The sequence below is a fragment of the Polypterus senegalus genome, chromosome 14 (assembly GCF_016835505.1).
Source record: "Polypterus senegalus isolate Bchr_013 chromosome 14, ASM1683550v1, whole genome shotgun sequence".
In the NCBI taxonomy this organism is placed as follows: Eukaryota; Metazoa; Chordata; class Cladistia; order Polypteriformes; family Polypteridae; genus Polypterus; species Polypterus senegalus.
The window spans coordinates 139,959,028-140,247,385 of record NC_053167.1 but is presented as its reverse complement, the minus strand read 5'-3'; the positions used below and the strand labels follow the sequence as shown (position 1 = coordinate 140,247,385).

At 43.2% G+C, this 288,358-nt stretch overlaps 4 protein-coding genes across 7 annotated transcripts in view; all 4 read right to left on the bottom strand.

Annotated features, from left to right (window-relative positions):
• Positions 1 to 11,350, bottom strand: part of LOC120514765 (cytochrome P450 2J2-like) — a 68,979-nt gene extending 57,629 nt beyond the window's left edge. Inside the window, exon 1 of one of the 2 annotated variants that reach the window (XM_039735305.1) lies at positions 11,111 to 11,350. In XM_039735305.1, the coding sequence (XP_039591239.1) occupies positions 11,111 to 11,302 (192 nt within the window). In that variant the 5' untranslated portion in view covers positions 11,303 to 11,350. The remainder of the gene's footprint in view (positions 1 to 11,110) is intronic. The other variant, XM_039735304.1, reaches the window with a different exon arrangement.
• A 16,358-nt stretch (positions 11,351 to 27,708) lies between these two features.
• On the bottom strand, positions 27,709 to 77,492 carry LOC120514588 (cytochrome P450 2J2-like). The gene is made up of 9 exons (XM_039735057.1): positions 76,988 to 77,492; positions 62,666 to 62,831; positions 57,119 to 57,268; positions 55,466 to 55,626; positions 53,554 to 53,730; positions 44,989 to 45,130; positions 37,312 to 37,499; positions 33,419 to 33,560; positions 27,709 to 28,234 (listed from the first exon to the last, which is right to left on the bottom strand). The coding sequence occupies exons 1-9, from the start codon at positions 77,177 to 77,179 to the stop codon at positions 28,047 to 28,049; spliced, it is 1,506 nt and encodes a 501-aa protein (XP_039590991.1). The 5' UTR covers positions 77,180 to 77,492; the 3' UTR covers positions 27,709 to 28,046.
• Positions 77,493 to 136,614: 59,122 nt separating this feature from the next.
• Positions 136,615 to 199,057, bottom strand: LOC120514607 (cytochrome P450 2J2-like). 3 transcript variants are annotated; one of them, XM_039735084.1, is made up of 10 exons: positions 198,866 to 199,057; positions 185,676 to 185,913; positions 176,557 to 176,719; positions 170,997 to 171,146; positions 169,538 to 169,698; positions 167,159 to 167,335; positions 164,636 to 164,774; positions 153,778 to 153,965; positions 147,321 to 147,462; positions 136,615 to 137,194 (listed from the first exon to the last, which is right to left on the bottom strand). In XM_039735084.1, exons 2-10 carry the CDS (start codon positions 185,874 to 185,876, stop codon positions 137,019 to 137,021), a joined length of 1,497 nt encoding a protein of 498 aa, XP_039591018.1. In that variant the 5' UTR covers positions 185,877 to 185,913; positions 198,866 to 199,057; the 3' UTR covers positions 136,615 to 137,018. The 3 variants fall into 3 exon arrangements, with proteins under 3 accessions (XP_039591018.1, XP_039591017.1, XP_039591019.1); XM_039735083.1 differs by lacking the exon at positions 198,866 to 199,057 and adding an exon at positions 198,624 to 198,827; XM_039735085.1 differs by lacking the exons at positions 185,676 to 185,913; positions 198,866 to 199,057 and adding an exon at positions 198,624 to 198,825.
• Positions 199,058 to 217,392: 18,335 nt separating this feature from the next.
• LOC120514748 (uncharacterized protein C1orf87) lies at positions 217,393 to 285,563 on the bottom strand. The gene is made up of 12 exons (XM_039735275.1): positions 285,489 to 285,563; positions 281,992 to 282,113; positions 258,178 to 258,313; positions 257,976 to 258,095; positions 257,367 to 257,621; positions 253,410 to 253,546; positions 252,868 to 253,006; positions 249,347 to 249,444; positions 246,559 to 246,635; positions 234,198 to 234,235; positions 229,103 to 229,289; positions 217,393 to 217,789 (listed from the first exon to the last, which is right to left on the bottom strand). The coding sequence occupies exons 2-12, from the start codon at positions 282,096 to 282,098 to the stop codon at positions 217,629 to 217,631; spliced, it is 1,455 nt and encodes a 484-aa protein (XP_039591209.1). The 5' UTR covers positions 282,099 to 282,113; positions 285,489 to 285,563; the 3' UTR covers positions 217,393 to 217,628.
• Positions 285,564 to 288,358: the final 2,795 nt, after the last annotated feature.

Sequence of the window (288,358 nt, the reverse complement as noted above, 5' to 3'; positions counted from 1 at the left end):
GGGGTCTGAGGTGGCCGCCAGGGGGATCTTCAGCCCCAACCGGGAGTGCAACCAGAAACAGGTGACCAAGCATGGGTGGGCCAAACAAGGAACCTGTAACCACCACTCAAATCCCAGAGTCGGGAGGAAGGAGGATAAAGCTGTGGAGGAGTGGTGAAGAAAGAGAGAAGAGTGTTTTTGACTTCAGTGTTTAGTGCTTGGGACTGTGTTGTGGCTGGGAGGATTACGGGGAAGACGTTCCCTCCAGCTGAAGAAAAATAAAACTCTTTTTATTTTATACGTGCCTCCCGTGTCAAGTCTGTGCTGGGTCGAGCGCAATATAGCACCTTTCTTATGAGATATATATATATAGATATATATATATATATATACTGTATATATACTGCTCAAAAGAATTAAAGGAACACTTTTTAATCAGAGTATAGCATAAAGTCAATGAAACTTCTGGGATGTTAATCTGGTCAGTTAAGTAGCAGAGGGGGTTGTTCATCAGTTTCAGCTGCTGTGGTGTTAATGAAATTAACAACAGATGCACTAGAGGGGCAACAATGAGATGACCCCCAAAACAGGAATGGTTTAACAGGTGGAGGCCACTGACATTTTTCCCTGCTCATCTTTTCTGACTGTTTCTTCACTAGTTTTGCATTTGGCTACAGTCAGTGTCACTACTGGTACCATGAGGCGATACCTGGACCCTACAGAGGTTGCACAGGTAGTCCAACTTCTCCAGGATGGCACATCAATACGTGTCATTGCCAGAAGGTTTGCTGTGTCTCCCTGCACAGTCTCAAGGGCATGGAGGAGATTCTAGGAGACAAGCAGTTACTCTTGGAGAGCTGGAGAGGGCCATAGAAGGTCCATAACCTATCAGCAGGACCAGTATCTGCTCCTTTGGGCAAGGAGGAACAGGATGAGCACTGGTAGAGCCCTACAAAATGACCTCCAGCAGGTCACTGGTGTGAATGTCTCTGACCAAACAATCAGAAAGACTTCATGAGGGTGACCCAAGGGCCCCATGTCCACTAATGTGCCCTGAGCTCACTGCCCAGCAGCATGCAGCTCGATTGGCATTCGCCATAGAATACCAGAATTGGCAGATGCACCACTGGTGCCCTGTGCTTTTTACAGATGAGAGCAGGTTCACTCTGAGCACGTGACAGAAGAGGAAGGGTCTGGAGAAGCCATGGAGAACATTATGCTGCCTGTAACATCATTCAGCATGAGCAGTTTGGTGGTGGGTTAATGATTTTCTGGGGAGGCATATCCATGGAGGGTCACACAGACCGCTACAGGCTTGACAAAGGCACCTTGGCTGCCATTAGGTATCAGGATGAAATCCTTGGACCCATTGTCAGACCCTATGCTGGTACAGTGGCTCCTGGTGCACGACAATTCCTGGCCTCATGTGGTGAGAGTATGTAGGCAGTTCCTGGAGGATGAAGGAATTGATACCATTGACTGGCCACCACACTTTCCTGACCTAAATCCAATAGAACACCTCAGGGACATTATGTTTTGGTCCATCCAATGCCACCAGGTTGCACCTCAGACTGTCCAGGAGCTCAGTGATGCCCTGGTCCAGATCTGGGAGGAGATCCCCCACAACACCATCTGTCATCTCATTAGAAGCATGCACCGATGTTGTCAGGCATGTATACAAGAACACAGGGGCCATACAAAGTGCTGCGTACAATTTGGAGTTGCTGCAATTCAATTTGGGCAAAATGGACCAGCCTGCCACATGATTTTTCACTCTGATTTTTGGGCGTCTTTGAATTCAGGGCTCTGTAGGTTGATCATTTTCATTTCCATCAAACGATGTGGCATCCTTTCGTTCCTAACACATTACCCAGTCTATATCAGTATAGATATCAGGAGGATTTCTTTTTCCCATTGAGATCTGATGTGTTTTCAAAGTGTTCCTTTAATTTTTTTGAACAGTTTTATATATATATATATATATATATATATATATATATATATATATATATATATATATATATATATATATATATATATATATATATATATATATATATATATATAGGCACATGTAGAATGGCAACCTGACTGAGATTGAACAAGGATTCTTAACGGGAGGCCAGTACAACAGAAGGACAGGGGGAGATGAGCATGGTTAAATATTTTCCTCCCCAGTATGCTAGGTGGTGGCCTCTTTGGGTTAGAATTCCCATCCATACGCCCGCAGAGCATGCTGGGAGCTGTAGTCCCGTGAGGCAGCCCTGTTGGGTTCTGTGGGGATGGCCAGGGGGAGCTGCTGGGATTCACATTCCCTACTTTGTGGGGCTTACTATTGACCCGGAAGTACTTCCATTGGTTTGTGCCCTAGCACCAAAAGTACTCCTGGGTGCAAGATAAAAGAGACCACTCAACCTCATCCAGGCGAGTTGGAGTCGGGTGTAGAGTACGGACAAAGCTTGCTTGGTCAGTGCAGAGGAGAAGACAGAGAAAGAAAGAGAGAAGAATTATTTGGTTTGTGCCACTTTTGGTGCCTTTGTACAAGGAGTTCTTGTTTAAAAACCTTTTTATTTATATTGGATTTGTGTATATGAGGTTATGTCTGGGGTTTAGAGTGTGCTGGAATTCCCCCCTAGTGGTCAAAGTATATATATATATAGTCCATTGTGTGTGCATGGAAGACAGCTTAAGGGCTTTGGTGATAGTGATGCTGGACAAAGGGTTGTCGCTGTGCTAATATCGTTTCTTCTTCTTCCTCCGCAGAACAGAAGATTGACAACCACTCTGTCACTGACGTCACTTCCGTTGTCTGTCCACTTAGACCCGCCCCTTTGTACCTCATGACCTTTTAACCCAGGAAATGGCCATTTTGTTCCCAGTTTGAGATTGAAGTCTGGTCTGAAAAGATGTCTCCGCAGTTACTGCTTGCCTTTTTGTGCCGTGTTTAATCCAGTTTACGTGATCACCAAGGTTGCCCAAACTCCTTATCTTTGTTTGTTGTATCTTTTGCAATATACGGGGAGATTCACTCGAAAGAGGCCCCGGATATTCTGTTGTAACTCCCATTAGAAATAAACAATCTGACCCAGAAAAATACGCTCTATACCTTGACGTATGTGTAATCGATTGCATTACATGCGATGCTGGAAGTGGTTTCCGTTTTCTGCCAGACACATTTTGACGTGATGCTCCATGTTCCTGAACGTATTGTCAAGCGTCTCGGTATGGGACAGCAGCAAGTTCTCGTTGGATGTTTTCCTTCAAATCTTCCACAGTGCGAGGCTTCTTCCGATACGCGTTTCCTTTGAGCAGACACCAAAGGAAGAAGTTTGGTGGTGTCAGACCCGGTGACCGGGGTGGCCAAAGTCCCTTTGAAATGACCCTGTTGCCCAGAGAAGGTCTCAATTTCTGCCATGCTCCTTGCCGATGTGTGACATCTTGCTCCATTTTGCTGGAAGTATCCTTTGGTTAACTCACGATCATCCAGGTGATTCACAAACTGTTCAAAAATGTCCAGGTACACATCAGTGATCATGGTGGCGTCAAAGAAAATGGGGCCTAGGATGCGCACCCAAGACATCTCGCACCATACACCGACTTAGTGATCATGGAGCGTTTTTTGGTGAGTGGCCTATATACGGGTGTTTTGCGAGTTAACATAACCCAACAACTGGAACCACGCCTCAGCCGAGAACCATGTGATGTCCAATATTCCCTCATTGTCCCTCACAAATGCCTGGAACCAGTGACAGCATCTGACTCTTTTCTCCATATCACTTACTTTGAGCTCCTGAACGACGGCTACACAATAATCATGGAATTGTACTATGCCTACCTTGTCACTCCGACGCAGGGGCATCCCGGGTTGTTCGAAGCTCCATATATTGAGGAGCACATTGCACGTTGTTTCATTCAGATTGCTTCGTCCTAGCGAGAGTTATTACAGAATATTCAGGGCCTCTTTCGAGTGAATCTCCCTGTATATACAGTTAGCTCCATAAATATTTGGACAGAGACATCTTTTTTCTAATTTTGGTTACCACAATGAATTTGAAATGAAACAACTCCGATGCAGTTGAAGTGCAGACTTTCAGCTTTAATTCAGTGGGTTGAACAAAATGATTGCATAAAAATGTGAGGCAAATAAAGCATTTTTTGAAGACAATCCCTTCATTTCAGGGGCTTCAAAGTAACTGGACAATTGACTCAAAGGCTATTTCATGGTCAGGTGTGTTCAAGTCCGTCGTTATGTCTTATCGATTAAGCAGATAAAAGGCCTGGAGTTGATTTTAGTTGTGGTGCTTGCATGTGGAAGATTTTGCTGTGAACAGACAACATGCGGACAAAGGAGCTCTCCATGCAGGTGATAGAAGCCATCCTTAAGCTGCGAAAACTGAAGAAACCCATCGGAGAAATTGCTACAATGTTATGAGTGGCAAAACCTACAGTTTGGTACATCGTGAGAAAGAAAGCAAGCACTGGTGAAGTCAGCAACGCAAAAAGACCTGGACGTCCACGGAAGACAACAGTGGTGGATGATCGCAGAATCATTTCCATGGTGAAGAGAAACCCCTTCACAACAGCCACCAAGTGAACAACACTCTCCAGGGCTTGGTCGTATCGATATCCAAGTCTACCATAAAGAGAAGACTGCATGACAGTAAATACAGAGGGTGCACTGCAAGGTGAGAGCCATCCATAAGCCTCAAGAATAGAAAGGCTAGATTGGACTTTGCTAAAGAACATCTAAAAAAGCCAGCAGAGTTCTGGACAAACAGATGAAACCAAGATCAACCTCCACCAGAATGATAGCAAGAAAAGAGGATGGAGAAGGCGTGGAACAGCTCATTATCCAAAGGATAGCACATCATCTGTAAAACACGGTGGAGTCGGGCAGTGTGATGGCTGCCAGTGGCACTGGGACACTCGTGTTTATTGATGATGTGACACAGGACAGAAGCAGCCGAATGAATTCTGAGGTGTTCAGAGACATACTGTCTGCTCAAATCCAGCTAAATGAAGTCACATTGATTGGGCGGCGGGCGTTTTGGACAATGACCCAAAACATACAGCCAAAGCAACCCAGGAGTTTATTAAAGCAAAGAAGTGGACAATTCTTGAATGGCCAAGTCAGTCACCTGATCTTAACCCAACTGAGCAGGCATTTCACTTGTTGAAGACTAAACTTCGGACAGAAAGGCCCACAAACAAACAGCAACTGAAAGTAAAGGCCTGGCAGAGCATTAAAAAGGAGGAAACCCAGCATCTGGTGATGTCCAGGAGTTCAAGACTTCAGGCTGGCATTGCCAGCAAAGGGTTTTCAACCAAGTATTAGAAATGAACATTTTTTTCCAGTTATTTGATTTGTCCAATTACTTTTGAGCCCCTGAAATTAAAGGAATTGTGTTCAAAAAATGTTTTAGTTGCCTCACATTTTTATGCAATCGTTTTGTTCACCCCACTGAATTAAAGCTGAAAGTCTGCACTTCAACAGCATCTGAGTTGTTTCATTTCAAATTCATTGTGGTGATGTACAGAACCGAAATTAGAAAAGAGTTGTCTGTCCAAATATTTATGGATCTAACTGTATACAGTATATTAACAGACACATGAGTATATACAGGTATATGCAGTCTGTGCCCTTAACCTGCAATTGCTGAGCACTTTGAGTAGTGAGAAAAGCGCTATATAAATGCAAATAATAATAATAATATTAATAAATATAAAGCTACACGTCTCCGAAAACTTAAGTAACAATATTTTTCACTAATGGATTGGTCTCATAGCCATAAGGATGGGAAAAATCCAAAATCCCAGGAAGTTAAATCCAATAAAAGCAATGTTTTATATTTAATAGTCAAAAAGAGTGACCTTACAATAATAATAATAATAATAATAATAATAATAATAAATTTTATTTTTATAGCACTTTCTTAGTGCCAGTCTGTAGTAGATACACAACAGAGAAGTCCAAATGCAAGTCAGCAATATTGTACTCTCTATTTCAGGTTCTGCCTGCATGCTTTTCATTTTCTTTCTTCAATCCATTTTTATGGAACTGTGGTGTCCTGGATAAGCCCAGGCTAATTGTCACCTGTAGTTGGGTCTCGACATGTCAGTCAAGTGTAAGTGTCATAAAGATGAAGTGTGGAGGGTAGACATTGTCCAATCCAGGGGCCTCATGTATAACGCCGTGCGTAGAACTCGCACTATAACATGGCGTAAGCACAAAAGCCGAAATGTGCTTACGCACAGAAAAATCCAGATGCAGGAATCTGTGCGTACTCCAACTTCCACGTCCTTCCGCTACATAAATCCCGATCAGCGTGAAAACTACGCTTCGTGCAACGCTTTATGTAACGCCCCTACTCCTCCCAGAATTACGCCTCTTTGAATATGCAAATGAATATAAATCGCCCTTAAGAGCAGCCTTCTGTGAAAAGACAATGGGAAAAGCACGGAGAAAATATAAGAATTTCAGCGAATACCAAGTGGAGGCAAAGGAAAAACATACTATTTGTTCAAATAAACCGTGATATAATCAACAAAAGGAAGTTGATCGAGTGACATAGCGTGTTGGAGAAACTTGAAAGCTCACATTCACAAATCGCACAGTGCGGAAATAAAAATGAAGTCACATATCAAAGTCGCCGTGAAAAGCCGAGTTGTAAGCCCACTGTCTGAGTGTCATATGAAAGTTTATTAGGGTACAGAGAAAAAGGCACACGGTGGGGAAAAAGCACGAAATGTCAACTTCAATCTCGACATTTCCACTTTACTCACGTAGTTTATTTTGTCATTTAGTAGAACATCATAAACTTCATCTTAAAATCGTTTAATTAACCAGTTTCTCAAATCACATCGTAATTAAAGTAGCACGTTAAATGCTTTGTTTTGTATTTGATCTTCTATGTGCTCTGTGTGTGTGAATCACTACTTGCTTCTTAAACCGGCTCTCTTCCTCCAACTGGACACAGAGTCCATGACATTTGTGACATTACAGCTCTCTGAATAACTAAAATACTGAGATGTATACGTGATGTCATTTTCATGATGATAGGAGCTAAAGCACGTTATTAAACATGAGTTTCACTTCGATGAAATAATTTATTGCAGCAGTACTCAGGGGCGGCTCTAGGCTTGTGGTGGCACTGGGCAGAGGAAGAATCGGTGGCTCCTTCGCCCGCCAATCTCAGTAAAGTAGCTTATGCACGGCGGATGGCCACGTCCGTTGCAGACACTGCATAGCCGCCTCGTGCTCAAGACACAAGCATTTAACGTTTTTTCGAAATTTGTCGCTGCGTTTTTAGCTGTGTTGTTATTTTCTCTTTCTGTTTTATATTCAATATATATTGGCGTGGCTGTCACTGCAATCCTTGCTTTTCTTTCCCCAAGTAACCGATCGCCATACAATCAGCTCTGTAATAGACGTTAAGCCATCTGTAAGCTTAGAGCTGATTCTTCAAAGCGTTTAAGGAACATTGAAATATCTTTGTAGTACATGTTTAATTATCCTATCCATCTATCCTTCCAGTGTTGTGCCAACACCAGCAAGAATACAGCGCGAGGCAGGAACAATCTGTGAACGGAGTGCCAGTGACTCGCTATAGCACTGCGGCACCACGTCTTCACATGTTAAATTATTAACAATATAGATTATTTAAATGAAGTTAAACTTTTATCTGTATAATAAACATATTTTGCTGCATTTCATCTTAAAAATGATATCGTCATCATATGTAAATACGCGCTTTATAAAGTGGCTCAGGTTGTGAGATATTATAACTATAGTGCAAGTTTACAGTGAGGTGATTGTACTTATAAGTCCTAACAGTTCTACAAGGAGCAGTGATTGAGTGCATTTAAAGTTCTTGGGATGAAACTGTTTGTGAACCGCGAGGTCCGTACAGGAAAGGCTTTAAAACATTTTGCAGTGGCTGAGACAGCGTGTCCTTAAAGCTGTATACCGATAATTCTCTTTCCGATCAGCTGCTGCTGTGATTCACACTCAGATACAGTGATATAAATACTCTGAGTCGTGCAGTGAGAGTAATATGGAAAAAGATGATCCGCTGTGGCAACTCCTAACGGGAGCAGCTGAAAGAAGAAGAAGAAGAAGAAGAAGGAGCAGTGAGAGTAACAACGCTAAAGCAGTTCTGGTATTTGGAATACTATGGCTGTTCCCTGGACCATTATATTGTTACGAGTTAATTACAATCAGATGCGTTACACTAATAAACAATATGCGGTTAGTTTCAGTGTATTTATAAACCACACAGGAACAGTAGCACTGCTTTGACGCTGGGTGCCGCCAGTCTGCAAAACCGAGCGGAGAACTTGCGTACAACAAGGTATGAGGTACCGTGGAAAAGTGCATGGATTTACGGCAAGTGTAGGTTTTATACATCGCGATTTGAACGTGGAAAAGTTCTGACGTAACATTTCTGTGAGTACGCACCGTTTATACATGAGGCCCCTGGTGTTCCCATTCCTTGGATTGTTTTTTAAATGAGACTGTAGATGCAGTGGCAATTGACATGGTGAGATGTAGGTGACATTTTTGTTTCAACCCATAAGCACTCACAGCATTTAAAATGTACAACTCTAACAGTTGTGCTTGAAAGTTTGTGAACCCTTTAGAATTTTCTGTATTTCTGCATAAATATGACCTAAAACATCATCAGATTTTCACTCAAGTCCTAAAAGTAGATAAACAGAAACCAGTTAAACAAATGAGACAAAAATATTATTTATTTATTGAGGAAAATGATCGAATATAACATATTTGTGAGTGGCAAAAATATGTGAACCTCTAGGATTAGCAGTTAGTTTGAAGGTGAAATTCGAGTCCGGTGTTTTCAGTCAATGGGATGCCAATCAGGTGTGGGTGGGCACCCTGTGTTATTTCAAGACCAGGATCTATCAAAGTCTGCTCTTCACCACACATTTGTGGAAGTGTATCATGGCACAAACAAAGGAGATTTCTGAGGACCTCACAAAAAGAGTTGTTGATGCTCATCAGGCTGGAAAAGGTTACCAAACCATCTCTAAAGAGTTTGGACTCCACCAATCCACAGTCAGACAGATTGGGTACAAATGGAGGAAATTCAAGACCACTGTTACCCTCCCCAGGAGTGGTCGTGGACAAACCAGAAGGCTATTGGAAGAATGTTCTGTGGACGGATGAGACCAAAATAGAACTTTTAGGTTTAAATGAAAAGCGTTATGTTTGGAGAAAGGAAAACACTGCACTCCAGCATAAGGACCTTATCCCATCTGTGAAACATGGTGGTGGTAGTATCAGGGTTTGGGCCTCTTCTGCTGCATCTGGGCCAGGACAGCTTGTCTTCATTGATGGAACAATGAATTCTGTATTGGAGAATTCTAATGGAAAATGTCAGGACATCTGTCCATGAACTGAATCTCAAGAGAAGGTGGGTCATGTAGCAAGACAACGACCCTAAGCACACAAGTCGTTCTACCAAAGAATGGTTAAAGAAGAATAAAGTGAATGTTTTGAAATGGCCAAGTCAAAGTCCTGACCTTAATCCAATCAAAATGTTGTGAAGGACCTGAAGTGAGCAGTTCATGTGAGCAAACCCACCACCATCCCAGAGTTGAAGCTGTTCTGTACGGAGGAATGGGCGAAAATTCATCCAAGCCGGTGTGCAGGAATGATCAGAAGTTACCGGAAACGTTTAGTAAGGGGGGTCACAGCAGATACTGAAAGCAAAGGGTCACATACTTTTGCCAGTCACAAATATGTAATATTCAATCATTTTCCTTAATAAATAAATGACCACGTATAATATTTTTGTCTCATTTGTTTAACTTGTTTCTCTTTATTTCCTTTTAGGAATTGAGTGAAGATCTGATGATGTTTTAGGTCGTATTTATGCAGAAATACAGAAAATTCTAAAGGGCTCACAAACTTTCAAGCACAACTGTAAATGGCTCTTTACTGGGTTGCATAGTTCTTCATTAAAGCTTCATAAGGAGCCATTTCACTCCATGAAGAGATAAAATCAGTCCTTCATTTACATTTATTCACTTAGTAGACATTTCTATCCAAAAATGACAAACAATAGGGGTCACTTAACATCTGGACTTGTAGCCAATACAGTATATGAATAAGACAGAAAACTTCAATGTGAAGTGGGGAACGAAAGAAGATTAAACAAATTAAAAAAAAAAAAAAACTTATCCTGCATCATTGTATGCCACAGCAGAGCTCACCAGTGTTTTATAACATCCATCCATTTTTTTAACCCGCTTATCCAGATGGCAGAGTGGTGGGGATGCTGGTGTCTAAGGCAGTGAGGACTGGGGCACAAGGCAGGGACAGCCTCTAGATGTGGTGCCAGTCCACCATACCATCGATTCATAGTTATGGATCTAAATAAATAACACTTCTTTCTGAAACCTTCATGTGGATGCTCCTTCAGAGAACCAAAAACGGTTCCACTGTGGCACTGCTTTGCCGTACAGGTGACAATCAGCCAGTGCTTATCCATGACACGCTGTGATTCCACAAAAATGAATGGAAGAAAGAAAAAGAAAACCATGCAGGCAGAGCCTGAAAGTACAATACTGTGCGTGTCATCTTCTCTGTTCTGCAACTACCACAGACTGGCACTAAGAATGTGCTATACAAATAAATATTTAATAATAATAATAATAATAATCCATCCATCTATCATCCAACCCGCTATATCCTAACTACGGGGTCACGGGGTCTGCTGGAGCCAATCCCAGCCAACACAGGGCGCAAGCCAGGAAACAAACTCCGGGCAGGGCGCCAGCCCACCATAGTGTGCGCACACACACACCAAGCACACACTAGGGACAATTTAGGATCGCCAATGCACCGAACCTGCATGTCTTTAGACTGTGGGAGGAAACCGGAGCACCCGGAGAAAACCCACGCAGACACGGAAAGAACATGCAAACTCCACGCAGGGAGGACCCAGGAAGCGACCCCCGGGCAGGGTGTCAGCTCACGGCAGAATATTATTATTATTATTATTATTATTATTATTATTATTGACTTTTGGTTGTATGTGTCGTCTTTATTTCTAAGTGTCGGAGTCGGTAGCCGGAGGAAGAAGAAGAGTCGGGAGTTCGGACTTACCTTTGCCATGTACTGGTGCGGCTGATCAGAAGTCATACTGAACAAGTCGCCCACAAACGGCACCCAAATAGGACTCGGCGGGAAGTTTTTGCCATCCCTGTTCTTCAGGTAATCGGACACAAGCAACAGCACCACGATGAAGATGAGGGCGCTCCAGGCATCCAGCTGCTCCCACAGCCACCAGACCAACATTGCGGACTGAATTTCGCTCCGCCCGCCTGTCAGGCTGCCTTTAACTTGACGCTGACGGACTTCGTGCAGCCCATCTGGGGCGGGTACTGCGTGTGACGTCACTCATGCACGAGCCCAGTAGTAGCAGGGGTGGAGAACAACTGGAGGCTCCTGATCTGGAATGACATCTGATAACATTTCTCGAAACACGCGGCAGCCGGGCTCTGTCTGCTCGGTCAAATCCTGACCGCTGGCGAGATTATAATTCACCGAACTTCGCGAACTTCCCGACCAGGGCTTCACTCCTGGGCCCCACATTAAGAAAAGATGATGAACGAAGTTGTGTGTCAGAGAGAACTTGAAATAACTGAAGCCGAGTTATCCGTTACACGTTCCCTAAGCCAGTGTCGGGAGTACCGCGGGCACAAATCCGCAAATTGTTTATTCCAAGCAGCGTGAAGTTACAGACACCTGCGTCTCGTCAGTCTGATCGTTCAAGTCTATTAATACCGAAGACAAACCGGGAAACACACAGCCTTGCTAGAAGCCCCATAAAAGGCAGCTTCACGACTACGGGTGGACTACTCACCACAGAATAGCATCTGGGGCAGATGCAACTGCTGTAATGGAACAGCAAAGTTCAACGAAAAAACATAATAATAATCATTAAAAAAACAAGATTCTCATCGTAATAGTGACAATATCCTGGCCGTGTTCAATCAGTGGGTAGATTTCACTTGGAACAATTGCTTTGTCACACAGTGCCAGGTAATCTTGAATAAATTTTTACTTTAGACAAATGCATATATTGTAATGGATGAGCTCCCTTCCCTGACCTGGCCAAAAGTCTCAGGTGGCAAATGTGAAGAAAGAGTGGCAGGGTGTCCCCTGCCTTAGTCAGGATGGTGGCAGCAGATGCCAGTGCAGAAGTAGGCATGCTGACATCCTGGCACGGTTGGACCAAAGAACATTATCCAGGTGGGAGTCCAGTGTGGCACAAGGACAAGGAGAGACAACCTGTCAGGACTACAGGCTCCCCCAAGGTGCTAGATGGCAGCATCCTTGAGGAACCTCCATCCATCCATCCATCTATTATCCAACCCGCTATATCCTAAAATTGTGCCAATATTTCCCCTGCAGCTTGCTACGCTTATCTCTTGACAATTGGAGGGTACTTAATTCCAAAGGTCAGTCAGTCATTTCCCAACTCGCTATATCCTAACACAGTGTCACGGGGGTCTGCTGGAGCCAATCCCAGCCAACACAGGGCGCAAGGCAGGAAACAAACCCTGGGCAGGGTGCCAGCCCACCACAAACTTGGGGAACCTGTAGTGCTCTTTATCAGCCCGACTGGGTTCCATGGGGGCCACCTTACTTTTTGGGGCTTCCTGTTGATCCAGAATTGCTTCCAATGGGCTAGGAAAGAGATTGAAGATTTATTTTGACTACAAGAAATTTTTTCAAGGTATTTGTACATTAAAATATTTACTTGCCTAATTAAAAAGATTTACTTGTGTGAATCCGAGAGACACGCAGTGGGCCGAGGGGAAGGGGTGTGAACTATGATTCTTAGCATGATGAGAGAAGTCGCAAAATCAACTGGAATATTCAAGCAAATAACAGAAAAAAAAAAACCCAATCTAAATCCGTTAAGTACTTCTCTCATTTGCTAACTAAACAGAGGTAAGGAGTGCCACCCGAGGCTGGCGCATGAGTGAGGAGGACCCTGGGCCCTGTCTGTATGTCTGTCTGCTTTTCACAAGAGAACTACTTAACGGATTTAAATTGTTTTTTTTCTATTATTTGCTTGAACATTCCAGTTGATTTCGCGACTTCTCTCATCGCACTAAGTATTACAGTTCAGTTGCAGCACCGATTTATTTGTGTGACTCCGAGAGAAAGGCTTCTCGCCGAGGGGAAGGGATTCAGAACCTCAGGAGTAGAGAGCCGAGTGGGGTCTACCACACTCACGCCTTTGTTCAAGTCGCTCTACCTCTCGCCACCTTGCCTTCGCTTAGCTAGCGATACCTGCTTATTCAGCAGACATTATCATCTACAGATTGTTAAAGAGTGATGTTTTGACATTTTTGAGATCAGAGATACGTGTCTTTTAGAGGGTAGCTGCTCATTTTCAGAGATATCACAGCCACGTGCTCTTCTCCCCACATGGGGGACTCTCTCCTGTCAGAGCTGAACACAAAAATAGATACAGTGCCAATGTTTGAAGTTGGAGCGTACCCACCTTCCGCTTGGCCAGAGATACCTTGCCAACTTTTAACATTTTTGGCAAAGAGATCGCCCCTGATAGCAAAACCAAAAATATTATATATCAAGAGGCACTTGGATATGAAGTCTATCAATATAAATTCTTCTCAATACAAATTATTACTGTACATTTAAAAATCTGTTGTTTTTATTGATTTCACTATTACTCAGGCAGAGCTGTGGGGGATAGCTAGTATGTATGTATGTATGTATATACTGTTATATATATATATATATATATATATATATATATATATATATATATATATATATATATATATATATATATATACATACCGTTTTTACTCGTGTACCATGCGCCCTCGTGTAAGACACGCAGCCTAATTTTTACAAAGAAAATCGTGAAAATCATTTTGCCCCGTGTACGACACGCATTGTGATTGTATAGGAAGCGTTTAGAGAGAGAGAGAGAGCGAGCGAGCCCAAGAAGAAGAAGTAAACATTAAAGAATTACATTTCCTCGTGTATGATGTGCACCTGATTTTCTAATGTAAATATTTGGAAAAAAATGTGCGTGTGGTACACACGAAAATACGGCATATATATATATATATATATATATATATATATATATATATATATATGTATATATATATATAGGCCTACATTGTAAACATGAATAGACTCGACTCACTTAAAAAGGTTTGGGGCAGCCACCCGTATATTATTCCTGGCTGCAAAAGACTTTTATATGTACAGAGATGTTCTCAGTGCGGAGTCCAAAACAGAGTTGTTGAGGGTTTGTAAAGATGGCAGCTTTATGGGATCAGACAGGAAGTGACGTAAGGGAACTGGAAGTGATGTTTTTCGGATGTCAGTTTGTTTACCGGAAGTGATATTCTTCTGGGTACCGGAACAGGAAGTGACGTCCTCCATTCTGAATCAGACAGGTTTTTCCGAGGCTGGTCTGCAGAGATAACAGTCCCTGGCCTGGCATGGAATTGCCTTTGCTTGGTCCTTACAACCACACATATTAGCACGTGTGTGACAATATGTATATATTCTAAGGGATGGCCAGGACACCCAGGCGAGAATAAAGAGAAGAAGAGAGACTGTTGGTGATAAGGCATTGTGGTGTGTTGTTTAAAATAAAAGTTGTGTTTTAGGACATTTGGTGTCTGTCTGTCTGTGTCCGGGGGTTGTCTTTCCACTTTATATATATATATATACATATATATATAATAGCAAAATACTCTCGCTTCGCAGCGAAAAAGTAGTGTGTTAAAGAAGTTATGAAAAAGAAAAGGAAACATTTTAAAAATAACGTGACATGATTGTCAATGTAATTGTTTTGTCATTGTCATGAGTGTTGCTGGCATATATATATACACACACACACACACACACACAGACACACACATATAAACATATCTACATATACACATATATACACACACATATACATATATACATATACACATACATACATAATACATAATACACAATGTTTCCTTTTCTGAGAAGCTGAGAAGCTTTGATGCATGTGCTCCATAACGCGTTAAAAAATAATGCATTTAATCACACTTTGCATTACAAGCAAAGGGGAGCTTTTGTCAATGCATGATTTCCTGGTACACCGATTACTTTGATCAGTGCACCCCTATTCATTTTACCCTCGCACCCCCTTGGTTTGAGAAGAAGTATGAAAAAATATGACGTTAACACAGAAAAACAGATCACCAATTGAAGCTTTATGAATAATCGATTCGCCATCAATAATTGTTTTGGTAAAGCCATACTCAGTGTAATCCTCCTTCCATTTTATAATTTTTCCGCCAATAGCCATGATTAAATGAACGGTAAATAAAGTAAGAGCGAAGCGAGGGTGACTTATTTAGGCAGGAATATATATGACAGCAACACTCATGACAATGTCAATCATGTTACGTTATTATTAAAATGTTTCCTTTTCTTTTTCATTACTTCTTTAACACACTACTTCTCTGCTGCGAGACGCGGGTATTTTGCTATATATATAATATATGAATGACCTCCAAAGAGCGCTGAGACTTTTGATATCGTGAACGTGTCTGCAAAAACTGGGGTCTCCTGCCCTGCAAAAGTCGAGCAGCCTTTGAGACGCTGACTGCGCTTCTGCCTTAAGTCAAAGTGAGCACTTTTAATTTTTTTCATCCTCCCCCTGAGCCCAGACAAGTGCAAACACGGGACCCCTTTTCTACACATTAACAAACTAATATTAAGGCGCTTCGCACTTTCTTTTGCACGACGATTATGAGGTTGTCAACTCGGATTATGAAGACACGCATAGGAGTGGAGGACTGACAGTGCCATCACAGCCGATTAATGGCAGGGACGTCTCACCAGTCTACACAAGACCCACCGCGACTGTCCCCAAAAGGCGATCATAACATCAGCGAACACATCTCTCTATACTATATAAAAGAAAAAGGCAACTTTCCTTTCTTTACACCTTTTTTCCTTTTATCCCAAACCAAAGCCTTTCTCTCTTAACACTGCAGAGGACACAAAACTAATTTTCTTTAATTGCTGGTAATGCCGGTAAGGCACATTACCAGAGGCAGAAATTTGGACGTTCACATAGAAAATGTAATTTCTATACCACAGCCATCGTGTAGTGCCTTTCAAAAGGGATCAACTACCGAGAGATGATCCATATACATTTTAGCTGCTGTTAGTACTACTTACCTGTTGTGTTACACAGTCTTTAAAATGTAGTTTACCCGCAACCACTCCAGTAGTGCTCAATGTACCTGTGCTTCTTAAAACGTTAATGTTTTACTGTTTAATAACTTATAGACTATATTGTATTATTTTTCCCTTCCACTCAGTGACCAAAGCTATACACACACATATAGACACATACATATATATACACATATATACTGTATACCTGTGTGTATGTTTGTATGTATGTGTATATATATATATACACACACACACATCTATCTACATTATACATACATACTCACACACATACACATATATATATAATTTGTGTGTGTGTATGTATGTATGTGTTTGTATATATGATGTAGATAAGTATGTATATATATATGTGTGTATATGTAGATATGTATATATGTATGTACAGTATATATATATATATATATATATATATATATATATATGTAGACTCAAACCCATTATGACAGCAGCAATCCAAGCTGTGAGAAAACAGTAAAAGGAGGCGTGTCAGGCGTCGTGGTACATTTTCTGATGCAGCAAAAGCGAAAACAACTTCGGCGCTGCCACCAAATACACAAAACAATTACTTTGACAATCATGTTACATTATTTTTAAAATGTTTCCTTTTCTTTTTCATAACTTCTTTAACACACGACATCGCTGCGAAGCGCGGGTATTTTGCTATATATATATATATATGACAGCAACACTCATAACAGTGACAAAACAATTACATTGACAATCATGTTACGTTATTTTCAAAATGTTTCCTTTTGTTTCTCTTTCCTTCTTTAACACACTACTTCTACACTGCGAAGCGCGGGTATTTTGCTATATATATATATAGATATAGATATAGATATAGATATAGATATAGATATGAGAACAACACTCATATCAGTGACAAAACAATTACATTAACAATCATGTTACGTTATTTTTAAAATTTTTCCTTTTCTTTTCATAACTTTTTAACACACTACTTCTCCTCTGAAGCGGGTATTCTGCTAGTATATATATATATATATATATATATATATATATATCTACATATATATACTCTATATAGTAAAATCCCCGTGCTTCGCAGCAACAAAGTACTGCTTTTAAATTTTTATTAAGAAGAAAAGTAAAACCTTTTAAAACTGAGGGAAAATATACCAATAACGCTCTGTTAAGGATCTCTTTGTATAGCACATTGTCAGTTCAGCACTCCGGTTGTAATATGATCAAGCTGTGCGCTGAGCTTACTTTTGAGAATGCAACGTATAGTTGTCCAGGAGAAAAGCAATGTTGCCTCAAATCAATGGCAACCTTTTGTAGGGTCTATCCCTGAGACTTATTACTTGCCATCGCGAAGCAGAGTCTTACTGGAAATTGGAGGCATTTGAATTGAAATGGGAGATCAGAGGGTATAACGGGGATGCGAGGAATACATTCAGTGTGGAAAAACTGTAGAGACAGCGTGTGTTTTAACTTGTGGATTTTTCTGTGAGTATTTGGTGGCAGCTTGATGAAGTTGCTTCCCCAAGGCCACGTTAGCTGTGGAGCTCTACTCGGAGCATATTCTTTTCCTACCTTGTCAATTGTGTAATGCGTTTTTTGAACAGGCTTGATGCATGGAAGTGATCACTCATACTGCGTTCAGTCAGTTCACGTGAGCTGCTCTCTTGTGTGATGTTGCGATGTCCACGGCTTTATTTAATGTTAGCCAAGACCGGCACTTAAAAGTTTCTCGCTACAGCAATTTTAACTCTGTTACAAAGTGATCCAAAGTCTCGTTTATACCTTGTGTCTTCTCATTAAACTTGTATCTCGTGAATAAAGTATTCTTCAAAGGCATGACAAACGGCAGCTGAGTGTGTCTATAAACTTAATATAAACTTACGGTTTACACCGTGCTTTGTTTCCGCAGTAGCTGCACTTATGAATAAGCTTGTATGTGTTTATTCTTCAGCGCTGTTTGGAGCTCTTCCTTGTTTTCTACGTACTGCGTTCACAGTCAGTTCACGTGATTACGTGGGCGGCGTGATGATGTAACACACAACTCCGCCCCCCACGGCCATCGAGCTAAAGTCCATTACAGTATATGGATAAAAGTAGGTTCCAGTTATGACAATTATGCGTAGAATTTCGAAATGAAACCTGCCTAACTTTTGTAAGTAAGCTGTAAGGAATGAGCCTGCCAAATTTCAGCCTTCTACCTACATGGGAGGTTGGAGAATTAGTGATGAGTCAGTGAGTCAGTCAGTCAGTCAGTGAGTGAGTCAGTCAGTCAGTCAATGAGGGCTTTGCCTTTTATTAGTATATATATATATATATATATATATATATATATATATATAGTATATTGTGGTGAGCAGCTGGGGGTGGTACCCAGCTGGGACGCCCGGAAGGACCGGAAGAGGGATTATGCCTCCTCTGGACCACGAGAGGTCAGACGCCCTGGTTGGTATGGGGACCACAGGAACAGAGCATGGAAGTTCAATCCTATAGGGGCCCGTGGTCACTGCCAGGGGGTGCCCAGATGCCTGAAAAGCCCTGGCCGTCAGCACTTCCGCCACACCCGGAGGTGCTGGCGGAAGGATTACCAGGGACACCGGAGTGTTCCGGGTGCTCAGCCGGCACTGCCGCCACACCAGGAAGTGTAAATAATATTGCATGTACTGTGCATTGAAACTGCTGCACTGAATAAGCTCACGCCTTCTGTAACAGCGGCAGCGTGTATTCAAACCCGATTTAATGCTGTTCGTTTTCAAATAATATTGCATGTACTGTATTATTTTAGAATAAAAACATACATTTGATTTCAGTCAGTCTGTAACAGCCAGTATGATAATTGTAAAGGTTAGGTTTTTTTTTTTAATTCAGTTTCATTCTCTCAGTGGCGTTCACGATCAACCATCTGACAGCGTCACATAAAGACGCGTTATAGCTCGAATGTTATTTATGTAGGGAAAAAAGTACAGTGGCAGGTGCTCATTCAGTGTGATAGGAACCATAGCAAAGAGAGGTGTGTGCACTGCAACAAGTACACATGTCGTAACTGTAGGAAGGACGGTCCTTGGGTGTGTGGGAACTGATAATATTTGAATGTGACGATTTTATATAGCATGGATCGGAAATCAGCAGTTCTTAGCATTGCACCATGCACGCTATCGTGTCAACCGCCTACTGTAACTTGCTTTCTTATTTCTTCAGTTATAGGATTGTATAAAAGTGCACTTGTTTTGTTCCACTTGTACACCAACATATGTTCCTGTGTTTGAGCGACATGGGCATGCTCAAAAAATAGACGTGTGATGCAACGAAAAGTGCACGCAGGCACTTCAGTTCGCAAGCACTGGTACGAGAATGCAGTCGCATGTACACTGCAGAGCTATAGTGCGTCTTTATGTGAAAACAGCAGTGCCAGATGGGGATTTGTAGGGAAGGATCCTGAACGCGACTGAGAGAATAAAAAGTGAAAAAAAAAAAAAAAACAAAGCTAACCTTTACAAGTATCATAAATTACACCGGCTGTTACAGACAAATCAAATGTATGTTTTTATTCTAAAATAGTAGGAATAAGAGTAGCTCACTTCTCAAAACGGAGTCGTGCGAGATCAAACTCGTGACCTTTTGATTACCAGTCAGCAGCTGATACTGTTATGCCACCAAGGCAGTTGTAGTAAGTGAGTGTCAATGTGGCATGCTAAGGCGTTTTGTTTTTCCTGCAGTTACAGTGCATCCGGAAAGTATTCACAGTGCTTCATCACTTTTTCCACATTTTGTTATGTTACAGCCTTATTCCAAAATACACACAACACCCCATAATGACAACGTGAAAAAAGTTTACTTGAGGTTTTTGCAAGTTTATTAAAAATAAAAAAACTGAGAAATCCCAAGTACATAAGTATTCACAGCCTTTGCTCAATACTTTGTCGATGCACCTTTGGCAGCAATTCCAGCCTCAAGTCTTTCTGAATATGATGCCACAAGCTTGGCACACCTATCCTTGGCCAGTTTGGCCCATTCCTCTTTGCAGCACCTCTCAAGCTCCATCAGGTTGGATGGGAAGCGTCGGTGCACAGCCATTTTAAGATCTCTCCAGAGATGTTCAATCGGATTCAAGTCTGGCTCTGCTCTGGCTGGCCACTCAAAGACATTCACAGCGTTGTCCTGAAGCCACTCCTTTGATATCTTGGCTGTGTCCTTAGGGTCGTTGTCCTGCTGAAAGATGAACCGTCGCCCCAGTTTGAGGTCAAGAGCGCTCTGGAGCAGGTTTTCATCCAGGATGTCTCTGTACATTGCTGCAGTCATCTTTCCCTTTATCCTGACTAGTCTCCCAGTTCCTGATGCTGCCACCACCATGCGTCACTGTAGGGATGGTATTGGCCTGGTGATGAGCGGTGCCTGGTTTCCTCCAAACGTGATGCCTGGCATTCACACCAAAGAGTTCAATCTTTGTCTCATCAGACCAGAGAATTTTGTTTCTCATGGTCTGAGGGTCCTTCAGGTGCCTTTTGGCAAACTCCAGGCAGGCTGCCATGTGCCTTTTACTAAGGAGTGGCTTCTGTCTGGTCACTCTACCATACAGGCCTGATTGGTGGATTGCTGCAGAGATGGTTGTCCTTCTGGAAGGTTCTCCTCTCTCCACAGAAGACCTCTGGAGCTCTGACAGAGTGATCATCAGGTTCTTGGTCACCTCCCTCAGTAAGGCCCTTCTCCCCCGATCGCTCAGTTTAGATGGCCGGCCAGCTCTAGGAAGAGTCCTGGTGGTTTTGAACTTCTTCCACTTACGGATGATGGAGGCCACTGTGATCATTGGGCCCTTCAAAGCAGCAGAAATGTTTCTATAACCTTCGCCAGATTTGTGCTTCGAGACAATCCTGTCTCGGAGGTCTACAGACAATTCGTTTGACTTCATGCTTGGTTTGTGTTCTGACATGAACTGTCAACTGTGGGACCTTCTATAGACAGGTGTGTGCCTTTCCAAATCATGTCCAGTCAACTGAATTTACCACAGGTGGACTCCAATTAAACATCTCAAGGATGATCAGGGGAAACAGGATGGACCTGAGCTCAATTTGGAGCTTCATGGCAAAGGCTGTGAATACTTATGTACATGTGCTTTCTCAATTTTTTTAATTTTTAATAAATTTGGAAAAACCTCAAGTAAAATTTTTTCACGTTGTCATTATGGGGTGTTGTGTGTAGAATTCTGAGGAAAAAAATGAATTTAATCCATTTTGGAATAAGGCTGTAACATAAAAAAATGTGGAAAAAGTGATGCGTTGTGAATACTTTCCAGATGCACTGTACTATATATTTTTGAATAAAAGCGCATTTGTTCTGTTATATTTGTACCTTCTGTGAAAGTGTTTCCTTGATATTTGGACTTCAGGCTTTATACATTATATAGTTTATGCTTGCATTTTGTCATTTACTACTAGAATATGAAAAACATTTCTGTTTTAACAATGTGCTGACACAGATTACTGTAATAACGGAACACACATGAAATGCGTGTGTTCCAAATAACGATCTATTATTTCCACTCTAAAACTCCACTTCAGTCCCAGATATAATCAATCAAGGCATGAGCTGGGAGAAGTGCATGCATGTTCTAAGTCGGTGGGGGGATGGAATAGCCGGCTTCTTGCACCTTGTCTTTATCTGCACATTTAGAAGACAAAAGATGCTGGCTGAGAGGTGCGAACAGTTTTAAGAAGCAATTTAAGGGGGTTCCGATCTACAAGTTTTTTTGTAGGCTCAAGTAATTCTAGTGTTAATGTGGGAAGTGACAACTCTGTGATGGCAAAAGTGGTGTGCTGGGCTAGCAACGTCACTTCAAGGAAGGGCCACCAAATGGAAAAACTCACTTAAAGGGCAGAGTCAGTCACATCATAGTGCAGGAGACAATTAAAACAAAACTGAGTGCCACTGCACATCCCCTCTATGTGACACACCAACCCTGAGGACTTTCAGTCAATGAATAATTCAGCAGAAGTGTGTCAAGAAACACGACTTGGGGACCTTTATACCAACAGCAACAGCAATACCCCTGTAAGGTACATCACTGGGACTGGGACTGCCAAAGCAGAATCTTTTCCTTCTTTTTCAATATTCTTCCTTTTTAGTGTATATGTGTTTATTTATTTATTTAAAGAGCTTCTGTAAAAAGTCAAATTTAACTTTTGGAAGAAGGGGATAACTCAATCTTTTAAGACTCACAATATATTTTTGGCATACCCTGACTAGAGCTGCTGACTAGCTGTGAACTCTGCATCTTTATTTTTTAGTAAAATACAAGTACAGTGGTACCTCAGTATACGTCCTTAATCCGTTCCAGATCCTTGGACTTACACCAAACAGGACGTATACCAAACAAATTTTTCCCATAAGAAATAAAGGTAAAATGACGAATCCGTTCCCATGAAAAAAAAATCCTATTGTTACTGGCATATTATACATTGATGGGGTTGTATAAAATAATTTAAACAATGCTTAATACTAAAATACATAAATACAAAAGCAATTTGGATGAAATAAATGCAAATTTAACCTCACTTTACTTTTTAATAACGTCTTTAATTTCACAAATATAGATACCGTCATTCTCGGCATACGGTATGCAGCAGCCAAGTCCCGGATACGCATGCCACTTCATACTTTTCAACAATCAATTCAAATTTATGCGAAAAAACATAAAATCATGTGAAAATTCACGTAGAGTTATAGCACGGGTTGTTCACTGAATGCTAGCAACTGGCGTACTGATGCTCGTGGGCAGTCGTGGCTTTGTCTCGAGAGAGGTCAACAAGGGTAGCACGCGGTGTTCGAGCATGCGAGTCGTATTCCAAACAAAGTCGTATATCAAGCTACATTTTTCGCGTCCAAACAAGACGCATACCAAGCTGGACTTATTCCAAAGCGGACGTATACCGAGGTACCACTGTAATATGGTATTTATAAACTGTTAATAATGCTCACCTATTCTCTTTCCCTTTTCTGTATTCTCATGTGGCACTGGATGCCACTGCTCTCCTGCCAAGTTCTTTGTTTGCCTATGGAAAAGCCACCTCAGATAAAGGAGCACTGGAATATTCCGGTAGAATGTTTTTTTTTTTTGTCTGGTTGGCCAGCCCAGCACTGACTCAGAAGTAGAATGGCCCGTAGGGGGCAGGTGGCTTGCTGGTCTGCGTTGATCTGTGCTGCGTCTGCAATCATTCAGGCCATGACCTCTGAAAAAAGAATTCTGTTTTATCTAGAAAAGTAACTTTATGCAAGGTATCTTGTTCAATAAAACTTTATATTTGTACTCAGGAATTGTGTCTGTGAAGTTGTGTTTTTGGTTTGGATGCTGCAATGTCCCCTAACAGCCATAGGATGTATATTCATGTCAGGTCAGGTCGGGGAGCATGCACTGGTACAGCACGTTGCCATACCCACCACATGACGAAACAGCTCAGGATTCTGATTGGGAATCCCCCGGGCAGACATGCGGTCCAGTCCCACCCTCCACAGATGACCATCTATCTACTGCAGCCAGATGTTATGTAGGCATCCCCTTGGCCTGTTCCAGCCACTCGGGTCCTCGAAAATGAGAGTCCTGTGAGGTGGATCACCCTTGAGGACATCATATAGCTGTAATGGCGTAACTGACACTCCCTCACAATGCAGGTAATGTGCCTCATTTAGGACACAAAGTCAAACTAATGGTACCCAAGGATTCTCCAGTGCAGTCTTTGTCTCAGGTCCCTGGATGGCGTCCATGTCTCACAAACTGAAGGCACCAGGACTCTAAAGACTCAAACCTTCGTCCTGTTACAGAGATTTCGGGAGAGCCACACACCACTTACTAGCGACCTCATGACCCCTAATGCTCTCCCAGTCTATTTACTGACTTCATAGGAAGGGTCACTAGAGACATGAATGTCACTGTCGAGGTAAATAAACCTCTCAACGACGAGGTCGACACTCTCTCCGCAGACAGACACACTGCTGATGGCCGTGCCCAAGAGGTCACTAACGGCCTGGCTCTTGGTTTTTATCAGGACCCTCGCAAGCCCAGACACTCAGTCTATCGAGACCCCCAATCAGAGCCTCCTTTAACTCCACGAAGATCACAGCATCGTCGGTAAAGTCGAGTTGAGTGAATCTTTCTTCACCAACAGATACCCCACAGCCGCTGGACCCCACAACTCTGCCCGCCATCAAGTAAATGCAAGGACTGAAGAAAGAAAGGAGCAGAACACACAATCTGATGAACTGCAGCATCAACTGGGAAAAACGCACAGGTTCTGCCTCCATTCTGCAGGGCACTCACTTTACCAGTGTACAGGCCGGCCATGATACCCAGCAAGTTTGGGGAGATCCCATGAAGTGTCAGGATATCCCATAGGGCAGCTTGATCAACTGAATTGAAGGCTTTATGAAAATCGGCAAAGGCTACAAAGAAACTCTGCCGATATTCGCGTTTGCACTCCATGAGAACCCTCAGTGCCAGGATGTGGTGGATGGTAGACTTCTTAGGCGTAAAACCAGACTGCTCTGGTCACTGGTTGGGTGAGCAGGTGATCACAAATCTTATTGAGGATGACACTAGCAATAATCTTACAAGCCACCAAGAGCAGTGCTATCCCCCTGTAGATGCCGCAATCCAGGTGATCACCCTTCCCTTTCCAGATAAGGATGACAAATCCTGTTTTCCAGTCAGTTGGGATGATGCCCATCTCCCAAATGGAAGCAAAGTTTGCTTGCAATGCCAGGAGGACAGCCTTACCACCAGCCTGGAGAAGTTCACCCAGGATACCACAGATCCCTGCAGCCTTCCCTACCCTCAGCTGATTTACCACCTGTGCCATCTCAGTCAGATGGGGGGGTTCACAGCTAATTGGTGGGTCAGGCTCAAGTATCATGGACCCAGAGACCAGAGGATCAGCTTTAAACAGCTACTCAGAGTAGCCAGCCCAGCGGGTCACAACTGCAGTGTCACCCGTAAGGACTGTGTCATCACAGTCATCACAGAGTGCTGCATTTGACACCATTGATCATAATATTCTTAGAAATCGCCTTAGTCAATGGGTGGGCCTCTCTGGCAGTGTCTTAAATTGGTTTGAATCCTACCTGGCAGGGAGAAAATTCTTTGTGAGTTGTGGTAATTACAACTCGAAGACACATGATATCCAATATGGTGTTCCACAAGGCTCTATCCTGGGTCCGCTGTTATTCTCAATCTACATGCTTCCGTTAGGTCAGATTATCTCAGGTTACAACGTGAACTACCACAGCTATGCTGATGACACACAGCTGTACTTATCAATAGCACCTGATGACTCCGACTCTCTCGATTCACTAACACAATGTCTTACTGGTATTTCTGAATGGATGAATGGTAATTTTCTCAAACTAAATAAAGAGAAAACTGAAATTTTGGTAATTGGCAATAATGGATTCAGCGAGGTTATCAGAAATAAACTTAATGCACTAGGATTAAAAGTTAAGACGGAAGTAAAAAATTTAGGGGTAACCGTTGACTGCAATCTGAATTTTAAATCGCATATTCATCAGACCACTAGGACAGCATTTTTTCACTTAAGAAACATAGCTAAAGTTAGACCTCTTATATCATTGAAAGATGCTGAGAAATTAATTCACGCGTTTGTTTTCAGTCAACTAGATTACTGTAACGCACTCCTCTCAGGACTACCCAAAAAAGACATAAATCATTTGCAACGAGTGCAGAATGGAGCTGCTAGAATCCTAACTAGGAAAAGAAAATCTGAGCACATCTCTCCAGTTTTGATGTCACTACACTGGTTACCTGTGTCATTCAGAATTGACTTTAAAATACTGCTTATGGTTTATAAAGCCTTAAATAATCTCGCTCCATCTTATATATCGGAATGCCTGACACGTTATATTCCAAATCGTAACCTTAGATCTTCAAATGAGTGTCTCCTTATAATTCCAAAAGCTAAACTTAAAAGAAGTGGTGAGGCGGGCAGGCGGTCTTCTGCTGTTATGCACCCAAAATCTGGAATAGCCTGCCAATAGGAATTCGCCAGGCAAATACAGTAGAGCACTTTAAAACACTGCTGAAAACACATTACTTTAACATGGCCTTTTTATAACTTCACTTTAACTTAATCCTGATACTCTGTATGTTCAATTCATCATAATAACTATTCATGGTGGCTCTAAAATCGTACTGACCCCAACTCTCTCTTCTGTTTCTTTTTCCGGTTTCTTTGTGGTGGCGGCCTGCGCCACCACCACCTACTCAAAGCATCCTGATGCACCAACATTGATGGACTGAAAGCCAGAAGTCTACGTGACCATCATCATCAGGTCCTTCGATGAAAACGCTAAATACAAAGAGGACTGTTTGATTTATGTTAAGTAGATTGCCCAGAGGGGACTGGGCGGTCTCTTGGTCTGGAACCCCTACAGATTTTATTTTTTTCTCCAGCCTTTGGAGTTTTTTTGTTTTTTCTGTCCACCCTGGCCATCGGACCTTACTTATTCTATGTGTGGCAGTAGGGGGCAGTAGTGCACCCTCGAACCCTGAGGTACAACTCCGGAGACCAGGTAATAGTCCAAGAATCTTTTATTTTCTTCCAGTGCACCAAGCACCTTCCACACTCCTCACAAATCTCTTCCAACACACACAATAACCTCTCCTCCTCGCCCAGACACTTTGCTCCTCTCCCACCCAGCACAGCTCAGTGTCTGGACTGAGGCACCGTCCTTTTATAGGCCCCGACCCGGAGGTGTTCCTGTCCCAGCAGTCTGTTATTCCTTCCGGGTCAGGGCAATCAGTCTATTACTTCAACCCGGGAGCACGCCATACCTTCCTGTCACGTGACCGTGATGTACTCCCGGGTCATAAGGCACAACAGAGCCCATAAGTCCCCCCACAGCGACTCCTGGTGGCGCCCAAGGTATCCAGCAGGGCTGTGTATAAACACCACAGAGTCCATAAGGCCCTGCTGGACCTCGGGGCACGATCCCGCTGTCGGGAGAGCTCCTCCTGTCGGCCTGGGGGTGCGGACCGGCCTCGGAAGCCGGCAGTCTTCCACATATGTTAATTAATGTTGACTTATGTTTATCTTTTATTGTGTGTTCTATTTCTCTATTCATTTTGTAAAGCACTTTGAGCTACATTTTTTTTGTATGAATATGTGCTATATAAATAAATGTTGATTGATTGATTGACATGCCATGACTGAAACTCTCTGAAAATCTGATTTTGGATTTTATACATAACTGCATTGTTTGATTTTAGAGATTGTTTGGGTGCAAGAGAGTAAAACTGTCCAAGGAGGGTGGCATGTGGTGCCAAACAGTATAACTATGCCATCTAAACTTGGCACAATGACAGCTGACTGATTGGGGCAGAAAAGAAAACGAAGTCCAGGACTGTGCTTATAAAATGTATTGGTGATGTCCGGTAAAATCCATTTTTTTGGAGAGAAAACCCTAAAGCATCAAATTTGTTTGTGATTTATTCAGTTTATATTGGTGAAAACAAATGTTTTAATCATATAAATATTTTCTTTTAACAATTTGAAGTGTTAAACTCACTGCAATTCAGCCATTTGCATCTCCTTTATTACAATAAAAGAACAATAGCTTTTTATTTTTGGGTAAGTAATTTAGGAGCAATAATGCCAGAAACTCCTTAGCACATAAGGGGTTAATATAAAATTAATATACATAAACATTGATCTAAATGGCATATATAAGAATATTTAAAAATGAAGAGAAACAGACTTAAGTGAAAAATTTCAAAAGGTTACAGAAAAGCAACAAGAGAAAGCCAACATCAAGCAGTCTGACCACGAGGGATGGCACAGATTTTGTGTGGCACAGGGGCACGCGTGAAGCCAGTGATGGCATCCAACGTCAGGCTTGTCCCTTCAGGGACACAGAAGGTGAACCTTTTCATGAGGCACGTGAAGAACAGGAAGAGCTCAATTCTTGCCAGTGGTTCTCCCAAACAGGGCCGCTTTCCTGACAAACAAAAACAAAAGAAGTTAAATCAGGAAGAGTGAAGTTAGTCTTTATAGGTTCCAACTGTAATTCAGAGGTGGGAAGAGTAAGTCTTTATGTGCACCTGGGGACCACCTTGCGGGCTCTAGTGAGGTTGTATCCAGCAGGGGGCACACACTCTGTGGGAGTCAAAAGTGGTGTGGCGCAATGTTGGAGGCTTTGCCTGACTCCTTGACTTCTGACATCCGCTCCCCATAAGGGTGTGTACACCTGATGAGCCCCAATTAGGGCGTAACACGTGTCATGTACCCTTTGTATTGCTTGGCAGAGACTATATAACACAGATAGTCAGTGCAGTGGCTTGGTCACGTCCATCACATGGATCATGGTCTTCTTTTAGATTTGGAACCAATAGGAAAAAAATATGAGCTTATATCCTCAATACTAATATATTTATATTGGCTGCCAGTGTCCTTTCAAAATAGCTCTTCTTGTATATAAGGCTTTAAACAATCCTGCCCCTGCCCACATCTCCGAATGTCTGTTTTCTTACCTACCAAATCTCAATCTTAGATCTGCAAATTATTGCAAGAACAAAGCCTAAAAGAAGTGGCGAGGCCGCTTTCTGTTCTTATGCACCTTAAAGTTGGAATAATTTACCAATAGAAATATGACAGGCTGTGGAACATTTTAAAAAACTTCTAAAAACAAACCCTTTTTTTTTAATTTGTCTTCCCCGTAATTATATCACAATATAGTGATCTGAAAGATAATTGGCTCTTTGATGTGTTAATAAGTACCCAGCATTAATTCATTGCTTTTTAAATGTTTTTTACCTCCCATTCTGTGTGGTGGCGCTATGTGTCACCCACACCCGCCCAAAGTCACCTGGGATACTGGAGGAAAGGAGGAGGTCTTGGAAACCTTTATTGAAACCTGTAAAATCTGTACCCGCTGGAGGGCGGGCAACCAGCTGGCAGAGGTCATGATTACCATCAGGCCTAAGTATTTGATTTGCTCATTTCTGTCTTCTTACTGAGGCCCACCAGAGGTTTATTTCTCTGCTATGATCCATCGTTGGAGTTTTTGGTTTTCCTCTCCTCCGTGTCAGCTGGTCAAACAATCACATTCAGGAAGTAAGAACGTCATCGACATCCTAAGTCAACGGGAACCGCTGTGGAGTGTTTTATTTGCTTTTGTATCTTTTCATTAACTTTAAAAACATCAACCTGTTTGTACTAAATGGGTTGCCCAGGTGAAATGTAGATATGTATTATGTATATTTATTTTTAAATATATTAATTAGATCTGGTTGTTCTATTGTCAAACTTAAATGTATAAATGTATAAATATTTGAATTAGAAAAACATTTTCTAATAAAAGTGAAGGTTTAGCAGTTAAATTCTGCTTAACAATACCTGGATGATTTTATATTTAGAATCCTTACATTAATTACTAATGGGTAATTAATTATTTAATTAATATTAATTAATTTAATTATTAATGGGTCACTGCTTTTTGCAGATGATGTTGTCCTGTTTGCTTCATCAGGCTGTGATCTTCAGCTCTCTCTGGATCGGTTCGCAGCTGAGTGTGAAGCGGCTGGGATGAGAATCAGCACCTCCAAATCCGAGAGCATGGTCCTCAGCCGGAAAAGGGTGGAGTGCCCTCTCAAGGTTGGGGAGTGAGATCCTGACAAAAGTGGAGGAGTTCAAGTATCTCGGGGTCTTGTTCACGAGTGAGGGAAGAATGGAGCGTGAGATCGACAGGTGGATCGGTGCGGCATCCGCAGTGATGCGGGCTCTGCATCGGTCTGTCGTGGTGAAAAAGGAGCTGAGCCGTAAGGCAAATCACTCAATTTACCAGTCGATCTACGCTCCTACCCTCACCTATGGTCATGAGCTATGGGTAGTGACCGAAAGAACGAGATCGCGAATACAAGCGGCTGAAATGAGTTTCCTCTGCAGGGTGCCTGGGCTTTCCCTTAAAGATAAGGTGAGAAGCTCAGTCATCCGGGAGGGGCTCAGAGTAGAGCATCGAGAGGAGTCAGATGAGGTGGATCGGGCATCTGATCAGGATGCCTCCTGGACGCCTCCCTGGTGAGGTGTTCCGGGCACGTCCAACCGGGAGGAGGCCCCGGGGAAGACCCAGGACACGCTGGAGGGACTATGTCTCCCGGCTGGCCTGGGAGCTTGGGATTCTCCCGGAAGAGCTGGAAGAAGTGGCCGGGGAAAGGGAAGTCTGGGCCTCTCTGCTTAAGCTGCTGCCCCCGCGACTCGACCTCGGATAAGCGGAAGAGGATGGATGGATGGATGGATGGACATTAATTAAAAATGCTCATAGTATTAATTAATGATAATAATTCAAGTAAATGTGGTATATCTTTGTTTTTGTTGATTCATCTGTGGAAAGCACCTTGAGTTGCATGTAAATTTATGATAAGGTGCTAAATAAATGTACTTATTATTATTATTATTACTACTAGGGGGCTCTGTCCCCTGCTTGCTTCGCTTGCCAAACCCCAGGCCTGCGCTACACACTAGCCGTTTTGCAGATCTGCTGCTTGCGTATAGGGATGTGGATGTACAATGATTGTTTTTTTCATGGGAATTGTTACATATGTATAATAGAACTAACTGTTTTACATTACAGTAAGTAATTAACCATATTAAAAAATAGTAAAACGTAATAAATTGAAAGAAAAGTATGTTTCATGTTGCATTAGAGTTACTCGTTGCGTTGTACGTTTTCGCTCTGTTTGGCTTTGAAATTAACACGCAAATACTTTGTAAACTTCCACTTTTACTGTCAAACTTCTGTAAAAACAATTTTTTTTAATTAACATTTTGTCAATATCGCTTTGAATTGTGATCCCCTGTTTGGACTTACATCGTGACAACACAATGTATAACTGCCCATAAGTGAATATCATTTCTTTCTCTCTAATATATAAACCGACTTTTTTGAATGTTTGTCCCTGTGATTTCTTAATTGTCATAGCAAAAACTATTCTCACGGGAAACTGTAAACGTTTTAATACGAATGGCATATCAAGATCTCCTTTGGTGTCTCGTTATCTGAGGAAGATGTACTCCATTACCTTTCTTGTCACCTGTTAAAATTTGACATGTCAGAATTGTTTGACAGCGTAGTCTATTAATACGCATTTAACCAATTTGCCGTGTAACCGATCAAGTAAGCATCAATTTGGGAACAAGTGTGACAGGACAAGGGGACAAAATGATTCCTCACAAGTGAAGCGCACACAAACAACACAAATGAGTCGCACTAGTTACAAGAACCAATTAAAACTGTTAAAAACTAATAATAATAATTCTTTACATCTATATAGTGCTTTTTATAGTGAGCCGGGAGACACTTCATCTACCACTAATGTGTAGCACCCAAATGGATGATTCAGTGGCAGCCATTTTTACACCAATATTCTCACCACATATTAGCTGTTAGGTGGTGAAGTGGTGAGATAGTTAGCCAGTTAGAGACAGGGGATGATTTAGGGGGCCAGAATGACAATACAAAGCAATTTATTTTTTGTATAGCCCAAAATCATACAGGAAGTGTCGCAAACACTTTAGATCTGTTTGTGGCTGGAAGTGAAATGACTGCCACAACCCTCCGCTGGGCTCTGCTCTTCATGGCTCAAAACCCACAAATACAGGGTGAGTGTAATTTCAAATGTCCCATGATCCTTCACTTCAGATTGTCCTCTTTAGATTGGGAGGTCTGAGTCTCCCTCATTTATGGGTGACGATCCTTGACTTATGTACTACTTGTGGAAGAGCAGAGTGAGTGACGCTTCAACGAGTACTTCCAGTGTAAGCGTGGTAGCCATTAGTGAGCACTTCTGGGTCCGGCAGAAGCTCCCCCAACACACCAACAGTACAATACAATTTATTTATACAATTTATACAATTTATTTTTGTGTAGCCCAAAATCACACAAGGAGTGCAGCGATGGGCTTTAACAGACCCTGCCTTTTGACAGCACCCCCAAGCCTTGACTCTCTAAGAAGGCAAGGAAAAACTCCAAAAAAAAAAACCCTGTAGGGAATAAAAATGGAAGAAACCTCGAGAAAGGAAGTTCACAGAGAGACCTCTTCCTAGGTTGATTGGGCGTGCGGTGGGTGTCAAAAAGAAGGGGGTCAATACAACACAATACACAAAACAGAACACAAGTCATCCTCAATACAATATAATAGTGCGATAGAAATATTACAAATACAGAGCACAGTAAATGATATCCCATAATACGATTTGGATTTGTTCAGAGAGTCCTGGAGACCTCAGCCATCAAGCTGCCTCCCCCTATTAGCCATTCCACAGCTGAGTCAGTGCTGGGCCAGCCAATCTGATGAAAGGACCCCTCTACCCAACGTTTCCTGCGATCCTCCATCAGATGTGACCTGGCCATGGAGGCCAATTTAGCATGGATATTGGGATACACCCTTCTTTTAGGACCACAGAGAGTCAGAACCTCGGTTTTATATCTCATCCAATGGATGGCACCATTTTTACATCACAGTGTCCCCGTCACTGCAATGGGGCATTGGGATGCACATTCAGAGCACAGGGTAAGCTCCCCCTGCTGGTCTCACCAGAACCTCTTCCAGCAGCAACCCAAGCTTTTCCCGGATGGTCTACCATCCAAGTACTGGTTGGGGCAGAAAAGGCTTAGCTTGAGGTGGATAACCTGTTCTGAAGTGCAGGTGGTGTGACAAATAGAAATGTACCAAAAATTCGCCAAACAAGAGGGACTCCCAAAATTTCTTAAACATGTTGAGGAAGTCAGTTTCGAGTGGAGGGTGGGCAGCTCATTCCATCAGTCTAGAAGCTACACATGAAGAGTCTGGAATGAGATTTGATGCTACACAGGGGTGGCATCACCACTGAGAAGGAACACAGGACCTCACACACGTCTCAGTGTTTATGGGTGCTGGCATTCATCAGGAAAAACATAAGATTAGTGACAACAATATGTTAATCCCAAGAAAAATCAAAAATATAAATAAAGAATCATACAATTGACACTGTACAGGAGCAAGGCTTATATTAGTCAGTAAGACACTAAACATGCAAGAAGAGCTGTATAATTCAGGAGAAGGAGACATTGGTTAATCTTATTTGAAAAAAAAATAATGGAAGCTCCATATCCATCTAACAATTGCAAAAATAAAATTCTCCTTACCAGCAGAGAAAGGCATAAAGGCTTCCCTTCGCCGGAACGTCCCATCCGGGGTGAGAAAGTGTCCAGGATTAAACGTGTCGGGGGTCTCCCACTCATCCTTGTCATTGAGAACTGAGCTCAGATTAATGAGAACGGCCGTCTCCTGAAGACAAAAACAGCAGTCACTTACCATACCACAACCAAGAAAGGTGTAAGGAAGAGGGTGACACAGATTTACGAAAAATATCTTAGATAAAGTTGGACGCTAGAATTGTTGTTTTAAAAATTCTTCTCCTAAATCCATCAAATAGGAAACAAAAGATCAAAAAGCTACATATCACTAGGTGCTCCTTTGTAGACTACCGAGGTGGCACTCCGTGTCCAGCAATGAGAATGTGTTGTTTACAGAAATGCAGTTCACAGTTTGAACCTTTGGTAATTATGGTGGAAGTATTTAAAGAAGAGAAATGTGGTACAATGGAAATAATAGAATTAACTTGCTTTAAAATGCAACATTCATTCCCAATATACCTTGTAGTATAATCATTTATACATTGTCATACACGGGTGTTTAGGAGACAACAAAAGGGCTTGAATGAATGTAATTCCACGCTGGGCCAGGGGGTGGCGAGGAAATCTTCTCGGGAAATCCCGCCTGTTTCTGGGGCAGCCAACGATGTCACTTCCGGTTCCGTACCTGATGACATCACTTCCCTTACTGGCCTTTAAAATCACCATCTTGCTTTTAGGATATCAGTTCTGTTTTGGATTCAGTTGTGTGAACATGTCTGTTCATAATTGGCATTTTTGCAGCCAGGAAACATTATACGGGTGGCTGCCCCAAACCTTTGTAATGTTTTTGTGACAACATACAGAAATGGCCAAAGTGGAGCCACTGAGTCAGAGTGATCATCAGCTCCTCAGTGGGGAGGGGTCACTAACAATTGAAGTTTCATTTCAGCTGTAACCTCCCAGGGATCATGAGCCCATTTGTTAAAAACAATTGGTGGCGAGGATGAGATGCAGCCTCACACTGAGTCACTTGCTGTAATGCTAGCTTAGGTGGGGATCCAGCCAAAATATGGGTTGGCAGTACATGGACCCCTGTGGCTGAGTGAATCGACAACCGGGGTACAACCTGAAGGGGGGGTCAATTCACTTGAAATTATAAATTTGAAGAATTAAATTTGGGTAAGAAATGTCAAGCGAAAAGTGTAGCAAGCTGTAAGGGAAATAATGCTTGTAGTTGAAATTTTACGCAAGTTGGACTTAAGGGTCCAAAGGATAAGAAAAAAAAAAGTGGAGATGAAGAAATGCTAGCAATTTGGTAGCATTACAGAATAAACGTTTTTCTGTAGAGACCTGGCAAAAATTCTGGCATGTGACATCCATTATAATGATGAATTGCTGAACTGAGTTACCCACCAGAGAAACACAGGATTTAATAAAGTTGGCGGGAAGCTGCGGGGTGGAGGCTAAGGAAGATAGACCCTTACTCAGTATATGGATGTTTAAAAGCTTGCTTGAATTGAGAAAATTTTGGTTTAAAAGTATGCAGCGGAAACACGCAAAGCAAATTACGGGAAAAGAGGATAATGTGAGCCACTGAAAAGTGTTGCTGATCTTTTAGTAAGCCATTCCTAAAGACTTTGCTTCAGTTCAACGATTAATGAATAGGAATGGCTGAGCTTCACGCACTACATGTGCTGTTTTGAAAGTTCTTCTCCTACATCCATCAAATGGGAAACAACTGACAGAGGTGGGAGAAATCTGAACTAGAGAGACGTCCATTGTCAGGCCTTTTGTGGAACAACTCTTCAGCTTCCCAGCAGGCCTAGCAGCCAGTGAGCCCAGGAACAATGAGGACATGTAAGTATGAGTGTATACAGCATTCATTTTATTATTTTATTAGATTTTATTATTTTATTAGATCACCTTTGGAATTAGGGCGGCATGGTGGTGAAATGGTAGCGCTGCTGCCTCACAGTTAGGAGACATGGGTTCGCTTCCTGGATCTTCCCTGCGTGGAGTTTGCATGTCCTCCCAATGCTCCGGTTTCCTCCCACAGTCCAAAGACATACAGGTTAGGTTCATTGGTGGTCCTAAATTGTCCCTGGTGTATGTGTGTCCTGCAGAGGGCTGGCACCCTGCCTGGGATTTGTTCCTGCCTTGCAACCTATGCTGGCTTGGATTGGCTCCAGCAGACCCCCATGACCCTGTGTTAGGATATTAGGATCTTGCTGGTGCAGATCCCTAGCCTCAGAGACAACACTCAATTTTGATTTTTCGTTACTCAGCTTTGCTGCAGTTCAACAGTTAATGGACAGGTATGGCTGGGCTCTATGCACTAGACATGCTGTTTTAAAAATTCTTCTTCTACATCCATCAAACATGAAGAAATTAACAGAAATGGTTGCTTCTGAACTAGAGAGACTTCTACTGTCAGGCCACACCACCTGCGCTTCAGAAGAAGCACCTGAAGCTAATGAGTTGGGAAATGACTGACTGACCTTTGGAATTAAGTAGCCTCCAATTGTCAAGAGATTAAGCGTAGCAAGCTGCAGGGGAAATATTGGCACAATTTTATGCAAGTTGGATTTGAAGGTTCAAAGGATAAGAAAAAAAAAGTGGGGAGTTAAAGGTTAGTAATTTGGCAACACAACAAGTGAACATTAAACATTTTGTTATAAAGAATAGGCTAAAACTCTGGCGTGTGATATCCATCATAATACCAATATGTTAGCTGAACTGAGATTCCCACTAGAGATCTTTTAGTTAGCCGTTCCTGATGGCTTTGCCGTATCCACAATACAGAGAACCACCCAGATTGGGACCCAAGTGCTGCCGTGCAACAGATGACACCTCAACACCAAGCTGGCACAGTGTGAGTTTTTTTTACAGTGGCTGGAGTGCCAATCCTGCCACCATTGCCCAAATTGTCCATGCAAGTTGGAGGACCTGCGTGCAGGGCTGGATGCAGAGTAACATCATACCCAGGATGGAGCAATGGCAGGTTAAGGGCCTTGCTCAGCGCCTCAATGGAGTAGAGTCACTTCTACCGTTTATGGGATTCAAACCGGCAAACTTCCAATTGCTGGTGCAGATCCCTAGCCTCAGAGCCAACACTCTGCTTTGATTTTTCGCTACTCAGCTTTGCTACAGTTCAACAGTTGATGGACAGGTATGGCTGGGCTCTATGCACTAGACATGCTGTTTTAAAAATTCTTCTTCTACATCCATCAAATATGTAGAACCTAACAGAAATGGTTGATTCTGAGCTAGAGAGACTTCTACGATCAGGCCACACCACCTGCACTTCAGAAGAGGTCATCCACCTGAAGCTAAGCACGTTCAGGCCTGGGCAGCACTTGGATCGGAGACCATTTAGGAAAAGCTAGGGTTGTTGTAGGAAGAGGTGTTGGTGAGACCAGCAGGTGTCGCTTACCCTACAGTTTGTGTGTGGATCCCTGTGCCCTCAATGCAGTGCCAGGAATAGTGCGTTGACCTTTGGATGAGACATAAAACCAAAGTTCTGACTCTCTGTAGTTATTAAAGATCCCTACAGTAGGGTGTATCCTGGTGTCCTGGCTAAATTGCCCGCCATGACCTACTAATTATGGCCCCCTAATCATCCCCTGCCTCTAATTGATTATCTCTCTCATTCACTACCTTATCACCTAACAGCTCATGTGTGGTAAGCCTACTGACGCAAACATGGCTGCCATTTCATCATCCAGGTGGATGCTTCACATTGGCGTCTCCCCACTCACTAATTAAAGCACGTTGAGTAGTGAGAAAAGCACCATATAAATGAGAATTATTATTTATGGAGCAGCAGCCGATGAGTCCAGGAATGCTGAGGAAACATATGTATGAGTGTACACAACGTTCACTGAATTATTTTATTAGGTCACCTTTGGAATTAAGTAGCCTCCAACTGTCATGTCCTCCGTGGTCATCTTCACAAGGTTGACGGGAACAATGTTGGCTTTCCTCTGGACCTCATGGACGACTGCCTCAGTGTACGGCAGGTTGATTTTGTCCTCCATCGACGGCAGACGGGTTTGTCCCAATACATTGTCAATCTCGGCTTGGACCTTCTCTGGTATAAAAGAGAACCGAGAGCAACATATCAAAGGGTGATCATCTGTAGACTGGCAGGTGGTACTCATCCAGTCAGGCAGAAAAGGTGAGTGCGATATCATTTATACATTCATCCTTCTTTTAATAGTTGGAATGGAAGGACATGAAGGAGGCTTTGGGCACAAAGCAGAAAAAAGCCCTGAATGAGGTGTACATCCATACCGCCATTGTCATAGTTCTGTTTCATTTCAAACTACTTTGTTAAAGAAATCTGCATTTATGTGGACTCATTAATGAATCAAGGCTGATTTAGACATCTGCGTCATCCTACGGCGTAGCCTGATGCGCACCTCCTCAAAGATGTGACATTGCGTAGTTTCAACGTGAACTCAATGACTCTGATTGGCCAGCTCAGTAGCTATGCATTGTGAGTGCCACATGGGATCGACAGGCATCCCTTCCGAGAGAGTGGAAGATTCCTTACCCGGACAGGAGGCTACAACTGGATGGATAGGCGTCCCGACCGAGAAAGAGAAAGGGGACTTACACGGGCCAAGTGGATGGACGGACATCCCTGTCAACAGAGGAGATGATTTCTTACTTGGATGGGAAGCCCCAAGCAAATGGACAGGCACCCCCGACCAGGAACATGTGTAACACCTTCCTAAAAGTGACGTTTTGGGGTGGCAAGTGGGGCGACCACCCCAGGCCCGCTCCTAAGGGGCTACTACTTTTGAGGTCTGCATGTCCTGTTCGAGCAGATTTGTCAAGTTACAATATATTGTCCAGTATAGATCCACCATGTCTCCAGGCAGGCTTTGCGGTCTGGCGATACTACCTACAGAAAAAGACACTGCAGATCCAGATTAGACTCTGAAGATGTCATCAACGACTTTTGCAATCGGAAGGCAAGAAAGTGGATTTTTGTCTCTGAACCTGGAAACCGGTAAAAGATATCATGATGATACGTTAATTTCACACTTCCTGCTGAAACACTGAAACCCACATTTTATTTGTAGGCCATAAACATGCCTGAATATTAATGCACAAAAACATGATAACCGGCTGACATGACAGCAACGTCAGTTATGACGATGACATCCTGCATATGGTGACTCGAGAAGAGGCCCTGCCAATTTCCGTATGACACCGCATCGCATTTCGCGCTGTCGTGGTATTGTCATGTATTGCACATTTTTAATAGATTATATCATTATATTTTAATAAAGTCTGTGTGTTATCTTGCAAAAAGTTAGCTGAATACTGTAATGAGGAAATCTGGTGTATGTTAGCATTATTTTTATTAAATTTGCACTCAAGTTTATACAGTTTACACATACCAGTAACAGTGTTTGACATAACCAGCCCCGCGTGGGGTTGGTCAGCCCTAGGCCACCGCACACCCCTAAGGCCACCTCTGCACCTTCCCTGGCTGGGATAGAAGAAGAAGATAGGGAAGGACTGTCTGGAGCCTTGATATCGGCACAAATTTGGGAACCAGCAGGGAATGCTAGGAGTTGTAGTCCGGCAGTGCAGTCCGTGCACCGTGGGTGCCATAAGAGGGCGCTGCAGGGAGATGTACTCCCTATTATATGGGCCTTCCATGTAACCCAGAAGCCCTTCCAATGGGCAGCAGCCCTGGCACCGGAAATACTCCTGGGTCCTCAATAAAAAGGTCCACACTCCCTTGTCCAGGTGAGTTATAGCTGGGAGGAAAGGAGCGAAACACTTGACTGGAGAAGAGCAGTGCAGTGGTGAAAGGAGAGGCTTTGAGGAGAGAAAGCTTGAGCTTTTGTGCTTATACTAAGGTATCTTTGTAATAAACATCCATTTATTTGAACCCGGGACTGAGTTTGTGTGGTTGTGTTTGGGGCTCACTGGTGCCCAGTGTCCATCACAGCATTTTATAAAACGTGTTTTAATTTGTCTTCCGCTATTCTGAAGTAAACATGGAAGAGATTTAGAAAAGATTTGTCAAGCATGTGAGAAAATATACACATTCAAATGAAACCTCATCACAACACTCCAAAGACAATCAGATGGAAGTTTCCATTTATGGCATGAAATATCGGCTACCGTTGGTTTAGATGTCAGCAAATGTATGAAAAAGTGGAAAAATGTGATGATCAAATGCATTTGCCTATGGAAGAAAACGTGTAGCAAGAGTAGCGGTGGTCCTGAAGGGCCAACACCGCCTGCCACTTCTCCTGCATGCTTCCTTTCCATAAAGCCAGGTATCAGTGCAGAGCAGAATATTTAAGTTAGCATGATATTAATAAATGTTGCCAACTATAAAATGAATTGACCAATTAAAAACTGTCGGCTAATTTTCTTTGTTCTCTAAAGTCAACAAATTTCAAATAAATCCGTCAAAGCTTTTTTGGGATTTTGGGCTATTACGTTTTCCTTGGAGGGTTCATTTAATCCAAAATATTGAAATTTTTGAAGTGTCTTTACTAAGCAAATGCCTACTGACACTGATGTGCCATCCTGCCAGTTTTCAGCATTGTTAACTAAACAGGAAACAGTGAGTGAGTGAGTGAGTTACTCAGCTTTGTATTATATACTGTATACTATCACGCATGTACGCCACAGGATCACCTTCCAGGCTCACCTCAGGTTACAACGTGAGCTACCACAGCTATGCTGATGACACACAGCTGTACTTATCAATAGCACCTGATGACCCCGACTCTCTCGATTCACTAACACAAAGTCTGACTTGTATCTCAGAATGGATGAATAGTAACTTTCTCAAGTTAAATAAAGAAAACTGAAATCTTAGTGATTAGCAATAATGGATACAATGAGGCTATTAGAAATAAACTGGATACATTAGGATTAAAAGTCAAGACAGAGGTAAAAAATTTAGGGGTAATTGTTGACTGTAATCTGAATTTTAAATCGCATATTCATCAGACCACTAGGACAGCATTTTTTCACTTAAGAAACATAAGTAAAGTTAGACCTCTTATATCATTGAAAGATGCTGAGAAATTAGTTCACGCTTTTGTTTTCAGTCGACTAGATTACTGTAATGCACTCCTCTCAGGACTACCCAAAAAAGACATAAATCATTTGTAACGAGTGCAGAATGGAGCTGCTAGAATCCTAACTGGGAAAAGAAAATCCGAGCACATCTCTCGAGTTTTGATGTCACTACACTGGTTACCTGTGTCATTCAGGATTGACTTTAAAATTCTGCTTATGGTTTATAAAGCCTTAAATAATCTGCTCCATCTTATATATCGGAATGTCTGACTTCTTATATTCCAAATCGTAACCTCAGATCCTCAAATGAGTGTCTCCTTAGAATTCCAAGAACAAAACTTAAAAGAAGTGGTGAGGGGGCGGCCTTCTGCTGCTATGCACCTCAAATCTGAAATAGCCTGCCAATAGGAATTCACCAGGCTGATACAGTGGAACAGTTTAAAACACTGCTGAAAACATATTTTTGTAACATGGCCTTTTTATAACTTTAATTTAACTTAATCCTGATACTCTGTATGTTCAATTCATCATAATAACTATTCATGGTGGCTCTAAAATCCGTACTGACCAGTACTCTCTTTTCTGTTTCTTTTTCCAGTTTCTTTGTGGTGGCGGCCTACGCCACCTCCACCTACTCAAAGCTTCATGATGCTCCAACAATGATGGACTAAAAGCCAGAAGTCTACGTGACCATCATCATCAAGCCCTTCCGTGAGAATCCTAAATCCAAAGAGGACTGTTTCATTTATGTTAGGTAGAATGCCCAGAGGGGACTGGGTGGTCTCATGGTCTGGAATCCCTGCAGATTTTATTTTTTCTCCAGCTGTCTGGAGTTTTTTTGTTTTTTCTGTCCACCCTGGCCATTGAACCTTACTCTTATTCGATGTTAATTAATGTTGATTTATTTTGTTTTCTTATTGTGTCTTTTATTTTTCTATTATTTATTATGCAAAGCACTTTGAGCTACTGCTTGTATGAAAATGTGCTATAGAAATAAATGTTGTTGTTGTTGTTGTATCACACTTCCTGGTATAATATATAGATATAGATTTATGTATTTTGTATTGTTCTTGCATGTTTTTGTGTTTTGCGGGCATAACTCTCAAGAGATAGGACCATCTTTACATCACAGCTGAAGGACCATCATCGACTGATATATCCAGGCTGACTGCTGAATCCCAAGGAGGTTCATAGAGCTTGTCGCTATTCCTTGTTGATTTTGACTTCTAAGTTCTGCTTTTCTTTTTACTGAATTTTTGTTGTCATTCTGTTTTCTGCTCTTGGGTTACAATTTAGATTGGTTTCCTCTGGATTGCCTTTTTAGACAAATCCTTTTATGCCTTTCATTTTTCTGCCCTTTTCCTTATTTTTGTTTATTATTGATACACATCTTTTAGTAATCTTGTTCTTCTCAAGCTAAAAGTTTTTAAGGTTTCGCCCTCCCTGGAAGGGAATTCTTGTCATTTTTTTCTATATATTCTTGGTATATTTTGTGTCCTGAGCTTCACTTTAGGCCTGGGTAGGCCAAGTCCTGCTGGTTGCCTGACTCATTTTTTGGAGGCCTCATCTGTTTTTGCTCTTTTGTGGTATCAGATCCAACGACACAAATAGCAAAATGTAGACATGTTGGTACTGTATAGGCAGGTGAGTACCAAACCATTTTGAGCCCTGGTTAGTGGGCAAAGAAGGGGACCAGAAGCCAAAAGATCTCATGAAAAACTCACAACATAATCAAAATTTTGCCCAAAACTCCAAGTCCGAAGTCTGTAAGAGTCACGACTCAGCCAGAGATCCTCCCCGGGCTGGGCTTCCAATTCATGTTTTATGTCACCCTGGTTCTTTTGCATGTTTTTTGGTGTTTACTTGTCATTGCTTGTATTTAAGTTTTAATACCTCATATTTTGTGGAAGGACCCCCACCAATCACAGACTAGAACTGCCCTTATTGGGTGCACACATGAGATACGAGTAACGTTAGAAGACTTGTTCAAATGACAATTACAGTTTCAACTTGAGAGTTATTTTTCCCTTCAATTCCGTGTCCTTTACAAGGTGGGATCACAAATACTGTGAATGTTTGAATAAAAAAAGAGACACATGAATCCCTGTGATTGTCATAAGTTGCACTGTCGTGGCTGCCTCGATGTCCTGAATTGATTCAAAAAAATTTACCTTTCATGGTCATTTTGACTTTAAGGAAGAGTTACACGGTACCAAATCTGGTGAAAAACATGAATAAGGACACACCGTAATGCTTTTATTTGACAGAAAAGCGATGTGTGACGTGGAGCGTTGTCATGATGGAAGATGAAACCGTTTGCCCATTTCTCGAGTCGTTTTTCTACACACATTGCTTCTTGAACACTCTAGTAAGCCCTCATAATATACAGAGTTCACCATAGTATTCCTCGCTTGCCTCAGCTTGCACGATTCCATCAAGGTCAAAAAACACCATCAACACTACTCTGATGTTGAATCTTGATTGACGTGTTTTTTTCTCGCACATGGAGAATCGGGTGATTTCCATTGAGAACTCTAAACTTTGGTTTCAGGATCACAACCATAGTTGAAAGCTGTCACCCATTGTTACTAAGGTTCGACCCGCTGCTTTCCCGTATTGAAGATCCCTGCCTTTCCGTTGGATGACGCTCGGTAGCAGTATTCACCGCATTTTTTTGATCACGCCACATATTTGTATATTTATTGAATTTGAGTAGAACTCTTAATTATTGCGGCACAGTCTAGTAATACTCACCATCTGGATTTGCACTTCTGGCTTCTTTGCGTTGTTTCGTGTAGTCCATTTCTGCATTTGCGATCTGGGGGCAAAGGGAGGGCTTAGAGTTCAAGCTGGCATTTCACATGCCAGTATGGCAGTGATGCCTGTGTAAGCACCTGAATCTTATATATAAACGTCTATGCTTGGAAGTGTGTGTGTCTGCCTGTCCAGCCCAGAAGTGTGAGGTGGAGTCGGGGTAAGGGCTAGCGAGGCCAGCACGTCGAAAAACGAAACCTCCGAAGAAAGACAAAGTCTCTTAGCTGCTAATACAGAAGCAAGGCGAGCATATCGGCAATACGGTATCCTTACTAATACACAAGCGAGGAGAGCACGTCTGCAAAACAAAACTTCTGAAGAAAGACAGTCGCTTACCGTTATTTCACAAGCATGTCGGCAAAACGAATCCCCTAGGAGAGAGACGCCCAAAGTAGTTCCTTTCCATTACCTGACATCTCTACATTTCAGTTTATTTTCTGATGATTTCAATAGGTCTAGGACCCCGGGCTTTTTACAGCATGGGCTTACACACCTAGTATTGAATAATATGTGATATGTGCTTTGTAAATATCCTCCTTTATTTATTTATTTGTTTGTTTTGTTATTTTGTGGGAGCACCCATAAGCGGAATAGTATGTGATATATTCTATGTAAATGTCCTCAATGAGTAAATCAAACTTTTGTGTACTGGTGTGCTGGAGTGGCAAGGCCATAGTTTTGAGAACTCAGCAAGGAAAAACCCTCAGGGTCTTTCATAACTGTGAAATTTGGTGGCAGAAGTGGGATTGGCCAGTCATAAGAAAACCTAGAACAGGAGGTCTCCAGTCACAACAGGTCCTGAAGGAGCGGCATGGGAGAAATGAATCCATAATTAAGGACTCGATTTCATCCGCTATGTGGCAGATGGCCAGAGCCCTTGCCCAGCTGGGACACCTAGAGCATGGAAGGACTTGGGGAGAGTGTATTTTTGAGAACGTTTCTCCCATGGACCGACAGAGGGCAGCCCCATTGGCTTGCAGCGGGACCACGGGTCATGAGAATGGAAGCTCAACCCTGTTGGTGGCCATGACCACCACCAGGGGGCACACGGACATTTACAGGGCCTTATTTGGCCGCATTTCCACCACACTCAGAAGTATGGCCAGAAGAAGCTCGTTAGGCACCTGGAGTCCTTCCAGGTGCCCTATTAAAAGGGGCCAGTCCCACCATTCTTTGGCCAGAGTCGGGAGGAAGAGGACAAAGCCTGAGGAGTGGAGGTGGATGGACTGGTGACAGAGAAGGGACTGTGTTGGACCCTGAGCCTTGTGACTTGGTGCTGATGTATGTTCACAAAACTAAATAAATGTGTGCTGGGTGCAAAACCTGTCTCCTGCCTGTCTATGTCTGGGATGGCTTCACTGCTACTTGTTTATCTTTGTTATTAGAATGCATATCGGTTTATTCTTATATACTATTTTTGCTATCTTATTTATTCATTGACATTTGTATCTATTTCTAAGCTGCTTTTCTTTTCTTGCAAGTTCTCCTTTGGCATCCTGTCTAGCACTTTGAGCCTTGTATGAAAATGCACGATAGAAATAAATGTTGCTGTTGTCGTTGAAGCATCACTCACTCTGCTTTTCCTCCAGAAGGAAATACTGTAAGTCAAGAATCGTCACCTATAAATGAGGAAATTCAAAACTCCCAATCTAAAGAGGACATTTGAAAGTGACGGATTATGGGACATTTGACGTTACACTCACCCTGTATTTGTGGGTTTTGAGCCATGAAGAGCAGAGCCCAGCGAAGGGTCGTGGCAGTCGTTTCACTTCCAGCCACAAACAGGTCTAAAGTGTTTGAGCACAGAGCCTCTTCGGTGAATCCGGCATCAGTGTCATTTTTGCGCTGAAGGAAACATGAAATGTGCATTGTTAGTGTCACATGAAGCAGTGCTGGCATTTTTAATAGAATCATGCAAACAGTGCGTAATGTATTGGTGGAACTGCAAGTTATGCATGCAGTACTTCCCTGTGGTTATGTAAATTAAATAACTAAATTTGTTAAAAAAGGAACGTCAGTCTGTCAATAAAGCAACGTTCGGGGTGAGAACCATCATAGGGCAATATATTCAGTTTAGATTACCCTTTATGATAGAGGGTTCTTCACTCTACATAATAACATGAGTGTAATACACGTTTTATTTATTCAAGCAAAAGCAATGCTGTCTTGTGGTGCAGCAATCTAACATCAGATCATCAATTTCTTATTAAAAAAGTTTTATTAGATTAGTCAGACAGAACTTTATTTGTCCTCAGGGGGAAATGAGACTTTTTAAAGAAGCTCTTAAATAGATAGATAGATAGATAGATAGATAGATAGATAGATAGATAGATAGATAGATAGATAGATAGATAGATAGATAGATAGATGTGAAAGGCACAGCTCCAGGTTTTCATTCTAACCCTTTTCCTAATCAGTGACCTGTTTTCACTGCTAATTCACATTTTAATAGCCCTGTTAGAAGCATTCAGTCCTCTGAATTGATTCGTTTCCTCATTAAAATGACAGCCAAATCGAAATGAGACATGAAACGAGCCAACAGATGACCAGCTAAACTTGGGCTTCAAACTCCATCCAGTTTCTTAATGAGAAGCCAATTCTAGCTGTTAATTAAACTCATTATTTAATTTCATGGCCTGTTGTTGCCCTCGTTTTGCCACAGCTGACATTTCCAAAACTGTTGATTTTCTGTTTTTCATAAGAACATCATCGAAGTGTTTTGGTGAGTTGAGAGATCAACCTTAATGAGACCTTCTCCTTTCTTTATTTTCAGATATTGTGTGATGTGGTGGCTTGTTTTGTGTCTCATTATTGTTTGACTTTGAATTAAGGAAAAAGAAACAACTAAAGGGCCTGAGTCAAGTTAATTAAAAGAAGTAATTAGCAGCAGAAACTGGTCACTAATTAACAAGATGGTTAGAATGAAAACCTGCAGCCACTGCGGCCCTTCAGGACTAGAGTTTGACACCCCTGTGATAGATAGATAGATAGATAGATAGATAGATAGATAGATAGATAGATGGTGGCCAAAATAAAGACCCTCCAGGAGGCGCTCTTTTGGTGCATATTTCAGTGTGCACCTTGGGGGTCTTTTTGCTATCAGGAAGTTCAATGCTGCCTCCTGATGCCCATAACCAACTGCTGATACTCTTTAAATCCATTTTGTAATTTCTGTGCAACATACATTATTGATTGATTGATTGATTGTATTATTTGTCTTATGAATCCACATTCTTGGTATGTTTCTGCTGCATCTGCCTAAATTCCCCATGGGATTATTACTGTTAATCTAATCTAATCACTTCTGCTTTTCATATTCATTTATTTATCGATCTATTTATTTATTTCTGATTTCTGCTTTGTTTAGTTCCTGAATAAATAGCTTTCCCTTTCCCCTAATCATTTTCTATTTACTCAAATACTGTAACATCGGAAAGAGTATTCCACATGCCTGGATGCAAATGACATCTCCTTTCATGTTTCTTCAACATGAGAATATTGTGCTTCTTGTCCCAGCATCTTGTAGTCTTCTAACTTTGACAGCCGTGATGTCGAGCTTCACGGTACAATATCACCTCCCCTCTCCATAGTCAACAATAGTGAGCTGTAAAGCTGTGAAAACGTTTGCGTTTCCGAGATGTGTTAGAACCTGGCACTTGACGTGGAGTGCCGTATCCAGCAGAGAGCGTTAACTCCCTTGGAATGAGTTCTTTTCTAATTGCGGCGAGTTACATAAACCGAAACTGTACAGATATAATATCAAAGTGATACAGCGGTAAGAAATCACATAGGAGAAATAACTTAGCTTTGTTTAATGACAGCTTACACTGCATAACAGACAAAGGAAGCCAATGGCAAGAACCCAGTTCGCGAGTGTACAGTGTACCATTTTTGCCATTGCAGTGGAAGGATTTTCAGCACCGTATGACGTTATCTCCCATCCGTATGCCAGCTTCAAAGGTGTGCCGGGCAATGTTCCAAGGCTTTATACTCTTTCTTCACGTGCAGACCCCCACTTAGGTGAATCATGAAATTCCAAACAAGGCAAAAAAGGATAGAGTTTCATGCTGAGTTTGATAGACAAATCTAGTATACAATGGCCATCAGTCTAACTGTCCAGTTGTCTCTATCTGTTGTGAGATATGGCCGGCCATTAATCCCGGCCAATACCCCCAGGTCGCCAGATGGAGCCCTCCTTGCAGCATAGAGGTGCCCCGAGTGCCAGCAGGGAATTATGGACAGTTGGATTATAACGTACAGCCCTGCTGGATACCAAGGGGGCCTCCAGGAGTCGCTGCAGGGAGGTCCAGGGATTTTTATTTCCTGTATAGCCCGGAAGTATTTCCAAGTCACGGGAACAGAAGAAATGATATACTTCCGGGCTGAAGAAAAAGAGAAGTTTCTACCTGACCCGGAAGTGCTGGATAATCACATGGACTGAGGGCTCAGAAACACTTCCGGGTCGAGGACTATAAAGGGCTGTGGGAGATCCCAGACAGACGAGCTGAGTTGGGAGGCAGGGTGGCTAAGCGTCTGGGAGTGGAGGATTGGATTATTGTTTATATTGAGTATTTGGGAGTGGAGGGTGCTTTGAGCACTTTATTATTATAATAAGTAATTATTGGTCTTTTTATCTGGTGTCTGACGTGGTGTCTGAGGGTTCAAGGGAGCGAGAAAGCCCTAATCTGTCACACTGTCTTGTCCTCTAATGCTTGCCTAGCAGTTCTTATATGGTGTGGCGAGTGGCTGGGGCTGCTACCCAGTCGGGATGCCCAGGAGGACCGGAGAAGGCCTTGCACCTCCTCCAGACCACGAGGGGGTGACCGCCCTGGTTGCTTTGGGGACCACGGGTAGAGAGCTTGGAAGCTCAACCCTGTAGGGGCCCATGGTCACCGTCAGGGGGTGCCCCAATGCCTAGAGAGTCTCAGTACTTTAACACCAGCTTTATTCAGCTTGAAACAGCAACAGCTGTTATTTATTGTACCGGGATCTTTATAATGTTCCTTGTATGACCCATTGATGACAGGCGCTTATAGCATGTCTGCGATCTTTTTGGATGCGCTTATACGGCGAACTGCTACAGCGCTGGGAGACTGCGATTGCCTTGGGACGCTTTTCCACGTGTTGTCCCGTTGGGTGGAATCCCACAAAAATTATGTATTTTACTTTATATTTTGTATTAATCATTTTTATATGAATAGTTTTGGGTTGTGGAATGAATCATCTGAGTTTCCATTATTTCTTATGGGGAAATTTGCTTTGATATATGAGTGCTTTGGATTGCGAGCATGTTTCCAGAACGAATTATGCTCGCAAACCGAGGTTCCACTGTAAATTGGAGTTGTTTTTTCTTTTTGTGTTCATTCTGGACAACTGACCTTATCACTGGACAGTCATTTAGAGACTTAAAAAAGACAGTTCTGTATTTCTCTTAAGTATACATCTATCTTATATTAGTGTGCATTATTTATTTTATATACTACTAGCTGTCACCCGCGGCTCTGCCCACGTATTAGTGAAACAGGAGAGCGAGGAGACTCCCTAATTGTGATGTCACACTTCCCCTTCCCCTCGGCTCCTGTCTCAGATTAACGCGAATATATCGCTCCTGCAAGCAAACTGCGATTCTTAGCGCAATAAGAGAAGTCACAAAATCAACCAGAATGTTCAAGCAAATTATAAAAAAAAAAACCTGACCTAAATCCGTTAAGTAGTTCTCTCATTCGCTAACTAAATGGAGGTAAGGTACACGCCCCAAGGCTTACACGTGTGAGGAGAGCCCCGCCCCCTTCCACCAGGCTCACTGCATGTCTTTCGGATTCGCGCAAATAAATCGGTGGCGCAAGAAAACTATGATGCTTAAAGTAATAAGAGAAGTCGCAAAATCAACCGGATTGTATAAGCAAATTATAGAAAAAAAAAAACGATCTAAATCCTTTAAGTTGTTCTCTTGTTCGCTAATTAAATGAAGGTAAGGCTCAAAATACTCAAGTGCACACGTTATTCATAATTTAATTTTTTTTGGTTTGTTATGAACTTCCCAAAAAGAGTTGATCCCTGTAAATAGTTAATAGTATATGAACAATATAATCTGTTGTAGTACGGGCGTTAATTAGCATCACACCTCATAACCTGCATACACCACGTGTTTGGCTGTAACATCAGAAGCGTGGTGGACGCTGTAAGGGTAGGTTGTGGTTTCTGTTTCTTTCTTGATTCTTTTATTTCATTTTATTGATTATTTAATAGGCAGAGGGGAGAAGACATTAATGTGACGCTCTGTCTATTTCTTTACTTTTGTTTTGAAAAGATTTTGGGAACAGGAAAAATAAAACAAAGGGGAAAGAACGGAGGGGGGTAAGCAGGAATTCTGAGAGGGGACGGACTGGGCGGCTATACAGCCAAAAGGAACGCAGACTCGGACACGGACACAGCACTGGGCTTTTATCATATAGATATATATATATTGTAATGGACAGCCGGGTCCCATGCCTGGTCGGGACGACCCTGCTGTATATGGTCCGGGGGAGCAGCCATGGACTTCTCAGTACCTCCCCCAGGACGCTTGGAACCCTTAACTAAGCAGGTGAACGGGCAGGAGTTTCCAACCTGCTTCCACTCCTGCAAAGGTCGAGCCAAAGGGAGTCGAGTGTGCTACAACTGCGGCAACTGTGGCCACATCTGGCCTGGCGGTGTTGTCCTGTGAGGACGTCCAAGTGGCAGTGACATCGGGGCTACACCCCCAGACCATTTGCTTATATTTCCACAGGGCAGAACTGTAGTGCTGAGGACACCAACTCCCCATTATGGAGAAGACCAGCCCTCGCGGGACGGGCCGCTGAGTCCCACGAGACCCATCTGGAAGAGGGGTGGTGTAATGGACAGCCGGGTCCCATGCCCGGTTTGAACGACCCTGCTGTATATGGTCCATGGGAGCAGCCAAGGACTTCTCAGTATCTCCCCCGGGACGCTTGGTGGCAGCCTCCCTGGTTGATGATGCCTCAGTTTCCCACAGGGTTTCATGGGAAATGGAGTTCTCCCCAACCCTGTGGGACCCAGGATGGCCGCCAGGGAACGAGACAGAGATAAGTAAGCCCAGCTGGTTTAATCATCAGGCCCACACGGGAGTGCAATTGGGAACAGGTGAACAAGCAACAGGAGCACTCCCGGGAGGGCCATAAAGGAGCCAGCAACCACCACTCTGGGCCAGAATCGGGAGGAAGAGGACGAGGTTTCCTGAGAGGAGGAGTGGTGATGCCAGCGGAAGGATTGCTGTGTGTAAAGTAAGGTGCTTTGGGACTGTGTTATAGCTGTGGGGTTCACGATGAAGACGTGCCCCAAAGGGGAAGGGTGTTTGAACTGTTTAAGTGTTTGGGACTGTGTTGGGCCTGTGGGACACGGGGAAAACATGCGCCCACGGGTGAAGAGAAAATAAAAAAGTTCTGTTTAATTTACACGTGCCTCAGTGTGAATCTGTGCCGGGTCTGGTGCTTTATATAGCGCCTTATTCACATATATATATATATATATATATATATATATATATATATATATATATATATATATATATATATATATATATATATATATATTGTCAGGGATGCCAGGGGCCATGACCCGGCCGGGACGTCATGAGGGACCGGATGTGGGTCTGTGCCCACCCTGAATCACGTGGGGGTTGCCTTCCGGGTTGCTCTGGGGGCCACAGGTCGAGGGCATGGAAGCCCTGCCCTGTAGGGGCCCGTGGTCACCGCCAGGAGGCGCCCCAATGCCTTGGGGACCTGTTACCTCAGCACTTCCGCCACACCAGGAAGTGCTGGGGGGAAGATTTTGGATCTTACCGGAGAGCTGCGGGAGGACAGCGGCACTTCCATGCGCTGGGGCGTGGCTAGAGGAGAATGCCGGGAACACCTGGTGCTCATCCGGGTACTGAATAAAAGGGGCCGTCTCCATTCATTGAGGCTGGAGTCGGGAGGACAAAGCTCAGGAGAGCTGTGGAGGCGGCCCGAAGAGAAAGGCATTGTGGCCAGGACTGTGATTGGGGTAATTGTGCACGTGACTGGGGTCTGAGTGACCAATGAACTGGGGTCTTTGTGACCATATCATTTGTATATATTGAAAATAAAACGTGTTTGTGGGTGACATGAATGTGTCTGCCTGCCTGTGTCCGGGTCAACTTCCACAATATATATATATTGTAGTATATATATATATATATATATATATATATATATATATATATATATATATATATATATATATATATAGAGAGAGAGAGAGAGAGAGAGAGAGAGAGAGAGAGAGAGAGAGAGAGAGAGAGAGATATTTAGACATTGTTATTACTTCATTTTAATTTGTTTTTTTCTTTTTACATGTAACTTCCGTACCTCTTTGAGATTTCATAAAGTTCTTTGAACTACATCGTTTGTGTGAAAACATATAGAAATAAATGTTGTTATAAATGAGAAGAACGGTTTGCACCCCAGCCTGACCAACACAGCCCTAAGAACCAATCCTTATCCCAAAGTTACAGATCCAGCTTGCCGACTTCCCTTACCACTGTTGTTCTAACATGCCAGAGGCTGTTCACCTTAGAGATCTGCCACATTTATGGGTACGCCGTGAGATTGACACGCTCTCCCCCAGGTTTTTTCAGGGGTCGGCGAGAGCTCTTCAGATACCACCGGAAGCACATCGTTTTGCAAGGCGCTGACAACCTCAGTCGGGATTAACCCATTCTAGGGCAGCCCCTGGCCTTCAACGAGAAAAGAGAACTCCCCCCGGGGCTTTCTGCTTTCCGCCCTGCAGAGATAACCGGATTCAACAGAACGGACAAATGGCGTCAGACATCTCACATCCAGACCACAGCCTCTTTGAACTTCTCCCATCTGCCAGGCCAAATCGAACAGATTTAAGAACAGCTTCTGTCCGTACGCTTTCAGGCTTATAAATTGTTTCCCCTGACCCCCTATGGACCCCCCCATCTCCAATATCTTATGAATGATGCTTGACTCCATATTTATTTCAATATTTCTTGCACTGCCTCGCATTTTGTATGCATGTCTTTACATTCCTTGTCTTGTCTTGTAAGTGCATGTCTGTCATACTATAGGAATCGGATTCCTTTTATGCGAGCAGACTTGCCAATAAATGTGATTTTCATCCCGATTCTATATCGTAAAATTTCTCTTTTGCCTGGATGCTCCGTTTGGCGCTCTTATTTTTTTTTTTCTGTTCATTTTTCTCGTTGTTTCTCATTCGTGCACAACACCACACTGGGCAGGTAAGCCTCGTGTTAAATGATGATCTACAGATCTGCTGTGTTGCTGCCATTTTCCATCCTGCTCTTTATTTGTGATCTTTGTGGAATGAGAGCATTGCAAGAGATACATTTCACCAATCATTGAATTTGCCCGAGGTACAAGTGACAGAAGATGGACCTTTTCCATTTCCCTGAGGTGGGTGTCAATAAAATTATGAGGGGACGTTGGGTTCAGGTCCTTCTTATGGTTTCTGATTTCTTCTCTCTGAAAATCTTGAACTTTTCCATAGCTTGAGAAAAGCTCATTGGGACCCCCTGGTACCAGACTCGACAGAATGGACAAATGGAGTCAGGCGTCTCACATCCAGGCCAGAACCTCTTTGAACTTCTCCCATCAAATGAGCAGATATGAGAGCAGCTTCCTTCTGTAGGCCATCTAGCTTAGAAATGGTCAATTTGGCTGTCATGTTTAGTCCCCCCTTCCCGCCCCCTTTCCCATATCTTGCAATATTTTGGACATATAACTAAAGCTTGACTGAGTATTTCTTTTGGTATTTCTTGTACGGCCTTGCACTTTGCCTGCATGTCTTTCTCTTGTATTGTTCTGAGACGCGTGCTCATCAGTTGTGTGCACGTTTGTCACGTAACCCTTGGGGACTCAACAAAAACAAAAACAGAGTCAGATGCTTTGTAGGTGAGCAGACTTGGCCAATAAATCTGATGCTCATTCCGATTCTATATCGTAAACTTTCTCTTTGCCCGTATCCCCCGCTTGTCCCCCTTATTCATTTATTTCTGTTCATTTATCTCACCGTTTCCCATTCACGTCCAACACCACGCTGGGCAGAGGTAGCACTGGCAGCTAAGCCTCGTGTTAAATGATGACCACCAGATCTGCTGTGTTGCTGCCATTCCACAGCTTGCTCCTTTTGCGATGAGAGTATTGTAAGATGTACATTTCACCAATTTCTGAACATGGCTGAGAAACAAGTGACAGAAAACTGACCTTCTCAATTTCCATGAGGTAGGCGTCAATGTAATCACGAGGGCATGTCGGGTCCAAGTCCTTCTTATGGTTTCTGATTTCTTCTCTCAGAAAATCCTGAATTTTCCCATAGTTTGAGAAAAGCTCATTGTGACCCCCTGGTAAGTACCTCATGAGCCCAGGAAATGCATTGTAAGCCTAAAAGGAAAAAAAGAGGAGATGTTATTTCTTATGGGGTCGCTTTAAAAGACTTTAAACAAGCGAGATTACAGACGGACTTATTTTAATAAATGGGTGTTTCACTTTGCTACTTATACAATAAAAGTGAATGATAACTAAAAAGCTGAATGATGATCTACAAAGAGCAATGAGCGAAACAGACACGTCTCAATTCACATTCACTTTGGTCGGAACTGACACTAAAGTCTGTTCAAGTCAAGTAAGTCAAGTTGGGAGGCATGCACTGGTACAGAGCGTTGCCGCACCCACTACACGACAAAACAACTCGGGATCCCGGTTGGCAATCCCCCAGGCTGACAAGCGGTCCAGTCCCACCCTCCGGAAATGACCCTCCATCTGCCACAGCCAGGTGTTACATGAGTGACCCCTTGGCCTGGTCCAACCACTCGGGTCTCCAACAATGAGGATCTTACGAGCCGGATCACCCTCGGGGAAACGCTCCACATGGCCGTATCTGACGCTCCCTCGCAATGCAGGCAATGTGCCTCATTCGGGACTCCGTGAGCAACACAATGTCAAACCAATGGTACCAAAAGATTCACCGAAGAGACGCAGTGCCAAAGAAGTCCAGTCTTCATCTCAGATCACTGGATGGCGTCCATGTCTCACAAACATATAGCAAGATAGGAAGCACCAGGACACTAAAGACTTGGGCCTTCATCTCTTTTGCAGAGATATCGAGAGCGCCACACACCCCTTTCCAGTGACCTCATAACCCCCCCATGCTCTCCCAATCTGTCTACTGACTTCACAGGAAGAGTCACCAGAGTCATGAATGTCACGACCAAGGTAAGTAAACCTCTCAGTGACGAGGTCGACACTCTCTCTGCAAACAGACACACTGCTGATGGCCGTGCCCAAGAGGTCATTAAAGGCCTGGCTGTTGGTTTTTGTCAGGACACTCCCAAGCCCAGACACTCGAGAACCCCGATAAGAGCCTCCATTGACTCCGTGAAGATCACAGCATCGTCAGCAAAGTCAAGATTCATGAATTTTTCTTCACCAACAGATGCCCTACAGCCGCTGAACCCCACGACCCTGCCCAACACCCAGTCCATTCCAGCATTGAACAGAGTAGGGAGCAAGAACACTTGCAAGAAAATGCTAAACTCACTGAAGAATGTTTTGGGGTGTTTATAAGGCATACTAAACTGCCAACAGCATTTATTTAAAAACGTAATGATAAGCAGACGGATGTAGAATTAATGCGTCAAAACGCAACCAGACAGAAGCAGCCATAGGGGTGTGCGGGGCCGTTACATCAAACGCGGTTACCAGTTTGTGTGGACTGTATAAACTTGTGCGTGAATTTAATAAAGATAATGTTAAAACACGCCAGATTTTCTTATTATAGTATTCAGGTAAATTTCTGCAAGATAACACAAAGACTTTATCAAAATATAACCGGAGAATATAACTTCACAAATCTGCTCGAACGAGACACGCAGACCTCAAAAACGTGCTTGGGTGCGGGACTTGGGACGGTCGCCCCACTTGCCACCCCCAAATGCTGCTCTTGCATCCAGAGGGGAGTTAAATGCCTTTCAGCTGAAATGAATAGCACAAATGACACACATTTCGCAAAATTTCTTTTGTGAAGCAAAACAAAGAGTTTGGCTGGGAATACAATTTTGAGCTCGTCACTATCTATACTGCATCCATGAAATTCTTCAGACGTGTAATGTTCTCTTACCCAAGCCCACCAACTTCCTTCCAAATAAATGCCCCTGTTCATCAGATGTTGCAGCTCTCGGTATTGGCTGTTGCTGTACTCAAATCGGCGACCGAGCATGATCGAGCAGACGATGTTGGAGACAGCATTGTTAATTGTAAAATGAGGATTAAATGGCTGACCTGAGAAATGAAAGAGAATAAAGCATAACAATGGTCAGTATCTGCTTCTCATGAACACCCTCCTAAATGTCGCGACTCTACAGTAGGCATCAATGACGTGCAGTGAGGTTAATGGCTGGTGGCTCCTTCAGAGTGACATTTACAAATATATGAACCCCAAAGAGTCGCTTATTCACTAATCAACTGGCAGAGTGCACATTGACTACTGGTTATGTTTCATATCTCATCAGCATTCTTTACACACACAGACAGGTAAGGCGCATATTTGGCTAAGAAAGAACGTTACGTTTATAGCTGCGAGAGGAAGTGGAGAGAGCGCATTTGCTCCTCACCCTCCATGTGTTCTAAATTTGCCGTTGTAATTCAACGATTCACAATCATTCAATACAAATAAAAATATAGAGTTGTGTACAAAAAAAAACGGAATACCATGTTGACCTTAATTGAAATATTTAGTTGTTTTTTAAAAGCTTTTAATTCTGATGCTTCAATCAGTTTTAATATAGAGTGTTCACCAAAAGGATAACAAGAAAAGCAAAAAAATATTTTATTTAAGTTCAAAATTTTGTTTTTAAATATTGGATTGTTTTTTTTTTCTTAGTCTGATCCCATTTTTTTGTAAAATTGAAAACCATTTATGGTCGTACCTTTATTTGTAAATGAAGTCCATGCTCCTATCCTTCTCCACGAAAATCTCTGTCACTTTCTTGTAAAAGTCCACCTTATTTTGCTTTAGTTTTAAAAATCTTAATCTTCCATTTTGGCAATCAGTCGGAACACTTGACTTTCTGATATCGCTAACTTATTGGTACCTCTGTGTAGAAGAACAGCAGCAACGAGCACCTGTTGGGCTCACACGCGGCCCCTTCAGGGTCGGCACAGTACTGTCTGCCTCACCTTGTGCCTTTTCACTGCGGCTTTATATCCAATCAGCAAGACTAAATATGTCACACACATTCATTAAAGATATTAGCCAGACTGTGGAAAGTCAGGGTGTATAATAAACGTGTCTGCAAATATTATATTGGCGACATACGGAGAGACAGCAACAGGCATGTGCCAATTGCAGACATCAGCCCAGCGTGTGAGAGAGAGTGCAGTCCAAGGTGAGGTGAGGCTTGTGTGACTATAAAAATGATCTACATTTTTGGAATCATACAGAAAACAAATTTTTATTACAAACCACTGGACACATTATATTTTATGTTATCACTATTAGTATTTCTACTTTTCATGATGAGCCTCACCTGCCTCCCCTGAACGCACGTTCCTTGTAGGCATGCAGTAGCAGTTCAGTTTTAGGGTATCTTCATTAACGTTTCAGACTACTTTACATCAGGGATTCAGCCATGCAACTTGTTGTTAATAAAAAGCCATGGCTTTAAAAATTATGGTAACATTGCTTTCCATATAATAACAAATCTAAAAATCTGGAAGCTGTGTGCCTACTCCTCCATCTCAAAGTAGCTCAAAGGGCTTTGAGATTACTCACCTCTCTCCTCCTCAAAGGCTTCTACAAAGAACTTGGCCTCCTCCATGATGATGGACTCTAAGCTCTTCTTTCCAACTCCAAAGTTTCTCAGTGTGGTCAAAGCGAACCTCTTGTGCTCTTTCCAGGTGTACCCATTACTTAATGCCACGCCTACATGGGGGGCAAATGCATGTTAGAGCCAAGAGAAAGTGGAGTCTGTTTGGGTGACAGGGACACATAGGAGGAAGAGGAGGAAAACGTCAGACATTCAATCTGTGGACATCACGTCACTAAACGACACGTACTGAGTACAAGAGAAAACCGAAATCCTGTTTTGAAAGATTGTAAAGTGTTTTCAGAACTGGTGTGAAAACTAGAGGGCACTGTCGCTCCTCTAACCCAATGGACAGACACTGATGACAGGAGTTAAAAGCACCCAGAATTTATTCATTTGTTTTAAATTCTTCACAGTGCTCGCCAGTCACCACAATCACAGGTTAACAGGCAATAAAGCACCGCAAACCACACAAATGTCTGCTTTCTTATTCTTTTCTACTCTGCACCTCTCAACAAGCGTTGTCCAGCTCCTCCTGACTCTGGCTCCCCCACTGGGTGTAAGGCGGTCCTTTTTATACTGGCCCACCTGGAAGCACTTCCATACTTTCATTCATGTGGTTGCCAGTACTTCCGGGTTAGGCAAAAAGCTTGTTTCATATACTGTAAGGTTTCCACAGCTCCCCCTGGCAGTACCTGCGATACCCAACAGGGCAGAGATAAAGAACTCCAGGTGCCCTGTGACAATCTAGCATGCCATCTAGCATCATGGGTGGAGGCAGTGTCTTAAATTAGCTGCCTTCCCCCATCTTTCTACTCTGTGGACATCCTGGCCGTCCCTTACACTGGCTTACTCTAACAAGGGCTCTGTGACCGAGTGTCACCAAATGGTAATTTCGCAAAATGATGTACGTCCTTAGCACTTAGGTCTTGCAGACGCCATAAAGCACACAGGGGGGTGAGCTTCCTCCACTGTGAATGGTCTGTCACAATTTTCGTAGCATCATTCAACCCACATCAATGGCACCAAAGTCTTCTTGGCGGGTCACTCTTTAAGCTTTAATGGGTCGTCCCTGTTATCTCTTCTAGTTTTTGGCAACCATTACATCACAGGGTGGGGTAACTGATGGTTGGGTAAGTGAAAGACAAGGCCAGCCAAATACATCTGGGTGACTGGTCAGCGTTTCGGTGAGCCTCACTCAGCTGCCAGACCTCATCACTAGTGGCTCAATCATGGTAGGCGATACTGAGGGTTCTTCACAAACAAGGCATCGAAGCTTTTGGTTATCCTCCACCTTTGACCAGCATTGAACAGTTTGATCTTCATTATCATATCACAACACATTTTTTGGAAAACCCCGATGGTTTGACTTCTTCACCTGCAGACGTCTTCGTTGGAGCCTTCATTCAATGTAATGGTGCTACTGAGGTACATAAACTGGGTGGCCTCATTGAGCTCCCCATGTCCCACAATGATCCAGAGTTTGGTGGTACGGGTTCACCTGCACAACTTTGGTCTTCTTGTTGCTAATCTGGAATCCAATTTTCTGCATCACGAATTCCAACTTGGTGGTTATGTTTTTTAGTGTAGGTTGCGTTTAGGGCATGAACACGATGTAAACTGAAAAATTCTGATCGGTGAAGCTGGCATGGCCCGTCCACTGAAGCCCACTCTCTTTAGATCACTCGTCATCCACCACAGGGAAAAGTCCATTGCAAGAAAGAAGAAGAATGGCACCCCAAGGTGCACCACTGTCAGACACTGATGTTGATGGTAAATTCTTCCATGAACCCATCTTACCACTGGATGAAGGAGGGCAAATTGTGGTAGAGGCTCCAGAACACGTCAAAGTACAAGTAGGAATGACGTAGTGGCACGGGATTGACCACCTGAGTCACGATGGATGCTGTCGAATGTTTTTGTGAAATCAATGAACTTAATTAGCACCAGCCAACTGATAAAGGACAGATTACCCAAAAGTACCAGTACCCTAAGGGTCAGACTACCGTAGACCTGAAACTGTAAAGGGAAGACCATGAAAGGAAGAACATGGAAATGAACAGACAACTGAAAGGGCAGACTACTGAGGTGCAGAAATGGCAAATGACTGGTTGATAAATGGCAATAATTACAATAATGTGAGGCAAGAAGACCCCCAAAGAGCACATTGGTAAAGAAGTGACATTCCAAAGGTCACACTGCTACAAAACTGATATCCTGAAAGAAAAAACTATTGAAAAAACAGATTGTTAAAAGGGGAAAACTTCAAAATGTCAGAATCCAAAAGGATAAAATTACCAAGCAATGACGGCCCAGGAGGCAGATGACCACACAGCCGACAACGCAAAGGGCAGACTGTCTAGCGGGGGTGATATCGTAAAAGAGCTGACTATTAAAGAACTGACATCTTATATGAGACATCCACGAGACACGCGATATCTAAAATACCAAAATCCTAAAGGGGACACTAAAAATAAAGCTGATATGCCTAAATGACTACTAATGACTACGTCTCACATCATTGAAACCTTTGAGAGGCTGGTCCTGGACTATACGAGTTCTCTTGAGGTAGACCACCTGGACCCACTGCAGTTTGCCTAACAGACAAAGGTTGGAGTGGAGGATGCAATTATCTGTCTGCTCCACCAGGCTGGACAAAGCTGGCCACACTGTGAGGATTCGGTTTTTTGATTTCTCCAGTGCTTTCAACATCATCCACACATCGCCACTAAGGTGGTAAACTCAGAGATATGCAGGTGATTGTAGTGTCCTGATAATGAACTACCTGTCAGGTAGACCAGCATCTGTGAGACTCAATGACTGTGTGAACAACACAGGAGCACCACAAGGAACAGGCCTGTCTCCTTCTATCTTCACTGTGCACAACTCAGACTCTAAATATAACAGGAGGTCACGTCACCTGCAGAAGTTCTCAGGTGATTCTCCACTTATGTAGGGTATTGATAAGGGGGGATGAGACAGAGGAGAGGAGTCAGGGGGAGAACTTGGAGGATTGACTGTGAAAACCAAAGGAACTGCTTATTGAGTTTCACTACACCAAGCAACCTTTACAGCAGAATTTTGAACCACATACTATAAGTACTTGGGTGTCCACATCAATGACAGGTTGGACTGCTCTTGTAATACAGAGGACCTACAGTGGTGTGAAAAACTATTTGCCCCCTTCCTGATTTCTTATTCTTTTGCATGTTTGTCACACAAAATGTTTCTGATCATCAAACACATTTAACCATTAGTCAAATATAACACAAGTAAACACAAAATGCAGCTTTTAAATGATGGTTTTGATTATTTAGTGAGAAAAAAAAATCCAAACCTACATGGCCCTGTGTGAAAAAGTAATTGCCCCCTGAACCTAATAACTGGTTGGGCCACCCTTAGCAGCAATAACTGCAATCAAGCGTTTGCGATAACTTGCAATGAGTCTTTTACAGCGCTCTGGAGGAATTTTGGCCCACTCATCTTTGCAGAATTGTTGTAATTCAGCTTTACTTGAGGGTTTTCTAGCATGAACCGCCTTTTTAAGGTCATGCCATAGCATCTCAATTGGATTCAGGTCAGGACTTTGACTAGGCCACTCCAAAGTCTTCATTTTGTTTTTCTTCAGCCATTCAGAGGTGGATTTGCTGGTGTGTTTTGGGTCATTGTCCTGTTGCAGCACCCAAGATCGCTTCAGCTTGAGTTGACGAACAGATGGCCGGACATTCTCCTTCAGGATTTTTTGGTAGACAGTAGAATTCATGGTTCCATCTATCACAGCAAGCCTTCCAGGTCCTTAAGCAGCAAAACAACCCCAGACCATCACACTACCACCACCATATTTTACTGTTGGTATGATGTTCTTTTTCTGAAATGCTGTGTTCCTTTTACGCCAGATGTAACGGGACATTTGCCTTCCAAAAAGTTCAACTTTTGTCTCATCAGTTCACAAGGTATTTTCCCAAAAGTCTTGGCAATCATTGAGATGTTTCTTAGCAAAATTGAGACGAGCCCTAATGTTCTTTTGCTTAACAGTGGTTTGTGTCTTGGAAATCTGCCATGCAGGCCGTTTTTGCCCACTCTTTCTTATGGTGGAGTCGTGAACACTGACCTTAATTGAGGCAAGTGAGGCCTGCAGTTCTTTAGACGTTGTCCTGGGGTCTTTGTGACCTCTCGGATGAGTCGTCTCTCGCTCTTGGGGTAATTTTGGTCTGCCGGCCACTCCTGGAAAGGTTCACCACTGTTCCATGTTTTTGCCATTTGTGGATAATGGCTCTCACTGTGGTTCGCTGGAGTCCCAAAGCTTTAGAAATGGCTTTATAACCTTTACCAGACTGATAGATCTCAATTACTTCTGTTCTCATTTGTTCCTAAATTTCTTTGGATCTTGGCATGATGTCGAGCTTTTGAGGTGCTTTTGGTCTACTTCTCTGTGTCAGGCAGCTCCTATTAAAGTGATCTCTTGATTGAAACAGGTGTGGCAGTAATCAGGCCTGGGGGTGACTACGGAAATTGAACTCAGGTGTGATACACCACAGTTAGGTGATTTTTGAACTAGGGGGCAATTACTTTTTCACACAGGGCCATGTAGGTTTGGATTTTTTTTCTCCCAAAATAATAAAAACCATAATTTAAAAACAGCATTTTGTGTTTACTTGTGTTACATTTGACTAATGGTTAAATGTGTTTGATGATCAGAAACATTTTGTGTGACAAACATGCAAAAGAATAAGAAATCAGGAAGGGGGCAAATAGTTTTTCACACCACTGTATATACAGTAAGAAGGGGGCAAAGTAGGTACTTTTTCCTTATGAGACTGTGTTCCTTTAATGTGGGAAGTGACATCCTTCACATCTTCTACAACCAGTGTGGTGTGTTGAGCTGGACTATATACTTCAGGAGAGGACCACCAAATCAACAAGCTAATTAACAGGACAGGCTCAGTTATGGGACACACTCTGGACCCCCTGGAGGTCGTAGTGGAGGAAAACAAAACCGAGTGCCATTATGAACCATGCTGCAGATCCTCTTTCTGACACACAAATGCTGAGGATTTTCAGCCAACAAATTTTTCAGCAGAAGTGTGCCAGGAAAAACAATGGGGTCTCCTCTATCTATCTATCTATCTATCTATCTATCTATCTATCTATCTATCTATCATATAGTGCCTTTCATATCTATCTATCTATCTATCTATTTATCATATAGTGCCTTTCATATCTATCTATCTATCTGTTATATAGCACTTTTCACTTCTATCTTTTCAAACCTACTGAGTAAATTGTTCAAGATGTTGACTCCAGTGGTGGGCTTTACTGTTTGTATTAGGTTTATGCTTCATAGTCCATTATACAAGCAAACTTACAAGGTGTTCTCCACTGGCAAGCTTGGAAATATCTATCAGCATCTAGAGTTCTACTTACACATTACTAATAAAATTTAAAAAGTAATCAAGTGACATAGGTGTATATATACTGGATATAAATAGATATTTATATATATAGATGATTACCAGTTTGTTTGTAGTAGATCCTGTCATAAATAGCAGGTTGTGGCCGGCCAGTCAAGGCATATCCTTGCGTCAGCAGAGCCTCTTTGGCCAACTTGTACCCGTTGACAATCACACATTTACTTCCTCCAAGTCGCAGACTGTAGATATCTCCATACTTTTCTGTAAGCTGAATAGAAATCAAAGGTAAACTCTTCGCTTACACACTATTCTGTTGCTTTCTGTATTTACTGTGTATTTCTATATATATAGGAGTACAATTCCCAGCCAGTCTGCCCTGAGGATGTCCCACCAGTGCGATGCTGCCGCCATGTGTGTGGTGGAATGGAGGGATGGGATGAATATGACTTTGGACAGCAGTCACCCCCTGTCCTTCCATTGTGGCATCCCATTCTAGCCAGAAACCCACCTCCATTCTGGCCAGGACACCTGAACATCCAACATGGCACTCACAATATATATTAACATGTCATGAATAAGCACTAGCTGATTGTCACCTGTTGCGGGTGACATATGCCAGGGTTTCAACATGTCAGCCAACTGCAAGTCTCAGACTGAGGGTAGTCATTGCACATACCTTGATTTCCCATTCCCATTGGTCAATTTTAAGATAGAACAAAACATGCAGTCATGATGAGTTTGTTAACAACTTATTATTATCTGTAGAATCCTCAGGTTAGCCACGTCAATAGTCTTGGTTGTGTAGTTTCCGGTCTGGGTAAAGGAGTCGGCCATTACAACTGACGATGGTATTTCGATTGGCAGAATGTTGGCGCGCAACTCTTTACGGCTCACCCAGTCTCTCTCAGCGAGTTCCTGCACTGCTATCATTCTATATGGATGGAAATGAAGGTCCTCATGTAGAATCCTCCTCAAAGATGTGTTGGAAATGCCAAAGGCAGAAGTGCACTGAACATCTAGGAGACTACAAAATGGATGCCCTTACAGCTTGAATGTTTTCAGGCATTCGTGCAGTCCAAGGACAGCCTGGAAATTTTCTGTTCAATGTTATACCCGTCTGTCTAAATTTAGCCACCCACTGAAGAATTGTTTTCCGATTTGGGACGTCACCATTAGGAGGAATGCTGAGGTGCATTCGGAAGGCGGGTTGCATAGTGATGATGGATTCGTTGTTTTTGAAGAACGCTTCAACCGCGAAAGTTCAGTGCGCACCAGACCAAGGCATGCGGCCGACTGAAAACTACAAGGGATCACATCACTACCACACACAATGACTTTGAGTAATGTGGTACTTAATTTTGGCTCACCCTGGTATATTCTGAAGGATCCCCAAACCTTAATATACTTGGAAAGACTGTTAAACACTTATAATAAAAGATTTTTCTCCAAGTGCCACCAATTTTGTCGGGGTGTGGAAGTCAATTTATGATACTTTCACCCCTTGCATCTGTTATGGTGTGAAATGTTGCACACAAGTTGATAAATATTTTGTATGTCTTTATTTGTAACTTAGACAAATCAATGCAATATTAGTATTTCATTTGTGAGAAGCATTCATGTTTACCCACTAGGACTAAGTCAGGACAGTGAATTTTAGGAAAGGATTGGGGGAACTGCCTCAAACAAGTTTGGCCAATATTTCTCTTCTTGAGTCTCTCAGTCAACCCCCACAGGAAAGCCAGACTGCCTAACTGCCAAGCTTTACCTTAACACATGGTTTGCAGGGCAGGTGTGAAGGTATTCCGTCCCCCCATTGGTCTGAAGTATGGCTGTTTGGAACTGTCTTGTATCAGAAGCCTTTAAGTACTGTGATGCCCTATTGGCTCTAGGGGTTGGACAGAACATCTAAAAATTTGCTTGATTTGCCTTGCCCTCTATCTCTTACCAAACTGATGAAAGACCATCTCACACACCATGAACTGAAAAGGACAACACAACACAATGAAGAGCACAACTCGGCAGCCATATTGAGACTGGCATGCGGCCTGCTCTGAAGAAAGCTGACTACAAATGAGGCCTTAACGAGAGACATGTTAAGTAACTAACAAGTCTGTGTGCCGCCTGAAACTACACATCAGCATTTATCAGGCTGTATGGTTGGTAATATTCAAATGTACTTTGCATATTGTTAGTATTTATGAATATTATCAATAATAAATTGTTTAAAGTGTAACTTAACTCCTGCTTGTCTTTTACTACTCCTAATTGTCTGAGATTATAAATGTAGAAGGAAAGGTGGGGAGAAGTTATCTTCTCATATAATATGCTACCCTGGCTGTTCGATTGTTTGTCCAGGATTTTAAATCATCTGTAGCTCGCAAACCGTTTCACCTATTGACTTGAAATTTGGTACACATATACTATGTGACCTCTACTATCCGCTTTCTGGGTGATGATATTTATTACTCTTTTAATTTTTATTTTATTGTAGAATCAACTCTCGGCAGCGCGGAGCAGGGCTGCTGTGCAGCGCATGCGTATGGGCGCCGTTCTCATTCCCTACCACCTTCGCGGTCACTTCCTCTACCTCTTCATGTCTTTAATCATTCTTGAGGCAGATTATGGCGCTTAAGTGAAAAATTAAGAAAAACGTACTAAGTAATTGCAACACAAAAACTAACTTAATCAGTTTTAACGTGAAAAGATGCCGACGAAAGAAGAGAAGCAGTGGGCCGCTAGGGTGGAGAAAGGAAGAGCTGCTCAAGAAACAACAAGCGCATTAACCTCTGAGCAAACGAATGCTGAAAGTACAGAGAAAAAGGATGAAAACTACAAGTCAAGTGTATTCACTGCACGATATCGTGCAGTTTTCCGTTACTGGTATACTATAATATGTGGGGTACAGCCCGGACACAGACAGGTAGACATGATGTTGATCACCACACACACGTTTATTTACAATTATTATATACAATAAGTGCACAACCCAGTGCCTCAGCACCAATCACCCCTTAAGTCCTGGCCTCACAGTCAATGCCTTTCACTTCTCTGGTCCACCTCCACTCCTCTCCTCCGAGCTCTGTCCTCTTCCACCCAACTCCTGCCATCAAATGGAGGGAGGCGGCCCCTTTTATGCAAGCCCGGATGGGCTCCAGGCGCTTCCCGACACTCCTCTGCGGACATTCCCCTGTGTGGCGGAAGTGCCGGCAGTGCACCTGGAAGCACTCTGGGTGTCCCCAGTCTTCTTCACCCCAGCACTTCCGGGTGTGGCGGAAGTGCTGAAGTCCAGGACTCCAAAGGCATAGGGGCGACCCCTGGCGGTGACCATAGGCCCCTACAGGGTGGAGCTTCAAAGCTCTGTACCCGTGGCCCCCAAAGGTACCAGGGTGGTCGCCCCCACATAGTCTGGGGGAGGTTCAAGCCCTCCTCCAGTCCTCCTGGGCGTCCCCGGCTGGGTTGCCTCCCCAGCCGTCTCTGACAAATACCTTATAAACAGTGGTAAGTCTGTGAGATTTGAGGCATTTTGACAAAGGCTACGTATTATTAATGGAAAAGGGGAAAGGAGAGTAAAATATTACTCTACCAAGATAAAACAGCATCTTTTTCATTCTTTCAAATTAGAGCAAAGTAATTCATGTTAAGATTACATGAAAAATGCAATCAACCAGCTTATGTGGTAATAAAAGAAACTGCCACACACTTAACCAAACTTTTGTGTTCTGTACATTTGTTAAGTCAAACCTGTCTGCAATTTTCAGTCATGTAGTGAAAAAAGGTGAAGTTGGATTTTTCTGTCTCACTCCACGCTGTCCGCGGCCGCAGAGAGCTTAAACAACTCGGCACATCCACATAAAAACGACAAGGGGAGAGCGAGCTTTCTTGAAGGCTTTAACCGGATGTACCTCGTTGTAAACTGAAATATATACAAAAGAAACAACCAAAAACAATAAAGAATGATTTACAAAGCAATACATAGCAGAGAGTATACAGTGGTGTGAAAAACTATTTGCCCCCTTCCTGATTTCTTATTCTTTTGCATGTTTGCCACACAAAATGTTTCTGATCATCAAACACATTTAACCATTAGTCAAATATAACACAAGTAAACACAAAATGCAGTTTTTAAATGATGGTTTTTATTATTTGGGGAGAAAAACAATCCAAACCTACATGGCCCTGTGTGAAAAAGTAATTGCCCCCTGAACCTAATAACTGGTTGGGCCACCCTTAGCAGCAATAACTGCAATCAAGTGTTTGCGATAACTTGCAATGAGTCTTTTACTGCGCTCTGGAGGAATTTTGGCCCACTCATCTTTGCAGAATTGTTGTAATTCAGCTTTATTTGAGGGTTTTCTAGCATGAAGCGCCTTTTTAAGGTCATGCCATAGCATCTCAATTGGATTCAGGTCAGGACTTTGACTAGGCCACTCCAAAGTCTTCATTTTGTTTTTCTTCAGCCATTCAGAGGTGGATTTGCTGGTGTGTTTTGGGTCATTGTCCTGTTGCAGCACTCAAGATCACTTCAGCTTGAGTTGACGAACAGATGGCCGGACATTCTCCTTCAGGATTTTTTGGTAGACAGTAGAATTCATGGTTCCATCTATCACAGCAAGCCTTCCAGGTCCTGAAGCAGCAAAACAACCCCAGACCATCACACTACCACCACCATATTTTACTGTTGGTATGATGTTCTTTTTCTGAAATGCTGTGTTCCTTTTACGCCAGATGTAACGGGACATTTGCCTTCAAAAAAGTTCAACTTTTGTCTCATCAGTCCACAAGGTATTTTCCCAAAAGTCTTGGCAATCATTGAGATGTTTCTTAGCAAAATTGAGACGAGCCCTAATGTTCTTTTTGCTTAACAGTGGTTTGCGTCTTGGAAATCTGCCATGCAGGCCGTTTTGCCCAGTCTCTTTCTTATGGTGGAGTCGTGAACACTGACCTTAATTGAGTCAAGTGAGGCCTGCAGTTCTTTAGATGGTGTCCTGGGGTCTTTTGTGACCTCTCGGATGAGTCGTCTCTGCGCTCTTGGGGTAATTTTGGTCGGCCGGCCACTCCTGGGAAGGTTCACCACTGTTCCATGTTTTTGCCATTTGTGGATAATGGCTCTCACTGTGGTTCGCTGGAGTCCCAAAGCTTTAGAAATGGCTTTATAACCTTTACCAGACTGATAGATCTCAATTACTTCTGTTCTCATTTGTTCCTGAATTTCTTTGGATCTTGGCATGATGTCTAGCTTTTGAGGTGCTTTTGGTCTACTTCTCTGTGTCAGGCAGCTCCTATTGAAGTGATTTCTTGATTGAAACAGGTGTGGCAGTAATCAGGAAATTGAACTCAGGTGTGATACACCACAGTTAGGTTATTTTTGAACAAGGGGGCAATTACTTTTTCACACAGGGCCATGTAGGTTTGGATTTTTTTTCTCCCTAAATAATAAAAACCATCATTTAAAAACTGCATTTTGTGTTTACTTGTGTTATATTTGACTAATGGTTAAATGTGTTTGATGATCAGAAACATTTTGTGTGACAAACACGCAAAAGAATAAGAAATCAGGAAGGGGGCAAATAGTTTTTCACACCACTGTACATTAAACAATGAAGCTCTAAAAGACACTTACAAGGCGAGTGATTTCCACAGTTGGATCGAGACAAAGAGAAGCACTAGACAGAGGTTCAAATTGATGCAGACCACAACTAACCAGACCCAGGGGTTTATATACCTTAAAGGTACGCTTTGGACGTGACTGAAACAAGAGATTAAGAGGTGCCTACATGCGACACATGGGGTGTATTGTATTCAAATGTTTATTATGAGACCTACATGCTTTACGTGAGTTTCATAGACATTTATGGCACCACTGTGAGTGTGGGTCATGACTGACAGGTGTGTTAATAAATGACAAGATGAAGAGGGAGCACAGCTCAACAAGTTAACAAGATGTGGGGCAGAACATGGATTACGATTTAAGAAAAATACGCATCCTCACCAAAAATAAAAGTATGCAATTTAAGTTTAATGAACGGAACTCGATTAGTTTAACTCTACACAAAGAAATTCACTTCAATTCCCTAACGTTCTCCTGATAGAAAGTTTTATTTTTTATGGCAGGTCGTGCGGTGTGGTGGTTAAGACTTTTTACACTTCAAACAGACAGAAGAGCGCATCGCAGTCAAGTGAACAGCATTGGGGCTTAAGCCAGGCAAAAAGACGATACACAGGACATGAGGACTTTCTCCATCAGACCCACCGAGAGCTAGCTAATAAGTAAACACCCTGAAAATATTTACACTGCCTGCTATCAGATTCAGCATTTTGCCCATGGCCAAGAGAAGACATAGTCCAGCGAAAATGATTTTGATTAGTGTTTGAAGGGCACTAAAATATACTCAACAGCGACCAAACCACGCATTATGTTTAAATCCCCCAGACGAAATGGACAGACCCTGCAGGTAATATTAGGCTGTCAATATTTTTTAAACAGTCGTGGCCAAAAGTTTTGAGAGTGATACAAATATTAATTTTCACAAAGCTTGCTGCTTCAGTGTTTTTAAATCTCTGTCAGATGTTTCTCTGGTATACTGAAATAGAATTATAAGCAGGCTTTTATTGACAATGATATGACATTTTTGCAAAGACTCAATATTTTTTCACTTTGTTCAAACTGTTCTTTATTCAGCCTCCAGTTAATCCAAAATGCTGCTGCAAGAATTATTACAAGAACAAGAAAATACGAACACATAACTCCAGTTCTTAAATCCTTACACTGGCTCCCGGTTAAGTTTAGGGCAGATTTCAAAATCCTCCTTTTAACATATAAAGCATTAAATGGCGGAGGTCCGGTTTACTGGTCTGAACTTATCATGACTTACAAACCAGAGCGCACATTAAGATCTCAAGATGCCGGTCTGCTTCTGATTCCAAGGATTAATAAAATAACAGTGGGGGTTGAGCTTTTAGTTACAGGACCCCCTAAACTGTGGAGTGGTCTGCCTGCTACTATAAGAGATGCCCCTTCGATCACAGCTTTCAAATCCCGGCTGAAGACTCACCACTTCAGTTTAGGACACCCTGACTAGAGCTGCTGATTAACTGTGCAGACTGCATCTCTGTTGTTAGTCATTAGCACTAAAACATCAGTAACAAGATAGTTCTAATTTGTTAGTGACCCTCACCTATTCTGTTTCACTTCTCGGTTCTCAAATGTGGCACTTGGTGCCATTGCCCACCTGCCTGGACCTGGGTATCCATTAGAACAGGCCATTCAGCCCAACAAAGCTTGCCAGTCCTATCCACTTATTTCTTCTTAAAAAACATCAAGTTGAATTTTGAAAGTCCCTGAAGTCTTTCTGTCCTCAACACTACTTGGTCTCTTATTACAAGTGTCTATCGTTCTTTGTGTAAAGAAAAACTTCCTAATGTTTGTGTTAACTTTACCCTTAATAAGTTTCCAACGGTGTTCCCGTGTTCTTGATGAGCTCATTTTAAAATACAAGTCTCGATCCACTGTACTAATTCCTTCATAATTTTAAACACTTCAATCATGTCACCTCTTAATCTTCTTTTGCTTAAACTGTAAAGGCTCAGCTCTTTTAATCTTTCCTCATAATTCAACCCCTGTAGACCTGGAATCAGCCTAGTCGCTCTTCTCTGGACCTTTTCTAGTGCTGCTCTGTCCTTTTTGTAGCCTGGAGACCAAAACTGCACACAGTACTCAAGATGAGGCCTCACCAGTGCATTATAAAGGTTGAGCATAACCTCCTTGGACTTGTACTCCACAGATCGTGCTATATAACCTAACATTCTGTTAGCCTTCTTGATGGTAAGTTGATAGCTTAGAGTCCACTATGACTCCTAAATCCTTCTCATAAGGTGTACTCTCGATTTTCCGACCGCCCATTGTGTATTCAAACCTAATATTTTTACTTCCTATGTGTAATACTTTACATTTACTGACATTAAATTTCATCTGCCACAAATCTGCCCAAGCCTGTATGCTATCCAAGTCCTTCTGTAATGATATAACGGATTCCAAATTATCTGCTAATCCACCTATCTTGGTATCATCTGCAAACTTAACCAGCTTGTTACTTATATTCCTATCTAAATCATTTATATATATTAAAAATAGCAGCGGCCCTAGCACTGACCCCTGTGGAACACCACTCTTAACATCGCCAGTTCTGATGAGGTTCCTCGCACCATCACCCTCTGCTTCCTGTGTCTGAGCCAATTCTGCACCCATCTAAAAACATCACCCTGAACTCCCACTTCTTTTAACTTGATGCCCAACCTCTCATGTGGCACCTTATCAAATGCTTTCTGAAAGTCCAGATAAATAATATCATAAGCTCCACTTTGATCGTATCCTTTTGTTGCCTCCTCATAGAATTCCAACATGTTAGTAAAACACGACCTCCCTCTTCTGAACCCATGCTGACTGTTCAGAATAACTCCTGTCCTTGTCATGTGTTGCTCAATCTTATCCTTAATAATTCCTTCCATTAATTTTCCTGTGATGCTTGTTAAGCTTACTGGCCTATAGTTGCTTGGATCTGCCCTGTCACCCTTTTTATATAATGGGATGATATTTGCCATTTTCCAGTCCTTTGGAATCTCTCCAGTGCACAGTGACTTCCTAAAAATATGTGTCAAGGGTTTATATATGTACTCACTAGCCTCCTTAAGAACACGAGGATAAATATTATCTGGGCCTGGTGATTTGTTTGATTTCATCTTATTTAATCTGAGCAGCACTTCTCCCTCTACAATTTCCAAATCCCTCAGTACCTCCTTAGTAGTTGTTTACCTCTGGCAGGTTATCCACTTGCTCACTTGTAAACACCTCAGAAAAATGTAAGTTTAGGGCATCTGCTATTTCATTGTCTGTATCTTTTAATTCCCTTTACTATTCCTGATGAACTTGACCTCCTCCTTAACTGTTCTTTTACTACTAAAATACTGAAAGAATCTCTTGGGGTCTTCTTTCGCCTTATCTGCTATATTCCTCTCCAACTGTCTTTTAGCCTCTCTGATATCCTTCTTAATGGTTGCCCTCATGTTCTCATACGCCACGGTTCTCTTTGCAGTCATTAGTCTTATATGCCTTATACAGCAGTTTTTCCTTTGCAACTTCTTTTTAAATCTTTATTAATCCATCGTGGAGTTTTTTAGTTTCCTATTACTTCCAAATTTAGGTATGTATCTGTCCTGCATTACATGTTTTTAAACCTGTTCCACTGCTCCTCGACTGTCTCCACATTTAAAAGCTTATCCCAGTCTATCCTACTTAGACTTTGTGCATCTGCTCAAAATTAGCCCTACTAAAGTTCAACTTAACAATTTTAGTCTTTGCATCTGTACTCTTACAAAATACTGAGAATTGTATTACATTATGGTCACTTGACCCTAGTGGTTCAATCACCTCTACACCCTCAATTCTATCCTGATTATTACAGAATACTAAATCCAGACAGGCTTCACCCCTTGTTGGTGCTTTAACATGCTGTGTTAAAAACAGTCGCTGATTACTTCTAAAACTCCTGCTCTTGTGCTCCTCCATCTGTAAGGTTATCCCAGTTAATATTTGGATAATTAAAGTCCCCATGACTATAATATCCCCTGTAAACTTGCCTTTTGATATTACTAAAAGATGTGTGTTGAAATTACTGTCTGAATTGGGTGGTCTATAACACACTCCTAAAATGAGACCTTTTCCCTAATATTTTCCAGGCGAAGCCACATGTCCTCACTAAGATGGGGCTCATCATCCAACTGAAGATGACTTACATTTAATTCCTGTTTGGCATAAACAGCAACCCCACCTCCTTTTCTGTTCTGTCTATCCTTCCTGAAAAATGTGTATCCCTCTATGTTACACTCATCCCCATCTTTGTTATTTAGCCAGGTTTCCGTTATTGCTATAATATCATAATTGTGCTCTGCTACATACAACTCCAACTCACTTACCTTATTTTTGATACTTCTAGCATTAAGGCAAGCTATTTTTAATGTGTTAATCCTTCTATCTTTACGTGTTTGCTTAAAATTTACATTACTATGCATTTTTATTTCTACACCATTGTTTGTTCTTCCATGTATAGATCTAAATCTGGCCTGTCCTAAACTCCCTGCCCCATTCCCCAGTTTAAACAATCCTCGACTAGCCTACACATACGCCTCCCCAATACATTGGTGCCCCTCCGGTTCAGATGTAACCCGTCACGGGAACAGGTCCCATCTGTTCCAAAAGGAGTCCCAATGCCCCATAAACCTATACCCTTCTACCCTGCACCAAGATTTGAGCCAGCGTTAAGCCTTCTAATCTCCTCAATCTTACCTGGACTGGCGTGGCACAGGCAGAACTTCGGAGAAGACTACCTTGTCAGTTCTGCTCCTCAGCTTGGTACCTAACTCTTTGAATTTGGATCGCAGAACTGACAGACTACCCTTATGTATGTCATTTGTTCCAACGTGGACAATGACAACTGGATCCACCCCGCTCTGGCCAAGAGCCTATCCACCCTTCCAGGAGGTCTCCCACCTGTGCTCCCGGAAGGCAACACACCGTGCGAGACTCTCTCTCTCTGGAGCACACCTGCGCTTCAATCCCCCTAATGATTGAGTCCCCAACTATCACTACCTCTCTCTTTTTGGGAACTGGTTTTGAGGTGGCCCGTTGGGGCTCCTCAACCCTGCCTACCACCTCAGAATTATCAGAGTCACCGTCCAGCTCCGCCAGGACATGATAACGGTTAGACACTTCTAATTCTGGGGTTGATGCCGGACAGTGTGCACCCTTTACCTTACGCCTTGTGACCGTGACCCACCTATTCCTACCTGTCTGGTCTGGAATCTCCTCCCGCACCACCTTAGGGGTGCACACTATCTCTAAAGGACACCTGGGCCAAGTCCGCCAATTCTCTATTACAACGCAGGTCAGCCAACTCCTCCTCCAGTTCAGCGACCCTGAGCTCGAGGTGCTGGATCAGCCGGCACCTCTTGCAGATGTAGCCCTCATAGACAACTGGCTCTTCCAAACCATCATCTAAAAAGTCCAACATCCAACAGGACTTGCATTGCACTGGCCTCATTATTAAAATTTGACTTGGGATTACTAAACTGCCTTAACTATATATTTTTTTTTCTTAAAATTAAATTTCTTCTTCTTTCAGCTGCTCCTTAACTTAAATGGTAACACTAAGATCTGCTACAGATATTTTACACCTTTTCCCCTTAAGCTCCTGTACTGTTCTCCCTCTCAGCTGCCTGCTATTTGCCTTTCTATGAGGTTAACTTTACTTTTCTCTGTCTCTTCTCCTAACTTTGCACTCCTTCACTCGCACTGTTTGTATTCCCCCGTATTAATGAACCAATACGCTGTCGCCCACATAACTGTTCTAACTCTGGACCGCTAAGGACTGTTTAATCTAAAACAAACAAATCAATAAAACTTTAGGGCGGCATGGTGGCGCAGTGGGTAGCGCTGCTGCCTCTCAGTTAGGAGACCTGGGTTCGCTTCCCGGGTCCTCCCTGCGTGGAGTTTGCATGTTCTCCCCGTGTCTGCGTGGGTTTCCTCCCACAGTCCAAAGACATGCCGGTTAGGTGGATTGGCGATTCTAAATTGGCCCTGGTGTGTGCTTGGTTTGTGTGTGTCCTGTGGTGGGTTGGCACCTTGCCCAGGATTGGTTCCTGCCTTGTGCCCCGTGTTGGCTGGGATTGGCTCCAGCAGACCCCCGTGACCCTGTGTTTGGATTCAGTGGGTTGGAAGACGGATGGATAAAACTTTACTACCTTATTTGCTCCGACTGCTCCTTGTGCCTGATCGGCGTCTTAACGCAGGCCGCTTACCTGCCCACTGCTGAGCCTTCAACTTTTACTGCTTTGAAGTCCGCCGCGGTCTTTTTTTCTCTTCCTTTAAACTAAGGACTCGCAGTTACGACGACGCAGTTATTTACTTACAAATGCCGATATCAGTTACTGCTGCTTTCTACCCTGCCTCCTCAATACTAATTCAAATACAGATAACAAGAACAGGTACAAGGGCAAAAAACTTATGCAAGCGCACCTCCAAACACCCAGCTACTTTTACTTTTGTGCGGGCGAAAAAAAAAGCAAAAAAAACCTTCTAAAGGGAAAAAAAACTTTAAAAATTCCCACACGGTTCCTTAGCGGCAACCAAAATCCAAGTTCCATCCATCCATCCATTTTCTAACCCGCTGAATCCGAACACAGGGTCACGGGGGTCTGCTGGAGCCAATCCCAGCCAACACAGGGCACAAGGCAGGAACCAATCCTGGGCAGGGTGCCAACCCACCACAGGACACACACAAACACACCCACACACCACTAGGGCCAATTTAGAATCGCCAATCCACCCAACCTGCATGTCTCTGGATTGTGGGAGGAAACCGGAGCGCCCGGAGGAAACCCACACAGACACGGGGAGAACATGCAAACTCCAAGCACGGAGGACCCGGGAAGCGAACCCAGGTCTCCTAACTGCGAGTCAGCAGCGCTACCACTGCGCCACCGTGCCGCCCAAAAACCAAGTTTTTAATGTATATATATTTTTTAGATCTGGTGGTTGCATCCAGTCCAAAGATCCATCCATCCATCCATTATCCAACCCGCTATATCCTAACTACAGGATCACGGGGGTCTGCTGGAGCCAATCCCAGCCGACACAGGGTGCAAGGCAGGAAACAACAACAACATTTATTTCTATAGCACATTTTCATACAAACAGTAGCTCAAAGTGCTTTACATAATAAAGAATAGAAGAATAAAAGACACAGAAAGAAAATAAAATAAGTCAACATTAATTAACATAGAATAGGAGTAAGGTCCGATGGCCAGGGTGGACAGAAAAAAAAAAAACTCCAGACGGCTGGAGAAAACATTAAAATCTGCTGGGATTCCAGACCAAGAGACCACCCAGTCCCCTCTGGACATTCTACCTAACATAAATGAAACAGTCCTCTTTGGATTTAGGGTTCTCACGGAAGGACTTGTTGATGATGATGGTCACATAGACTTCTGGCTTTTAGTTCATCAATGCTGGAGCATCAGGATGCTTTGAGTAGGTGGTGGTGGCGCAGGCCGCCACCACAAAGAAACCGGAAAAAGAAACAGAAGAGAGAGTAGGGGTCAAACAAACAAACAAACAAACAAACCCCAGGCAGGGTGCCAGCCCACCGCAGCCAATCCAAAGAGTGTTTCGAAAATAAGTTTAATTTAAATGATTACAGCGCATTCTCAGTGAAGCACTATGACTTCTAAAACGCTTCAAGCGCTCACACCGGGCCTGACCAGGCCCCGTGCAGCAAAAAGATGACTTTTCCCTTGAAAACATTACGAAAACTCGACTTATTGCTTCTTGGACCCGACAGCAGCGGCAAGCAGCAATAGATCACCACACTGAATACATTAAATGTCTGATATTCCTACTCTCTACAAATTTAGAATCTTTAGATTTATACTTGATATCACTTTTATAATGAAATGCATCAAAGTATGTATGTTACGTTTTACAGATAAATCGTTAATTTCGTTTAAATACTGTTAATAATTACACACACGGGGGTGACACGGTGGCGCCGCTGTCTCGCAGGGAGTCACGTCGCTGGTATTCTCTGCCTGGCGTTTGCACAGTCCAAAGACGTGTAAGTTAAGACAGTGCCCCCGGGGTGTGTGTGTGTGCCCTACAGTGGGCTGGTGTCCTGCTTGGGGTTTGTTCCTGCCTTGCACCCTGTGCTGGCTGGGATTGGCTCCTGTGACCCAGTGTTAGGATATAGCGGGTTGGTTAATGACTGACTGACATTTGTAATGTAAGCTTTAATTGTGTTTACACTAAAGTTTTTTTTTATAATCCCATATTTTTTTTTCTGCTTTTTGCTATCTTGTGTACAGGAGGTGTTGCATGTGAAAGGAGGAAATTGTAGACAAAAAATGTGTGGAAAAAAATTACAATGTTGCATAAAAGACTTTCATAAAGCTTGTTGTGGTCATAATGTTTGCTTATATGAGTGCTGGTCAATTAATGAATGCCAAAAACAATATTTAATAGTAACATAAAATGTAAAAGCATATAGCGGCTGAAGGGCGGGCTTCTGTCGGCAAGTGCTCTCCTGCCACCCGAGAACCGACTAGCCGGCCGCCACTAATGGGCCGCCAGGGGGCCACTCAAAATCCGATGTGCAAAATTCCAGCGGACATGGACCACTGATTTGGCCGCTAGCAGCCCACTTAGTGGCCCGCTGGTCCTTCGCTATGAGGGTAAATAAAAGTTGTTTCCGGAACCTTCACAAAGATGGCTCATTAGAGATCCAAATTCAGTTTCTCTGTAGCATCGTCCCGAATATCCACTTTTGGTCCTAACTGTCTGCCGTCTTTATTTTTTTGGAGTTCGGAGTTCAGACTCACCTTTGACATGTTGACATGCGGCTCATCTGAAGTCATACTGAACAAGTCGCCCACAAACGGCACCCAAAAAGGACTCGGTGGGAAGTTTTTGCCATCCCTGTGCTTCAGATAATCGGACACAAGCAACAGCACCACGATGAAGATGATGGCGCTCCGGGTGTCCAACTGTTCCCACAGCCACAAGATCGACATTGCGGACTGAAATGCGCACCGCTCGGCTGTCTGACTGCGTTTAACTAGAAGAGGACGGACTTTGTGCTGCAGACCTAGAATGTGACGTCATGTTAATCTGGGGCCCAGTAGTAGGTGGGGTGGAGAAAACCGTGGGGCTCCTGAAAAGGCGTAACATGATTTCAGTCCGGGCTCTGTCTGCTCGGGCAAATCCTGACCGCTAATTAGATTACAAGTAACCGAACTGCGCGGCGTCCCGTCCAGGGCTTCACACGCGCGCTCTACATTCAGGCAAGATCATGAAGCAGCGCGTATGTCAGAGAGCAGCAAATAAGTGAAGTCGACTTATCCGTTACAAGGCCATTAAGCCAGTGTCGCGAGTGCCGCGGGCACAAAGCCACAGTTTGTTTATTCGCCGCAGCGCGGAGCTCCAGACACATGCGTCTCTCCAGTCTAATCGGCCAATGATTAATACCGAAGACGGATCGTAAAACAAGGAGGAGGAGGAGGTTGCGAGCATGCGCACCCACCACACGACGAGCCTCCTCAATTGGGACCCGAACGCACCTCAGCAGCACACTGAACATTGTGAGGTTTTTTTTTTTAACAATGACAGGAGTGCCAATCCTGCCGCCGACCCCTGAGTGTTCCCTGCAAGATGGAGGACCTGCAGAACAAGCAACATTGCTAAAGCCTCTTAAAAGGCAGCTTCACGACTGTTGGTGGTCTGCTCAACCCCGAACAGTATTTAGAGCAGATGCAACTGCTGACACGGCATATGCCAGAGTCAGCCCCCACAAAAAAAAAAGTAATTTTGAATTACTTTTCACTTTGCATGAGTGAAATACGTTTTAAAAATGCGTTATTTGTTTACTCAAGTGTCCTTTATTAAAACTATTAGATTTAGGCTTAAAAACATATAAAAATAGGAAGAAATCAGAAATAAACTTCAAAATATCTGATATAAAAAAGGCACTTCACTGCACTGTGTGCTCCCTCGTTGTAAGAAAGGCTCCTGTGCCTGGGACTGGGAGGTCTCATAGTCTGGAATCCCTGCAGATTTTTTTTTTTTTTCTCCAGCCTTCTGGGGTTTTTTTGTTTGTTTGTTTGTTTTTTCTGTCCACCCTGGCCATCGGACCTTACTCTTATTCTATGTTAATGTTGACTTATTTAGTTTTCTTACTGTGTCTTTTATTCTTCTATTCTTTATTATGTAAAGCACTTTGAGCTACTGTTTGTATGAAAATGTGCTATAGAAATAAATGTTGTTGTTGTTGAAGGCGCTGAAGCGTGATCACGTGTTAACCGTGGAGTGTGCAGGGAGCATGTGCGTTTGTGAGATGTGCCTCGTGAAAGCGGGAACTACAGGAGCCACTAGAGAAAGTTTACGTTTGTGCGTTGTTGACAAAATGTAAGTTCTTATGTACATAGTTAGAAGTTAAGTGTTAAAAGTTAGAGAGAAAACTGTTCTGAAATAGTAGTTAGGTTAATATTTTACGTTACCACATTGAAATTGTAATTGCAAACGCCTTACGTTGAAAGTGTGAAGCTATAGTGCCACCTATTGGACATCTGTGTATAGCATAGTGAGATAACACGTACACTCACCTAAAAGATTATTAGGAACAGCTGTTCAATTTCTCATTAATGCAATTATCTAATCAACCAATCACACGGCAGTTGCTTCAATGCATTTAGGGGTGTGGTCCTGGTCAAGACAATCTCCTGAACTCCAAACTGAATGTCAGAATGGCAAAGAAAGGTGATTTAAGCAATTCTGAGCGTGGCATGGTTGTTGGTGCAGACGGGCCGGTCTGAGTATTTCACAATCTGCTCAGTTACTGGGATTTTCACGCACAACCATTTCTAGGGTTTACAAAGAATGGTGTGAAAAGGGAAAAACATCCAGTATGCGGCAGTCCTGTGGGCGAAAATACCTTGTTGATGCTAGAGGTCAGAGGAGAATGAATGGGCCGACTGATTCAAGCTGATAGAAGAGCAACTTTGACTGAAATAACCACTCGTTACAACCGAGGTATGCAGCAAAGCATTTGTGAAGCCACAACACGCACAACCTTGAGGCGGATGGGCTACAACAGCAGAAGACCCCACCGGGTACCACTCATCTCCACTACAAATAGGAAACAGAGGCTACAATTTGCACGAGCTCACCAAAATTGGACAGTTGAAGAGTGGAAAAATGTTGCCTGGTCTGATGAGTCTCGATTTCTGTTGAGACATTCAAATGGCGTAAACAGAATGAGAACATGGATCCATCATGCCTTGTTACCACTGTGCAAGCTGGTGGTGGGGGTGTAATGGTGTGGGGGATGTTTTCTTGGCACACTTTAGGCCAATAGGGCATTGTTTAAATGCCACGGGCTACCTGAGCATGTCCATCCCTTCATGACCACCATGTACCCATCCTCTGATGGCTACTTCCAGCAGGATAATGCACCATGTCACAAAGCTCGAATCATTTCAAATTGGTTTCTTGAACATGCCAATGAGTTCACGGTACTAAAATGGCCCCCACAGTCACCAGATCTCAACCCAGTAGAGCATCTTTGGGATGTGGTGGAACGGGAGCTTCGTGCCCTGGATGTGCATCCCACAAATCTCCATCAACTGCACGATGCTATCCTATCAATATGGGCCAACATTTCTAAAGAATGCTTTCAGCACCTTGTTGAATCAATGCCACGTAGAATTAAGGCAGTTCTGAAGGCGAAAGGGGGTCAAACACCGTATTAGTATGGTGGTCCTAATAATCCTTCAGGTGAGTGTATATACTGTATGTACTAAATGTCTTATTTTGTTGTTTGCCTGGTAGAACCACACATACACCTGCTCACCTACCTGTCCAGTTGTTCTACTTCATGTGACATTTTGGCATCTCAACATTAAAGCGATGTTCCTGAAATGGTTGGATTAGTTCCTGTGTTCTAACCCGACGCACCACCGTGACTACAGCGTATTGCAAGTCTGCCTTCTCAAAATTTCTTCACAACACTCATCGAGAGCCTTTCCTTCATAAAGAATCCTTTTATTGCGTGAAGGGCTCCTTGAAAATGAAGTTGTCTGTTTCGAGTTTTGAAAAAGCAACTGATAATGTGGAGAAAGCAGAAATCTTTATAAGGTGGTCGGCAGGATGCTAAGATTAACAAAACCTGAGCCCGGCCGCCGTTTCAGTATGTATTGAGGGTCAAGGGCAGACTGGCCATTAGGGCATTTAGGCAATGCCCGGTGCATGGGCTGCGGACTCTGGTCTGGTCATGGGCCGGCCATTTCATGAAATAAATGTTATGTACTGGTTACTGTCAGTCATTCTCCAACCTGTTATATCATAACACAGGGTCACGGGGGCCTGCTGGAGCCAATCCCAGCCAGCACAGGGTGCAAGGCAGGAACAAATCCCACTGGTTACTCTTTGACATTACAATTAATGTCATTACAATTCTAAACTACAAAACATTATCTATCCGGTACTGCGATTTATATAGTCATATATATAATATTCCGTATTACAACATCAAGTTGTTTTAGAGGGTGGCACGGTGGGGCAGTGGGTAGCACTGCTGCCTTGCAGTTAGGAGACCCGGGTTCGCTTCCTGGGCCCTCTCTGCGTGGGTTTCCTCCCACAGTCCAAAGACATGCAGGTTAGGTGCATTGGTGATTCTAAAATTGTCCCAACAATGATGGATGGATTAAAAGGCAGAAGTCTACGTGACCATCATCATCATCATCAAGCCCTTCCGTGAGAGTCCTAAATCCAAAGAGGACTGTTTCATTTATGTTAGGTAGAATGCCCAGAGGGGACTGGTCAGGCGGTCTCATGGTCTGGAATCCCTACAGATTTTATTTTTTTCTCCAGCCATCTGGAGTTTTTGTTTTTTCTGTCCCCCCTGGCCATTGAACCTTACTCTTATTTGATGTTAATGTTGATTTATTTTGTTTTCTTATTGTGTCTTTCATTTTTCTATTCTTTAATATGTAAAGCACTTTGAGCTACTGTTTGTATGAAAATGTGCTATAGAAATAAATGTTGTTGTTGTTGTTGTTGTCCCGTGTGTGTGTGTGTGCCCTGTGGTGGGCTGGCGCCCTGCCCAGGGTTTGTTTCCTGCCTTGCACCCTGCGTTGGCTGGGATTGGCTCCAGAACACCCCCGTGACCCTGTGGTTTGGATGTAGCGGGTTGGATAATGGAATTAATGGAAGTTGTTTTAGTTGTCAGTACACAACGTTGCAGTGAAAAATTTTGTCAAAACTGCCTTTTGCCGATTTCTGTTTCGATACCACTACATTTCGGTTAGCATTTTGTTTTATCTCATATCTAGTATTTCAATTCTTAATTAGTTTAGATTATGTATTATGCATGTTATTGTTCTCTGGTCATCGACGTGAGCGATAATTAGTTTAGTGCAGATTTTCAAAATCCTCCTTTTAACATATAAAGCATTAAATGGCCGAGGTCCGGCTTACTTGTCTGAACTTATCATGACTTACAAACCTGAGCGCACATTAAGATCTCAAGATGCCGTTCTGCTTAGGATTGCAAGGATTAATAAAATAACAGTAGGAGGTCGAGCTTTTAGTTACAGTGGAGTGGTCTGCCTGCTGCTATAAGAGATGCCCCTTGAGTCTCAGGTTAAAGACTCACGACTTCAGTTTAGCACACCCTGACTAGAGCTGCTGATCAACTGTACAGACTGCATCTCTGTTGTCAGTCATTAGCACTAAAACATAAGTAACATGATAGTTAGAATTGGATACTCACCCTCACCTATTCTGTTTCTCTTCTCGGTACTCAAATGTGGCACTTGGTGCCCACTGCCCACCTGCCAAGTTGCTGTGCCTGCCTAAGGTAAAGTCATCCCTGATGGAGGATCACAGGAATCATCGGGTAGAGGGGTCCTTTCATCGGATTAGCTGGCCTAGCACTGTTTCAGCCATGGAATGGACAATTGGGGGAGGCAGCTTGATGGCTGAGGTCTCCAGGACTCTAAACAAATCCAAATCATATTATGGGATGTCATCTACTGTTAAATTCTGCTATGTACTTCTAAACCTTTTATTTTTATGCTGTATTGAGGATTTGTTCTGTTCTGTGTATTGTATTGTATTGTTTTGACCCCCCTCTTTCTTTTGACACCCACTACACGCCCAACCTACCTGGAAAGGGGTCTCTCTTTGAACTGCCATTCCCGAGGTTTCTTCCATTTCTGGGGGGAGTTGTTCCTTGTCTTCTTAGAGAGTTGAGGCAGGGCCTGTTAAAGCCCATTGCAGCACCCCTTGTGTGATTTTGGGCGACACAAAAATAAATTGTATTGTTTTGTATAATTAGTGGTTTGCAGCTGTGATTATTAGTATGATGAAATAAAGTTTTAAAGCTCAGGATAGGAATTTTTCATATTAGGACGGAACATTTGAAGAGCTGAGTTGCAAAATCAGCTAAGTACAGGAGACAACTTTTTGTGAAAAGGAGAAAAATTATTTTTAAGTATTTGAAATGATATTTTTAAAATTCTTTTTGCAGAATGTTGGTTGTTACATTACTGAAGGTCAATTGCTGGACATCTCAGAAATCTGAATATTTTACATTTTTGTAAAAAATAGAAAAAAAACATACTTAGCAGGTTTTGACGCTAAATCAATGCTATTCCATAAACCTATAAGTAGAAACTTTCATCAAAAGTGCTCTGGATCTTGAAATATTTTTATTATATAACAAAAGAAATTCAGAGCTTTTAGTCTCTAAACTATTTAGCTAAAAAGTAATGCTAAAAGTCATGACTTCCTGTTAAGCATTGTTGAAGTAGTAAATTATGATCTAGAATGTCAATATTCTACATCGTCTTCATCATATATTTCAGTATCGCTGTCTGCCATTGGTTTAGTGTTTTTGTTGGCTGTTCCAATGATTGGGAGGTAGAACTCTTTAACGTTTTCTGATTGCGGATTGTCCATATTGACTCCCACTTTGCTAAGCAACATTTCGACATCCTTTGCTTTTACTGGATTAACACAACAATTCAGTGGAGTAGGTCAGCTGACATATTTTTTATTTTGCTGCCACGTTTCACAATACTGTGACTGCAAAAGTCGCCCGAATACGTGGTCTTAATGTTTATGTTAGTTCTCGTTATTTCCACCACTCGAACGTTTGTCAAGTGAAATGGGAGCTTTTTTTTTGCAGACTTTTGCAGTTGCTAACTTGTAGTTAAGCACCTGCCAGTCTGTTCCTAAAACTCTGAGTATGGCATTTTGAGATGATTGGCTGGTGTACTTAGCAGCTTTTGGAACTAAGCTGGTTCATGTATTTAACAGGTTTTGGAACTCACATCAAAATTTATAGCACTATATTTTGGTACTTAGCAGGTTTTGAAGCCCACTTCAACTCCAAGCACATAGCCGACCCTTTGATGAGTCAGAACCATGCTTCACCTAAAGTTCGCCAAAAAATGTACTTAGCAGGTTTTGGAACTCACCCCTTCATTTATAGTTTATCGTTAAGTTAATGGAACATTTCAAACGCTGTTGAACAACTACGAACCGAAAAGCAAAGCTTTGGACAGCAGTGGTCAACTCTTCAACAATCAGTAGCAGACGCTTATACTGTGGACGATGACAATGACAGTGACCGTGAACAAGATGGGACAACTGTGTCAACTTGCAGGTCTTGTAAAGACTCTCCTCTCTGCTGCTACAAGGTGCTAATCTGGTTGAACCTCATACAGTAACTGATGCTTACAAGAGCACTGGGCTGGCCTACAAGCTCCTGCTAACGCTGCCTGTGTGGCAAGTGCGGCGTGAAGGATCAGTCTCTGCGTCGAAGAGAATCGAAAGCCGCCTGAGAAGCCTAACGACGCAAGGACATCTTGAGGCTTTCATGTGGACGTCGGTGGAGAAAAGCATCCGAGCAAAACTTGACACTGACAGTATTGGTGGTGATGTGGCTGCTAAAAGCAGCAGACTGCGTAAGCTACTAGCCTACTAGGGTACCGGCACTTGGACGTGACATTGACATCTGACGTGTACTCTAATAACGTGTAAGCTGCGTTACTACATTTTTATTTTTTATAAAATTTTATTTCTAAGCATGTCGTCAAATTTTAAGTTGTGTACAGATTAAGTTTGGCAACAGTTTAGATAAGAGTTCATATCATAGGCTCATAGCGAGTAGCGAGCCACGTACTCGTCACAAATTACAATGAATAACGGGCCGAGTGGGTCGACCTCGTCACCTCACTCGTTGAAGCAGCCGCGGGCCGGTTTGGAGGTCCAGTCCGCTCCTGCCGAGGGTCCTTCACAAACCAGCAGCCCACTGAAATCCCACAAATCTGTTAGCCTCTGTGTATGGGTAGTTACGGAGCCTGTTAGAGCCGAGCTTTATATTAACACTTTATGTTCAGTTAACTTGAAGATATGTTACATAAACTAGTCTTGAACTATGAAATAAATGTATTAAGAACAGGGAGAGATAACATTTCAGGTTTAATGAGCGATTGGGTCTGAACTCTTTGAGGGCCAAAAATGTCAGTTTTCTGAAAAGCACACAAAGCAATGGTTTCACACATAAGTCAACATAAAATGTCTGTTGCTATTTGCTGTGGCGGCTGTTGGCGCCTGTTCGGCATACCAGTGGCTGTGCAGGGGTGCCTCGATAGTCAGTAGGAATGCACGATGGGATGGCAGCCTGACTGTCTTCACGCAGCAGGTGAGTGGCGGTCGCAGAGTGATGCAATATGGTTTGTACCTCTTGTCATCATAAGTGGTGGTCCTCCCAGGCGAACGCTGCTGCAGGCGCATCAGCTACACGAAAGTGTTCAGCACCGTGATCAGCTGGGGACCGATCAGATAAAACTGGTACCTCACTTTCGTTTTCGATATCCATCTCCAGATCACTTGCATCAAACTCAGAGTCCGACAAGTCAGAGTCCTATTCAACGGAATTACATAAAACATCCATGGAGTATTTTGCTTTGAACATTCGCTTTGGTCTCTCGCCAGATGTTGATGCCATTTTAGAGGTTGTTTGTTCTTCGCTACTCATGAATGCGTAGGGAATGGAAGAAAAATCAACAAAGCTACTGTATGCAACTGTCCTTCTAGCAAAGAGAGTTGAACTAAAACGTAAGGACAAGTTTTGTCGCAGTTTACCCCTGAATTTTGACAAAAGTCGACATCAGCCCTGAAAGAGTTAAGAAGGGGTGCTTTGTTGCAGGGGTTAATGGGAACGAGGAAGTTATTTTCAGTTTGCCACAATCCAAGCGATCACCCTTCCCTTTCCAGATAAGGACGACGAGTCACGTTTTCCAGTCAGTTGAGATGACGCCCGTCTCCCAAATGGAAGCAAAGATTGCTTGCAATGCCTGCAGGAAGTGTAGCAAGAACACACCGCTGATGACTCCTCCGGCTCCTGGTTGTATCAATCAATCAATCAATCAATCAATCAATCAATCAATCAATCAATCAACATTTATTTATATAGCACATATTCATACAAAAAAAATGTAGCTCAAAGTGCTTTACAAAATGAATAGAGAAATAGAAGACACAATAAAAGATAAACATAAGTCAACATTAATTAACATAGAATAAGAGTAAGGTCCGGTGGCCAGGGTGGACAGAAAAAACAAAAAAAAACTCCAAAGGCTGGAGAAAAAAATAAAATCTGTAGGGGTTCCAGACCAAGAGACCGCCCAGTCCCCTCTGGACAATCTACCTAACATTAGTCAAACAGTCCTCTTTGTATTTAGGGTTTTCATGGAAGGACCTGATGATGCTGGTCACGTAGACTTCTGGCTTTCAGTCCATCAATGTTGGAGCATCAGGATGCTTTGAGTAGGTGGTGGTGGTGGCGCAGGCCGCCACCACAAAGAAACCGGAAAAAGAAACAGAAGAGAGAGTAGGGGTCAGTATGGATTTTAGAGCCACCATGAATAGTTATTATGAAGAATTGAACATACAGAGTATCAGGATTAAGTTAAAGTGAAGTTATAAAAAGGCCACAATGATATTACAGAGTCACCAGTAAAGCAACAAAGGTGGCCTACACTGCCAGCCTCAAAGCATTCCCATCTTCAAGGGAGACCCTCTGGAATATGGACTGTTGGTCTGCGCATTTGACCACGGCATAGAAAGTAAGCAAGACAACAGCAGCAGGGATCGGCTGGACTTTATGGGGCAGGACACCAGTGGCCGGCCCAGGGATTTAGTGAAAGTTGTCTTCACTTGGACCCCCTAGCAGAGTTACTGTGAGGCCAAGAGACTCCTGAAAGAGCCATTTTGGAGATGAATTGCATACACAGTGTCAGGGATGCCAGGGGCCACGACCCGGCCGCGACACCATGAGGGACCGGATGTGGGTCTGCGTCCACCCTGGATCACATGGGGGCCGCCTTCTTGGTTGCTTTGGGGGTCACGGGTTGAGGGCATGGAAGCCCCACCCTGTAGGGGCCCGTGGTCACCGCCAGGAGGCTCCCCAATGCCTTGGGGACCTGTTACCTCAGCACTTCCGCCACACCCGGAAGTGCTGGGGGGAAGATTTTAGCAGGAGCTTCCAGGAGAACAGCCGGCACTTCCGCGACACTGGGGCATGGCCAACGGGGGAGTGTTCGGAACACCTGAAGCTCATCCGGGGCTGTTATAAAAGGGGCCGCCTCCCTTCTTTCAGGGCTGGAGTCGGGTGGAAGGAGGACAAGGCACGAGAGGAGTGTGGAGGCGGCCCGAAGAAAGGCATTGAGTGGCCAGGACTGTGTGTTGGGGTTTGTGCACTGATTTTGGACTGGGTCTGAGTGACCATATCTGTAAATATTGTAAATAATAAAACGTGTGGTCAGTGCCGGATTTAGACTTGATAAGGCCCTAAGCTATTTGAGACATGGGGCCCTTTATAAGTATATATGACAACTGCTCACTCGGACAATTTGTTTTGGGGGCCCCCAAGAAGGTGGGGGCCCTAAGCTATAGCTTGTATAGCTTATACGTAAATCCTGCACTGCGTGTGGTGGTGACAAACAACATGTCCGCCTGTCTGTGTCCGGGTCAAGTCCACAACAGATAAAGCTTTAAACTGGCCTACCATTAAAGCAGAAGACAGCGCTGTACTTAATTCCTATGTCCTTTTTCTAACTGGTTGCAGTCATGAGGCTGAAAATTAAAGTGTGTGCTTTAAGGTCATTGTGAGTCGGTGTCTGTCTGATCTTTCCACTGAATATTTATAAGAGATGGACGATGCTGCTAATTGTTGTGTCTTACAATATTCTACCTTATATAAAATAGACCAACGATGTGAGGTAACCGCTTTCTATGTTTTTCTTTTTGTTGTATTCATGAGATAACTTATATCAATGTGCATACACACACATACTGTAATGGTTAACGGTATACATTTCTCACAAAAAGTAGATCCATTAACAATATACGTGACACTAATATGCGTGCAAGTGTTTCTAAGCTGCCATATAAGTTGAGGGAGAAGGGGAGGAATGTGGTCAGCGATATTCAAGAGAAACAAAAGCACAGGACTAAATCTGAAGACATTGTGGAGTTTGTTAACAAACAGTCTGAAATTACATCACATCCTTTGTTTGGGGATTAAAACAAAGAACAAAAAAAAAGTCTCCGTTAGAATCCAGTCAGAGAAAACAGGGAATTAAAGAAACTTTATCACCGCAGCAACGCAAGTGAGCGGCCACAAGGTTGTCGGGACAGATTTACGCTCAAGCAGAAGAGGGCAGATCACCCCAATCGTTGTATTTAATAAGCCTTGCCTTTTTACGTCCGTATAATGGATCAGTGTAACAAACTTAAGTAGTCAGCTCATAAAGAAACGCTGGACATTCTCCGAGGGCCTGTGCTTTAGTGGCTTGGAGTAAATTCCTGCAGTGAGAAATTATGTTGGCCAGCCTGTTCATTGATACGCCCCACACTGCTGCACATGAAAACTAAAAATAAAGCAACACATAAGGAAGGGGGTCCAGAGGAAACTAACCCAGCAGTGATCAGTGGATTTGTGGACACAAAGAATCAAGAAGGGCCGGAGACACAGACAACAACAACAGCAACATTTATTTCTATAGCACATTTTCATACACATAATGGAGCTCAAAGTGCTTTACATGATGCAGAAAGAGAAAAGAATTAAAATAAGAGAACACGAATTAACATAGAATAAAAGTAAGGTCCGATGGCCGGGGAGGACAGAAAAAAACAAAAAAAAAAAACTCCAGACGGCTGGAGAAAAAAAATAAAATCTGCAGGGGGTCTGAAGCCACGAGACCAGCCAGCCCCCTCCAGGCATTCTTCGTAATGTAAATGACTTCAGTCAGTCCTCATTGTATTCAGGGGTCTCATGGAAGGACTTGATGATGACGGTCATGCAGACTTCTGGCCTTTAATCCATCAGTGTAGGGACATCACGGTGCTTTGATTAGGTGGTGATGGCGCAGGTCGCCACCACAGAAAACCGGAAAAAGAAACAGAAGCGAGAGTAGGGGTCAGTACGGATTTTGGAGCCACCACGAATAGTAATGATAATTAATTGAATATGCAGAGCATCCATCCATCCATCCATTTTCCAACCCGCTGAATCCGAACACAGGGTCACGGGGGTCTGCTGGAGCCAACACAGGGCACAAGGCAAGAACCAATCCCGGGCAGGGTGCCAACCCACCGCAGGCACAGCATCAGGATTAAACTAAAATGAAGTTATGGCAAATTCCTATCAGTCAGCTATTCTAGATTTGAGGTGCATAGCAGCAGAAGGCCACCCGCCCGCCTCACCACTTCTTTTTAAGTTTAATTCTAAGCAGACCCTCATTTGAAGATCTAAGGTTACGATTTGGAATGTAAGGTGTAAGACACTCCAATATATAAATTGGAGCAGATTATATAGTCTCTTATTATCTTATAAACCATAAGCAGTATTTTAAAGTCAATTCTAAATGACAAAGGTAACCCATGGAGTGACATCAAAACTGGAGAAATGTGCTCGGATTGTCTTTTCCTAGTTAGGATTCTAGCAGCTGCATTCTGTACTTGTCTTATTTGGGTGGTCCTGAGACGGGGAGTGTGTTACAGTAATCTAGTCGACTGAAAACAAAGCACACAGAGTCCTTGCCATTGTACCAGCACAAGTAAAGTTAAAGGCAAATGTCATATTGATTATTGCAATTCTATCCTTTCTGGCCTTCCTCATAAACTCCTTTACAAACTTCAATTGGGGGCCCATGCCCAGCCTGGTCAGGACAGTACCTCCCCCGGAACACTAGATGGCAGCCCCCCTGGGTTTTAGAGGTGCCTGGGACTCCCGCAGGGCTTCATGGGAGTTGGAGTTTGGTGCAGCCCTCTTGGGATCTGTGGGCCCCTCCAGTGGGGGATGATCTGTAGCTGCTGCTGAGCCCTACAGAGCAGTTCTTCTGCCACACCCGGTCATCAAACACCTGGCACACTTCTGGGTGGGCTATAAAAGGAGCCAGCAGTCACTACTCCGGGAGCCAGAAGACGAAGCTTGCCGGAGGGAGAGTGGAGGAGCAAGAAAGAGAAAGTTAAGGAATTGCTATTGTGATTGTGTTTGTGCTTGGACTGTGTTGTGGGCTCATGGGAATGAGGAAGACGTTCTCCATGAGGGAAGAAAATTAAAAGCTTGTGCTTTAATGAATGAATGTACCTCCTGCATCTGTCTGAGTCGGGTTAAGTGCTAGTATAGCGTCATCGTCACATTTGAAATGCTGCTGCCGCTTGTATTATTACCAGAGCCCCTTCCATAGAACACATCACTCTTGTCCTTCCCTATTTAAATCCATCCATCCATTATTCAACCCGCTATATCCTAACTCTTGGGTCACGGGGGACTGCCGGAGCAAATCCCAGCCAACACAGGGCATAAGGCAGGAAACAAACCCCGGGCAGGGCACACACACCCACACACCAAGCACACACTAGGGACAATTTAGAATCGCCAATGCACCTAACCTGCATGCCATGTCTTTGGACTGTGGGAGAAAACCGGAGAACCCGGAGGAAACCCACGCAGACACGGGGAGAACATGCAAACTCCACGCAGGGAGGACGCGGGAAGCGAGGCAGCAGCGCTATTTAAATATCACCTTAAATTTTTGATTCTGCGTATTACTTACAAGGCCCTCCATAATCTGACATCTCCTTATCTTTCTGATCTTCTTCACATATCCAATCTTTCTCGTATCCTTAGATCTTCTTCCTCTAGCAATCTTATTATGCCTCCATGGGGTTAAGAGCTTTCAGTCGAGTGGCCCCTCACCTCTGGGAGTCTCTCTCACAAGACATTCGGAATATTGACTCTCTTCCTCCTTTTTAAATCTCATCTTAAAACACATCTTTTTTAAGATGGCTTATTCTGTCTGATAATTTTAGCTGATAAATTGAAATTCAATTTTATTATTGTATTCTGATTTTGTTGCACTGTAATACTGTATGTTATTAATTTTAGATTGTGACTGTTGTTATTAATGTGCTTTGTAAGGTGTCCTTGTGTACCTTAAAAGGCACCAGTTAATTAAAATAAATTATTATTTAAAGAAGGGCAATATGGTGGTTACGTCATATGGCATTCTTAGATCCAGCCAGTGATGCCTTTTTCTGCACAGAAGAGCTTATGAAGGAGCTAAACATTTGGTGGACAAAAAGTTTAAATTCTTTTGACCACCATGGTTGTTCTGAGTAGCATAGTACCAGATCTGGAGGCGAGCAGTCTGAATGGTAACAACTTCTCTCCAACTGGGACAAGGATACTAAGGATAGAGCTGTCAGGCAAGAGGAGAGGAGGAAGGCCTAAGAGATGGTTTATGGATGTTGTGAGAGAAGACATGCAGGTGATGGGTGTTTTGACTTTAAAATACTGCTTATGATTTATAAAGCCTTAAATAATCGCACTCCATCTTATATATCGGAATGCCTGACACCTTATATTCCAAATCGTAACCTTAGATCCTCAAATGAGGGTCTCCTTATAATTCCAAAAGCTAAACTTAAAAGAAGTGGTGAGGCGGCCTTCTGCTGTTATGCACCTAAAATCTGGAATAGCCTGCCAATAGGAATTCACCAGGCTGATACAGTAGAGCACTTTAAAACACTGCTGACAACACATGACTTTAACATGGCCTTTTTATAACTTCATTTTAATCTTAATTTAACTTAATCCTGATACTCTGTATGTTCAATTCTTCATAATAACTATTCATAGTGGCTCTAAAATCCGTACTGACCCCAACTCTCTCTTCTGTTTCTTTTTCCGGTTTCTTTGTGGTGGCGACCTGCGCCACCACCACCTACTCAAAGCTTCATGATGCTCCAACAATGATGGACGGATTAAAAGGAAGAAGTCTACGTGACCATCATCATCAGGTCCTTCCATGAAAACCCTAAATACAAAGAGGACTGTTTGACTTATGTTAGGTAGATTGTCCAGAGGGGACTGGGTGGTCTCGTGGTCTGGAACCCCTACAGATTTTATTTTTTTTCTCCAGCCTTTGGAGTTTTTTTTTTGTTTTTTCTGTCCACCCTGGCCATCGGACCTCACTTATTCTATGTTAATTAATGTTGACTTATGTTTATCTTTTATTGTGTCTTCTATTTTTCTATTCATTTTGTAAAGCACTTTGAGCTACATTTTTTTGTATGAATATGTGCTATATAAATAAATGTTGATTGATTGATTGACGGAGCAAGATGACGAGGACAGGAGGACATGGAACAAGATGAGCTGCTGTGGTGACCCCTAATGGGAGCAGCTGAGAGAAGAAGAGAGGACTCGTGATTATTATGTATTCAAGAAGAAGCATGAGCACCTAAAAAGTTGTTATTTTTTATTGAGCACTAGCACTGTAAGGGTTAAACGGGAAGAGGCTTATATCTGCATATTTTTAGGTATCTGAATAAGCGACAAACCAACTATATATTACAAGTCAAAGGTCAGGTGTGCACAGAAGGGTTGAGAGGGGAAAATCATCTCTTTTCCGGATGGGGAATGTGAACCTGCGGTTGGAAACATTGGTGGGAAGCACTGGACCAGTACTAGGGCCTATCAAGCGATCTTGAGTTAATTATCAGCAAAAAACGGTCACTAATTAAGAAAAGGGTTAGAATGAAAACCTGCAGCCACTGCGGGAAGAGGATGGATGGATGGATGGTAATGTAATCAATCAGCAAGAAAAGCAACATTGTAACAATGCACGGAACGAACCAACACGCAATCGCCCGTGACTGAAAACTGGCGGACTGCAATCGCGCCTTCTCTTGCCAGACGGAGGGATTGGGGGTGCAACGGCGCGGAGTGTGGAATGGGAGGAAAGGAGAAGGACGTCCATTCAGCTCCCTCCGTCATGCTAGTCTGCTGAATTCTCGTTCAGTATGCACTGCCCGCTCATGTGCCCACCCCCAACTCGTCACTTGAGTCGTTGGCTGCTTTTCTAAATATAATCCACCAAGACACCTGATCACGGTAGTAGCGAGGTGGGAGGGGGGTGTGCACAAAGGGTGGGAGTGGGAGCGTATGAGTCGCACTTAGTGGGAATTCCACGGCTTGCAGCCCGAATGGGGTTCAAGGGCTTACCCACGCCTCTCTGCGCCGGGTAGACACACGCTCAATGTCATGCATAATTATTTATTGAATGCTAAACACTTCTGGAAAGACACGGATGTCTAAAACGGGTTGGTGTGAGAATACAACAGTAAGTGAACGAAGAGATGGAACTCTGGAGAGAGCAAAATACAACACAATAGTGAAGCCGTGGCATAACAAACGCCGCGTGGCTCAGATGTGCATGTGGACTCTTAGCACAGACGAAAGGGACTAACTGGGTGGTCGGTGAGTTTTTGCATCCAGGCAAATGGGCAGGCAGTGTGAATGCCTAGAGAGCGAGGGTAGACACCGGCCAGTGAAAAAGGACTGTTGGTGGGCAGGGAAACATCTTCCGTGTTCCTGCAGGAGCATCTAAGAAGACGCATGTTTGTCACGGATGCGAATAGCTGTATGTAGCGTGTAAAACAGTTTGCTATGGTGCATGCAGTCGTGCGTCGTAACCGAAAACTCGTTTTTTAAAGACTGCTCACTTCCTTGTGTTTTAACCTCAGTTGTAAAGGATTGTTTTAAGGATCCCATGGGATACCCGTCGCAAACCGTTTTACACGCTGCATATGGCGATTCACCTCCGCGAGAAACATGCCTCTATGAACAGTCAATGTACATGACATTAACCTGACCTGCACTGCATGTGGCCTCTACGACAGACGAATATAAATGACGCCATTTTTTCTGTGTCCTTGCGTTCGAGTTGGTGGCCGTGGCCCTGCGAGTTGTCGTCATATCCAATGATCTTGGAATTGGTGGGCGTGGCTCCTTCCTGAGTGCGCCATAGGTGTCTCACTTGTTGGCGGCTTAGTGAATCCACGCCCCTTCCGGCTTGCTTTCCATGGATGTCTTGCCTTAATGAATTATATATATAGATTGGATTGTATTGTATTTATAGGGCGGAGGGCAGTGATTTGGCAGGTAGACCCACCTCTTGGGGGACTACACACAAAACACACGGAACATACTGACTTTTAAAAAACCAAAACCAAATAACAGAAAAAATATACATGCAAGACAAGTAAATATTCAAAATGACCAAAAAAAACAATTAAACACAAATCGTATACACATCAATATACAACAACAAGAGGTGAATAATTATGAGATCTTATTCTGTGTTTCATATTTGTAAATATTATAGACCACTCAGCGTGGACCAGTTTTCACTTTGATATTAACTACACACTCTTTTTTTCTGTTGCTCATTAATTGAAATTAAATGTTGCATGGGAATAAAATGTGAAAACGTCCAGGGGGTGAACACTTTTTATTGGTTTGTGACGGGTCAGGTCAGGTCAGTTGGGAGAATAAAGCTAATGATTTACTGCCTTATCTTTAAACGTGTACATAGTTTTACTTATTTACCTTTTGGCAGAGGTGGAGGTGCAGACGTTTCAGGCTCCGGTAAGCAGTGTGGTGCATACGTACCTAGGAGATGATAGATAGATAGATAGATAGATAGATAGATAGATAGATAGATAGATAGATAGATAGATAGATAGATAGATAGATAGATAGATAGATAGATAGATAGATAGATAGATAGATAGGCACTATATAATAGATAGATAGATAGATAGATAGATAGATAGATAGATAGATAGATATGAAAGGCACTCTATGATAGATAGATAGATAGATAGATAGATAGATAGATAGACAGATAGATAGATAGATAGATAGATAGATAGATAGATATGAAATGCACTATATAACAGATAGATAGATAGATAGATAGATAGATAGATAGATAGATAGATAGATAGATAGATAGATAGATGTGAAAGGCACTATATAATAGATAGACAGATAGATAGATAGATAGATAGATAGATAGATAGATAGATAGATAGATAGATAGATGTGAAAGGCACTATATACAGTAATAGATAGATAGATAGATAGATAGATAGATAGATAGATAGATAGATAGATAGATAGATAGATAGATAGATAGATACTTTATTAATCCCAAGGGGAAATTCACATAATCCAGCAGCAGTATACTGATACAAAGAAACAATATTAAATTAAATAGTAATAAAAATGAAAAAAATAAAAAAATAAAAAAATTAGACAATAACTTTGAGTAATGTTAGCATTTACTCCCCCGGGTGGAATTGAAGAGTCGCATAGTGTGGGGTCTCCTCAGTCTGTCAGTGGAGCAGGATGGTGACAGCAGTCTGTCGCTGAAGCTGCTCCTCTGTCTGGAGATGATCCTGTTCAGATATGCAGTGGATTCTTCAGGATTGACAGGAATTTGCTTAATACCCGTCGCTCTGCCACAGATGTCAAACTGTCCAACTTTAATCCTACAATAGAGCCTGCCTTCTTAACAAGTTTGTCCAGGCGTGAGACGTCTTTCATCTTTATGCTGCCTCCCCAGCACACCACCGCGTAGAAGAGGGCGCTCGCCACAACCGTCTGGTAGAACATCTGCAGCATCTTATTGCAGATGTTGAAGGATGCCAACCTTCTAATGAAGTATAGTCGGCTCTGACCTTTCTTACAACAGAGCATCAGTATTGGCAGTCCAGTCCAACTTATCATCCAGCTGCACACCCAGGTATTTATAGGTCTGCACCCTCTGCACAGTCACTTCTGGTGATCACGGGGTCCATGAGGGGCCTGGTCCTCCTAAAATCCACCACCAGCTCCTTGGTTTTGCTGGTGTTAAGATGTAAGTGAGCTCCGCTGGCTGTGCAGGTCTGACGCTGTGAATGAATAAAAGTTTATTAGTATGAGAAGAATCTGAAAGAAAGTAGAAGGACCCCGGTAAAAAGTTACAAGAGCGGAGTGAAACAGAGCGGAGTTTGCCCAACTGTGTACGTCCACACACAGTCATGTGAAACATAAAGTAGAACTTCTTTCAATTCTAAGGTTTTACATATCAAGGCATCATAAAAAGTGATCTGGTCCTTAGCAGGCCTTACAATGAGGTAACTAACAACCTCAGATGAACAACAACACATGACATATGACCAGAGGTGGGTAGATTAGCCAAAAGTTGTACTCAAGTAACAGTAGCGTTACTTCAAAATAATATGACTCAAGTAGAAGTAAAATGTAGTCATCCAAAAAATGGCTCAAGTAAGAGTAAAAAAGTATTTGGTGAAAAGACTACTCAAGTACTGAGTAACTGTTTGAACATAATAAATGATTTACTTTTTAGAAATGTTGTAATAAGACAGACAAAAAATATAAAATAATGTGCAAATTCTGCAATTTCCAAATAATAAAATAAAAAATGAGTAAAAATAAATAACATCTTTACAAAATAAAGAAGCACAAATAACACAAAGTTCCAAATCTCAGTTTTTCACAACAAAGCTTTTGAAGCCGATACCTCCAGTAGGTGACATGTGTGTCTGAACAGTGCAGACTACTTCGAGTGACGAGATCTCCTGACTGTACACTGACAGTCTAATACTGTATATTCACTTTGTGATGTAGCGGGTCCGCGGCTTCAAAAGAAAGGCCAGTTTCAGATCCATAAAGCCATGTCGCTCTCTGTGGGCACAATTACACGAGTTAATGAGGTAGTTGGTGTGACGTGCAGGTGGGATCGTTCTCAATTGCTTCTCTGGCTTCCTGCGGCGTGTCATTAAGGCCCACAGAGACGGGAGTGTTTATATACATTATATATATTCAGTGGACCCTTGACTAACGAACTCAATTTGTTCGCGAGGGCTGGTTGTAACTCAAGTTGGTTGTAATTTTTACCATAAGAAATAATGGAAATACCCATAATACATTTCCAACCTCCCACAGCAACACTTACTTAACCTTTTCATAATAAAAAAGGGTTGTATAATGTGCATAATTTACCAAAACACCAATAATTTTTCTAATGTACTAACCAAAAAGTTATAAAAAGTGCCTAGCCTACCAGAAACAACAATTTCATACTGTACTCACCATTTAATTTGACATCTTTGGGTTGCACGAAGGGAAGAAGAAGGAGAATGAAATGGAAGGTGGTTATTGTTTGGAAGGAGCATCCTTATTCAAATCGTTTCTTTGTAAAATTGTCGAGATGGTGGATTTCAACATGCTGTACATATTAGTGAAATTGGTCACATGAACGCCACTCTCATATTTCCTTCTTTGTTTCGATTGTGATCGCTTTCTTTACCTTCGTTACCTTCTCTTCCTTCCTTAGCAATTATCTGAATAAATTATATAAATCACTGCACTGACCAAAATTACGTCCACAAACACGTGTATCTGGGCTCCAACTGACGCATACGAACGCTCTCGGCTCTTTGCTTACAATCGCATAGATCGGTCGTAACGCAAGACGTTGGTCGTGATTCAAAACAAAAAGTTTGGTCGTAAACCAAGTTGTTCGTACATCAAGGGTTGACTGTATATGGGTCAGCACAAAAAAAGAAGGGGGAATCAAAGAAAAGGAGAAAAGAAAAGAGGTTGAAGGACATAAAAGGCAGGCTTGGGAACGACGATCTGGTCACCTGGAAGGAGGAAGCAGTGCGAGCTGGGACCCCATGAAAGAGCGTTAGCTGTGGCGCTCTAGGGGCTATTTCGCCCCCACTGAACGTTCAGGTGGAGTGTGGCGAGCAAGGCAGGTGCCCTCCCTCTCTAGGCTTCCGAGGTGCGACAATGTGAGTGCGAAGGAAGAAGGGAGGAGAGCCGACCTCGAACGGTCTGGCTGCGATGTCTGGAATAGCCTGCCAATAGAATTCGCCAGGCTGATACAGTAGAGCAGTTTAAAACACTGCTGAAAACACATTACTTTAACATGGCCTTCTCCTAACTTCACTTTAACTTAATCCTGATACTCTGTATGTTCAATTCATCACAATAACTATTCATAGTGGCTCCAAAATCCGTACTGACCCCAACTCTCTCTTCTGTTTCTTTTTCCGGTTTCTTTGTGGTGGCGGCCTGCGCCACCACCACCTACTCAAAGCATCCTGATGCTCCAACATTGATGGACTGAAAGCCAGAAGTCTACGTGACCATCATCATCAGGTCCTTCCATGAAAACCCTAAATACAAAGAGGACTGTTTGACTTATGTTAGGTAGATTGCCCAGAGGGGACTGGGTGGTCTCGTGGTCTGGAACCCCTACAGATTTTATTTTTTTCTCCAGCCTTTGGAGTTTTTTTTTTTGTTTTTTCTGTCCACCCTGGCCATCGGACCTTACTTATTCTATGTTAATTAATGTTGACTTATGTTTTTTTTTTATTGTGTCTTCTATTTTTCTATTCATTTTGTAAAGCACTTTGAGCTACATTTTTTTGTATGAATACAGTGGTGTGAAAAACTATTTGCCCCCTTCCTGATTTCTTATTCCTTTGCATGTTTGTCACACAAAATGTTTCTGATCATCCAACACATTTAACCATTAGTCAAATATAACACAAGTAAACACAAAATGCAGTTTTTAAATGATGGTTTTTATTATTTAGGGAGAAAAAATCCAAACCTACATGGCCCTGTGTGAAAAGTAATTGCCCCTGAACCTAATAACTGGTTGGGCCACCCTTAGCAGCAATAACTGCAATCAAGCGTTTGCGATAACTTGCAATGAGTCTTTTACAGCGCTCTGGAGGAATTTTGGCCCACTCATCGTTGCAGAATTGTTGTAATTCAGCTTTATTTGAGGGTTTTCTAGCATGAAGCGCGCTTTTAAGGTCATGCCATAGCATCTCAATTGGATTCAGGTCAGGACTTTGACTAGGCCACTCCAAAGTCTTCATTTTGTTTTTCTTCAGCCATTCAGAGGTGGATTTGCTGGTGTGTTTTGGGTCATTGTCCTGTTGCAGCACCCAAGATCGCTTCAGCTTGAGTTGACGAACAGATGGCCGGACATTCTCCTTCTGGATTTTTTGGTAGACAGTAGAATTCATGGTTCCATCTATCACAGCAAGCCTTTCAGGTCCTGAAGCAGCAAAACAACCCCAGACCACCACACTACCACCACCATATTTTACTGTTGGTATGATGTTATTTTCCTGAAATGCTGTGTTCCTTTTACGCCAGATGTAACGGGACATTTGCCTTCCAAAAAGTTCAACTTTTGTCTCATCAGTCCATAAGGTATTTTCCCAAAAGTCTTGGCAATCATTGAGATGTTTCTTAGCAAAATTGAGACGAGCCCAAATGTTCTTTTTGCTTAACAGTGGTTTGTGTCTTGGAAATCTGCCATGCAGGCCGTTTTGCCCAGTCTCTTTCTTATGGTGGAGTCGTGAACACTGACCTTAATTGAGGCAAGTGAGGCCTGCAGTTCTTTAGACGTTGTCCTGGGGTCTTTTGTGACCTCTCGGATGAGTCGTCTCTGCGCTCTTGGAGTAATTTTGGTCGGCCGGCCACTCCTGGGAAGGTTCACCACTGTTCCATGTTTTTGCCATTTGTGGATAATGGCTCTCACTGTGGTTCGCTGGAGTCCCAAAGCTTTAGAAATGGCTTTATAACCTTTACCAGACTGATAGATCTCAATGACTTCTGTTCTCATTTGTTCCTGAATTTCTTTGGATCTTGGCATGATGTCGAGCTTTTGAGGCGCTTTTGGTCTACTTCTCTGTGTCAGGCAGCTCCTATTGAAGTGATTTCTTGATTGAAACAGGTGTGGCAGTAATCAGGCCTGGGGTGGCTACGGAAATTGAACTCAGGTGTGATACACCACAGTTAGGTGATTTTTGAACAAGGGGGCAATTACTTTGTCACACAGGGCTATGTAGGTTTGGATTTTTTTCATCTCCCTAAATAATAAAAACCATCATTTAAAAACTGCATTTTGTGTTTACTTGTGTTATATTTGACTAATGGTTAAATGTGTTTGATGATCAGAAACATTTTGTGTGACAAACATGCAAAAGAATAAGAAATCAGGAAGGGGGCAAATAGTTTTTCACACCACTGTATGTGCCATATAAATAAATGTTGATTGATTTATTAATTGACTGAGTCTCCGCCGGCTACGTGAGCAGTGGGTGAGCCAGGAAAATGAGAAGGAGGTGGGCTGAGATCAGGAGTCTGCATTTTAACCTCGGATTTTTAACGGATTTATTTATTGATTTTTTTATCCTTACTTTTCACAATGATTTTTTACGGATTTATATAAGTACTGTTTTTTTTGAACACTGCACCATTGACACTTGTTGATTTAACTTTTGTGTTGAATGGTTTTTAATAAAAACATTTGAGCACTTTTTCCACCATCCGCTGGCCTCATCAGTGAATTATCCTCATATGTCAGCTCATCTCGGTCATAACTATCGACGGTGTGGGTTCAGGAGGGAGTCTGTAGGGGACTGGCATCGTCACACACGTGCCCTCCAAATAACACAACTGATAGAAAATAACATTATAACAAGGCAGCTTGTGCACGTACTGTGCGGTCTGTGAAGTAAAAAGCCCAGATGAAAACTTGAAAATCTCTACTGGTGACAGAAGATTTGAACCCTTAATGAGAAGCGTGGGTATCACCCTTGAAATTTGAATGTGACCTCAGAGGTAACCCAGTGACTTGCATTTTGGAAAGTAGTGCTGACATCTTCCGAAGGGAGGATTGAAACCTACTGTCCACAAAATAACTGTTTGCATTGATGTGATAAAATTATGAGACCACAGCTGGGTGTAAATATGGGCAGCTTTATAAATGAAAGTGTTAGGATGTGAGCATGGTGAGGCGTATGAGGACTTTATCTCTGATCATTATTGTGCACATCAGTGGCAACATAAACCGGGGAAATTTGGAGTTTTTTAAGATAAACATTTGTGCTATCTGTGTTGCCACCAACAGCATTATTAACAGGTCTGATTGTAGATGAACACACAGAGCTAGGTATATTAAATAGTTATTTCACCAAATTTAGGAACTGGGACAATTCTGACATTATGTGTTTAGTGTAAAGTCATCTTAGAAACAAAGGTAAGAGCAGTACAGTTAGTACTGGCTTCATTTGAACCTAGGAACATGGGGAGCTATGTTTGCCGCAGCAGGAATTACTCTCTTGTTTGCATCGTTGTGTCCTTGAATGGTATTTTGCTGCTTATTTCCGGTTTTCAAATCAATTGTTGCCAAAATTGCTATCAAACAGATGTACAATAATCCCTCCTCGATCGCGGGGGTTGCGTTCCAGAACCCCCCGCGATAGGTGAAAATCTCCAAAGTAGAAGCCATATGTTTGTATGGTTAATTTTATATATTTTAAGCCCTTAGAAACTCTCCCACACTGTTTATAAATATTCTCCGCACAGTTATACAGTAAGCCCTTGTTTATCGCGGTTAATCCGCTCCAAACCGAATAATGAATTTCCACGAAGTAGGATTCTTTATTTATAAATCGAATATTTTCGCAGTTAGAGCATAGAAAACCTGTTTGAGACCTTCTAAATACGTTGGAGCCCTCTAGACATGAAATAACGCCCTTTACTCAAAAGTTTAAACTGTGCTCCATGACAAGACAGAGATGACAGTTCTTTCTCACAATTAAAAGAATGCAAACATATCTTCCTCTTCAAAGGAGTGCCGTCAGGAGCAGAGAATGTCAGAGAGACAGAGAGAGAAAAGCAAACAATCAAAAATCAATAGGGCTGTTGGGCTTTTAAGTATACGAAGCGCCCGCGATAAAGCGGCCACAATGAAGGGATCAATGTGAAGGTAGTCTTTCAGCATTTTTTACAGGAGCGTCCGTATCTTCTAAGCAAACAGCCTCTGTGCAAACAGCCCCTCCGTCAGGAGCAGAGAATGTCAGAGAGAGTGAGAGAGACAGAGAAAAGCAAACAATCAAAAATCAATACGGGCTGTTAGAGCTTTGAAGTGTGCGAAGCAGCGCGCGGGAAGCATATCGTATATCATTGAGGAGTTTTATTTCATACGTAATACGTTGAAGATTGGGTATCTTCTCAGCCCATCCGCCAATATTGTCCCTTGTATGAAATCAAATGGGCAAACAAACTAAATTAAAAGACCCATTGTCCACAAAAATCCGTGAACCAGCGTAAAATCCGTGATATATATTTAGATATGCTCACATTTAAAATCTGCGATGGAGTGAAGCCGCGAAAGTCGAAGCGCGATATAGCGAGGGATCACTGTACATCCAAGTTCTTGAACCATGGACATCTTCAACTACAGATTTTGATTCTCTTCTTGATGACAATGTGGATAATGAAATACTAAACCAAAAGTCTCCCTGGGTGAAGTGCTGCTAACCGCTCCCCAGGGAGGTGACCCTCTACGGTGCGCAAAGTACCTGGATTGAAGAAAAATGTCATTTCAGTGGAAACATATTTTCTCCAAAAGAAGGAAGAGCACTTATTATGGACAATTACTTTATGATTTCTTTATAAGCCTCATGTATGCATTAATCTCTTGTTACCTTAAAGCATTATGTTATGTTCCCATGTTATTCAATTTATATGGACTTGTGATTGATTATGCATATTTTTGACTGTTAGGATAGGGCCAGGAAGTCTTTTACTCCTCTCTGTTGATCGATGGGGGGAAATGTTTGGCTCCTGTGCCACCAGAGGAGAGGTACGGGTGTTGAAGATTGAGAAGAACTGTAAGGAGTCTGTATTGGGCTCCGAAGAAGATTTGAACTGATATCCCCTACCTTTCTTTTGGAATTTCAGGTTAGGTAGTGAGGCTTGAATAACCCTCAAAGGGAGGATTTATGGAAAATAAGAATTTATGTATTAGCATAAATAGACATGGGCGGCACGGTGGCGCAGTGGTAGCGCTGCTGCCTCACAGTTAGGAGACCCGGGTTCGCTTCCCGGGTCCTCCCTGCGTGGAGTTTGCATGTTCTCCCCGTGTCTGCGTGAGTTTCCTCCGGGCGCTCTGGTTTCCTCCCACAATCCAAAGACATGCAGGTTAGGTGGACTGGCGATTCTAAATTGGCCCTAGTGGTGTGTTTGTGTGTGTCCTGTGGTGGGTTGGCACCCTGCCCAGGATTGGTTCCTGCCTTGTGCCCTGTGTTGGCTGGGATTGGCTCCGGCAGACCCCCGTGACCCTGTATTCGGATTCAGCGGGTTAGAAAATGGATGGATGGATAAATAGACATAAAGTAATTAACATCTTCTGAAGCATCAGATTCAGCATAAATTAGACATGTCAAGCAAATAGTTAAATAAAGACATTAGTCATATTGCATTTTTTTAGTTAAGCTTGAAGCAAAATGACCAAAATTGGGAAACTTGAAAGGATAGAGCAGGAGGAGAATGACGTACAGAAACTACCCGAGGACAAAATGAAGGGGGAATAAGAACACCTGTTGTTTGAAGGCCAGGAAGCAAGGAATGCTACCAATGACGAAAAACAGAAAATGTTGATGGTCATGGTAGGTGCGTAAGAAACCAACTGCAGAAGGGAGTCAGAAGATGATAATGGTTCCCATGAAAACTTGGGAAGCCAGCTAACCAGGTACAGAAGTGAGTCAGAATGGACGGCAAAGGCATTGTTTCAAATCGAGGTCAAGATGATAAGAAATGATTATATAAACTGTGATTTTTGAACTGTTCAGGGCATAGCTCGATTTGGCTGAATTGGGTTGAGTCCGTGTTATCATTTTATTGCAATAAAGCTACTGTATATACTCTGTTTGCCTACCCTATGACTCCTAATAGCCTTCTTTTCAAGTAAAGCCTCGACAATTTTGCTTTGACAGTACAAGAAGTCTCACTTCACCTCGACTGTCTGCGTCTGTTTGCTTAACGCCTGCTTGTTCTTCACTCAGTCAAGTGATGGTTAAGCTTCAGCAGGAGTTGGCTCTCATTTTTCATGTATTCTTTCTTTCCCTGTCCGCTGTCTGTGAGAAGTTTGTGCCGCTATGCCGCCACTGTGTGTTTGCGGTCATGTGACTGCATGGCTACGTCTGATTTGTGAAACAGAGTCATGTGACTATTGTTGCTACGTCTGATTGGTGAAACAGTCATGCAGTAGATCCACTGGCGACTTCTCTCTGGCAAAAATATAACGTAGTATATAATGGAAAAAAAGTAACGAGTCGAGTATTGTCCAATGTGGCGGAGCAAGAGTAACGTTTCTTCTTCACAAATGTACTCAAGTAAAAGTAAAAAGTATGCTGCAGTAAAACTAATCTTATAAGTACAATTTTTTAAAAAAGTTACTCAAGTAAATGTAACCGAGTAAATGTAACTCGTTAGTACCCACCTCTGCACATGACACCGCTTCATTATTTATTTAACAAAAAATAACCCAAAATACAGGAGCAGTGTAAATCATAACAATTATTTATTTTATTCTGGTTGTTCTTGACACATTTACTGACATTTTATAGTATTTGGGGAGATTATTGACACACCTATGGAAATAAGAACTACTTTCAAAGTTTGTTTTTCGGTTAAAAATGTTCCTGAATTTTGCATCTTCATAATCGCATATAAGTTGGCTCTCGAAACTTGACAAATCAATCATAAAATCAGACCTCGAGTTATACACTCGCTCAAAAATACGACACTTATTTTCTTTTTTTTTTTTACACCTTCTTGCCTCCTCCAATCTCTCACCAGTTTCTCAGACTCAGCCGCACCACTTCAACGACTTTTAATTTAATTAAAACCAGCTTCATATTTTCTTTTGATCAAATGCTCTGTCGAAGATAACACTGAGCTTAAGGGCTGTTTATATTGATTTGCATATTCAAAGAGGTGTAATCCTCTTTGGGACAGCAGACGCGTACACTTGCGTTACTTTTCACACTGACTGGGATTTATGTAGCGGAAGAACGTAGAAGTTGGAGTACGCACAGATTACTGCATCGGGATTTTTCTTTGCGTAAGCACATTTTGGCTCTTGTGCTTCCGTCATGTTATAGTGCGAGTTCTATGCACGACGTTATGCATGAGGCCCCAGGTATGTAATACCCCTCTGAGATGAGAGGGGGTGCTATCATTAACACTGGCATCTCCCCGTTACCTCACATCACCCGGTGAAGGCATTTAACCCCGCCCCTTCTGGTCCAGCTGCCATTAATCCCCGCCCATCGTTACTGGCCAGAGTAACTCTCAGGACGGAGCATCAATAGAGCGACTACATCCTCACACGGCTGTGAATTCCCTCTTGAAGGGACAAAACATCAACGAGTTTTATTTTTATTCATTAACTTTTGATTCATTTTCTATTCTCCAGACAATAAAAAGGTCAACCCTTTTGACGCCTCAGCATTTCTTTACTGCAATCCGGAGCTGTCAGTCACACACCTGGCCATTATTAACTAGATGGCATGGACTTTGATTTTTGACTTTTTGATTGCATTTTTCTGTTTGTGCTCTGTAAATAAAGAAGTGGTATTTTTCATGCTGATTATTTTTAATTTGTGGTTCGTTCCCTTACACTGGTGGTCTCGGTTCATGAGCTGCTAGATGTCCGAGGTTAATCATTGCCGGGGCTAAGGTGGCACAGGGGCTTTACTGCAGTAAAGAAATAAAAGTTGAAAACAAAGCAACCAAAACCAGTCTGGCATGCAAATGAGCAGCAGGATGGGGTAGTCAGGGGATGGATGTGTTTATGTTGATTCATTTTGGGGTCAATCGCTGCAATACAAAGCAGAATTGCTTTTCCTGGAACCTGCTAACAACATGAAAGAAGCCTTGTGAGGGGGCTTTGAGGCCAGGACTGCATGTACAGTGCTAGTGCCATCTCTCGAGCCAGCCACTTTTTCCCGGGCACCGAGCCCAGAAGCCTAAATTGGATTCCAAGGCAACGTTTCTAAGAGACAATGAAGAGTTCTTTGTAAAGCTGTTCTGGACCATTCATTTTTGGAGAAGGAAGCCACTGCCAGAGTTAGCGGCTCACCCCTCAGAAGAGGATTTTAACATCTGTCCTCACTCCAGTTACGGTAGCGCCAGGGCTTGCTCTCATGCCTTATGTGAATTTTCCTTTCTATTGTTACTGTTTAACTTTTTTTTCATGCAATTTTATTATGATGTCATGTTTGTGAATATAATGAGCTGTAATAATAATAATACATTTTATTTATACACTTTGTGCACAATTATTAGGCAAGTTGTATTTTTGAGGATTCATTTTAATATGGAACAAACACAGTGCTTTCAGTCAATCCAAAATGTTAATAAACCTGAAACCTGAATGTTTCACAACGGAAATGTGAGTGTGAACATCATCAGGGGAATACATATGTGCGCACAATTATTAGGCAACTATTAGTGTGCAGATTTATTATGCAACTAAAGGAAAAATGAACATTTTCCCATCTCACTTGTTTCTTTTCATCTGTTATAGTGAGAATAATAAACAAACACCTCAAAATTTACAAAGAAACATCTCTGACATTTCAAAAAAATCAATCAATCAATCAATGACCAATATAGCCACCCTTCTTTCCAATAACAGTCATAAGCCTTTCCATTCATGGAGTCTGTCAGTTTCTTGATCTGTTGACGATCAGCTTTTTGTGGAGCAGTGACTACTGCCTCCCAGACACTCTTCAGAGAGGTGTATTGTTTTTCTCCCCCGTAAATCTAGCGTTTAAGAAGTGCCCACAAGTTCTCGATAGGGTTTAGGTCAGATGAGGAAGGGGGGCCATGTCATTATTCCTTCATCTTTAAGGCCTTTACTGGCTGGTCACGCAGTGGAGAACTTCGATGCAAGTGATGGAGCATTGGCCTGCATAAAAATCATGGTCTTCTTCCTGTATCACTGTTTGAGGAAAGTGTCTTCGAAAAACTGGCAGTAGGTTTGGGAGTTGATTTTGAGTTCATCTTCAATGCAAAAAGGTCCAACTAGCTCATCTTTAAAATACCAGCTCATACCAGTACCCCACCTCCACGTTGGAGTGGAGCTCTGTGCCCATTACTGATCCACAGGTCCATCCATCTGCTCCATCAAGAGTCACTCTCATCTCATCGGTCCATAAAACCTTTGAAAAAAATCTGTCTTCAGACATTTCTTGGCCCAGTTTTGACGTTTCAACTTATTTTTCTTGTTCAGTGGTGGTTGGGTTTCAGCCCTCCTTACCTTGGCCATGTCTTTGAGCACTGAACACCTTGTACTTCTGGGCACTCCAGGTAGGTTGCAGCTCTGGAATATGAAAGTACTGGAGGATAATGGGTTCCTGGTAGCTTCACGTTTGATTCTTCTCAAATCTTTGGCAGCTAATTTGCGTCTTTTGTTCTCAACACGTTTCTTGTGACCCTGTTGACTATTTGCAACAAAATGTTTGATGGTTCTGTGATCACACACCAATATCTTAGCAATTCCAAAAGTGCTGCATCCCTCTGAAAGACTTTTTACAATTTTTGACTTTTCAGAGTCAGTTAAATCTCTTTTTTGGCCCATTTTGCCCGAGGAAAACTAGCTGCCTAATAATTCTGCACACCTTGATATAGGGTGTTGATCTCCTTAGGCCACACCCTCCCTCATTACACAAATACACATCACCTGACGTGCTGAAATCCAATAAGCATTCAAGTTAATACAGCTTGGAGTTGGAATATACGCATTAAAAATGATGATATGGTCAAAATACTCACTTGCCTAATAATTGTGCACACAGTGTATAGCGCCTTTCCCATGCTCAAGGCACTTACAGAATATAAGAAAGAATGGCAGGGTATACAGTATATAGCATTGTACAAACCAAATAAATAAATAGAGAAGAGTAAGACAGTAAATTCAGAGAAAGCCTAACAGACAACACAATTGATGGTCTGCACACACACACTCAGGTGACATTAGCATCTTGACATGGAGGTAAACTGAGAGAAGGGGAATGAAGTCAAGTAGAGCTAACAGCCTTCCTGAACAGATGAGTTTTAAAAGAATTCATGGAGTCAGCTGACCTGATTCATTTCGGCAGGTCATTCCAGAGTCTGGGCACTCGCTATACAGCTGAAGGCCCTGCTCTCACCCATTGTTGTGGTGTGAGATGTTGCATAAAACTTTATAAATGTTTTGTATGTCTTTATTTACTGTATAATTTAGGCAAACCAATGTAATTTAGTGTTACTTTGGTGAGAGGTATTCGTGTTTGCCCCCCCATTTACGACTAATTGGGGGGATGTGTCTTAAACCAGTTTGATGAGTATTTCACTGCTAAAGTCTTTCAACCCCCTGCAAGGAAGCCAGGATGTTCAACATATGGTTTTGGGGTCAGGTGTTAAGATGTTCTGTTTCACCCATTGGTCAGAGATATGGCTGTTTGGAATTGGCTTGTCTCAGAGGCCTTGAACTCTTTTAGGGTGGATGTCGACTTTTGTCGACAGGAGGGGTTGAGGGCGAATTTCGATTAAAGTCGACATCCAGGGATAGAGGGCGATAATCAGCTGTTAATGGCGACAAATCTCACTGTCACATCACAGGCATTCCCTCTGTGCTTGGAGGAATGTTAGACTCGTTGACTCGGCAGCTAATCCTAGCGTGTGCGTGAGTTGCGAAATGTAAACAATGGCAAGATGGCATCGACATGTGACAAGGGAGCGAAGTGAGTGCAGAAAAGAAAACACTCGGCAGACGATGTTTTGCGCATTATCGCGGAGTCGGACTCTGATTTTTCAGAATCGGATTTTATTGACAGTGATCAGGAGATCGAGCAAGAGAGTGAGAAGCTGGCATCACCTGATCAAACACCAGCCGATGCCACGCCAGCGGATCTGCTGCCAGTTGAGCGCTTCGCGCAGCCGATGTATCTACGGCAAGATTCGCGTGGGATAAATACACAGACATTGATCCGTTGAGAGCCGATCTGGCTATCGGACTTCACAAGACGGCATGGCTTGCTGTTGGACACGACAGATCACCAGCTGCTGTACTTCAGGCTGCTCTCTCCTGATGCTGCTTTTCAGCTACCGTCAGACGAGACAAACAGGTAGGCAGAGAAATTGTTTGAATCGCGGGCTGCGTTTGCATCGCATTCTCGTGAGTGTAAACTCACAACAAAAGACGAGATGAAGCGTGCTGTGGTATTACAAATAGAGATGGGACAGAACTGGTGATATAACTTCAGGGAGCATTGGTCCAAACGTGCTTTGTCCCCTGGTGGCTTTGGACAGGTTATGCAGCATGGTGATAGGTACGTGCTGCTGCTGCAAAGTTTTATTCACTTCTGTAATAAACAGAAGCAAATCCCATGGGGTGAGCCAGGCTATAATGCCATGCATAAAGTTCATAAAGTTTCAGAAGATGAAAAGAGGTGTCAATACGGTTTTCATGCGGGCAGAAAACTTGGTGGCAGTGGAATGGCACGATGGCAAAAGGGTGACTTGTCTTTCTACAATACACACTAACAATATATGTGAGAAAGTGCAGCAACAGACAATTGAAAAGTAGGTACCAAAGCAACACGTATTGTGAGCAGTGCAATGTGGCAGTGACTGAAATTGGCTGCTTTGAGCGAGATCAGAGTTTGCAGGACTTTGCTGTGTAAAATGTATGTGATATGAATGTGAAATCATAGAGTATTGCAGGCTCATACAACATGCAAGACAGGAACATTTGTCAAAAATAAATATTTTTTGTTGATTTGATATGTTAAACAATTGCTTTGTGTTCTTTTTTAAAAAATGTTAGTTTTTGGGAAAATATTCAGCCCTGGTAGATAAGAAAAAAAAAATTTGCCCTAAAAGAGTTAAGTACCATGATGTCCTATCAGTTCTAGGAATTGGAGAGAACATCTATAAATGTACGTGCTTAACCACACATTCTCTCTCTAACCAACATATGATGAAAGAAGCATCTCTCTTGCTAACAACTGAAGAAGACCATCACACCATGAACTGAAGACAACACAATGAAGAGCACAGCTTCAGCCATTTTGAATAGACATGTGGCTAAAAGCTGAGCACCAATGATGCTTTAACTAGAGACATTAAGTAACTACAAGTCTGTGTGCTACCTGAGTTACACATCACCATTTTATCAGGTTGTATGGTTGCCAATATTCAAATGTACTTTGGATTTTGTTATTATTTATGAATATTATCAGTAATACATTATTTTATGTAACTTAACTCCTGCTTGTCTTTTTACTACATCTAATTGCCTGAGGTTATAGATATAGAAGGGAAGGTGAGGAGAAGTTACATACAATAATACCTTATGAACAGTGGTAAGTCTGGGAGATTAGGCATTCTAAGGCTACATATTAATAATACAATTGGGGAAACTAGAACAATATATATATTACTCTACCAAGATAAAACACCCATGGAGTGTAGATTAGTGTGAAGCACAACAAGATTGACAGAATCAGAGGACCTTAGTGGGCGGGCAGGCACATAATGATAGAGAAGGTCACTGATGTAGTTTGGTGCGAGGTTATTTAAGGCTTTGTAGGTTATTAGTAGGATTTTATATTCAATTCTGTAAGACACAGGGAGCCAGTGAAGACGGAGCAGGATGGGTGTGATGTGCTTGCTGCTGCTCGTTCATGTCAGGACTCTTGCAACCGAGTTTTGAATAAGCCGGAGCTGTGATAGAAGATTAGAAGGGGCGCCGGCCAGCAGCGAGTTACAATAATCAATGTGGGATGTGATAAAAGAATGGAGAAGTTTCTCAGCATTAGAAAAGGAGAGGAAGGATTGAACACGGGATACATGATGGAGGTGAAAGTAAGAAAGTTTCTTAATGTGATTTATGTGGGCGGAATAAGAGAGGGAGGAATCAAAAATGACACCGAGATTCTTATAATGAGTTGTACGAGAGGGTGGACACTAAGGAGGGAGAAAAGAACCTGTGGGCTAGACAGAGAGACCAAGCTGGGAAAGATGAGCAGCAGGTTAGGGTGATAAAGGATAAAGATGGAAATGTACTGACAAGCAAGGAGTGTTAGTTGAGCAGATGGAAAGAGTACTGTGAGAGGCTGATGAATGAAGAGAACGAGAGAGAAAAGAGGTTGGATGATGTGGAGATAGTGAATCAGGAAGTGCAATGGATTAGCAAGGTAGGAAGTAAGAGACAGCGATGAAGAGGATGGAAAATGGAAAGGCCGTTGGTCCAGATGACACACCTGTGGAAAAATGGAGGTGTTTAGGAGAGGTGGCAGTGGAGTTTTTAATCAGATTGTTTAAAGGAATCTTGGAAAGTGATAGGATGCCTGAGGAGCAGAGAAGAAGTGTATTGGTGCCGTTATTTAAGAATTAGGGGGATGTGCAGGACTGCAGTAACTACAGGGGGATAAAACTGATGAGCCACAGCATGAAGTTATGGGAAAGAGTAGTGGTGGCTCAGTTAAGAAGTGAGGTGATGATCAGTGAGCAGCAGGATGGTTTCACACCAAGAAAGAGCACCACAGATTTGATGTTCACTCAGAGGATGTTGATGGAGAAGTTTAGAAAAGAACAGAAGGAGTTGCATTGCGTCTTTGTGGACCTGGAGAAAGCACATGACAGGGTGCCTGAGAGGAGCTGTGGTATTGTATGAGGAAGTCGGGAGTGGCAGAGAAGTACGTAAGTGTGGTACAGGATATGTACGAGGGAAGTGTGACAATGGTGAGGTCTGCAGTAGGAGTGACGGAGGTGGGATTACATCAGGGATCGGCTCTGAGCCCTTTCTTATCTGCAATGGTGATGGACAGGTTGACAGACGAGATTAGACAGGAGACCCAGTGTACTGTGATGTTTGCTGATGACATTGTGATCTGTAGCGATAGTAGGGAGCAGGTCGAGGAGACTCTGGAGAGGTGGAGATATGAGAGGAGAGGAATGAAGGTCAGTAGGAACAGAATACATGTGTGTGAATGAGAGGGAGGTCAGTGGAATGGTAAGGATGAAGGGAGTAGAGTTGGCGAGGGTGGATGAGTTTAAATACTTGGGATCAACAGTACAGAGTAATGGAGAGTGTGGAAGAGAAGTGAAAAAGCGGACTGGGTGGAGAAGAGTGTCAGGAGTGATTTGTGACATACGGGTATCAGCAAGAGTCTACAGGACGGTAGTGAGACCAGCTATGTTATATGGGCTGGAGACGGTGGCACAGGAGACAGAGCTGGAGGTGTCAGAGTTAAAGATGCTAAGATTTGCATTGGGCATGACAAGGATGGACAGGATTAGAAATGAGGACATTAAAGGGTCGTCAGCTCAAGTTGGACGGTTGGGAGACAAAGTCAGAGAGGTGAGATTGCGTTGGTTTGGACATGTGCAGAAGAGAGATGCTGGGTATATTGGGAGAAGGGTGCTAAGGATACTAAGGATAGAGCTTCCAGGGAAGAGTAAAAGAGGAAGGCCTAAGAGAAGGTTTATAGATGTGGTGAGAGAGGACATGCAGGTGATGGTGTAACAGAACAAGATGATGAGGACAGGAAGAAATGGAAAAAGATGATCCACTGTGGCAACCCCTAACATGAGCAGCCGAAAGAAAAAGAAGAAATTTGTGAATATTGCTTATTGTAAATATTGTTTAATTCTTACCTAAAATATAAGAGCATAAAAGAAATTGACAAATGATAGGAGACATCAGGCCTGTTTGATCCACTAATATCTAAGCTGTTTCAACAGCTCCTCCAGATCCTTCTTGAAGCTTTCCAGGATTCTGCTTCACCTCCATGTCTCGGTGTTTTGTTCAGATTCCCACAACTCTTGACATAAAGAAATGCTCCCTGGCTTCATTCCTAAGTGTGCTTCATTTTTATTTCCACTGGTGTTCTTAATTATGTGAATCACCACTAAGTTGTATCTACTTCATCAATACCTTTGAAGATTCTGAAGACATGAATGAGGTCCCCACGTCTCCTCTACTCCAGACTAAACAGGTTTAATTCTCGGAGTCTGTCAGAGTAGGACATGTCCTTAAGTCCCATAATGCCCCTGGTTGCTCTCCTCTGCCCACCCTCAAATACCTCTAAGTCTTTCTTTTACCTTGGTGACAAGGGGCATCATGCATAACAGCGTGCGTGGAACTCACACTAAAACACAGTGTATGGAGAAAAGTGGAAATGTGCATACACACAAAAAACCGTGCGTAAGCCAACTTCCACGCACTTCACCTCCATAAATCCCGGTCAGCGTGAAAAGTAACAAACGTGCACGCGCCTGCCGTCCCATCCCGACTCCTCCCAGAATTTTGCTTATTTTAATATGCAAATCAATATAAATACCACTTTTCCCATTCAGTTTTTGGTTAAAAGACAATGGCAAAAGCACATTAAAAAAACCATTCACTCAATACGAAGTGAAGGCAAAGGAAAAACGTACTATTTGTCGGCTTAAGTAGTGGTATAAGCAAAACAAGGAAGTCGATCGAGTGACACACTGTGGCGGAGATACTTGAAAGTTTGAGTTCAGAAAGTCGCACAGTGCCTGAAATAAAAAAGAAGGCGACAGGTATAAAAGTTGATGTGAAAAGGCGAGTCGTAGCCCACCATAGAGTGTCATACAGAAGTGTATTAGGGTACAGAGAAAAAAAAATAAAGGGACACAGTGGGAAAAAAAAGGTTGAATGTCCACTTTAATCTTGTCGTTTTTTTATCATTAAAGCAGAATGTCATAAGCTTCATTTTAAAATCAATGTTTAATTAATAGAGTTTCTCAGATCCCAAAGTCGCACATTAAATGCTTCATATTCTGTGTTCTCCTATGTACTCTATGTTTGTGTATCATTATGTGCCTCTTAAATGGGCTTTTGCTTACGCCGACAGGATACAGAATACATTATATTCATGATATTACAGCTCTCTGAACAATTTAAGTACTAAGATGTATACTTGATGTCATTTTCATGATGATAGAAATTGAAACATGTATTAAACATGAAGACACGATGGCTCAGTGGTAGTGACAAGCTGGCGCCCTGTCCACAGATTGTTCCTGCCTTCCACAAGATGCTTGTTGTGTCGTGTGTGACCCTCGATGAAATAATTTATTGCAACAGTACTGTCTCTGTCAACTGTACTAACCCCCAATTCTTGCACTTCCTTTTCTTTCTCCACATAACCAATTGCCACACAGTAAGCTCTTTAATAAACATCAAACCATCTGTAAGCTTAGAATGCCGATTCTTCATATCTTTTAAGGAACATTGAAATATCTTCGTAGCACATCTATCCATCCAGGGTCGCGCCAATCCCAGCAAGCATACGGTGCAAGGCAGAAACAATCCGTGAACGGGGTGCTAGAGCATCGCTCCAGCTATGCCACCATGCCCACATGTTTAATTATTAGCAGTTTACATTATTTAAATAAAGTTAAAAATGTTTCTGTATAATGCAATATACATACTTCACTGCATTTCATTTTAAAATGTTATCAAGAGCTCCAAGAAGATGGTGCTTGGAAATCTAAATCGAGAAGCCAGTCGTCATCATCTGTAAATATGCTCTCTTTTCTAATGAATTGAATTCCTTTATTGTTATTGTATGGTACAACGAGATTCAATATGCGAATCCTCCAAAAACGTATTTTCCTATAAAATAATGAAATAACAATAATAATACAATACAAAACAATGAAAAATATACAATATGGAAGCATAAGTACAATATACATGTGCATATAGTGCAGACAGTGCAAATGGTTCATAAAGTGGCTCAGGTTGTGCAGTATTACAGCTGAAATACAAGTTTGCAGTGAGGTGATTGCACTTATAAGCCCTACCAGTTCTACCGGGAGCACTTGATGGACTGATTGAGTGTATTTAGAACTCTTGGGATGAAACTGTCTCTGAAAAGTGAGGTTTGTGCAAGGAAAGGCTCTGAAGCATTTGCCGAAAGGGAGAAGTTCAAATAGACTGTGCATATGGCTGAGGCAGCGTTTGCTTAAAATTGTTGTCCTGATATCCTAATAATTCTCTGCACTCTCGACACAACCCGCCATAGAGCATTCTGATCAGCTGCTGTAGAGCTGTGATTCCACAGTCCGATACAGTGGGTTAAAATACTCTGATTGGTGCACTGAGAGTAACAACGCTAAAATAGTTATGGTATTTGGAATAGTTTGGCAATTCTGTGCACCTTTATATGGTTATGGGTTGATTACAATTTAGTACCTTAAATATGTAAGCAATATGCGATTAATTTCATTGTATTCGATAAAGCTGTGTCAGGGATGTGAATCTAAAAAATAAAGGGTCGTCTCCCTTAAACATTAGCACTGCTTTGAGGCTGGGAGCCGCCAGTTTACAAAACCGAGCCGAAAACTTGCGTACGCAATGATTTGTGCATGCCGTTACGCCAAGTTTATTTTTTACACATCTCGAAGTGAGCATGGAAATGGGCGTATGCACTGTTTATATACATGAGGGCCCAGGTGTGGTCTCACAAGTGCATTAAACAGTCTTAACATAATGTCCTACAATTTATATTCCACATTGTTTATGCTATAACCTAAAATCTTTTTTTTTTCCTTTTTAATCACTTTCGCACAATGCTTAGATGATGAAAACGTTCTGTCAATATACTTAAAGCCCAAATGCTTTTCAGAGGTTCTCTTTCTGTAACTCAGGGTCCCCCATCTTTTACTCATAATTGAAGTTCCTGTTGTCCATGTTGTAGCACTTTACACTTTCCTACGTTAAGGTTTATTTTCCAGGTGTTCACCCACTTCTAAGGCTTATCCAGGTCTTTCTGAATTATTTTGCTATTCCTCCAAGTTCAGTGTCATTTGCAGATTTCACAAGTTTACTAACTATAGCAGAATCTATATTATTAATATAAATCAGAAAAAGTAATGGAGGGTCCACGGATGGACCCCTGAGAGACTCCACTGATGACCCCACTCCACTCTCCTCTTATCTGTCCTCTTTGTCTCTTGCCAGTTAACCAACTTGTGGTCCAGTTTTGTAGGTCACCTCTGATGCCCAGAGCTTCTACTTTCAGAATTAATCTTTGGTGTTGGAGGACAGAGTCAAATCCTTTCTGAAAGTCAACATAAATTCTGTCGCATTCTTTGCTTTTGTCTACTATTACAGTTTCCTGTTTTAAAACATCTTGGCAGTAACGTCCTCTCATTCAGCCACGCTGGCTGCATATTGCTGCAGTTCTTCTGTTTTGTGGGTGGAACCCCCAAGAGGCGGGGCCACTGTGACATCACTGCTGAGTCTCCACCCTCATCCTTTATAATTCCGGCTTCTCAGAAGTTCACTCATTGTTGTAGTGTAAGGATTGTCTTCAATTTTAAGTAACATTTGGAATTTTCTCATTTTAGAGTTATGATTGTTACATTTTATTCATTTTTGTGCCTTTCTCTTTGCATTTTTTGATGTTCTAAGCAGCTAAAGGCCATCTCAAATTAGGTGACCTTTCCAGCAATTTTCTTTCGTAGTTTTCATTTCTATCATCTTGGCTTCTTCCCGTGAGTGGGAGTCGTGTAGTTTGGCATCCCCAGCAATTCACTCCAACTAGTCCACAACTCACCCCTAAATCAAGTTTGATTTTGTCTTTCATTGTAGTGGTGAGTCATGCTGTGATGATACGGGTTCGGCATTCTTTCTTGAACCTGACACCATCGGTAATGTAACCGGATGAGCTGTACAATGAGGACACCAATGAAGCAAGGGGAATGGTGCAAAGTGCACACGTGCTTTTATTACAAAACAGACAAAAGCAAAAAGTGTTCAAGACAAGTGCAGTGCTTCTAAAAGTCAACAAATCAATAATCCAGTGGTTCTCAAACTGTGGGGTGGGCATCCCTTGGGGGGGGCGCAAAGTAACAAAAAGGGGGGTGCGAAGATGTGAAAAAAAGAAAACAAAAAATATATCTATTGAAACCAAAACAAATTAACTTAAACTACATTCTTATACTAGAAAAATAAATATACCTGTAGAGTTAGATAAATGTCGATAAAAATTAAGTAGGTATAATAAAATATGCATCTATGCTATATCATTAATTATAAAAGAACAAATTGGTATTAGTGAGCTCCTTTCAAAAAAACGTTAGGGGGGCGCGATTAAAATTGTTATGAAAATTCGGGTCACAAATACTTAAAGGTTGAGAACCGCTGCAATAATCCATAAAAAACAGTGAAAATGTGGAGGTTAAAATCCAATAAATAAATCCTTTAAAAACAAGGTTAAAACAATAATAAGGGCTGGACACTGTCCTCTTTTAAAACCCGGTACCTCCTTTAGCTGGGAGCTCCCCTGCTTCTCCCATCCAGTGCTCTGCAACAGTTGCCCCACCTGCAGCTGACCTTCTCCACGTCCGGTTGCCTTCCGTCCTCTGGCTCCATATGGAAACTTTCCTGGACTGTGACTTGGGTTCCACCAACGTCCAGGGCACTCACTCTGGGGTTCCGATCCCAAATCTCCGACTCCCGCTGCCTTCCCGGGCTTATGTGGCAAGCCATCCTTGATCGTGATCACTTCTGCTGCTCTGCAAAACTCAGCAGGAGTGACCCAATCCGTCTGCCCCCGGGTGCCAGCCAAACACCCCGCTAGGGCTCACTTCCCAGCTGCCTTCCTTCTTACAGCGAGGCTGCGCTCGCTCACACCCACACTGGCTCTCAGCCTTCTCTAGCCTTTGTCTTTTCTTTTGATATTTTTTCCTTGCTCCGCACTTGTAGTTCTCCTGTTTATAATGGGGACGTGGCACAGGTCTGGCGATCAGCAGCTCTCGACATCAATTACGATTCCTCACCTGTGCACTTAAGTGTGGAAACGGCAACACCACATCGCATCCGAGAACCACTCTGGCCACACTGCCACGTCCCATCTTTAAGCCGCGAGTGCAGAGATTATCTCTCTATTATATCAAAAAATCCTGGGACGAAAGGAGACTTTTCAGAGACTTAATTTCAAGTCCCGCGAGAAGAGACTTTATGCCAAGGGATTTAACCAGGCCCACGGTCCACTCACCTCTCATTCATGTGAATGCAATTGTCAGACACACTTCCTGTACGCTCAGCTCTTACAACTTTTTATGTTTTCCTCATTTTAATACAAGGCATACAATCTATTTGTTTGCTTCGATGTAGTCCTTTTCTGGACAATAATTTTATACGTTCTAGATCAGGGGTCTCAAACTGTTTTTCCCCTGAGAGCTCCTCATGTTTTCTAACGTTTATTCTCAACGTTTATTTCAACCCAAACAAACTGAATAAGCTCGCTTTGACTGAACGTTTACAAAATGTGGGTGTCCACAACTCATATTTTGCATTAAAGCATCACAAAAAAATATTGAATTCACCTGCAAGTGCATATTGTAGATCTGTATGCATTTTCTCGTGTATTTCACACTATTGAGTTAAAACATGAATGCTGTCAAAATGAAACAATGCAATTCGAAACACACAGATCTGACGTCTTCATTTGTCATTTTGTCACATGTCACTTTATTCACATGTCCAGTCGCTTGTGTGATGTGTTTATTAGTTAGTCAAATGACTGGCACTGAGGTGTATGATGGAGTGGAGCCACTGAGGGTCACCCTTATGGAGTCGTTTAAATGTCCGTCTGTCAGTCTTGTTCTGAACTTTGACTTCATGACATTCACGTCAGAACCACTGAGGTATGGAGACCCAAACAAAGAAGACATTTTCAGAGCTGCTTGGTGAAGATTCTTATAGTTATCTGGCTCTACTAAGCTCCAGAAGTGCTGTTGAGACTTTAACTGCACATTATTTTGAAGGTTTACTAATATATAATATATTAAGTCATATGAAAAAGTTTGGGAAGCCCTCTTAATTCTTTGAATTTTTGTTTCTCATTGGCTGAGCTTTCAAAGTAGCAACTTCCTTTTAATATCTGACATGCCTTATGGACACAGGAGTATTTCAGCAGTGACATTAAGTTTGTTGGAGTAACAGAACATATGCAATTTACATCATAACAAAATTAGACAGGTGCATAAATGTGGGCACCCCAACAGAGATATGACGTCAATACTTAGTTGAGCCTCCTTTTGCTCCTTTGAGCCTCTAGATGCTGTCCTCCTATAGCCTGTGATGAGTGTCTGGATTCTGGATGGAGGTATTTCTGGCCATTCTTCATACAAAATCTCTCCAGTTCAGTTCAATTTGATGGACAGCCTGCTTCAGATCATCCCATAGATTGTTGATGATATTTAAGTCAGTGGACTGTGAACCAAAACATCTCCCTCTGCATGAATGCCTTTGTGTTTTGGGTCATCGTCTTGTTGGAATATCCAACCCCTGCGTAACTTCAACTTTGTGACTGATGCTTGAGCATTATCCTGAAGGATTTGTTGATATTGGGTTGAGTTCATCCAATCTTCAACTTTAACAAGGGCCCCAGTCCCTGAAATTGCCACACAGCCCCTCATCATGATGGAACCTCCACCACATTGAACAGTAGGTAGCAGGTGTTTTTCTTGGAATGCGTTATTCTTCTTCCGCTATGCAAAGTGTTTTTTGTTCTGACCAAATAACTCCATTTTTGTTTCATCAGTCCAAAGCACTTTGTTCCAAAATGAATCAGGCTTGTCTAAATGAGCATTGGCATACAACAAGCGACTCTGTTTGTGGCGTGAGTGCAGAAAAGGCTTTGTTCTTTGTGCAAATTGGGCTGAATTGTAAAATGATGTACAGATAGCCCATCTGCAGTGAGATGTTCTTGCAGGTCTTTGGAGGTGATACGTGGGTTGTCTGTAACCATTCTCACAATCCTGCCTCTGCATATCCCACTCCTGTATTTTTCTTGGCCTGCCAGACCTGCTGGGTTGGTTTAACATCAACTGTGCCTGTGGCCTTCCATTTCCTGATTCCATTCCTTACAGTTGAAACTGACAGTTTAGACCTCTGAGATGGCTTTTTGTAGTCTTCCCCTAAACCAGGAGACTCAACAATCTTTGTTTTCAGATCTTTTGAGAGTTGCTTTGAGGATCCCATGCTGTCTGTTCATCTTCAGAGGAGAGTCAAAGGGGAGCACAACTTGCAATTGACCAATTTACCTCTCGTGATTGGACACACCCGTCTGTGACGTTCAAGGCTTAACAAGCTCATCCAACCAAGTAATCAGCATTGAGCAGTGACAGGCATTCAAATCAGCACAATGACAAGGGGACCCACATTTCTGCACAGCCAGTTTTTCACATTTGATTTAATTTCATACAACTAAATACTGCTACATTAAAGATCTTTATTCGGAAAACACCCCATACTCCGATATTCCTAGGAAATGAAAGACATACCACTGTTATCCTTTTTGTGGAAAGGAGAGTCAATTATTATGCAGGCTGAGAAGGGTTCACAAACTTTTTCATATGACTGTAAAATCCAATGTCTCTCTCTCTGTCCGCTTTAAAATGGAGAACCACTTCACGGATTTAGATCAGGTTTTTTTCTATAATTTGCTTGAACATTCTGGTGGAATTTGTGACTTCTCTAATTTCGCTATGTATCATAGTTCGCCTGCGGTAACTGATTTATTTGTGTGAATCCAAGAAACACACAGCGGGCCGAGACGGGCTCACCTTACACACTCGCCAGTTTTGGTGCGTGTTCCTTAACTCCGCTTAGCTAGCAAATGAGAGAACGATTGAATTCAACTTTGTTTGATATCTATACTAATAAAAGGCAAAGCCCTCACTGACTGACTGACTCACTGACTCATCACTAATTCTCCAACTTCCCGTGTAGGTAGAAGGCTGAAATTTGACAGGCTTATTCCTTACAGCTTACTTACATTTAAAAATTTTACACGTAACAGTCATAAAGGTCGATAACGGTCGACAACGTCCGCCATGTTGAACTTTCTTATTTATGGCCCCATCTTCACGAAATTTGGTAGGTGGCTTCCCTGCGCTAACCAAAACGATGTACGTACATATTTCGATGGTATGACGCCACTGTCGGCCGCCATATTGAACTTTCCCACGTCACTAATTCTCCAACTTCCCGTGTAGGTAGAAGGCTGAAATTTGGCAGGCTCATTCCTTACAGCTTACTTACAAAAGTTAAGCAGGTTTCATTTCGAAATACTACACGTAACGGTCATAATGGTCAACAACGTCTGCCATGTTGAACTTTCTTATTCATGGCCCCATCTTCACGAAATTTGGTAGGCGGCTTCCCTGCGTTAACCGAAACCAAAGTACGTACTTATTTTGGTGGTACGACGCCACTGTCAGCCGCCATATTGAGCTTTCCAATGTCACTAATTCTCCAACTTCCCGTGTAGATAAAAGGCTGAAATTTGGTACTTATTTCGGTGGTATGAAGCCACTGTCGGCTGCCATATTGAACTTTTCAATGGTCTTTGTTACTTATCTTTGTTACATTTTCAAGAAATTGGGTATGCAGGTTCGCAACGCTAACTGAATCCTACTTACGTACATATATACGTCCATAGCCTGCAGCTCGGTCACCATGTGAGGCGGCGTTGGGTCCTCCATCCCAACTCCTCCCACGTTGTTGGCTGCCTGCCTATATAAGGCCGTCCGTCGCTCCAGTCGCTGACCACAATGCCAGACCTGCAGTTCCTGAGACGCACATACTGAGGTCTGTCTGTAAGATAGCCTACGATCCATGGCACCAAGTATGAATCTACTCCCATCTCTGTCAGCTTGTCCCTAAAGAGCAGAGGTTGGATGGTGTTGAAGGCTCTAGAGAAGTCCAGAAACACAATTCTTACAGCATTACTGCCTCTGTCCAAGTGGGAGAGGGATCGGTGTAGCATATAGATGATGGCATCCTCCGCTCCACTGGTATGCGAGGTGCAGAGGGTCGAGGGCGTGGTGGACCTTTGGCCTCAGGTGGTGAAGCAGCAGCCGCTCCATGGTCTTCATCACATGTGACATCAGTGCGACAGGCCAGAAGTCATTCAGCTCACCAGGACGTGATACCTGGGACTGGGGTGATGCAAGATGTGTTCCAAAGCCTCGGGACTCTCCCCTGTCCCAGACTCAGGTTGAAGATGCGCTGTATAGGACTCCACAGCTCCAGCACATAAGCCTTCATTAATATTTATGATCACGGAGAAGTGTTGCAACATAGAATCAAAAAAGTTAGATGATTGGACATACTAGAGAATCTATAGCCAATAATGGATACAAATCCATACGTCCAAAGGTTTCGCACTTTACACAAAATTTATCTGAAAAACATGGATAAAGAAGTTTTCTTGGATTTCTGTATGAATCCGAAAGATCACGCTCACATATATAATAAACCAACATGTGACGAATTGTCAGGGATAACAGTTTTGAAAGAAAGTTGATAGTCATGTTTACCCAAAAGCACAGTACGAGTTGTCACAAGTGGCAGATCTGGGAAATGACGAGCGCGTAGGGGGTTGGCAAGCAAAGTGAGCAGGGGGCAGAGCCCCCTAGTTTATTTAAAAACTGGCCTTTTATTCTGAGCTGCAGACCCGCTATAGCACACCTACATGCTTGAGAGCTGCCGAACAATAAGAACACAATGCACAGGAAGCAATGAGGAGGAATAAGAAACGCCAGAGCTTTGGGTTTCACAAACGGAGGAGACACCTGTCTGCCTGAGGTCTCATGTTGTACGACTGAATGGAAAATAAAAGGGCTGAGATTGCAGCTGAAACTCATCGCAACTGTTAACAGTTTGTACTGTACCCGTTCTACGAGTCACAAAAAAGGGACGGGCAACACTGTGCTAGAAAGTCGGCCTACAGTCACTAAATGTGACAAACAAAGGGGTTTTCATTTGTGACAAGATCAACAGCGACGGTTGGCAAGTCTGCCATACTCCATGACTAGAGGTCACATGTGACATCGGCTTCGACTGATCTTTCTCTATCCAGGGTTTCCAGTTTTTATGTTAGGTCTTCACAATATGACTTCCATTTCAACTTAATCATTTTTATCACCTTCTCAATTGCTCACAGGCATCTCTATTTTGCGGTACGAGCGTCAGACATTGCCATTGGCGCTGCTCTCCGCCTTCACGACATATGTCACCATTAGCACAGCTTGTAAGCTGCAGCTTTTGTGATTTTTGTGATTCACAGATTAAAACAAAGACAGTGTAACATCTAGATTGTAATTCTACTTCAAAATTTATAGATACCATAAGTCAAGTGTAATTGTGGAAAACCATTTAGATCAGCTAACATCACAATATAATGTGACCTTGAGAGATGCTCTGGACACAGTGGCTCCCCTTAAAACAAAATTGATCAAAGCACATAGAAACTCTCCCTGGTTTAAATTGCATGGACAGAGAGTGTTAATAAATATAAAAAAGCTCTCTTTAAAGCTCGCTCAGAATACTATTCTACATTAATAGATAGCAATAATAAAAATCCTCAGGTACTGTTTAGAACATTGGCTAAATTAACAAATGGGAATTCAGATCAACAGTGCAAAATACCAACAGATATTAGCAGTACAGACTTCAACGAGAAAATTAAAAATATAAGATCCCAGATCTCTGCATCACAGTACAAACCAAATACTAGCTTAGCAGACCCTGCCGCACATTGCATTCAGCACTTTAATAATTTTAATTCTGTAACTAAGCAGGAAGTCTTAACTTTAATTTCTAAAATGAAACCCACTACTTGTTTTCTGATCCAGTGCCAACAAAACTCGTAAAAAGTGCCATGGATGTTCTTGCAGCGCCTATTCTAACCGTTATCAATAGTTCATTACTGCATGGCACAGTACCTGATGCACTAAAAGTGTCAGTCATTAAACCATCACTTAAAAAGTCAGACCTAGACCCACACATACTTAATAATTATAGGCCTATTTCAAATTTACTGTTTCTTTCTAAAATACTAGAAAAAGTAGTCGCCAGTCAGCTTCAGTCACACCTTACGCATTACAATTTATTTGAGAAATTTCAGTCTGGTTTTCACACTGGTCATAGTACAGAAACGACACTAACACGGTTGTAAATGTTATTCTGATATCCTCTGATGAAGGAAACTCCACTGTAATTATGTTGTTAGTCTTAAGTGCAGCATTTGACACCACTGACCATTCTATTTTACTGCACAGGCTAGAAAACGATGTTGGGCTTACAGGCCCCGTGTTCGCTTGGTTCAGTTCTTATTTATCAAATCGATTCCAATATGTACAGAAATGTGCTGACAGTACTCCATCATTACACACAGCAGTGAGATATGGTGTCCCGCAGGGCTCAGTACTGGGACCTTTACTGTTTTCACTTTACATGCTTCCACTGGGATCTCTCATTAGGAAACATAATGTTAATTTTTACTCGTATGCAGATGACACCCAGTTATACCTTTCATTTAAATCAAATGAAGTTTATCCGATGTTTTCTTTAATTGGTTCTGTTAGCGAATTAAAGGAGTGGATGAATGAGAACTACTTGTCTTTAAACACAACAATAAAACAGAGATGTTAATTGTTGGAGGGAATGATGCTGATCACAACAATATTTTGTCATCATTTAACTCAGTTGGAATCCCAATTAATTTTACTGAATCAGCCCACAATCTATGAGTTATCTTTGATTCTAGCATGTCATTTAAAGAACATATTACAAAGTTGTCCAAAACATGTCTCTTCCATCTTAAAATTGTTAGGAAATGAAGGCGCTTTCTAAATAAACAGGATTGTGAGAAATTAATTCCTGCATTTATCTCTAGTAGGACTGACTACTACAATGTGGTGTTCACTGGCTGTTCAAACTGTTCTTTATTCAGCCTCCAGTTAATCCAAAATGCTGCTGCAAGAATTATTACAAGAACAAGAAAATACGAACACATAACTCCAGTTCTTAAATCCTTACACTTGCTCCCGGTTAAGTTTAGGGCAGATTTCAAAATCCTCCTTTTAAGATATAAAGCATTAAATGGCCGAGGTCCGACTTACTTGTCTGAACTTATCATGACTTACAAATCAGAGTGCACATTAAGATCTCAAGATGCCAGTCTGCTTAGGATTCCAAGGATTAATGAAATAACAGTGGGAGGTCGAGCTTTTAGTTACTGGGCCCCTAAACTGTGGAGTGGTCTGCCTGCTACTATAAGAGATGCCCTTTGAGTCTCAGCTTTTAAGACTCACCACTTCAGTTTAGCACACCCTGACTAGAGCTGCTGATTAACTGTACAGACTGCATCTCTGTTGTTAGTCATTAGCACTAAAACATAAGTAACACGATAGTTAGAATTTGTTACTAACCCTCACCTATTCTGTTTCTGTTCTCGGTACTCAAATGTGGCATTTGGTGCCACGGCCCACCTGCCAAGTTGTTGTGCCTGCCTGTGGTAAAGTCATCCCTGATGGAGGATCACAGGAATCATGGGAAAAAGGGGTCCTTTCATCGGATGTGTTGTCTCAGCCGTCGAATGGTCAAATGGGGGAGGCAGCTTGATGGATGAGGTCTCCAGGACTCTAAAAATATCCAAATCTTATTACGTGATATCATCTACTGTTAAATTCTGCTCCGTACTTCTAAAATTTTTATTTTTATGCTGTATTGAAGATTTGTTCTGTTCTGTGTATTGTATTGTATTGACCCCCTACTTTTGACACCCACTACACGCCCAACCTACCTCGAAAGGGGTCTCTCTTTGAACTGCCCTTCCCGAGGTTTCTTCCATTTTTCCCTACAAGGTTTTTTTTCGGAATTTTTCCTCATCTTCTTTGAGAGTCAATGCTGGGGGCTGTCAAGAGGCAGGGCCTGTTAAAGCCCATTGCGGCACTTCCTGTGTGATTTTGGGCTATATAAAAATAAACTGTATTGTATTGTATTGTATTCTTGTTTATCCATTTTTGGATTTAAAATCCTCTACATGCAATTCTCTGTGTCTTTCTTATCTGACTTTCTTTTCGCTCAGTGGTTTCTGATTCTTGTCCTATGTTTGTGGATTGACAAAATATTATATTTTCTTTTTGGCATGAAACCCCTGATCCTATTATTTCAACCTGGTCCTGGTCCTTTCCTGGCAGTGATTGGCAGATAATCCTTCCTCATGAGAGGAGTCGCCTCTTTCTCATTGTCTCCTGCTGATTCAGAGCACTTTGGATTTTGTTTCTCGATTGCAGACTGGTCTTGTTAGTTATGGGTTGTCTTTCACTTGGTTTTGTTTTTCTTTTCTTCATTTCATTCATTCTTCAAATTTAAAGAACATTTGTTATCATTGTCCTTCAAGCCAGAAGGTTCATGGACATCTTCTCCCTTTCAGGTTATTTTTTTTGTGTATTCGGGACATGTAGAAACATTTTTGAACTTTTAAAGCCTGTGCTTCGTTTTGGGCCAGTGAAGCCTGCCTGTTGAGTTTGTGTCTTGGCTGCCAGGAGTGAGGCCTGATTTGGGCTCAGATGTCCTGGTCTGACTGGTGGTATTTGAAGGTCAACTGAGCCTCTGTTTCTTCAGTGTGTCAGATATCACAATATACACTGACTGTACAAATGAAATAACAAGAGGAGAACAAGAGAATTCCAAATCCCACAAATGCCAGCTCAGAACACAAGAAATAAATTAAATTGAAGCGCATAAAATTCCTTAAAGGGAAGAAAAAAGAAAGTAAAGGTTTCGGATTTTTACTGATAGATTTATTTTTATTGTGTAAGCAATAAAACAAAAAAGTTATTACTGGAGACCTGGCAGGGTGTGACCCTGACTGAATTATCTGTCAACATAAGAAAGGAAACATGAATTCGCTATGGAGGGATGGATGAGTAGATAGAAATGAAAGAAATATAAAACAGGTAGCTAGATAGACTTGAAAGGCACTATATAATACACAGATAAGTATGAAAGGCATTATATTACATAGATAGATAGATAGATAGATAGATAGATAGATAGATAGATTTAAAAGGCACTATATAATAGATAGATAGATAGATAGATAGATAGATAGATAGATAGATAGATAGATGTGAAAGGCACTATATAACAGATAGATAGATAGATAGATAGATAGATAGATAGATAGATAGATAGAAAGGCAGTATATGATAGATGTAAATGATAGATGATATATGATAGAGTAAATGCCTGCAGCGCTCATCGCGCTTTCTCTATTAATGTTTTCCATCTGGGACTTTTCCAAGAAATGTTTACAGTGAAATCAGAGGGGCCTCTTGCTATTTTGGAATTGTTCTGTTTTTTTTTTTCCCAGGATAACTCTAAAGGATTACTGAGTGAGGTGCACAGATTTGGCCGGTTGCAGCCATTCTTTCCAAGTCATTTATCACTAACTACAAAACGTTAAAAGTATGCACGTGAATGAGGCCTGACTCCATGGGTCATGGAGCGGTCATATTCCAGAGCTCTGCTTGTTGTTCTTGGCAGGCAGTTTGGCTCCTGCTGGTTGAAGTTACATTCCTTGTAACGATGACCCTCACTTCACTCTGAATTGGCACACATGAGTAGGTGTTTTAAAAACAAACAGAATTCTGTACGTCAACTTTTCCATGTCTAAGGCCAAGGTGGCTGCTGCTTTCTTGCCTTCTTGTTAAACTCTGTGGCTGCTGTGTCCCCGCTGACTGACCAGCTCCTTTTATCCATTTCTGATTCCAAAACAGTGAGTGGGGTGTCTCCCTGATCCTGAATAAACCTGGCGGACCACAGGAAATCTAAACACACTGCAGACTCTGATTCAACAATGAAAAGATGCGATCTGCAACACTGTGGACAGGCGCCCTGGGGGTCTCACCACAGCCCAAATTCTAAGCTGTTTCTTCTTAATCAGGTTGATGTTGTGCTTTTCCTTGCTTGCCAGGCCACATGGGCGCAGGGTCTACCTTGGTTGTTGTGTTCAGTTTTGAATGTGGCTGGGTTGGGTTGTTTCAATGGGTGGTCATTGGGCACTTGGCAAGAGAGAAAAGTAAACATACTGTATATACACACACACAAATGTTATATATATATATATATATATATATATATATATATTATATATATATATATATAGTCATACACATGCGCTCTAGGAAGAACTTAAAGGCTTAGATAATAACAATACTACTCAGGCTCAGCTGAGGGCGCTAAGCAGTAATGGTATCTCTTCTTCTTTCACCTCTGCAGATGTCACTTCTAAAACCTCTTCCTCCCAGAATTAACCTGGAAGCACCACCGTCTAGGCTCAGACTTGACTGGTTTCAGCACAACTAGTCTCCATGTGCCTTTTGTGCCAACTTATAATATATGGGGTTTGCCTACACTGAAAAAAGTATAACCTCCATTCAACTTAAAGTGATTAAGGTATTGATTCACACTTAATATTTTCAATCTGAACCAATAGAATTCTTTTTATCTTATTGAACCTACAATTATTAAGTTGAGGCAAATCGTTTAGAGTGATTGGGTGCAATTCACTTGTTTTATACTGAAGTAAATCTATTTTTTAAGTTGTTACAATTTAAAATGGTTTATTGGTCGTAACCTGTTTTTATGCTATTAGAAATATTATGAACATAACACATTCCAATGCTGTACTTTTTACATTTATTTAAAAATCTAGCGCAAATACACAAGCATTTTGTAGTGTAAATCTTAAATATACAACAAAAAATGATAAATGTTTCTACAGCTTTCTTGAAAGTATGTCTTATTACGAGTTCTTATACTTACGAGGTGTGGCAGAAAAGTAACAAGACTGATTTTTTATTTACCAAAGTTTTTATTTTTTTCAAACATCAATGTTATCCCCTTCAAAGTAGGTTCCTTGGGCAGCCACACACCGGTGGAGACGTTGTTCCCACTGTTGGTAGCAGCGCTGGAAGTTTTCAACCGGTATGGTCTTCAGCATGTCCGTTACACTCTTTTGGATGTTTTCTAAAGTCCTGAAATGACGTCCTTTGAGGACATTTTTCAGTTTAGGAAAAAAGGAAAAAGTCACACGGACTGAGGTCAGGTGAATAAGGGGGCTGGGGAACCACAGGAATGCGTTTTGAGGTCAGAAATTCTGTTATGGAGAGGGCAGTTTTTCGGCACCATTTTGGCACAGACCTTTCGCATGTGCAAATGTTCAGTCAAAATTTGATGAACGGTAAATCTGTTCAAATTGAATTGTTCACTCAACATTGTTAATGTTAAACGACGGTCTGATATCACAAGAGTGTTCACACGTTCGATGTTTTCATTGGTTTTCGAAGTTGAAGGCCTCTCTGAAAAACTTGAATTCGGGATAAAGAATGTTCCCCAATAGCCTGTTTTAACTTTTCAAACGTCACACTTGCCGTTTAATGGCACAACGTTGCTCCAAATTCCACTGTTCCATTTTGCGTGACGCACAACCAAAAACACAACTTTGCCAATAGCAGTCACAAAAATCACGTAGTTAACGGAAGGAGTTGAAACTCGCACTGAGCTATGGGAGGCTACTGATACACGTGCTCTATCAAGGACAACAGCGCAGCGCTGCCAGATCGCTTGCAGTGTTGCCAGTCTCATTACTTTTCTGCCACACCTCGTAAAATTAATAGATGAGAAACAGGGTTACTTACCAGAAATCCTCCACTATAAACGTCTACTGCTGAAAATGACCAGACCTGTATCGCCACATCCACTCCACTCGGGAAAGTCTTCTTCTTTTTTGGCAGTTGGAAACTCAGCACACTGGAAAGTTTGACCAGAAGAAAATACAAATGGCGACTCAAACACAACACACAAACAACCTAAAATATTAGGTTCACTGAAATAGGATTTTTATGTTGATTTCCCTCCACCATAACTTACTTTGGTACAAACAAGTGATACCTTGAGATACGAGTTTAATTCGTTCCATGACCGAGCTCTTAAGTCAAAATGCTCTTATCTCAAATCAATTTTCCCATTGAATGAATTGAAATGCCATTAGTCCGTTCCGGACCCCCAAAAAGCACTGCAATTTTTTTGTTACATGTTTTTAAATATGAAAAATGTACTTATAAATAATGAATATTGTATAAAAAGTACAGTATAATGTACAGCATTTACCTTGGAGATCAGACGAGTTGAAGGTGCTGACGGAGGTGGTGGAGAAAGGCTGAACTGAATAACTGAATGTTATTCACTGATTTTTGCCCTTTTCGCCGCACCTTCCTCACTTTCATCTGCAGGGGTTTTCAATAAAAACCTGTCCAATGAGGTCTGTTTCATCCTGTCTTTCAGAATGTTTCTAAAATGCGTTAGGTAAGTGTCATTAAATAGCACCGCTGCACTTTCAGTTGCAACTTTTTCAGGGTGTTTCTTTTCTTTAAAGTTCGAAACTTTTTCCCAAATTGCAAACACTTCCTTTATCTCACTTTATGAGGTAACCTCCTCTGCGATACCGATCTCCTGCAGAACCTCCGTATGTTGCCGCGTCTATAGTTCTGTCAACTCCTCCGTCGTCAGTTCCTCGGAATGTGTGGCAACAAGCTCTTTGATGGCTCGTATTTCGAATTTTAGCTCGTAACTGAAGGCAAAAAATTGACCTAGTGACGGCTTGTATCTCAAAAAACTCGTACGTTGGGACACTCATATCTCAAGGTACTACTGTATTTCAAGCTGCAACACTAAATGACTAATCTTAAGTTGCCTGAAAGAGAAATTTTACATTGAATGAACAACATCAATGTTATACTTTTTTCAGTGTATAAGTGCCTCCTTGAGATGCAATGCACATTTCCCAGTACTTCTCCCATTCCTGTATGTGTAATTTATTGCCGTGTCTAGAGCCTCCTAGAGTTACCATTACCAATTTATGTTAGGGTAACACTATACTGAATATTATTGTCTACAAGGGGGTCGCATCTCTTGCCCACCCCACAACCCCCCCACCCCCAGGGCACGCTTCATGCCAACCAATTATCGTCTCTGCCGCTCATGTTGTGGGGGAGGGGGAGGCTGAACACATGCTAAGGACGGATCATCTGCTGACTGTCTGCTAGCTGCTACTGAGCTGCGTGATCTGCTTGTTGCGCTACGCGTCGATCATTTAAAAGCCTGCATAGCAGCTGTCCTTTTGTCTCACTTCCTTGTCTCGTTGGATGTTAAAGTGTCTCCAGAAAATTGTTTGTAAGTAGGGCATGATGTGCAAGAAGTCTCGCAGGACTTCAAAGTGTCTCTCTGAGATGATCACGTCTCGACCCAAGATTTTTTTGTATAATAGATAGATATATATAAAAGTCAAGGTATCTACGAGGTGTGGCAGAAAAGTAACGAGACTGGCAACACTGCAAGCGATCTGGCAGCGCTGCGCTGTTGTCCTTGATAGAGCACGTGTATCAGTACCCTCCCATAGCTCAGTGCGAGTTTTTCAGAGAGGCCTTCAACTTCGAAAACCAATGAAAACATCGAACGTGTGAACACTCTTGTGAGATCAGACCGTCGTTTAACATTAAGAATGTTGAGTGAACAATTAAATTTGAACAGATTTACCGTTCATCAAATTTTGACTGAACATTTGCACATGAGAAAGGGTCTGTGCCAAAATGGTGCCGAAAAACTGCCCTCTCCATAACAGAATCTTTGACCTCAAAAGGCATTCCTGTGGTTCCCCAGCCCTCTTATTCACCTGACCTCAGTCCGTGTGACCTAAACTGAAAAATGTCCTCAAAGGACGTCATTTCGGGACTTTAGAAAACATCCAAAAGAGTGTAACGGACATGCTGAAGACCATACGGTTGAAGACTTCCAGCGCTGCTACCAACAGTGGCAACAACGTCTCCATCGGTGTGTGGCTGCCCAAGGGAACTACTTTGAAGGGGATAACATTGATGTTTGAAAAAAATAAAAACTTTGGTAAATAAAAAATCAGTCTCATTACTTTTCTGCCACACCTCATATATCTCTGCAAAAGGATGAAGGTCCAAGTCTTTAGAGTCCTGGTGCTTCCTGTCTTGCTATAAGGTTGTGATTCATGGACGCTATCCAGTGACCTGAGATGAAGTCTGGTCTCCTTCATGTGTGTCTCTCCTTGGGTACCATTGGTTTGACTTTGTGTTGCTCATGGAGTCCAGAATGAGGCACATGACCTGCATTGTGAGGGAACGTGAGTTACGGCACTACGGCCATGTGGCGTGTTTCCCAGAGGGTGATCTGGTTCATAACATCCTCATTGTTGGGGACCTGAGTGGCTGGACCAGGCCAAGGGGTCGCCCACGTAACACCTGGCTGCTGCGGCAGATAGAGGGTCATTTCCGGAGGGTGGGACTGGACCGCGTGTCTGCCTGGGGGGTTGCCAGCTGGGATCCCGAGTTGTTTCGCCGTGTAGTGGGTGCGACAACGCACTGTACCAGTGCATGCTCCCCAACTTGACTTGACTTGACTTGACAAGGTATGTGTGTGTAGATAGATAAGCTCCAGCATCACTACCGAATGGCTGGAGCGATTTCCATGAAACTTGGAACACATATTTCTCATTGGTCAACTAAAAGTACTGTAGGGTGGTGAAATCAACCCTAACCCACTCCCTTCTGGATAGGGTGGGTTGTGATCTTACGTGATGGTGACAGTAGTGTGAGGGGAATACATAACCCTCGTTTTTTTGCCTCAAAGAAAATATATTTAAACACATTCCTATATAATATGAATAATGATAACATGTACAGTCATATGAAAAAGTTTGGGAACCCTCCCCAGCCTGCATAATAATTGACTCTCCGTTCAACAAAAAAGATAACAGTGGTACATCTTTCATTTCCTAGGAACATTTGAGTACTGCGGTGTTTCTGAACAAAGACTTTTAGTGACGCAGTATTTAGTTGTATGAAATTAAATCAAATGTGAAAAACTGGCTGTGCAAAATTGTGGGTCTCCTTGTAATTTTCAAGATTCAAGAGTATTTATTGTCATTTCATCTATATACAGTAGTGAAACGAAACAATGTTCCTCCAGGACCACGGTGCTACATAGAACACAGAACAATGAAGAATCCATGACACATAACATAAAGACACGTAATATATAACAAGGTGCATGTGAGACAAATGTGCAAACATGTGCAACCATGTGCAACATTGCAGAGAAGAATGCATATATCAGATATCAGATCGGTCCATGAGTGTTCAGGAATCTGACTGCTTGTGGGAAAAAACTGTTCCACATTCTGGTGGCGAGGGCCCGAATGCTTCGGTACCTTTTTCCAAATGGCAGAAGTGTAAACAGTGAGTGTGCAAGGTGTGTTGGGTCATTCACAATGTTGGTGGTTTTGCAGATGTAGTGTTTGGTGTAAATGTCCATGATGGAAGGAAGAGAGACGCAAATGATCTTCTCATCTGTCTTCACTATCTGTTGTAGGGCTTTACGATCCCTGACTGTGCAATTTCCAAACCAGACAGAGTTGCTCAGGATGCTCTCTACGGTTCCTCTGTAGAATGTAGTTAGAATAGCTGATGGAAGATGGGCTTTCTCAGCCTATGCAGGAAGTAGAGCCGCTGCTGGTCTTTCTTGGCTAAAGAGCTGGTGTTGTAGGACCAGGTGAGTTTCTCTGCCAGGTGGACACCCAGGAATTTGGTGCTATTGACGTCCTCCACAGTTGAGTTGTCAATGTTCAGTGGCAGATGGTCACTCTTAGTTTTCCTAAACTCAACAATCATCTCCTTTGTTTTGTCTACATTCAGAGACAGGTTATTGGTTTTACACCAGTCTGTTAACCGCTGCACCTCCTCTCTGTATGCTGACTCATTGTTGTTGCTGATGAGACCCACCACAGTCGTGTCATCGGCAAATTTTATGATGTGATTAGAACAGTGCGTTGCTGCACAGTCATGAGTCAGCAGTGCAAACAATAATGGACTGAGCACACAGCCTTGAGGGGCTCCAGTGCTCAGTGTGGTGGTTTTGGAGATGTTGTTTCCAATCCTGACAGACTGAGGTCTCAATTTTTTGATATGAATGCATGTCACTGCTCAATACTGATTACCTGCAACACCAAATTGGTTGGATGAGCTCATTAAGCCTTGAACTTCACTTCATAGTCAGGTGTGTCCTATCATGAGAAAAGGTATTTAAGATGGTGGAATTGCAAGTAGTGCTTCCCTTAGACTCTCCTATGAGGAGTGACAGCATGGGATCCTCAAAGCAACTCTCAAAAGATCAGAAAACAAAGATTGTCGAGTCTCCTGGTTTAGGGGAAGGCTACATAAAGCCACCTCAGAGGTTCAAACTGTCAGTTTCAACTGTAAGGAATGGAATCAGGAAATGGAAGGCCACAGGCACAGTTACTGTAAAACTAACCCAGGTCTGGCAGGCCAAGAAAGGAGCGGCATATGGGCAGGATTGTGAGAATGGTGACAGACAACCCACAGATCACCTCTGAAGACCTGCAAGAACATCTCGCTGCAGATGGTGTATCTGCACATCAGTCTACAATTCAGCACAATTTGAACAAAGAACATCTGTATGACAAGGTGATGAGAAAGAAGACCTTTCTGCACTCACGCCACAAACAGAGTCGCTTGTATGCCAATGCTCATTTAGACAAGCCAGATTAATTTTGGAACAAAGTGCTTTGACCTGATGAAACAGAAATGGAGTTATTTGGTCAGAACAAAAAATGCTTTGCATGGCGGAAGAAGAACACCACATTCCAAGAAAAACACCTGCTACCTGCTGTCAAATTTGGTGGAGGTTCCATCATGCTGTGGGGCTGTGTGGCCAGTTCAGGGACTGGGGCCCTTGTTAAAGTCGAGGGTCGGATGAATTCAACCCAATATCAACAAATTCTTCAGGATAATGTTCACGCATCAGTCACAAAGTTGAAGTTACGCAGGGGTTGGATTGTGTCACACACGTGTGCATAGGAGGCATTGAAGAGGGGTAAGATGAGGGTAAGATGGCAGCTTGGGACCTGATGTAGTGCACTAACCTCTTTTCTCCCTCTTCTACAGATAAGCTGAAGGGAAACCCAGCTAAACTGGCAGCACCTTCTGCATCCCTGTCCAGACCACGTTCTCCTACTGACCGCACTTCTGCCACTTCCCTCACGGACCCACCTCTTCCTGCACACCACCTATGAAAGCCCCACACCTCTCCTCTCCATTCAGTTCTATACTGCTCAAAAAAAATGAAAGGAAGCCTTTGTAATATGAGTATAGCATCAAGTCCATGAAACTTGTGGGCTGTTGATCTGCTCAGTTAAGTATCAGAGGGGCTTGTTCATCTGTTTCAGCTGCTTTGGTGAACTAGAGGGGCAACAATGAGATGAACCCCAGAGCAGGAATGAATTGGTAAACAGCTGGAGGGAGGCCACTGACATTTTTTTCTCCATCTGTTTTGTCACTCGTTTTGCATTTGGCTATGGTCAGCATCACTACTGGTAGCATGAGGCCATGCCTGGACCCTACAGAGCTGGCACGGGTAGTCCAACTTCTCCAGGATGGCACATCAATACGTGCCATCGCCAGAAGGTTTGCTGTGTCTCCCAGCACAGTCTCAAGGGCATGGAGGAGATTCCAGGAGACAGACAGTGACTCTAGGAGAGCTGGACAGGGCCCCTCGTAGAAGGTCCTTAACCCATCAGCAGGCCCCACGGGTATCTGCTCCTTTGGGCAAAGAGGAACAGGACGAGCACTGGCAGAACCTACAAAATGACCTCCAGAAGGCAGGCAAGCCATTGGTGTGAATATCTCTGACTAAACAATCAGAAAGAGACTTCATGAGGGTGGTCTGAGGGCCTAATGTCCTCTTGTGGGCACCGTGGAGCTCGATTGGCATTTGCCATAAAATAGCAGAATCTGCAGGTCCACCACTGGCGGGCGCCCTGTGCTTTTCACAGATGACAGCAGGTTCACCCTGAGCACATGTGACAGACATGAAAGGGTCTTGAGAAACCGTGGAGAACGTTATGCTGCCTGTAACATCGTTCAGCATGACTGGTGTGGTGGTGGGTCAGTGATGGTCAGGGGAGACATATCCATGGAGGAACGCAATCCAATCCAAAAGAACACCTCTGGATGGGACATTATGTTTGGCAGGTTGCACCTCACACTGTCCAAGACCTCAGTGATGCCCTGGTCCAGATTTGGGAGGAAATCCCCCAGGACACCATCTGTCATCTCATTAGGAGGAGCATGCCCCCCCCACTCTGACATTGTCAGGCATGCATACAAGCATGTGGGGGCCATACAAACTACTCAGTAGGATTTGAAGTTACTGCAATGAAATTTTGGCACAATGGACCTGCCTGCCTGCCTGCCTGCCTACCACATCATTTTTTTCCCTTTGATTTCTGGGGTGTCTTTGATTTCAGCCCTCTGTAAGTTGATCATTTTCATTTCTGTCAGACGATGTGCGATCCTTTCATTCCTAACACATCACCATATCAGTCCATATCAGTCGATCTTTTTTCCCCATTGAGATCTGATGTGTTTTTCAAAGTGTTCCTTTAATTTTTTTGCGCAGTTTATTTGGACTCCGTCTCTCGTGATTACTCGCTGGTTTTGTTTCGTTCCATCTCATAATAAATAGGGTGGATCCCCAAACCTTTATGGACATTTTTCACTTAGGGGTGTACTCACTTTTGTTGCCAGCAGTTTAGACAGTAATGGCTGTGTGTTGTTATTTTGAGGGGACAGCAAATTTACACTGTGATACAAGCTGTACACGGACTGCTGTACATTATATCAAAGTGTCATATCTTCAGTGTTGTCCCATGAAAAGAATAGAATAAAATATTAACAAAAATGTGAGGGGTGTACTCACTTTTGTCATATGTGTATATACATTTATAAACGCCCCTACACACCCAGACCAATATATTAAATAAAGTTAAAAACACAAAGCAAGGATTTTAATGGGTTATGAGGAAAACAAAAGTAAAATCATTTGAAAATTATTTAATACAAGCTAAAAAGAAATTCTGTAAAAGTGAAATCATTTGAAAATATGTATTTAATGCAGACAACAGAGAATTATTATTATTATTATTATTATTTAATACAGGCAGTTAGAAAAAAAGTGGGCTGTGGCGAGTACTAACAACACGCTTTGTTGACCGTCACTGGACGTTGCAATGCTGATCCAGAACTGCACAGCAGCGCGGCTGGAGAGCAAAACGGTAAGAGTGTCGGCGTCCTCAGCCAGCCAGAGCAACTGAACAAGTCGCACGCAGGCAGACAACGCTCGTTTCATCAAGAGAATCTGAGAAAAGAAAGTTTAATTACTTATAAAGTTACAACTAAGTACCAAAAGCAAGTACAAGAAGTACAGAAGGTAGTTAAAATATAACTTAATTACGAAATTTGAAAATTAACTAAATACAGGACATTTGGGTGTCCCTGAAAGGTCAGTACAGGACAGGGGACAAAATGATCAAATATGGGACATGTCCCATATATAAGGGACATCTGGCTACCCTAAACGTGCCCTTAGACTACATCAAGGCTGATGACGATTTTTATTGTTTGTTTTCAGGCCCGGCCATATCCAACAATCTGCAGCACTTCTTCCAGCCTGTTAATCAAGTTACGCTGATACGCCTCTTGATACTGTATAAGAGTCCGTTTAAAAAAAGCGTTGTAAACAAGTAAGAAAAAGAAATTCTTCAGCGAGACAGGGCACAGATCTTGTATGCCTTTGGACCCAACGTAATTCCGGGCTTGGTTTCAAGAGTCAGCTGCTGTCCATTTGGGCAATGGAAGGTGAAGGCTTGTAAGAGTGACGTGAAAAACAGGAAAATTTCCATACGGGCAAGGTTTTCTCCAGGACAGGCCCGCTTTCCTATAGGGAGAGAAAAATAAACAAACAAACAAATAAATACATAAATAAATAAATAAATAAATACAGATTTATCTCACAGTTGAAGGGGCATATTAGTTCCTCCACTGATTCACTTTCTTTATTGGAATCTTTGTGCCAAAATAAGCACAGGAAGATTACAAAGATTTCAAGCTTTCAGGGCAAGTCAGGCCCCTTCTTCAGGTAAGCTTGCATATTGTAATCCTTCCAGTTACCCAATAATAGGGGTCATTCTGCTTAACTTCTCACTACATCCATAATTGATAGGCACTATATGATAGACAGATAGATAGATAGATAGATAGATATGAAAGGCACTATATAATTAATAGATAGATAGATAGATAGATAGATAGATAGATAGATAGATAGATAGATAGATAGATAGATAGATAGATAGATATGAAAGGCACTATATAATTAATAGATAGATAGATAGATAGATAGATAGATAGATAGATAGATAGATAGATATGAAAGGCACTATATAATAGATAGATAGATAGATAGATAGATAGATAGATAGATAGATAGATAGATAGATATGAAAGGCACTATATAATTTTTTTTTTTATTTATTTATTAATTTTATTACAATCAATACATAGCAATCAAGTTTTACAAAAAAAAAAGAATTATGCTAAGAACAGATCGATCCCCACCCTTGAGAGAGAGAGCAAGCCAAGCGGTGTAAAATTTAAGGCTTTTAAAAATACCTAAATCAACAAATTCTCTGTGCTTTATAAAATCATTTCAAAATATTACTGATTAGATCCTGCCATGTTTTGAAAAAAGTCTGCACAGATCCTCTAACTGAGTATTTGATTTTTCCAATTTTAAATAATATAACACATCAGTTTCCCACTGACTTAAAAGAGGAGAGTTTGGGTTCTTCCAGTTTATCAGAATAAGTCTGCGTGCCAACAGTGTAGTGAATGCCATCACAGTTTGTTTGTCTTTCTCCACTTTAAGACCCTCTGGAAGAACCCCAAACACAGCTGTTAATGGGTTAGGAGGGATTGTGAGTCCAAGACTGTCTGAGAGGTAATTAAAAATTTTTGTCCAGAATAATGTTAATTTGGAGCAGGCCCAGAACATGTGACCTAGTGAGGCTGGGGCTTGGTTGCAACGTTCGCAGGTTGGATCATGCCCTGGAAACATTTTGGAGAGTTTTAGTCGAGACAGATGTGCTCGATATATAATTTTGAGTTGTATAATTGTATGCTTTGCGCATATGGAGCTTGAGTGAATTCTCTGCATTGCTACTTTCCACTCCTTTTCTGATATATTAATTGAGAGGTCATTTTCCCAGTGTCCTCTTGGATCTTTGAAAGGAAGGGATTGTAAAAGGATTTTATATATTGTAGAGATGGAGTCTAACTCCTTGAAATTGAGCAATAATTTTTCCAGCGTGGATGAGGGTGCAAGATGAGGAAAATCTGGAAGGTTCTGTTTAACAAAGTTCCTGATTTGAAGATAGTGAAAGAAATTTGTAGCTGGAATGTTAAATTTGGAACGTAATTGTTCATAGGATGCAAAGGCGTTGTCTATATAAAGATCTCTAAGCAAGTTAATTCCAAATTTTTCCAGATATTAAAACTGCATATGTTTGTGAGGGTTGAAAGAGGTGGTTCTTTTGCAGGGTGCCACAGAAAGAAGCTTCTCCGTCTTAAAATGCTTTCTACATTGGTTCCAGATTCTAAGTGAGTGGAGCACAATTGGGTTATTAGTGTATTGCCGATAGCGTGTGTTTATTGGAGCACAAAGCAAGGAATACAAAGAAGTACTGCAGGATTTTACTTCTATTGCGGTCCATGCCTGTGTATGTTCTTCTATTTGTGTCCAGGTTCTTATCGACTGTATATTTGCGCCCAGTAATAAAACTGGAAGTTAGGTAGAGCCATGCCGCCTTCTGCCTTTTGTCTTTGTAGGGTCGCTCTTTTGATGCGTGGATGTTTAGAATTCCAAATAAATGAGGTTATTGTTGAATCTAATTGCTTAAAGAACGATTTATTAATGTATATTGGTATGTTTTGAAATAAAAAGGAGCTTAGGAAGAATATTCATCTTAACAGTGTTAATTCTTCCAGCTAGTGTGAGATGAAGGGTTGACCATCTATGCAAGTCTTGTTTAATTTTTTCCATACAGACGACGAAATTTTGTTGATAAAGAGCTTTATGTTTACTTGTGATGTTTACGAGGTATTTAAACTGTTCTGCAATGATAAAAGGAAGGGTGTCTAATCTAATATTATATGCTTGCGAATTCACGGAAAGAGTACACTTTTATTCAGATTAATTCTGAGACCAGAGAGCTTTTGAAATTCTGTGAGTGCTGCTAAGACTGCAGGCACAGAATTTTCTGGGTCCGATATATACAGTACCATGTCATCTGCATATAATGAGATTTTCTGTTCCAGTCCTTCTCTGCTAATCCCCTTTATCTGATCAGTATTTCGACAATGTATTGCCAGTGGTTCAATGGCAATTGCAAACAGCAGTGGTGACAAAGGGCATCCTTGTCTTGTGCCACGTTCTAGTTTAAAGTAGTCTGAGCAAATGTTATTGATGCAAACTGAAGCTTCTGGGTTAGTATACAGTAATTTAATCCATGCACAAATGTTGGGCCAAACCCAAACTTCTCCAAAATAGTAAAAGGTATTTCCATTCAATCATGTCGAATGCTTTTCTGCATCCAATGATAATAATATTTCTGGGGTGTTTGATTTAGTTGGTGAGTATATTACATTAAACAGGCGTCGAAGATTTGAAGATAAGTGTCGGCCCCTAATAAATCCAGTTTGGTCTTGTGATATTACTGAGGGAGCACTTTCTCCATCCTTCTAGCTATGATTTTAGAGAGTATTTTAACGTCGTTATTCAGAAGTGAAATTGGTCTGTATGATGCACATTGTAATAAGTCCTTATTTTGTTTTGGAAAGACAGTGATTAGTGCTTGGCGAAAGGTTTGTGGAAGAGATTGGTTATCTCTGGCTTCTGTAAATGTTGCTAATAGGAGGGAGCTAGCTGAGGAGAATTTCTTGTAAAACTCTGCAGGGTAGCCATCAGGGCCTGCTGCTTTTCCACCTTGGAGTGACTTTATAGCATCCAGTAATTCTGATAATGACAGAGGTTTATCGAGCTCCTCCACACTAATAGCGTCAATTTGTGGTATCTGTAATTTATCCAGAAATGCATTAGATTGTATATTGTCTTCTTTAAACTCAGTAGTATATAGGGATTTATAGTAGTCTCTAAAAGTGCACATTATATTTTTGTGTTCGATGATTTTATCTCCATTCGTGTTAGTAATTACGAGATTGCGTTGCACTTCTTGCTTGTGAATTTGTTGCGCTAAAAGCTTATTAGCTTTCTCTCCATGTTCATAATAATGATGTCTGGATTTGTAAATTAGTTGTTCGGTTTCTTTAGTTGTCAAGAGGTTTAATTCTGAATGTAGAGCCTGCCTCCTCTTATGTAGAGTCTCGCTTGGTAGTCTGGCATGTTCTTCATCTATTTTAGTAATTTCGCTTTTTATCTCTGCTACTTTCTTCGCTTCGGATTTATTTCTGTGGGAAAGATATGAGATAATCTGTCCTCTTAAGAAGGCCTTAAGAGTTTCCCAGAGTGTTCCTGCAGAGATCTCAGGGGATGTATTTGTCTCTAGAAAGAATTCAATTTGTTTGGATATAAATTCAGTACAATTCTCGTCAGCTAATAGAAGCGGATTGAGACGCCATCTGGGGTGAGTGTATGGGGCTTAGTAATTTCAGCTCCAAGATCATCGGAGCATGGTCTGAAATAACAATAGCATCGTATTTACAAGATTTAATCTTAGGCAAGAAGTTATTATCTATAAAGAAGTAATCAATCCTTGAGTAGCAATGATGTACTGGTGAGTAGAAAGAATATGTTCTTGAATTTGGGTTTAAAACCTCCAGGGATCAGATAAGTTGTGATCAGTTATAAACTTTGTAATTATCTTTGCGGTGTTAGTTGCGTTCCCCTGTGGAGGAAGTCTTATCTAAAAGTGGATTTAGAACACAATTAAAGTCCCCAGCCATTATAAGTTTATGAGTGTTCAGATTGGGAATGGATGCAAATAAATTTTGTATAAATTCCTTATCATCAACATTAGGTGCATAAACATTTATCAAAATCATTTTACAGTTAGATAAGTCTCCCATGACCATCACATATCTCCCTTCAGGATCCAATACTACATCTGATGCTACAAATGGTACTGTTCTATGTATGAGAATTCCCACCCCTCTAGTTTTCTTTGTAAAACTAGAATGGAACATTTGGCCAGTCCAGTCTTTTGCAGCGGAACTGATCCTTACTTAGTAAGTGGGTTTCCTGTAAAAATACTATTTTAGCATTTAGACCTGTTAGGTGAGAAAGTACTTTCTTTCTCTTTAATTCGTGATTCAGGCCTTTAACATTCCAGCTTACGAAGTTAACTGTCCCATCATGGAGACACTGATTCTGAGTTTTTGGTGTCATATTATAGTCTTAACTGGAAGTGAAATAGTTTAGGTCTTAATTTCCTATTCCCCCAAGAGTTGTTGCCATGCAGCTTATTATTACATTGATAGTTATAATTATAAAGATTGAGAAGATAGATTAGATATAGATCAAGCCTGCTCTCTTTCTCTTCCCCTTAACCCCCACCCTCCCTTTTTACCTCCCCAGGTGAGGCTAAAACCCACTTCATGCAGTCCCAGTCCTCTGACATACCCAGAGACAGAGCACGTCCAAAGCACATCAAGCCCCCATGCAGTGGCTTTAAGGTTAAAAGATAGAGATATCTGTTACCAATATAGTCTTTAAAAGAGGAAAAAGAAAGAAAAGAATTTTGCACTTAATATATATATATATATATATATACATATACACATATACATATATATATATATATACATACATATAATCTTCATCAATTTTAGTGCATTAAGATGATATCCCCAGATAATAAACCCAGGTGATGGTGTTAAAGATGTGTCCAAAACAAGCATAACAAGTCTTAATGCAGTAATAGCAATAACAGCAAACCAAGGGTATGATATTGAACAGTCTCATTTAGGGTACACATGAAATAATTAGAAAAAAAAAAAAAAGAGGAGGAAAACGTAATTAAGCACAATAAAACACAAACATTTAGCCCTAGTAATACTAAGTAATGATAAGTAATAAGTAAGTAATAATAATATAAGAATATGAGAATATATGCTGATAAAAACCCGTATTTTAAAACAAATAGATCAGACAGTAGATTATTAATCCTAGCTTTATCATTTACCGCCATGACTCACAATTATGTATCAGAATAGTCCCGGGATCAGCTTTCTTAACTCATTTTCTGCCTCCTCCTTGCTAGCGAAAACATAGAAATGCCCTGCCATTCCACTTTCAGTTTTGCGGATACAGGAGGCCGTATTTGACATTGGCTTGCCGTAGCGCTGTTTAATATTATAGAAGGCGGCGTTTGATAGCTGTTGCTGGAGAGAAGTCAGGGAAGACGCGAATGTGGCAATCTTCATATATAATATCTTCCTTTTTTTCCTGAGGAGTTCCATCACCTCTAACTTAAATGATAATCGTTCAAAGCGGACTATAAAAGATCTTGGTCGGGGTCTGACGGTGTTTGATCAGCGTCTGCGATAAGCGCTGCTATCTCAGATTCTGCTTTAAAGTCGCCCCGATTATTTTAGAAAAAGTTCAGTTCGAATTTCACCGGGTTTAAACTTTCTCGATTCTCCGGCAAGCCTTCAATTCTGACATTATACCTTCTATTCCCATCTTCTAAAGCAGCCAGTCTGTCTCCAAGTTTTTCTCCGAGTTTTTACATTCGAACTGACATTTACTGCTCTTTCCTCGGCACTGGCAGCTAGATGTTCGCTATTTCGATCCGATTCGTGAATGTCTCACTAAGATGCTCCAATCGATCAGCAAGCGTGCTCAGTTTAGCGAGTTTTTCTCAATGCGCTCTTCAATTTTACCCAGCACCTGTCGAAGTTCAAGCTGTACCTCTTGAGCCTTTCATTTGCCTGTTGGATTTCCTGTCGCAGACATTCATTGCCTGTTTCATCTCCTGTTTCATTCCTGTTTCAGTCTCTCATGTGCCTTTGCCGTTGCTTTCTCATTAGCCTTCTCGCTTTTCTTTATATCTTGCCTGAGGTCAGCGAGCAACACTTTCAGTTCAGATAGCTCAAATGTGCCTTCTTGTACCGTAGATGAAGCAGCAGACTCTGCTGAAGCGGTGTCCTCGCTGCTCCAGTCCAGCGTGATTGCGTAACTGAAGCCGCGGACTTCCCGCCTTTTCCAGTTTCAGGTAATCCTCTCCAATCGGCGAGCTATCCACATCTGCACTCACGATCGCACCTTCGCTCCCCTTTTCGCTCTCAGCAGGCGACGATGTAGCGGACCGTGGTCCCGAGGAGTCTGTACTTTCGCCCATCTGATCCAGGTCTGTCTCTGAGAGGCCGTATCTCGAACTAGGGCTTGCTGATCGCAGCTTGGATGTAGCTTTAGTCTTCGATTCTTTCGGACCCCCTTCTTGTTGGCCATGTTTATATGTGTTTACATATACTGTAGCGGTCCCTCTCGGGTTGAATAAATACAGGATATCTCAGAATAATAAGCAAATAATATGAAAAATAGCACCACTGCTAGCGGAGCTCCACTTCAGACGTCCATCTCTCGCATCGGACGAGACCAAATTCAAGGCACTATATAATTAATAGATAGATAGATAGATAGATAGATAGATATGAAAGGCACTGTATAATAGATAGATAGATAGATAGATAGATAGATAGATAGATAGATAGATAGATAGATAGATAGATAGATAGATAGAATACAATTTAATACAATACAATACAATTTATTTTTGTAGAGCCCAAAATCACACAAGGCGTACCGCAATGGGCTTTAACAGACCCTGCCTCTTGACAGACCCCCAGCCTTGACTCTCTAAGAAGACAAGGAAAAACTCCCAAAAAACCCTTGAAGGGAAAAAATGGAAGAAACCTCAGGAAAGGCAGTTTAAAGAGAGACCCCTTACCAGGAAGGCTGGGCATTAAGTGGGTGTCAAAAAGAAGGGGGTCATTACAATACAATACACAGAACAGAACAAATCCTCAATATAGTATAAAAATAAAAATTTTAGAAGTACGCAGCAGAATTTAACAGTAGATGATATCACAGGGGCGGCATGGTGGCGCAGTGTTAGCGCTGCCGCCTCGCAGTTAGGAGACCCGGGTTCGCTTCCCGGGTCCTCCCTGCGTGGAGGTTGCATGTTCTCCCCGTGTCTGCGTGGGTTTCCTCCCACAATCCAAAGACATGCAGGTTAGGTGGACTGGCGATTCTAAATTGGCCCGTGGGTGTGTTTGTGTGTGTCCTGCGGTGGGTTGGCACCCTGCCCAGGATTGGTTCCTGCCTTGTGCCCTGTGTTGGCTGGGATTGGCTCCAGCAGCCCCCGTGACCCTGTATTCGGATTCAATGGGTTAGAAAATGGATGGATGGATGGATGATATCACATCTACTAAACCCCATAGAGAATCTATCAAGAGGAAGATGAGAGACAGCAGAGCCGACAATGCAGATGAGCTGAAGGCCGCGATCAAAGCATCCTGGGCATCCATAACACCTCAGCAGGGCCACAGGCTGATCGCCTCCATGCCACGCCGCATTGATGCAGTCATTCATGCAGAAGGAGCCTGACCAAATATATTGAGTGCCTACATGGACAGACTTTTTAGTAGGCCAACATTTCTGTATTAAAAATAATTTTCTTTTATTGGTCTTATGTAATATTCTATTTTTCCGAGATACTAAGTTTTGGCTTTTCATTACCTGTAGGCCATAATCAGCAAAATGAAAAGAAATAAATGCTTTGTGATAGATGCCCTTTTGAGGAGAGGACTGGGGGAGTGGACATATCACCAACAGTACATCCCCCGGGACACAAGAGGGCAGCCCCCCTGGATTACATCGGGGTGTGGTATAAAAGAGGCTGCCACACTACAACAAGCGAGCCGGAGTCGGGAGGAAGAAGACCGAGCTTGTGGTAGAGGAGTAGAGGCAGTCAGAGAAAAGAAAAAAGGACTGAGCTTTACTGGGGTTTGTGCATTGTGCTGTAATTCAGTCAATCATTCTCCAACCTGCCATATCCTAATACAGGGTCATGGGGGTCTGCTTGAGCCAATCCCAGCCAACTCAGGGTGCAAGGCAGGAAACAAACCCCAGGCAGGGCGCCAGCCCACCGCAGGGCACACCCACACACCAAGCTCACACTAGGGATCGCTAATGCACCTAACCTGCATGTCTCTAGACTGTCGGAGGAAACCCACACAGACACGGGGAGAACATGCAAACTCCACGCAGGGAGGACCTGGAAAGCGAACTCGGGTCTCCAAACTGTGAGATAGCATTGTGCTATGCCAAAGAATAATAAACGTGTGTGTTCTGGACATTGTTGGTCTGTGTGTCTGTCTGTAGCCGGGCTGTTCTTCTACAGCCTGAAATATCTCACTCTGTGTGTAATGAATCTCTATAATATACAAGTTTCACTTTTTGAATTGAGTTACTGAAATACATTAACTTTTCCATGATAGTCTAATTTATTGAGATGCACCTGTAAAAAGAATCCATTATGTCTGAGATGGAAAGTCCATGGAAAGATCTCATGTTTCTGGTTTCTTGAGCATTGCCCAGCAGTCATGTGAGATAAACTGGATACTCCTCTCTGAGGAAACTTTGTTTGTTTATTAATACCCACTGATAGACAGACAAACAGCCGGGACGCTCCTAGGATGGAAAGACTGGGGGGGTAGATGGTGGACATATCCCCCGGCGCAAGAGAGGGCAACCCCACCCTGGATTACAATGGGACCACAGGATTGGTGCTTAGAAGCTCTACCCTGCTGGGGCCCAGGGGCGCCTGGACAGATCCAGAACCCTGTACTGCAGGGTTGAAGAGGATCATGGAGCACCATAAAAGAGACCACTTCACTCCATCTGAGGGGCCAGAGTCTGGAGGAGGTGGACGAAGATAGCTGGGAGAGGAATGGAGGAAGCAATATATCTATTATATAGTGCCTTTCACTGTGTGTATCTATCTATCTATCTATTATATAGTGCCTTTCACATTTATCTATCTATCTATTATATAGTGCCTTTCACTCTGTCTATCTATCTATTATATAGTGCCTTTCACATCTATCTATCGATTATATAGTGCCTTTCTATCTATCTAGCTATCTATTATATAGTGCTTTTCACATTTATCTATCTATCTATTATATAGTGCCTTTCTATCTATCTATCTATTTATTATATAGTGCCTTTCATATCTATCTATCGATTATATAGTGCCTTTCTATCTATCTAGCTATCTATTATATAGTGCTTTTCACATTTATCTATCTATCTATTATATAGTGCCTTTCTATCTATCTATCTATTATATAGTGCCTTTCATAGGTATCTATCATAATTAACTCCCTTTTTAATCACCTTATTGATTCGAGGGTCTCTCTTGAAGAACTGTGGCCAGCCCAGCGTACCACAATGTGTACAAAACGGACAGACTCACAGACATGTAGGGGATGTCACAGCCCCAATTAAAGTAGGCCTTAGGATAAAACATAGTGTCCTGCCCTCTCCCCCGTAGTTCCTCTGTTTTATTAGGCCAGTCCAAGTTGTCACTAATGTTGACTTGTGATACTTTAGAAAAGTGAATCAGTGCTGAGAAGTGGTCATGGAGTCTCTCATCTGACATACCCTGTGGTTTCTATTCATGTCATCTGACATCCTCCAGTGGTATGATCAGCAGCTGCAATCTTTAAAGTCTGATTTCCTTTCCTACTAGATGTGGAGTAGTGTGGCATTGGCCTAACACTCACATCTCCACATTTAAATACAATTGTCATTTCCTCGCCAAGAGGACCTGCCACATAAATATGCATCACACCTGTTAGATCTGGCAGCAGGCATTAGTCTGTCTCGCCAGGTTTCAAGACTTCAACACAAAAGCAGAATCTAAGCAGATATTTGGAGAAGCTTTGCTTTAAAATTGTGGAACAGTAGCAGTGAGACTTACCAATTGAAAATGGAATTAATGTCTCGTTTTTCATAAACTTGCCATTTTCATCCAGGAAGTGCTGAGGGTTAAAGACACCGGGTGTCATGTATTCATTCTCATCATTGAGGACAGACGTTAGGTCGGGAAGTATAACTGTACCCTGAGGAGAAAATAAGGACAGGTGGATTAATGTTACTTATTTCTTATTATTCCTAGAGAGACACTAAGGTTGCTTGAAAATCTGCAGGACATTCACTAACAGAGTTCACTGTTGCTTTTAACCCAATGCCCACAACACGTTTTTGTTGTTTTTTATTTGTTTTAACACTGCTTGTACATACATACGACGTACAGTACATAAATACTGTGGCTTGGGGATCATGTGGTCACTATATATATATGTTACGGCCAAAGCCCAAAGTTCTGCCAGTTGACTGGCCATTTCGGATTTTGGCCAAGAGGTGTTGCCAAAGTCCGATTACTAGAAATCACCAGTGAATATGCTACTTTGGCTGGCCGTTTCGCCCCATGCTATTTCACAAACTGGCTGGCCAAATCCTGAAATCAAGGAAAGATCGGACATTGGCTGGTCAATTTTATAGCGACATTGGCCATTTCCCGATTTGGCAGAAGGACTTCCCACTTTGGCCAATTTCAGGCTTTGGTTGTAACATATATATATATATATATACATATACATATACATATACAAATAGAGAGAGTGAGAGAGAGAGTGACCACTTAAGGGCGCTAGAGGGTCCCAAACTATAGAACTAGTAATATAGCATATCTGTGGTGGTCTGGCACCCTGCCCAGGGTTTGTCTCCTGCCTTGTGCCCTGTGAAAAATGTGTTGTGTACTCCTTATTTTATTAGGCAGGTATTGTATCACATATGCATACATACAGACAGATATATTAGTGATAGACATGGGTGAACTGGCCCCTTCTCTGGGTTGGAAGGTCTGACATTGCTCGGATAGGAGGCCACCACTGCCGGGTGAAAAGACATTCCAGCCAGGATGGGTGTTGCTCCCCACCACAGGTGCAAGGCAGGAATAATGGACACATATGGGCAGACTGCCTCTCATGATCAGATATTCACCCAGTATGCCAGGTGGCAGCACTCATCTGCATGCCTACAGTTTAAACTCCCACAGGAGTTCATTGGTGCTGCAGATCGGCAGGACAGCACTGTTGGGCCAATAGGGGGCGCTGCTGGGAGACGATTCCCTCGTTTCTTCATGGCTGCTCTGCCTGACACTGACATCTGCTTCCTGGGTGCAATGCTCTGCCACTGGTAATACTCTTGGGTTTGGTTTAAAAGCAGGCATCCACCACACCCAGAAGAAGTGAAGGAGAAAAAAAAAGGATACAAAAAAAAAAAAAAAACTATTGACTGAAGAAGTGTATAAAAAGACACCAACACACACATAATCTTGTATGATTCTTAATAGGACATTAAGTGTTTTGAAAGAATTAGCTACAAAATGTATAATGGGGCAGTGGGCAGCGCTGCCGCCTCACAGTAAGGAGATCTGGGTTCACTTCCCGGGTCCTCCTTGTGTGGAGTTTGCATGCTCTCTCCGTGTCTTTTCCTCCCACAGTCCAAAGACATGCAGGTTAGGTGCATTGGCGATTCTAAATTGTCCCTAGTGTGTGCTTGGTGTGTGGGTGTATGTGTGTGTGTGTGTGTGTGTGTGTGTGCCCTGCAGTGGGCTGGCGCCCTGCCCAGGGTTTGTTTCCTGCCTGGCCCCCTGTGGTGGCTCGGATTGGCTCCAGCAGACCCCCGTGGCCCTTTAGTTAGGATGTAGCGGGTTGGATAATGGATGGATGGATGTATAATAGTGACGCAATGGGTAACGCTGCTGCCTTGCAGTTAGGGGACCCGGGTTCGCTTGTTGGGTCCTCCCTGCGTGGAGTTTGCATGTTCTCCCCGTGTCTGCGTGGGTTTCCTCCCACAGTCCAAAGACATGCAGGTTAGATGGATTGGCGATCCTAAATTGTCCCTAGTGTGTGCTTGGTATGTGTGTGTACCCTGCGGTGGGCTGGCACCCTGACCAGGGTTTGTTTCCTGCCTTGTGCCCTTGTGCTGGCTGGGATTGGCTCCAGCAGACCTCCGCGACCCTGTAGTTAGGATATGGCGTTTTGGATAATGACTGACTGACTGACTGTATAATAACAATAATAACAGGTAAGACCTTTTGATCTTTATAAGTCTCGTCTTAGCTGATCTGCATGGCCAGTCTGCTAAACTGTGTCCCAGACACAATGCCACTCATATATTAATTTCAAAGATAATAAAATACAGTTTTACAGTTAACAAAGAGTCATACGTAATACACATCTATAACAAAAACTATTGCATCTCATTTGGTTCATTTATCTATACCATTTATAACTTTAAAAAAGGATAAAAGCTGTAGGACACATAGACAGACGGCTGCCATTTGTGAAATGTTTCTGCACTGGCTGCTGGAAGGTTGCAGGTTCAAATTCCGTTACTTCCAGAAAGGATCCGACTCCGCTGAGCCCTTCAGCAATGCCCTCAACCTGAAAAATATCGCTCCAGGGGTCTGATTATGATCTCCAAAGGTCACACGGAAAGACACTTTCCCCTCAGGGATTACTAAAGCATGCAGTACTGTGAAAAAGGTTTAGGCAGGTGTGAAAAACAGGCTTTCTAAAATGGAAGTGTTAATCATTCATTTTCATCAATCAACAAAATGCAGTGAATGAATAAAAGAGAAATCTAAATCAAATCGATATTTGGTGTGACCACCCTTTGCCATGAAAACAGCATCAGTTCTTCTAGGTACACTTGCACACAGTTTTTGAAGGAACTCGGCTGGTTGGTTGTTCCAAACATCTTGGAGAACTAACCACAGATCTTGTGTGGACGGAGGCTTCCTCACATCCTTCTGCCTCTTCATGTAATCCCAGACACACTCGGTGATGTTGAGATCAGGGCTCTGTGGGGGCCATACCATCACTTCCAGGACTTCTTACGCTGAAGATAGTTCTTAATGGCTTTGGCTGTATGTTTGGGGTTGTTGTCCTGCTGCAGAATACATTTGGGGCCAATTATACGCCTCCCGATGGTATTGCATGATGGATAAGTATCTGCCGGTCTTTCTCAGCATTGAGAACACCATTAATCCTGACCAAATCTCCAACTCCATTCGCAGAAATGCAGCCCCAAACGTTCAAGGAACCTCCACCATGCTTCACTGTTGCCTGCAGACACTCATTAGTGTACCGCTCTTCAGCCCTTCGACGAACAAACTGCCTTCTGCTACAGCCAAATATTTCACATTTTGACTCATCAGTCCAGAGCACCTGCTGCCATTTTTCTGCACCCCAGTTCCTATGTTTTTGTGCATACTTGAGTCGCGTTGGAGGTATGGCTTTTTGGCTGCAGCTCTTCCATGAAGACCACTTCTGGCCAGACTTCTCCGGACAGTAGATGGGTGTACCTGGGTCCCACTGGTTTCTGCCAGTTCTGAGCTGATGGCACTGCTGGACATCTTCTGATTTCGAAGGGTAATAAGCTTGATGCGTCTTTCATCTGCCGCACTAAGTTTCCTTGGCCGACCACTGTGTCTACGATCCTCAACGTTGCCCGTTTCTTTGTGCTTCTTCAAAAGAGCTTGAACAGCACATCTTGAAACCCCAGTCTGCTTTGAAATCCTTTTCTGGGAGAGACCTTGCTGATGTGGTATAACTACCTCGTGTCTTGTTGCTGTGCTCCATCTTGCCATGACATGAAACTGTCTTCATGATACATGAAACAGCATTTTTTCACACCTGCCTAAAAGTTTTGCACAGTACTGTATACAATCAAATAAAATAAAAAATTCTCTTCATTTGTCGTTTTTTCTTTCTTCTACTTCCAAACTGAATTAGAACTTCCTATTGCAATTGAGACATACAGTGGTGTGAAAAACTATTTGCCCCCTTCCTGATTTCTTATTCTTTTGCATGTTTGTCACACAAAATGTTTCTGATCATCAAACACATTTAACCATTAGTCAAATATAACACAAGTAAAGACAAAATGCAGTTTTTAAATGATGGTTTTTATTATTTAGGGAGAAAAAAAATCCAAACCTACATGGCCCTGTGTGAAAAAGTAATTGCCCCCCGAACCTAATAACTGGTTGGGCCACCCTTAGCAGCAATAACTGCAATCAGCGTTTGCGATAACTTGCAATGAGTCTTTACAGCGCTCTGGAGAATTTTGGCCCACTCATCTTTGCAGAATTGTTGTAATTCAGCTTTATTTGAGGGTTTTCTAGCATGAACCGCCTTTTGAAGGTCATGCCATAGCATCTCAATTGGATTCAGGTCAGGACTTTGAGTAGGCCACTCCAAAGTCTTCATTTTGTTTTTCTTCAGCCATTCAGAGGTGGATTTGCTGGTGTGTTTTGGGTCATTGTCCTGTTGCAGCACCCAAGATCGCTTCAGCTTGAGTTGACGAACAGATGGCGGACATTCTCCTTCAGGATTTTTTGGTAGACAGTAGAATTCATGGTTCCATCTATCACAGCAAGCCTTCCAGGTCCTGAAGCAGCAAAACAACCCCAGACCATCACACTACCACCACCATGTTTTACTGTTGGTATGATGTTCTTATTCTGAAATGCTGTGTTCCTTTTACGCCAGATGTAACGGGACATTTGCCTTCCAAAAAGTTCAAATTTTGTCTCATCAGTCCACAAGGTATTTTCCCAAAAGTCTTGGCAGTCATTGAGATGTTTCTTAGCAAAATTGAGACGAGCCCTAATGTTCTTTTGCTTAACAGTGGTTTGCGTCTTGGAAATCTGCCATGCAGGCCGTTTTTGCCCAGTCTCTTTCTTATGGTGGAGTCGTGAACACTGACCTTAATTGAGGCAAGTGAGGCCTGCAGTTCTTTAGACGTTGTCCTGGGGTCTTTTGTGACCTCTCGGATGAGTCGTCTCTGCTCTTGGGGTAATTCTGGTCGGCCGGCCACTCCTGGGAAGGTTCACCACTGTTCCATGTTTTTGCCATTTGTGGATAATGGCTCTCACTGTGGTTCGCTGGAGTCCCAAAGCTTTAGAAATGGCTTTATAACCTTTACCAGACTGATAGATCTCAATGACTTCTGTTCTCATTTGTTCCTGAATTTCTTTGGATCTTGGCATGATGTCTAGCTTTTGAGGTGCTTTTGGTCTACTTCTCTGTGTCAGGCAGCTCCTATTGAAGTGATTTCTTGATTGAAAAGGTGTGGCAGTAATCAGGAAATTGAACTCAGGTGTGATACACCACAGTTAGGTGATTTTTGAACAAGGGGCAATTACTTTTTCACACAGGGCCATGTAGGTTTGGATTTTTTCTCCCTAAATAATAAAACCATCATTTAAAAACTGCATTTTGTGTTTACTTGTGTTATATTTGACTAATGGTTAAATGTGTTTGATGATCAGAAACATTTTGTGTGACAAACATGCAAAAGAATAAGAAATCAGGAAGGGGGCAGATAGTTTTTCACACCACTGTATAAACCCCAGAATATATGTACCGTCTATTCCTACATGACAATTCTCTATTTGTGCTTCAAGACTGGATTTTGCGTTGAGGCCATTTTTCTTTCTTTTCTCCTCTCTTTGCTGAGCTCACAAATGGACGGGCACTTAACATAAATAAACGGAGCTGATTTGAAAACTGAAACCTAATAGTGGTCTCTAATAACGGTGGATCAGATTGTGTCTCCGTACAGAAAATTGAATTTCTTTCAGATGAAAATAACTCAGTAGACGGAGTCACTTCAGAGCTGGAAATGACAGCACTGGTGGTAATAAGAATGGCTCACCTCTGTCAAGGTGTTACATACATATTTATGGTTGTCATTAAATGGTTTTGAAGACTGCTTTTAATCTATAAATGTTATAATGAAGTAATTTAATACGGGAGGCTCGCTTCTTATTGACTACTGACGTGCGAGTGTTTTTTGTAAGATACTGACTTCTCCGTCTGTGGTGTGTATTATAAAATTCTCGATTAGTGTATGGGAGACGTGAATTTTATTACGTAAGCCTCAGAATAAATGTCACCTTGAACTTGTTTTATCCTACCAGTTACCAAATGGCTTTTCTTAAAGGTTTCCCAACCACTAAGTATCACCTACATAAAGATCACAAATTTCTTCAGATTAAGCAAACATACACAATACTTCTCCTATTTTCGTTATTAAACTAGTATGAAAATCTTTACAAACCTAATTCAAGTATCATACCTGAGTATCTATAAAATGTTTAGGTTGATATTTACACTTTGATGTTTCAAGAAATAAAATGCATGTCTGATCTTTGTAGTGGGCCAACACCGGGCACAAATCTCAATTTCGAAAACAACAATCATTTTGTTGTTTGTTTTATAAGCACTACTAACATTTTTTAGCATAGAATATAATGAACATTTGGATGGATTCAAATTGAGGTGCCATAAAAGTGTCACCTTGGGAATAGAGTATCCGGCTAAGGTGGTATCTTTAGAAGCCATCCTAGGTGGGCTCACAGGAACAACATTTCCAGCCCTCTGAACTTCATGGATGACAGCATACGTGTACGGCATGTTGATTCGGTCCTCCATGGATGGCACACGTGAAGGTCCGATCACTTGGTCGATTTCTTCCTGAACTTTCTCTGTAGAAAAGCAGAGGAAAAACTGAGTGAGCCTGCGTGTTTCACTGAAGTCGAAGATCAAAGACCTGAATATGAAGAGGTGGTCGAAATGAAGGACGTCAGGAGTTGGTAAATTCACATTTGGATTAATGAACTTAGGCCACTGAGTGGAGTTTCAAATAGAAAAGGAGATAATCGGCCATCATGTGTGCTTTACTCCAAAAGGTGTGGCCAGTTAAAGCAAAGCCAATTTATGGTGCAACATACAGCACAGCAGATCTGGCTCTTAACAGAATGGAATTGTACTTTTTTGCACTTTGATCTGCATTGTGACAGTCGTGTCTCTGGTGACTCTTCCTATGAAGTCAGTAGACGGATTGGGAGAGCATGGGGGGTCATGAGGTCGCTGGAAATGGGTGTGTGGTGGTCCTGATATCTGCAAAAGGACGAAGGTCCAAGTCTTTAGAGTCCTGGTGCTCCAAGTTTGTGAGATATGGACGCTACCCAGTGACCCGAGACGAAGACTGGACTCCTATGGTGCTGTGTCTCTCCAGAAAATCCTTGGGTACCGCTGGTTTGACTTTGTGTTGCTCACGGAGTCCTGAATGAGGCACATGACCTGCATTGTGAGGGAGCGTCAGTTACGGCACTACGGCCATGTGGCGCGTTTCCCCGAGGGTGATCAGCTCGTAAGATCCTCATTGCTGGGGACCTGAGTGGCTGGACCAGGCCAAGGGGTCACCAACAGCAGATAGAGGGTCATTTCCAGAAGGTGGGACTGGACCGTGTGTCTGCCTGGGGAGGGGGTTGCAAGCCGGGATCCCGAGTTGTTTCATCGTGTAATGGGTACGACAACGTGATGTACCAGTGCATGCTCCCCGGCTTGACTTGACTTGATCTGCATCCAGTGTATGAAATGTGACATATTATTATTCATCCTGATAAATATCAGAAAAGCTTTTGCGGCAATGCTATTGCATAGGATGCTGTCCTTCAAAACTCCATTTAAAGTCTGGGCATGTCTTTACATTCTAGAAGAAAACTGATTCACAGGTCTAGAAACAAGGGGACAAAGAAATTGAAAGTACAATGCAAGTAAAATCATTGACTCCATTTACAAGGGTGGCACAGTGGTATTAAGGCTTTGGACTTCAAGCCCTGAGGTTGTGGGTTCAAATCACCACTGTGTGACCCTCAGCAAGTCACATGACCTGCCTGTGCGCCAGTTGGAAAACCAAAAGAAATGGAACTGACTACAGTATATCATAATTTGGAAAGCATTTGATAAGGTGCCACATGAGAGGGTGGGCATCAAACTAAAAGGGTGTGGCATGTAGATGGGTGCAGAACTGGCTCAGACACAGAAAGCAGAGGGTGATGGTGCGAGGAACCTCTTCAGAATTGGCCGATGTTAAGAGTGGTGACCAGCAGGGGTCAGTGCTAGGGCTGCTGCTATTTTTAACATCTATAAGTGATTTAGATAGAAATATAAGTAACAAGCTGGTTAAGTTTGCAGATGATACCAAGATAGGTGGACTAGCAGATAATTTGGAATCTGTTATATCATCACAGAAGGACTTGGACAGCAGACAGGCTTGGGCAGATGTAATTTAATCTCAGTAAATGTAAAGGATTACACATAGGAAGTAAAAATGTGAGGTTTGAATACACAATGGGGGTCTGAAAATCGAGATTCCACCTTATGAGAAGGATTTAGGAGTCATAGTGGACGTTAAGCTATCGACTGCCAGACAGTGTTCAGAAGCCATGAAGAAGGCTAATAGAATGTCAGGTCATATAGCGCCTTGACGTGTGGAGTACAAGTCACAGGAGGTTCTGCTCAGGCTTTATAACACACTGGTGAGGCCTCATCTGGAGTCCTGGGTGCAGTTTGGGTCTCCAGCCTACAAAAAGGACACAACAGCACAAGAGAAGGTCCAGAGAAGAGCGACTAGGCTGACTCAGGGCTACAGGGGTTGAATTATGAGGAAAGATTAAAAGAGCTGAGCCTTTACAGTTTCAGCAAAAGAAAATGAATTGGAGACCTGACTGCAGTGTTTAAAGTTATGAAGAAAATTAGTCCAGTGGATCGAGACGGTGACTTTAAAATGAGTTCATCAAGAACACAGGGACACAGTTTGAACCTTGTGAAGGGTAAATTTCGCACAAACATTAGGGAGTTTTTCTTTACACAAAGAATGATAGACACTTGGAATAAGAGACCACGTAGTGTGGTAGACAGTAAGACGTTAGGGACTTTCAAAACTCGACTTGATGTTTTTTAAGAAGAAATAAGTGGACAGGACTGGCGAGCTTTGTTGGGCTGATGGGCCTGCTCTCATTCAGAGTGTTCAAATGTTCTTATGTTTTAAATGTTGTAAGTCAACTTGGATAAATGCGTTAAACAAATAAGTAAATGTAAATTTATGATGTTAATTATTATTTAAGTACATTTTCAAATATGCAACAAACTGAAAGACAATACCATGAGGTGCATAATACACGTGTAACCAAATGAAACCCAACGGCAAATGTTTTGGATTATTTGCTTAGTAAGTCCATCCATCCATTATCCAACCCGCTATATCCTAACTACAGGGTCACGGGGGTCCGCTGGAGCCAATCCCAGCTAACACAGGGCGCAAGGGTGGAAACAAGCCCCAGGCAGGGCGCCAGCCCACCGCAGGGCACACACACACCAAGCGATAATTTAGGATCGCCAGTAACATGTCTTTGGACTGTGGGAGGAAACCCACACAGGCACAGGGAGAACATGCAAACTCCACGCAGGGTGGACCAGGGAAGTGAACCCGGGTCTCCTAACTGCAAGGTAGCAGCGCTACCCACTGTGCCACCGTGCCGCCCTGCTTAGTAAGTATACAATTCAAATCAAATGTTTCATTAAATCTATTGCAAGAAAAAGAAAATAAATATTATGGTGTAATATATGGCAGGGATAACAAATACATTTTACTCTAAAAAAAGTGTTGTACTTCAAACGTCACTTTGCTTAGAATAACATATTTCCTGATATTGAGTATTTAATGAATTTGTGTTCAAGTAACTTTTTATTTTTGCTTTGCACCCTTCCTCACCATAGCCTATCATCTATGGTACCTTGCTCAAGGGCCCAGCAGAGTAGGATCTCTTTTGGCACTAACGAGGATTTGAACCACCAGTCTTCAGGGTATACCAGCACAGATCCTTAGCCTCAGCGCCACCATAGTATTTATTTGTACTGTCAGATAACAGGTTGGACACTTCTGGACTCCAAATTTAATTCAGTTGTCTTCTTTGTATAAGACACAATCAGTAGCTGCGGTGGGTTGGTGCCCTGCCTGGGGTTTGTTTCCTGCCTTGTGCCCTGTGTTGGCTGGGATTGGCTCCAGCAGACCCCAGTGACACTGTAGTTAGGATATAGCGGGTTGGATAATGGATGGATGGACGGACAATCAGTATTCTCATGTCATAGCATGCTCCTGGTGCTTCAGTGAAACTTTGAAGCTTTGGACATCATCCCTCACATTGAGGTAAAGCTTTGATATTCTGCTTTAATACAATGTCATTCATTAAAGAAATACAAGTTGTGGAGCCTCAGAGTCACACGTTCCATCTCTAGAAAAATAAAACTGACTGCAAGAAACAAGTTTCTGAATTTTACGGAGATATGGACTATGAACTGCTGCTCTAATCCTAGCAGATCTTACTTGTGAGGAGGACAGGCAGCTGGCTTTGGCCACTCAGATGTACTTTTTAGGCCTAAGCTGTTTTGTGTGGTGGCCTCCCACCAGTTACTGCTTCTGGTGACAACGTCCTCAACATCCCAGAGTCGCTCATCCTAGTGTCACTTTAGTGGGACATCCTGAAAATTCTATCTATGTATGTACATGAGTTTTGTCCTTATTTGGGACATCCCCTTAAACAACAATGACAGTAGACAAAAAACACATTTTAACATATTTTAGTAGCACTAGTGTGTTGTACCATAACCCAGCCACAGGGGATGCAAACCAGTGTGTTTCTTCATGCCGGTCCCAAGCCCGGATAAATGGGGAGGTTTACGTCAGGAAGGGCATCCGGTGTAAAATTTTGCCAAATCAACATGCGGACAACAATACAAATTTCCATACCGGATCGGTCGAGCCCCGGGTTAACAACGACCGCCAACCAATACTGTTAGCCAACAGGGTGCTGGCGGAAATTGGGCCACTGTTGGTCAAAGAAGAAGGAGAAGAAGAGGGGGGGAGACGTGTCCGGAGGCAGGAGGAGAGGAGGAAGGTAAAGAGAGTGGAACTGAGGGTAGGAACTTTGAATGTTGGCAGTATGACTGGTAAGGGCAGAGAGTTAGCAGATATGATGGAGAGAAGGAAGGATGATATATTGTGTGTGAAGAGACTAAATGGCAGGGGAGTAAGGCCAGGTGGATCAGAGGGGGATTCAAATTGTTCTATCATGGTGTGGATGGGAGGAGAAATGGGGTAGGGGTTATACTGAAGGAACAGCATGTCAAGAGTGTTTGGAGGTGAAAAGAGTGATGATGATGATGATGAAGCTGGAAATTGGAGGTGTGATGATGAATGTTGTTAGTGCATATGCCCCGCAAGTTGGGTGTGCAATGGGTGAGAAAGAAGATTTTTGGAGTGAGTTGGATGAAGTGATGAGCAGTGTACCCAAGGGACAGAAAGTGGTGATTGGAGCGGATTTCAATGGACATGTTGGTGAAGAGAACCGAGGAGACGAGGAGGTGATGGGTAGGTATAGTGTCAAGGAGAGGAAAGAAGAAGGTCAGAGGATAGTGGATTTTGCCAAAAGGATGGACATGGCTGTGGTGAATACGTATTTTAAGAAGAGGGAGGAACATAGGGTGACGTACAAGAGTGGAGGAAGATGCACACAGGTAGATGACATCCTATGCAGAAGAGCTGATCTGAAGGAGATTGAAGACTGCAACGTGGTGGCAGGGGAAAGTGTAGTTAAGCAGCATAGGATGGTGGTCTGTAGGATGACATTGGAGAACAAGAAAAGGAGGAGTGTGAGGGCAGAGCCAAGGATCAAATGGTGGAAGTTGAAAAAGGAAGACTGCAAGGTTGAGTTTAGGGAAGAGGTGAGACAGACAGTGGGTGGCAATGAAGAGTCACCAGACAGTTGGGAAACTCCCGCAGAAGTAGTAAGGGTGACAGCAAGAAGGGGGCTTGGCATGACATCTGGACAGAGGAAGGAGGAAAAGGAAACCTGGTGGTGGAATGAGGAAAAATAGGAGACTATACAGAGGAAGAGGATGGCAAAGAAGAAGTGGGGTAGTCAGAGAGATGCAGAAAGTAGACAAGAGTACAAGGAGATAAGGCGCAAGGTGAAGAGAGAGGTGACGAAGGCTAAAGAAAAGGAGTATGATGAGTTGTATGAGAGGTTGGACACTAAAGAGGGAGAAAAGAATCAGTGGGCTACAGAAAGGGACTGAGCTGGGAAAGATGAGCAGCAGGTTAGGGTGATAAAGGATAAAGATGGAAACGTACTCACAAGAGAGGAGAATGTGTTGAGCAGATGGAAAGAGTACTGTGAGAGGCTGATGAATGAAGAGAACGAGAGAGAAAGAAGAGGTTGGATGATGTGGAGATAGTGAATCAGGAAGTGCAACGGGTTAGCAAGGAGGAAGTAAGGACAGCTATGAAGAGGATGGAGAATGGAAAGACCGTTGGTCCAGATGACATACCTGTGCAAGCATGGAGGTGTTTAGTAGAGATGGCAGTGGAGTTTTTAACCAGATTGTTTAATGAACTCTTCGAAAGTGAAAGGATGCCTGAGGAGTGGAGGTGAAGTGTACTGGTGCCGATATTTAAGAACAAGGGGGTTGTGCAGGACTACAGTAACTACAGGGGGATAAAATTGATGAGCCACAGCATGAAGTCATGGGAAAGAGTAGTGGAAGCTAAGTTAAGAAGTGAGGTGATGATTAGTGAGCAGCAGGATGGTTTCATGCGACGAAAGAGCACCACAGATGTGATGTTTGCTCAGAGGATGTTGATGGAGAAGTTTAGAGAAGGACAGAAGGAGTTGCATTGCATCTTTGTGGACCTGGAGAAAGCATATGACAGGATGACTGAGAGGAGCTGTGGTATTGGATGAGGAAGTTGGGAGTGGCAGTGAAGTTTGTAAGAGTTGTACAGGATATGACCGAGGGAAGTGTGACCGTGGTGAGGTCTGCGGTAGGAGTGACGGAGGTGGGATTACATCAGGGATCGACTCTGAGCCCTTTCTTATTTGCAAAGGTGATGGACAGGCTGACAGACGAGATTAGTCAGGAGTTCCCATGTACTATGATGTTTGCTGATGACATTGTGATCTGTAGCGATAGTAGGGAGCAGGTTGAGGAGACCCTGGAGAGGTGGAGATATGAGAGGAGATTAGAGGAATGAAGGTCTGTAGGACCACCAAGACAGAATACATGTGTGTGAATGAGAGGGAGGTCAGTGGAGTGGTGAGGATGAGGTGGATGAGTTTAAATACTTGGGATCAGCAGTACAGAGTAATGGAGATTGTGGAAGAGAAGTGAAGAAGAGAGTGCAGGCAGGTAGAGAAGAATGTCAGGAGTGATTTGTGACAGACGGGTATCAGCAAGAGTCTACAGGACGGTAGTGAGACCAGCAATGTTATATGGGCTGGAGACGGTGGCAATGACTAGAAAGCAGGAGACAGAGCTGGAAGTGGCAGAGATAAAGATGCTAAGATTTGCATTTGGTGTGACGAGGATGGAAAAGATTAGAAATGAGGACATTAAAGGGTCAGCTCAAGTTGGACGGTTGGGAGACAAAGTCAGAGAGGTGAGATTGTGTTGGTTTGGACATGAGCAGAGGAGATATGCTGGGTATACTGGGAGAAGGACGCTAAGGATAAAGCTGCCAGGGAAGAGGAGAAGAGGAAGGCCTAAGAGAAGGTTTGTGGATGTGGTGAGAGAGGACATGCAGGTGATGGGGGCGACAGAGTAAGATGACGAGGACAGAAAGATATGGAAGAAGGTGATCCGCTGTGGTGACCCCTAATGGGAGCAGCCGAAAGAAGAAGAATAATAAGAAGAAAAGAAGTGTGTTGTACCATGTTAGCCATTATGGATGCAATGTGAAGTTGTAGTTGGACTACATAATAATAAGTATTTGTTTTTTGTCTGTGCTGAGTGCGTTTTGTTTTAATCGTCCTGTTTACTGTCCATTATATGTGCATCAGTAAATGTTGTCCCCGTAAGTGAAGAGGGGAAGGATGATGGACAGAGACCGCAGCCCAGAGAGGAAATCACCTGTTAACTCACCAGATACATCCGGGGTATTCTGCATTTAAAAAACAGGAGCAAAGGTGAAAGAGAGAGGGAGAGAGGAGACAATTTACCTGATCATTTTCAAATTCATCACTGCAGTTTATTGCATCATTCCACTGCTTGCTTTTTCAACTACCGTTTCAACATCACGACAGTCAGAGCTGAGAAACCCCTGGGTTTGGATTCATACCAGCCATTGCCAGGTCTTTTCACGATGAGGTCATTTTGTTTTTTTGGGAAGGAGCCCATTAACACTAGAGCCAGTATCAGCACCGGCAGACTTGATTTTGGACTCATTTTTCACCACATTTCAATTTCTGTGTTTACCTAATCTGTGGTTGTATTTGTGTTACGTGTTTTGGTTTATTGTTTAGGGACAAAGGGGAGGGCTCAATGTAAATATTTGTATATATACACATATATATATACACACATATATATATATATATACTGTATATATACTGCTCAAAAGAATTAAAGGATCACTTTTTAATCAGAGTATAGCATAAAGTCAGTGAAACTTCTGGGATATTAATCTGGTCAGTTAAGTAGCAGAGGGGGTTGTTAATCAGTTTCAGCTGCTGTGGTGTTAATGAAATTAACAACAGATGCACTAGAGGGGCAACAATGAGATGACCCCCAAAACAGGAATGGTTTAACAGGTGGAGGCCACTGACATTTTTCCCTCCTCATCTTTTCTGACTGTTTCTTCACTAGTTTTGCATTTGGCTACAGTCAGTGTCACTACTGGTAGCATGAGGCGATACCTGGACCCTACAGAGGTTGCACAGGCAGTCCAACTTCTCCAGGATGGCACATCAATGTGTGTCATTGTCAGAAGGTTTGCTGTGTCTCCCTGCACAGTCTCAAGGGCATGGAGGAGATTCTAGGAGACAAGCAGTTACTCTTGGAGAGCTGGAGAGGGCCATAGAAGGTCCATAACCCATCAGCAGGACCAGTATCTGCTCCTTTGGGCAAGGAGGAACAGGATGAGCACTGCCAGAGCCCTACAAAATGACCTCCAGCAGGCCACTGGGTGTGAATGTCTCTGACCAAACAACCAGAAAGACTTCATGAGGGTGACCCAAGGGCCCCATGTCCTCTAATGGGCCCTGAGCTCACTGCCCAGCAGCATGCAGCTCGATTGGCATTCGCCATAGAATACCAGAATTGGCAGATGCACCACTGGTGCCCTGTGCTTTTTACAGATGAGAGCAGGTTCACCCTGAGCACGTGACAGAAGTGAAAGGGTCTGGAGAAGCCATGGAGAACATTATGCTGCCTGTAACATCATTCAGCATGAGCAGTTTGGTGGTGGGTTAATGATTGTCTGGGGAGGCATATCCATGGAGGGTCACACAGACTGCTACAGGCTTGACAAAGGCACCTTGGCTGCCATTAGGTATCAGGATGAAATCCTTGGATCCATTGTCAGACCCTATGCTGGTACAGTGGCTCCTGGTGCACGACAATTCCTGGCCTCATGTGGTGAGAGTATGCAGGCAGTTCCTGGAGGATGAAGGAATTGATACCATTGACTGGCCACCACACTTTCCTGACCTAAATCCAATAGAACACCTCAGGGACATTATGTTTTGGTCCATCCAATGCCACCAGGTTGCACCTCAGACTGTCCAGGAGCTCAGCGATGACCTGGTCCAGATCTGGGAGGAGATCCCCCACAACACCATCTGTCATCTCATTAGAAGCATGCACCGATGTTGTCAGGCATGTATACAAGAACACAGGGGCCATACAAAGTGCTGCGTACAATTTGGAGTTGCTGCCATTCAATTTGGGCAAAATGGACGAGCCTGCCACATAACTTTTTCACTCTGATTTTTGGGGCGTCTTTGAATTCAGGGCTCTGTAGGTTGATCATTTTCATTTCCATCAAACGATGTGGCATTTTTTCGTTCCTAGCACATTACCCAGTCTATATCAGTATAGATATCCAGGAGGATTTCTTTTCCCATTGAGATCTGATGTGTTTTCAAAGTGTTCCTTTAATTTTTTGAGCAGTTATATATATATATATATATATATATATATATATATATATATATATATATATATATATATATATATATATATATATATATATATATATATATAATTGAATATTTGTTTGTCTTTTCAATTTACAATATATCCATGTTTGATTTTACATATCTGTTATCGTTTTCTTGTTATTTTGTCATGTCAGGAAAAGTAAGACAACTTTTAAGGAGTGCGGCTTGTTATTAGTGTAAGAAGCCTCAGGTGATCCAAGGCAGGGCCGGATTAAGATGAAATCGGGCCTGATGCTGCAGCACAAAAAAGGCCTACTTTTTCTCGCCATTGGCGCACGTGCATTTGACACTCACCGTACACGCGCACTCGGACCGACCAAGGAGCCTTAATTGCTTGCGACACAAGCAGCCAGCCTTTATTGAACATGAATAATAATAACGACGTAGTATTGTAACAACTCGAGATTAACATCAAACTATGTAACATCAACATTCAATAGCAATTGTCTGAAAAGTGAACTTAATGTAGAAAACCTAACAATGAAAAACTCTCTTACGAAACAAGAGTAAGAAAAAATGAATTTGCAAAGACATTGGGCCAAAGTGACTCAGTTCAGGCTCTTGAGGATACAAATTTGTCCACAATTTAAATTTCATAATAGACCAGAATCCTGTCGAGCATTTAAAAAATTCTAATCATCCATGCCAGGCCCGCGGGCCGGTTTTTAGTTTTACCTTTACAGATAACCATTCAAATAGCCATCAATTTTTACCGTACAACCAACTTTCAAGGTGAAAAATTTACTACGTGGCATTTACCAAACAATAATAAAGTGGCAAGAATCCGCACGATATTGCAGAAAACGCAGCTAAATTACATAGTAAACTGTTCAACGTAAAATTGATAGCATTAACTTGAAATCTTCAGTTAACAATAAACACAACGACGTTACAGTTACGTCACAGCGCAAAGAACAATAGTGACTGTATAATAAGTAACGCTGTGTCTAGGCGTCTGAAAGTCGGACTCCAAATTTCATTCTAAGAATTATTTTGAGGTTAATATAGCAAAGGAAAACTGTTCAGCTTCCGGAAAATTCTCGCCTGTTTTCATCTGGGCCTATTTCAGGAATGGGCCTAATGCTGCAGCATCAATAGCACCCACCGTAATCCGTCCCTCATCCAAGGAATAAGTCTTGGTAGTGTAGTGGCCGGTCTGGGTAAGGGGTCGGCCGTTACAAAGTCAAGTAAAATGACCCCTCTTATTGGCTAACTAAAAAGATTACAATATGCGAGCTTTTGAGGCAACTCAGGTCCCTTCTTCAGGCGAGACGTAATCAACGTATTTTAGTAAAACTGGTCAAAACACTTACGCTGTATGTGAGGGTATTTCGCCATGTAGAGAAGAGCCCAGCGTAGAGTGGTGGCAGTCGTTTCCGTTCCAGCTCCAAACAGATCCATTGTGCAGCAGCACAAATTTTCCTCGTTGAATCCTGCCGATTCATCTTTACACTGAAAGCCAAAAAACAGACCAATGATCTAATAAGGCGTCCTGCCATCTACTTGTTAGTCGCATACATTTAGTGCTACTTTCATCTCCGCAGCCTCGTTTCAGTCGACACAGGCAGTACAGGCTCATTTGTAACGACACTGCAGCATGCTTTACAAAATGGCCGACAACAAGCTCTGGAAACTAAAATGTAGACTGAGAAAACAAAGTAACCAAATTTTTCCAATTAGTAGTACTGCGCTATAAATGTTTGATGCAATGTGAAGAGCATCACAAAAATAAACTCAACAGCAATGTAACTGTAGGGATTTTTCCATCCTCGTTTCTCCCCTTCTTCATTCACAAGCTGCTCCTAAAGGAATTGAGTCAACCCATCACAGTCATCAGATGTTCTTCATTTTAGCACACAAATTCGTTTCAAACTGCATCTCATCAGGGCTTTCTCGGCTCACAACCTGCCTCCGTGAAATGAAAGGTTGGATGGAGCAGAACTCTTTCAGATATAACTATAACACTAAATCGGTACTAAAGCGCAACTTAACTCTTTGAGGGCTGAATATTTTTTCCAAAAAACTCAGCACACAATGCACTGGTTTCACAGTGAAGTGGCGGCCTTCTGCCAATAAGAATTCACCAGGCTGATACAGTAGAGCACTTTAAATTACTGCTGAAAACACATTACTTTAACATGGCCTTCTCATAACTTCAATTTAACTTAATCCTGATACTCTGTATGTTCAGTTCTTCATAATAATTATTCATGGTGGCTCTAAAATCCATACTGACCCCAACTCTCTCTTCTGTTTCTTTTTCTGGTTTCTTTGTGGTGGTGGCCTGAGCCACCTCCACCTACTCAAAGCATCCTGATGCTCCAACATTGATGGACTAAAAGCCAGAAGTCTACGTGACCATCATCATCAGGTCCTTCCATGAAAACCCTAAATCCAAAGAGGACTGTTTCATTTATGTTAGTTAGATTGCCCAGAGGGGACTGGGTGGTCTCAAGGTCTGGAATCCCTACGGATTTTATTTTTTTCTCCAGCCGTCTGGAGTTTTTTTTGGTTTTTTTTCTGTCCACCCTGGCCATTGGACCTTACTCTTATTGTATGTTAATTAATGTTGACTTATTTTATTTTCTTACTGTGTCTTTTATTCTTCTATTCATTATGTAAAGCACTTTGAGCTACATTTTTTTGTATGAAAATGTGCTATAGAAATAAATGTTGTTGTTGTTCACACATTTCTTGCTCTGTGCTGTGGCTGCTGTAGGCACCTGTGGCTGCATAGGGGCAGCTCGATGACCACAGCAGGAATGCACAGCGGGCCGGCTACCTCTCTGTCTTCGCATAGCAGGTGGGCAATGGTGGCAGTCGATACAATAATAAGTGGTGGTCCTCCTAGGCGAACGTTGCTGTAGACGTATCACCTACACGAACATGTTCAGCACCATGATCAGCTGGGGATGGATCAGCCGATGCTGGTCCCTCACTTTCGTTTTCGATATCCTTCTCCAGATCTCTTGCATCAAACTCACAGTCCAAAAAGTCAGAGTCTGATTCAGCAATAAACGTAAAATGTCCACGGAGTATTTTGCTTTAGTCTCTCGCCAGATGTCGATGCCATTTTAGAGGCTGTTTACTCTTCATTACTCATGTATGGGCAGGGAATCGAGGTCAAATCAGCAAAGCTACGTAACTTTCCTTCAAGCAAAGAGAGTCAAACTAAAACGTAAGGGTGAATTTTATCGTAGATTACAGCCGATTACTATCCTCTACCCCTGAATTTCGACAAAAGTCAACATCAACCCTGAAAGAGTTAAGAACCCTCAGTCACTCTTGACGGAGATCTCAACAGACCTTCTTCTACTGCAAGGAATCTCTGCGTCATCTTTGATTTTTTTCTTCTTTATTTCCCCCAATGCAATTTCTTGTATTAGAAATGTGTTCGTTTTTGCATACCCCTTCAGGGTCAGCCATTGCACAGGACCCCGTGGAGCAATTGTAGGTTAAAGGCCTTGCTCAAGGAATGGAGTCAACGCATCACAGTCGTCAGATGTTCTTTATTTCAGCACCCAAACTTAACGGTCCAGTTGGGTTTTGGTTGCATTTCCACAAGGCTTTCTAAACTCACAACTTGCCTCAGTGAAATTAAAAGCTGGATGGAGCAGAACTCCTGGAAATTGGCACTAAAACACAAATTAAGACGAGCTCCGTCCTCAGTCACTCTTGACGGAGATCTGAACAGACCTTCTTCTAATGCAAGGGATCTTGGCGTCATCTTTGATTCTTCCCTTTCTTATTCTCCACACATAAACCACATTAAGGAACTTTTCTACTTCCTCCTCTGTTCAATGCATCAGAAACAGACAAGCCATGATAAGATTTACCTTTTCCATTTCTTCCAGGTAGCAGTCGATATAATCTCGAGGCTCAGAAAGATTCCTGTGTTTTTTGTGCTGCTCTATCTCCACTCTAACAAACGCTTTGACCTTTGCCCAGTTTGAAAACATAGTCTTGTGTCCTCCAGGCAGAAGTTTCATAAGATTGGGGAAGACGTTGTAGGCCTTAATAAAAAAAAATAAAAAAAAAAACATCCAAATTAGTGGTTATGAATTCCACTCAAGATTATTTCTTGCACATAAATAAATAAATAAGTAAATAAATAAGATTTTTTTATGAACTGTTTGAAAGTGACAAATAAAGAAACATTTGCAGGAGATTAAGGGGAAATCCAAACATTATCTGTCCTGGAGTCAACACAGGACAGAGCAAGTCTAAGACGTCTGTGCAAATACAGTCGATCGCCACGAGGCCGCGTTCAGAGCTTGCGACTTCAATCATTCACGGCTTTTACCTTAGAACCTATGCAATAGTTGTTAGCGGAAACCGCAAATGTCCTCCGCAATGTTTTTAAGGTTTCTTTGTGGCGATACTGTACTGCAGAGTGAATACAAAGCAATCGCAGAGGAAAATGCAGCTTGAGATGATGAAAGTAGCCAATCTGAGAGCGTTATTCATTTCTCCTTGCTGCTGATTGGCTGCCCAGCATTCCCGCATCATAACAGTTTACCGCTTGTCTATCTCGAGTGTTTTGCTATTTTGTTCTTGTTAAAGCCCTAAGATGTCACCCAAATGCCCTGCACTTTCTATGGCTTTCGGCAATGAACCTAAGCACCACAAGAAGTTTAAGACACTCTAGGAGAAGGTTGAACTACTGGATTTGCATCCGGGAACTAAAAAGTTATGCTGCAGCAACCACTCGAAGGAGCTGTAAATCCTCTGCTTTGCAGTGCAGTCATTATGTTCGTTACATACCTTCATCGTACTGCGCAGCTAAGTCATCATCATCATCAATTCATTATTGATGAGTACCTGTACACTTTACTGTATTGTTATTAAATTAAATTATTATGTATTTACTCTACTTATACCAAAGAAAATGACTTGCATGAATTCCAGTACATATATAGCGGTAACATCGGAATTTTACATTTTAGCACTGCGGGAGACATAGCAGTACAGTACTGTACAGTAGACGGGTTTACCTTTACATTCTAATTTTTCTTTTAGGGTAATGTATTAGGCTGAGTTTGAAATGAAATTAAAGTGTTTTGGGGGCATTTTTAGGGTTTAAACAATAAAAATAGGCATTTGTAGGAATTTTTTGACCACATCCAAAATTCACGGTTTTTCACATTTTGCGGGTGCTCTAGGAACGCAAATGAACTATAATACTTAGCGCGAAGAGAGAAGTCGCAAAATCAACTATAATGTTAAAATCCGTTAAGTTGTTGTCTTGTGAAAAGCAGGCAGACAGGCAGACAGACAGACGTTGGATTATATATATATATATATATTGTGATAAGAATGAGTCGGAGACATCATAAAGATTTGGGCAGCCACCCGTATAATTGAATCGGCTGCAAAAACTAGTTTTAAATAGCACGATGTGCTTAGTTTAGAGTCCAGAACAGAACTGCCTGTACTGAGGCAAGATGGCAGTTTTAAAGGGCTGGAAGGGAAGTGACGTCATTTATACCGGAACTGGGAGTGGTGTCCTTGTGCCCAGAAGTGACATCATCCTTGGGGCTGGCAACTTGGATTTCCTAGAAAAGGTCTGCAAGGGACTGAGAGAGATAGTCAGTACACTCCGCCACCCCCTGGCCTGGCATAGAATTACTAGTGTTTAGGCCCTTCAGGTGATTCCCACGCACACATGTGTGACAATCTATCTACTGTGTATGTATATATATATATATATATAGCACCTTTCTAGATACAAATTCTGTAATTTGATTGTACTGAATATCACAATATGACTGATTTACATAAAACAGGAGCCGACTCCAATGTTGCTAAAGGTCAAGTTGGCAGAGGAAGCTTCTATACTTGACTTGCGTTTGGTTAACGGTGTGTTTTTAGGACTTCTCCTTAGCCCCCTGGTCATATATTACCTACCATCGCTGGGGAGCTGCTACAACTTGAATTACAACTAAATTAATCCATGTCTGTGTTATGAAAAATGAAATCACCAGTCATCAGTATTGCTATTCATACACACTGTTAGTTGGCTTGCTTTTCTTAAAGGAAACTAGAGGTTTCGTACAGTTTGAAGACTTCTCGCACAAAAGAAGAGATTTCATTCATCGAGTCAAGTATTTGCTCACAAAAAAAAAAAAAAAATCCTGCTTGAACTTTAAAAATTTGTCACTCGTACTGTGAGAGGTCAGGATTTAAAAGTCAAAATTCAAAAGATGATACGCTACCCGTCCAGATGCGCTTCCTTGTAGACGCAGCAACTCTTCAAGCAGGCGCAGCAACTCCTGGAATCTGCTATCTGTGTACTCAAATCGGTGACCAAAAACTAAAGAGCAGATAATGTTGGAGATGGCATTGTGCAAGAGATACTCGGGGTCAAATGGATTACCTGGAAAAGGGATTATAAATCAAATTAACTATAGTGAAAGGCACTATAAGATAGATAGATAGATAGATAGATAGATAGATAGATAGATAGATAGATAGATAGATGTGAAAGGCGCTATATAATAGATAGATAGATAGATAGATAGATAGATAGATAGATAGATAGATAGATAGATAGATAGATAGATAGGAAAGGCACTATATAATAGATAGATAGATAGATAGATAGATAGATAGATAGAGTGAAAGGCACTATATAATAGATAGATAGAGTGAAAGGCACTATATAATAGATAGATAGATAGATAGATAGAGTGAAATGCACTATATAATAGATAGATAGATAGATAGATATATAGATAGATAGATAGATAGATAGATAGATAGATAGATAGATAGATAGATAGATAGATAGATATTTACTTATCCCCAGAGGGATTTCTTTTTTCAGAAGCTTACAAAATAAATATTACTATAATATAAGAAGCAACAACCCTCTCTCAAATATACACCAGAATGAGAAAAAGGAAAGGAAATGAAAATGAACGAAAAATTTCTGCCTTTGCTGTCACAGTCCTAGTGAGGCATTATGGCAGGCGTATTGCTGTTGCTTTAAAAGCCCCCCAGCCGTGTTTCTTGACCCACTTCTGCAAAATAATTTGTTGGCTGAAGGTCCTCAGTGTTGTTGTGTCTCAGAGTTGAGGATGTCCAGCATTGTTCATTATGTCTTATTAAGGTTTGTTTTCATTCTCCCCTTCGCTATAACCTCCAGCTTGTCAGGAGTACATCCCATAATCGAGCCTGCCTGTCTTTTTTATTTGAACTTGTTGATTCGGTGGGCCTCTCTTGAAGTGATGTCACCAGCTCAGCACACTGGCCAGCACAGAGTTGTAGAAGATGAGATGTTTGTCACTTCCTGTCCTGGAGGAGTGAAGCTTCCTAAGTCTGCTCTGCCCTTTTCTTCTTCTATGGTTCCTGTGTGTTACAACACTAGTCCAGCTTCTTATTGAAATGTATCTCAATGTAAGAAAACTACTTGTTAGGTTTGACCTAAATCCTAAAATGAAAATAAAATTTACTAAGGTACAGAGTCATTTTCTGAATGGGCCCCACAGCAACTGAGAACAACCTGCCATTCCATCCTCACCAGGAGGAAATGTTTGGACCATTCGGAGACTAACAGGTCAGACGAGTGCTTGGACTAAAAAACCTCCACTTATATATACAACTGTCTTGTGTTTTCTGTTACAAAGCCATTTTCATACATCATAATTTCTGACCAGCGTCTTTTCCAGTTACCATTCTTCTCTTTGACGTTTTCATTCAGATGTCTGCTCTCTTCCGTTATGGCATTTTCCAAAGTCTTCTTTCCAACTCCAAAATATTTTAGTGTGGACAACGCAAATCGTCTTTGCTCTCTCCACTGATGTCCATTGGAAGCTAAGATTCCTGAATAAAAAAAAGTAACAGCATTTAGTTGTCAAGCGTTACTTAAAAGACTTGATGGCCAATTAGAACTGGCAAGATCATATTTATAATAACAAATATGAAAGATAAACGAGAAATGGATTTGTAGGCCTTTTAAAAACAAGGTGGCAGTAAAGCCGCAATGGGATAACTTTCACAAAAAAAACAAAAAAAAAAAACAAAGCGTGTATGAAGCATTTTATATGAAAATGTAAAAAACCGTATTCCTTGTACAACACCGCCCTTTATTATAATAGCAGAAGTATACTATAAAATATTGTAAGCTTTTTTTTTTTGGCTATAAAATCTCCACCAAAACTATTAAGTGTTTTGTGACATCAATGGAGGTCGCAGGCGAAAACAATCGTAAAGCGTCAACAATAATCACCGAGGGCGCAGTGTCCGAATTTAAGCACTAGATGGCAGCACGGACCGCAATATGAACTGAGTTGCCGTCGCCAGACTCTCAACAAAGGACTTCTTCAAATGATCGATAGACTCGCTGTCTGCTCTGTCATGTGGGGCTTTTAAACTCTGCTTCTCGATTGTCACCAAGTGTGACGCGATCAGCGCACTCTTTTCAGGTGCTCACACTTGTGCTGCCCACTGTTTTTCTAGTTCGAAGATACTGTAACGAGCACCGAGATGGAAAGGCTGAGACGCACACACCAAATGGGAGTTAAGCCCAATAACGGGCGCATTTATTCCACAACAAATGATTCACAGTGGTCTTCTAGCACAGGGGTCCCCAAGTCCGGTTCTGGAGGGCCGCAGTGGCCACAGATTTTCATTTTAACCTTTCTCTTAGTGACCTGTTTTTGTTGCTAATTAACTTATTTTGAATTCATTTTAATTGACTTGCTCTAGAAGACTCAGACCCTTGAATTGTTTCTTTTCCCTTAATTAGCTGCCAAACAACAACAACAACAACAATAATAATAATAATAATAATAATAATAAGAATAATAATAATAAATTTTATTTATATAGCTCCTTTCCCATGCTCAAGTATAATGTATAATGTAGATACAAAACATGTCCAGCAAACTGTGACCATCATACAATATCTGAAAATAAAGAAAGATGAAGGTCTCAGGAATGTTGATCTGCTCAGATCCCCAAAACATATTAATGGAGCTCTTACAAAAGAGAAAATCAAGCATTTCAGAAATGCCTGCTATTGCACAATGAGAGCAGCAACAAGACATGGAATTCAAGAGTGGGTTTAATTAACAATAAGAATCAGCGCCTCATTAAGCAACCGGTTGGAATGAAATTGGTTGGAGTTCGAAGCCCTGACTTATGTGGTCTTCTATTGGCTCACTCACTTCACATTTCATTTCTGTTTGATTGTCAATAAAGGAAAGAAATGACGCAATTCAGAGGAACGATGAAGATATTCAGAGGAACAAATCTTAAAAAAGCAAGTTAATTAAAATGAAAGGAAGTGGTGATAATTAACAGCAAAGACTGGTCCACAATTAAGAACAGGGTTAGAATGAAAACCTGCAGTTACTGTGGCCCTCCAGGACCGGAGTTGGGGACCCCCTGTTTTAGTAGAATCAAACTGTGCTGTAAAAGCCGTGTAAGACACCCCGTGAAAATACCAGTCGCTTCCCTAGACAGGCTAGTCCACTCTCATAGCGTTCCCGATTGTCATCCAGCCTCTCATGTGATGTCCCTTCCCCTGTGTCACCCCGTTATCATCCACAAGTCTGAATTTATAAGGTCATGGGAGTCCAGCTGCCGTCTCGGACTTGTAAGGTTTAAAGAGAAAGTTCTCGGGGTTCCTGGAACAACAGAGCTGAGCACATCTGTGAATACCCTGCTGTCAATCACCTGTCCAGCTCCGCCCATCTCTAGGGTGAAAATGCTGACTACTGCAATATTTTTCAGTTTTAGTTGTTTTTTTTGTTTTTTTTTTTTTAGTTTTTATTTAGATTTGGGTTTTTGCTGTTTTCTATTTTTAGATTTAATTTCTCATATACGAAGTATACGGAAAGTATTGTAATAATCCAAAGATTCAATGTTGAGATTTTGATGAGTCTTGACATTTCAGACCTCCCTGACTTTCTTGTGTGCAAAGTGTAAGGAAAGTATTGCATTCGTCCAAAAACTTGATTTCGAGATTTTGATGAATTTCAACGTTTTAGACCTTCCGGAGTCCGAAAATACCATTTTTATTTACTCGTATATGAAGTATTGGGAAAGTATTGTAATTGTCCAAAAAATTAGATTTCGAGATTTTGAGGAATCTAGACGTTTTAGGACCGATTTATACTTCACACTCAGAACGCGTACGCGCCCGCATCATGGCTGCCACCCGTTCCCAGCGGTCATTTCACGCGTCCTCTGAGCAGGTCCTCAGAAATTAACGCGACGCGTGGGCGAGTTGCAGTACCAGCAAAAGTCGAGGCGAGTGTGCTAAAAGTCGGAGCGTGACGTCAGAGTCTCTGTTTACTATCTGCATGTGACAGAAAGCCTCTATGGAGATCCTACAGGATGAATGCTTCGATGTGGTGAAGCAAAATGCCAACATACAGATGCATTCGTGGTGCTTTTGAGCCACTGAGAAAAAAAATAAAGGACACGGTGAAAACAGTGATTAAAGTGGAAATTTCGGCTTTAATCTCGACATGTCCACTTTAACCTCGTAGTTTACTTTATCATTAAAGCAGACCATCGTAAAACGTCATCCCAGTTTTTAATCGCTACAAGCTTCTTGGGCCTGACAGCAGCGCCAAGCAGCAATAGATCACCACACAGAAAACATTAAATGTCTGATATTCCAACTCAATGCACATTTAGAATCTTTAGATTTATACTTGATAACACTTTCATGATGAAATGAATTAAAGTGTGTATGTTACATTTTACAATAATTTTGTTTAAATAATGAATACTGTTAATAGTTACACACATGGGGGTCTCACGGTGGTGAAGTGATAGCACTGCTGTCTCGCAGGGAGTTACGTTGCTGGTATTTCCTGCTTGTATTCCACATTGTGCTCCGTTTCCTTCCAAAGATATGCAGATTTGGGAATCTGGTGCCGCTAAAATGACGCGAGTGTACGTGAGTGTTTGTATTCACCTTGCGATGAGCTGAGGCCACGTCCAGGGATTGTTTCTCACTCGTGCCCAATGCTTGCTGGAATGGACACATCTCTGGATTGATGGATTTAATCAATAAACATAATTATCACTGCGGTGGGTTGGCACCCTGCCCAGGATTGGTTCCTGCCCTGCGCCCTGTGTTGGCTGGGATTGGCTCCAGCAGACCCCCGTGACCCTATGTTTGGATTCAGCGGGTTGGAAAATGGATGGATGGATGGACATAATTATCAGAGACATTGCTGTAAGGTGTCATCAGAATTTAATGAGTGTTCTAGGCAATTCACAACACAGAGAAGCTGAACATGTTCTCACCGTGATAATATCTCATACTGCCACCTGGTGGATTCCTCCAGATTTATGTAAAGTACGGGCACAAGTATGAACACTACAACGCTTGAGTAGCAGGAGCATCCGCTGCAGCATGCGTCGCGTCGCGTGAAGTATAACTCCGGCCTTAGACCTCTCAGAGTCTGATTTACTTTCTCGTATGGAATGAATTGTAAATGTCCAAAAATTCAATTTTGAGATTTCAATGAATCTCGATGTTTTAGATCTCCACGAGTCCAATTTACTTTCTCATAGGGAAAGAATTGTAATTGTCCAAAAATCTGATTTCGAGACATGGACGAATCTTGATGTTTTAGATCTCCTGGAGTCCAAAAATACCATTTTTACTATCTCGTATATGAAGTTTAGGGAAAGTATTGTAATTGTCCAGAAATTTGATTTGAGATTTTGATGAATCTCGATTTTAGACCTCCTAGAGTGCAATTTACTTTCTCATATGGAAAGAATCCAAAAATTCAATTTCGAGATTTCGATGAATCTCAATGTTTTAGATCTCCACGAGTCCAATTTACTTTTTTGTGGGGAAAGAATTGTAAATGTCCAAAAATTCAATTTTGAGACTTTGATGAATCTTGATGTTTTAGACCCCCTGGAGTCCAAAAATACAATTTTCACTATCTCGCATACGACGTAAAGGGAAAGTATTGTAATTGTCCAAAAATTTGATGTTGAGATTTTGGTGAATCTCGACAATTTAGACCTCCCTGAGTCGGATTTACTTTCTCGTAGGGAAAGTATCGTAATTGTCCAAAAATTCGATTTCAAAATTTTAATGAATCTTGACATTTAAGACATCCCTGAGTCCAAAAATACAATTTTTGCAATTATGTCTGTGTGTCTGTCTGTGTATGTGTTTGTGTGTCTGTACAATAACACAATAACTTCAGAACACTTTCACTTAGGTCAACCGAATTTTGCATACAAGTATTCTGCACAAAACGTAGATTTCTACCAACTTTTAGGCTATTTCCACTAACCAGAAGTGGTACTTTACCTTTTATTCATGCAGCGGCAGAGTCCAATTTATTCAACTTTACTTTTATAACAATTGTTCAATATAATATTAATTTGATTTGATTTGCTGTTGATAGTTCTTTAATGTACATCATATAAAAATATTATCATTGTCTTGCGGTTTACTCCTCAAATATCCATCCCCATATATGAGAATACGAGAAAGTCGAGGGGAGACCACTCCAGATTTTTTGTTCTTTTCTTTGTTTTCTATTTAGTTTTAGGTTTTCAGCGATTAACTTTTAGATTTTGTTACATTTCATTAGTTTTGTATTACTCACCAAAAATGTCCACAAAGACACAACTTGTTTTACAATTGTCAGACTGAATATTATTCATGTTGTTCCTGTCGGCCTAATCCCTACAATATTACTGTCTGTGACAGAACACAAGGCCTATTATGGGATGCCCTCTGGACCTGCCGGAAATTGAATCAAAGACCGAATGAAGAATAAACTGACGACCATTATGAAAAGCTATCTCTATCACACAAAAGCATTGAGTCGGACACAAAACAATATTGGGGGGCTCCTTCATGGCGACGCCAACATGTCATTTGTGATGCCTTACTGGAGCTGCGGCTACTCTGGTACCTTTAGCCAGTACAGACGTTTTCTCCTTTTTAGTAATTCTGGTGTATATTTAGAGGGTGGAGGTTGTTGTTTGTTATATTTTTTCACCTTTTGTAATAAATAAATAAATAAATATACTCCTAGGGACAAATAAAGTCCTAAGTCCACCATCTTCAAAACGGTGTTGTCTTGGCCTAATGTAACACTCAGCTGAATTTTGGTTCAGATTAACATCCTGATCTGCTCTAATCGGGTCTCCTTCAAGCAAAAGATTCATGCTGAAAGGTTTTCAAATGTTAAGTCTCCTTATGCAATGGAAAAGAAAAAAAAAAAAAAGAATTTACCAAGATGGTTGGTTAGGTCAGCAAGCAGAGGGAAAGATGGCCGATCGACGTAAATGTCTCCATTTTGCACAAAGGCCTCCTTCATGATTTTATATCCAGATAACACCACCAAACGTCTTCTTCCAATACGTAAACTGAACACGTCTCCATATTTCTTGGCAATCTGCAATTAGAGATTGAATAATTATAGCTAGCACAACGGATTGGACCAAACATTAACATAACACAGAAGAGAGACAGAGACGGAGAGGCCAGCATTAGCTGCTTCTAACACAGGGGTGTCCAACTCCGTCCTGGTGGGCTGCAGGGGTTGTAGGTTTTCATTCTAACCATCTTCTTAATTAGCGAGTCGTCTTTGCTGCTGATTCTCTTGTTTTACCTTCGTTTTAATTGACGTGACTTGGACCCCTTAGTTGTTTCTTTTTCCTTAATGAGCAGCCAAACAATAATGAGACACAAAATGAGCTAACCTGAAAATAAAGAAACGTGAAGGTCTCGGTTATGTTGGTCTGCTCAGGTCACCAAAACATCTTGATGGTGGTCTTAGAAAAAATCCCTCAATTTTCTCATATATTCAGATATAAGGATGGATATTTGAGGAGTGAACCGCAAGACAATGGTTATATTTTTATATTATGTACATGAAAGAACCATCAGCAACAAATCAAATTAATAGTATATTGAACAACTATTACAAAAGTAAAGTTGAATAAATTGAACTCTGTGGCTGCATGAAGCAAAAGTAAAGTAGCACTTCTGCTTGGCGGAAATAGCCCAAAAGTTGATAGAAATCTACATTTTGTACGGAATATTTGTATGCAAAATTTGGTTGACTTAAGTGAAAGTGTACTCAAGTTATTGTGTTTACACACACATGGACAAACAGGCAGACACACAGACATAATTACAAAAATGGTATTTTCAGACTCAGGGAGGTCTAAAACGTCAAAATCTCGACATCAAATTTTTGGACGATTACAATACAGTGGTACCTTGAGATACGAGTGGCCCAACGTACGAGTTTTTTGAGATATGAGCCGTCACTAGGTCAATAGTTACGAGCCAAAATTCGAAATACGAGCCATCAAAGAGCTTGTCGCCGCACAATCCAAGGAACTGACGACAGAGGTGTTGACAGAACTACAGACGCAGCAACACACGGAGGGAGGCTCTGCAGGAGATCGGTATCGTGGAGGAGGTTACCTCATAAAGTGAGATAAAGGAAGTGTTTGCAATGTGGGAAAAAGTTTCGAACTTTAAAGAAAAGAAACACCCTGAAAAAGTTGCAACTGATCGTGCAGCGGCGCTATTTAATGACACTTGCTCTTGTGATGTAAGATTTTGCATATAACTTGATAAATATTTTGTATGTCTTTATTTGTAATTTATGCAATGCAATGTCATTTAGTGTTGCTTTAGTGAGAAGCATTCATGTTTAACCCCCCTTTACGACTGAGTCGCTTTGAATTTTATGACAGAGTTGAGGGAAGTTCTTGACACAAAAGTTTCTCTCTCATTCCCCACAAAAAAGCCAGGTTGCCTAACTGGCAAATGGTTTTGGGGGGATGGCAGGTGTTAAGATGTTCTGTTTCCCCATTGGTCTGAGGTATGGCTGTTTGGATATGGCTTGTCTCTGAGGCCTTTAAGTACTATGACGCCCTATTGGCTCTAGGGGTTGGACAGAACATCTATAAATTTACTTGCTTAGTCTCACATTATCTCTCTCTCTATTACTAACATCTGATGAAGAAGACAACACAATGAAGAGCACAGCTTGGCTGCCATATTGAGCAGACATGTGGCTGAAAGCTGACCACAAATGAGGCCTTAACTGGAGACATTTTAAGTAACAAACAAGTCTTTGTGCCGCCTGAAACTACACATCGCCATTTATCAGGTTGTATGGTTGCCAAAATTCAAATGTACTGTACTTATTATTTATGAATATTATCAATAATACATTATTTTATGTGTATCTTAACTCCTGCTTGTCTTTTTACCATACCATACCATATTTATTTGTTGAGCGCTTAAAAACACAGCATTACAACTGGCCGCTGTACAGTTACAACAAGCAGGACTAAAAGCAAAATATTAAAAACAAACATTAAGAGAGAATTAAAACAGAGATACTAAAAACAGGTCAGGGGACCAAATAAAATAGAGAAAATAGCGAAAGGCAAGTGGAAAATGAAACAGGTTAAGAATTAAAAGCCAATGTGAAGAAGTGCGTTTTTAGGCGGGATTTGAATGTGGCGACTGAAGCGGCTTGCCTAACCTCTAAGGGCCTGGGTGCACAGATGGAGAAAGCCCTTTCACCACGAGCTTTAAAACGTGCCTTGGGAACGGTTAGGAGCAGCTGATCTGCGGATCTAAGAACACGAGGGGGATTGTGACGATGGAGCAAGACACTCAAATAGGCGGGGGCTAGACCGTTTAATGCCTTATAGGTGAGGAGGAGAATCTTAAAATCGATTCTGAATCTAACCGGCAGCCAGTGTAGGGTTTTTAAAATCGGTGAAATGTGTTGGATTCTGCTACTTCCAGTTAGAAGCCTTGCAGCCGCATTTTGAGCCAGTTGGAGTCTAGAAAGGGTGGCTTTACTGATACCAAAAAGGCAGGAATTAGAGTAGTCAAGCCGGGACGTAATGAATGCATGGATTACTGATTCCAGGAGGTGGTTAGACAGAATAGCCTTGAGTTTGGCGATTCGCCTTAGATAGAAGAAAAAAAAGGGTTTTACTGTGCAGTTGATTTGAGCATCCATATTCAGGAACGTATCCATTTTGATTCCAAGATTGGAGACAGACGAAGTTACTGGAATGGGAGGAGAAACGAGGCCAAGGGGTGGAGCCTGTTTGCAGTCGGGACTAAAGACAATGACCTCGGTATTTGAATCGTTCAGGTGAAGGAAGTTTACAGCCAGCCAGTCCTTAATGTCAGCTAGGCAGTCGAGGAGAGGTTTGGTGGAGTCAGTTGGCTTGAGGGAGAAATAAATTTGGCAGTCGTCAGCATATGGGTGATATGAAATTGCATGTTTTCTAAAAATTGCACCTAAAGGCAGGATGTAGATTGAAAAAAGTGGAACCCTGGGGGACCCCACATGGGAGTGGGACTGATTCAGATGAAAAATCGTCTAGCATGACTCTGAGAGTCCTGTTACAGAAATATGACCTGAACCAGTCGAGGGCTAAGCCAGATACACCAGCCCAGGATTCGAGTCGGGAGATCATGATGTCATGGTCGATTTACTACACCTAATTGCCGGAGGTTATAGATATAGAAGGGAAGGTGGGGAGAAGTTATATACTATAATACTTTATAAACAATGGTAAATCTGGGAGATTAGGCATTCTGACAAAGGCGACACATTAACCTCTTAACCGCCCTCTGCCGGATATATCCGGCATCGTAGCGTTATTGCTGACGCCTTACTGCCGGAATTATCCGGCACATTTGCCTATGGTTATGTGAATGCCTGGTGCGTAGTATAACTGACGGTTTGGCGTGGGTATTATTACTACATTGTATTTCGACAACTCTGTGGTTGTATTGGCCGGAAATAACCATTATTTACTTTGTGATTCGGAAGTGAAAGTTGTGAATACGGCGAAACGTAAACTGACTTCAAGTGAGGTTTTACAGGCGATTTTGGACAATAATTCTGATCACAATTTTAGCAGTTCTGAAGAAGATTTTAAGGACAATGATGATCAGCAACGTGTGCTGCATGATACTGTGAATGATGACGCATCAGATGATGGCGATGAGTGGGCAATGAGCCAGATAAGAAAGATCCAAACCGTGACCGCTTGTTCAAGCTACGTCCCTTGATTGACCATTTATTTGAAACATTTCAGTTGCCCTACGTACCAGGCCCGTCAGTTGCAGTAGATGAAAGTTTATTGTTGTGGAAGGGCCGCTTGAAAAGGGCACGGTTTGGTATCAACATGTTTTGCTTAGCTGAGAATTCAGGTTACATTTATAGATTTTGCATATACACTGGCAAAGAGGATCCTATGAGTAGCATTTCAGCAGTGTTGCCAGACGAATGTAAGTTTGTGCAGTTCCCTGCTTTGGCCTGTGGCACAGCAAACTCAAATACTGGGAATGAAACTATGATTGACCGAACTACTTCGATAGCTTTTGACTGTTCCATTTTGTAGCAGACACTAAATCCAGAAGCCTGAGAAAACGTACATTTTTGTGTTTTATTACGCATTTGCCCATTTCTAGAACTTGCACAACATTTAGTGGTAAATACTGCTTGAATAAATGTACAATACAAACCGGATTCCAAAAAAGTTGGGACACTAAACAAATTGTGAATAAAAACTGAATGCAATGATGTGGAGATGGCAAATGTCAATATTTTATTTGTAATAGAACGTAGATGACAGATCAAACGTTTAATCCGAGTAAATGTATCATTTTAAAGGAAAAATATGTTGATTCAAAATTTCACGGTGTCAACAAATCCCAAAAAAGTTGGGACAAGTAGCAATAAGAGGCTGGAAAAAGTAGATTTGAGCAAAATTTAGAGCTGGAAGACCAATAAACACTAATTAGGTCAATTGGCAACATGATTGGGTATAAAAAGAGCTTCTCAGAGTGGCAGTGTCTCTCAGAAGCCAAGATGGGTAGAGGATCACCAATTCCCACAATGTTGCGCAGAAAGATAGTGGAGCAATATCAGAAAGGTGTTACCCAGCGAAAAATTGCATCTATCATCATCAACTGTGCATAACATCATCCGAAGATTCAGAGAATCTGGAACAATCTCTGTGCGTAAGGGTCAAGGCCGTAAAACCATACTGGATGCCCGTGATCTCCGGGCCCTTAAACGACACTGCACCACAAACAGGAATGCTACTGTAAAGGAAATCACAGAATGGGCTCAGGAATACTTCCAGAAACCATTGTCAGTGAACACAATCCACCGTGCCATCCGCCGTTGCCAGCTGAAACTCTACAGTGCAAAGAAGAAGCCATTTCTAAGCAAGATCCACAAGCTCAGGCGTTGTCACTGGGCCAGGGATCATTTAAAATGGAGTGTGGCAAAATGGAAGACTGTTCTGTGGTCAGACGAGTCACGATTCAAGTTCTTTTGGAAATCTGGGGCGCCATGTCATCCGGACCAAAGAGGACAAGGACAACCCAAGTTGTTATCAGCGCTCAGTTCAGAAGCCTGCATCTCTGATGGTATGGGGTTGCATGAGTGCGTGTGGCATGGGCAGCTTGCATGTCTGGAAAGGCACCATCAATGCAGAAAAATATATTCAGGTTCTAGAACAACATATGCTCCCATCCAGACGTCATCTCTTTCAGGGAAGACCCTGCATTTTTCAACAAGATAATGCCAGACCACATTCTGCATCAATCACAACATCATGGCTGCGTAGGAGAAGGATCCGGGTACTGAAATGGCCAGTCTGCAGTCCAGATCTTTCACCTATAGAGAACATTTGGCGCATCATAAAGAGGAAGGTGCGACAAAGAAGGCCCAAGACGATTGAACAGTTAGAGGCCTGTATTAGACAAGAATGGGAGAGCATTCCTATTTCTAAACTTGAGAAACTGGTCTCCTCGGTCCCCAGACGTCTGTTGAGTGTTGTAAGAAGAAGGGGAGATGCCACACAGTGGGGAAAATGGCCTTGTCCCAACTTTTTTGGGATTTGTTGACACCATGAAATTCTGAATCAACATATTTTTCCCGTAAAATGATACATTTTCTCAGTTTAAACTTTTGTTCCGTGATTTATGTTCTATTCTGAATAAAATATTAGAAGTTGGCACCGCCACATCATTGCATTCAGTTTTTATTCACGATTTGTATAGTGTCCCAACTTTTTTGGAATCCGGTTTGTAGTAAAAAAACGAAAATTGTTCAGATTTTGCCCGGCATGGGGAATATTTAGGGAGTTGGCGGTTAAAGGGTTAATAATACAAAAGGGGAAAGTACAGTAGAGTAATATATTACTCTACCAAGACGAAACACTTGCCTAATACTTGACTTTACTGAAAAGAAACGCCCTGAAAAAGTCACAACTGGTCATGCAGCGGCGCTACGTAATGACACTCGCCTAACTCATGTCAGAAACCTTCTAAAGGGGAGGACTAAACAAAGCTCCTTAGACAAGTTTACACTGAAACACCCTGCGAATGAAACTGACGAAAAAGTAAAAAAAAATAGTGAAGAAGAAAATGAAGTTAAGCAAAAGTGAAGTGAAAGAAAAAAAAAACATTAGAATACGCTAACTGGCTTCGCCAACATCTTTTTATTTCTTTAGATTCTCTTTTATGTATTTTTTTTTTTTGTTTGTATACAATATTTGTTCATTATAAATACATCTTTCTTATGTTGAAAACATTTAAAAAAAAATTGGGGTGTTTTTTTGGGGGGCTGGCACGAATTATTCTCATTTCAATTCATTTCAAAGGGGAAAACTGATTTGAGATACAAGCTTTTTGACTTACGAGCTCGGTCATGGAACGAATTAAACTCGAACAAAAAAAAACCACAAGACAAAAACATTGCTGCATCAGCTACATGAAGATATATAAAAGTAAAAATGTTTGCTGACAATCATACAGTAATTATTACTAAGGCATTTAGGGCCACCACAACCTTAGATCATGTGCTGAAGATGTCCAAGTCATACTTATGAAATCACCATGTGAGCACCTGTGTGTATGCATGCGCTTGTATGTGTAAGGTTTCTCTATAGGAGCATCCAATAGTGAGTGTGAAGGGCCACAGACCTGTCCCCAAAAACGTGCGGAAGATGGAGGGAGTTCCAAGCCCAGAGATCCAGAGGTCACCCCAGAGCGCGGAGACCCCAGGGAGGCCGTCACCAGAGAAGCCCCAACCCCCACTCGAGAGGCACAAAGGATCACCCCGGGGGTCACAACCAGCAGCCGGCAGAGTCCCGGGAGATATCAACGGCAAGCCCTCAGGCCGCCCGCAGCCGCTCTCCCCCGAGTCGGCCGGGCCCGGAACCCAGCAGCCCGGGACCCAAGGGCGACCCACCCCGCCGAGGACCCAACAGAGCCCAGGGAACCAGATCCCACCAGGCAGCCACCGGGAGCGACCAGACAGATGCTTAAGGCAGGGGAGGGTAGGCAAAGATGTTGTAGTATTGCCAGATGTCCCAGGAGAGGAGGAGTCCAAAACCCCACCTGACATATACAGTCACACACAAACACAGTCATACACTCCCTCCCTCATGCTCTCACATACACATACAACCCAAGACTTACAAGGATGTACGCCAGACACCCATTCACACTCCCCACACACACCCTACCTAACTCTGGTCCCGGTGCTGCCGTACCTGAGGTACAGCCATTCCTGGACGTCAGAGTTAGCCCCGTTCCGCAGGGGTAATAGTGAGCAGGCACCCCGTCCAACGTAGAGCAAAGCAACCCACCACTCCAGACCACAGGCAGACGGCCAGCTCCCACTCCTAGCCTCCAGCCCGGGCAGCTAACTGAGAACAGAGGTGTAATAAGACCTCTAGTCTCCCTCCGCCTGCTCTAATGTAGTGTTGGTGTGTGTTGATAAGGTGCATTTTGTGGTTGGGGGGGGATGGGCAGTGCCGGCACCATGTGGCCTACACCAGCTGATGCCAACACACAGCCCCACTTCCCCAAAACTCTCCGTGACTAGGTGCAGTTTAAAATTGGAAGTGGACACCGGCACTCGGAGTGAGGCTGAAATTTCCCCCCACCGGATGCCGTTGAGTGTGCCCACTCCCAAGGCCCTAAGTGTGCATTTGTGTGGAATGTTTTTGTGGAAGTGTTTAATGTGCAAATAAAATTGGGGTGTAGGCTGCCACAGGACTGCGGAAACGGGATCCATACCCGCACCCCCTGACTTACCCACACCCCAAGGCCCTATGTGCATGTTTGTGTGATGATGTGAAGGAGCAGGAGGAGGGAAATGTCTGAGGATGGGGAGGAACGGCTGAGGGGCCTGAGCCCTCCAGGGAGCCAGCTCCCCTACTGGCCCCAATAGGCACCTCCGTTCCCAAAATCCACCCGGGCACGGAGGCCCCAGCCTATCTAGCCATGGCCGAAGCAGCAGCATCACAGAGCCCCACGGAGTCTGAGGCCACCAACCCACACCACCCCAGCAGAATATTTACTCCCATCCCCACATTTACTCAACATTCAGATTAAGTAAGACATAAGACACCCAGGATAAAGCTGGATCCTCCCCCTCCCCCATGGTGGAACTGCCGCACGTTCCGGCCCTCTTCCCGGCAGCGTACATGCCAGGACCCAATCCCCAAGGCCCCACCCATATCCCCATCCGGGGACGGCCTCCCCCATACCCTAAGCCACCAGGCCCACACCCAGACCAACCCAGGGGCATTGCAGCCACTAGGCAGCGACCGCAGCCACCGTCAAGACCCCCCTAAGGCCCCACACACAACCACCAGAAGCCCACCCCCGGAGGTAACCCAAGCACCACCAGAGTCGGGCAGCAGCCCCCCAGCCCAAGACCCCCCTAGTGAACCCACCCCAGGGATCCTCCAGATACTCCAAGCTCAGACTCTCCACCACATCAACCACAGCATCCCGCAGGACCATATCAATGACCCTCCATCATCGCTATGTGATGGAACCGATCAAAGGAGCCCAGAGAGATTGATTTGAAGTGGAGGCAGAGGCTGTCTCAAGTGTAATATGATCCAATAAAAGATTTCTATACTGGTTAATGCAAAGATTATCTTTGTTTTTCCAGTTTATGAGGATAGTTTTCTTAGCGATGCATATGGCAGTGAGAACCACGTGAACCAAATTTGTTTCAATCGGGACATCCTCTAGGTTCCCCAGCAAGCAAAATGAGGGGGAAGTTGGGATATCACATTTCAGACACTTTGACAGGTCTTCACATACTCTATACCAGAATCCCTGAACAGGTGGACATGACCACAGTGCGTGGATAAAACTGTCAGGAATGTTGTCTGTGCAGTGTGTGCAGGTGTCAGATGGCACCTTTTGTAATCCATTGAGGGGGCTTATTTGTTTGTTTATTCAAAGCTCGCTTTACGTTTTGGTTAAAATAAAATCATCGTAAAGGCTGACAATCACATAAACAATAAAGTACTTACATTGAATAAAGTTGTATGAGGCGCTTTACTATCGAAGTGAAACAAGTGTCCTATGAACGGCAGGCTGGGTGGTCCCGGAGGAAAGTTATTTGGGGGCTTGCTCCAAAAATAATCAGATATCAAAAGAAATACAAACAGGAAAATGAAACACTCCGTTATACCAATCCCTTCCAAGTGCAACAGCTCCTGAAGCATCTGCATTTTGTTGTTTCTTGAAAATTGTTACTTTTATGTTTCTCTGAAAAACAAAAACACAAAAACAAACGCAAATATTAACTGATGACAAGAGAAAGTGCGTTTCGTAGCCTAAGTGCCTTTCAACTCAAACTTGCAGGGTCTCGCTTGTCACTGATCTCGGGTCACTGTCTTTTATTTCGTGGTTTGTTTACTTGTTTTTTTTTTTTTGTCTGAACTCACAAATGCGTGAATTTTCCATTTTAAGAAATGTAATAAGGAAATGCTTCGTAATAAGGCGCTATATATATGCACCCGACCTGACACAGACTGATAACGGAGGCACGTTAAACTAAACAAGAAGAATTTATTTTTCTTCTTCAGCTGGGAGCCCACGTCTTCCCCGTGTCCCTCAGCCACAACACCGTCCCACAAAACCACAAGTCACAAGCAGAAATAAACTCTTCAAGTCCTCCACTCCTCCTTGGCAGCTTTGTCTCCCTCCTCCTGACTCAGGCTCCCAGAGTGGTGGCTCCTTTTATAGGTCACCTGGAAGAGCTTCAGGTGCTTGACCACCTGCTTCCAAATGCACCTCCGGGTGTGGCTGAACTATGGGCCAGATAGGCCCAGGAACCCCTGCAGCACCTCCTGGTGGCCACCCCGGATCCCAACAGGGTTAGGGTTAGAGAGAACTCCACCTCCCATGGAGCCCTACAGGTAGCTGAGGCACCACAGTCACCAAGGGGGGCTGCCACCAAGTGGTCCGAGGGAGGTACTGTGCAGCCCATGCTTGCTTCCCTGGAACATATACAGAAGGGGCGCCCCAACCGTCCATCACAGCTTATATAGTGTCAAAAGATGAGACAAAAGAGGCAAAAATACGTTTCGGGCGGCCTTCCAAATAATTGATTTTGTGTACAGATTGGAGACTGGTGAGGTTGAGATGGTGGGGTTTTTAAAGTGTGGCAGAGGAAGTGAGGTAATTATGACCAGAACCTGAAGTGACAACATTGTGCTCATGACCGGAAGTGGCAGCGCCATCTGGACTGGACTGGACATGACGTCATTGGTCTCGTAACCAGAAGAGACATCATGGAGGCCAGGCGGAATTTCCCGTAACAGGTCTGAGTGAGAAAGGATTAGTGCACCACGCCACCCCCTGGTCTGGCGTGGAATTACCTTCTTTCGAGCCATTTCGCTGCCTTCCATGCACACGTGTGTGACAATAGAAAGATGTGAGATGTTTGCTGTGTATGTCTGCTTTTATCCAAAGTGACTTACAAATGAGGTAAACATAATCGAGTAACATTAGGCGAGGCCTAATGCTGATAGACCGGCGTCCGTTCTTGGGTTGAGTTCTACCTTCTGACACCCTGAAATCATGAGCTTTAGTGAATGTAATATATTACGATTATGTTTTTAGGTGATACTTTTGCTTGGTTTGATTAATAACTATTGTTTAATACTGGAGGGCCAGTTTGTTCCTTCTCTGTATGATCTTGACTGTGACGTGGTTATCATTCATGGCAGCCCGAGTTTATATTTATCCTATGTTTGGGAACACTAACATTTTATATCACACAAGGTATGTTGTTAATCATCATCACCAGGCTCATTGTTCAGCAAGTGTAATAGAAAGTGATAAGATGTAATAATTAATAAATTAACAAAAATAGATAAAGCAATTAATGCAAAGTTGCCTCACTTACTCATTTGATTAAAATGTGCTCAGTTCACTGCATAGGCCATGTAAATGTGCAGCCTGTAAACTACATTGCTGTTTGTAACAAGTTCAAATAAAACACGATTCACTGTTAGAACTTTATTGCCTGGCTATGACTTTCAGATTAAAGTCATGTTCATTCTTTCAGCTGCTCCCATTAGGGATTGCCACAGCGGATCATCTTCGTCCATCTCTTCTTGTCCTCATCATCTTGCTCTGTCACACCCATCACCTGCATGTCTTCTCTCACCACATTCATAAACCTTCTCTTAGGCCTTCCTCTTCTCCTCTTCACTGGATCTATCCTTAGCACCCTTCTCCCAATATACTCCTCATCTCTCCTCTGCTCATATCCAAACCAACGCAATCTCGCCTCTCTGACTTTGTCTCCCAACCATCCACCATGAGCTGACCCTCTAATGTCCTCTTTTCTAATCCTGTCCATCCTCGTCACAGCCAATGAAATCTTAGCATCTTTAACTCTGCCACCTCCAGCTCTGTCTCCTGTGCCACTGTCTCCAGCCCATATAACACAGCTGGTCTCACTACCGTCCTGTAGACCTTCCCTTTCACTCTCACTGATACCCATCTGTCACCAATCACTCCTGACACTCTTCTCCACCCTACCTGCACTCTCTTCTTCACTTCTCTTCCACAATCCCCATTACTCTGTAGTGTTGATCCCAAGTATTTAAACTCCTCCACCTTTTCCAATTCCACTCCCTTCACCCTCACCACTCCACTGACCTCCCTCTCATTCACACACATGTATTCTGTTCCTACTGACCTTCATTTCTCTCCAGGGTCTCCTCAACCTGCTCCCTACTATCACTACAGATCACAATGTCATCAGCAAACATCACAGTCCATGAAGACTCCTGTCTAATCTCGTCTGTCAACCTGTCCATCACCATTAAGGAAGGGCTCAGAGCCGATCCCTGATGTAATCCCACCTCCGTCACTCCTACCACAGACCTCACCACGGTCACACTTCCCTCCTACATATCCTGTACAACTCTTACTACTTCTCTGCCACTCCCGACTTCCTCATACAAGACCACAGTTCCTCTCAGTCACCCTGTCATCTGCTATCTCCTGGTCCACAAAGACACAATGCAACTCCTTCTGACCTTCTCTCTACTTCTCCATCAACACCCTCAAAGCAAACATTTTAATTGTGGTGCTGTTTCTTGGCATGAAACCATCCTGCTGCTCACTAATCATCACCTCACTTCTTAACTGAGCCTCCACTACTCTTTCCCATAACTTCATGCTGTGGCTCATCAATTTTATTCCCCTGTAAAAAACAAGTCATGTAAAAAGCCATGTTCATAAAACAAAAAAATCAGGAGTGGTCTCTCTTTGACTTTCTTGTATACTCTGATATGGGGAAGGATATTTGAGGAGTAAACCGCAAGACAATGATGATATTTTTGTATTATGTACATTAAAGAACCATCAACAACAAATCAAATGAAATCAAATCAATAATATATTGAACAATTATTATAAAAGTAATACTCTGTGGCTGCATGAATAAAAGGTAAAGTACCACTTCTTGCTAGCGGAAATAGCTCAAAGGTGGATAGAAATCTACGTTTTGTACCTAATATTTGTATGCAAAATTTGGTTCACCTAAGTGAAAGCGTGCTCAAGTTATCGTGTTTCCGTACACATACATACACGCAGACAGACATCCATCCATTATCCAACCCACTACATCCCAACCACAGGGTCACAGGGGTCTGCTGAAGCCAATCCCAGCCAACACAGGGTACAAGGCAGGTCACAAACCCCAGGCAGGGCACCAGCCTATTGCAGGGCACACCCATACACCCGGCATACACTCGGGACAATTTAGAATCGGCAATGCACCTAACCTGCATGTCTTTGGACTGTGGGAGGAAACCCACGCAGACACGGGGAGAACATGCAAACTCCACACAGGGAGGACCTGGGAAGCGAACCCGGGTCTCCTAACTGCGAGGCAGCAGTGCTACCCACTGCGCCACCGTGCCAGCCCAGACAGACATTCACAGGCATAATTCCAAAAATGGTATTTTCCGACTCAGGGGGGTCTAAAATGTCGAGATTTATCAAATGAAATTTTTGGAGGATTCCAATGCTTTCTCTATACTTTGTATACGAGAAAGTCGGGGAGGTCTAAGACGTCGATAATCATCAAAATCTCGACATTGAATTTTTGGACAATTACAATACTTTCCCTATACTTCGTATACGAAAAAGAAAAAAAATAAATTACAAAAAAAAAAGTAACATCCGATTGAAGATATGACGGAATAAAAAACACAACATCAAATACTTGAGCAAACAATGTAAACAAATAAAAACCGTAAACATCCAACTGTAATAATACTACAGTACTGCATACCCTGGTGAACATTACACTGGCAACAATTTCAGAAACAACAAAGAATGAAGTAAAACTCCACATCTGATGCCGACTCTAGGGCGACTGGTTTAATTCTAATAATTCTTTACATTTAAATATCGCTCTTCTCATGACTCAAGACCTGGAAAGCAAACTGACAATCGTCTTATTGCAAAGCAGCAGTTTGCCACCGTTGCGTGATATGTACGTGCTGTAGTGGTCATTGCAAGATGAGATTACCGTCCTTTTTGTTTGACCTCCCATCATTTTCAATTTTGTAAGTTTTTTTTTGGAGTTTATTTCAGTTCTCGTTGATTTGGACATGTCCAGAGGAGAGATGCTGGGTATACTGGGGGAAGGATGCTAAGGATAGAGCTGACAGGGAAGAGGAGAAGAGGAAGGCCTAAGTGAAGGTTTATGGATGTGGTGAAAGGGAACATGAAGGTGGTGAGTGTGACAGAGCAAGATGATGAGGACAGAAAGATATGGAAGAAGATGATCCGCTGTGGCAACAACTAACGGGAGCAGCCGAAAGAAGAAGATTTCAGTCCTTACAGGTTGCAATTTTAGTTGACTACTCTGAGGTAGGGATTTCCACTGGCAATCAGAGGGTTGCTGGTTTGAATCCTTTAAAAACGCCAAAAGGGTCTCTGCTCTGTTATGCCCTTGAGCAAGACCCATAACCTGCAATTTCTCCGTCCTGGGTATGACGTTAATCTGCATCCATCCCTGCATGTAGGCCTTCCAACCAGCAGGGAAAAACTTGGGGCTTGGTGGCAGAATTGGCACTCCAGCCATCATAAAAAACCTCACTGTGTTCCACTCCATCTGAACTAGTGTGCTGCTGAGGCATCACCCGTTGCGTGGCTGCACTCGGGTCCTAATCTGGGATCCTGAGTTGGTTTGTCGTGTGGTGGGTGCGACAATACGCTGTCTTAGTGCCCGCTCCTAACCTCCCCCTCTCTCTGAGGTAAACTTTCATTTACGCACACTAGGCCTGTTTAAGTTAGTGGAAATAAAGAGCAGAAAAAGGTTTGGGGTTGCTACCCCATATACATGATAAATGCAGGATGAGCAAAGAAATACATTTTTATAGACTGGCATCCAATACAGACCAGAGTAAAAAAAATGATATAAATGGCGGTTATATAAGTGAACTGGAGAAAGTGATGTCAGAATGGCCGGAACAGGAAGTAATGTCCTTAGACTCCGGACAGATTTCCTTTGGCTGGTCTGCAGAGGAAAGAGAGGAAGGATCAGCAAGCACCACCATCCCCTGTTCCGCCATGTAAATGGAGCCATTTGAGCCCTTTAGCTGCATCCATGGTGCACGTGTGTGACTCGTTTTTCATCTAAACCCTCCAAAACTTTGTAACAGTAGAAAATTACACATTAAAGTTTTGCATTCAAATGTAATTCAGTCAGAAAGTACTACAGGAGAAATAATCTTTATAGCCAAAACTGCCATTATTCCTACTAAAGATGTTAAAATCTAAAAATTATTAATGTCAAATTGCAGCAACTGAACCGCACTGTGCCTGGAGGGCCGCAGCGGCTGCAGGTTTTCATTCTAACCATTTTCCTAATCAGTGTCCAGTTCTCACTGCTACTTAACATTTTTTCCCTCTATTTTAGTAGTCCTGTTTTTAAGGATTAAGTCTTCTGAATTGATTCTTTGCTTCATTAAATGACAGTCAAACAGAAATAAGACATGAAACGAGCCAACAGATGACCAGCTAAATTGGGGCTTCAAACTCCAACCAGTTCCTTAATGAGAAGCTGATTCTTGTTGTTAATTAAACCCGTTATTCAATTCCATGGCTTGTTGCTGCTCTCTTTTTGCCACAGCAGACATTTCCAAAACTGTTGATATTCTGATTTTTTTTTCTAATAACTCCTAAAATGTTTTGGTAACCTGAGGGATCAACCTTACTGAGACCTTCATCTTTATTTTCAGATTTTGTTTGATGGGTACAGGTCAGCTGGTCATGTCCTGCTTGTTTTATGTCTCATTACTGTCCAGCTGCTAATTAAGGAAAAAAACAACTAAGGGGCCTGAGTCAAGCTAATGAAAGCTAAGGCTAAAGAAGTTAATTAGCATCAAAAACTGGTCACTAATTAAGAAGATGGTTAGAATGAAACCCTGCAGCCACTGCGGCCCTCCAGGACTGGAGTTCGAAACCCCTGCTCTAGAACACGGGTGTCAAACTCCAGTCCTGGTGGGCTGCAGTGGCTGCAGGGTTTCATTCTAACCATCTTCTTAATTAGTGACCAGTGTGTGCTGCTAATTAACTTCTTTTGCCTTAGTTTTAATTAACTTGACTCCGGCCCCCTTAGTTGTTTCTTTTTTCTTAATTAGCAGCCAAACAATAATGAGACACAAAACGAGTCGCCACATGACCAGCTCACCTGTGCCCATCACACAATATCTGAAAATAAAGAAAGGTGGAGGTCTCAGTAAGGCTGATCTACTCAGGTCACCAAAACATCTTGACGGTGTTCTTAGGAAAAACAGAAAATCAACAGTTTTGGAAATGTCTGCTGTGGCAGAACGAGAGCAGCAACGGGCCGTGGAATTAAATAATGGGTTTCATTAACAGCAAGAATCGGCTTCTCATTAAGAACATGATTGGAGTGAAATTGGTTGGAGTTTGAAGCCCCAATTTGTGTCGTCATCTGTTGGCTTGTTCCATGTCTCATTTCTGTTTGGCTTTGCTTTAATGAAAAAAAGAATCAATTCAGAGCACTGAATCCTTAAAAACAGGGCTATCAAAATGAAGGAAAAACTAATTTAATTAGCAGTGAAAACTGGGCACTGATTAGAAAAAGGGTCAGAATGAAACCCTGCAGCCACTGCGGCCCTCCAGGACTGGAGTTCGAAACCCCTGCTCTAGAATGTCTGCTTGCAGAGTCTCTGCAAATTTTATTCCATGTTTTATGCCAATGTAGACATTTAGTGGTGTTGCAGACAGCTGGGACCCTTGGCCCTGTGATGGAAGGACCAGGGGAGAGGGCATATTCAGGGCAATACCTCCTCCGGAACACTAGAGAGCAACACCTCTGGCTCGCAGAGGGGTCAGGGGTTTGGAGCATAGAAAGCTCAACCCTGTTGGGGTGCCTGGACAGTTTCTGAGCCCTGCAAGCCACATCCGGAAGAAGATCTGGGAACACCTGGAGCACTTCCTGGTGCCCTGTTAAAGGGGCCACCTCACTCCATTCAAGGGGCCAGAGTTGAAATGAGGACTGGCTGAGAGAAGGGACTCTGTTGGTGCTTTGTGCCCTGTGTTGGGCTATGAGGGGCAGAGAAAAGAGCTCCACGACTGTACTTAAAGGTGTGTGTTGTGTGCTAAACCCATGTCCCGCCTGTCTGTGTCGGGGTTAGGGCGGCTGTATGCGCCCGGGCATCGCAGTGGTTAAACATTTGGAGCTGGGCTTTAAGACGTGCAGCATTCATACTCCTGTTTGGTATTATAATCTCGTTTGTTCTGGTTTTGCCCACTCGGTGTACGCTCTTTCTCGCTTGCTCTGCGTAGGGCAGGATTAGGGTATGGGATATGGCCAGAACTGGCAAGCACTGGTAAACAGTCCAAATCAAAAAACAGCTCTAATTTTATTTTTAGGTTTTACATGTCTGCCGGTTGTTACCCTACTCAGTTAAATAGATCAATGATCTTTTAAGGTATTTTTAATTAACCTTAATTAAGGTTCAAACCAAGTAAACAAATACCCAGGTATAAGTGGGAAATCTATTGATAAATAAATAAACAAATAAATCCTATATACAATTAAAAGATGGGGGAAACTAATCAAAAAAAACTGACCACTGATTCCTATTACTCACTATTTTGGCCTCCTCTAATCTTTATTAGGGTTACACAAATCTTTTTAAACTAAACTCAAAGCTCCTATAGGTAATTGATTAACATCAGGGCCTAATAATAGTGATGTTAAGGTTAGGGTGTAGGGTGAGGGGTTGGGCACATCTTAGGGTTATATTCATCTATATAAATTATTTAACCTAAGAGATCCAGAGGTGAGTTTTGTAACATCAGGGATAGTCCAAAGGGACAATCAAATTAATCTCAGGGACCCTATGAATGATTAATTAACATCAGGGCCAAATAATAATGACATTAGGGTTAGGATCTGGGGTGAGGGGTTGGCGTATCTTAGAGTTATATTCATAAATTTAAATTAATAACCTAAGAATCCCAAAGGGCGGGTTAGGGTTAGGGTTAGGGTTGATTCAGCCTGCGTCTGTTTGCTTTTAGCCATTTAAATTCAATGTTTAAAAAAGGAAATAAAGTAATAAGGAATTTGAATGGTGGATGAGGTAAACATTATTCAGCTAGATATGACCAGTTTTATGCAATACAGGAGTAGGTCGTTCTTGGTTTACATGTTCTGAAATGGAGGGACTACAGTAGAACAACACAAAAAGTGGTGTAACTGCTCCAACTGGAACTGAGAAGAAAACAAAATTGCTAGAGCACCAAACCCCTTGGTTTTAAAAACAATGTTTTCAAAATACAGGAACTAAAACGGTGAACAATATACCTACTAACATGCCTTTAGGAAGAGTAAGTAGCCCAACTGCCAGTAACATCATCAATACTTAAAATATTTAAAGCAGCATCTGCTCACTGACATTGACAACTGTTGAAAATTATGAGAAACATCGCTTATTGTACTCCTGAATACGAGAAACTTCAGACGCTTATTTGCTTTGTGCCCTCCCCGAACATAACCTATCGTCTATGGGAGAGGAGCAACAGCTTTAGATTCATCAAAAAGTTCGATCTCCAGTTTTCGACAGATCAGTTTTATGGTGCCCCTGTGTATTATCGTAGTATTTCCCTCTAATTACCCTTTTCTTGTTTTCTCAAGGGTAAGTGTACTCGTCAAGTTCGTCATCAGGTTGGTCTACTGTTTCACTTTAAGATGAACACACACATACACAGCTATAGGCAGACACACAGACCCTAACCACAACAGTGCCATGAATGACACACACACACACACACACACACACGCTGATTAGATAGATAGATAGATAGATAGATACTTTATTAATCCCAAGGGGAAATTCACATACTCCAGCAGCAGCATACTGATAAAGAACAATATTAAATTAAAGAGTGATAACAATGAAAAAAAATTAAAATAGAATTAATGTTCGCATTTACTCCCCCGGGTGGAATTGAAGAGTCGCATAGTGTGGGGGAGGAACGATCTCCTCAGTCTGTCAGTGGAGCTACTCCTCTGCCTGGAGATGATCCTGTTAAGTGGATGCAGTGGATTCTCCATGATTGACAGGAGTTTGCTTAGTGCCCGTCGCTCTGCCACGGATGTTAAACTGTCCAACTTTAATCCTACAATAGAGCCTGCCTTCTTAACAAGTTTGTCCAGGCGTGAGACGTCTTTCATCTTTATGCTGCCACCCCAGCACACCACCGTGTAGAAGAGGGCACTCGACACAACCGTCTGGTAGAACATCTGCAGCATCTTACTGCAGATGTTAAAGGATGCCAACCTTCTCAGAAAGTATAGTCTGCTCTGACCTTTCTTACATAGAGCATCAGTATTGGCAGTCCAGTCCAATTTATCATCCAGCTGCACTCCCAGGTATTTATAGGTCTGCACCCTCTGTACAGTCACCTCTGATGATCACAGGGTCCATGAGGGGCCTGGGCCTCCTAAAATCCACCACCAGCTCCTTGGTCTTGCTGGTGTTAAGGTGTAAGTAGTTTGAGTCGCACCATTTAACAAAGTCTTTGATTAACTTTCTGTACTCCTCCTCCTGCCCACTCCTGATGCAGCCCACAATAGCAGTGTCATCAGCGAACTTTTGCACGTGGCAGGACTCCGAGTCATATTGGAAGTCTGATGTATATAGATTGAACAGGACCGGAGAAACCTGATTAACACAGCCTGTCACTCTCTCCGCACTTCAAGAAGGTATCAGAAGTATAATGTGATCAAGGAATTAAGGCGAAGGTTAAAAGTAAGGTTTTTAAGACAAGCAGTGACGTATGGAGCGAAGATATGGGCAATAAAGGGAGTGCAGGAGAAGAAGTTAGACGCAGCAGAAATGAGCATGTTGAGATGATGTGTGGAGCTACTTTCAAGGACAGAATAAGAAATGAGACGATCAGAAGTGCGGCAAAAGTGAGAGCGACATCTAAGAACGTACAGGAATGGAGGCGGAAGTGGTATGGACATGTGACGAATATGTGGGCAAAAGACTGATGGGAATGGAAGTCCAGGGGAAGGGAAAGCAAGGGAGTCCATTGCGGAGGTGGTTGGGTAAAATTAAATAAGATTTGAAGAAAACGGGCTTGAATGGCGAAGAGGTGCAGGACCGAATTGTTTGGAGATGGTTAATCAGGCACATTGAGCCCACAATAGAAGTGGGAAAAGAAGAAGAAGAAGAAGATAAGTACTCAGTTAGATGCAAAGTACTTCTGATACATCCGATCGATTGTTTCACCAAATTTTCACAGCTAGTTCTGTATAAATGACAGCAGGGACAAAGTTACGGGGAGACTTGGGAGGGATTCAGAAGCCAGGCACCCTCCTCTAGGGTGTCTATTTGATTTATGTTAATTGTTTATTGTCAAGCATTTTAGTCACACGCCTCTTTATGGGATTACCTCGGCAGTGACAGTGATGTGGGGTCCAGCGGCTATGGGGCGTTTGTTTGCGAGACATGGATGCTATCCAGTGACCTGAGACAAAGACACGACTCCTTCGGTACTGTGTTTCGTCAGATAATCCTTGGGTACCGCTGGTTTGACTTTGTGTCTAATGAGCGGTTGCTCACAGAGTCCCAAATGATTGTGAGGGAGCATCAATTACAGCACTATAATAATTAAAAATAATAATTCTTTGCATTTATATAGCGCTTTACTCACTACTCAAAAAGCTCAGCAATTGCAGGTTTAGGGCCTTGCTCAAGGGCCCAACAGAGCAGAGTCCCTATTGGCATTTACGAGATTCGAACCGGCAACCATCCGATTGCCAGTGCAGATCCCTAGCCTCACTATGGCCATGTGGTGTGATTTCATGAAGGGTGATCAGGCTCAGGGGATCCTCAACATTGAAGACAAGGCCAAGGGGACGCTGTGGCTGTGGCAGATAGATGGTCATTTCCGGAAGGGTGGGACTAGATTGCATGTCTGCCTGGGGGGTTGCCAAAAGGGATCCTGAGCTGTTTCGTAATGTAGAGGGTGCGGCAACACGCTGTACGAGTGCATGCCCCACCAACCTGACCTGACCTGATCTACACTTCTGCTGTATATATTTGAATTTCCCCTTGGCATTAATAATGTTTTATCTAATCTCAACTGATCTCATATAAATAAAATGTTATATTACTTTATTATTATTTTAAGATGAAAGCCGAGTACCCAGGAAAAAACCCGCCTCAGGAGAAAATAAAGATTCTGATGGGACTAGAATGCAAAACACCTCAGGCACCATTGTGCCACGTGGGTCTTTCTTGATTGATGAAATCCAAACCCAAATTGGGTTTACTGAGGACAAGAACATTTATTGAACAGCAATATCATTAACACATCACTTAATATGCATTCCTACTGTCCAGCCCTGGTAACTCCAACAATCCCTGTAATTCTCTGTGCTAAAGCATCATGGGAGTTGTAGTGCTTCTCAGCCAACTGCACACAACGTGTTTACATATACTGTACACACATACACATCTCACCACAATCACCGAGAGCTGCAACGATCAGGACCATCAGCCACCCAACAAACCAACATCCACCACTGGGGTGCTGCCTACCAGGATCCCGAGTCGAGTGGTAGGTGCGGCAACGGGCTGTACCAGTGCATGCCCCACCAACCTGACCTGACCTGATCTACATCTCTTCTGCTGTATATATTTAAATATCCCTTTGGGATTAATAAAGTTTTATCTAATCTCAACTGATCTCATATAAATAAAATGTTATATTATTTTATTATTATTTTGAGATGAAAGCAGAGAACCCAGGAAAAAACCCGCCTCAGGAGAAAATAAAGATTCTGATGGGACTAGAATGCAAAACACCTCAGGCGCCGTTGTGCCACCTGGGTCTTTCTTGATTGATGAAATCCAAATCCAAATTGGGTTTACTGAGGACAAGAACATTTATTGAACAGCAATATCATTAACACATCACTTTATATGCACGCCTACTGTCCAGCCCGGTAACTCCAACAATCCCTGTAATTCTCTGCGCCAAAGAATCATGGGAGTTGTAGTGCTTCTCAGCCAACTGCTGACAATGTGTTTACATATACAGTACACACATACACATCTCACCATAATCACCGACAGCTGCAAAGGTCAGGACCATCTGCCACCATCCCACCCACCCCCAAACCTCTCCAAATACAAACTGGTCTGTACGTGCGCTGATGTTTAATCTTCATAGTGAAGACAAAAAGTGGTTAGAGCGGCAGCACCCGCCGCAGCCTGCGGGAACAAAATGATCCCCTGCTGATGGACTCGAACCGGGGTTGTGTCATTCGTTTATCAATTACCTTTAATGAGCGATTCACTTTGCCCGTTTTTTATTCCGTGATGAGGGCATTCATACGAAATGACATGAATCCGGGGGGCCCCACCCCCCTCTCTAGCTTTCTTTTCACTTACCTCAGTAAGTTTACGGGAACTTTCTCTATGCGCGCGCACTCCTCTCCGTAATCCTCAGCAAAGAGACGACAAACCCCAGCTTGTCCTGTGGGAGCGAGCACAAAGTGAACCGACAGCGTCGAGCCGTGTGCGACTTCCCAGCCGACAGTCAGATGACGTCCAACATGATATGAGGAACACCGCACCGTACCAGCTCGAGGGGCGCAGCAACTAGTGGTTAGAGAAACAAAGCTGCAACTCACCGGCAGTCGCTGAATGAGTGCCGCCTCTCACCTTCCGAGGTGACTGTGGAAGGGGACCCGCCACACGTGACAGACTGAGAGACACGCCCGACTTGCGACAGGTGAGAAGCACAAAGACGTCTGACCTGAAGTACCGGGTCTGTGTGAAAGGGCACTGCGTAGAGCGGCGTAGCGGCAGGACTGGACTAGCCATTAAACAAAATATGGACGCGCTGAGGGGATCGAGGGAAGGGGGCGGGGGCACCACAGAAATTTTTCATTGCTGGATTTACAGGGGACCATGCGGGGCAAAACTGCAAATCGGTGCCGCTGAAACAGATTCCACACAAAGCGGATCTCGTATTAAATGAAAAAAATCACACACACACACTTACTGTACATTATATATATATATATATACATATTAAAGAATAGAAAAATGAAAGACACAATTATAAAACAAAATAAATCAACATTAACATCGAATAAGAGTAAGGTTCAAGGGCCAGGGGGGACAGAAAAAACAAAAAAACTCCAGACGGCTGGAGAAAAAATAAAATCTGTAGGGATTCCAGACCATGAGACCGCCCAGTCCCCTCTGGGCATTCTACCTAACATAAATGAAACAGTCCTCTTTGGATTTAGGATTCTCACAGAAGGGCTTGATGAAGATGATGGTCACGTAGACTTCTGCCTTTTAATCCGTCCATCATTGTTTGAGCATCAGGATGCTTTGAGTAGGTGGAGGTGGCGCAGGCCACCGGAAAAAAACAGAAAAGAGAGTAGGGGTCAGTACCGATTTTAGAGCCACCATGAATAGTTATTTTGAGGAGATTGAACATATAGAGTATCAGGATTAAGTTAAATTACGATTCAAATGAAGTTATAAAAAGGCCATGTTACAGTAATGTGTTTTCAGCAGTGTTTTAAAGTGCTCTACTGTATCAGCCTGGTGAATTCCTATTGGCAGGCTATTCCAGATTTTAGGTGCATAGCAGCAGAAGGCCGCCCGCCTCACCACTTCTTTTAAGTTTTGTTCTTAGGAGACACTCATTTGAGGATCTGAGGTTACGATTTGGAATATAAGGTGTCAGACATTCCGATATATAAGATGGGGCGAGATTATTTAAGGCTTTATAAACCATAAGCAGAATTTTAAAGTCAATCCTGAATGACACAGGTAACCAGTGTAGTGACATTAAAACTGGAGAAATGTGTTCGGATTCCACTTCCCAGCATACCCTGCGGGAATCCGTGGTGCCACAGCCACCCAGGAAAGCTGCCTTCATCCCAGCGAAGGTATTGCCTTGTTGATGCCGTCTCCTCCAGTCCTTCCATACAGTTGCCATCCCATCCAGGTAATGGCCATGGATAGTGACTGTAGATGGCACTTAACACTACTAAAACAAAGTGCTTTTATTTTTCTTAACTCGTGGAGAACGTCTTCCCCATTCCCAGGAGTCCACAACACACAGTCCAAAGCACAATACTGTACTTCCTCACCACTCCTCTCTGGCAAGCTTAGTCCCTCTCCTCCCGACTCTGGCTGCTGGCTCCTTTTATAGCACACCTGGAAGTGCTCCAGTTGTTTGATGACCTGTTTCCAGCTGCACTTCCGGGTGTAGCAGAAGAACTGCCCACACAGGCTCAGGAACAACTGCAGCACCCCCTGGTGGCACCCACGGAACCAAACAGGGTTGTACAGAACTCCATCTCCCATGGAACCCTGCGGGAATCCGAGGCACCACTGCCACCCAAGGGGGGCTGCCATCTAGCGTCCCAAGGCAGGTACTGTTATGCCCAGGCTTGCTCCCCCGGTCCATACAGTGAAGAGGTGTGTTTTTGGTGTGTGTGTGTGTGTGTATAAATAACATATTATATATATATATATATATATATATATATATATATATATATATATATATATATATATATATATATAATATATATCTGTTATATATTATAATAATATATAATAAAATAGTAATAAGATAGCAATAATAAAGGAAGTCTGCATACCTTATCTCTACTAAGAATATATTGCAAAATATAGTATAAATGTTACTCTTGACCTACTTAACTAATTTAATCAAAATTACGCTACAGCACTCAGAAATGAGGGTAATATTATTACATGGTGTCACACGCATGCACATAGGGGACAGCTAAAGGGCTCTAGTGACTGTAATTATACCGCCACACCTGAGGTGGGTGCTGTGTTTTAATGTCTTCCTCTCTTCAGACCGGGTGACTGACAGCTTAACATCTCTGATGTCGCTTCTGGTGTTCATCCACCTGGACCCGCCACTTCTTTCCAGCAGGGCTGAAAACCAGAAACTCTGCCATCTTTGCCAGTTTCATCTTGAACTCTTGTCTGAAAAGACCTTTTGAGTGTTTATTTGATTTTTTTCATTGTGAACCCAGTAAACTGGACACCGGGTTGGACCCCAAATCTTTGTAGTTGTCTTGTCATTCTCTTACACATGGATAAGATGGAAATTCTCAAATATTATTTGTTTAGTTACTTCAAAGTCATACAAAGCAGTACTTACAGATCAAGCGTAGCCTTGAGTCCTTCAATGAACATGTCGGTCTCAATAAAGTCATAATTTGGCTCAGAATCTGACTTGAGAAATGAGTTCACGCTTTTGTTTTCAGTCGACTAGATTACTGTAACGCACTCCTCTCAGGACCACCAAGAAAAAGACATCAATCGATTACAACGAGTGCAGAATGAAGCTGCTAGAATCTTAACTGGGAAAAGAAAATCCGAGCAGATCACCCCAGTCTTAGCATCGTTACACTGGTTACCTGTGCCATTTAGAATTGACTTTAAAATACTGTGTATGGTTTACAAAGCCTTCAGTAATCTGCTCCATCCTATATTTCACCTTTCACCCCAAATCGTAACCTTAGATCTTCAAATGAGTGTCTGCTTAGAATTCCAAGAGCTAAACTTAAAAGAAGTGGTGAGGCGGGCGGCCTTCTGCTGTTATGCACCTAAAATCTGGAATAGCTGACTGATAGAAATTCTCCAGGCTGATACGGTGGAGCTCTTTAAAAAACGGCTACAAACACATTACTTTAACATGACTTTCTCATAACTTCATTTTAGTGTAATCCTGATGCTCTGTATATTCAATTAATTATCATTATCATTCCTGGTGGCTCCATAATCCATACTAACCCCTACTTTCTCTTCTGTTCTTTTTCCGGTTTTCTGTGGTGGCGATCTGCACCCCTACCACCTGATCAGGGCACCGTGATGTCCCTCCATTGATGGATTAAAGGCCAGAAGTCCACATGACCATCATTATCAAGTTCTTCCATGTGAACCCTGAATACCATGAGGACTGATTGTGAGGTCATTTATGTTAGGCAGAATGCCCAGCCGGGGCTGGCGGATGGCCTCGTGGCCTGCAGATTTTGTTTTTTTCTCCAGCCATCTGGAGGTTTTTTTTATTTGCTTGTTTTTTCTGTCCTCCCTGACCCTCAGACCTTACTTTTATTCTATGTTAATTATCCATCCCATCCATTATCCAACCCACTATATCCTAACTACAGAGTCATGGCGGTCTGCTGGAGCCAATCCCAGCTAAACAGGGCACAAGGCAAAAAAAAAAAACCCAGGCAGTGCGCCAGCCCACAGCAGGGCACACACACCCACACACCAAGCACACACCAGGGACAATTTAGAATCGCCAATGCACCTAACCTGCATGTCTTTGGAGTGTAGGGGGAAACCAACGCAGACACGGGGAGAAGATGCAAACTCCACGCAGGGAGGACCTGGGAAGCGAACTCGGGTCTCCTAACTGCAAGGCAGCAGTGCCACCGTGCCTCCCTCTATATTAATTAGTGTTCCCTAATTCTATTTTCTTACTTATTTTGTCTTTTTTCTCTTTCTTCATTATGTAAAGCTCTTTGAGTTACATTATTTGTATGAAAATGTGCTATAGAAATAAATGTTGTTGTTGTTGAGCTTTGTGCATCACGGTGTGTAAAGATGAGAGGTTACATTGGCATTTTATTTGTTGCCATTTACGCACAGTTTTGACATGTGGTTCTATAATAAAGATTATATTCAATAAGATACCGCAGATGTTCTATCAGACTGTTGTGGTGAGCGCCCTCTTCTTCACGGTGGTGTGCTGGGGAGGCAGCATAAAGAAGAAGGACGCCTCACGCCTGGACAAACTGGTGAGGAAGGCAGGCTCTATTGTAGGCACGGAGCTGGACAGTTTGACATCTGTGGCAGAGTGACGGGCGCGGAGCAGACTCCTGTCAATCATGGAGAATCCACTGCATCATCTGAACAGGATCATCTCCAGACAGTGGAGCAGCTTCAGCGACAGACAGACTGCTGTCACCATCCTGCTCCACTGACAGACTGAGGAGACCCCACACTATGTGACTCTTCAATTCCACTGGAGGGGGTAAACGTTAACAAGTTATTGTCTGTTATACCTGCATTGTTATCACTCTTTAATTTAATATTGTTTATTATCAGTATGCTGCTGCTGGAGTATGGGAATATCACCTTGGGGATTAAGAAAGTATCTATCTATCTATCTATCTATCTATCTATCTATCTATCTATCTATCTATCTATCTATCTATCTATCTATCTATCTATCTATCTATCTATTATATAGTGTCTTTCACTCTATCTATCTATCTATCTATCTATCTATCTATCTATCTATCTATCTATCTATCTATCTATCTATCTATCTATCTATCTATCTATCTATCTATCTATCTATCTATCTAAATGACCAATCACAGACAGCTGTATATTAACAGAAGGCTCTGAACCTCATCTATCCAATGGTAACGAGTTGTTCACTGTATTCGGCTCGACGTGGGTGGGATCTTTGAAAAAAGTGGACCAACTCAGCTGTGACGTGTGCAATTCGCATAGTTTAATAATGAAAGAGAGAGGACAACGTGAAAGCTTAGGATTTATTTGAAAGAAGACACCTATTGCGTCGTACACAATCAGCTTTGAAATACGGCCTTGTGCATAAGCGGTCAAGACTTCTGTTGAAGAAAATGGCTGAAATTAAGCTCCATTAACAATACAGCACTCACAGTTACCAGGCTGCTTTACCTCTTTGAGGGCTGAATATTTTTTCCCAAATGCATAGTTTTCTGAAAAGCAATGGCATCCCACAGACATTAACAAAAAACGTCTGTTGCTGGATGCTGTGGCTGCCAGCTTGCCAAGAATGTGCGGCAGGCTTGCTGCCAGGCTGTTTTCGCGTGACTGGGGCAGCAGCAGCCGTCACTGTCGCAGTGCATTGCATTTGCATTGCAATCTGGTTTCTACCTCTTGTCATTGTTAAGTGGCAGTCCTCCCAGGTGAACAGTGCCATAGGTGTATCAGCTACTTGAACATGGACATGCACTACGAATAGCTGGGGAACAATCAGCTGAAGCCGGAACCTCACAATCGTCTTCGATCGCTTGTATCAAGATCAGAGTCTGACAAATCATAGTCCAGTTCAGAGAGAACAGGCAAAACGTCATCCCGGGAGTGTTCTGCTGTACACATCCACTTGGATCACTCGCCAGGTGTCAGGGCCATTTTTGCCATTGTTTGTGCTGTGCTACTCATGGGAGTGCAGAAAATCTCTGTCAAAACCAACAAAGCTAACTTTCTTTCTAGTAACGATACTCCAACTAAAACATAACGGTTGGTTTTCTCACAGTTGACAGTTGATTACCATTGTCAACTCCTCCTTTTGGCAAAAGTCAACATCAGCCCCGAAAGAGTTAATGTAGATGCCCAACAAGCTGTCATGGATGAAAATAAAATGTAGCACATTGAACACAGAAATGAGTGTGCAGTGAGAAGACACGATGGGAAGGATCAGTTTGCTCTGCCGAGTATTTTTAGAAGCAATATTTGGTTAATCCCAGGAGACGGACAGGGAGCAGGGAGCAAACACAGACATCGACGGGACAAATATTTTTGGAGTGCCATAATGGTGTTTTCTTGTCTAACAGATTGCTGTATGTTTTTCTTCTTCTGGGATTTTTAAGGACTGAAGTCAGGGGAATTGTTCATTTGTGGACTCGTCTAGAGAGCAGTCTTAAAATAACTTGCAGATGTCTGGTGTCTGTTTATCAAGATAAAGGGATGCCTAATGTAAAGAACTGATGTGCAGTGGGCAACCTTCACTGTTATGTAGTGCTGTGTGGATTGGGGTGACTCCATGAAAGGTGTCCGTTTAGACACAAACTGAAATCTTGGAGGTCACCCCTATGTAAGGCGATTCGCACCTACGGCCGAGGGCCAAAGAAAAATAATCGGGTACTAATGTTCAGGAAATGGCCAAAACCAGCTGCTGGTAATAAATCCTTCAATATTATCCTTGTTATTTCACAGGGACTCTAGGAGGGCCTTTGAAGGTTTGTTTTGGTCTGTGCTGCTCCATGTGGCTCACACATTTCGACCGCACCGCCTTCCCTTGCTTCCCTTCCATCAGTATTTCTTAATGGTTATGGTCCCGACTACTGTGACCCAGGTTTGCCTTTTTTAATCCTTTGATGACCCACTAACAGCCCGCTTCGTGAAATGAGCTCATTTAGAAATGGGGAAACATATCGCACAGTACTGCCAAGCACTTAAGCCACCCATCTTGACCCACCAAGACCCATTCGCAAACCAACAATGGCAACCCGCAACCCAATGGTGGCACGGTCCAGTGGTTGAGAAACACTGCCTTACACCGACCCGACATGTGGATGCTCAGACTTGAAGATCAGTTGGTGCTGCAGACAACACAGAGCCTCAAGTGTAATGGCCTGCACACTTTGTGACTGACATACGGGCAAATGGCTGGTCCAAAATGGAGCAGCAAGTCAGTGTCTGACTGTATATATATATAGATTGTCACATACGTGCGAGTAGGAGGCAGCTAAAGGGTCTGAGTAAGTGTAATAAAACATCTGGCGGGGGGGCGGCGGAGTGCACTGGCTGTCTTTCTCAGTTCCCTACAGTCCTTTCCCGGGAAATCCTGCAAGGTTCTGGCTCCTCAGAAGATGTCATTTCCGAAGCCTGCCCCTTCGTTGACGTCATTTCCGAAGCCGGCCCCTTCGCTGACATCACTTCCGAAGCCGGCCCCTTTGCTGACGAAACTTCCAAAGCCGGCCCCTTTGCTGACGTCACTTCCGAAGCCGGCCCCTTTGCTGATGAAACTTCCAAAGCCGGTCCCTTTGCTGACGAAACTTCTGATTCCGGCCATTCAGATGACATCATTTCCTTTCCAGACTTTTAAAGCCTCCATCTTGGGCTACTATAGCCAGTTCTGTTTTGGACTCTGTGATATGCACATCGTGCTTTTGATTCAAAAACCCTTTTGCAGCTGGGAAAAACAATATATGGGTGGCTGCCCCAAACCTTTATAATGTCTTGGACTCTTAATTGTGACAATATATATATATATATACAGTGGAACCTCGGTTCACGAATGTGTCGGTACACATACAAATCGGTTTACGACCAAAATGTTTGCCAATCTTTTGCCTCGGTTCACGACCATAAACTCAGTATACGAACAAGCCAGTTTCCCTTTCGGTTTGTACATCTTGAGTCTCTCCCTGTGCATTTACTGTGCAGCGAGCGAGCAAGAGAGAGAGAGAGAGAGCGCCACACACACACACACACACACACACACACATGCACACACAGGCGTGCGAGAGAAGCGCACACACACACACACACAGGCGCTCCAGGCTCGCGAAAGAGAGCGAACGAGAGAGGGAGGGCTGAACGCATGAGGTAGAAAAGGCTGGTTTTTGTTTTCAGTTCTGTTTCCAGCGATCGGTTCGTAGCGTGCATTGTTGCAATGTTACTTTTCTTGGTGGTTTATTAAATTACGGATTTTTCAAATATTCGTTTTTTTCCCTGTGCTGAAAACTCATTAAAAAAATTTTTTTTACCGAGCAGTTCCTAGCACTATAGCGCAAACTCTTGCAGTGTTAGTTTTCTCAGTTGGTCAAGGTTTTCTCAGTGTTATTCAATGTTTTTACATTTAGATTACTATTATGCTGTGCATTCTATGGTATAATTAACTATATTTGTGCTTAAAAACTAAAAAAATATGTATTTACATACAGTTTGTACAGTTCGGAATGGATTAATTGTATTTACATACAATCCTATGGGGGAAATTGCTTCGGTTCACGACCAAATCGGTTTACGACCAAAGTTTTAGAACAAATTATGGCCGTGAACTGAGATTCCACTGTATACATTATAAAAAAAAAATCCTGGGAGGGAGACTAGAGAAACGAGACGTGATCTTCCCGGGAGAGACATTTTCATATCACATGAGACTAGGCAGTGAGACAACATTTAAAACAAGTTCACGGACATCTAACCAAGCAGTTGTTGGAATGCTTTTGGCAGACAGACATCATGTGCTCCCAGCTCTTAAAACAATGACAAGTGACAAAAAAAAAACACGCAGCAGCAGGAAGCCAGCAGATGATCCGACCGCTTCTCCTTAGCATGCATTCAAGACCCCCCAACCCCGACCCCCACAACGCAAAGCGGCAAAAGGACAGCTGCTGTACAGGCTTTGAAATAATCGACGGGCAGCGCGACAAAAAAAACATGCAGCTCACCAGCAGCAGCAGAAAAACAGCAGATGATCGGACGGCATCGCCTTAGTGGGCGTTCAGCTGCCCCTCCTTCACAACACGAGCAGCGCTTTACGTCCTGCAAGAAGCATGTAACCATACCAGAAATAAAGGACAAGTATTGTGTTTACAAAAGTTTTAAAGTGAAAGTGAAAATAATGCATATGTAACATGAAAATAACAATCTTTTTAAATTGTATATCTGGTAAACCAAACTCGGGGGTGGACAAGCAAAGCGAGTAGGGGGCAAAGCTCCCTAGTATATATATTTATATATATATAGTCCGGGCTAACTCTTTGGATGTCATTTCACACACCACATTTGGAGGAGAAATGGCACTGCACATCATCACCCCAAAATACTAGCAGACATCATAGAATTGAAGGAAGGATGAATGGAGAAATGTAGAGAGACATTCTTGGTAAGAATCTGCTGCCATCTACCAGAATGCTGGACATTTCAGCAGGACAAGGATCCCAAACACACAACCAAGGAAACTCAATTGGTGTCTGAGAATAAAGAAAATAAAGAAGCTGCTAGAATGGCCCAGTCAGTCCGTCAGTCAGTCAGTCACCCGACTCGAATCACGTTGAAAATCGATGGAAAGAACTGAAGATCAGAGTTCAGAGATGAGACCCCCAGAACCTTCAAGATTTGAAGAATGTGGAAGAATGGGCCAAAATCACAGCTGAGCAATGCATGAGACTCGTTTCTCCATACAGGAGGCGTCTTGAAGCTCTCATCATCGACAAAAGCTTTTCTACTAAGTATTTAAATACATTTCGTAAGGATGTTTAATATTTATTCCCTGTCTCATTCCACTTTATTACACAGAACTTAATTTATGGACTTATTAGTTTTGATTTCTTTGTATGTGTGGATTTCTTCAGTTGTTACCGACATCTAGTAATATTTTCCTGTCAATAGCCCTATTAGAAAAAAAGATTTACTGAGGAAAACGTTGACGTGTTCAATTCTTGTTTTCCCAGCTGTATATATGATACAGTACGTGCCAAATAATACAAAGAGCACACGACACGTGTTTTGCCCTCATGGGGCTCGTCAGTGTCGTGATGCGCTGTTTTAAGCCAGTGCCCACTAGTAGTTCATAGCTGGATGACACTCAGGATGCCCCAAAACACAAATAAAGTATTTTGAAACCAAAGTCACAATGTTTATTGCATGAAAAATCGTAATACAATATTTGTCGGTGAGCTAAAGAACAAAAATCAGCCAAAATTAATGAATGAATTAATTAAAGGTGTCATGAAGAGGTAAGCAATCCATAAAAATAATACACAATAATCAAGCAAAACAAAATAGTCGTATCCAACACATGGGACAAATTCAATAAATTACTAAAAACATTCATGCAGAGAAGTTACAGGCAAAGGCTCATAAAATGTATAAAGTCCAAAGCTGCCAAACAAAGGATAACAATGGAAGAAAGAAAAAGGTTGAATAATTGGTCCAAGGGTTCTGTAGCAACCCAGTCCTGAAGCTCTCCCAAAATCTAGGAGACACCCTGGAATTAAAAATTTGGAAAAATACCTTTAAGACAACCTACAGGTTGAGGGGGATAAAGAAAGGTTGCAATACGCACAATAGAGACACGTATCCTCATCACTGACTTTTTGTACTAATGTCATGGGAGCCTTTAAACATTTCCTACCCACTCGCCTAAAAGCAATGGGCTCATACCATTCTAATATTGGGATCCAAGATCTTATCCTCACCTTGTTCCTACACATAAAGTACCTTACCCACATTTCACACATCCCAAGGATTATTTCCAAACTGTTATACAACAACGAAACATAAAATCCACAAATAAGTAAAGTAAAACTATCACCATTCCTGCCCTGCGGCTGCTTTCCCCCCTTTCCCGTTTTGTTACTCTCGACTGTTGGGAAATCAGCTGCTTTCTGGCTTTTAGCAGTTTAAAGGGAATACACAGCTACTCTCAGTCGGGTCACATCAGGTTGGTGGGGCATGCATTGGTACAGCCCATTGCTGCACCCACCACTCGACTCAGGATCCTGGTTGGCAGCACCCCAGTGGTGGGTATTGGTTTGTTGGGTGGCTGATGGTCCTGACCGTTGCAGCTCTCGGGGACTGTGGTGAGATGTGTATGTGTGTATATGTAAACACGTTGTCTGCAGTTGGCTGAGAAGCACTACAACTCCCATGATGCTTTAGCACAGAGAATTACAGGGATTGTTGGAGTTACCAGGGCATATAAAGTGATGTGTTAATGATATTGCTGTTCAATAAATGTTCACAACATCAGCAAGCCCGGTCTGGGTTTGGATTTCATCAATCAAGAAAGACCCAGGTGGCATGGCAGTGCCCGAGGTGTTTTGCATTCTAGTCCCATCCGAATCTTTATGTTCTCCTGAGGCAGGTTTTTTCCTGGGTACTCGGCTTTCATCTTAAAATAATATAACATTTTATTTATAAAATTAGATAAAACTTTATTAATCCCAAAGGGAAATTCAAATATATACGGCAGAAGAGATGTAGATCAGGTCATGTCAGGTTGGTGGGGCATGCACTCGTACAGCATGTTGCCGTACCCACCACATTACGAAACAGCTCAGGATCCCTTTTGGCAACCCCCCCAGGCAGACACACAGTCCAGTCCCACCCTTCCAGAAATGACCATCTATCCTCCACAGCCAGGTGTTGCATAATGAAGACCCTGCAAGTCGGATCACCCTTGGGGAATCGCAGCACATGGCTGTCAGTTCTGTAACTGACGCTCCCTCACAATGCAGGTCAATTTCGAAATGAAACCTGCTTCACTTTTGTAAGTAAGCTGTAAGGAATGAGCCAGCCAAATTTCAGCCTTCTGCCTACACGGGAAGTTGGAGAATTAGTGATGAGTCAGTCAGTCAGTGAGTCAGTGAAGGCTTTGCCTTTTATTATTATAGATCAGTCAAACAGAAATGTGAAACGTGCCAACAGATGACCCACTAAGTTGAAACATCAAACTCCAGCCAATTTCACTCCAACCAGTTTCTTAATGAGAAGCCAACTCCTTCTGCTAATTAAAGCCGTTATTGAATATCAAGACTTGTTGCTGCTCTCGTTCTGCCGCAGCAGACTGTTGATTTTCTGTTTTTTTTCTAAGACCACCATCAAGATGTTTTGGTGACCTAAGCAGACCAACATCACGTCAATTAAAATGAAGGCAAAACAAGTGAATCAGCAGCAAAAGCAGCTCACTAGTTAAGAATATGGTTAGAATGAAAATCTGCAGTCACTGGAGTTGGACACCCCTGACTTTGATAATAAAGCAGAATGATTGATGCTTTCTCCTCCCTGTGTTTACTGTCTGTATGGGACACCCTGTGGGGTGGATGTTGCCCATTAAATTTCTTCCACTTTGGGTCATGTAGGAAGTTTCTGTTCCAGCCCATGAAGGTGTGCAGCATTGTGATTGCATATGTATGAGGCTGATTAGCATGCTCCATATATGGCTGCTTCAGGGAGTACCTGGGCGGAGTTTGAGGCACGTTCACCAGCGTACATTTGTGTAGGATGAAGCGCCGTCCACTTAGTTTGGAGGCATTTACTGGGACTTGGGCAGATCGGAGGTTTCTATACACTTCAGAATGCACTGTGCCGCTGTGATCAGCAGATCCATCATCAATGAAGAGAAGTGAGGCAGGACCAATGGTAGCCATACATGCTCAAGCCATAACACCCCCAGCATCACCATGTTGAACAGATGAGGTGGTTTGCTTAGGAGTTCCTTCTCGTCTCCACACTTTGCTCTTGCTGTCACTCTGATGAGGCCCATCTTTGTCTTCCCTGTCCACAAGACCTTTTCCCAGAATTCTGCAGGCTCTTTGAAGTCCTTTTTCACAAACTGTAATCTGCCCCTCCTGTGTTTGTGATTTTCATTTGTATTTCTGTTCTGTTCACCCAGTGGGGGGGCGCCCATTCATTTTTTTTCACAAGGGCTTAAGTAGGAAGCTGCTGTTCCAACCCATGAAGCCCTGCAGCACTGTGATTGCACATGTATGAGGCTGATTAGCATATTCCTTATATGGTTGCTTCAGGGTGTAACTGGGCGGAGTTTGAGGCGTGTTCCCCTGCGCACATTTGTGTAGGATGAAGCTCCGTCCAATGAGTTTGGAGACCTTTAAACAGGACTTGAGCAGATCTGAGGCTTCTATACACCTCAGAATTCATGAGGAGAAGTGTGCCAGGACCTGTGGCAGCCATACATGCCCAAGCCATAACACCTCCAGCATCTCCACGTTGAACAGATGAGGTGGTCTGCTTTGGAGTACCTTTTCATCTTTACACTTTTCTCTTGCCATCACTCTGATGAGGCTCATCTTTGTCACGTCTGTCCACAAGACCCTTTTCCCAGAATTCTGCAGGCTCTTTGAAGTCCTTTTTCACAAACTGTAATCTGCTCCTCTTGTGTTTGTGGTTCTCATTTGTATTTCTGTTCTGTTCACCCAGTGGGGGGGCGCCCATTCAATTGTTTTCACAATGGGTCATGTCATTGTTTCAAGTGGAGGATCCTTCTCTCCTCCTTCTCTCTGATTCGTGATCCTTGTTTGTGATGTGCACTGCTTTCCTCACTTTGGCCCTTTGCTGTGCCATCTCACTCCAGCTAGTCAGTGACTTATCCCAGGCGGGTTTGACGTTTTCTTTAGTGTGTGTGAGAGCTGACAGCCGACGACTGCTCACCCAGAAGTACAATGTTGAGAATGGGGCAACGAGGAATAAGGGACGCATGTGTTTTGGACCTCACAAACAGAAGGGAAGCACGTCTGTCAGATGTCCTGTGTTTAAAGTACCACAACAGAATGGAAATAAAAAAAGAGGGCAGAGATTGTGGCTGAACTTGCCACACCCGTAAACCTCTCGCACAGCATTGGCTCCGTCATATTGGTTATCACAAAAATGACCAGCATGGCTGTGCTGGAAGGGTGACACACAGACAGCTAAATTTTCAATTATGTTAATTGACACGGCCTGCTGATGCAATCCTGGCATATCCTGGTAATGGGATATCTGCATTAATCGTAAATGTGCCCAGAAATACTACAGCATCAAATGAAAATAAAAAAAAAATAAATGTCTCTTTGGTAAAGACAATCTAAGACATCTTTACCACCATATATGCTAGATACTGCAGTGGGCTGGTGCCCTGCCCAGGGTTTGTTTCCTGCCTTGCACCCTGTGTTGGCTGGGATTGGCTCCAGCAGACCCCCCCATGACCCTGTAGTTAGGATATAGCGGGCTGGATAACGGATAGATGGATATGCTAGATATTACTGATATTTTGCTCCCCGATACACCAAAAGGGGCCAAGGTTATTAACTCTAAAAGAGAGAGGGAGTGGAAGGGTAAAACCCCTGGCCCATCAGAACCAAAGAAATGTTTTTAGAAACTTTTATTAAAGTAAACAAAATCAACAATCCAAAAGGCAAATAGAGTGGAACCTCGGTTCAGAAAGTGACTTGTGAACAGAAATGCTCGTATTCCGAATCAAATTTTCCCGCAAGAAGTTATGCAAATTTAATGAATCCGTTCCCCAACCCAGAACTGTTGATAAGCATACATTCTATACAGTGGCAGGTACCCCCTTACTTTCGACGAACTCCTGGAACTCCTTGACGTGTCTCTCGGTGGCTGCTTAATCTGAGCTCACGGCTTCGCCATGCCGTATGACACTGCGAGTCCCACGTCTTTTATTTAAACTTCTCAAACCGTCCCCTGCTCGCTTTAAATGGTTCCACTTCTGAATCACTCGTTCCATTGGGTTTTCTTAATGAGATCAGCCCTTGCTTTTTCACATCTGATCACCTCGGACACGCTATCGCCTGCTAACTGTTTCTGGTTTATCCATAGTAGCAACAACATTTCAACATCATCGATCGCTTTAGGTCTTTGTTTCGTTAACACTTTAACACCCTTTTTTTGCCACATTAGCACTCTTGAATCTGTCTTTCTCTTTAAGAATGGTACATATTGTCGACGTTGCTTTGCCGTATTGGCGTGCCAGATCAGCCACATGAACACCGTCTTTGTGTTTATTGATGATCTCTTTTTTCAGGTCTATGGTTATTTTCTCTAATTTCTTCACGGGTGTGTCCTTTAATGCTTTCTTTGGCTCCATGCTGGGCGTACACCTTTATAACTCGATAGAGACAACTTTCTGGAATACAAAAATAAAGACAACACGAAACACATTCCCCTTGTTGTCAAATATAACCCTCATCTTGAAGCAGTTCGAAAAATTATTAAAGAACTTCAGCCAGTGCTACACAATGACGAAACACTGAAAAATGGATTTCCAGAACCTCCACTCCTGGCATACAGACAACCACCAAACCTGCAACAACTAATTGTCCGAAACTCCCTAAGTGAACCAACAGAAAATGGCACAACTCCCAGCCTACAGAAAAGATGTAAAACGTGTGCATACATTTATAATACAGACCGTATAGTTACAGTTGTGCTTGAAAGTTTGTGAACCCTTTAGAATTTTCTATATTTCTGCATGAATATGACCTAAAACATCATCAGATTTTCACTCAAGTCCTAAAAGTAGATAAAGAGAAACCAGTTAAACAAATGAGACAAAAATATTATACTGTACTTGGTCATATATTTATTGAGGAAAATGATCGAATATTACATATCTGTGAGTGGCAAAAGTATGTGAACCTCACGGATGATCAGTTAGTTTGAAGGTGAAATTCGAGTCAATGGGATGCCAATCAGGTGTGAGTGGGCACCCTGTGTTATTTAAAGAACAGGATCTATCAAAGTGTGCTCTTCACAAGACATTTGATTTCTGAGGACCTCACAAAAAGAGTTGTTGATGCTCATCAGGCTGGAAAAGGTTACCAAACCATCTCTAAAGAGTTTGGACTCCACCAATCCACAGTCAGACAGATTGTGTACAAATGGAGGAAATTCAAGACCACTGATACCCTCCCCAGGGGTGGTCCACCAACAAAGATCAGTCCAAGAGCAAGGCACACGTGTAATAGTCGGCGAGGTCACAAAGGACCCCAGGGTAACTTCTCAGCAACTGAAGGCCTCTCTCACGTTGGCTAATGTTCATGTTCATGAGTCCACCATCAGGAGAACACTGAACAACAATGGTGTGCATGGCAGGGTTGCAAGGAGAAAGCCACTGCTCTCCAAAACAAACATTGCTGCTCGTCTGCAGTTTGCTAAAGATCACGTGGACAAACCAGAAGGCTATTGGAAGAATGTTCTGTGGACGCATGAGACCAGAATAGAACTTTTTGGTTTAAATGAAAAGCGTTATGTTTGGTGAAAGAAAAACACTGCACTCCAGCATAAGGACCTTATCCCATCTGTGAAACATGGTGGTGGTAGTATCATGGTTTGGGCCTGTTTTGCTGCATCTGGGCCAGGACGGCTTACCTTCATTGATGGAACAATGAATTCTCAATGATATCAGAGAATTCTAAAGGAAAATGTCAGGACATCTGTCCATGAAGTGAATCTCAAGAGAAGGTGGGTCATGCAGCGAGACAACGACCCTAAGCACACAAGTCGTTCTACCAAAGAATGGTTAAAGAAGAAGAAAGTGAATGTTCTGGAATGGCCAAGTCAAAGTCCTGACCTTAATCCAATCGAAATGTTGTGGAAGGACCAGAAGTGAGCAGTTCATGTGAGGAAACCCACCAACATCTCAGAGTTGAAGCTGTTCTGTACGGAGGAATGGGCAAAAATTCCTCCAAGCCGGTGTGCAGGAATGAGCAAAAGTTACCGGAAACGTTTAGTAAGGGGGGTCACAGCAGATACTGAAAGCAAATGGTCACATACTTCTGCTAGTCACAAATATGTAATATTCAATCATTTTCCTCAATAAATAAATGACCAAGTATAATATTTTTGTCTCATTTGTTTAACTGGTTTCTCTTTATCTACTTTTAGGACTTGAGTGAAAATCTGATGATGTTTTAGGTCATATTTATGCAGAAATATAGAAAATTCTAAAGGGTTCACAAACTTTCAAGCACTTTATACCACACTGCCGACTAGAACATCGCATAAAGGGATCATTTTCCTGCAGATCATCTAATGTGGTCTACCTACAGTAGACCTCTGTATGAAATGTCCTGACACTACACTCTATGTGGGAGAAATGGGACAAACGCTCCACCAGAGAATAAATTTACACAGGTGCCACATCAAGCTTGGTGACACAGATGTTCCTGTAGCGGTCCACTGTGAGAGGGACTTTAAAGTCACAGGGCTTATGGGCAACTTCAGAACACAGCCAGAGAGAAAAGAATGGGAAGTGAAACTCATACTAAAATGTAACACATGATTTAAATAGAGACAAGAGTTTTATGGCCAGATATGAGGATTGTTCGCATCTCTCGAACTGACACAGACAACCTCACTACATTGTATTGAAAAAATTAATCAGAAACTTCAAAAGACTTTGTTAGACAGTCATCCTATCCAAAGATCTTGACCATACTTTGTTCTCCTCTATTGCTAAATGAATCTTAGCCTGAAGAGGTCTATTAATTTAATACATTTATGATGTTTCCAGTGTTGCTATTTGTCCTAGTGTGTATATAAAACACACAGGGAACTCCAGTTTCTGTCTTACATCTCGCCTGAAGAAGTGGCCTGAGTTGCCTCGAAAGCCTGCATATTGTAATCTTTCTATTTAGCCAATAAAATGTTATAATGACTAACATGGTACAACACCCTAGTAACTCAATAGTAAAATACGCAAAAATTTGCTAACATGTCCGCAATAAAATAACTCGCATATTAACTTGGCGAAGGACGGGCTCAGACTGACTCAAGATTCTTTTGTCTAACTGATGCTGCGCAAACCATATGTGGTTGATGATGCTCAAAAACACTTGGGTTCCGAGTAACTACTCATGTACAGAGACAAATTTCATGACGGAAAAATGCTTGTATACTGGATTAATCAGGAAGAGAGGCGCTCGTGAACAGAGGTCTCACGGTAGTAGAAACCAAGAACGAGGGCAGAGATTCCAAAACCATAAAATCAAATATAAAAAAACTTACAAAATCTCAACAGAATCCAAGAAAGGGAGCTAAATAACAAGAGCAGATGGTAATGCCCCCCAACCCTGGGTTCAGGACTCTCAGATCTTTACATAGACTGCGGTTTGGGGGGCCCTGCCCCCTTGGGGTCAACATACAATAAATGAAATATGGTATCCTTATATATAATTTGATACTATCCGTATGTATGGTGTTCGCGTCAATACCTCAACTCAATACAAGTTAGAACCATGCAATGGGACTCTGCCTCAGTAGTTAGAACATAACGTGGCAAACGCGGACGCAGTATTGCGTGATTGGCTAAGAATGTTCGAATGCTTCAGTGACAGATAACAGTAAGTTCGGTTGGTTTTAGGAACGTTGGTTTGGTGGGGCGTACTTTCAAGGACTAACATCGTCAAATGACTTAAAACCTTCGACAGCTCCGGAACCGTAAGTAATTTAGAACGTATCGCCATTTGCTTGGTCCATCGAAATCTATCTTTGGGCAGTTCGGTTTTGGCTTCCGTCCTTCTGACATCTATTGGCAAACTGAGTAATGACAGCAGGATATTAACAAACGGTCATTGTTTAAATTTTAGCCGATCTCAGATCTAAAATGACCACGCCAACATAATTATTACAACGACTCTAATTAGAGTCGTAAAATACGGTTGGTTTTGAAATTTTGTTTGCCGCAAAAAATCCAATGAGGTGCGCCGAAGAGCTGAGTTCACGTCTCGCCGCCCCATTTAAACAGGAAGCTCTTCATTACATCGGCCGAAAAGGTCTATTTGAAGCACAAATCAGTGTCATGATAACAAAATCATTTCAAGGACTTAAAAAACAAATAATTCTTTGCAGAGAAAGTATGGATTTCACAAATGTAGAATTTGTAGCCCGATTTGATCGGGCTCCCATTTGCTAGTACTTGATAATTTGAAAGTCTAAACACCTTCCCTGGAAATAACAAATAACCTGAGTTAGCAAAAACATGAACATACAACAATGACCAAAAATAACCAAATGTAATAAAAGAAAGAGGAGATCAGAGATGGAGACCAGATGCACACGTCTTAGCAAGCCTCACAGCTCTTTGAGGTATTGAAGCAGGGGCTCCAAAGAGACACGTCCACCACTCTGGAAGTTCTGAAGGGCTTGGTCGATTTTGAGAGGGCTCAGCTTCAGGTCAAGAATGAGGTTGTAGTTGTGGATCAGGCGTCTCGCTTCATGTTTATCCAGGCTCCCTAGAAGAACAATAAAAAAAAAAAACAATGGAGAAACTGTCAAGAATTAGAAGGGGCTAACAGCAGACTTTGATCTTAGCTGCTAGAACAGGACGTCCAGGTCAGTTTCTTGTTGCAAAACTCCAGATGTTTGACTTCACAGTCAGGTGTGGGCATTTCAGCCCCAATTGTTGTTTTGTCTGGTTGGTTGTCTCCCGTTGTTTTTAAAAATCTATGATGGTTGTGATGTCATGGATATCATTGTCATTTGGTAAGATGGGCACGGTCTCACACATGGCAACGAGACTATTTTCTATTTTCCATTCTTCTTACAAGACTGAAAGCAAAGGGTAGGATTATTCCAAGAAACAGGGGATTGTTTAAGACCATCTAAAACACAGTGATAATTTATACTCGTAATATCTTCATAGTGAGGCCCGGAATCTTGATAGACCCTTAAAACAGATGTAGGAAGGGGAACAGATTACGATTCGTCGGAGAAATTTAAGAGAATAAGGGCCGATTTACTCTGATTCATTTTATTTCCAGAGAGTTCCTCAATGTTTTATCGTGTAAAAATGTCCATGAAATGTACTTTAACACCTAGGTGTCTTTTGGTATCAGTGGATGAGTTAATACAGGAAATACTTCAATCATTAGCCTTGATTCACACATACACTCCACAATACTCACATAAGTATGTGACTCTCGCTCATCACTCATCCTCATCACAGACAGCGATAGACGAAGCCGACTGCCTCAGAATCAATGCACTAGCGGGGGGACCAGAAGTCGCTCTGTTCGCAAGGAGCACTCCATGACTCGAGAGTTTGTTCCAGAGTCCCATAACTCTTTGGGTACAGAAGTGCATCCTGCTTCAGTTTTTTTATATGAGGCCATCAAGTACATGGAGCCACACAACATGGGGAGCAAAGCTCTCACGATCAGGTATGGGCATTTCTGTCCCATTTTTGTATTTGGTGGCTGATGTTGTTTTGTCTGGTTGATCAGCTTCCATTGTTTTTAAAAACCCATGATGGTTGTGATGTCATGGATAGCATTGTCATTTGGTGAGAATGGCACAGTCTCAAACATGGCAACATATTGAAGAAGGCCCGTTCTTCTGTCTATTGAAAAAGCGTGGGCCATCATTCTGACGTTCTCTTGTCTCTTTGTGTTGCATAAGTCCAGTTGGTCAGTCAGGTTGGTCCAAGAGTGATGCGGCACAAAGATATTGAGTAGTCAATCAGATCCTGACTAGTAATGTCATGGTCACAATGCCATGACTGGTTAAGTTTGCAGATGGTACCAAGATAGAACATTAGAACACTCTAGACGGGAACAGGCCATTCAGCCCCATAAAGCTCGTCAGTCCTATCCATTTATTTCTTCCAAGAAAACATCAAGTCGAGTTTTGAAATGTCTTACTGTCTACCACAGTACTTGGTCGCTTATTCCAAGTGTCTATCGTTCTTTTTGTAAAGAAAAACCTCCTAATATTTGTGCGAAATTTACCCTTCACAAGCTTCCAACTGCGTCCCCGTGTTCTTGATGAACTCCGTCTCGATCCACTGGACTAATTCCCTTCACGATTTTAAACACTCCAGTCAGATCTCCTCTTCATATTCTTTTGCTTAAAGTGTAAAGGCTCAGCTCTTTTAATCTTCCCTCATAATTCAATTCCTGTGACCCTGAATCAGCCCTGTCACTCTTCTCTGGACCTTCTCTAGTACTGCTATGTCCTTTTTGTAGCCTGGAGACCAAAACTGCACACAGGACTCCAGATGAGGCCTCACCAGTGTGTTATAAAGCTTGAGCAGAACAACCTTGGAATTGTACTCCACACATGAAGGCGCTATATAACCTGACATTATATTAGCCTTCTTATTGGCTTCTGAACACTGTTGGGAAGTCGATAGCTTAGAGTCCACTATGACTCCTAAATCCTTCTCATAAGGTGTATTCTCGATTTTTAGACCTCCTATTGTGCACTCAGACCTAACAAGGCCTAAACTTAATGCAAGTGTTAGGTTCGGCTCTTTTAATCTTTCCTCATAACTCATCCCCTGTAGCCCTGGTGTCAGCCTAGTCACTCTTCTCTGGACCTTTTCTAGTGCTGCTATGTCCTTTTTGTAGCATGGAGACCGAAACTATACACAGTACTCCAGATGAGGTCTAACCAGTGCAAGATGACTCATGTAGGCCCTCAAAGGTCTTCATGATGTGAGACGTGAGTGCCTCTGGTCTGTAGTCATCTGGGGCCTCATGTATAAATGGTGCTTATGCACAGAAATGTTGTGTAAGAATGTTTCCACGTTCAAATCTTGATGTATAAAACCTAAACTTGGCGTAAAGCCACATTTCAATGGTACCTCATACCTTGTCGTACGCAAGTTCTCGCTCGGTTTTGCAGACTGGCGGCACCCAGCGTCAAAGCAGTGCTACTGTTCCTGTGTGGTTACACCTTATTTTCCTGACACGGCTTTATAAATACACTGAAACTAACCGCATATTGTTTATTAGTGTAACGCATCTGATTGTAATTAACTTGTAACAATATAATGGTAGAGGGAACAGCCATAGTATTCCAAATACCATAACTGCTTTAGCGTTGTTACTCTCACTGCACCTTCTTCTTCTTCTTTCAGCTGCTCCCGTTAGGAGTTGCCACAGCGGATCATCTTTTTCCATATTACTCTCACTGCACCACTCAGAGTCTTTATATCACTGTATCTGAGTGGGGAATCACAGCAGCAATTGATCGGAAAGAGAATTATTGGGATACAGCATCAAGCACACGCTGCCTCAGCCACGGCAAAACTTTCCTGTACGGACTTCGCAGTTCACAAACAGTTTCATTCCAAGAACTCTAAACGCACTCAATCAGTCCATCAAGTGCTCCTTGTAGAACTGTTACGACTTATAAGTAGAATCACCTCACTGTAAACTTGCGATACAGTTATAATATCGCACAACCTGAGCCACTTTATAAAGCGCGTATTTACATGTGATGACGACATCATTTTTAAGATGAAATGCAGTGTCAGAGACGGCTGGGGAGGCGACCCGGCCGGGACGCCCAGGAGGACCGGAGGAGGGACTGCGCCTTCCCCAGACCATGTGGGGGTGACCGCCCTGGTTGCTTTGGGGACCATGGGTAGGGAGCTTGGAAGCTCAACCCTGTAGAGGACCGTGGTTGCTGCCAGGGGGCGCCCCGCTGCCTTCGGAGCCCTGGACCTCAGCACTTCCGCCACACAGGGAAGTGTCCGCGGAGGAGTGTCGGGAAGCACCTGGAGCCCATCCAGGCTTGCATAAAAGGGGCCACCTCCCTCCATTCGATGGCTGGAGTTGGGTGGAAGAAGGACGAAGTCATGGAGGAGAGGAGTGGAGGCGGCCAGAAGAGAAAGGCACGGTGTGAAAGGACTGGACTGAAAGGGGTGATTGGTGCTGCGGCACTGGGTTGGTGCACTTTACTAAACTGTAAATATTGTGAATAAACGTGTGTGTGGTGAAACCATCATGTCTACCTGTCTGTGTCCGGGATGTGCCCCCAGCAGCAAAATGTGTTGATTATATTACACAGATAAAACTTTAACTTCATTTAAATAATCTATATTGTTAATAATTATACATGTGAGGACAAGGTGCTGCAGCACTAGCAAGTTCACAGATTGATCCTGATGGATTGTTGTATGCTGGAAGGATAGATGGATAGAATAATTAAACACGTACCATGAAGATATTTCAATGTTCCTTAAAAGTTTTGAAGAATCGTCGTTGTAAGCTTACAGATGGCTTAACGTCTATTACAGAGCTGACTGTGTGGCGATTGGGTATTTGGGGAAAGAAAAAGTAAGGACAGGAATTGGAGGTTAGTACGTTTGAAAGAGACAGTACCGCCACCGAGTTCCCATATTTAATAACATGCTTTCATTCCTATCATCATGATAAAGATATCACGTATACATCTCAGTATTTTAATTATTCAGACAGCTGTAATATCACGAATGTAATGGATTCTGTGTCCTGTCGGAGGAAGAGAGCCGGTTTAAGAAGCAAGTAGTGATTCACACACACAGAGCACATAGAAGATCAAATACAAAACAAAGCATTTAACGTGCTACTTTAGTTACGATGGGATTTGAGAAACTGGTTAATTAAACGATTTTAAGATGAGGTTTATGATGTTCTACTTTAATGACAAAATAAACTACGTGATTAAAGTAGAAACTTCGAGATTGAAGTTGACATTTCGTACTTTTTCCCCACTGTGTGCCTATTTTTTTTTCTCTGTAGCCTAATAAGCTTTCATACGACACTCAGACGGTGGGCTACGACTCTCCTTTTCACGGCAACTTGGATATGTGACAATGTCTTTTTTATTTTGGGCACTGTACGACTTGGTGGACTTGAGCTTTTGAGTTTCTCCAACACGCTATGTCACTCGATCAACTTCTTTTTGTTGTTCATATCACTGTTTAAACCAACAAATTGTACGTTTTTCTTTGCCTCCACTTTGTATTTGCTGAAATTCTTATATTTTCCCCCATAGTTTTCCCATTGTCTTTTCACAGAAGGCTGCGCTTAAGGGCTATTTATATTGATTTGCATATTCATAGAGGTGTAATTCTGGGAGGAGTTGGGGCGGGGCAGAAGACCGGGATTTATGGAGTGGAAGAACATGGAAGTTGGATTACACACAGATTCCTGCATCTAGATTTTTCTGTGTGTAAGCACATTTAGGCTTTTGTGCTTACGTCAAGTTATAGTGCGAATTTTACGCACGGCGTTATACATGAGGCCCCTGGTGAAGAGACCACTGCCTTCTTTGGAGCAGCAACAATACAAGATGTTCACAGCAGTGGCACTAGGGAGATATAGGGACAGACTGAACAGGTGACCGAGAACACCACAAATATTAATCCGGTTTAGAAAGTTATCAATCTATATATCATTGATATATAAAGCAATATCTTTAGAAACTAAAATGCAAATTATTAAGAAGTTAGAAGTGGAAGGAAAGAAAAAATGAAAGAGAGCAGCGCAGAACTTCAAAAATGGGTCACACAAAGAGGGCAGTGTCATCCGCTCTTAATGTTTCGTTATCCACCACCACATCATTTCCTTACTGTTTATTGTCACCTCCCTTCTGCAGGGACCTCAGAGGGCCTGTCACCGAGCACTTTGCAATGTCTACTTGAGTGGCTTTTCTCATCTTCCCTCCTACTCTCCAAAGTACGAAGCCTAATGGATCTGCGATTGAGTGGGGTCTGGCCCAGGATGCCTTGCCCGCCCTCTGATTGCTTGGCTATCTTGTAGTGTGGTTTGGTCTCAGGGGCCGCAGCCTTTCAATCCAACTTTAATTTAAACCTGCAGGTCTTTACTTAGCGATCAGCCTTCCGTGATTTCTACTTATGAATCTCAATCTGAAAAGACCTCTTAACATTTTTGCTATTTTGGATTATTTTGCCATCCAATTATATGGGGTTTGCCTTTGAGGTGCCCCAGCTCTTTATCTTATCTTGTCTCATATTTTACACAGTGTATGTTCTGAAAGGCACTACATCAAAATGTCTTAGAGGTAAAGGAATACGCCACCCATACGCTTTATCTGTTTCATATTCTGCTTTCTTTGATATTGATATCCAGGAAAAGTTTTCAAGCTCATGCTTTTATGGAGGACAGAGATTACAAAATTCCTGATAGACTTACAGCCTGCTGCCACTCAAGCGTCTTCTCTCTCCCAGTCCATGAAGAGCGCTCAGCTGGCTGCTACAGTATCGTACATATCACGAAGATCTGAACATCAGAAACCCAGTGACGAGAACAGGCCATTCAGCCGAGCAAGCTCACTCATCCTATTCATCTGGATAGTTCAAAGTTCATGGATAGTGCAAATGTCGAGATCTGAAGCTCCCTAAAGTCCTACGTGCCATCACACTGCTTGGTCACTTATTCCATGTGTCTGTGGTTCTCTGTGAGGTTAACAGAGTTAATAAAGTTCTCAAACTTTGGGTTTCAATATCCTCCATTTAACTTTTAAGGCCTGAAATGGCCAAGGATTTGAACTTATCATTACTTGGAAATCTGAGCGCAAGATTAAGATCTCAAGATGCTGGTCTGCTTATGATTCCAAGGATTAATAAAATAGCAGTGGGAGGTTGTGCTTTTAGTTACAGGGCCCTGAAGCTGTGGAATGGCCTGCCTGCTACTATATGAGGTGCCCCTGCAGTTCCAGCTTTTGCAGACTCACAACTTTGCTCCAGATTACCCTGCCTAGAGCTGCTGATGAGCTCTGCAGACTGCTTCTCTCTGTGTTAGCCATTAGTACTACAATATAAGTAATATGATATTTATAAACTGTTACTAACCCTCATCTATTCTGTTTCTCTTCTTGCTACCCTCATGTGACACTTGGTGCCACTGTTCTACTGCTAATTTGCTTTCCTGCCTATGGAAAAGTCATCTCTGATAAAGGAACACTGGAATCATCAGGTAGAAGGGTCCTTCCATCTGATTGGCCGGCCCAGCACCGACTGATGTGTGGAATGGCCAGTAAGGGGGATGCGGCTTGTTGGTCGAGGTCTGACTGTGTCTGACTTGTCTCTGACTCCTTGCTGTGGTCCTCCAATGAGCTGATGGGCAGATGATGTTTTTCATTTCTGTTAATTCGTTTCTACTTTGCTTTTTGGTGTATTTGAACAAATCTCAAATCTCTACCCTCATGCAGTATGTGATAGTTCTGTAATTAATGAGTTCTATCATCTGGTCCTGTCTAGAAAGTTGCCCTGTCGCTATGCACCTGCATCCGGTGAGGAGCGCCATGCAAGAACAAAGTCATTTCTATTGTTGTCTCGTATTACAGAGGGAGGCCATGACAGATTGGCCATCTAGCTCTGTGAAGACGATTACTTGTGTTCTGTTTCGTGTGTTGCATTTACCTCATTTTTTTGTTGTCACCCATTGCATGCCCAACCTATCAGGAATGGGGTCTCTCTTTGAATTGCCTTTCCCAAAATTTCTTCCAGTTTTTTTTCCTACAATTTTTTTTAGGGAACAACAAGGCCTGTTAAAGCCCACTGAGACATTCCTTGGGTGGCTTTGGACTATACAAAAAATAAATTGTTGTTGTTCTCTGTGTAAAGAAAACGTTCATAACGTTTGAATGCAATTTACCCTTAACATATTTCTAACTGTGTGTCTCGATATTTTACAGAGGTTAGTCATACGTTAAAACGTTTAAAATATACCATTTTAGAGAGAGTTCCTTCATATCCACCCAAGCAAAGGTGTCCATGGTGAGGCTTATTGGATCATCACACTTAATATGCAGAACCCCATTGGACTTAATGAATTCAGAAATTTGGATTTCACAGGACTTAGCGAATTCATAATGTTTCTACCAATATGCAGCCTTTCACCCTGTGCAGTGTTCCTAACATTGGTCACATCCATTTTGTCACCGATAGAAAGTGCATGCTGGTTCTGAGAGGTGAGAGGACTGATGTTTGGTTGTCATTAATATTAAGCTCTTTAGTTTTACAATGACACAATGTGTTAAACATTTATCTGTTTTTCCTGTTCCATGTCTCGTATGTCCGTGTTCTGTCTAACATGTCAATATGTGTAGATGCAGTGCCACACATGTATCTCGGAGGGTCACCTTCCTGGCTTGTCAGATGTAACCACTAACACTTTGGGACACCAGGGAGCTCAATCACTGACTCTTCAGTCTCTTTTTTAACCCACAGCTCTGAGAACACACCCATGGAGGGCAACTGACTCCACCCCTTGTGGTCCACGAGCTATAAAAGGAGGGACTCTCATTTGTGAGATGAGCGATGGAACCCTGACCATAAATCCTGAGCTTCCTAACTGCAGCCAAAGGCTGAGGTTTGTTTTTTGGTTTTTATTGTGCGCCTCTTATTTTGTCTCACCTTATTATTTCAAGTAAATGGAATCTCAATATGTCATTTGGACTCTTGCATTTATCACGGTCGACAGCAGCAGTTATCATCTTTCTATAATCTCCATGTTTGTTAATAAACTAGCTGTGTAAGCCCATGCTGCAAAAAGCCCAAGCTCCTAGAAACTATGGATTTGGCACTTCAATCAATCAATCGCATAGGTTGTGCATTAGCAACTAAGACAGGTTCTCTTTCTTCGGAGGTTTCGTTTTGCCGACGTGATTGCATCCATTTGTCTATCAGCGACTAAGCGAGTTTTGCTCTCCTCGGAGATTTCATTTTGCCGACATGCTTGTCTCCATTGTTTATCAGCGGCTAAGCGAGTTTTGCTCTCCTCGGAGATTTCGTTTTGCCGACGTGCTCTGCCCAGCAGAGTAGGGTCTTTTTTGGCAATGATGGGGATTCGAACCGGCAACATTCGGGATACCAGCGCAGATCCTTAGCCTCAGAGCCACCACTCCACCACCACTAATGTCTGTCGTATAAGTCAAATGTGGTAGACCCATGCTATTGGTCCAAGAGATTACGATATGCTAACACCCACCCACCTGAGAGAGTAACCACGGAGCACACGGCCTTTTTTTCTATCTATTGTGCCTACGTGACCACACGGTGATACCCAAACTATTCCGAAGAGATGTTTTCACTGTTTTGTGTTTTTTGTATCTCACATCCTCATACACCTTTATCGTAAGAGCATCCCTTATCTACGATGGAGCGTTCGGAAGTCAGTTCAGTCGGTTAAGTTCAGAAGAAAATATAAAGCTGGTTTTAAATTAAAAGTCGTTGAAGTAGAAAAAAAAAATTGGTAACTGCGCTGCTGCAACAAAATTCGATGTGTCTGAGAAAACTGATGCAGGATTGGAGGAGGCAAGAAGATGTAAAAAAAAAAATAAAGTGACGCATTTTTGAACGGTCGTATAAGTCGGGGTCTGATTTTATGATCGATTTTTCGGGTTTCAAGACCTGACTTATACGCGAGTATATACGGTGATTAATTACTGTCGTTGCTGAAGGCAAAACTGGTTACTATTCAACCAACCTCAAATTCTCTTGATTTTTGTTATGTTCTAACCAGTATTTTCCCCCTGGTTGTTGTTCACAGTGTTTTTGCATGTCTATCTTGTTTAGTTTTGCATCATTTATTTGTTTTAACACTTGAATCATTGAAGCCTCTGAAAAGGTCATAATGCCAATCCACCTTAAATTCCTTCACACCTCTCCATCGACGTCTTTTGTTTTGTAAATGTGTCGATCAGCACAAGCAGCAGGCAGTCTGCTTCCGACACAACTGGAGTAAGACGTTAAATTCTCAGAGCTCTTGTGTGTTTATCTGGGTGTGAGGTGCCTAGAGTTGTACTGGGTAAACAATATATGGTTATTTGGAATACATACATGACATGTGTGTTCCGTCACAACAACGATCTGGGTAAATGTAGAACGACAGGAAGTGTGCGGCAAGAAAGGATGAGCACATTAAAGAAAACAGAAACTTTTTTCATGTTCAGTTCATGTAGAGAGAAAGAAACGATATTCACTCGCGGGCAGTTATACATTGCGTTGTCACGATGTAATTCCAAACACGGAATCAAAATTCAATGCAATATTGATGAAAAGGTAAAAGAGAAAAGAGATCGAATATATGGACAAACTGTAGGTGATATGACAGAAGTATGTAGATATTCTGTGGCTTTAAATTTTTAAGTCGGAGACTTGTAGATCGTCTAATTTGTGTTGCCATCAGGGAAAAGTGATGTTTCTTCCCAATGAAAAGGCGTATCAGCGAGAATTAAAAGATTTGTGGTTTGGTGAAAGTGAAATCCACAAACGCTGTCACGCTTGGGTCACAGAGTTGCACAGAAACACACAGGAGAGTTTAGAGACAGAAACGTTATTCAGACACTTCAAACAAACATAAGGCTCTTTCAGGAGTGAATCGAGCTCCGTGTGTAGTCGGAGGGGAGCAGGACCCCCAACAGGAGCAGAGGATGTCTGGGGGAGAAGAGAGACAAGGCAGTGAGACAACATGACAGCTGCTGTTCAGGCTTTTAAATGTTCGAAGCACCACACAAGATGGAGATCACGGTGCACGGCAGCAGCAGCAGCAAGTCAGCAGCTGATCGAGCAAAGAGGAGGTAAAAATAGAAACTATATTTGTTTCCCATTGTTTCACCATTAAAGAGCGGGTTTTTAGAGGAGCGACCGCATCTCCTTCACAATGCGAGTGGCAGAAACGTGAAGTGGCTGGCGCATAGCAAAGGCCAGAAAGGGGGTTTGGCTAGTGAAGTGAGCAGGGGGTGAAGCCCCCTAGTTTTTTTGTATGATTATTGGTTGTATTTTCTGGTGGGCTGGTGCCCTGCCCAGGGTTTGTTTCCTGCCTTGCGCCCTGTGTTGGCCGGGATTGGCTCCAGCAGACCCCTGTGACCCTGTAGTTAGGATATGGCGGGTTGGATAATGGATGGATGGATGTATTTTCTGGTAATTGGTGCTTGGTGGATTACAAAATCCATTATTTGAACCTGTGACTGTGCTAGACGTTATTGGGTCTGGGGTTTGGGACTCAGTGGCTCCCCCTACTGGTTACAGTAGTCAGAGAAAAAGGCGGCTACTCATCAATCACCACTCCAAAGTGCCATTCTGGCTTTGCAGGTGTAAGTGACAATGAGCTGAGAATCTAAAGATAACGTTGTTTTTCATTTTGTGGTAGCTGTTGCCATGGAAATCTATCCCAGAACCACCGAGGAATGCACAACACTTGTCACGTCAGCCTTACAAAGGTCCATGGGTCACTAGAAAAAAAAACAAAGTTTGTCTAAGCTAATCAAGTGAAAAAGATTTCAGGTGAATGCAGCAAATTTACTGTGACAAACGCTTATTTTAGTGCGCCCTTCCGGTCAGGGACTTTGGCTAAAACCCCCTGCTGAGTTTGGTCCTGGTCACGCTGGCACTCCAATAGTTAAGACTGGGAATGTCGTTCATCTCTGGCGAAACGAGAAACAAACGGATGGGCAGAGCCATTATTGCCACAGCACACAGTGACAGTTACGGTGGGCAGCAGTGAACTCGTCACTAAAGATGGGACGTGTTGCATGTGGGTTTGTGAAAGTAAGCTAATGAAGCCGAGGGCTGAGTGGACATCTCCAAAAGTGCACAGGTTTAGCCTTCTCCTTCTCTACCTGTGTAAGCCCCCCATCTCCATCCTCATCGGACATTTGTGTTTAGAGCTGAGGCTTGTGCTGATTGGTGGGCCCGTGCCCCAGCATCGCCCATTTTTCCAACTTTTAGGGCCCAGCAATGGTTCTGTTTCAGCCAGTCTTCCTGTACCGAGCCAACACAATATGACAATAACCTCCCCTGGTGGGCCTACCTGTTTTTTGGTGGTCATACTTGTCCATTGCCATCTCCAGCTTGTTGAAGCGCTGCAGCCACGTCTCAGGCTCTGCCGGGTTTCGGAGCCGCACGTCCCTCACGGCGCCAGTACTCTTAGAGAAACGATGGAGTTGGGATGGCAATGCGACGTCATTCCTTCTGTCTAATCCATGTTCTTCCCTGGCCTGAACAACAACATCAAAAAATAAATAAACTTCTTAATATTTAAACTTCATAAATGAATGACCCGATCTGAAGAGGAATGCAGAGAAATCAAGAAAAAAATAAGAAAGCAGTGCAGAATGGCGGCTCACTTGAACACCATGAGCACACTGAGAACAAAGCAAACTGAAGCAATGGAAATCTGTCGTTTTCCGCTTGACCGTACTGGCTTTATGACGTCACCTGTAAATGCCGTTCGGGTCACAAACATCTCAGGACATCCGTTCATATTCTATCCCCAGTCCTAGCGGCCTCCATGTCGTTGCCAGTTGAAATTCAAGTAACGCTAAAGATCTTTGGCATCCAATCGCCAGCAATCACCAGCAGAGGATTAGCCAATAGGGCGAGGTTTAGCCCGTTGGTCTTTGTCTTGACCAAACCATCATGAACAGAACCACCCGGATATGAATAACACTGGCATTAAATGAGTCATTGGGAGGTGTGATAAATAAAGAATAAGGCCCACTTTTTCAAGTAAAATTATTTTTTTCACAATCATGGCGTAATTCAAAATGAAGCATTTTTGAAATACATTTTTAAAAATAAAATACAGTGTTTGTGGTTTAAAATGAACACTAAACACTCCCCGAGTTGACTTTTACTGCTAAATAAGATTTTCACTATTTAATTATATAATGACCAGCTATGCTACCCGTCTAAAACAGGGTGAAGTCTAAATAATCAGTTTAGACCTCAGTGTGAACATTTGCAGCACACCATCCACTGGAACGTACTGTATGATGTAATGTCTGTGGGCATGCACTTGTCATTCCAACAGATGGCACATTACAAACATTTGTAGGACTCAAATGTATTTCTTCAAATGTTGTCGAAGTGCCATCTGTTGGAATGACAAGTACAATGCATATGACTCTGTTGCATGCCATTTGGAATACGATCTGTAAAAACGATGTTAATGTTTCTGATGCGCCATCAGTTGAAATGACAAATGCAAGGCATTTTAGCAGAACATTGTAGTAGTCAAGCATGGGCCTTTCAGCCCAACAGAGCTCGCCAGACTTACCCACTTAAAAAATATCAAGTCGAGTTTTAAAAGTCCCTAAAGTCCTGCTGTCTTCCACACTACTTGGTCACTTATTTCACGTGTCTGTGGTTCTCTGTGTGAAGAAAAATTTCCTAACGTTTCTGTGAAATTCACTCTTGAGTTTCCAACTGTGTTCTCATGTTGTTGATGAACTCATTTTAAAGTCACCGTCTTGATCTACTGCATTTCCTTCATAATTTTAAACACTTCAGTCAGGTCACCTCTTAATCTTCTCTTACTTAAACTGTAAAGGCTCAGCTTCATAATCTTTCTTCATAATTCATCCCCTGTAGCCCTGGAATCACCCAAGTCGCTCTTCTCTGGACTTTTTCCAGTGCTGCTCTGTCTTTATGGAGACCAAGCTCAGACACAAGTATAAAAGGCAAAGAGTCTTTTATTGTGGGAAACTCTTGCCCAAGCATTTCCCACCACAGCCACAAATCTAATTAGCGCAATACAGCACAATAAAGCACACTTTTCTTCCTTTTCTCTGTCACTTCCTCCTCCACTCCTCCTTGCAAACATCGTCCACCTTCCTCCCGATTCTGAGTCATTGATGTGAGGCAGGTACAGTGGTGTGAAAAACTATTTGCCCCCTTCCTGATTTCTTATTCTTTTGCATGTTTGTCACACAAAATGTTTCTGATCATCAAACACATTTAACCATTAGTCAAATATAACACAAGTAAACACAAAATGCAGTTTTTAAATGATGGTTTTTATTATTTAGGGAGAAAAAAAATCCAAACCTACATGGCCCTGTGTGAAAAAGTAATTGCCCCCTGAACCTAATAACTGGTTGGGCCACCCTTAGCAGCAATAACTGCAGTCAAGTGTTTGCGATAACTTGCAATGAGTCTCTTACAGCGCTCTGGAGGAATTTTGGCCCACTCATCTTTGCAGAATTGTTGTAATTCAGCTTTATTTGAGGGTTTTCTAGCATGAAGCGCCTTTTTAAGGTCATGCCATAGCATCTCAATTGGATTCAGGTCAGGACTTTGACTAGGCCACTCCAAAGTCTTCATTTTGTTTTTCTTCAGCCGTTCAGAGGTGGATTTGCTGGTGTGTTTTGGGTCATTGTCCTGTTGCAGCACCCAAGATCGCTTCAGCTTGAGTTGACGAACAGATGGCCGGACATTCTCCTTCAGGATTTTTGGTAGACAGTAGAATTCATGGTTCCATCTATCACAGCAAGCCTTCCAGGTCCTTAAGCAGCAAAACAACCCCAGACCATCACACTACCACCACCATATTTTACTGTTGGTATGATGTTCTTTTTCTGAAATGCTGTGTTCCTTTTACGCCAGATGTAACAGGACATTTGCCTTCCAAAAAGTTCAACTTTTGTCTCATCAGTTCACAAGGTATTTTCCCAAAAGTCTTGGCAATCATTGAGATGTTTTTTTAGCAAAATTGAGACGAGCCCTAATGTTCTTTTTGCTTAACAGTGGTTTGTGTCTTGGAAATCTGCCATGCAGGCCGTTTTGCCCAGTCTCTTTCTTATGGTGGAGTCGTGAACACTGACCTTAATTGAGGCAAGTGAGGCCTGCAGTTCTTTAGACATTGTCCTGGGGTCTTTTGTGACCTCTCGGATGAGTCGTCTCTGCGCTCTTGGGGTAATTTTGGTCGGCCGGCCACTCCTGGAAAGGTTCACCACTGTTCCATGTTTTTGCCATTTGTGGATAATGGCTCTCACTGTGGTTCACTGGAGTCCCAAAGCTTTAGAAATGGCTTTATAACCTTTACCAGACTGACAGATCTCAATTACTTCTGTTCTCATTTGTTCCTGAATTTCTTTGGATCTTGGCATGATGTCGAGCTTTTGAGGTGCTTTTGGTCTACTTCTCTGTGTCAGGCAGCTCCTATTGAAGTGATTTCTTGATTGAAACAGGTGTGGCAGTAATCAGGAAATTGAACTCAGGTGTGATACACCACAGTTAGGTGATTTTTGAACAAGGGGGCAATTACTTTTTCACACAGGGCCATGTAGGTTTGGATTTTTTTTCTCCCTAAATAATAAAACCATCATTTAAAAACTGCATTTTGTGTTTACTTGTGTTATATTTGACTAATGGTTAAATGTGTTTGATGATCAGAAACATTTTGTGTGACAAACATGCAAAAGAATAAGAAATCAGGAAGGGGGCAAATAGTTTTTCACACCACTGTAGCTCCTGAGGTTAAACCCTATGGAGTAGGAACTTCCATTTCCCACAACTCCCCCTAGTGGCCCCCATGGGATCCAACAAAGTTGAATACCGGGACTACAATAGCTGGTATGCTTTATTTCCACCCATGTGGGGGTCCATACCTGGGCACACTGTCATCTAGAGTCCTGGGGGAGACAAAACCCAGTGTAAAGCGTCTCCCTCTGCCTTTCCACCTCAAGGATGTCCCAGCTGGGTAAGAATGCAGAGCAACCCTCACATAAGTTGTTATTTACATTTGATTTATTGTTTGAAGCGGCACGGTGGTGCAGTGGTAGCGCTGCTTCCTCACAGTAAGGAGACCTAGGTTCACTTCCCGGGTCTTTCTTGCGTGGAGTTTGCATGTTGTCCCCGTGTCTGTGTGGGTTTCCTCCCACAGTCCAGAGACGTGAAGGTTAGGTCCATTGACAATCCTAAATTGTCCCTACTGTGTGCTTGGTGTATGTGTGTGTGTCCTGTGGTGGGCTGGCACCCTGCCCGGGATTGGATCCTGCCTTGTGCCCTGTGTTGGCTGGGATTGGCTCCAGCAGACCCCCGTGACCCTGTGTTAGGATATAGAGGGTTGGATAATGGATGGATGGATGGATGATTCATTGTTTGATTGAATAACAAAGGGAGCAATTACTTTTTCACACAGGTGATACAAGTCAGTCAGCCATTTTCTAACGCGCTATATCCTAACATAGGGTCACAGGGGTCTGCTGGAGACAATCCCATCCAACACAGGGCACAAGGCAGGATCCAATCCCGGGCAAGGTGCCAGCCCACCACAGGACACACACATGCAAACACCAAGGACAATTTCAGAATCGCCAATCCACCTAACCGTGGGAGAAAACCCACACAGACACGGGGAGAACATGCAAACTCCACGCAGGGATGACCCGGGAAGCGAAACCAGGTCTCCTTACTGCGAGGCAGCAGTGCTACCAGTACGCTATCATGCCACCAGTGATGCAAGTATTGGTGATTTTTTTGTTCCCTTCAAGAAACTGAATGATCATTTAAATACTGTGTGTTGTCTTTTGGATTCTACTAAATGTATTTCGAGAGCAGAACCGATGAAGTGTTAACGATTCAGCAAAAATAGAGGGAATCAGAGAGGGGGCACATACTTTTTCACAGCACTGTGTTTTATTTGCCAAGTCAACTGGCTTGTGTAAAATTCTTTTCAATTTCCCTACACCAGCCGAGTGTCCCACCACTGCCATCTGCCTTCACTTTACAATCCCTAAAAGGCCCATTAATTGACAATGAGAGCAGGAGCGGGTCACACTGCAAACCTCCAAGCATCGCGTGGGCTTCCTAATGAGCTTCTTGAAATTCTGGTGTTCACACAACAGGCCAACATGCAGCTAAGCCGATGGCCGACACTCATACAGATTATGGCAGCTTGTGAGGCCCTCGGGTGCTTCCTGGATGCGAATGACATCTGGGCCGTGTAAATTGTCACCCTGTCCTCCTGAATGGGGCAGTAAAGCAGCTGTCACTGAGCTCAGTGACCCCTTTGTGGCCAACGGTGATTTGCAGAAGTTGTTCAGTTCACCTTAGCGAGCTGGCAGAACAGGCAGAACATGCTGGCTGAGCCCTCACCCACCAAGCGGCCTGCTGACTCTTACCTGATGAAGGTCTTTGTTGTTTTCGTCGTCTGGATTCTCTGCATTCAAAAAATAAAAAGTTCCAATCAGTCCTTGTTTCATATGGCGCCTTTCATGGCTATTGTCGCAAAACAAATTCTGAAAATCTACTACAGTCAAGGCCAAAGCTGCCCACCTCAGATAAGGATGTTCAAACTCCACACATCATGTCACCTTACGTGCTGTTTGTGTTTAAGGTCATCAGGGTGTCACCTTCATGTCCATACGAGGTCATGTGACAATAATGGCTAACAGACCAATTGATTTCAGTTTTTATTTCATAGATTGGATTTTCAGGGGGCTTCCATCCACTTTGTTAGCATTAGGTGGTGTTACCTTTCAGTTGAGCCGCTTATGGCTACCTACCACAAGCTCCTCGCTATCCGTGGCAGGACTTCTCGATCAGCCCTCTTGAAAAAGCTGGTGAACATCAATGATCTTTGAGGGACTATTTGCTTTACCAATTTCTCTCTGCCTTTTGGATCAAGGACACTGTGATGGCCACTCCAATACTTTCACCTGGTTGTCTTTAAGCCACGTTGATACAACGTTTAAGGTATGTTTTGCCCACCTTGTCCTCCTGGAAGACAAATTTGCAACCAACGTTGAACTTCCTGGATGGTGACCTGAGGTGTTTCTTCAGAATTTCTAGATAGTCCTCCTTCCTCACAGTGCCATTTGTTTTCTGAAGTGCCCCAGGTCCTTTAACCCTGTGGTGGAAGATATGGATGGACAGACGTTCCGGAAGGGAAGGCGGGTGTTTCCTTCACCGGACATATGAGGCCAACCCTATGCCACTTCAAGAAATGGGGCAAAGAAAACCCGATATCACCCAGAAGACAGGCATGGGATGTTGATCCCAGAAGGAATACACTGGCGTCCCGGGCTGGGTTAGATCCAGAGACAATACCCAGCCAGGGGGCCGGTATAATGGAAGGAATGGGGAGGACATTGATTCGGTACATCTCCCCCCCCAGGATGTTAGGTGGCAACCTCCCACAGAGACTCTTGCAGGGCACTCTGGAACCTCTAATGCCTTGGTGTAGCCCTGTGGTGTTCTGTGGGGGCTGCCAGAGGGAGCTGAAGGTGTTAATGATCCCTAAATAATGGGACTTACGATTAACCCACAAGTATTTCCTTTGGACTATGCCCTAGTACAGGAAGTACGTCCGGATCTAAGATAAAAGAGTCAGTCAACCTCAGCCAGGTGAGTCAGAGTCTTGTAGAAGTGGACAAAGCCCACCTGGGAGGTGGTGAGGAGGAGAAAAGGAAGAAGAAAAGCAAAGGGGGCTGTGTTTGTGGTGCTTGGAACATTTGTGGAAGGTTTCTGCTTTTATTTGAATGGGACTTGTGTTTGTGAGGTTGTGTGTGGGGTTAGGGCGCTGCAGTGCCCCCTGGTGGTTCACAAACCCAAAAGATTTATGACGCTGTCAACCCCATGCCTCACTGTGTACTTTGACTGAAGAGCCTCACCCTTTTCTTCCTCCATAAATAGCGGTGATCAATGCGGCCAAACAGTTCCGACTTTGTGTCATCTGACCACAGAACGCTCCTCCATAAGGTCAGGTCTTTGCTGTAAGCTTCAGTCTGACGTTTTAAATGTTGGTCTTGGAGTCGCCTCTTCTTCCCTGCCTGACAGCCATCCAGGCCATGACAATGAAGGACTCTCTTAATGGAGGACGTAGATACTTTGATACCTGATGCCTCCAACTCCTCCAGTTCTCTTGTTGCTGTCTTGCAGTTCGCTCATCTCCAGGACTTAAACTGTTCAGGCCTCCTTCCTGAATGACGCACTGCCCGTGTGGTCCCCAGATATTTGTCTGTGCCTACAATTGTTTGAAGAGAAGCTTGCGGTACCTTCAGGTGTATGGAAATGGCTCCTGAGGAAGAACTGCACTTGTGGTGGTCCACAGTTCTGTGTCTGAGGTCTTGGCTGAGTTGCTTCGATTTTCCCAAAGACAGCAGGGCACTGGCCTAAAGGTAGGCCCTTAAATTGAGCCAGAGGTGTACCTTCAGTTACCTCAATTGGCCAATCAGAGACTTTTTAAAGTCATGATACCAATTTCTGGAAACGTCCAAAGCCTTTTTAAACAGACATTCATCCTGATATATGGAAACTTGTGACCCACTCAGAATCTGATTTTGTAAATTAAGGATGAAATTAATTTATCTCTTAACTATTATAGTAACTGCCGTGACCACTTATGAAAATAAAGCTGAGACCCTAATGGACTTAACTTAATGAGTGTACAGTATGTTGACATGACATGAGAGGAGTCAGGAAACCTGGAATTTGAAAGTCTGCAGCCAAGGGAGATGGAAACCTTTGACCTCGACTAGAATAATGTATCCTCCTCATTCACAACACCTGACACGAACCCAGGAAAGGTAAAAGGGTACGGTGAACCCGGGGGCACTTCAGCTGTCCTTCATGCTCTGAGACAACCTGCCCTGGTAGCCACAAGCGTGAGAGTGTGTGTGTGTGTGTTACCAAACTGGCACCTCAACCATACAGCTGTGACTCCGCAGAACCTTCTGGACAAAAAGTTTCAAGTTCCAGCATCCTGCTCTGCCCACCATGAATGTCAGAGTCAGCACATGGCACTCTTAGAGCAACTTCACGGTGTGTAACAGAAGAGGCTTCATATCGGGGCTGCAAAGGTAAGATGATGCAGTCAGTCAATTTCCTTTTTTGTTATTCTGGTGTGTGTTCAGAATAAAGTGTGTGTGTGTATACATATATACATACACACACACACACACACACATATATATATATATATATATATATTGTGACGGACAGCCGGGTCCCATGCCCGGCAGGGACGCCCCTGCTGCTTATGTTCTGGGGGAGCCACCATGGGCACTCCAGTACCTCCCCCAGGACGCTTGGTGGCAGCCTCCATGGCTGACGGTGATTCCCCAACCATCCGCAGGGCTCCATGGGAGATGGAGTTATCCACAGCCTGGTTGGGGGCTCGGATGGCCGCTAGGGGGAGCTGCATGGACTCAGCAGCCTGGCTGGACGAATCTTCAGCCCCACCCGGAGGTGCATTAGGACCAGGTGGTCAAGCACCTGGAACACTTCCGGGTGGGTTATAAAAAGGGCCAGCCACCACCACTCAGAGAGCCAGGGTTGGGAGGAGGAGCACTAAACTTGAGGAGGAGTGGTGGAAGAAGAGAAGAAGGATTGTTGGTTGGGTTTTCAGTGTGTGCTTTGGGACTGTGTTTGGGCTGTGTGGCACGGGGAAGACGTGTCCCACAGCTGAAGAAAAATAAAAGTCTTTTGTTCTTTTTATACGTGCCTCTGTGTCTTTCTGTGTCGGGTTAGGCGCCTATATATCGCCTTTGTTACAATATATATATATATATATATTGTCACGCACGCGCGAGTAGGAGGCAGCGGATTGATTGATAGCACCTGGGAAACCATTAGCCGCCAGGGAATGGCGGGTATTAACTTTCTCCCTCTGCTTCCTCATAGAAAGAAAGACCTTCCTGCACCATAGGCCTGGATTGACGCAGTGCGGTACTTCCGCCCTTCCTCCGCCATCTTGCCCTGACGTCATCCTTCCCATCCTCCCTTGCGGTCCTTCCCAGCATTCCTCCACTTCCGGCTCCTCCCCAATAAAGGCGCGACGCCAGGAGTCGCGCGCGCATTATGAACTGTTTGTTTATAATTTTGACCTGTTTTTGTTTGTTCTGTACAATATACGGGCCGGAAACCCCAACCCTTGCTGTCTCCTCGGTCCTTTACAAGTGGCGAGTCGGCAGGATAGAGAGATCCCGGAATGACGGAGGGACAGGACCTCAACACGTGCTGCAGATGAATGACCAGCTCCAGGCGCTGCAGCTGCGCAAGCCGCCACCACCGGGAGCTGGAGGCCACGAGGCCAGGTTAGTGGAAGCCCAACGGGCGAGACCAGCACCGCCCAGGCAGCCGCCTCCTCCTTGAGTCCCGATGGGCCCTTCGGAGGACGTCGACGCCTACCTGGGCATGTTTGAGAGGACGGCCACCCGGAACGAGTGGCAGCGGTCCAGTGGGCGCCCATCCTGGCGCCATACCTGAAGGACCAGCGCTGCGGCCTATTATGACCTCCCTGAGGAGGAGGCGCTAATTACGACCTCCTCAAGCCCAAATACTGGCCCGCACGGCATTAGCCCGGGCCAGCAGGCGGCCGAATGGCGGAACTGGGTCTTTGACCCTGAAAAGCCCGCTCGCGCCCAGGCGTTCGAGTTCTGGGGCAAGATGGGCCGCTGGCTACGGCCAGAGGGACCCGACGGGCGGAAAGTGGTCGAGCGGGTGGCCTGTGAAGGCCTGGTCAATGCGATGCCCAGTTCCCTCGCCCAGCAGGTCCGGGGACACGCCTATCAAAACATGTCGGGCCTCCTCGACGCCCTGGAGCGCCAGTTGGCGGTCCTCCGACTTGGGGGTCAGAAAAGCCTGCTCGCTGGAACCGCAGGGACGGGCGGCCACCCCGAGCCCTCGACGCGCTGCAGAAGCGCCAGCCAGAGCCAGAGAGCCGGGTCCGCGCGCTGTTTCAAGTGTGGCGAGACCGGTCACCTGCTGCCAAACTGCCCCACCACATCGCCCGGAGCCTATGGACTGCAGCTGGACGTCGTCGGAGAGGTATTGTACCCGCCGCATCCCTTGGCGAGTCGAACACGGGAGTGGTGTTGCTAAATGGGCACGCCGTGGTGGCTTTGTTTGATTCCGCAGCAACATTACCATTGTTGCTCGCCGCTTTGTCTTACCGCAACAGTGGTTAAAACAGCATTTGTTGGTCACCTGTGTGCATGGGGGACTAGGTCATATCGTTCGCTCACTGCTATGTCACCTGGAAGGGGAACCAATCCAAATGACGGTCGCTGTGTTACCTGACCCCCTTCCCAGTGATTTGGGACAAGACTGGTCTAAAAGAATCAGCGGTAAGCCATTCGCGCTCCGGGGCCTCGTTGGATCTTGTTATGAGGGGAAAAGGCACCCCCCCGCGGCCTCCACGCCGTGCACAAGGGCAGGCCCTATGGGCGCTGGTGTCTCGGGGACCTTTCGGCTACGGACCTTGACCGGAAGATTCCGCCGGAGAAGGGACTAGCCAGGAACTCTTCCGGGCCCAGGCCCCAAGACCCTCTCGGCGCCTGGACCATCAATTTCGTCCACGCCGCCTCCTTTAAGAGGGAGCAGTGGAATGATGACTCCCGCGCTTTGCCCGAATGCGTTGTTCTGCCTAACAGCTCAACAGCGGACGGATCCACACCGGGAACCCTTCTTTGTCCTTGAGAATGATCTGTTGTACCGAAAGTGGCTACCCATGAGGGCGAGGTGCGGAAGTTGTTGCTAATTCCGCGTACCTTCCGGCGGGAGATATGCGAGTTGGCACATGCTCACCTCCTAGGCGCCCACCTGGGGCGAAAAACACTGGAGAGGATTAAGCCCGCTTTTACTGGCCTGGGATCAATGAGGAGGTCCGCGGTTCTGTCAATCCTGTCCGAGTGCCAGACCCGCCAGATTCCTAGGAGGGACCGTGCTCCTCTAGTCCCTATTCCCCTCGTGGACATCCCTTTGAAAGGATAGGGGTCGATTTGGTGGGACCCTGGAGCCCTCAACCCGTGGCCACAAGTATATCCTAGTCATGGTGGACTATGCCACCCGGTACCCAGAGGCGGTTCCCCTGCGCCCGCTAATACTAAAAGCATCGCACGGAACTGGTTAATTTGTTTTCACGCGTGGGCATACCCAAGGAGGTCCTCACGGACCAGGGTACGCCCTTCACTTCGGATACGTTCAAGGAGGTAGCCAAATTACTGCAGATAAAGCACCTGAAAGCGTCAGTCTATCACCCGCAAACTGGCGGGTTGGTCGAACGTTTAATCAGGCGCTTAAGCAGATGCTCGCAAGGTAGTCAGCGGACGGCAGGAACTGGGACCAGCTCCTCCCCCGTGCTTTTGCCTACCGGGAGGTACCCCAGGCCTCTACAGGCTTCTCCCCTTTTGAATTACTATACGGGCGACAACCCCGGGGAATCCTCGACATCCTAAAAGAAGGCTGGGAGGCCGAGGCTCTTCCCTCCTCTAACATTTTGAGTACGAGCGCAACGCGCGACCGACTCACAAAGATCAGGCCCCTCCTAAAAGAGCACGTGACTCGTGCGCAAGCAGCGCAGGCCGGTGTTACAACCGCAACTCCGTCCTCAGGGAGTTCCGCCCGGGGACCGAGTTATGGTGCTCGCCCCGACCTCCCACTCGAAGCTGCTCGCTCACTGGCAAGGGCCTTACGAGGTTAAGGAGAGAAAGGACTGCGTCGACTATTTGGTGAAACAGCCCAATCGTCGACCGAAAGTGAGAGGATCTATCATGTCAACCTGTTAAAGCCCTGAGAGATAGAGAGGAGCTCCCAGCTCCCATAGGTCACTCTCCCTTTCGCAAGCACAACTGCCCTTAACCTCGGCGAAGAGCTGACCCCAAGCAGCGGCAGGAGTTAGCCCAAACACTCCGAGCCATCCCCGAGGTAGTGAGCGAGTCACCCGGCGGACCGCTGATTGAGCCCGATATAGTCACGGAGCCGGTGTAATCGTCCGGGAGAGGCCCTACCGACTCCGGAGGCAAAAGCGCGCAGAGGTCGAACTGGAGGTGAAACGTATGTTGGACATGGACATAATTGAAGAGAGCCATAGTCCCTGGTCCAGCCCTATTGTCCTCGTCTCCAAGCCAGGCGGCTCCTGGAGGTTCTGTAATGACTTTAGGCGTCTGAATCAGATCTCCAAGTTCGATGCCTACCCCATGCCCCGCATTGGCGACCTCCTTGAGCGGCTGGAGTGCGGCTCGTATCTGACTACCCTTGACATGACAAAAGGGTATTGGCAAATTCCTTTAACGGCATCCGCAAAGGAGAAAACGGCCTTTAGCACCCCTAGCGGGCACTGGCAGTACAAGGTCCTCCCATTTGGGCTGCACGGGCCCCGCGACCTTCCAACGTCTGGTAGATAGAGTGCTGAAGCCCCACCAGTCCTATAGTGCCGCCTACCTGGATGGCGTTGTCATCTATTCCGCACCTGGGAGGAGCATCTACTGCAGGTCGCAGCTGTCCTCCGAACACTGGCTAAAGCCGCCTCCGCATAAACCCCGGAAGTGTTTTTGGATTAAAGGAGGCCAAATATTTAGGCTACCTCGTGGGACAAGGACAGGTGCGGCCACAGAGCTCCAAAGTTAAAGACATCTTAGAATGGCCCCGTCCGAACAAAGAAACAGGTGCAGGCTTTCTTGGGGCTTGGGTTACTACCGCCGGTTTGTTCCCGTTTCTCGAAGAGCAGCACCCTTGACTGACCTGACAAAAAGGGCGCTCCCTATCGTGGTGTGGACCGACAAAGCAGAACAGCGTTCAGTGACCTAAAGAAGGCCCTAACGCCGGCACCTGTGTTACGGACGCCCGATTTTGGGCTCCCGTTTATTCTCCAGACCGACGCTTCGGACACAGGCCTGGGTGCCGTGCTGAGCCAAAGCGTCGATGGTGTCGAGCACCCTGTGATGTACCTTAGCCGAACTGATGGACCGAGACCCGCACGCGGCAGTGGAGAGGGAGGCCTTGGCCATTAAGTGGGCAGTGACCCACCTCCGTTACTACCTGCTGGGTCGAATTCGCTCTGGTGACTGATCACGCTGCACTTCAGTGGATGTCCCTACACAAAGAGTCGAATCCGCGGGTCACCAGGTGGTTCCTGGACTTACAGCCGTATAAGTTCACTGTCACTTATCGGCGGGCACCCTTCAGGCCAATGCCGATGCCCTCTCTCGTATTCACGACCTCTCGGTTAGGTCCGCCCGACCTGACGGTCCTGGGCTAAGGGGGGGATCGTGTCACGCACGCGAGTAGGAGGCCGCGGACTGATTCGATAGCACCTGGGAAACCATTCGCCGCCAGGGAATGGCGGGTATTAACTTTCTCCCTCTGCTTCCTCATAGAAAGAAAGACCTTCCTGCACCATAGGCTTGGATTGACCGCAGTGCGGTACTTCCGCCCTTCCTCCGCCATCTTGCCCTGACGTCATCCTTCCCATCCTCCCTTGCGGTCCTTCCCAGCATTCCTCCACTTCCGGCTCCTCCCCAATAAAATGGCGCGACGCCAGGAGTCGGCCGCATTATGAACTGTTTGTTTATAATTTTGACCGGTGTTTTTGTTTGTTCTGTACAATATACGGGGCCGGAAACCCCAACCCTTATTGCTGTCTCCTCGGTCTTTGACAATATATATACATACATACATAAATACATACATACACTGTATTAATGTGCTTAATTACTTCAAGAGCATCTGCAAAAAGACAAATATCCTATCTATCTATCTATCTATCTATCTATCTATCTATCTATCTATCTATCTATCTATCTATCTATCTGTTATATAGTGCCTTTCATAGCTATCTGTTTATCTATCTATCCATCATATATAGCGCCTTTCATGTCTATCTATCTATCTATCTATCTATCTATAGCGTCTTTCACAACTCTTACTGGGAGGAAAAACGTTAACATTATACAAAGTTATTGTCTGTTTTACCTGCATTTTTATCACTCTTAAATTTAATATTGCTTTTTTTTATCGGTATGCTTCTGCTGGAGTATGTGAATTTCCCTTTAGGACTAATAATCTATCTATCTATCTATCTATCTATCTATCTATCTATCTATCTATCTATCTATCTATCTATCTATCTATAGCGCCTTTCATATGTATCTATCATATATAGCGTCTTTCACAACTCTTACTGGGAGGAAAAACGTTAACATTATACAAAGTTATTGTCTGTTTTACCTGCATTTTTATCACTCTTAAATTTAATATTGCTTTTTTTTATCGGTATTCTTCTGCTGGAGTATGTGAATTTCCCTTTAGGACTAATAATCTATCTATCTATCTATCTATCTATCTATCTATCTATCTATCTATCTATCTATCACACACGTGTGAATAGGAGGCAGCTGAAGGGCTTGGAGAATAATGGTAACACATCTGCCCAGGGGGTGGCGGGGTGCACTAACGCTCTTTCTAATTTCTCCACAGACCTTTCCTGGTAAATCCCACCAGGAGCCACAGCCTCGACTTGGGACACGCCACTTCTGGTCCCAGGGCCCGAGGACGACATCACTTTCCCCAGACTTCCTATAAAGCCATCACTCCCTTCCTCTGGAATGGAGTTCTGTTTTGGACTCTCGCTTGTAACTTATACTAGCTCTCAACTTTCATTTTTTGCATCCAGGATACAGATTATACGGGTGGCTGCCCTAAACCTTTGCCGTGTCTCGGGTCTCTTCTTGTCACAAATGATTTTTGCATACGGCTGCAACAGAAGAAAATGTGAAAAAAGTGAAGGGATCCGAAGACTTTCTGATGGCATCGTATATAAGATCAAAGTCATTGTCTATAATATTCTAATTTCCTAAAACGGTGGGCCACAGCCGATGAACAGATTTCCCCTCTACCACACCCAACCATGACAACAACCCACTCTGACGATCGTGCTCATTTCACCAAAGAGGAAAAGCATTGACAGCTCTTGACTCTCTGGTGATCACATTGGACCCCCCATGCCACACTCGATTCACCGAGAAGGACCACCCCTCTCCTAACACTTAATTCATGGAAGGTCATGAAGACACTGGGGTCGCGATACCACCAAGGTTGGGAATCACTGATGTAAATGTTAAATAATGGTTACGCAAAAAAAATTCAAATGCCATATAACAATAATTAAAAAATAAGAAAAAACACTAGAACAACAAAATATACACACTTGATCTAGGGCTTTAAAATAAAACAATGTATAGGAAGGATTTTGAGGTTGGGAGCATGTGCTGATTACAGCCACACCCACTACATGGCGGACCACCCAGATTGAGATCCAAGTGCAGCTGTGCAATGGGTGACACCTCAGCACCAGGGATGGAATTCAGAAATCTGGAAAGTGAGACTGGGTGGCAGTCCTCAGGAGTCTCTGCATGAAGGTATCTACCAGTTTCATTGGTCTGCCTTGTTGCTCTAGGTCACAGATCCAGTGGACAGTCTATACCAGTGGTCTCAAACTCCAGTCCTGGAGGACCACAGTGGCCGCTGGTTTTCATTCTAACCCTTTTCTTAATCTGTGACCTGTTTTTGCTACTAATTAACATCTTTTGAATTAATTGTGATTGACTTGCTCTTGAAGATTCAGACCCCTCAATTGTTTCTTTTTTCTTTAATTAGCAGCCAAACAATAATGAGATACAAAATGAGCCAAAAGATGACCAGAAAACCGTGTCAATCATGCAATACTTAAAAATACAGAAAGATGAAGGTCCCAGGAATGCTCATCTGCTCAGGTCCCCAAAACATTTTAACAAAGCTTTTAGAAAAGAGAAAATCAACAATTTCAGAAATGTCTGCCATTGAACAATGAGCAGCAACAAGCCATGGAATTAAAGAGGGGGTTTACTTAATAACAAGACTCGGCACCTCATTAAGCAACTGGTTGGAATGAAATTGGTTGGAGTTTCAGGCCCTGACTTAGTTGGCCTTCTGTTGGCTCACTCACTTCACATTTCCATTCTTTTTGGGTGCCATTTAAGGAAAGAAGTGAAAGGATGCCTGAGGAGTGGAGAAGAAATGTACTGGTGCCGATATTTAAGAATAAATGGGATGTGCAGGACTGCAGTAACTACAGGGGGATAAAATTGATGAGCCACTGCATGAAGTTATGGAAAAGAGTAATGGAAGCTCAGTTAAGAAGTGAGGTGATGATTAGTGAGCAGCAGGATGGTGTCTTGCCAAGAAAGAGAACCACAGATCAGATGAGATGTTTGCTCTGAGGATGTTGATAGAGAAGTTTAGAGAAGACCAGAAGGAGTTACATTGCGTCTTTGTGGACCTGGAGAAAGCATATGACAGGGTGACTGAGAGGAGTTGTGGTATTGGATGAGGAAGTTGGGAGTGGCAGAGAAGTACGTAAGAGTGGCACAGGATATGAAGTGTGACAGTGGTGAAGTCTGCAGTAGGAGTGACGGAGGTGGGATTACATCAGGGATCGGCTCTGAGCCCTTTCTTATTAGCAATGGTGATGGACAGGTTGACAGACGAGATTAGACAGGAGTCCCCGCGAACTGTGATGTTTGTTATTCGTAGCAATAGTAGGGAGCAGGTTGAGGAGACCCTGGAGAGGTGAAGATCTACTCTAGAGAGGAGAGGAATGAAGGTCAGTAGGAACAAAATAGAATACATGTGTGTGAATGAGAGGGAGGTCTGTGGAATGGTGAGGATAAGGGGAGTAGAGTTGGTGAAGGTGGACGAGTTTAAATACTTGGGATCAACAGTACAGAATAACAGGGAGTCTGGAAGAAAAGTGAAAAAGAGAGTGCAGGCAGGGTGGAATGGGTGGAGAAGAGTGTCAGGAGAGATTTGTGACAGACGGGTATCAGCAAGAGGGAAAGGGAAGGTCTACAGGACGGTACTGAGACCAGCTATGTTATATTGGTTGGAGACGTTGGCACTGACCAGAAAGCAGGAGATAGAGCTGGAGGTGGCAGAGTTAAAGATGTTAAGATTTGCATTGGGTGTGATGAGGATGGACAGGATTAGAAATGAGGACATTAAAGGGTCAGGTCAGGTGGGACGGTTTGGGAGACAAAGTCACAGAGGCGAGATTGTGCTGGTTTGGACATGTGCAGAGGAGAGAAGATGAGTACAGTATGTTGGGCGAAGGGTGCTAAGGATAGAGCTGCCAGGTAAGAGGAGAAGGGAATGGCCTAAGAGGAGGTTTATTAATGTTGTGAGAGAGGACATTCAGATGATCCACTGTGGCAACCGCTAACGGGAGCAGCCAAAAGAAGAAGATGAAGAAGAAGAAGAAGAATTAAGAAAAGGGTTAGAATGAAGACCTGCAGCCACTGTAGCCCTCCAGGACTGGAGTTTGAGAACCCTGATATATGCAGTATCTCTGTATAATACAGAAGTCTATACAGTAACACTATGAGGAGGGCTAAAGTCTGGATTTGAGGCCTTCTGTTCAGGTCTACATCAGTGCAGAGTCTGAAAGGGACAACAGGGTCACCATAGGAACCTACCACGACAAATAAGCTACCAAGTAGTGTGGTAGACAGTAAGACGTTAGGGACTTTCAAAACTCGAGTTGATGTTTTCTGGAAAGGACTGGCGAGCTTTGTTGGGCTCAATGGCCTGTTCTCGTCTAGAGTGTTCTAATGTTCTAATGTTCTAAAAACACACAGTCAGCGGGCCATGAGATTTGTCCAGTTCCTTAAACCTCCTGCCTATTTTTTGGCCCTTGTTGTCCCCGAGGGCTCAGTTGCAGTGGCTCACCTGATTCCTTGAGGTCTTTGACAGTACCTTCTTCTGGCAGAGCAGCTTGGACGAGTTCCACGAATTTGAGCCAGTTGCTGGAAATGGAAGCATAAATGACAAGCTCAGGTTATGCTGCTGTTTAGAGAGGGTGGGCTGCTTTCAGGTGGAGGCGTGTTTTTTTTTTCTGGCATTAGGGGGTCAGTTTTCTCACAGTAGTGTAGAGCCACAGAGGCAGAGGTAGTGGGCTACAAAGCCTGGTTTCGGTTACCACTGAGTGTGCAATCAAATTGTCTTCATCTGAGTAATTTTGTTTGCTTTGTAAGGAACGAAAGTCCCTTTGTTGAAGCCCCAGCAGTGGTCTGCCACACTTGTTTCAGGTTACACTGCGGTTTATAATTTGGGTTTGAGGAGCCATGAGAAGAGGACGGCTCAGTCCATGGGTTGCTGCAGGTTTTCATCTGAACCACTTTCTTAATTTAGTAACCAGTTACTGCTGCTAATTAGCCTTATCAATTCGGGGCCTTCACAATCAAATTCTAACCTTCACCACACGCAGGTTTGGGGAAGTGGGTCCTGCCTCAATCAAAGGACAGTTTCAGTTGAAGCTCAAAAAGCTGGAAAGGGTTGCAAACCCATTTCTGAAGAATTTGGACTACGCCAGTAAGGCAAATTGAGTACAAATGGAATGAAATTCAACACCTACCCAGTAATGGTCGACTAGCAAAGATTGTCCCATTGAGCAAGTCACTAATATTCATGAAGAAGTCCAGGTAACATCTAAGAATCTAAAGCCATCTCTAGCATTGGCTAATGTCATTGTTCATGAGTCCACCATCAGTCCACAAAAGTCAATAAATTCCCAAGTCATGATTCTTAGCCAATGAGAACACTTTTCAGCTAACACAATGAATGGAAAATTACGCCATGGACTCTCGAATCTCTAAGGGGGAAAACCCCCTCCCCTTCCCCCATTCTCTTATAAAATTGTACAACATCTAGACACTCAAAACTCCAAGGTGGTACTCTCTCCGATCTAATGTTGGTAATTCTGGAGGCTCTGGAAACCAAGGCAGAAACACTTTCCAATCTATTGTTAGTAAATCCGGAGGCTTGCAACTACATGGAGGGGCCACATCTCCAGTCCCTAACCCTAACCCTAATGTTAGCAGATCTGAACACTTCACACTGGGAGGAGGATCTGTGCCTCTTATCTAATGTTGGCAAATCTGGAAGGAGGACCCACAAGTTTAATCGAATATTAGTAAAGGTTGATTCTCAAAATTCCAAGTGGGGAACCCCCTCCCCTCCTCCTCCCATCCATTTACTCCAAGATGGAACCCCAGTCGACAATTTAAAGTTAGAAAATCTGGATGATCAGAACTAGAAGGAGGACCCACATCTCCTATGTAATGTTAGTAGATCTGGACACTCGAAACCTGAGAGGAGACCTGTGCCTCTGATATAATGCCAGTAAATCTTGTTCGTAACTCCAAGAGGGCACCCTGGTCTACAGTTTAATGTTAGCATCTCTGGATTATCATATCAAGAAGGAGGACCCACATCTCTGGTCTAATGTTAGTAAATTTGAACATTTCAAACTTGGAGGACCTGCGCCTCTGATCTAATGTTGGAAAATCTGGATGATTATAACTAGAAGGAGGACCTGCATTTCCAATCTAATGTTAGAAAAGCTTGATCCTTGAAATTCCAAATGGAAATCTCCATCCATCTAATATTAGTAATTCTGGATGTTCATGACTAGAAGGCAGACCCACATCTCCAGTCTAATGTTAGCAAATCAGGAGACTCGAAACCTGAGAGGGGACCTGTGCGTCTGATATAATGCCAATAAATCTTGATGCTCGTAACTCCAAGAGGGATCCCTGGTCTACAATCTAATGCTAACATCTCTGGATGATTGTATCAAGAAGGATGACCTACATCTCTGGTCTAATGTTACTAAATTTTAACATTTCAAACTCGAAGGAGGATCTGCGCCTCTGATCTAATGTTGGTAAATCTGGATGACTGTAATTAGAAGGTGAACCCATATCTTCAGTCTAATGTAAGTAAATCTGGAGATTCGAAACCCGATAGACGACCCGTGCCTCCGATATTATGCTAGTAAATCTTGATGCTCTTAACTCCAAGAGGGAGCCCTGGTCTACAATTTAATGTTAGCATTTCTGGATGATCATATCTAGAAGGATGACTCACATTTCTGGTTTAATATTAGTAAATTTGAACATTTCAAACTCGAAGGAGGACCTGCACCTCTGATCTAATATCGGAAAATCTGGATCATTATAACTAGAAGGAGGACCCGCATCTCCAATCTAATGTTAGTAAAGCTTGACACTTCAAACTCCAAGTGGAAACTCCCACCCTTCTAATATTAGTAATTCTGGATGATCGTAACTAGAAGGAGGACCCACATCTCCAGTCATATTGTTAGTAAATCTGGAGACTTAAGAGGACCCGTGCTCCCTGGTGGTCAGTGTTTATATTCTCTGGCTCCCTAACTAAGGGATGCTCAAATTCTGGTACAGGCAGACCCCCTCTGTCCCTTTCCTTATTCCTAATCACTTGTGTGGCTGTGCCAGCTTTGTTTAGGTGGACCATCTGTATCCATAAATACAGTGAAGGAGAACTCAGGGACAGGTAAATGTGGGCAACAATAAACAATCAAAGATGGCTTTGGGGTGTAAGATGTGAGAGGCTGACAGGATGAGCCCCTCAGAGTGTGCTTGTCACTTCACATCTGTTTTCACCCATGAAAATCACTTCCAAAGTTGATGGCTCTCACCTGGTCATCCCCCCGGTGGCCAACGTCCTGCTATTTAGTAACGTGTCCAGCAACTCCGAGGAGACAGGTAAGCCGTGCTTCTGGCAGACCTCCTTAATCTGCAAAAGAAGATGGAGTGTGAGTTAGCACTGCGATGGTGGGCTGTCCTACATGTGGGCATTTGGGTGGCAGGACCATCGGTGCCATGCTGCTTTTCCTGATTGAGGCAACTCCTGCTTTTCTTGCACAGGGAGGCTTAAACAGCCAACACATCCAATGCCCCATTTTTCTTTTCATTCTACAAACAGACCCCTGACATTCCAGAAGGGACACGACAACACGTTTTCTTCTCAAAAAGCCCACACTTGTCCCTAAAGACCAGCTTCTTTGCTCTCCACTCCAAAATGTGCCATCTCTAATCAAGTCTCTTGCTTCCTTCTGAAGAACAGTCTAGTTGGTCCTAATCAGCCAGGCTTTTAGAGGGGCCATTCCAACAAGACCACTCTACTTACTGCTGTGGACACTTTATGCTTGGCTAGAACTACCAACTTGTCATCTATCATCATCCTTCTAAGTCTCTTCTCCACCTTCGACACGGTCAACAATCAGATCCTCCATACCTCCCCATCTGACCTTGGAATCCCCAGGACTAACTTCTAGTGGTTTCACATCTTCTTCTTCTTAGGCAAATCCTACCCTGTGTCCAGGGGTCTCATATATAAACGGTACGTAGGAACAAAAATTTTGCATACACCCGTTAGCACGCTCACTTCGAGATGTATATAAACTAAATTTGCCGTAAAGCCACCCACATTTTCACAGCAGCGTCACCCCTTGAGAACGTACGTTTCTGTTCGGTTTTGCAAACTGGTGGCACCCAGTGTCGAAGCAGTGCTACTGCACCGGTGTGGTTTCCCTACAAAGTACAGGAAAAGCATTGGAATTCTCCAAAAATTCCATTTCAATATTTTTATGAATCACAAGGCTGGGGGGCTGTCAAGAGGCAGGGCCTGTTAAAGCCCATTGCGGAACTTCTTATGTGATTTTGGGCTATCCAAAAATAAATTGTATTGTAACTTGCTGACCAAGTGGGTATTTCTCAGTCATTAATGAGTCACACCATGCCAGCTGTACAAGATGGTATTATCCTTCAACATCTGCAATAAGATGCTGCAGATGTTCTATCAGACGGTTGTGGCAAGCGGCATCTTCTACCCGGTGGTGTGCTGGGGAGGGAGCATAAAGAAGGGGGACGCCTCACTCCTGGAAAAACTGGTGAGGAAGGCAGCCTCTATTGTAGGTACGGAGCTGGACAGTTTGACATCCGTGGCAGAGCAACGGGCATTGAGCAGGCTCCTGTCAATCATGGAGAATCCACTGCATCCACTGAACAGGATCATCTCCAGACAGAGGAGCAGCTTCAGTGACAGACTGCTGTCACCGTCCTGCTCCTGACAGACTGAGGAGACCCCACACTATGCGACTCTTCAATTCCACACACGGGGGCTAATCTTTAAAATTATACAAAGTTATTGTCTGTCTGTTATACTTTCATTGTTATCACTCTTTAATTTAATATTGTTCTTTATCAGTAAGCTGCTGCTGGAGTATGGGAATATCACCTTGGGATTAATAAAGTATCTATCTATCTATCTATCTATCTATCTATCTATCTATCTATCTATCTATCTATCTATCTATCTATCTATCTATCTATCTATCTATCTATCTATTATATAGTGCCTTTCACATTATCTATCTATCTATCTATCTATCTATCTATCTATCTATCTATTATATAGTGCCTTTCATATCTATCTATCTATCTATCTATCTATCTATCTATCTATCTATCTATCTATCTATCTATCTATCTATTATATAGTGCCTTTCATATCTATCTATCTATCTATCTATCTATCTATCTATCTATCTATCTATCTATCTATCTAATATATAGTGCCTTTCACATCTATCTATCTATCTATCTATCTATCTATCTATCTATCTATCTATCTATCTATCTATCTATCCACTTGTCATCCAGATAAATAAGATTTCCTTACACTGTGGTTGAAACATCAAAACGCAATTCACAGCAACGTCCGGTTTTCTAATTGTAATCGGAGCGGTCATCTGCACGCTCATGGCTATTGCACAGCAGCATCAGCACCGCCTGTCCATCACACAGGGTCCGTTTTTTATGATTGTCTGAAACAGAATAAAGAGACGGTGAGCTGCAACTCGCCTTTTCACGTTGACTGTGATATCTGACCACTTTGTTTTTTCTTTCAGGCACTGTGCGACTTTCTGAACTTGAACTTTCGAGTGTCTCCGCCATGCTTTTGTTTCTTATAGCTCTGCTTAAGCCAACAAATAAATGCTTTTCCTTGCCTCTACTCTGAATTTGATGTAATTTGTCTTCTTTTCATGTGTCTTTCCCTTTATTTTTTAACCAAACACTGATGGAAGGTGATATTTATATCGATTTGTGAATTATAATATGTGAAGTTCTGTGAGGAGTCGGGGTGGAACTGTAGGCGTGTGCACAGGCATTTTTTGGGATTTGTTAAAGGGAGATGCGTGGAATTGGCGTATTCACCGATTTATGCATCTGAATTTTTCTTTTTTAACGTATGCACATTTGCACTTTTGTCCGTACACCATGTTTTAGTGTCAGTTCTACGCACGCCGTTATACATAAAGCCCTTGCTGATTAGAGATATCAAGGGTGCACTAGGAAAACATAGGGGGCACCCCAAGGATCTGTGCTGGGTCCTCTCTTCTTCACCTCACTAGGCCACCTCACCCAGTCCCATGGGCTCTCACATCAGTGCAATCTGATGATACGCTGCCTTACCTGTCATTCCTTTCCAGAGGACCAATCAACATCAGCTGGAATCTCAAGACGTCTTCAGCCTGGACCAAGCAGCACCATCTGTAGCTCACTCTGGCCAAGATGGACCTCTTTCTTATCCCAGAATGTCTGTCCGTTCATCAGCCCTTCTCTGTTCAGCTTAGCTTATTATCACTAACACCTGCCAGTCAGTACACAATGCTGGGGTGACGAATGATGACCAGATGTCCTTCACTGACTATGTCACAATGGTCTCTTGCCAGTCTGCGCGGTGCACTGTGCCACCTCATAACTGAGTGTTGAATCACTGTAGTTTGAACCATAATGGACACCTGCTTGTGAGCTTTTCACCCCTCAGTCCTAAGTCAGCCTCATTCTGCAGTAGCTCCCCCTGCTGGTCGAGCTCCTGCCTTGTCCCCACTGCTGCCAGCATAGCCGGCATTGCCCAGATAGCCTAAGTTTAGCGAATCTGGTAAGAAGTCTGGTGGATCAAGGACATGGGCACTACTAACACTGGCAAAGACAATATGGTCTGAGAATTAAAGTGCACCATATTTGAGTTTCATAGACCCCCTAGAGTCATCTTCACACAACCAGAGTCTTCCATCTTTTTAACAAATTAAATGGATGTTGAAGCTTAAGGTGCTTTATGGATTAAACTTTGAGGAACACCTGATGTACTCACCATGGTCACTGGCAGCTGCCCGCTGCTCTCCACATCTGCCTCAAGCAGGCTCCTCCACACAAGTGCCAGGTCTACCCATTTTGGGAGGTCAGCGAGGGCTCGTCTCAGCAGGTGGGCCAATTGAGCATCATGTTGTTTCCTGAGAATCAGTAAAGTGTCATGAGTTGGGCTGGAATACAACAAAGAGGGCACCATGTCTGCCCACTCTTTCATTTGGTGGTGGGGAAGGGGGGGCACAATGAATGCCAAACAGCAGCTTTGTCTTCCTGTGATGGTGATCTCTATGCCAGTCACTGAAGTAAACATCAATTGGAAAAGACTTCTGTCCAAAGTGGCATCACATCACAGCTTCGTCCACACTATGGTCCTCTGTTAGATAACCACTGAGATGACCTTCACAAAGTAGAGGCTATTAGTGCCAAGATGGCACTGGCAAAACATCCCAGACTAGGGAGGTAATTAAGCACTGGGCAACGAGTGCCATTTCGCAGGGTAAGAAGGGTCAGTTTTTGCACAAAATGATGGAATTTATTAGGACTCACCTCTTAGAATCGAGCTCTAACACCTGGCGGATGCCATCTGTTGGCACACAATCAAGGCCTTCCCTTGGCGTGGCTCCAAGATGAAGGTCCTCGTTGGCTGCGGTGATGAGAAAATCAATGAGCTCCTTGTAATACACCTGCAGAAATAACCCAGCTGGAGTGAGGGAGGGGCTGTGCCCATCTAGGCAAAGTGCCAACCAAATAATGAAAAACAGAGATGATGGGTGCCCTCAAGCAGGTTCTGCTCACCTACTAGGGAATTTTCACTTTGTGCAGCTTTGACTTCATTAAACCCATGGCAAATGCTGTTGTGCTCAAATATGTGCCCACTTCACAGTAGCCGCTATGGCGAAAAACTCTTCAAAGTGGATGGCACTTGGGTTGATGTAGATGTTGAATGTAATTGAGAATGAATGCCACCATGAGAGGCTGAAAATGAGGGGCTCCGCCACTGCTCCTCCCTTTATTAACTGACGTATCATTTGAGCTGAGGCCCTTTCATTAACCCCTCCTTTCATTTTCCCTTGCCCCTCCAATCATGTGGCTCTGTCAGTCAGTCAGTCATTTTCCTACCCGCTATATCCTAACTTCAGGGTCACGGGGTCTGCAGGAGCCAATCCCAGCCAAGACAAAGTGCAAGGCAAGAAACAAACCCCGGGCATGGCGCTAGCCCACCGCAGGGTACACATACATACCAAGCGCCCACCAGGGACAATTTAGGATCGCCAATGCACCTAACCTGCATGTCTTTGGACATGTGGGAGGAAATCCACGCAGACATCGGGAGAACATGCAAACTCCACACAGGGAGGACCCGGGAAGTGAATCCAGGTCTCCTAAATGCGAGGCAGCAGTGCTCGCCACTGAGCCACCGTGCCAATTTTTTTTTACCTTTTGCTCCTCCTACTATATGATTGCAGCACAGTTAAAACTGAGGCTCTGCCCCGCCCTTATTTTATAGACCCTTACTCCTAACATCACATGAATGTTACATAATTTGAGTTGAGGCTCCACCCCCGGCCCTCCTTTTATTGTCCCTTTCTCCAACAATCATGTGACTGCTGCAAAATTTAAGTTGGAGACTTTTCTTTAGCCTCTCCTTTAATTTTTCTTTGCACCTCCCATTATGTTATTTTAGCATAATAAGAGTTGAGGCTCTACCCCGTTGTCTGTTGTCCTTCCTATTATGTGACTGCTACAAAATTTAAGTTGGGGTCCTTCTCTTAGTCCCTCCCTTTGTTTCCCCTTGCCCCTCCCATCATGTGACTGTTATATAATTTGAGGTGGGCTCCACCCCTTATCCTTAATTGTATTTCTTCTTATTTCTCTCATCATGTAACTAGAGCAGATGCTTCCTAGCCAATCCTTTTCATTTTATCTTTGCTCCTCCCATTATGTGTTTGCTACATAATTTAAACTGAGGCTCCACTCCAGGCTTTCCAGTTTAGTATCTCTTGCTGCTCCAGACATATAAACTGCTGCATAATTCCAGTTGGAGCTTCACCCCTAGCCCCACCTTTAATTGTCCTTTTTTCCTCCCATCATGTGACTGCTACATAATTTGAATTGAGGCCCTTCCCTTAGCGCTCCTTGCATTTCCCCTTGCCCCTCCCATCATGTGACTGTTACACAATTTGAGTTGGACTCCGCCCCTTCTCCCTAATTTTATTTCTTCTTATTTCTCCCATCATTCCATGGATGCATAACTAGAGCTGGGGCTTTACCCCTAGCCTCATCTAGCCAATCCTATAAATGTTTCTTTGTTCCTTCCATCATGAGTTTGTTACATAATCCACGCTGAAGCTCCACCCCCTAGTTCTTCCTTATATTATCCCTTTCTCCTGCCTTCATGTGTCTGCTACATAATTTGAGCTGGGGGTCCACCCCAGCCCCTCTTTTAATTGTCCCATTTCCCTTCAATCATGTGGCTGCTGCATAATTTGAATTGGGTCCCTTCCCTTAGACCTCCTTGTATTTCCACTTGACCCTCCCATTATGTGATTGTTATGCAATTTCAGGTGGGCTCTGCCCCTTGCCCCTAATTTTGTTTCTTCTTATTTCCCTCATCGTGTAACTAGAGCTGAGGCTCCACCCCAGACCCTCCTAGCCAAATCCTTTTATTTTTCCTTTGCTCCTCCCATTATGTGTTTCCTACATAATTTAATTGCGGCTACATTCCAGTCCTTCCATTTCAGTATCCCTTGCTGCTCCTGTCATATGACTGCTGCATAATTTCAGTTGGAGTTCCACCCCTAGCCCCAACTTTTATCGTCCCTTTTTCCTTCCATCATATGACTGCTAAATAATTTGAATTGAGGCCCTTTCCTTGTATTTCCCCTTGACCCTCCAATCATGTGACTGTTACACAATTTGAATTGGGCTCCGCCTCTTGTCCCTAATTTTATTTCTTCTTATTTCTCCTGTCATGCCATGGATACATAATTAGAGCTGGGGCCTAATTAACCTAATGCTGAATTAGGTTACCTAACTCTTTATAGCCAATCATTTTATTTTGTCCTTGCTCCTCCCATCATGTGTTTGCTACCTAATCTGTGTTGGGGCTCCACCCCTGGCCCCGCCTTTCATTATTCCTGGCTCCTCCCATCATGTCACTGCTGCATAACTAGAGCTGCAAAGCAGCACACACTCCAGGAGACAGTAGCTGGGAAATGGAGGCCTGATAACAAGTGGCAGCCAGTTAGAGTGATGTGTCCTCTCCTTGTGTCATGAAAAAAATCATGTGAGTGAGGACGAGCCTGTTGGGAGTGGCACTGTTCATCCATTATCATACACTTGGATTCCAGTTCAGGATTACTGGGGGCTGAAAAAGAAAGAACTACAAGGCAAAAGCACACCCTTTGTGAGATGTCAGTAAGCTGAGGGACACACTCGAGAACGGTCAACCAAATCAGGAGATGTCAGTCAGACTACGCTACCTGCCTTTAATATGTGCAACAAAAACACTCATAGGGAGAAGGTGCCAAGCAAATGACTTGACTTCAAGATTCGGTGAAAGGGGCCAAGATCTGAACCCAGGTTCCAGAAACTGCACGAGAGCAGCACACCCCACTACCCTCATGTAATGGGGCCCGGGTCGTTAGGAGAGATTTGAACTCTCACACCTCAATTACAGGGTCAGGGTTGCCAGGGAATGAACTCAGGTTCCAGGAACTGCAGGGTGGCATAAATACCTGGCACACCACCATATTATCTGCAGCGCAATTTGTCATTTTTAATAGTGAGATTTAAAAGGCGATCATTATTGCAAAATTCTTCACATGACAAAAACATCGGCATCAACTGACAGAACCACTAAGTGTAATGATGCATGAGTGTCAGTGGGGGGTGCTAAAGAGGAGTCCTAGTGATACACGGCACTGACCTCTTCTCAGGTTGGCATAAATTTTCATTCTAAAGGATTTTTTCTGAATGGGACCACAAGGAGCAGCACCTTATTCCTCATGTTATATAGTGCCTTACATGGTTAGGATCATCACTGTTCTTTATGTTACTAAAATACCAAAAAGCATAGGAGAATAGAGAGGTAGTTAGAGAGACCTCTCCACATGCTATCATGACGAGACCCTAGAAATTGTGACACTGTTGGGAAAAGCACCATCAGTTTTTATTAATTTTATATAGCGCCTTGCTTAGTGAGCACTATAACAAAACACTATTAAAACTAGAAGAATATTTTGAACAGTCAAAAAATGTCCAGAAAGCAGTGCTCTCAGTCAGGCTTTCTTTCATAGAGTGCCTATATAGTGGCTTGCACCCTTCGACCATGTAGATGTATGTTCTGCACTGTTTTTTTATTGTTGTTAAACTTGGGGAACAGTGAAAAGACCTCACTGGTTTTGGTTTCCAGCTTTACAAGTTTACCTGGCATTCCCTATTCACTCTGCGGCAGCTGAGGCGCCCTGCCCATCTACCACCTCCTTGAGTATCAAGACGTACCTGCTCAGGGCTGCGATGCTCAGCAAATGTGTGAAAAAGCAGCCGCAGAGTGGGCAGCGAAAGAGGCACTTTATGTCTGAGGAGCAGCAGGCTCATCCTCGATGGGTGGGCCAGGCCGGAGTGGGCAGAGTCGAGCGCCGCCAGCTCTTCCTGGACACGTTTCAGGCTGTGTTTACTGCACTTCTGCAATTCATTCCTCACGATGGTGCGGAGTGGCCCCGTGGTCTCCTCTGCTGCTTCCGTCTTTGGATCATCCTGTGTGGTACAAAGCAGGAATCATGTCGGTGTAACTTTGGGGGCACTATATGGGGAGGGATGATTTAGGCTGCTTTAGATGCCTACTGTTAAGCTGGGCACTTACACGGGTAACTGTTTTTAAGCAGGCCTGAAGTTTAAATTGGGCACTCCTTCTATTTTTATCATTACTGCCCAACATTGGCATCACAATAAATCCATGCCCTGGTCCGGTTCTTAAACCTGGCTAACCCAGAGTCTGGGAAAGGCACTATATCAACTAAATTGAAAATGATGACGATGATTATTTTTATTATTATTATTAAGGTACAGAGTGGGATGCAGTAAGCAGATGGGTGGGCACTCTGCCTTTACCTGCAGCCATGTTGAGCTGTGATCTCCGACCGGCACTTTCTTCTGACCGTGGATGTAGGACAGTGACCGGTCTCCAGTGGGTGCCGTGACGCACTGCACATCCGATGGTCCTAAACGTGCCTGCAAAGACAACTTTAATGTTTAGTCACTTTGTAGGACTACCATGGCCGTGAGCACATGGAGGGGCATTTGCTTGTATTACCTGTACCACCCAAAGAGGTGCACTGCACAGGGGAATCACTTGGCTTGGAGGTTCCTGCTGCTTCTCAGCTGTGCCACCATGGCAAGGGTGGGGTTTCAGCTTCTCTGGTCCATCACCACCACCACCAACCTTAATCCTAGGAAGAAGGGGTGAATGAATAGGACGGAGTCCTCAAAGGAAATTTTAAACAGAAGAGAAGAGTGAATTACAGGGACCTTGGCACCACACGTGCTTATGGCACACATTTTGCACCACTGACATTTTCTACTTTGTGTTTACAGGTCTTGTTTGCTGTGTATTGTCTTTTTAGGGAATTCCTTTCTGCCTTTTTCAGTTCTTGTTTATTTATAATAAAAACAGTGGATTGAGACTCCCTCACTGTCTGCACTTTATTATGTTGTGGACCTAATTTGAAAGGCAAACATTTGCCACTTTCATCCATCATCCTACACTTGATAACCCATAATGACAAAGTGACAATGTGTTCAAAGAAGGGTCTGCTAGTTTATTAATAATCAAAATCTGAAATCTCTCCTTCATAAAAGCACTCAGATTCTTAGTTGTGGCCCTCCAAACTGTATCTCCTGTTTGCTTTAATTCTCCTTGAGATGTTTCTAGAACTTGATGGAGTCCACCAGTAGCAAACTGAATTGATGTGACATCACTTAGAATGGCTCACTTGTCCCTGTGTATGGAAGGTTTCACAATTCACACTGCATGCAAGGGCACAAACCACCCATGAAGTCCAAGGAACTCTCTGTAGACCTCTACGATTATATTTCATAAAGGGCCAGGGGATGAAACCATTGCTAAAGCTCTGGGTGCTCCTGGGCACACAGTGGCCTCAGGAATTGTCACATGGAAGAATTTTGGAACCACCATGGCTCTTCCTAGAGTTGGCCATCTAGGCAAACTGAGTAACTGGTAAAATAGGGCCTTAGTCATGGAGGTGATCAAGAACCCAATGGTCACACTAACAGATCTTCAGAAGTCCTCAGCTACCGAGACTGCTGAACCAGTCAAAAGGAGGACCATTCTTGAGTGAAAGGAATTTAAGAGACTTTGAAGGCATGAGAGACCGGAACTGGTTGATCTGGTGACACAACAATTTAAGGCCAAAAGAACTCTGTATAGACCTCCATGATCAAATTATGATGAGGCATAGATCAGAGCAAGGGGATAAAAGTACTGAATGTTCCCAGGAGATCAGTGACCTCATACATTATGAAATTTGGAAGAAGTGCAGAACCACCAAGACTCTTCCTAGAGTTGGCCATCTCGGCAAACTGAGTAACTGGGTAGGATGGGCCTTGGTCATGGAGGTGATCAAGAACCCAACCCAATGGTCACACTAACTGAGCTTCAGAAGTCCTCTGCTGCTGAGATCGCTGAACCAGTCAAAAGGAGGACCATCTCAAAAGCACTCCATCAAAGAAGCATTTATGGACGAGGACGACTCTTGAGTAAAAGGAATTTGAAAGACTTTGAGATCTTGACAGACAAGAAATGAATAATCTGGCAACACAACAATATAAGGCCAAAGGGACTCTCTGACTCCATGATCAAATTATGGTGAGGTTTCAGTCAGGAAAAGGGGATACAACCATTTCCAGAGCCCTGAGTGTTCCCAGGAGCTCAGTGACCTCATACATTGTGAAATGGAAGAACTTTGGATCCACTAGGACTCTTCCTAGAGTTGGTGATCTGGCCAAACTTAGTGACTGGGCATAAATGGCATTGATCATGGAGGTGGCCAAGAACCCAATGATTACTCCAACTGAGCTTCAGAAGACCTCTGCCGAAATTGCCAAACCAGGTAAAAGGAGGATTGTCTCAGCAGCACTCCATCAATTAAACACGAAACCCACTTTTGAGTTAAAGGCGTTCAAAAGACCTTAAAAGCATGAGAGCCAGGAATCTTTGGTCTGGTGACACAAAACTTTAAGTCCAAACAATACTCAGTGTTCAAATCTGTGTTCAAATTATGGTCAGGCATAAATCAGGGCAAAGGTGACACAACCCTTTCCAAAGTCCTGAGTGTTCCCAGAAGCACATATTACCTCATAATTTGTGAAATCTGGAAGAAGTTTAGAATCTCCAGGATTCTTCCTAGAGTTGGCCATCTGGCCAAATTGAGTAACTGGGCACAAATGGCCTTGGTCATGGAGGTGACCAAAAATCAAATGATCACTCTAACTGAGTTTCAGCTCAGCTCTGCTGCGGAGATTGCCAAACCAGTCAAAGGAGGACCATCTCAGCAGCACTCCATCAATTAAGAATGGAAGCCACTCTTGAGTAAAAGGCATTTAAAAGACTTTGAAAGCATGAGAGACCAGAAACAGGGCAAAAGGAGATACAACTATTTCCAAATTCCTGAGTGTTCCCAGGAGCTCAGTGACCTCAAACCTTGTGAAATGGAAGATGTTTGGAACCACAGGGCTTTTCTTAGAGTTAACAGTCTGTCCAGAGTGAGTAACTGGGCAAGAAGGGCCTTGGTCAGGGAGGTAATTAAAAAATTAATTATCACTCTAACAGAGGTTCAGAAATACTCTTTTGAGGTGGGGAGAACTTTCCGGAAGGTCAACCACTTTAGCAACGTTCCATCAACCAGTCATTTGCAGTGGGGTTTGCAACATTTTAATGACTTTGAGAGCATAAGCAAGAAGATTCTTTGGTCTTCTTCTTCTTTTGGCTGCTCCCATTAGGGGTTGCCACAGCGGATCGTCTTTTTCCATATCTTCCTGTCCTCGTCATCTTGCTCTGTCACACCCACCACCTTCATGTCCCCTTTCATCTTCTCTTAGGCCTTCCTCTTCTCCTCTTGTCTGGCAGTTCTGTCTTTAAAACCCTTCTCCCAATACACCCAGCATCTCTTCTCTGCACATGTCCAAACCAACACAATCTTGCCTCTCTGACTTTGTCTCCTCTCTGACTTTGTCTGAGAACACAAAAATATAACTCTTTATGAGCAGTTCCATGCACCATGTCTGGTGAAAACCTGGCACTTCTCATCATTGTCTGCCCAATCTCATCACTACTGTGAAGCATGATGATGGCAGCATCACGCTGCGTTATTGTGATATTTCCCTCTACTTACCCTTTACCTATTTTCTTCAAGGGTAAGTGTACTCATCAGGTTCGTTACCGGGTTGGTCTACTGTCACACCTTAAAATTAAACACACACACACACACACAGATACGGTATATATATGCACACGGACCCTAACCATAACAGTGCCCTATGAGTGATGCATACACAGCTGGTTAATCTTCAGCACTTCAAACCACACAAGTGCCTTATGAATAACACACACGCAACCTGTCCCTCTCTTAGCATTTCAAGAGACTTACTTATTATCGGCATGAACAACATACAATGTTTAAAGTATATCTCCGACCTAAATGTTACTTTGGTCTCTAACATCCATGACTATAGGCCATTTATCAAAAAAGAATGCCTGACTTGACATACCGTAACCCTACTATTGGGTGGAGCTCACACCCTCAGCCTTAATAAACCTTGCAGATTGGAGCGTATGGCAAACTTCCTTACTGCTCTTAATCAAAATTACCTTATTTCCTCAATCAATCTAAATATGAAGACAAAGCAGAGAAAGTTTAAAGCAGTGTGGTATTTATTACATGAATAATAAAACCAGTAGAGAAACGCATAAAAGAAAATGTGGATAGCAAAGTCTGGATACACTCTATTGCCAAAAGTATTGGGATGCCAAAGTTTAGACACACATGAACTTTAATGGCATCCCACTCTTAACACATTGGCTTTAATATGGAGTTTGCCAGCTTCAACTATTCTTGGAAGGCTTTCCACAAGGTTTAGGAGTGTGTTGATAGGAATTTGTGACCAGGGGCCTCATGCATAATGTCGTGCGTAGAATTCACACTAAAACATGGCGTAAGGACAAAAGCGGAAATGTTCGTAAGCACAAAAAAATCCAGATGCATAAATCTGCGCGTTGGCCAACTTCCACTTTCTTCGCTCCATAAATCCCAGTCAGTGTGAAAAGTAATGCACGTGCACGGGCCTGCTGCCACTCCCCAAACTCCTCCCAGAATTATGCCTCTATGAATATGCAAACCAATATAAACAGCCCTTAAGTTCAGTGTTCTGTGAAAAGGCAATGGCAAAAGCACAGGAGAAATAGAAGAATTTCAACGAATACCAAGTGGAGGCAAAGAAAAATGCACTATTTAATATTTAAACAGTGGTATAAGCAACAAAAGGAAGTTGATCGAGTGACATAGCGTGTCGGAGAAACTCGAAAGCTCAAGTTCACAAAGTCACAGAGTGCCCGAAATAAAAAAGAACTCAGATATCAATCTTGCTGTGAAAAGGTGAGTTGTAGCCCACCGTCTGAGTGTCGTATGAAAGCTTATTAGGGTACAGAGAAAAACAAAATAGGCACACAGTGGGGAAAAAGCACGAAATGTCAACTTTAATCTCGAAATTTCCACTTTAATCACGTAGTTTATTTTGTCATTAAAGTAGAACATCATAAACTTCATCTTAAAATCTTTTAATTACCAGTCTCTCAAATCCCATTGTAACTAAAGTAGCACGCTAAATGCTTTGTTTTGTATTTGATCTTCTTTGTGCTCTATGTGTGTGAATCACTATGTGCTTTCTCTTCCTCCGACAGGACACAGAATCCATTACATTCGTGATATTACAGCTCTCTGAATAATTAAAATACTGAGATGTATACTTGATATCATTTTCGTGATGATAGGAGTTAAAGCATGTTATTAAACATGGGAACACGGTGGCGTAGTGACTGTTCCTGCCTCACGCAAGATGCTTGCTGCGCCATGCGCGACCTTCAATAAAATAATTTATTGCAGCAGTACTGTCTCTTTCAAACGTATTAACCTCCAATTCCTGTCCTTCCTTTTCTTTCTCCAAGTAACCAATCGTAACACAATCAGCTCTGTAATAGACGTTAAGCCATCTGTAAGCTTAGAATGCCGATTCTTCAAAACTTTTAAGGAACATTGAAATATGTTCGTAGTACGTGTTTAATTATTCTATCCATCTATCCTTCTCTTGTCACCAGCAAGAATACAGCGCAAGACAGGAACAATTCCTGAACGAGGCGCCAGCTCCTTGCTAGCGCTGTGACACCATGTCGTGGCATGTTTAATTATTAACAATATAGATTATTTAAATGAAGTTAAAGTTTTATCTGTATAATTTAACAAACATATTTTGCTGCATTTCATCTTAAAAATGATATCGTCATTATATGTAAATACGCGCTTTATAAAGTGGCTCAGGTTGTGCGATATTATAAATGTAGTGCAGGTTTACAGTGAGGTGGTTGTACTTATAAGTACTAACAGTTCTACAAGGAGCAATTGATGGACTGATTGAGTGAGTTTAGAGCTCTTGGGATGAAACTGTTTGTAAACCGCGAGGTCCGTACAGGAAAGGCTCTGAAGCATTTGACGTATGAGAGCAGTTCAAATAGACAGCATGGCTGAGGCAGCATGTGCTTGATGCTGTATACCAATAATTCTCTTTCAGATGAGCTGCACTAGAGCTGTGATTCCACACTCAGATACAGTGATATTAATACTCCGAGTGGTGCAGTGACAGTAATATGGAAAAAGATGATCCGCTGTGACAACCCCTAATGGGAGCAGCTGACAGAAGAAGGAGAAGGTGCGGTGAAAGTAACAACACTAAAGCAGCTATGGTATTTAGAATAGTTTGGCCATTCTGTGGACCATTATATTGTTACAGGTTCATTACAATCAGATGCATTAAACTAATAAACAATATGCGGTTAATTTCAGTGTATTTATAAAGTGAGTCAGGGATGTGGATCTAAAAAAGAAAGTGAAACCACACTGGAACAGTAGCACTGCTTTGACTCTGGATGTTGGACAAGAAGGCCTGGCTCACTCATAAACTCCGCTCAAATTCATCCTAAAGTTGAGGTCAGGACTGTGTGTGCGCCAGTCAAGTTTCTCCACACCAAACTCGCTCCTCCATTTCTTAATAGACTTTGCATTGTGCACTGGTGCGTGCGCAGTCATGTTGCCATCCCCAAACTGTTCCCACAAAGTTGGGAGCATGAAATTGTCTAAAATGGCTTTGTCTGCTGAAGTAAGGGGCCAAGCCCAACCCCACACCATAATCCCTGCCTCCACTTGGTACAATGCAGTCAGGTGAGTCCCGTTCTCCTGGCCAGACTTGGATTGTGTGATTTGTCACTCTAGTGGACACGTCCGCACTGCTCTAGAGTCCAGTGGTGGGCGGTGGGCTTTACACCACTGCAATCGAGGCTTTGCATTGCACTTGGTGATTTAAGGCTTAGCTACAGCTGCTTGGCCATGGAGACCCATTCATCCCATGAAGTTCTCTCTCTACGCTGCACTGTTCTTGAGCTTTTGGGGGTCTGTAGATATTGACTCTGCAGACAGTTGGTGGCTTCTGCACACCTCAGCATGCGCCATCCCTGCTCTGTGATTTCACGTGGCCTACCACATCACGGCTGAGTTGCTGTTGTTTCCAATTGCTTCCACTTTTTTATAATACCACTAACAGTTGATCGAAGAATATTTAGTAGCGAGGAAACTTCACAAATGGACTTATTGGACAGGTGGCATCCTATCACTGTTACTGTGGTCTTGATTATCGCTGTTTACACAGCACTGGATGCTAATGCAAACTCATCTATTGAACTTTTACACTGCAGTATTAGCAGTCAGCTGACTAAGCACCCTGATGCTGTGTATATCGTTGCTGGGGACTTTAACCATGTGAATTTAAAACCTGTGCTCCCTAAATTACATCAGCACGTCAAGTGTGCCACCAGAGGAGCTAACACATTGGATAAAGTCTACACAAACATTAAACAGGGCTATAGGGTTACACCGCTACCACCCCTGGGCCACTCTGACCACGCGTCACTGCTTTTAATCCCGGCATACATTCCACTTAGGAAATCTGCTCCTATCAGCACAAGGACAGTTATAACGTGGCCAGATGGAGCCTCTCAGCAGCTACAGGACTGCTCCAGTTTTGAACACCTAGACCTTGAAGTGTTCAGTGACAGCGTACTGTGTTACATTAAGAACTGCACACAGACATTGTCACAGTGGATAAACGTATCTGGGTCTACCCCAATCAGAAGCCCTGGGTGACCTGGGAAGTCCAGAGGCTTCACGTCTGGTGACAAGGCCCTCCACAGCACAGCCCGTGCCAGCCTAAACAGGGGCATCTGAGAGGCCAAGTCAGACTATAAAAGGAAGATCAAGGAACACCTGGATAGCAACAATGGCAGGCAAGTGTAGATGGATGTCCAGCATATGACCAACTACAGGACCAGTCCCGGAGCTGTGGGATGTGTTTTATCGCTGGCTGAGGAACTGAACCAATACTTTTTCCGGTTTGAAGTGGATCCACCAGAGACAGCCCGACCCCATCCAGAGACCAACAACAGCACCATCAGTGGGGGAGCACAAGGTGAGACGCACGCTGCGGGCTGTCAACCCAAGGAAGGCAGCTGGACCTGACGTCATCTCAGGACGCCTGCTGAAAAACTGTGCAGACCAACTGGCTGGGGTCTTCACCAGGATATTCAACCAGTCTCTGTCTCAGTCCACTGTGCCATCCTGCCTGATCTCCTCTGTCATAGTGGCGGTGGCCAAGAAACAGACCATCACCAGTCTTAATGACTACAGGCCAGTTGCATTGACCCCTGCGGTTATGAAATGCTTCGAGAAGCTCATCAGGAACCACAACATGTCATTCATTCCTCACATGCTTGATCCACACCAGTTTGCCTATAGAGCAAACAGGTCTATGGAGGACGCTGTGGCCACTGTTCTCCATGCTGTTCTGTCCCATCTGGAGCAGCAGGGGAGCTACGCATGGCTGCTTTTCATAGACTTCAGCTCTGCCTTTAATACCATCTTACCCCATAGACTGATGACCAAACTGTCAGATATAAGACTTCCACATTCCACCTGCCTTTGGATCAAGGACTTCTTGAGTGATCACACGCAGAGGGTTAGTGTGGGCCCCTACTTCTCCACACCCATCAGCCTCAGCACTGGCTCTCCACAGGGTTGTGTGCTGAGCCCCCTGCTCTATACCCTTTACACCCACGACTGCATTCCTGCCCACTATAGTAGCACCATAGTTAAGTTCGCTGATGATACCACGGTAGTAGGGCTCATCTCTGAGGGGGATGAGTCCACCTACAATGATGAGGTGGAGCGGCTGACAACATGGTGTAGGAATAACAACTTGCTCCTAAATACAGCCAAGACCAAGGAGCTCATCGTGGACTTCAGGAAGAAGGCAGACAACATCCAGCCACTCATCATTAACGGGGACTGTGTGGAGAGGGTCTCAGACTTCCACTTCTTGGGAGTCACCATTAGGGAGGATTTGACCTGGGTAACACACACTGCTGAGGTAGTGAAGAAGGCTCAAAAGAGACTCTGCTTCCTGAGGGTGCTCAGGAAGAACAACATCCCTGAGAAACTGCTGGTGTCCTTTTACTGCTGCACAGTAGAGAGCATCCTGGCCTACTGTCTCTGTGTGTGGCTCTCCAGCTGCACAGTAGCACAGAGGAAGGAGGTCCACAGGGTCATTAAGGTCACCCAGCAGATTGTCGGCTGTCCTCTCGCCTCACTAGAAGAGCAACATAGTTCTTGTTGTCTCAGGAATGTCAAGAAAATTCTTCAGGACCCATCACACCCAGGACATGCATTGTTCGAACACCTGCCTTCAGGCAGATGTTTCAGATTCATAAAGACTAAGACAAATAGGCTGAGAAACAGTTTCTATCCTTCAGCCATCACCAGCCTGAATGCTGCTAAGTGGTCAATCTGACCGAGTGCACCTTCATGTTTACAGTACAGCTCTAAGTCAACATTGGCTAAGGGACGAGTGCAATATGACGTACGTATGTATGAATGGAAAACAGTGTTCGGCTGTTATGGACTATTTTAGCACTTATTTTAGTCCCTTTTTATTTTAGTTTTAACTTAAGTAATTGTGTTTTGTTTTTATTTTATTTTTTGCACTGGAAAATTGCACCTAAACTTTCGTTGTACAATGTCTCATGCTACAATGACAATAAGGCTGGCATCCTTGAACATCTGCAATAAGATGATGCAGATGTTCTATCAGACGTTTGTGGCGAGTACCCTCTTCTATGCGGTGGTGTTCTGGGGAGGCAGAATAAAGAAGAGGGACGCCTCATACCTGGACAAACTGGTGAGGAAGGCAGGCTCTATTGTAGGCATGGAGCTGGACTGTTTGAAATCCATGGCAGAGCTACGGGCGCTGAGCAGACTCCTGTCAATCATGGAGAATCCACTGCATCCACTGAACAGGATCATCTCCAGACAGAGGAGCAGCTTCAGCCACAGACTGTTGTCACCTTCCTGCTCCACTGACAGACTGAGGAGACCCCACACTATGAGACTCTTCAATTCCACACACGGGGGCTAAACTTTAACATTATACAAAGTTATTGTCTGTTATACTTTCATTGTTATCACTCTTTAATATTGTTTCTTATCAGTAAGCTGCTGCTGGAGTATGTGAATTTCCCCTTGGGATTAATAAAGTATCTATCTATTATATAGTACATTTCTATCTATCTATCTATCTATCTATCTATCTATCTATCTATCTATCTGTCTATTATATAGTACATTTCTATCTATTGTGACAGATTAGGGCTTTCTTGCTGCCCCACTCGTCTGACACCAGATAAAAGTCCAAATAATTATTTACTATAATAATAATGTGCACAAAGCATGCTCCTCTCCACAATACTCAAATACACAATAATCAATAAACCAATCATCCACTCCCAGATGCTTATCCACCCTGCCTCCCAACTCAGCTCGTCTGTCTGGGATTTCCCAGAGTCCTTTATAGTCCTTGACCCGGAAGTGTCTGTCCCTCAGTCCATGTGACTTTCTATCACTTCCGGGTCAGGTAAAAACTTCTTTTTTTTCATCCCGGAAACACGTCATTTCTTCTGTCCATGTGAGTGGGACGTACTTCCGGAGTGTAGGGAAAATTGTCCCTGGGCCTCCCTGCAGTGACTCCTGGTGGCCCCCATGGTATCCTGCACAGCTGTGCATTAAAAGACCACTGTCCATAATTCCCTGCTGGCATTCGGGCACCTCTATGCTGCAAGGAGGGCTCCATCTGGCTGCCTGGGAGCATTGGCCGAGATATATGGCCGGCCATATCTTACACTATCTATCTATCAATCTATTATATAGTACATTTCTATCTAAAGATTTTGATTTGATTTGATCACGGTACCACACTTGAATTCACTGAGTTTCTCTTGGGAGCGGCCCATTCTTTCACAAATGTTTGTAGAAGCAGCCTGCATGCCGAGGTGCTCGAAGTTATACACCTGTGGCCATGGAAGTGATTGGAACACCGGAATTCTATGATTTGGAGGGGGGTCCTAATACTTTTGGCAATACAGCAAATGTAGAGTCTTTAGAAAAAGCATATGAAAAGTCAGAGATGTCAAAGATGAATGTCCCAAGTGGCTTGTGATCGAGCACTCCAAGTTGTTCATGAGATGCTTTGCTGACGATCAGATGGAAATGGGCGCACGCTGCTGGCTCCCTCTTCTGACGTCACCGTTTCTTCTTCTTCTTCTTCTGTTGCTCTTCAGATAAGGCCTATTTATTCTAAAATTCTACGTGGGGGTTTCATAACAGGTGAGTTTTAAGAGATTCCGAATGGCTGGACTCTTTAATCCATTTGAGTTTGTCCGTTGTCGCAAGTAGTAAAGGTTTTGATGCTTTAACAATCTCCTTTCTCGAGCTGTAAACCAATTTCGGCCCTTCACAGGTGATGGTACTGTGATCGATACTGGCACAATTTTCATGTCAAACTGCCCATGCAAGTGACCTGTATTTAAGTTCATCTTGTTTTTGTCTTCAACAAAATACAATGGAAATTTAGACCAAAATGTACAGATTTTGCACACAACAACACACGCAGGGTCAGGGAAACTGGTCAGGACTGAGGATGAATGCAGCCAAATACTTGAAGAAAAGCTGCTCCAGAGTTCACACCACCTCAGTGACCTGAAGCATACAGCCATGACCAGCCAGCGAGTGTCCTTGAGTGGCCCAGTGGCCCAGACTTCCCACAGAACATGTATGGAGAGACCTGAAGATGGCCATCCAGTCTCATGGAGTTTGAGGGGATCTACCAAGAGGCATGGCATAAACTGCCCAACATCCAGGGGTGCCAAGCTTGTAGGGACTTACCAAGAAGACTTGAAGCAGGAATTTCTCGACAAAGAGTCTTCTGTAAAGTACTGAGATGAAGGTCTGAATATGAATATGATGAGATATTTCAATTTCTGATGTTCCCTCAATTTGCTTATCTTTTCGGTAACATGTTTCCATTTTGTCATTATGAGTTATTGAGTGTAGATTGATAATCAAAATGGCAAACACAATGAGGTGTGTAGAATGTGAAGGGAGCTGAATACTTTTTGATGGCACCGTAAATATATTTTTTTATAAAGTTCCCGTTTTTGGAAGAGTCATTCACACCAGGGATTGTTTTTTTTACAGTTCCTCTCCCTTGAAGGGCATTTTAATAGATCTTTTTGAATTTGAAAAACTTGTTCCCCAATTTTTGGGGCCTGCATAGACTGAGACCTGCCAGTAACATTTGGGACCACAAGGATTGGACGGATGTCCCAGCCAAGAAAGGGAATAGACATGGAAGGAAGAATCGGAAAAGGTGGACGGACAGCCCATTAAACAGAGAAAATCTGGATGGAGGTTTGTGACGATGCGAGTTCGCTGCATGCTCCCATCTCGCTTCCGGGAGCCCTTGAACCCGTCACCGCTGATAATGTTACCGATGAGCTCGGCAGTGAGGCACAACAAATAGAGCAAGGGGATGTTGCAAAAAAAAAAAAAAAGTGCCAAATGCTTTTATTAAAACAACAACAAAACAATATTCAAAATAAATAAGTGCCGTCCATCACAGTTTCTTCAATAAATAAATAATCCCAATAAAACAGGTGTGACGTGGAGGTTAAAATCCATTAGAAAAAAAAACAACGAGGTTAAAATAACGCTGGAAGCAGTCCCTTTAAAAATCCAAAGCCTGGTGTCTTTTACCTGCCATCTCCCCTGCTTCTCCCATCAGGCTTTGCAACAGGAGAGTCGCCATACCTGCAGCTGACCTTCTTCTCCTACACAACTGATCCGGTGGCCTTCCGATCCGTGGCTCCGGTTCAGCTCACCTAGACTGAGACTTGGGCTTCCCAGAGACCGGGACGCTCACACTGGGGCTTCTCTTGCCAATCTCTGAGTCCCGCTGCCAACCTTCTCCAGGTCACTCCTGCTCCAAACAATCGCTCAGCAGGAGTGACCACTACCGTCGGCCCTCTGGTGCTGGCCAAACACCTCACTCGGGCTCGCCTCTCCCAGCTACTCGTATACAGAGCGAACCTGCGCTTGCTCGCTCTCCTTCTCACTCTCTCTACTGGCTTTCACTTTCCTGCTTCCTGCCTTCTTCTCTGCAACCTCCATCTTTCTTTTTCCTTCCTAGCCACCTCGCGCTTTTATTTATGACGGGGACATGATTCACCTGTGGCAATCAGCGGCTCCCGGGCACAATTACGGATGCGGCCGACTCCTCACCTGTGCACTTAAGTGAGACTCGCCCGCACCGCAAATCACCCCAGGAACCACTTCAGCCACACATCACCACGTCCCCTTGCTAAGCCGCGAATGCGGTGATTATTTATTTTAAAACTGGCCTCTTGACGTGAGCTGTGGACCCGCGATACCACAAGGTTTTTTAATCTCCCAACACACTAGATGGCAGCATCCCCAGAGTTCAGCGCACCGTAAGGAACCAGCAGATGCAAGCAGGGATATGCAGTCCGACAGAGCAGCCCTGCTGTGGTCTCGGGGTACCATGAGGGGGCGCTGCAAGGAGACAAGCTCTCTATTATAGACTTCCGTATGACCTGGTGGTGCTTCCATCGGGCAATCACCCTGGCACCAGAAGTACTCCCGGTTCCGTAGTAAAAGTGACCACACTCCCTTATTCAGGCAAGTCAGAGCTGGGTGGTAGAGAAGCAACACTTGACTGGAGGAGGGCAGTGCGGTGGTGAGAGAAATTATTGGGAGGAGAAGGAAAACTTGTGGGTTGTGCTTTTGCACCACAACAACGGTATTTGTGGTTAATAAACAACCTCTATTTGAACCCGGGACTGTGATTCCGTGTTTGTGTCGGGGGTTTGAGCTTGCTGACGCCCATGGGTTCATCACCCAGGCTACCTGGGGTGAGGCCTACTTCTGGGCAGGTTAGGGAAGTCCTTGGCCAGGTTTTCGGGTCTTTATCGCCATTTTTAGTGCACTGAGTCATGGCACTACTTTTGGGTGTTTTCTTTTCTGTGCTGCTCCATTTTGGCTCTTTGACTCACCGTCAACTGGCACAAAGTATATTGGAAGAGCCACTGCTTTGTTGGGAAGGTAATTCCACATGAGTATCCTGTAAATGGTGGCACATTTATGTACTCTGGAATGACCAGAAGGGGCTGGGTGGTCTTTTAGCTTTGAACACCAAGAGGTTCATTGACTGGACTGACTGGATTTTTTAAATTCATCTCCTCCTTGCCCACCTGACCTCAGGTTTTGTCATTAAACTGGACATGTTGATTCTCTATGGTTTTGTATAATATTTTATAAATAGCTGTGTATTAATCAGGTGGCATGGTGGTGCAGTGGTAGTGGTATGAAGGAGACCCTGGGTGCCCCCTCTGTCGGTTTTGCGTGTTTTCTTCATGGGTGTTGCAGTTTCCACCGACTGGCCAAAGGTGAATTTGTCTTGTTAAACTTGCCTTGAGGTGAGTTTGTGTCTGTTCACCCTGTGATGGCCTGGTGCCCACTCCAGAGATTGTTTCTGCCTTGTAACCATTGCTTACTGGGATAGGCCATCGCTTCCCCATGACCCTGACCTGGATAAGCGGGGTAAGATAATGGAAGGATCTCTCGTTGTTTCACTTTCTTTTCATAGCTCTCTTAAACTCTTCTTCTTCTTCTTTCAGCTACTCCCATTAGGGGTTGCCACAGTGGATCATCTGTCTTCATATGGATTTGGTAAAATTTACACCGGATGCCCTTCCTGACGTAACCCTCCCCATTTATCCAGACATGAAGAAACACACTGGTTTGTGCATCCTCTGTGTCGTAGCTCTCTTAAACTAAACTGCTCAAAAAAATGAAAGGAACACTGTGAAAACACATCAGATGTCAATAGGAAGGAAACTCCTGCTGGCCATCTCTGCTGCTATGGACTGATATGGTGATGTGTGAGGAACGAACGGATGGAAATGAAAATGATCAACTGAGAGAGAGAGGGCTGAATTCAAAGACCCCCGTAAATCAAAGGGAAACAATGATGCAGTGGCAGGCAGGCAAGACTATTTGGCTGAAATTTCATTGCAGCAACTCCAAATCGTACTCAGTAGTTTTTATGCCCAAAAACGTGCTTTTATGCAGGCCTGACAACGTGCTAATGAGACGACGGATGGTGTCCTGGGGGATCTCCTCCCAGATCTGGACCAGGGCATCACTGAGCTCTTGGATTGTCTGAGGTGTTGGATGGTCTGAAACATAATGTTCTAAGTCAATGGAATCAGTTCCTTCATCCTCTCGCCACATTAGGCCGGGCATTGTCATGCACCCAGAGGAACCAGCATAGGGTCTGACAATGGGTCAAAGGATTCCATCCCGATACCTAATGGCAGTCCTGCAGTGTCCACCATTGTCTAGCATTTTGAGGTCTGTGCATCCCCCCATGGATATGCCTTACCAGACCATCACTGACATACAACCCCCCCCACCAAACTGGTCAGGCTGAACAACGTTACAGGCAGCATAACATTCCTCACGGCTTCTCCTGACCCTTTCACGCCTGTCACATGTGCTCAGGGTGAACCTGCTGTCATCTGTGAAAAGCACAGGGTGCCCGCCAGTGGTGAACCTGCCAATTCTGGTACTCTATGGCAAATGCCAATCGAGATCCTCAGTGCCCACTAGAGGACATCAGGCCCTCAGGCCACACTCATGAAGTCTGTTTCTGATTGTTTGGTTAGAGGCATTCACAGCAGTGGCCTGCCTGCTGGAGGTCATTTTGTAGGCTCTGCCAGTGCTCATCCTGTTCCACTTTGCCCAAAGGAGCAGATACTGGTTGGTCCTGCTGATGGGTTAAGGACCTTCTACAAGGGGCCCTGTCCAGCTCTCCTTGAGTAACTGTCTGTCTCCTGGAATCTCCTCCATGCCCTTGAGACTGCGCTGGGAGACACGGCAAACCTTCTGGCAATAACACATATTGATGTGCCACCCTGGAGAAGTTGGACTACATGTGCCAGCTCTGTAGGGTCCAGGTATGGCCTCACGCTACCAGTAGTGATGCTGATCGTAGCCAAAAGGAAAACGAGTGAAAAAACAGATGAGGAGGGGAAAAATGTCAGTGGCCTCCAGCTGTGAAACCATTCATTCCTATTTTGGGGGTCATCTCGTTGTTGCCCCTCTAGTGCACCAAAGCAGCTGAAACTGATGAACAAGCCGCTCTGCTCCTTCACTGACCAGATCAATAGTCCACAAGTTTCATTGAGTTGATGCTCTACTCGGATTACAAAGTGTTCTATTCATTTTTTCAGGCAGCATATTAATACTGTAAAGCACCTTGAGCTAATTTGATGCATGAGATTGTGCTGGAGATGTGCAGTTGTGCTTGAAAGTTTGTGAACCCTTTAGAATTTTCTATATTTCCGTATAAATATGACCTAAAACATCATCAGATCTTCACTCAAGTCCTAAAAGGAGATAAAGAGAAACCAGTTAAACAAATGAGACAAAAATATTATATGTGGTCATTTATTTATTGAGGAAACTGATCGAATATTACATATTAGTGAGTGGCAAAAGTTTGTGAACCTCACGGATGATCAGTTAGTTTAAAGGTGTTTTCAATCATTGGGATGCCAATCAGGTGTGAGTGGGCACCCTGTGTTATCTAAAGAACAGGATCTATCAAAGTCTGCTCTTCACAAGACATGTTTGTGGAAGTGTATCACGGCACGAACAAAGGAGATTTCTGAGGACCTCACAAAAAGAGTTGTTGATGCTCATCAGGCTGGAAAAGGTTACAAAACAATCTCTAAAGAGTTTGGACTCCACCAATCCACAGTCAGACAGATTGGGTACAAATGGAGGAAATTCAAGACCACTGTTACCCTCCCCAGGAGTGGTCGACCAACAAAGATCACTCCAAGAGCAAGGCACACGTGTAATAGTCGGCGAGGTCACAAAGGACCCCAACTGAAGGCCTCTCCCACATTGGCTAATGTTCATGTTCACGAGTCCACCATCAGGAGAACACTGAACAACAATGGTGTGCATGGCAGGGTCGCAAGGAGAAAGCCACTGCTCTCCAAAAAAAACATTGCTGCTCGTCTGCAGTTTGCTAAAGATCACGTGGACAAACCAGAAGGCTGTTGGAAGAATGTTCTGTGGACGGATGAGACCAAAATAGAACTTTTTGGTTTAAATGAAAAGCGTTATGTTTGGTGAAAGAAAAACACTGCACTCCAGCATAAGAACCTTATCCCATCTGTGAAACATGGTGGTGGTAGTATCATGGTTTGGGCCTGTTGTGCTGCATCTGGGCCAGGATGGCTTGCCTTCATTGATGGAACAATGTATTCTGAATGATATCAGAGAATTCTAAAGGAAAATGTCAGGACATCTGTCCATGAGCTGAATCTCAAGAGAAGGTGGGTCATGCAGCAAGACAACGACCCTAAGCACACAAGTCGTTCTACAAAAGAATGGTTAAAGAAGAATAAAGTGAATGTTCTGGAATGGCCAAATCAAAGTCCTGACCTTAATCCAATGGAAATGTTGTGAAGGACCTGAAGAGAGCAGTTCATGTGAGGAAGCCCACCAACATCCCAGAGTTGAAGCTGTTCTGTATGGAGGAATGGGCTGAAATTCCTCCAAGCCGGTGTGCAGGAATGAGCAAAAGTTACCGAGAACGTTTAGTAAGGGGGGTCACACCAGATACTGAAAGCAAAGGTTCAGATACTTTTGCCACTCACAAATATGTAATATTCAATTATTTTCCTTAATAAATAAATGACCAAGTATGATATTTTTGTCTCATTTGTTTAACTGGTTTATCTTTATCTACTTTTAGGACTTGAGTGAAAATCTGATGATGTTTTAGGTCATATTTATACGGAAATATAGAAAATTCTAAAGGGTTCACAAACTTTCAAGCACAACTGTGAGTGACAGTTTTATTAGCCTTAGGTGATGCCCTTTGTGATTAAGATGGCTCCAGCGTCCTTCTGGCAACAGCTCACGTTTCTTGTTTTCCACAGTGGTGAACACACCTCATCTGCCTGTTCAGGTCTCTCTTAGTTTGCCGTGTGATTTTGAGAGTGTGCGTTTGCAGTTCTTCAATTTTGTCACCCCTTGGTGCTCACCTTTGCACCAAGTGCAGCTCGCCTTACACGCCCGCACATGTCACCTTAAAGACGGCCCCTATGTAGAGAAAGCAAAGCTGGTTCAGTTGACACAATGGTGACAGCACCAGGGTGGGGTGGGCTGCTGTGTCAGCGGGGACGCCACCTAGAGAAAAACCACAATTCAACCCTCACCTCAACATGAAGTGTGTCGCCATTTCCACCTGTTGTTTGTGGTGGATCAGATTGCAGGTCATGATTTTTAATATTCTGAGTAAATAAAGCACGTTTAGCCTATTGTTTTGTGTTAGTCTTCTGGGCGGCAATGCCATATTTGTCTATTTGCCACTGTCTATAATGAAGCTGTCATCTCAAGCGGGCATGGGCCACCTCTGGCTCAAATGTCTTTATTTACATGTAATCTTTTTGTTGTTCTTTAAATATTCTTCACTCCATTCTGTTATTGATTGTATCTCTTTTGGTTCATCTTCATACAGGGGACTGAGATGGATTCAGACTTTCTGTACTTTTTTATTTTGTTGTTGGAATTTTATCTGTGAAACACCCCACCCCCAAGTCTCACTGAGATGGCACAGGTGGTGAACCAGCTGAGGGTAGGGAAGGCTGCAGGGATCTGTGGTATCCTGGGGTGAACTTCAGGCTGGATGGCATTGCAAGCAATCTTTGCTTCCATCAGGGAGATGGACGGTCATCCCAACTGACTGGAAAAAGGGACTTCTCGTTCTTATCTGGAAAGGGAAGGGAAACACTGCTCTTGGTACCGGGTAAGGTCCTTGATAGGATCATCCTCAATAGGATCACTTGCTCACCTACCAGTAACCGGAGCAGTCTGGTTTTACGCCTAAGACGTCTACCATTGACCACATCCTGGCACTGAGGACTCTCCTGGGGCCTCATGTATAACGCCGTGCGTAGAACTCGCACTATAACATGGCGTAAGCACAAAAGCCGAAATGTGCTTACGCACAGAAAAATCCAGATGCAGGAATCTGTGCGTACTCCAACTTCCACGTTCTTCCGTTACATAAATCCCGATCAGCGTGAAAACTAACGCTCGTGCACGCGCATTTTGTAACGCCCCAAATCCTCCCAGAATTACGCCTATTTGAATATGCAAATCAATATAAATCGCCCTTAAGCGCAGCCTTCTATGAAAAGACAATGAGAAAAGCACGGAGAAAATATAAGAATTTCAGCGAATACCAAGTGGAGGCAAAGGAAAAACGTACTATTTGTTCAAATAAACCGTGGAATAATCAACAAAAGGAAGTTGATCGAGTGACATAGCGTGTTGGAGAAACTTGAAAGCTCACATTCACAAAATCGCACAGTGCCGGAAATAAAAAAGAAGTCACATATCAAAGTCGCCGTGAAAAGCCGAGTTGTAGCCCACTGTCTGAGTGTCATATGAAAACTTATTAGGGTACAGAGAAAAAGGCACACGGTGGGGAAAAAGCACGAAATGTCAACTTCAATCTCGACATTTCCACTTTAATCACGTAGTTTATTTTGTCATTTAGTAGAACATCATAAACTTCATCTTAAAATCGTTTAATTAACCAGTTTCTCAAAATTACATCGTAATTAAAGTAGCACGTTAAATGCTTTGTTTTGTATTTGATCTTCTATGTGCTCTGTGTGTGTGAATCACTACTTGCTTCTTAAACTGGCTCTCTTCCTCCAACTGGACACAGAGTCCATTACATTTGTGATATTACAGCTCTCTGAATAACTAAAATACTGAGATGTATACGTGATGTCATTTTCATGATGATAGGAGTTAAAGCACGTTATTAAACATGTGTTTCATGAGCCTCGTGCTCATGACAAGCATTTATTTTTTGTCGAAATTTGTCGCGTTTTTAGCTGTGTTGTTATTTTCTCTTTCTGTTTTATATTCAATATATATTGGCGTGCGCCCAAGAGTCCTTGCTTTTCTTTCCCCAAGTAACCGATCGCCATACAATCAGCTCTGTAATCGACGTTAAGCCATCTGTAAGCTAAGCGCCGATTCTTCAAAACGTTTAAAGAACATTGAAATATCTTCGTAGTACATGTTTAATTATTCTATCCTTCACGACACTCCCAGTGAAGAATATAGATTATTTAAATGAAGTTAAAGTTTTATCTGTATAATTTAACAAACATATTTTGCTGCATTTCACCTTAAAATGATATCGTCATCATATGTAAATACGCGCTTTATAAAGTGGCTCAGGTTGTGAGATATTATAACTGTAGTGCAAGTTTACAGTGAGGTGATTGTACTTATAAGTCCTAACAGTTCTACAGGGAGCACTTGATTGAGTGCATTTGAAGTTCTTGGGATTAAACTGTTTGTGAACCGCGAGGTCCGTACAGGAAAGGCTTTAAAACATTTTGCAGTGGCTGAGACAGCGTGTCCTTAAAGCTGTACACCGATAATTCTCTTTCCGATCAGCTGCTGCTGTGATTCACACTCAGATACAGTGATATAAATACTCCGAGTCGTGCAGTGAGAGTAATATGGAAAAAGATGATCCGCTGTGGCAACTCCTAACGGGAGGAGCTGAAAGAAGAAGAAGAAGAAGAAGAAGAAGAAGAAGAAGAAGAAGAAGAAGAAGAAGAAGTGAGAGTAACAATGCTAAAGCAGTTCTGGTATTTGGAATACTATGGCTGTTCCCTGGACCATTATATTGTTACGAGTTAATTACAATCAGATGCATTACACTAATAAACAATATGCGGTTACTTTCTGTGTATTTTATAAATCCGCGTCATGAAAATAATGAGTAATCACACAAGAACAGTACCATTGCTTTGACGCTGGGTGCCGCCAGTTTGCAAAACTGAGCGGAGAACTTGCGTCCGACAAGGTATGAGATACCGTGGAAAAGTGCGTGGCTTTACGCCAAGCGTAGGTTTTATACATCGCGATTTGAACGTGGAAAAGTTCTTACGCAACATTTCTGTGCGTACGCACCGTTTATACATGAGGCCCCTGGAGTGCAAATGCAAAAATCAGCAGTTTCTTTACGACCAGGGACATTCTTAGGCAAAGGCGAACTCCACATCTGCGTAGGGCCCCAACCGTCAGGCCCGGCCCCAACTTACAATTTTTTTTTTTTTGTGCTGTGGGCCTGGGGCCCCTGTCATGCCTCTGGCACTGCAGCCGTCTGTGCCAGTCCCTCATGTCGTGTGTCACGATTCCCTCCTCATCCTAAATTTTATTGTTTTGAGTCGAATTCGGAGGGTAAGGGTAGGAGCAAGGGGCAGCAGGCAGGGAATCGGGGGCATGGTCGTGGGACTGGGAATGTATAAATAGCGATCGCTCAGTCTGGATAAACCATTGCACAACGTGGATCGGTGGCGGATGGTGCATTTTGAGACTATCATCTATTATTATTTGGATTATTAGTTAAACGTAAAGCTAATATATCACATAGGCCCACAGGAAATTCAGTTCAGTGCATCTCTTAGTCTTATTAACAATGGTAATTTATTATCCAAGTGTGCAGTCTTCACCTAAATCCCTAATGATATTGTCACGCCATCGTAACTTTGCCAAATGCACTATAGCAAACGTTAATTTTAGAGATTCGCTTCTGATTCATTCAGAGAGATCCCCATAAAATCATGAAATATCCCTATATTACCGGCCGTTACCAGATCCAGAACAAAATCAATATTTTACCACTCTGCATACACACAAGCATACATGTAGGCCTACTGGTCATCTAAGGCCTTTTCTGGATGTTTTATTAGAACACCTTGCTTAAATCCCCTTGGGGGGGCTTTGGGGCATTGGCTCAGCCCCCCCCCCAACCCCATATCTAGGGCCTGAACAAGTCTGAACCTCCTAGGGCCCCCAAACAGGTAAGAATGACCTTGTTAAGGCCTTTGTCGATTTTTGTTCGACTCAGTTGATCGAGCTGCCCTTCTGGACATCCTGAGACTTTGCTGGATCCCCTCAATGTTGCTGGATATCATGGCTGGTACAATGTACACTGGTACTGCGAGTGCTGTACAGAGTGGAGGCAGACCCTCTGCGTTCTTCCCAGTTGATTCTGGGGTCCATCAGGGGTGTGTTCTGCTCCTTCTCTGTTTAAGGTTTTCATGGACTGGGTGGTGTGCAGGGTCGTTAGGTCCAGCGGTTGGGGGGCATCTGTTGGTAAAGAGAGATTCGCTGATCTTGACTTTGCTGACGATGCTGTCATCTTCGCTGAGTCAATGGAGGCTCTGATCGGTGTCAGCTCAATTTTTTTTATTTTGAATACATTTGTAAACATTTCTAAAATCTTATCGCTTTGTTTTTCTGGAGTTGTGAATGTTGCCTGATGTGGGAACAAATAATTTAAATGGTTGCAGCACACATCGGCAACATAAGATAATGTTACAAAAGTGAATACGATCTGAAGGCTCTCCCTGCATCTAAATCTGCGCGATCTTTCTTTCTTTCTTCTTCACGCCTTGCATTTAAAATTCTCGAGATTTCTCGACTCGCTCCTGAGTCCGTCCTATACTTTTTAACACGCGGCGTCCTCTTGTTACTTTGCGCGCTGCGCTGCTTCCCCCAGCAGGTGGCGATCTGTCTCTTCTAGTTAACTGCGCGCACGCGCACAAACGTACTCCCGCACGCGAGCGCGCGCGCGCGTGCGCACACAATCCCACACGCCTCTTCGAGCACACACACCTGGCCTATGAATAAATTCCCTCTGGGGGTCTGTAAAGTAAGTCGGCCGTGTCAGTGGCTCACGACTGCAAATGCGCGCTGGGCTGTCACACAAGCAGCAAGTGCCACAAAATCCTCGATAAAAGAAGCTGAGGCGGGCGACCTCTCTGACCAAAAGACCAAGAGCCCCCGTTGGGTCGCCTGTCACAGGGAAGTCATTATACTTCACATTAAGCGGGATGCGTAGGCCAACACCTGGCACAAACTACCGGGAGGTCACAGTGGTGCCTTACCGTGTGACAGAGGCAACCAACTGTGGCATTTCAGGGCTTGATGTATCCATAGCAACCAGGTGTTATTTCACCTTGTCCCGTCTGGCGGGCTGTCACATCCTGACAAAGCGGTTCTCTGGTTGCCAAGAACTGAAAGGAGGGAGGCAGCTCGACTTTATTTGCTTAAAGTCGGCTGTGAAATGAACAAAATAAACATTTCTCGGCAATTCTTCCCATAAGGGAAAGAGTAATGGAGAAAATCAAAGGAAATGTTTAATCCCAAACTTAACGAGGCTGATTCAGAAAAGGCGCTATACTTAAACGATCAGTCGATTTTCATATTTCTTATGAAGTTCGTGAATTGTCGGAAGGGAAGAGAAGGTGCGTTCTTGCTTTTTAGGTCGAGGACAGAGGTGGCTGCACGAACTGGGAGTGGGGACAGCAAACGGGACGTCACAACACTGGCGAGGCGACAGGCTGGCAGATGAGAGCGGGCGTTCTTGTCACACCAAAGGTTCAGCTACGGTTGGGGGTGGGAGTGGGGAGGGTGTTTATGGGGTTAGTGATTCAGAAGCAAGACCCCTCAGTAACGTAATCTTCATGGGGGACGTCCAAACCCCCTGACCTTAGTTCGGTTCTCATCAAACCGAGTGGCTCTAAACTTGAGCTACAAAGGGGTACCATGACGGCTTATTGCCTGCCCACCCAGCTGCTTCTGTTCCCACCCAATTTGCAATTTCTGGCTTCACCCACCCATATCCTAACTACAGGCTCACGGGGGTCTGCTAAAGCCAATCCCAGCCAACACAGGGCGCAAGGCAGGAAACAAACCCCGGGCAGGGCGCCAGCCCACCGCAGGGCACACACACCCACGCACTAGGGACAATTTAGAATCGGCAATCCACCTAAGCTGCATGTCTTTGGACTGTGGGAGGAAACCTGAGCATCCGGAGGAAACCCATGCGGACACGGGGAGAACATGCGAACCCGAGTCTCCTAGCTGAGAGGCGGCAGCGCTACCCACTGCGCCACCGTGCCGCGAAATCTCCCACACAAATCCCCCTTTCAAGGTGACATAAAATACAAACAGCACTACCTCATGAATGGACATTTTGTAATTTGTATTACGCCAGTACGTTTTCACTGTGCTATTACATTGGGAATTTTAACAAAATACAACAATTAAGAAATATATTAAAATACACGGGAGTGGAGGGGAAGCTGGGCCCCTTTATTTGGATAAGCGGGTTTGGAAGATGGACGGATAAAATAATCAATCAATCAATAAATAAATTGATCGATCAGTTCGATTCAATTACAGGCGACTCTCGGACTCACCTCTTTGGCTTCTCCACAAAATACTTGACGTGTTTACTCCCAATAATCTTCACGATGACTTCTGGGGTCGCATCTGTGCCGAAGGGGGCGTCCCTCGCTGCAGCCATGGAGACTTTTCGGACCTGCCAAAAATGGGGGGCACAGTTCATTTCAGAGACTTCCTGATCCATTCTCAAAATAACTTTATATCTAAAAGCAATAAAAGAAAGAAAGAAAGAAAGAAAGAAAGAAAGAAAGAAAGAAAGAAAGAAAGAAAGAAAGAAAGAAAGAAAATGGAAGGACCACAGTACAAGAAAACTGAAAACAAGTTAGACTATGTGTACACTCTTTAAAAATAAAGGCGCCAATAGTTCTTCAGAGCGATGCCATAAGGGAACCCTTTTGGTTCCTAAAAGACCCGTCCGCATGAAGACTCCAGAAAGATCCTTTAGATGGGCTACAGGCTTCGTACAGTAAATGGCCACGATGAGATGGTGACAGAGCTGTGAAATCCGAGGGGTTCCTGATTTTCCGAAGGACTCTCCCTGCATACAGTAACTCAGGCTAAATTCCTCTTTTCTTGACCCGTTATTATCCTACGAGGTAATCTGCCGTACTTTTAAGATTTCAGTTTTTTTCTACATTTTAGGAAGTTTTTCAAAGCACAAAGAACTGACTTCATGTGCATAGAACCCGTCCCAGAATGAAACTGTGCTTTGCCAAGCAATACTGTAGCCCTACGAGGAACCACATTACCCCGTGAAGAACCATAAAGCGCCATTAAAGAACCAGGATCTGTAAGAACGTTCGCAGGTGAGTTCGGCGACTTAACCGCTATGAAAGTTGGATCATTTCACATTTTTCTTTATTAACTATTTCTGTATTAGTTGAAAGCAATTCCATGTGTTAGTAGACACCGTGCTTTTTAGCAATGGAGTCAACAATGGAACAAAAGGAGGCTTGTGGTGGCTCAATGGCTGCCACACACCGCAGACTACAATTCAAGCGACGTGACGATGGCATCGACTGATTTGTCTTAGTGCTAGGGATCCGTGACTGATTGTTTCTTAAAAAATAACATTTCTGAAAGAACACCCAATAGCATCGTATCAATAATCAGCAAGTGAAAAATATCTAAAATACAAAATACTAGCATAGAATCAACATCGATGTTACCTTATGAAAGAAGACAACGAGCTGACGTTAGACAATAACATTAGTTCAAACGCAGTAGTTCGTTAAAATTACAAAGCTGGAAAGGAACGGATGTATTGTAGAACATATTGCAGAATGGGCAAGAAGATCAGGGGCTGTGTGTATCATGAGGGGTAGGGGCTCGGACCCAGAAATCCAGGTCTTGAGCCACTGTAGCCCCCCACCTGTCGACGTCATGCACTGCTAATTGCTACACCCGCCCCTTACTTCTCTCACTCCCGGCAGCGCGCCTTTCCTGTGTCATTAATTACTTCAAACGGCATTTATCTGCAAATTGATAACGTCGTTTCTATATAATAATAATCCGCAGATAATATTAATTCAATTAACTCGATCGTATTTATGCGCACAGAATTGCCTTTCCCTTCTATTTATTTACTGACAATCGACTTTTCTTTTTCCTCAATTTGTTAACTTAGGTAAAGCAGCAGTACAGTACAACTGAGACTTTATGTAATAATTCCAAATAATTGTTAGGAATAATTACTGAAATTATAATGATACTTAAAGGTCTTTAATTATTATAATCGTCTTCTGATTCAGTATGAGCTTGTGACTGGTAACTGGTTACAGCAGGCCTAAACCTACCTTAAAACTATTATTATTATTATTATTATTATTATTATTATTATTATTGTTGTTATAAGGCGGAGCCTATGAGCTGCATTAGTGCAAGCAGTTACCAGCTCGGACGCAGTGCCTCCTCTGCACACAAATATGCAAACCAACAAAGGACCTCCCTTACTACCCTCTTCTAATAATAATAATAATAATAATAATAATAATAATAATAATAATAATAATAATAATAATAATAATAATGGGCGGCACGGTGGCGCAGTGGTAGCGCTGCCGCCTCGCAGTTAGGAGACCTGGGTTCGCTTCCCGGCTCCTCCCTGCGTGGAGTTTGCATGTTCTCCCCTTGTCTGCTTGGGTTTCCTCTCACAGTCCAAAGACATGCAGGCTAGGTGGATTGGCGATTTTAAATTGGCCTGTGTTTGTGTGTGTTCTGCGGTGGGTTGGTGCGGGATTGGTTCCTGCCTTGTGCCCGGTGTTGGCTGGGATTGGCTCCAGCAGACCCCTGTGTTCGGATTCAGCGGGTTGGAAAATGGATGGATAATATTAATAATACTGAAGGTTGCATTTTTGTAGAGTACTGGATTAACCCTTAGGCCTAAATCCGGGACACGGTACACGGACATCGCAGCAGCCGCCGGCGTCATAAACAAGAAAAAATAAACAAACATCATCAACAACAACAACAATAATAATTAGTGGCTCAGGTAAGCGGTGCTGCCCCCATGTGACTGAGCAGTTTGCCACTCTGTCATTTTTTCTCCTTGCCAGTTTTCTTCGTCTTCGTTTTTCCGCTGTAAGCCGTTTCATGCATGGCTGAGTGAGTGAAGATGTGTGCATGTGGGTGTGTATGTTTAAAAATGTTATACTTCACTAGACTGCAGTTTTCTCAAAACTGGATTCTTTTCTTTTGTTTGATGCCGCCGGGATTCTCCGGTTTCTGTGTAATACGATAATAACAAAAATAATGTCGTGGTGGCGCAGTGGGTTATCTCTGCAGTTGTTTTACTTTATTCGATCTTGGATTGAAATGCCCCCGCGGTCCTCGTCTGTGTGTATTCTGCGTATTTCTGCTTGTCTGTGTGAATTTTATTGTATAATTATTTTATCTTCCCAACTCTGTATCCATTGGGCCCGATTGTGAAGGACTGGCGCCCCTCTTCCTAACGTTCTCCCTGATGTTGAGGTGGGCACCGGCCCCTTGTGCCAATGAACTGCATTAAGCGGGTTTAACAATGGATAACCATCGTCATCATCATCGGCTAATTACATCGCTCGCAGACACTATAGGTACGAAGTGTACCTTAATAATGCAGTCACACCACATTAACATCACTGATGTACTCCACCACCGTTATATTGCGCCGTTACTACAGACTAACCAAGATTCCAAACCATCGACCAGACAGAACGCTGATTGTGACCGGCGAGTGAGGAATCCGACGGCCCCTCAGCGCCCACCGCCGCTGCGCTAACAGACGGGTGAAGTGCGAGAGGGCAGTCAGACTCCCGACCCTCCACGCCAACTCCTTGAGTCCCAGCTGGGTATCGTAGTCACAAAGATGACGAGGTGAAGTGACCACCTGTCCGTAGTGCAGCTTGGGTTTTGTAAGATTGAAAGCACAAGGGGCAATTCCGCAGATCAAAGGATAAAAGCAAAGGACTACAGAACTGGTGGGTCAGGCAAAGTGGAGACTCAAACGTTTACAGGCGGTCACTGTCCATACCCACAGGCGACAAAGTGGCTCCCCCGAAGCGTCTTGTCCTCTGGAGCGGCTCCAGCCTCGGAACAAAGACTGCCAAGTGAATGTGTGCCACTTGTGTGTACGCTGCCAGCTCCATGGCTACGATGGGTAGAGCGGGCGGAGTGATTTAGTGGGGCCGTCAGAGGATCGGCATGCCGGACGTTGTGTGAATTGCCGATCACGCCCTCCGGCTCGGGGCACCGCGACCTCGCAGCTTTAATGAGCATTCATTAAATGCCGATAAACGACACACGAGCCGCGGCTTCGGCTTTCATTTGAGAAAAGGGCTGCTTAATGAGAAGGTAGGGGCGCAGACATTAAAGGCTAATTGTAAGGTGGAGGGCTCAGCTTCAGGCTGTGGGGCTAATCGGGTCCAGGAATGACGGGGTTGACGTCACAAACGATCATTTAGCAGAGGTGGACGACTCGAGTCACATGACTTGACTCCGGGCTTTCTTCTTCTTCTTCTTCTTCTTCTTCTTCTTCTTCCGTAGCTATTACATTTTTTATATTATTTTTTATATGACAATCCTCCAATAAATGTTTCGTGTGATTTTTTTGCGGATGACATTCCTAACTCCAGCCTATTTTTCTAGACTTGGGACCAGCTTGAAAATGGAGGTGTCTTGCTTCTCAATATATTAACGACGACTCAATTTGACTTGGACTGGCTTAGTGCTGACTTAGATTTAGGTTACATGATGTGGACACCAGGGGGAGTACAGCTCCCCAAACCCCGGACATAACAGACACAGAGACCAAGTTCAGCACAACACACGTTTATTTCAGTGGGGAAACGCTTTTGTGTCGCAAACAGTGACATGAAATGACAACATACACTAAAACAGAGGCCAAGTGCAAAACGGGTAAAGGACTACACTATACTAGGAATAGATAAACAATAGGGAATTGAATAGATAGTATTAATTTGAAATAAAAAATAGATAAATATTAACAACTAATAAAAAAAAACAACACTAGCAAATGTACTGAACGTACATAAGCTACTAGGAGCAGATCTGAGGGTAGGGGCAGCATAGAGTTCAGACCGCCAAGGGGTAGAAGTTGTTGAAGAATAGATTCGGATGCTACAGAATGTCCTGCCAGATGGACGTGGGACAAAGAGACCCTGACAGGGTTTGGGAGTGGTCCTCTACAATGCCATAGGCTGTACAGGATGCAATGCTTCATAAAGATGTCTTTAATGGAGTGTGGGATGGGGGGGCAAAATGATCTTTTCTGCTGTGTGATCTATCTGTTGTCAGTCAGAGACACTGCAGTTCCCAAACCAGACGGTGATCCAGCAATAATAATAATAATAATAATAATAATAATAATAATACATGTTATTTATATAGCGCCTTTCCCGTGATCAGCTGTTCAGAATGTGTGGCGCTCCTGGTGAGAATAGGGAGCGGGGTTCTTAGGGTTTGGTAGGCTTATCTTTCTTGAACGCCAAAGCAAGTGGAGCTGCTGCTGCACCTTCTTGGCTATAAGGTGATGTGAATTGACCAACTAAGATCAGCCGCCAGGTGCCCACCTATAGGAATCTGCAGCACCTGACCAATTCCACCACGGAATCTCAGTGCACAGTGGGCTGTGGAGAGCACGGGCATTCCTGAAGTCAAGTGACAGTCCTGTCAATGAAAACAGACAGAATGTCATGGTCGCTCCAGCCTGCCAGTCGTCGTATCTCCATTCTGCTACCTGACTCATGCCCACCAGCGCTGTATTATTCACAAACGTCATGACGGTCTTTGAGCTGCATGCAGCCACAGAGTCGTGAGTCAGCCTTTCAACGTTAAGTGTAAATGTCTTTACATAACTTAGCAATGAGCTAATCCGAGAAAACACCCGCAGTCAGTCCTACAAATTCCATTCCTGTGTATATAGCGCCTGTAAGAGTGTCACCCTATATATCATTTAATACAACAAGAAAATAAATGTGCACCTCACTCGACACTTATACTGCCTTGTTTACACTCCTATCTTTTATTCTTTTAATTGTTCTGATTTGCTGTTGAAGGGAGAAACAGAGCAAGAAAATTTGCTGTCATTTGAACTCTGGATGTGTGCACAATTTACACACACAAACACGCACACATACATTCACGCGCGTACCATCACTGTCACCTGGTGTTCACTCTTTCTACAGTTTTTTTTTTGTATAGCCCAAAATCACACAGGAAGTGCCGCAATGGCCTTTAAACTACTGAGTCCATTCAGTCAGACGATTCGACCGCCCACCTCTACCAGTCTTCAAAAGCACGTCTTCTACTGTACGTCGGCTCTGCAGCTTCGTTCCTCCTGAGATTCACACCATAATTACATTCTCTGCAACATGACGGACGTGGAAGCCATTCTGGATACAGCGACCTCACTCTGTCCGTGTAATTGATAGACTGTGGGGACCAGGAAGGTGCGAGTTTATTATTTTTTGTAAAACAACATCATAAGCCGCTGACTGTTGTATTTTATTAACTTTTTTGTGCTTCCCAAATCCCTACACCCGTTTCACACACCTGTCATTTACACAGGGTAACATTCAGACCAGTTCACCATAAAGCGACATTAGCACAGAGCGTTACTTTAAGTGTAAAACTGGGCAAGCAATGGGCGGGGACTGGTGTGGTGGGGACTTAAGTTGGACACACCAGTGCCATTTTCAGCAAACCCTCTGGAATGTTTCATCTATCTATCCTTTTATATCTATCTATCTATTATATAGTGCCTTTCATATCTATCTATCTATCTATCTATCTATCTATCTATCTATCTATCTATCTATCTATCTATCTATCTATTATATAGTGTCTTTCAAATCTATCTCTCTATATATTATATAGTGCCTT

Excerpts from the sequence above, each read along its gene's own strand:
- LOC120514607 (XM_039735084.1), bottom strand. The coding sequence starts at position 185,876 with ATGCAGATGCTTCAGGAGCTGTTGCACTTGGAAGGGATTGGTATAACG. Across the intron at positions 176,720-185,675 it reads CTCATACAACTTTATTCAAT|ATTGCCAAGAAATATGGAGA; the intron begins GTAAGTACTTTA and ends CTCTAATTGCAG. Across the intron at positions 171,147-176,556 it reads TGACCTAACCAACCATCTTG|GAATCTTAGCTTCCAATGGA; the intron begins GTAAATTCTTTT and ends TTTTTTATTCAG.
- LOC120514748 (XM_039735275.1), bottom strand. The coding sequence starts at position 282,098 with ATGGCTGCAGCGAGGGACGCCCCCTTCGGCACAGATGCGACCCCAGAA. Across the intron at positions 257,622-257,975 it reads ACAGCTCAACATGGCTGCAG|GATGATCCAAAGACGGAAGC; the intron begins GTAAAGGCAGAG and ends TGTACCACACAG. Across the intron at positions 234,236-246,558 it reads CAAAGACCTCAAGGAATCAG|AGAATCCAGACGACGAAAAC; the intron begins GTGAGCCACTGC and ends TTTTGAATGCAG.
- LOC120514588 (XM_039735057.1), bottom strand. The coding sequence starts at position 77,179 with ATGTCGATCTTGTGGCTGTGGGAACAGTTGGACACCCGGAGCGCCATC. Across the intron at positions 57,269-62,665 it reads GATCTACTACAAACAAACTG|GCGTGGCATTAAGTAATGGG; the intron begins GTAATCATCTAT and ends CCCCCCATGTAG. Across the intron at positions 33,561-37,311 it reads GAGGCTACTTAATTCCAAAG|GAGACGGCCGTTCTCATTAA; the intron begins GTGACCTAATAA and ends TTTTGTCTTCAG.